The 288,358-nt window shown below is 37.8% G+C and overlaps 5 protein-coding genes and 1 pseudogene across 9 annotated transcripts; 3 read left to right on the forward strand and 3 right to left on the reverse strand.

Annotated features, from left to right (window-relative positions):
- Positions 1-25,259: 25,259 nt before the first annotated feature.
- On the forward strand, positions 25,260-150,523 carry CCDC88A (coiled-coil domain containing 88A). 4 transcript variants are annotated; one of them, XM_065891695.1, is made up of 33 exons: positions 25,260-25,746; positions 25,846-25,946; positions 55,482-55,590; positions 65,890-65,959; positions 67,913-67,971; positions 71,523-71,606; positions 73,308-73,448; positions 80,508-80,680; positions 94,502-94,583; positions 97,423-97,581; positions 99,062-99,208; positions 100,016-100,160; positions 102,941-103,125; positions 108,930-109,067; positions 110,629-111,699; positions 113,048-113,175; positions 115,888-116,026; positions 119,758-119,922; positions 123,039-123,200; positions 124,308-124,585; positions 124,817-124,960; positions 128,008-128,194; positions 132,387-132,532; positions 135,638-135,730; positions 135,859-136,073; positions 139,386-139,469; positions 140,458-140,661; positions 141,257-141,328; positions 142,319-142,399; positions 144,251-144,510; positions 144,703-145,165; positions 149,320-149,419; positions 149,942-150,523. In XM_065891695.1, the coding sequence occupies exons 1-32, from the start codon at positions 25,684-25,686 to the stop codon at positions 149,382-149,384; spliced, it is 5,613 nt and encodes a 1,870-aa protein (XP_065747767.1). In that variant the 5' UTR covers positions 25,260-25,683; the 3' UTR covers positions 149,385-149,419; positions 149,942-150,523. The 4 variants fall into 4 exon arrangements, with proteins under 4 accessions (XP_065747767.1, XP_065747769.1, XP_065747768.1 ...); XM_065891697.1 differs by lacking the exon at positions 149,942-150,523 and having other exon boundaries at positions 144,703-144,809; positions 145,035-145,165; positions 149,320-149,384; XM_065891696.1 differs by lacking the exons at positions 139,386-139,469; positions 149,942-150,523 and having other exon boundaries at positions 149,320-149,384.
- On the reverse strand, positions 75,520-77,255 carry LOC136134092 (sushi repeat-containing protein SRPX pseudogene; annotated as a pseudogene).
- A 4,602-nt stretch (positions 150,524-155,125) lies between the features above and the next one.
- On the reverse strand, positions 155,126-156,965 carry LOC136134117 (prolyl-tRNA synthetase associated domain-containing protein 1). Its single transcript, XM_065891581.1, has 2 exons — positions 156,873-156,965; positions 155,126-155,620 (listed from the first exon to the last, which is right to left on the reverse strand). Exons 1-2 carry the CDS (start codon positions 156,954-156,956, stop codon positions 155,189-155,191), a joined length of 516 nt encoding a protein of 171 aa, XP_065747653.1. The 5' UTR covers positions 156,957-156,965; the 3' UTR covers positions 155,126-155,188.
- A 15,073-nt stretch (positions 156,966-172,038) lies between these two features.
- MTIF2 (mitochondrial translational initiation factor 2) lies at positions 172,039-198,038 on the forward strand. Its single transcript, XM_065891161.1, has 15 exons — positions 172,039-172,092; positions 172,496-172,585; positions 173,981-174,206; positions 174,568-174,679; positions 180,618-180,789; positions 181,254-181,414; positions 182,337-182,513; positions 184,453-184,592; positions 190,594-190,718; positions 191,983-192,187; positions 192,545-192,797; positions 193,459-193,599; positions 195,215-195,379; positions 197,129-197,269; positions 197,819-198,038. Exons 3-15 carry the CDS (start codon positions 173,988-173,990, stop codon positions 197,989-197,991), a joined length of 2,184 nt encoding a protein of 727 aa, XP_065747233.1. The 5' UTR covers positions 172,039-172,092; positions 172,496-172,585; positions 173,981-173,987; the 3' UTR covers positions 197,992-198,038.
- Positions 198,039-199,075: 1,037 nt separating this feature from the next.
- On the reverse strand, positions 199,076-201,733 carry RPS27A (ribosomal protein S27a). Its single transcript, XM_065890874.1, has 6 exons — positions 201,712-201,733; positions 201,551-201,615; positions 201,009-201,063; positions 200,519-200,604; positions 199,642-199,773; positions 199,076-199,257 (listed from the first exon to the last, which is right to left on the reverse strand). Exons 2-6 carry the CDS (start codon positions 201,596-201,598, stop codon positions 199,108-199,110), a joined length of 471 nt encoding a protein of 156 aa, XP_065746946.1. The 5' UTR covers positions 201,599-201,615; positions 201,712-201,733; the 3' UTR covers positions 199,076-199,107.
- Positions 201,734-208,358: 6,625 nt separating this feature from the next.
- CLHC1 (clathrin heavy chain linker domain containing 1) lies at positions 208,359-246,566 on the forward strand. Of its 2 annotated transcripts, XM_065891370.1 has the most exons (11): positions 208,359-208,535; positions 212,441-212,628; positions 215,606-215,736; positions 217,325-217,526; positions 217,642-217,754; positions 218,129-218,213; positions 226,883-226,989; positions 232,141-232,315; positions 238,780-238,982; positions 244,835-245,014; positions 246,370-246,566. In XM_065891370.1, the coding sequence occupies exons 1-11, from the start codon at positions 208,359-208,361 to the stop codon at positions 246,564-246,566; spliced, it is 1,758 nt and encodes a 585-aa protein (XP_065747442.1). The 2 variants fall into 2 exon arrangements, with proteins under 2 accessions (XP_065747442.1, XP_065747443.1); XM_065891371.1 differs by lacking the exons at positions 217,642-217,754; positions 218,129-218,213.
- Positions 246,567-288,358: the final 41,792 nt, after the last annotated feature.

Raw genomic sequence — 288,358 nt, forward strand, 5'->3', positions numbered from 1 at the left:
CTCCTGGACTTTCCAGGTGAATGATGCTCCTGATAAATATCTCTCTGTCTTATGGACAATAAAATGACTCAACAAATGCCATATGTACTGTTTAGCTCTCAAGGAGACCTACAGCCTAGTTGGAACACAACCTATTTGCTGTGCCTACTGGAGGGTAGAATGAACAGATTGCTGGTAATAGTTCACTCCACATACTGTCTGTCAGACATAAAGTGCCAGGTCAAAAACTGACCGCATGCAATGTGGACACCATTATTTTTCCATTTCTCTCTGTCACTAAGAAACTTCAAAGAGGAGCAAAGAGAACGAATTGTGAGAACACTCTCCATACAACAATAAATTGTGGTATGATATCTGACCATTATGACTGATTTATAGCAGTGTTGATTAAAAATGAACAAATTGTATCAGTTGTGACTTTTAAGTGTTAACAGAAACACTTTGATGTAATGATTAGCAACTTTCCGGCATGAAATTCCATTGTTGAATATAGTGTGAAGAGGAGTGCCATTGTAGCAAAAACCATATTACTATTTATATATGGAAGACAGTGCCCTCATGTAGATGAATAAGACCAAAATAAAGGTAAAAGGTTGAATGATAAAGTCTAAGCTCTGCTACTTAGGACCTAGTTGGTTGCTGAGAACTGCACTGAGGCTACTGAAAATACATATTGTTACATGTACATGACTGATACAGTACTTTGATACTCAGTGTGGTATGTGGACCTGCAGCATTAGCATCACCTGGGAGCTTCTTTAAAATGTAAATTATTTGGCCCTACCTTAGACCTACTGATTCAGAAGAGGTTCTGGGAGCTGGGCCAGCAATCTGTGTTCTACAGGCCCTCCACATGCTTCTGGTACACCCTAAGGTTTGAGAAGCACCATCCTAATTAGTTACAAGTGCTCTCTTGGTGGCTTGTGCAACTGCCCAGCAATAGGACTTGACAATGTAGATGGATGTGATTCACAGTTCTCTCTTGTCTGTGATTCACAGTTCTCTCTTGTCCGGTGTCACTACTTGCAGCAGTTAAACCAATTTAGTAGACCTCCAGTGCTGCAATGACTTCTTTCACCTAAACCTAAAACCCGCCCATTAGATAGATTGAAAGTCTCATTTTCCTCACCAATTTTTTTAGGTCATCAACAGGAACTTATCAGGTAACTTTTATTTCTAGAGTTCTATACTCCGTTGTCTTTAATCAATGCCATATAATATACAAATACTGTCTCTAACAGTTAATATAACTAAGGCATTTCTTCTCTATAACACATATTCTTTAAACATTTATTTTTCCTTTTAATTATTTTTTCACAAGGCTGGAAGGCTTGAATTTTCTTATGTCACTTAGTACTAAGATAAATTCCTTTCATGCATGTGTACTAGCCAAAGCTGCGTAATTCAATCCTTACTATTCATATATTAATTACAAATTAAATTGTAAAAAGGTACTTTTGGAACCAGTGATCAATCAGCATCAACAAACATTTAAGTGTATTTTACAACAAATACTCTGTTCCAAGTACAGCAGTATATATATATATATATATATATATCATGTATACATATGATATATAGTTGGCCTAAGACACCATCATCATTTAACATCCGGTTAAGAAAAAAAATAAACTCAAAAATTTTAATGACAATATCATGTAATAATATAAGAGATATCCCTAGGCATTATATGATTAACAGTAAAATAGATGGAAAATTCAGTGGAAAGGAAGAGATCACTGGGTTGAATAGGTCTGAGAAAGCTTCACTCAAGTTTCCTTCACTGAGCCCCTGTTTAGGAAGAACCTGCTCCAGAAAGGGCCTTGTGCAGGTGCTAGAGAGAATGTGGAATTTGAGCTAGGCTCCTGGGAAAAGCAATTCAAATGACAGGAACAGCACAAGCAAAGGTATGGTGTGAGCAGTTAATATAGTAGGTCTGGTAGCCCTCTCCTTGCATATCTCCAAGGAAGCCTGGACCATGACTGACCATTGCCAACCCCTGGGCATGTGGTTCTTGGAAGATTATGTTAATTTTGATTATTCTGTGTATTCACCTGGAACAATGGGCCATGCTTTATCAGCTTGTCAGAATTGCTTTGCACAAACATTATGACTGCTGAGGGAATTCTCTTTCAGTCCAGTGGTTAGGACTCCTTGCTTCCACTGCCAGGGGCCTGGGTTTGATCCCTGGTCAGGAAAGTAAGATCCCACAAGGAATTGTTAGGGTCCTGAGTTTCAGTTGCCATGAATGGTCATGTACTAGAATGTGCCTGTGCAACCAGACCTCCATTAATGCCTTGGACCCTGAGACTTGAATCAACTCCCCTGAGTGGAGACATTCTGCACATGTACTCTGCTAGAGAGAAAGCACATTTTATATGGCCCTTGATGGGGAAGGACTTGAAAGCCTGCATCTGACCTCTCTGGATTCTGTCCAATGCATATCTTTTTTCTGGCTCCTTTTGCTCTGCACCCTTTGCTGTAATAAACCTTAGCCATGAATATAACCTGATTTGAGTCTTATAAATCATCTAGCAAATCACCAAACATGGAACAGTCATGGTACCCCTGAAAAACAAGGCATGCGACAAGATTCAAAATGCACAGAAATTTCTTTGGATAGAGACAATAAATATTTAGGTCTGGTGGGAAAATTCAACTATTGATTGCTGAATATAAGCAAAAAGTATGTGGGTTTTCACTGTACTATTCTTTAAAGTTTCCTATAGGTTTGAAATATTTCAAAATATAAAATTGTAAAAAAAAAAAGAATAGTACTGGGCAAATACTAGTACTAAGAAATTTAAGCAATTAAAAAGTCAGTTATTGGGGGCTTCCCTGGTGGTGCAGTCGTTGTCAGCCTGCCGATGCAGGGGACATGGGTTCATGCCCCAGTCCGGGAAGATCCCACATGCCGCAGAGCGGCTGGGCCCGTGAGCCATGGCCGCTGAGCCTACGAGTCCGGAGCCTGTGCTCCACAATGGGAGAGGCCACAACAGTGAGAGGCCCGCGTACCGCAGGAAAAAAAAAAAAAAGTCAATTATTGGGCTTCCCTGGTGGCACAGTGGTTAAGAAACTGCGTGCCAATGCAGGGGACATGGGTTCGTGCCCTGGTCGGGGAAGATCCCACATGCTGCAGAGCCACTAAGCCCGTGCACCACAACTACTGAGCCTGCCCTCTAGAGCCCGCGAGCCACAACTACTGAAGCCCACGCTCCTAGAGCCCATGCTCTGCAACAAGAGAAGCCACCGCGATGAGAAGCCCGTGCACTGCAACGAAGAGTAGCCCCAGCTCGCAGCAACTGGAGAAAGCCCGTGAGCAGCAACGAAGACCCAACACAGCTAAAAATAAATAAATGAAAAAGAAAAGAAAAAATCAATTATTGTATATGTGTATATAGAATCATAGCATTGTATATTGTCTTGAAGAATAGAAGTTTTACACGTCACTATTTAGTCAAGTCTATTCATCTTTGCTTGTTTGTTTGCGTGTGTATTTTCTTTAGTCAAGTCTATTCATCTTTGCTTGTTTGTTTGCATGTGTATTTTCTATTACTTTTTGCCCAATCTCCTGTCTTAGACAGATGGGGGCCTGAGAGGCATGGGAGAGCCCTGAGTTCCTGGGCTGGAAGTGGGCATGAGGCTGTGGTAAGTGGAGCCAAGAGGATAATTACCAGGTCAGTTTCCTATGGAGTTACTGGGTTAGTAGTGCCAAGACCAATAGTCTAGGATCAGGATGCCAAATTCAGACAGGACAATGAGAAGAGGAAGCTCTCATTCAAAGCTGATCTGTCTGACAGAGAAGGCAGTGCAAAGAGAGTTCAAACAGGGAGGAAGGCAGACAAGCCAAGAATGATCCCTGAGAAAATAATACAGCTACAAATTCTTCTTTAACCTGGTTCCTGTCACAGCCAAAAGAGGGTATATATCCTGAAGTGACCAATGCAGCTGGGGATTGGACACTTGTAAGGTCACAGAGTTCCCTCTCATCCTGAGATTGAATAAATATTCATTTCCATTTTCTTCTATTTTTATTACTTAAGATTTTACATGTAATTTTAAAATCTCTCTGCTTAGACTATTGCATCCATATATATGGGTGAGATTGGTTTATATTGTGCTAGCTTCCTCAGGTTTTATAAATAAGATATACACAACGCTCAAGAACATGAATTCTGGAGTCAGACTCCTTGGGTCTAAATCTTCACTCTAACACCTAATAAATAATTAGCAATATTACTTAATTTCTTCATATTGCACTCTCTTCTTCTATAAAATTCAGGAAAAATATTACCTACCATAGCGTTGTCATGAAGATGAAATGAGGTATGTATGTAAAGAAAATAACACTGTTCTGATGGAGAGAGGTACTCAATACATTTCTAATATTTTATTAGCATTGGCAGCATCAAGCAAGGAATTACAAACAAGAAAAGGAGGAATGCTAGAATGACCTCGATGATGTTGGATTGGAATAAAAATATCAGGAGAAAGATGGCAGAAAAGGAGTTTTCTACCATCATTTTACCACAGAACATCAACTTTGGCAATCACCCATAGATAAGACTACCTTTGTGGGAGTCCGGGAGTCTAGGGGAGAAGTTCCAGCACATTGTTGGGGCAAAAAATCTGAGAACAGACACAATGAAGAGCATAATAAAAACAGTTTCCCTTTACTTGCCTAAGTTCTGGGGATCTAATGTACAGCATAGTGACTATAATTAATAATACTGTATTGTATACTTGAAATTTGCGAAGTAAGCATTCTCACGACACATACAAACAAGAGGTACTGTATGTGTTAACGGACTTAATTGTGGTAATCATTTCACAATGTACACATATATCAATTCATGTTGTACGCTTTAAATATACACAATTTTTTCTGTCAGTTACACCTCAGTAAAACTGGGGAAAAAGCAGTATGAACTAATGGTTTTGGATAAATATAGAAATAGAGGTGGGGACTTCCCTGGCGGTGCAGTGGTTAAGAATCTGCCTGCCAGTGCAGGGGACACCGGTTCGAGCCCTGGTCCAGGAAGATCCCACATGCCACGGAGCAACTAAGCACGTGTGCCACAACTACTGAGCCTGCTCTCTAGAGCCCGCGAGCCACAACTACTGAAGCCCACGCACTTAGAGCTCGTGCTCTTCAACAGGAGAAGTCACTGCAATGAGAAGCCCTCACACCACAATGAAGAGTGGCCCCTGCTCACCGCAACTAGAGAAAGCCCGCGCGCAGCAATGAAGATCCAACACAGCCATAAATAAATAAATAAATACTTTAAAAATTAAAAAATAAAAGTGAATCACCGTCAGTGGAAAAGTTTTTAAAAAATAGAGGTGTGTGCATGTGTATATATACATATAAATAGATGGATATAGATATTAACGTATGTATATATACATATATTCCCCAGCTCTGTTTGATGAGAGGGCCTAGAAGCAATGACACCTTCGTAGCAACAACCTCACCAAGTGCCCAGATTTTGTTCTATAAATATAATTTTCCAAAAAATAGAAAGAAACCAAAGCTCCTTAGAGAAATGGCTGACTCCAGGGCTGGAACAGGGAGAGAACAAGAGGAATCTGAACATTTTGCAATGCCAAATGATCAAAAAATGATGGGGGCCTGTTGGAGGAACATAGGAACCTATATGAAGGGAGTCCAAATAGCCAAATTTGGGACAATTTAAGCAACAAAATAATGATAAATGATAGTAATATAATCCATGAATAAAACCAATGTCCGTAAGACCCTATGATAAAAAATCAACTAAATAAGTAATTGGAGGGGTAGGGAAAGCTCTTTGTTACAGTAGAATTCCAAGTAATAAATGTTGAAGAAGTGACAGAAACAGAAAATCACCATTTGCCAAAAACTATGTAAGAATTGTTTCAGGCAAGAATCATTAATAAATGCTAAAATTGGTGGGCCAAACTATGGAGAAACGGGAATTTTTACATAATGTCGAAGTAACTCCCCAGAAGATACTTACTAATGGCAAGGGGAAAAAGTGTCAATGTCACAAAAGACAAAGGAAGATTGAGAAACTGTCGCAGATTAAAGAGACTAAGGAGACAACTAAATGCATTGTGTGATCTGGATCGTTGCATCCTGGTCCAGGAAAAGTATGACATTAGTGCATCAGTTGTTAAAATTTGAATATGAACTGTAGATTAGTTAGTGGTATTTATTGTTGTTATTTTCTCAGTTTTGATCATTTTAATGTGGTTATGTAACATTTAACATTTGGGGAAGTTGAGTTAAGGGCATACAGGAGTTCTTTGTACTATTTTTGCAACTTTTGCAGATCTGAAATTATATCAAAATGAAACTTTAGAAATAAAAAAGTATTTTTCCTGGTCACTTAAGTCTTTCTAGACTCTTCTAACATACGTGTTAGCAGTAAACATATATTTGTATATAGATAGTTTTGTTCTGTTTTACAGAAATGGGATTGCATTGCACAAGGCACTTTTTTGTTTCCACTTAGCAATTGTATTAAGTTCTTTTGGTGCGTTGGCTCATCTCACAATGACCTAGCTTAACTTCCTTCTCCATAAGATGAGCCCCAGACAACCATATCTCTATTATACTACTTCATTCTTGGTCACGGATGGTGAGACCATGGGTAGAGATCTGACTTAAACTGAGATCATCAGATTCTTTCTACCAGGAATTTGCAACTGGAACCATAATATTTTTATTCAGACTGAGCTACTGTTTTGAGTGAAGGAAATTTTAAAACTTCAAAGTTGTAGTACAGCAGTAACCTGATGCGTGAACTGAGTAGCAGAGAGAGTTGCTAGGCAGAGCAATGAGAATTAAACACAGAAGCAGAGCAGGATACTAGAAGGTATTTCCCGGGTTCTTGGTTGCTAACCATTTTATTATCCCGTGCTCTTTCTGAGGTACTACTGCCCTCAGATTCCACAAAGCCTTACCGATAGCATAAACAGTGGATTAACACATATGTTATATGTTACTTGTATATCTACATATATTTTATGCATTCACGACATACCTTTTTCTTAATTTTTTCAATATTTCTAGGCTATGCAGTTCATCTGAGAGGTTTTTCAAATTGTCGCAAATCTCAAAAAAATTTCCAATGTATTTATTGAAAAAAATCCCCGTACAAGTGGACCTGTGCAGTTCAAATCTGTGTTGTTCAAGGAAGAACTGTATAGTCCAAATACTGTTGTTCAAAGTTACCTGGGTTAGTTTTTGTCTTTCCTAACTCCTTCAGTGTGATTATGTTGTTCATTTGTATTGGTAATATAGTACTTAGGTTCATTTGTTACTATTTGTATTCCATTTGGGGTGCCTCTTGCAAACTGGTTGAATTAAATTACTTATTTTTTGAGTCTGTGAAACACTGACATTGTTCTAAAAGTCAGAAGTATACAAAAAAGTTTACTCCCAAAAGTATCAGTACCCTTTCAATCCTTCTACCCTGATCCCACTTTTCCATTCTTTCCACTTTGCTGCCATTCACCCCTTGTAGGTGACGATATCATTAGTTTCTGATTTATTCTTCCTCCCTGACCCTCCCCTCCCCTGCCCTCCCTTCCCTTCCCCTCTATCCTCTCCCTTCTCTTCCTTTTCTTTTCTTTCCCTTCTCCTCTTCCTGCTCCTCCTTCCCTCCCCACCCTTTGCCCTCCTCCTCCTCTCCCCCTCCTCCCCCTTTCCCTCCCCCTCCTCTCCTCTTCCTCCTCCTCCTCTTTTTCCTTCTACAAATAAGCAGATACAGATCTATTTTATTTTCCCTTTTTTCTTACATAAAGATAAATACTCTTTTGCACTTTGCTTTTTACACTTAAAAATGTATCCTGAAATCAGTCCATACTCGTTCATAGAGATCTTCCTCAAGCTTTTATACAACTGTATAATATGCCTTTGTGTTGCTGTCCAATAATTTATTCAGTTATTCTAGCAGGAGTTATTTTGATTATTAAAAAAAAGTATTTAAAAAAAACTTTTAATAGAAATACACACAGCTCGGTGATTTTTCACAAACTGAACACACAAGAGTAACCAGTATACAAGTCAAGAAACAAAACTTTGTTAGTACCCCAAAACCACCCCGTGCTTACTTCCTGCTACTGTCCATCCCTACCCCACCCCCAAGGTAACTAACCACTACCCTAGTTCTAAGAGTAAAGATTAGTTTCACCTATGGAATAAATCAATGGAATTATACAGTATGCACTCAGTTGTATCTACCTCTCTTCACTCAACATTATATTGTGAGAATCAGCTATATTGTTCTGTGTATACGATGCTTATACGGTATTCTATTTATTTATTTATACATTTTACTCTTGATGGGCATTTGGGTAGTTCCCAGTTTGGGACTATTACAAATAGTGCTGCATGAACAGCCCAGCACATGTCTTTGTTATACACAGACATAACATTTCTGTTGGATATTTACTTAGGAGTGGAATTACTCTTTTATAGGATGTACACATTAGGGTTAAGTATATGCTACCAAACAGTTTTCCAAAATACCAGTTTTTACTCCCACCAGCAATATGAGAACTCTGTTCCACATCCTCACCAACACTTGGTAGTTTCATTTCAGCCTTTCAGGTGGCTGTGTAGTGGTATACCACTGGGATTTCATTTTACATTTCCCTGATGACTAATGAAGTAGGTTACCTTTCCATATGTTTATTGATAATTTGTATATGCTCTTTTATGGAATAGCTGCTCAAGTCTTTTGCCCCTTTTCCTATTAGATAGCCTACATTTTCTTATTTTTTGAAGGAGTTTTTTTTTTTTTTTAATATTCTGGATACAAGTTGTTTCTTGATGTCTTAGGTTGGGTTCCCCAGAAGGAAGCCCTGAGATGAGGATTCTAGTGCAAGAGATTTATTGAGAAAGTGCTCCCTGGAAAAAACAATATGGGAGTGTGAGAATCAGGATAAGGAAGAGGAAGAAGCCAAGCAAAGGTGTGACTTCAGGCAAAGTCCTGCTGAGGGTAGCTTCAGCCTGATGCCTCAGGGGAACGCTGGGATATTTTTTATATCTTAGACTTTGTCCCAGATTGAGAAAAGGAAGCTGGATTTTCATATTCCTGGTACGTAATTCTGATAGATACTACAACATGGATAAACTTCAAAGACATTATGCTCAGTGAAGCAAGTCAGAACAAAAGGACGAATGTTGTATGATTCCATTTATATGAAGTACCTGGATTAGTCAACTTCACAGAGACAGAAAGTAGAATAGTGGTTACCCATGGCTGGGGGGATGAGGGAATGGAGAGTTATTATATAATGAATACAGAGTTTCAGTTTGGGACGATGAAAAAGTTCTGGAGATAGATGATGGTAATGATTGTACGACAACGTGAATATGCTTAATGCCACTGAACTGAACACTTAAAAATGGTTAAAGTGGTAAATTTTATCTTATTTATATTTTACCACAATAAAGAAATAAAAGAATCATATACACCATTATCAAGTGGGATTTACCCCTGGGCTGCAAGGATGTTTTAGTTTATGCAAATAATGGGTATGATTCACCACATTAATAGAATAAAATATTTTAGAAATCATATGATCATCTCAATAAATGCAGAAAATGCATTTCACAAAATTCAACATCCATTAGTGATAAAACTCTCAACAAATGAGGTGTAGAAGGAGCACCCTCAGTATAATAACGGCCATGTATGACAGACCATAGCTAACATCATACTCAATGGTGAAATGTTGAAAGATCTTTCAGGAAGACAAGGGTGCCCACTCTCATCACTTTTATTCAGCATAGTACTGGAAGTCCTAGCCAGAGCAATTAGGCAAGAAAAACAAATAAAAAGCATCCAAACCAGAAAGGAAGAAATGAAATTGTCTCCATTTGAAAACCCTAAAGACTCCACCAAAAACCCTTTAGAACTAACAAGCAAATTCAGTAAAGCTGTAGAATACAAAATAAACATAAAATTTAGTTGTTTTATGCACTAAAAAATACTATCTGAAACAGAAAGTAAGAAAACAATCCCATTTATGATAACATCAAAACAATAAAATATTTAGGAATAAATTTAACCAAGAAGGTGAAAGATCTGTGTACTGAAAACTATAAGACATCAATGAAAGAAACTGAAGAGGATACAATTAAATGGAAGGCATCCTGTGTTCATGGATTAGAAGAATTAATATTGCTAAAATGTCCATACTACACAAAGTGATCTACAGATTCAGTGCAATCCCTATAAAAATTCCATTGCCATTTTTCACAGAAATAGAAAAAATAATCTTAAAATGCATATGGAACTACAAAAGACCCCAAATAGCCAAAGCATCTCAAGAAAAAAGAACAAAGCTGAAGACATCACAATATCTAATTTTAAACCTTATTACAAAGCTATAGTAATCAAAAAAGTATGGTACTGGCATAAAAACAGACACATAGACCAATGGAACAAAATGGAGAGTCCAGAAATAAATTCACACATATGCAGTCAACTAATATTTGATAAAGGAGCCAAGAATATTCAATGGGGAAAGGATAATCTCTTCAATAAATAGTGTTGGGAAAACTGGATAGTCATAAGAAACAAATGAAATTAGACCTCTATCTTACACTACTCGCAAAAATCAACTTGAAATTGATTAAAGATTTAAATGTAAGACCCCAAACTATAAAACTACGAGGAGAAAACAGGGGAGAATCTCCTTGACTTTCGTCTTGGCAATGATTTTTTGATTATGACACTAAAAGCAAAAGCAACAAAAGCAAAAATAAAGAAGTGAGATTACATTAAACTAAAAAACTTCACAGCAAAATGAAAAGGCAGCCTCTGGAATAGGAGAAAACATTTGCAAACCTATATCTGATAAGGAGTTAATATCTAAACTATATAAAGAACTCATACAACTCAACATCAAAAAAAAAAAAAGCAATCTGATTAAAATATTGGCAGAGGATTGAATAGAAATTTTTCCAGAGAAGACACACAAATGGTCAACAGGTACATGAAAGAATGCTCAACATCACTAATTATCAGGGAAATGCAAATCAAAGCCACAATGATGTATCACTTCACACCTGTTAGGATGCCTATTATTAAAAAGACAAGCTATAACAAGTGTTAGTGGGGCTGTGGAGAAAAGGGACCCCTTGTGCACTGTTGGTGCGAATGTAAACTGGTGCAGCCACTATGGAAAACAGTATGGAGATTCCTCAAAAAATTAAAAATAAAATTACCATATGATCTAGCAATCCCACTTCTGGGTATATATCCAGAGGAAATGAAATCAGGATCTTAAAAAGAAATACCTGCACTCCCATGTTCATTGCAGCATTATTCCAGTAGTTGTCATGGAAACAACCTAAGTGTCCATCAACAACAGATGAATAAATAAAGAAAATATGATACACACACACGCACACACGATGAAATATTATTAAACCATAAAAAAGGCAGAAATCTTATCTTTTATGACAACATGAATGGACCTTGTGGGAATTATGCTAAGTGAAAAAAGTCAGACAGAAAAAGACAAATATCATATGTTCTCACTTCTATGTGGAATTTAAAAATCTCTTAGAAATAGAGAATAGAATTGGTCGTTACCAGGGACTGGTGGGTGGGGGGAATGAAGAGATGTTGATCAAAGTGTACAAACATCCAGCTATAAGATGAATAAGTTATGGGGATCTAATGTAGAGCATGGTGAGGGGACAGAGGTGTTATCTAACCTTACTGTAATCATTTTGTTATTTACATGTGTATCAAATCATCACATTGTACACCTTAAACTTACATATAAGTCAATAATATCTGAATAAAACCAGGAAAATTTTTAATTGGTCTTCATCTAATTCAAATTATACTCTAAAAAGTTTTTTTATTGACATGTAAATATAGTCCTGGTATACTGTTAAGTGGGAAAAAAGAGTACATTGTCTATGATTTGATCCCACATGTGTGTGATTGTGCATGTGTGAGTGTGTGTGTGTGTGTGTGTGTGTGTATGTATGACAATTTGGAAGCATCTAAGTAGATGGGATTGTGGGTGGAATTTTTTCCAATTTTTTTCTTTTCTTTTCTCTTTTTAATCTGTTTTTTGTATTTATCTGTAATATCTGATTTTCCTACAGTGAAGACATACTCTTACAAGTCAACTTATATAAATATGAGTTACAGTTTTTTTAGTGTGATTAATACTGAATATATTAAGATGTATAATAAGTATTCAAGACACAGATATGAATTACCTGTATTTATCATAGAGCATTTTGCATAACACATATTCATCTTATTTATGCATTTAGATCACCACATTAATGATATTTTAATTTTATTTCTATTATCACATTATGAATGTCTTGAGATTCTTTTTTGTATCCTCTACTCTTAGCATAGTTACTGGCACTCAGTTGCAATGAAATTTATGAATAACTTGAATTTCAAGGAAGGAGAAATCTTTGTATGTAGTTGTGTTTAATAATGTGGGGAGGATGATTCAAAACCTCAATGGTAGCATACAAATACTTTTTTTATAGAAAATACTTTTTAAAAATAATTCATTAATTAATTTTTGGCTGCGTTGGGTCTTCGTTGCTGCACACGGGCTTTCTCTAGTTGCGGTGAGTAGGGGCTACTCTTCAATGTGGTGCACGGGCTTCTCACTGCGGTGGCTTCTCTTGTTGTGGAGCACAGGCTCTAGGCACATGGCCTTCAGTAGTTGTGGCACGCAGGCTTCAGTAGTTGTGGCTCACAGGCTGTAGAGCTCAGGCTCAGTAGTTATGGCACACAGGCTTAGTTGCTCTGCGGCATGTGGGATCTTCCCGGACCAGGGCTCGAACCCGTGTCCCCTGCATCGGCAGGCGGACTCTCAACCACTGCGCCACCAGGGAAGCCCAGTAATTCACAATTTTTAAATATTATGCTCCATTTATAGTTATTATAAAATATTGGCTATATTCCCTGTACCGTACAATATATCCTTGTAGCTTATTTATTTTATACATAGTTTGTTCCTCTTAATCTCCACTCCTATCTTGCTCCTTCACGCTTCCTTCTCCCCATGGTAACCACTAGTTTGTTCATTATATCTGTGAGTCTGTTTCTTTTTTGTTATATTCACTAGTTTGTTTTATTTTTTAGATTCCACATATAAGGGGTAACATACAGTATTCGTCTTCCTCAGTCTGACTTACTTCACTAAGTGTAATACTCTCCAGGTCCATCCATGTTGTTGCAAATGGAAAAAAATCATTTTTTTATTGCTGAGTATATTCCATTGTGTGTGCACGCGTATGTGTATATGTGTATCACATCCTCTTTATCCATTCAACAGTTGATGGACACTTAGGTTGCTTCCATATCTTGGCTATTGTAAATATTGCTGCAATGAACATTAAAGTGCGTGCATGTTTTCGAATTAGTGTTTTCATTTTCCTCAGATATATACCCAGGAGTGGCATGTGTTTTTATATCACCAAACAGAACTAACATTATTTCAGGGAAATCTAAATTCTGCCAGCAAACAAATATGAAATAATGCCCCAGACAGTAATTTCTTTACCTTCCTGCCAATAGAGGGCAACATGAACAAGCTGCTGGATGGGTGGTAGTGTTTATAACCTCTTGTCTGTCAACAAAGTTCAAGAAAGTCAGTGTTAAACTTGGAAAAATCAAAAGCAGTGTGTGCTGAATCTATAAAACTTCAGTGGGAGGAACTCCTGTCTGGTTCCTCTGCCTGCAGCCTCACCTCTTTCCAATCCCCCCACTACAGTGCTGCTAGAATTTTCTTTTTAAAAGAGAAATCTGATACCATTCTCTTGATTTTTTTTTTTAAGCTTTAATTGACCCTATTGCTTATAGGATAAAGACCAGTTCTTTAGTATGATATTTCGGTTTCTTCACAGTACGACCTCAGCTTTCGTTTCCCACTGTTCTCCACCCCTGGGAAACCATGTTCTTTCTCCATGGAAAGCTATTCATGACGTGCAAACATACCATGCTCTTCTGTACTTTGATGTGTTACTTCTGTTATTCTTCCACCTGAAATGCCCTGACTTTCCCTCTCCACTGAACATCTGCTTTTCATTCGAGGCCTGCCTAAAATGTCACCTCTTTGTGAAGATTTTCTTGACTTTCCACTAAAACTTAACCTTGTTTCTTCCTCAGGTAGTACCCATCACACATTGCAGTGTTTTAGAATAATCAGTTTGTCTGTATTTCCTAGCTGACTGTAAGGTCCCTGAGGGTTCATGTGTCATAAGGAAACATCTTATTCATCTTTGTATCCTCAGTGCCTGGTTCGTAATAATTACTCAAAATGCACATTCACTGAGTGGACAAAAGAAAAGGAACTGAACAGGAAGTTCTCATAGTGGACAAAACCTGGTGGGCAAAACTTTAGACTGATATTACAGCTAAGGCATGTGAATGGTGCTTTTCACGAGTTCGGGAAGCATCTGATGTTACTAAAAGATTATTTTTGAAATATATAAGAATTTCTTGGTGAATTTTAATTTCTTCACCGCTTCTTAGTGGCCAGTTTTTTGTTTTGTTGGTTTGTTTTGTTTGTAGTATTTGTCAAGGTGGGGGTCTTTTAGTGCAGAAGTACAAGGATATTATGTTATTTACATTTTAGAGAAATCTTGGAAGCATCAGGTCATTTGATTTCTAGGCCAGGTGGAATTCCGCTTTCTTGCTTCTCATGAGACAAGGGTGATCTACAATCTGTGTGTACTCGGCATACTCAGTAACCGATTCCAGTCTCATTTATGCCTTTTTGCTGATATCAGCATTCAGGAGTGCAATGAGGGGAGAGGAAGCATTCCTTTCATGATTCTACCTCAGACTTGAGCACCACAGTATGTTGGAAAACACATGATATATATACCAGTAAGTAGACACAGATGATGTTTTGTAGAGGTGGTCATTGCTATACCATCTGCCAGGTCCTGCAGTTGGTTAATAAAAAGAAGAAGAAAAGAAATTAGTTTGGCAGGATTTGCTCTTCACAAAATCATGCTGATTTTTGCCAATTCTATGTAATTTGATATGCTCTTGCAAAATGAGTGAGAGAAAAGTGCTTTCACATTGAGCTACAGGAAAAATATGGCCATTGTTCTTATGACCTTAGTTTAAAAAAATTCAAGTATGAGTAAGACAGGGACATGGTAAATAAAAGATAAAATAAAGGAGATGGAGACAGCTGGGTAACTAATTCAGAATGACCAAAACTCAAAAATTGTTTGTAGCTGTAATAGAATTGATATACTATTGCCATGTCTCAAACTAAAAAGAAGGAGAATGAAATCGAAAGCCCTCTGGGATCAAAAAATGCTCAATTCAGGACTTGAAAACTTGTCTTTTTAAACTTATGCTAGTAAATTTCTACAGAACATGTGTATGAATTTGTGAAAGGTAACAATTACATACAAATTCTTCCTAATTTAGAGTCAAAGTCTCCACATGATTAATGTATTATGAAATATAGGAGATCTAGTTGATATTACCTACTAACATTATTTCAGTCATTATCATGTTGATTTCACAATGATTTTGGAAGAGGCTAATTGAACTTTGTCAAATATAAGTAAAGGGCATAACTCTGATTTCTTATCCATTTTGCTTTTATTAAACAAAATGATGGACATTTAGGTTGGTTCCATGTCCTGGCTGTTGTAAATAGTACTGCAATGAACATTGTGGTACATGTCTCTTTTTGAATCATGGTTTCCTCAGGGCATATGCCCAGTAGTGGGATTGCTGGGTCATATGGTAGTTTTATTTTTAGTGTTTTGATGAATCTCCATACTGTTCTCCATAGTGGCTGTATCAATTTACATTCCCACCAACAGTGCAGGAGGGTTCCCTTTTCACCACACACTTTCCAGCATTTATTGTTTCTAGATTTTTTAATAAGGGCCATCGACAGTTGAATGGATAAAGAAGATGTGGCACATATATACAATGGAATATTACTCAGCCATAAAAAGAAACGAGATTGAGTTATTTGTAGTGAGGTGGATGGACCTACAGTCTGTCATACAGACTGAAGTAAGTCAGAAAGGGAAAAACAAATACTGTATGGTAACACATATATATGGAATCTAAAAAAAAATGGTATTGATGAACCTAGTTGCAAGGCGGGAATAAAGATGTAGACATAGAGAATGGATTTGAGGACACCGGGTGGGAGGGGGAAGCTGGGACAAAGTGAGAGTAGCATCGACATATATACACTACTGAGTGTACAATAGTTAGCTAGTGTGAAGCAACAGCATAGCGCAGTGAGATCAGCTCGGTCTTTGCGATGACCTAGAGGGGTGGGTTAGGGAGGGTAGGAGGGAGGCTCAAGAGGGAGGGGATATGGGGACATATGTATGCATATGGCGGATTCACTTTGATGAAATTAACAGAAACTAACACAGTATTGTGAAACAATTATACTCCAATGAAGACCTATTTTTAAAAAATGATGACTAAATGATTTCAAATGAGGATTCATTCTAAATGTTGAATGAATGGGTTTTAGTGAAGTTGGTTTATGTGTAGTACTTCCAGTTTTTACTGTGAGTGAGGGGCACAGATAAAAGAATCACCAGTGCCCCATATTCACATTAAACTAATTTTGTTGTTTTCTTTTAAAACAATGTCTCTTACTAAATTACATTTCCTTCTATGTAAAAATCAAGTTCTTTAAATGAAAGTTATGAAAATTTAATTATCTTAACATATTTTTTCACTCAACTAATATACAGCACATACTATGTGCAAGACACTGCAGGACACTGATACTATATACTTAGTTTAGAAAAATAGATTTGGTTTACACTTTGCATTAACAGATCTTATATATCAAATTACATGCCACAAATTTTATGGCATTTCATTCTTAACGTATTTATCTACTCTCTCTGTTTCATCATGGCATTTCACCAAAGATTCAAGCTTTTGTTAATTTGATAAGAATTGCCAACTTGTATGACTATCGGAGAACATATAGACATGGTTCTAGGTGTTATCCACGCTTTCCGCATGCAGCTCTGTGCCAGAGTCTCATCACCTGGGTTCTCTTGCTCTCTGCTTCTCATGGGGTTCAGCAGTGGGCAGCACTGGCCGGCAATGTAAGTGAGAAAGACAGAGAGGTTGGGATATTCTTTCCTAATTTTTTCTTCTGCAGCATGATGATGGCAGTAGCTCCATTCTCTATGGACACAGCTCCTTTCCAGTGGTTCCTATTCCAAGACGATGGTCTTCCAGGGTTCCAGAAACACAGTTTCCTCCTCTTGCCCCTTCAGACCTAGAGGTAGAAGCCCTCCCCTCTATTGCTCCTCCTTGGGTGCTTTGCCACCCTCTGTTGGTTCACTTAACTCCCCACACCTCCCTCATTCATCCCTTCATTAAATTCTCCTTTCTTAAACACTTCAAGGGTGCCGCCTCTTTCCTGCTGGTACTCAAGAGAATAGTTTTATATCTGGGGAAAAGTTTCCAGTGGTAACACGATAAGAGATGCAAAGCCATTTGAACTATATCGGATGCACTAGAAAAATAGAATTCAGTTTCCAAGCAACTTGTAGACAAACTCTTCTGCACTTCCAGAATATATGTGAATATAGTTGGTTATTTATAAAGTTAATGAATTGACTGGAAAAAATTCAATCCTGTTTTTTGCTTTGCTTGCATCCAGTATAAATGCAGTGACTGCTAGTTTAGAGGTGACAAACTGTGGCCTAACAAACCGAACCTTTATTTTTTGCAGGTAAAGTTTTACCATGCAGCAACACCTACCTCTTTACGCATAGTCTATGGCTGCCTTAGGCTACCATGGCGGAGGTGAACACTTGCAACAGAGACCTTATGGCTCACAAAGCCTAAAATATTTACTATCTGGTTTTTTACAGAAAGCTTTGCTGACCTTTGAACTAATTGATTGAAAGATGTATTTGTCATTTTATTTATTTTGGCCTCATTTGGATACTTCTCTGCATTTTGTATACCCCATATGCTATCTCACACATACAGTAGCTCAATCAATGTTGATTAATGAAGGAAGGGAGAATGCACTGACAAATATAGAACTCATAACCTCAGTTTTACTTTAAATCCAAAGAATACATTTTCATTCTTTTGCAAGATTTATTAGCCAAGTTTTAAATATGGTTATGGAAATTTGGGGTTTGATGTTTTAAAAATTGGTAACCTGGTAGTTCTATACACTTAACATATGATGAATATTATTATTAAAAATTCGTTTGAATTCCATTTATTGAATAATTTAAATGGGGGCGCATGTTCAAACTTTCATCATTGTTATATTTCCTAGTGGTGTTTTGAGAGTGGTACAGTTTTTTAAAATAATATGAAATACACGTGGCAATATATTAACTTCTGAGTGGTAGAATTATAGGCTTGATTTTTTTTGTTTCTTCTTTTTGTGTTGTTGATTTTTCCAAATGTGACAATAAGTATTATTTTTATAATGAGAAAATAAGGTAATTTTAAAAATATGGAATATGTTTAGCTTCATGTAACTGAATATTTCATATTGCTATTTTAGTTTGAGAAACAAAAGACAGATCTTTAGATTACAAAATTCACGGCATAAAATTAAGTCTGAGAGCCCTTCTCAAGCTACTATTTTAAGAAAATATTCAACTGGCATATATTGATTGAAAACTAGGAAATAAAAATATTCACATTAAATTTTTTTTAAAGTTTTGCATGAATTTTAACTTTAAACAGCAGAACATCAGATACATAATCTCATATTTGTATATGCATTTTTTATACATCTTCCTACTGCCATTCGACAAAAGGAAATAAAATGCCTTCATATTTCCTCATTTGTAATGTTCATCATTTGTAATTTGTATTTTATGATATGAAAGCAGATCTACATTTTTTTCTATGATTAGAAATGTTTGTTTTAGCCCTCTTTTATTTTCAGTAGCCTAAGAGCACCAGTGGTACCTTATGTGGAAACTTACTTGTTGGTTTACCCAAAAGGGACTGCTGTGTGACAAAGTCAAATGATGTCCTAAAAATGGTATTATTATACCCAAGAATAGCCAGTTTGTGCTTCCTTTATTAGAAGGTCTTAAGCTTTTGTGTCATGGTATATAATTTATCAGTTATATTTCTGTTGTATTCCTTCACTGTGAGGGTAGTGCCTGCCACATGGAATTTTTGTCTATTTTATTAATGCTCCATCATTTGTTCTGACATAGACTAAGTTCTGTTTTAAATAGGTATTGCTAATGAAGGTCTCTAGGATGTGAATGAGTAGATCATAGAGGCTTACAGTCAGAATAGAAGAGTGATTTTTTTCCACCTTTTAAAAGTCCATTTTATAATATTTGTCCTTTTCTATACATGTTTTTCTTTTCTCCTCTATTTGTCAAGCTTCCATTTGTTTAGTATCTTTCCATTAGCAGCATAAGAACCATACAAATACAAGGAACTGAACACATGATACAACAGTCATACCCTGGAAATACCTGATAAGTGACCATTAACTTACAAGATATTTTTACGTCATACCACAGCCAAAACATTACATCGAGAGACACTTTTAGGAAAAAAAAAAAAAAAAAAAAGAGACACTTTTAGGCACATCACAAATTCATGAACTTTACTCATAGGAGAGCCCATCAGGTCCTCACTCAAAAATCATTAATTCTTTCAGACTGTTTTAACAATCTGTGAATTTCCTGCACATAGAAAATCAGAAACAGCAGACTTGAATGGGAACTCTTTATTTATTTATTTATGCATTAATTTTTGGCTGCGTTGGGTCTTTGTTACTGCACATGGGCTTTCTCTAGTTGCGGTGAGCGGGGGCTACTCATCGTTGTGGTGCTCATTGCGGTGGCTTCTCTTGTTGTGGAGCACGGACTCTAGGTGCGTGGGCTTCAGTAGTTGTGACACACGGGCTTAGTAGTTGTGGCTCGCGGGCTCTAGAGTGCAGGCTTCCGTAGTTGTGGCGCACGGGCTTAGTTGCCCCGCAGCATGTGGGATCTTCCCGAACCAGGGCTCGAACCTGTGCCTCCTCCTGCATTGGCAGGCGGATTCTTAACCACTGCGCCACCAGGGAACCCCTGAATGGGGACTCTTTTTTTTTTTTTTTTTTTTTGCGGTACTATTGTGGCCTCTCCCGTTGCGGAGCAACAGGCTCCGGCCGTGCAGGCTCAGCGGCCATGGCTCATGGGCCCAGCCGCTCCACGGCATGTGGGATCTTCCCGGACCAGGGCACGAACCCTTGTCCCCTGCATCGGTAGGCGGACTCTCAACCACTGCGCCACCAGGGAAGCCCGGGGACTCTTGATAGAGATATTTTCAGCAACAAAAACCAAGAGCCAGGACAGAAGATAAGAAAACTATTCAAAATAAAGTAAAAACTCAAAACATAGTGGACCTGTGAGTATAGGTCAAACACCCTTACACTTCTCAAGAGCCTCTGAATATACCATTATGTTAAAAGCATAAGACAATCTTTTATTTCCGTTGTAATGACATATTTCTTTAATAAAACATCAATTTCTGTTCAATAAAGCTTAGACAATTATGACACCTTTCTGCAAGATTTCCATAAAATAATAACAAGTGAAAAACATTTTGGGTATTGAAGACATATCATCATATGCTGTTTGAGAAACAAAAGATTACATGATATTTATGTATTCTTCTGTGCTTTTCCCTGAGAAAAAAATCATATGGACTTGGGAAAAATCTGTCTTTAAAGCCATGTATTTTATGACCTCAGTGTCTTTCTGGTTCTTCAAATTCACTGGCAAGTGGTAATCTCCAGCTAATGCTTCCTCTAGGTCATTAGTTAACTAGAACAGTTCCCGGAAGAGACCCTTTTGAAAAGTCTACAAGAGGGACTTCCCAGTGGCACAGCAGTTAAGAGTCCATCTGCCAATGCAGGGGACACAGGTTCAATCCCTGGTTCAGGAAGATCCCACATGCCACCTAGCAACTAAGCCTGCGCTCTAGAGCCCGTGAGCCACAACTACTGAGCCCACGTGCCACAACTATTGAAGCCGGCACGCCTAGAGCCCTGCTCCTCAACAAGAGAAGCCACCTCATTGAGAAGCACGCGCACTTCAATGAGAAACATGTGCACTGCAATGAAGAGTGGCCCCCGCTCACTGCAACTAGAGAAAGCCTGCATGCAGCAATGAAGACCCAACGCAGCCAAGAGTGAATAAGTAAAATAAATAAATTTGTAGAAAGAAAAAAGTCTGAGAGATTGGATTTCTTGATGGTGCAGCATTTCTTTGTAAATATTCATGAAGCAAAGATGCCATTCTTTTTTTGAAAAATAATTGACAATTCAGCCATTTTAGATAACCAGTTCAATGATTTTTAGTACATTCACAGAATTGTGCATCCATCACCACAATCAAATTTAGAATATTTTCATTTTCTCAAAAAGAAACCCAAAATAAATAAAATGGAAAAGAAAAAAGAAACCCACACCCCTAAACCATGAATCCCATTTCCTCCCAACCTCCCCAGACCTAGACTAAAACTAATTTACTTTCTGTCTCTATAGATTTGTTTCTTCTGGACATTTCATACGAATGGAATCATACAATATATGGTCCTTTGTGATAGGCTTCTTTAACTTAGCATGTTTTTCAAGGTTCATCCATGTTGTAGTATGTGTCAGCACTTCATTTTTTTTATTGCCAAATAATATTCCATTGTATAGATACACCACATTTAATTTATTAAATTATCAGTTGATGGACATTTAGGTTGTTTCTATTTTTGGCTATTATAAACAACAGTGCCATTCTGCTGCTGTATTTATGTTATTTTTATTATACTAGCTTATGGATGTGATTAGCTTTGCAAATATTTGTCACCAAGGAGTCTGGTTCAGGGTGAGTTTACCACTTCCTATAGTGTAAATCAAGGTGGAGGTAAACATGGGTGCTTTTGGTATATGGGTAGTGTTATGTATGTGTAACCTGCAGGGGAAGCCTCAATTATAATACACAGAGAGAATTTTTCTCTAGTGATTCCTAAGTGGGATCATGGTCCATTTCAACCATTTAATTTCTGAATAGAAGAGAGTAGAGGTAATAATTTAGACCCTTACCAGTTGGGTATGATTTTTCCAAAGTCCCTTCCTGGGGAATTTAACATTCTAAGAAGGGATGAATTCAGGACAAATAATTACAAAGCACAAAACAAAAGTACCTTGAAGAAATCTTGAGAAATCTCTTCCTAAGTGAAAGGAGGATAGGAAGAAACTTTTGGACTTAATCTTACAGGATGTTGCAATTCAAAGACCATTAAATTGTGCATAATATACAATCCTCTTCTGCCAGAGAAGTTTCCTGATTGTACTCTTGAGATATTATGAAGCATTTCTAAGGCTGCTATTAAACTAGAGAATTGTGAATTGGTAGGTTTTCAAATAAGTTACTGCAGACCTCAGTCTGGTCTAAAGCTTCCTGTTTTTACAATTAACTCCTCATGTTTCTTTGTTGAGTATGTGTGTGTGTGTGTGTGTGTGTGTGTGTGTGTGTGCGTGCGCGCGCGCGCACGTGCGCGTGCACATGTAAAACCTAAAGATAGACCAGGAAGCATCTGGGCCATCTGGTTCTAAAGGGGAATCCAGATTTCTGTGAGGTCTAGCTACTAAATGTAAAGAGGATAAACAATGTGTTTTATACAACTCCTGTGCTAACCCCTCAGTCATTACTGTCCAAAATGCCCTTAACTCATAGTTGGTGTTAAACTTTATGGGTTTTTCATTTATGAATGAAGCAGGTTGGTCTGTCTTAAGATAAAACACGTTATAGGCAATGAACACTTCCATGTTGTTTAGTGAAGCTTCTGAGGGACTACAAAGAAAAGTGGACATGTCAGGCATTGGGCTGTTCCTGAAAGCAATGCTTCCTTCTTGGTGCCTGTTCACTCTTTGTCCGTGTTTCCAAATAAAGGATTGTGATTAAGAAAGAGTCATCAAGAGCAGAAGGAAAAAATTGCTAGCAACCAAGATGACCCAAGGCTTGTGTACTGGCCAGGGCAATACAAGATTCTACTCTGTATCCACCTAGCAAAGTGCCACATGAATGCATCCTAATTTTAATTAAGATGATTTCTCTGTTCTCCAAAGCAAGAGTCCTTCTGCTGCAACCAAAGTAAGAGAGGTTACATTTCAAGTTTTTTCCACAAGATTCTTAATTTGAGGGGAATAATGATGAAAACAACACCGATAACATTTATAAAGCACTTACTATAGGTTGCCATTTAATTTAACTCTATTAATTTAACTCTGCTTTACACATGAAGAAAGTGAAGTGCAGAGAGGTTGACAGACTTGCCTAGGCTCACACAGCTGGTAAGTATCAGAGCCTGGATTTGAATCCCGCCGAAGATTCTAGAACCCAGGCTCTCAACAACCTAATTAAGAAATTGTGCTGTTCTTAATTCAGTGCTATGGTAAAAACATTTTTTTGTTATTTTTGGCTGCGTTGGGTCTTTGTTGCTGCATGAAGACTATCTCTAAATGTGGCGAGTGGGGGTTACTCTTCACTGCAGTGCATGGGCTTCTCATTGCCGTGGCTTCTCTTGTTGTGGAGCATGGGCTCTAGGCGTGTGGGCTTCAGTAGTTGTGACACGCAGGCTCAGAAGTTGTGGCTCACAGGCTCTAGAGCGCAGGCTCAGTAGTTATGGCACACGGGCTTAGTTGCTCTGCGGCATGTGGGATCTTCCCGGACCAGAGCCTGAACCTGTGTCCCCCGCAATGGCGGGTGGATTCTTAACCACTGTGCCACCAAGTAAGCCCGACAAAAACAGTTCTACTGCTAATTTAAAATATAAGTACTCAAAGTAGATGTAAATGTAAGCAGCACACATTGTAAAACTATAATACTATATTTTCTCAAAAAAAATTTGTTTTGCATATCATTCTGTCCCAGGGAAAAGGTTTTTATTTTCCTTCAAAATGAGGAGGAGTAACATTTGATTTTGCTGGGGAACTGTTAAAATTACTTTGATGGTTCTAGTCGTGCACAGCATTGAGATTTATAACAAATATGTAATCTGTTTATTTGTCACCCAACTTGGATGACTTCCAAATGTTTCCTCTTAGTAGCTCTTGATTTTGTTTGGATTTTTTTCAATCACCAAATAGTCAAACAACAATGTCTGAATCACGTTTGCTCCAGTTAGGGAACACCAACAAGTTGAAAGACAGCTTTGGTTATTTAAAATCCTACTACATTCACTTGCAACTTTGCAGAACATGCATGCTTTCATGGATTGGATTTTTTTAAGAAGAAGACAAAAAGGAAAACAAACAGACGAGTTTGCGGCCCAAGTCCCTCCTTTGCTATTTACTGCAGTGAGTTTTCCTACTCCGTTTTGCTGGCGAAAGCACGCTCAACAGATCAAATCAAACTGTCCGAAAAAGGCTGTCTGCATCCCTCATGTTTAAAAGAGAGGGATTTCGTTCCCTTTCCTTCACACATCAAAGAAGGCACTCGGGGAGGAAGTAAACCATAATTAGGCATGAGCAAGGGAGCAACAGACCCCTTCCTCTCCTTTCCCTATCCCCGCCCCCCAGGCCCTGGCAATAGTCCGGGGCGCGAGCGAGTCGCGGGCCACCGAAGCAGCCGCAGGGAGCGCGCGTCCACGCCTCGCCCACCGCCAAGATCTGGGCGGCGGCGGGGCCGGCCCGGGGGCGCGCGCGCTGGGGAGCGCGCTCGGGAGCGCGCTCATGCAGCGGTTTTCTTCTCCCACAATCCAGAGGCTGCGGCGCGGGAGGGGCGGGGAGTCGGCGGAAGGATATGGGCGCGGAGGGAGCAGCGCGCCCCTTTGACGGCGGGCTGGAGGCGCTGGTTGGGCGGCGGGGAGCGGGGTGTGATGCGGCAATGCGGTTCTGAGGCCGTTACTCTGGCTCCTCCAGAGAGGGCGGAGAAGGAGGCTGTAACGCGGCGGTGATTTTGTGCCAGGGCTTCCCTGAGGCACACTGAAAAGGCTGGCGGGGCTCGGGAAACTGGGGGGTTAGGGACACACATTCAAGCCCCCACCCCCTGGGAGGGGAAGGGGGCAGGCGGCGAGGCTTGGGGTCGACGGAGGGATGGTGTGCGGTCGGTGGGAAGGGGCGAGCCCTGCCTGTTGTTGGTGAGGGGCTGCGGGCAGGGGAGGCTCCGCGGGTCAAAGCGGCTCCATGCCCACTTTGGTGGGTGGAACGTGTGGAGCGGAACGCGGAGGTAAAGCCTGACGGCCGCTCGCAACCCTTAACGTGGTATCTAACGTGGGATTTCATTTAGCCCACGGGGGGATTAATTCATTGGGGGCAGCCTCGCTGGTCTGGCTCCTCCAGGAGCTGGGCAACCTTGACGGGCTTTTTGTCTTGCTGCTCCAACCCCTTCTCCCTTCCTCCTCCTCCTCCAGATGCCTTTTCTCTGCCCCTCCTCGCCCGGTACAGACATTTCCAGGGCAGGCTGCTGCTCGTGGCTGCTGTCGAAGCCACTTCTCGGGATTTCGGCTCGTTTCCCTCTGGGGTGTTTTTTGAGGAGGGAGAGTTTTTCTCCCCTCCACGATGGGATTTTCTTCCCGTGCCAGAATGGACTTTCATTGATTTCTGCTTACTTCTTCAACGTTTAGTGACCAATTCCCTAGGGTTATTTTTGTGGTAGTTCCTTTTTTCAAGTACATTCTCTGTAAAATGGAGAACGAGATTTTTACTCCCCTTCTGGAGCAGTTCATGACCAGCCCCTTGGTCACTTGGGTAAGTGGGGTGTTATTTATTGTATATTTTGCTGCATTATTTGTGGCTGCAGAGATGGAGGTGGGCGTTCGTGTCGTGATGATCATCATTCTGTTCTAGGTTAAAACGTTTGGACCTCTGGCTGCAGGAAATGGGACCAACCTGGATGAATATGTGGCTTTGGTGGATGGGGTGTTCTTGAACCAAGTCATGCTCCAAATGTAAGTGTTCTTTTTTTTTCTTTCTAGGCAACTTTTTTTTTTTAAACTTGCATACTGTGAACTTAGAGGCTTTATGTTTTAAGATCCTAATTTAGTTTTTTGGCGAGAAAAATTCAGGTGGTTTAAGAATTGGACCTTGAAAGGAGTGATAATCTTACATTTATCAGTCCATTTATCACAAGCCAGTAATTATACGTGTTAAAATTGTGAAACTTTAATTTTTCATTCTGCAAATCATGTATTGTCACTTATTGTCTTCAGTGCTGAAATCCAAACCACATTGTATCCTCTTTGATAATTTTGTAAAATGAAGAGGGGAATTACAATAGTTTCCTAAGGGGGGAAAAAGGCTTTACTGTGAAGTTATGTGCATTTGGTGCAGAAATGTTTCTTATTAACCTTTGTGTCTAAAAATAAATGGCTCAAAATTTGAAACTGGTGAAGTAATAACAGATTTCAGAGGAAAGAATTTCAAACAACAGTTCTGATTGGTGAGGACTGTTGCTGTAGAAAGTACTTTAAATGTATATAATAACTAAAGTCTGATTAGGTGATTTATTGTGTGAATTAGTAGATTAATATTTGGGGAATCATTTTAAGGTATTCTTAGAACTAGTTTTGAAATGCAGGTGGTTGAAATCTTGGTGACAACTGGCTAATGATTTAGTAGGCAAATCTTTGTCTTTTATGTTCATGATATTGGGTTTAAATTAAGTAGGAAAGTGATTTTGAGGTGGCAATTGAATATCGAAATCATTGGTAGCTGGATCAGTGAAATCAAAGCTCCATTTTTATCATAGTTATTGTAGTATATGTGCATTCTCAGCACATCAGTGTAGTGAATATTACAGTTGTGCTTAAAATAATGTGTGTTTAGCCTTATTTGTCTTGAATACAAACCGATTACAAGAGTAGTTTGGAACTTTCAATTTTAAGACATTCTTATGTTTTATATGTTTGGGAATTTAGTACATTATTAATAAATAATTGTTACCAGAGAATAAATCTACTGTTAATAGACTAATAACCTAACACGTAAATGATCAATTCTGTATTTTTTTTGGTATTAGTTTTCTTTTTAGATTTTTCTACTTAAAAGAAGGTATAAGTCAAATCCATAAATAACTGTTCCACTGGTAAACTTATCAGTCTGTGTACTCAAAGAGACTCGTAGTTTATATGCTCAAAGAGAGTTTTGTGTATTTTTCATGTATGTGTTGATCCTACAGGGAAGTATTATACTACTACATGTTTTCCAGAAGTGTTTTGTGTAGGCACCCAAAGAAATATATGTTATCTGAATGTGTATGTATATTTTTTTTCTTAAAGAAGGAAAAGGGAATGTAGACATTAATTATTTCCAGGGATAATAAATATATTTTGGGCTGCTCTCCCATGGAACTATCTTTAATCTTTGAAATATCCCACTATTTCCCAAGCAAAATGGTAGAATAATTAAACTGACTTCTATTTTAGGGAACACAAATGACAGGAAGGGTAGCCATTACAGTAGATACTCAGAACTTGTTCCCCTATGTCTCTTTTCTTGTTTGTTTTTAGACAGAAGATTGTGAGTTTGTATGCTGAACCCTAAAAAAACAGGTGTGCTCACAAAAATAGGAAAATACATTAGTTTTCCCCTTTAATGATTTTTATTTGAATGATTCTTTTTCCAAAAAACACTTAGATTTTTTTGAATCCTAAATTGTTAGCCAAGGTGCTAAAAACAGACACTTCAGCTTGTTTCCACTTTGGGTACAGCTTTATACTTAAAATATATATGTGTCTATATTTTGAAAGTAATGGTGTCCCAAAATAGTGGTTGCCAGGTTGTTTTTTTGGGAGGAGTATCTCCATTCCAAACCTCAAATCTGCTTCTGTTTTCAATTCCACCTCTCAGTTTCTTTAAAAGTTTTTTCAGTGTCCTAATTCTGTTCTGAATGACCTATATAAATTAAAGGAAAAGAAAATTTTAAAAAGGAAGATGTATATTTTATCTTTCTAAAAACTATCTTTCTAAAATAAGATCAACACAAATTACCTAATTATTTACCAAATAGGGCAACAAAATACATTGTTTTAAAAGCTACATTTTACTAATTTTGAAATCATTAAGATTTCTATTAAGCACTTTGCTCAAATTAATGTTTGATTTAATATACTCTATTAAATTGTCAGTTGAAATGGTACCCAGTAAGTTAACCTAAAAGTTAGCTTCAGTCTGAGTAATTTCTAGATTACATTTGGTTATAGAATTTGTGAGCGAGAACCGTTTATAAATGCAGAATGTGTATTTTTCTTCATGTTTCTTGTGCTTGGAGTTCATTGAGCTTCTTGGATCTGTGGTTTTGTAGTTTTTATCAAATTTGGAAAAAATTTGGCCATTATTTCTTTAAATATATATCCTTTCTTTGCCTCCTTTCCTCCTTTTGGAAGTCCAGTTATATGTATATCAGGATGCTTGATGTTCACTGATATACCATTCAATTTTTTTTTCAGTCTTTTTTTCTCTGTTTCACTTTGGATAATCTTGCTAAATTCATTAATCTTTTTTTCTGTAATGTTTAATCTGCTGTTAATCCCATCCAGTATATTTTTCATTTCAGGTACTGTAGTTTCATCTCTAAAAATTCAGTCTTTTTTATATCTTCCCTGTGTATAGATTTCATGCTTTGTCTTTTCTGTAGCTTCTTGAACATGTAGAATACAATAATAAATCGCTTAAAGTTCATGTTTACTAATACTGTCTGTGCCATTTCTTGATTGGTTTTGATTGATATTTTTCCTCATTATGGATTGTGTTTTCTTGCTTTTTCATACCTGGTAATTTTTGATTAGATGCCAGACATTTGAAAATTTACTTTGTTGTTGGGTGCAGGATATTTTTGTTTCCCATTAAAAATATTCTTGAGCTTTGTTCTGGAATGCAGTTAAGTTACTTGGAAACAGTGATCTTTTCAGATCTTGCTTTTAAGTTGTGTTAGGCAGTACCACTTTGCTTTGTTGCACTGTTGAGGCAGAACCCTTCTGAGTACTCTGGCTGGTGGGAACAGGAACTATTCCTGGACCTGTGTAAGCTCTGGGTGGTGCCCCTGTAATCCTTTTTGGTGGTTCTTTCACTGTCCGTGTGTAGTTTCCTCACACGTATATACTTATAAGTATTCAGCTGAAGACTTGAGGGATACCCTGTGTAGATCTCTGGATCTTTCTGAGCAGCTCTGTCTTAGGTACTCTGCTTTGTATATGACAGTCACCTTGCTGTCTCCGTACTACGTTCTGTCTCCTCAACTCAGGGAGACCACTGTGTGTGCTCAGCATAGGTTCCCCATTCCTGTTCTGTGGCCTAGAAACTCTTTCAAGGCAATAAACTGGGGCAATTGTAGGACTTATCTTGTATGTTTACTCCTTATCAGGGATCTACTGTCCTTTGTTGCCTGATGACCACTGTTTTGAAAAACGCTTCATATGTTTTGTCTTTTTTTCCCCAGTCATTTCAGGCAGGAGGGTAAATTTGGTTCCTTTTATTTCATGTTGGCTAGAAGTGGAAATCTGTTTATATACTTATAATTACATTTTTGCCCTGCCAGTCTTGTGTTCCTGCTTTCAGATATAGATATAGATTTAGAATTTTGTTTAGGAGCCTTATGGTAGAATTTTTTTTTCATCTAAAGAGTTTTTTAAGAGTAAGAATATTGGTTAGTTCAGTGACTCTGGATTTGGTATTTTTGACCTAGAATTTGAAAGTAAAGAGCTGACTTCTTCGTGCCAGTTTATGACTCTGCCTTATAATTTCAGAGTCTGTTCACTGATTTGGGATTCAGTGTATTCAGAGATGAATCCTGGATTTCATTGAGTAGCTCCTGAATCAAAGAATCTCTGTAAGAGCTTGTGACATGGCATCAGTTCTCTTTAACTAATGGGAAGAGGAAGCTATTTAGAGATGGGCCAGCTCTTCTGCATGCTGCAGGGCATTTTCCTACTTCAACCAAACGAAATCTTTTTTCCGCAGTGCTAGTTATCAGACATAGGGCTTGGTGACAGTGAAGTGGAAATAATCATTTTCATGTTTGAGATGTCATGCAGTTTTGCAACCAATGTAGAATATTACTTGCTATGAATTTTTAAGGAATTTGTGACATTGTAGTTGATTTCATAATCCTAGTCATATTACCTAAGCAGTTGAAAATATGGATATGTTATAGTTTTAAGTATGGAAAAATTGTTAATAGTATCAGAACAATATTTGGAATTACTTTCTATGATTCAACCCCATTAGATAGCTACAGAAATCTCTACTTGAATAATGTAGTAATTGTGATATACTTGTTATGGCATTTCTTCTTTTAGATTCTTGAATTTGAAGGTACTTTAGAAATCATCTATGAAAATCATTCTTATATGACACATGGTCATCCAACTTCTGCTTAAGTGTTTCCTGAGAAACAGCTTCATAAAGTGTACCCAAAGGAGCCATTTAATAGAGGAAGTTGACTGAGAAATCTTCCTTCATTCTATCAGTACTTAAGATTCAAAAATAGATTGTGCTAACTTTATGACTATAATAACCCCAAAGTGACTTATAAAATATATAAGTTGTCTTACCAGGTATGACATTAACTCTGAATTTTGGTATGGTCTCTCTCATACAATTTTTTCTTTCTTTTTTTTTTTTTTTGCGGTACACGGGCCTCTCACCGTCGTGGCCTCTTCCGTTGCGGAGCACAGGCTCTGGACACGCAGGCTCAGCGGCCATGGCTCACGGGCCCAGCCACCCCGTGGCATGTGGGATCCTCCCAGACCGGGGCAGGAACCCGTGTCCCCTGCATCGGCAGGCGGACTCTCAACCACTGCACCACCAGGGAAGCCCTCTCATACAATTTTTGTTTAGTTTTGTTTCGCTTTTTTTTTTTTTTGCCAAGCCACGCGACATGTGGGATCTTAGATCCCCAGCCAGGGATTGAATCTGCGCCCCCTGCATTGCAAGCCCAGAGTCTTAATTACTGGACTGCCAGGCAAGTCCCTGTTTTGTTTCTTTAATGACACACTCATGATGTAATAGAGTTGCTGTCTTACTACCGGGTTTTGTGATTTACCTCCCAAACATTTCTCAGATGTGTCCCTGACTTTGGGATTAATGCAGTAGCCCCTGACTGATTTTCTTACCTTTGGCTTGCCCCCCTTCAGGTTGTCTCCTCATCTGTGATCACATGAAATTTTCTAAAACATAGATTTTATCATGTCACTCCTACCTTTAAGATGGCTCAGTAGCTTTCTTCTGCCCTCAGAGTAAACTCATTACTTGAGTGTCTAGACTCCTTTGAGGTCTGGCTGCTCCCTAATTCTCTATTTTCATCTTTGCATGGTACCAATCCTCAGTGCATAGCCTAATATTGAGCAAACTTAGAGTTCCCAAAGACAAGCTGTGTTCTCATATGTCTCAGTGCCTTTCTAGACACTCTTCCCTTTCTTAGAACACTCTTTCACCTTCTTACTATTGCTTTCTTTAGCTTTGCTGCCGTTCCCTGGCTCATCCTAGGCATAGTACTCCTCCTTTTGCTTCTATAGGACCCTATATATACCTTGGTAATAGCAGTTCTTGGTTAGCTAGACTCTACTGACTAACCTGTGAATTTCTTGAAGCCAAAGACTTTATGTTTTATCTCTCTGTTCCAAACACAGTGCTTGACACACAGTAGGTTCTTGATACACTTATCTTGAATGAATGAATAATAGAGAGGCTGTGTGGTAAAGTGGAATGAATTTGGGCTTTGAATTAGTTGGAGTTGGTTTCATTCTCTCTCTCTCTCTCTCTCTCTCTCACACACACACACACACACACACGCACACGCACACACACACATGGTGTGTGACCTTAAACAATTGACTTGTCATCTCTAAATCTCAGTTCCTACCTCTCTAAGATGGGAGATAATGTTTCCTTCCTGGAGTAGACATAATCTCTACTAAGGCAGGGAAAGTATCTGTTTTCTGTTTTGTTGACCACTGTATCCCCAGTGCTGGTTTCTGTCATTATTATTATCCTGTGCTATACCATACCTACCTATTGATATTTATGTTTCCTCAAACAAGTCATGATCTTTCACAGCTTGGTTTTGTATGATCTCTATTGGTATCATCTCACTTCTCAATTTTCTCATTTATAAACAGGATAAAAAGAGAATCACAGTGTTATTATAAGAATCAAATAGAATGATTTGTGCACAATGCTTAGCATATAGCAAGTGCTCAATAAATGTTAGCTGTTGATATCTTTTATTTCTATTAAAATAATTATTTTCCCCTAGACTGCCCTTTCCCCTTTTTTTGCCTAGCAAATTCTTCCTCATCCTTTAATACCCTGTGAAGTCCCTTGGCAGAGTTAATTGCTCTCTCCCCTGTGATCCCTTATCTACCTTTACTAAATTGTTAAAGTGGTATTATTACTAGAGAGATAGCATTTGGAGGCTAGAGATTTTATGTTATGGATCACCAGCACTTAGAATAGTGTCTGGCATGTATCACCGTACCTAGCATAGATTTGGTACGTCATAAGTTTTCAGTAAATGTCAAAGGAATGAATGAAGATGTTTTATAATTTTATTAATTTTCAAAATTCTGAGGATACTCTCTAGTTTTAGTATTGTAGAATTATTTTGTTTTCCATTTTAGTTTGTCTTCTATTTCTCCTTCTTTCTTTTGTTTTCCCTCTGTCCCCTTATTTATTTTAATTACCTTCATTGGATCTTTTCCCCACCTATGTTATGTCTTGCTGAGGTGAGGTGGTAAGAACAATGTCATAGTCCGTGGTTTTGTATGGTATTAGAATATACAGAGCCTTCAGTTTGGTTTCCTGTAACTTTCTTGATGATGTTCAACATATTGAGATTTTTGTCCACAGCCTTACAGTTAAAATTCGAATAAAGAATTTGTGGAATTTAGAATTCATGAAGTCACAGCTTTGTATCAAAAGAAGTGGATCCCAACCTCCTGTCCCCTTCCCTGGCTCTGTCTGGCACCACAAAGAGGTCCTCTGTGCATGCCTGTGGACATCTTGCATGCATGCCTGAGGTCCAGGCTCTTGTACTCCCTACTCCAAACAGCTGCTTCTTGGCCCAAGGATGTACACATCTGTAGCATAGTCCATCCCAAGGACAGATCTGGGAAAGAGGCCTGCGCAGGTCCTGAAATTGGGTTAGAGGTATTTAAACAAGAAATTCCATAGTTCCAGTAAATGGAGTGTCATCAAGAAGGGGGAGTGTATGGGTATGTCCTCTTGTTTCCATGGACTTCTTGCCCAGTAGTGAGGGGCATATCCTGAGGAAGGCCAGAGTGGGGCTCAGGGCAGAGATCTCTTGCCAGGACCTATAGATACAGTACTTAGTGAGACGGATGGCTCATTCAAAGATCAGTTCATTCATTTAATAGTTTCTAAGTGCTTACTACACAACAAAGTCTATATGACAAACTGTCTGCTAGGTGCTGGGGATGTGATGCTGAGTAAGACATGGTCTTTGCCCACTGGTAAGGGAGACAAGCTTGTAAACAAATTGTAGTGTGACATATGTGCTATGTAGTGGAATTATGTTCTTGGTACAGTGTTGGCACAAAGAGAGAGGTGATTATTTACATGGTGGAAAGGCTTCTTGGAGGAGAAAACATTTGAATTGGGACATGAAAGTTGAGTAGGAGCAATCGGGTGAATAGGAGTCACAAATAGTGGGAGTAGGAGGAAGGACATTTTAAGTAAAGAAAATAGCATGCAAAGAAGCATGAAAATGTGAATAAAAATGGAGGGATCAGGGAACTGTAGGATATTTTATATGGCCAAAGCAGAGATTGTATGCTTTTTGCACATGGGAAATGAATTTGAAGAGGTGGAGAGCGGGAAGCTGTCCTTAAGATACCATGTTGGAAGATTGAGTTTTTCCCTGTGGAGATGTATATTCATTCAGGTCCTCTCCAGGGAAACAGAACCAACAAGATGTGTGTGTGTGTGTAGAGAGGGAGAGACAGAGAGAGTTAGATTTATTTTAAAGAATTGGCTCATGAGATTGTGGAGGCTTAGTCCAAAATCTAATGGAGTGGGCCTGCGTGAACTCGGAAGAAATGCACTGAGTTCAAAGGCAATTTTCTAGCAGAAGGTCAGTCTTTGTTTCATTAAGGCCTTCAAATGGTTGGATAAGGCCCATCCACATTATGGAGGGTAATCCACTTTACTTAAAATTCGTTGATTTAAATGTTAATCTTGTCCAGAAAACACCTTCACAGAACATCCAGAATATCATTTGACCAAATATCTGGGCACTGTGGTCCAGCCAAGTTAACATATAAAATTAACCGTCTTAACTAGTGTTTCTTTAATTGGATCCACAGGTGTTCTTGGGAGTCTTTAGGAATTTTTATTTTAAAACTTTTTTATTTTTGGCTGTGTTGGGTCTTTGTTGCTGCACACAGGCTTTCTCTAGTTGTGGCAAGCGGGGGCTACTCTTTGTTGTGGTGCACGGGCTTCTCTTTGCAGTGGCTCCTCTTGTTACAGAGCACGGGCTCTAGGCGCACGGGCTTCAATAGTTGTGGCTGGCGGGCTCTAGAGCGCAGCCTCAGTAGTTGTGGCGCACAGGCTTAGTTACTCCACAGCATGTGGGATCTTCCCGGACCAGGGATCGAATCCATGTCCCTTGCATTGGCAGGAGGATTCTTAACCACTGCGCCACCAGGGAAGTCCCTCCCACCAGGGAAGTCCCCAGGAATTTTAATGTTTGTGTTTTCATGTCAGTAATTTAAATTCTTCTTCAAGGGGTAATAATAATAAATTTCTTTTGCAGTGATAATTCACAATTGAAAGATTTTTTTTTCATAGACTAAGATTAGTTTCTTAAGCCATTTTTTCAAACAGGGGTCTTTGACTCTTAGGATGTCTATGGACAGATCCTCAGAGATTCTTGATAATTCGTTTCTTTAAAAGGTGTCACTCACTACTTTACTCCAGCTTGAAAAACAGTAATATAAGCTACAGAACATTGGAGGAATTGAAACAGATAGCATTTGCATTTTAGAAGGACTGATGTTGGTGCTGATGAGGTCCAGAACAGAGATAGAGACCGTACTGATGTAGAAAGGATATGGAAGAGAGATAATGCTGACGTGGTGGGACTTGGTTACAAGTTTGGTATAGAGCACAAGAGAGGGGTGTGTCTAAGATGATTATCAAGTTTTTTACTTGGGTGAAGAATGGATGGTAGTGCCTTTTTAAGTAAGGCATTATGAAAAGTTGAGGGGAGGGGAAATGTAGAAAATAATTTTGAGTTTATTTTGGAATGTCTGGTGAGCAGTGAGAAATATCTTTTGGGCAGGTGGATATACATAGGTCTGGTGCTTAGAGGAGAAAGGTTTAGAGATATGGGAATTAGCTTTTAAGTTTGTAATAGAAACTAATGACATAGGTGTCAAAAAAAAGTACACAAGAGGGCCAATGACATATCCTAGGAAACTGCAACATTAAAAGGCTGGAGGTTTGAGGAAAGTGGACAGTTTTCACAAGGCTGCTGGGAGGAAATCACAAAGGGAGTCAGTTAAAAGATGAGCACAAGGGCTTCCCTGGTGGCGCAGTGGTTGAGAGTCCGCTTGCCGATGCAGGGGACACGGGTTCGTGCCCCAGTCTGGGAAGATCCCACATGCCGCAGAGCAGCTGGGCCCGTGAGCCATGGCTGCTGAGCCTGCGCATCCGGAGCCTGTGCCCCGCAACGGGAGAGGCCGCAACAGTGAGAGGCCCACATACCGCAAAAAAAAAAAAAAAAAAAAAAAAAAAAAAAAGATGAGCACAAGTATTATCATGAGGGTTGATGGCTTATTTGAGGTTTGGAAACCACACATTCAGTCAGCATGGTTGAATAACTTACCAGGGATGCTTAGCACTCAGAAACTGACAAAAAGATCTGTGGCATTTATTCAAAATTGGGGATTGATATGTATTATAAATGTGGTATGGGAACATTTTCAGGTGGGATAGTTGAAACGAATAGAGTGTGAGCATTAAAGTGAGGAGGAAAGCGAGTGTCATCAGGGGAGGCTGATAGAGTAGAGTTTGCAATAATGAAGGAAGAGTAGGTTTAGAAGGAGTGAAGAAGTGAGACAGAGTGGTATGGGATGTTGAGGTCAGAGGGCACTTTCAGAATTTGAGATTTTGGAGGTTGCAATTCTGAATGGTGATTTAGGGCCACAGTTAGACCATGGTAATGGGTGGATAAAATGGAATAGAGTGAAGATAACTAAGGTTGAGAAGGAACTTATTTCCTTATTCTTTATGAAGCTATGATCTCTCTTTTTTTAAAGGTTTAATTTTATTTACTTTTTTATTTTTGGCTGTGTTGGGTCTTTATTGCTGCACGCGGACTTTCTCTAGTTGTGGTGAGTGGGGGGCTACTCTTCATTGCAGTGTGTGGGCTTCTCCTTGTGGTGGCTTCTCTTGTTGTGGAGCATGGGCTCTAGGTGTCCGGGCTTCAGTAGTTGTGGCATGCAGGCTCAGTAGTTGTGGCTTGCGGTCTCTAGACCATAGGCTCAGTAGTTTTGGTGCATGGGCTTAGTTGCTCCACGGCATGTGGGATCTTTCCGGACCAGGGATTGAACCCGTGTCCCCTGCATTGGCAGGCGGATTCTTATCCACTGCACCACCAGAGAAGTCCCAAGATATGATCTCTTGATTACCACTAGAGGTAGACATAAGTACTTTGAATTAAAATAGACAGCTAAACAATAAATAGCTCATTTTAACAATGTTATAATTAAAGAAAAAAATAATGGTAGGGAAAGAAGACCAGTAATTGGAACTTTTATTAGTATAATCTGTGTATTAAAAATGAAACAGGGGCTTCCCTGGTGGCGCAGTGGTTGAGAGTCTGCCTGCCAATGCAGGGGACACGGGTTCGAGCCCTGGTCTGGGAAGATCCCACATGCCGCAGAGCGACTGGGCCTGTGAGCCACAATTACTGAGCCTGCGCATCTGGAGCCTATGCTCCGCAACAAGAGGCCGCGATAGTGAGAGGCCTGCGCACCGCGATGAAGAGTGGCCCCCGCTTGCCACAACTAGAGAAAGCCCTCGCACAGAAACAAAGACCCAACACAGCCATAAATAAATAAATAAATAAAAAATTAAAAAAAAAAAAAAATGAAACATTGTGAAATATCTCAATAGTTTTTCAGGAAATTTTTTAAAATGATGTATTCTTAATGCAACATACTTTCCTAGTGACAGCTAGAAAAAAATTTTTGAACTTCACATTACCATTGACAACATGACTGTTTCCTTTCCCTTGGGTGATAAAGGACCAAGGATGATGGTTTAGTTTTAGGTGTTGAGTCTTAGTCCTTGATTAAGACCTGGATTATTACAAAGTTGTGGAGGATGAGAAGTGGAGAAAGACCAGTGGACGTAATACTCCAGTCCATTTTTGCCGAGACTGGTTAAGAAAGGGTAAACCACAATAAAATCCTAGTTAATTTGAATGTTCAGTGAAAATGGAGTGTGGTTTACTCATAATTGAAGGCTAATTTAATTTTCTCCAACTGTTTGTTTAAAATCTTTGTAAATGAATTAAGCTATTGATATATTTCTACCTCTGTGAATAGAATATACATGTTATGATTCATAATCTTCAGTATCTCATTTTGTTGTTTTAAACTTAAGTATTTGTGTTAGGTATTGAATGTATGTAACTGACCAAGATGAATCTATAGTGAATGGTGAATGATCCCAAGCATGTATTTGAAAATAAATCTCTGGTTATTAGCTTTTTTCTTTCTTTCTTTAATTTGTGTGAGTTTTTACATGTTTCTTTTCAGTGAGTGTGTATGTGTGTGTGTGTATTAGCAGGTGTAGATTAGGGAACCCTACTGTTTATAAGTTAGTTAGAAGTTTGGTTTAGCTTCGAGGGTTATGGATAATCAGGGAAGCCTAAATAGGGAGGAAGCTAGATTTGATTCAAACCTTGTAGAATGATTGGACTTGGTTGCCATAGATGAGAGGAGGGTGTTTTAAGCTAGGGAAGCAGCTTGAGGAAAAAGCATATTAGGTATATTTATTATTTGGGAGATGGTGAGGGGACTAGCCTTAGTAGAGGATCCACGTTGGAGAACCAGAGTAGGCTAGCTTATGGGAAACCTGAAAATTAATTACAGGTAGTATAAATTAGGCTGCATATGGCAGGCATTGGAGAGCCATTTAAAATTCCTTATTAGAGGATTAAAAGTATTATTTTAGGAAAGTAACTTTGGCATTAGTTTGCAGAATAGGTTGAGTATGGAGTATGAGTATTGTTTATTCAATTTATTGAGAATAGACTATTGGGTTGGCCAAAAAGTTTGTTTGGGTTTTCATAAAATGTTATGGAAAAACCCAAACAAACTTTTTGGCCAACCCAATATTTACAGCATTGTAAGTACTGAGAATTATACCAGTGAATCAATGGAATCATTCTATCAGTGCTTGATGAACAGGTGGTAAGGAAGATAGATGGTTAGTAATGGATGTCATTTATGCTTTTGGTGTTGAGGTCCTAGATCAGGACGAGCTGTATGATTAGAGGAGCAAATTCAAGAACTACTGCAAAAGAATTGATGGAATTCTAGGTATAGTGTGTGAAAAGGAAGAATGAAAGACGATGCCAAGGTTAAAGCTGAATAGACAGACTATACTTAAAATTATATACTTATAGGAAAAGTGATGTGAAGTTTGGATACTATTTTGCATGAAGAAATAAGGATATTTAATTTCTTTTTTTTTCATAACTTGCAACTAAAACATTTAAATGTATAAGATAGTCATGTGTTTTGACAGTGATGCCTAATTTTGTATGAGAAACATTTCAATTGCTGTGTGTTTGTGCTCTTGTTTAAATTCTCATTACTATTAGTTAATGCATATTTCATCTATGAATTTATTTAGTAAAATAGTTTTAGGATGTGTTATTACAGTTCTTTTGGGCTTTTGGAATGCTTTAAAGTCTACATTTATGGGATATAGCTTTTGTACGAGATTTAACAATTCTCTGAAAATTAAGTTGCTTTTTCTTTTTGGCTGTGCTACACGGCTTGCAGGATCTTAGTTCCTCCCCCAGGGATTGAACCTAGGACCTTGGCAGTGAAAGCGCTGAGTCCTAACCACTGGACTGCCAGGGAGCTCCCATATTGCATTTTAACTGTTTAGAATTTAGCGCTCATTATGGCATACTTCTGTTAATTGTGAGGATTTAAAGTTTTGTCTGTGCTAATAGAGGTTAAAACAGTGTTTCAGAGTTTATGTAGTGCTGTCTTCAAATTTTTCTGTTATCTGAGAATATTCATATAATTACTCTGTTTTGCACGTTATTCTGAAGACATAGGCTGTTGCAGAGTTATTTACTCTGGTCTTCTTTGCGTAGTTCTCCAGAGTTTTTTTTGTTTGTTTGTTTTTAATTCTATTTAAAAAATTAAATTCTTAAATTTATAGAGAAAGTAAGCTCATTATTTATTGAGTATTGCACATTTTTTCTTTTGAACATCCCATTATTCATGAACTTTGCTGTTCCCAGTCACTTTTAACCTATTCTAAAATCTTAGGTCATCTGTTCCTCTATTAAAAACTAATGACCCATTTTATTATATTGGATGTCCCCAAAACAGTTTATTCCTCCTGGGCCATTTGTAGACCATCTTGCCTATTAATCATTCCCTACCTCCCTATTTGTGTGTGTTTCTTCTAACCTGGTTTTCAGTTGATCACATCTTTTTCAATACTACACTTGTTTTACATGTGGCTATTTTTTCTCTTCTGTTTTACTTCTTTTTACTGTATTTTTTCTTTCATTTCTGTCTGTCCTTACCAGTGCCTTTTAAATAGGCATCTATTATTTTGCTTTTAATTGGTGGGCTTATAATGAAGTTAGCTTGTGATCCTTTTGGATCACTTTTATGGTGTCCTGAAAAGGGCATATTAAACCAATATTGTTGAATAGAATTCTGCTCTTTATAGAATTCATATTCTTAGAGTTACCCTTAGAGTAATGGGGGTTATTTTTTTTAATATTAGAAGAACTGATGATGAAAAAGTATTTTCTTATCAAATTTTAAAACTTTTTACTTCAGGTAAGATTCTATGATTATGTATTTTAGTTCATTAATTAGAAGAGATTGTACGTTGGAAAATACTTTTTAAACTTTTTCCTCATTTTAGAGGGCTTTATTGCTTCTCAAAAATGACAGTGATACCTGTCACTGATAATTAATCAAGTGAACTATTTAAATTACCCTGGAAGGGTTAAGGTTAAGTATCTTTAGTGAATCAATGGTGTGGGAGTGAAAGCCATACTGGTTAATAAGTCTGTCACTGATCAAGGAAAATACCTAACTACATATCAGCTGAGTTTGAGATTTCTTGAGTCTCTAGGACTGACTGGATCTGGAGCATATACTGCCCTAGGATACTGATTTAAACAAACTTCTGTGACCCTTTCCTTTTTTTTGCGGTACGCGGGCCTCTCACTGTTGTGGCCTCTCCCATTGTGGAGCACAGGCTCCGGACGCGCAGGCCCAGTGGCCATGGCTCGCGGGTTCAGCCCCTCCGCGGCATGTGGGATCTTCCCGGACTGGGGCACGAACCTATGTCCCCTGCATCGGCAGGCGGACTCTCAACCACTGCGCCACCACGGAAGGCCTCTGTGACCCTTTCTTAAGGCTTAAGGACAGTGGGTGAAGGTTCCGTCACCAATCAGTGATGCTCGTTGGTGCTATATAAACAATTTTTGTTTCAGTGACTGGCCATGTAGTTGACCACTGAATAAATGAAGATTCTGTTATTTTATGAAGGCACTGATAAGCATAATAGTAAGTCCTCTGGTTTCTGTAATCAAGAACAGGAGTTGATTTGCCTAATACAGTGGTTCTCAAAGTGGGATCAGCAGACACCTGGGGGTCTATCTGGATCTCTGTCAAGTCAAAATTATTTTTATAATAATATTAAGGTGTCATTTGCCTTTCTTGCCTGTGTTGCAAAAGCAATGATGGTATGAAAGCAAAGGTGGGTAAAACTGCTGACATCTTAGCATGAATCAAGGAGTAGTACGAAGTTGTGCTGGTAGTCATTGTATTCTTCACAGTTGTGGTTAAAAAGAAATCCAGCTTCACTTTAAAGCGCCCTTGATGAAGCAGTAAAAGTTATTTTATTGAATCTTGACCCTTGAGTACAGGTCTTTTTTTTTTTTAAGGCGGCTCCACGTGGCATGCAGGATCCTAGTTCCCCAACCAGGGATCAAACCCGCGCCCCCTGTATTGGGAGCGCAGAGTCTTAACCACTGGACCGCCAGGGAAGCCCCCCTATACGTGTCTTTTTTACATTCTGTAGGAAAAAATGGGAAGTATGCATAAAACACTTCTGTTGCCTAATGGAATATAATGATTATCTCAAAAAAAAGTACTCATGATTTTTTGAGTTACAAGGTCGAACAAGTCTCTGTTTTGTGGAGCACTGTTTTTTTTTAAATTTATTTATTTTATTTTTATTTATTTTGCTGTGTTGGGTCTTTGTTGCTGTGCGTGGGCTTTCTCTAGTTGTGGTAAGCGGGAGCTACTCTTCATTGTGGTGCGAGGGCTTCTCACTGTGGTGGCTTCTCTTGTTGCAGAGCACGGGCTCTAGGCACGTGGGCTTCAGTAGTTGCTGTGCGTGGGCTTTCTCTAGTAGTGGCAAGCAGGTGCTACTCTTCATTGCAGTGTGCGGGCTTCTCATTGCGGTGTCTTCTCTTGTTGCGGAGCACGTCTAGAGCACAGGCTCAGTAGTTGTGGCGCACGGGCTTAGCTGCTCTGCAGCATGTGGGATCTTCCTTGACCAGGGCTCAAACCCATGTCCCCTAAACCTGTGTCCCCTGCACTGGCAGGCGGATTCTTAACCACTGTGCCACCAGCGAAGCCCTGGAACACTGTTTTTACTCGAAAGAATGACTAACAGACAAACCATAGTTATTCAGGCTTGAGTATTCGGCACCTTTTCAAAAATGAATAGTGAACCTATCACTTCAAGGAAAATAACTGATACTATGTTTGTCAGTGACAAAATTGAATTATAGAAACCATGAGCTTGGTAGCTTCTCAATATTAAAAGACTTTTCTAATGAGATTGGAGGTGATAAAAATCAATGTAATTTTAAAATATTGAATAATAAAATGTGCAGCATTTGGAAGATTGTATAACTCAATGAACCAATTTTCAAAATGACCAATGCTTGATAAGAAATCATGCTTATGTAAAAGATCCATTCAACATGCCGGCTAAACCAATGAATTTTAATGTATAACAGTAAGAAAAGTTCATTGATAAGGGCTTCGGATTCCAGATTTCGTCCAAGCTTTAAAAAAATACCACTTCACTGAATTTTGGTAGTATCAAAGAAGAATATCAATAATTATCTGAAAAAGCTATTAAAATACTCTTCCTTTTTCTGACTGCATGTTTATGTAAAGTCAACTTTTTTCATATACTTAGACAAAATAATGTATCACAACACATTGAATGTAGAAACAGATTTAAGAATTCAGATGTCTTTTATTAAGCCAAACATTAAAGAGATTTGAGATTTACTAAGTTATGAAAGAATGTCACTCCCCTCTAAAATTTTTACTGTTTTTGAAAAAGATACATACTTACCATAAAAATGCTCTTTATGTTAACATATGAGTTTGTTATTTTTATATGGACTAATAAATTATTTTTTACTGCTTAATTTTAATTTCTAATATAGTAAATATAGATAGATGTAACTCACATAAATAAAAGCTCCTTAGAGTTATCAGTAATTTCTAAGAGTGAAAAGAGGTCTTCAGGGGACTTCCCTGGCGGTCCAGTGGTTAAGACTTTGCCTTCCAATGCAGGGGGTGCGGGTTTGATCCCTGGTCAAGGGGTAAAGATCCCATATGCTCGTGGCCAAATAAAAACAAAACATAAAACAGAAGCAGTATTGTAACAAATTCAATAAAGACTTTAAAAATGGTCCACATCAAAAAAATCTTTTTAAAAAACGAGTGAAAGAGGTCTTCAGACCGAAAAGTTAGAAACTTCAAAAACTAATTTTTGAAGGGTTCATGTTGGCTCATTCTAAGAAGTAAAGGGTAGATCTTTAGTCATTTTATCCAATTCAGATAAAACCAGAGTTAAGTGTATTGGATTTTTATTCTATTTGTATCCATTTGCATTTTTTTTTTTTTTTTTTTTTTTTGCGGTATGCGGGCCTCTCAGTGTTGTGGCCTCTCCCGTTGCAGAGCACAGGCTCCGGATGCGCAGGCTCAGCGGCCATGGCTCACGGGCCCAGCCGCTCCGCAGCATGTGGGACCTTCCTGGACCGGGGCATGAACCCGTGTCCCCTGTAACGGCAGGCGGGCTCTCAACCACTGCACCACCAGGGAAGCCCCCATTTGCAATTTTTAAATCAAATCATTAGTTCTGTTTATTCACTGTTAAATCAGTGAATATCATGCTGTACTGCTAGCTAAATCTTGGGCTAACTAGAAAATGTCAGAAATTTCTTCAACTTTCGAATATTAAATTATGTATCTTAAATTATGAGGATGTACAGAGGGGGTTGGGCTGTGTCCATAATGTCTATGTGGTAATTATGTAGCACATACCTCTCCAAGAATGACTATTCAGTCATTATGAAGATCAAATTAGTTAACATATGTGAAAATATTTTGTAGATATTTAAAAGATTATATATTAATATTAGGTTTTATTGTTGGCCTGTTGGCCATCATGCACAATGATTGAGCTTGTGAGAAGGGGGAGATACTACTAAGGTGAAGGGATACTTTTTTAAAACCACTTATTCCCCTGATATGTTACTACTTGGATAACCCTAAATGTGATGATATTTACCCAGTTAATAATTTTTCATAAAGCTATCATATTGGTATATGTACATTTGAAGTCAGATATGCAAATAACTTACTTATTTCAAAATGTTTCGAGGTGATATGTAAATACTATGCAGTTATATATTTCATAATATAAAATATCTCAAAAAATGTTTTAAAAGCCCTGTATACAACTAGCTTTAAATTAGAATGGCATTATCAAAAACATGAGCACATGTAGTTGTTAAGCACCAACACTAAACAGATGGTTCAAGAGGATACATAAGAGGTTTGAAGTCTGGGTAGAAGAGCATAAAGCCATTAAAACTATCAGATTTCTGTTTCTCATAGATATTAGTCAATAAATAAGTAAAGACATAATCCTTGGTTATATAAGGACCAAATCTCAGAATATTAGTGTTGCAGAATTACTGTCTTTTCCTTCCTCTTTTACTCTAATTTAAAAATTACTGTATACAGTGGTAGATAATACTATAGCCTGTTTATTGAAATTAATGTATCTTGTCATAAGTAGGTCATTTATAAATGTGAAATTGCTTGAGGCTGTCTTTTACTGCCATGTTGCATTTAACTTCTGGCTGGACAGATTTGAGCTATATTGCTGGGCTATTTGCCTCTAAAGCATTTTCAGTTTTCATCTTATAAGAGGAAATGGTCAATTTGAGATTATGTTGGCTTAGAAATAGTTGTATATAATTAGAAAGGTACTTGCTCACCTATCACATGTGTATCATTCAATAGCTCATCTTTTATTTTAAAAAAAGTTCTTTCCAAAGATAAAGTCTTTTTTTTAAAAAAAGTATGCTTTCAAAAAGAGCTTAAACAAAATTTCATTATTATGATTGTCTATTCTGAATTAATCTTTGTTGAGCATTTTAAATATTAAACATGAAGAAAAGACAGGATATTTAGAATACTGAGTAGACTACAATTTCTTTTTAGAGAACTCTGGACTCATACCAAGTGTGTTTAAATTTCTGTACTGTAACTTTTACTGTGTAAAGAAATAAACCTTAAAATACGTGCAGGAATGGAGTGCTTTCTGTATTTACATAAAATGCATACTTTTTACAGAAGAAATGTTTTATATTGTTTTATTTTCTTAGGCATAGTCTCACACATCTTACGACCCTCAGTCTCTAGCATTGAATCTTGCATATATAGCCTCATATTTTTCCCTAGAAGTAAATGAAATAGACAGGTTTCATGAAACAGAATTTTTTGTGGGTGTCTTTTCCCTCTTTAAAAAAATGTTTTACATGGTTAAAAGAATTAGTTAATACCAAAACGTTCATAATGAAAAACAGCAATCCCTGCCCTAACTTATTACATCTCAGTTCTGTTCCCCAGAGTAAAAACTTTTAACTTTTTTTTTAGCAGTTTCTTCTGTCACTTAGCCCCAAATATAGTGAAAAAATGCCTACCCTAGTTTTTATTTTATTTTTTTACCCTAGTATTTCTTGGTTTATCCCTTTTAGGCATTATCTACTGACTTCCTGATAATGGTAGGTGAGATTTTAGCCTTTTTTATGTCCCATCTCTTTATTTTCTTACCCTGTCCTTCTAATTTGTTTCTTTATTATAAATTTAGTTAAATCAGTAATCAGTATTCACATATAATGTTTCCTTCAGAGGCAGGTAGTGTATCATTATTACATTTTTCTTTTTTAAAAAAATAGTACTTTCCTAAAGTTACTAATTTTCTTTATCTTGGAATTTTTTTTTTTTTTTTTTTTTTTGGCTGCTTTGGGTCTTTGTTGCTGCATGCAGGCTTTCTCTAGTTGTGGTGAGTGGGGGCTACTCTTCGTTGCCGTGCACGGGCTTCTCATTGTGGTGGCTTCTCTTGTTGCAGAGCATGGGCTCTAGGCATTCGGGCTTTAGTAGTTGTGGCATGAGGGCTCAGTAGTTGTGGCTCGTGGGCTCTAGAGCGCAGGCTCTGTAGTTGTGGCGCACAGGCTTAGTTGTTCTGTGACATGTGGGATCTTCCCAGACCAGGGATCGAACCCGTGACCCCTGCATTGACAGGCGGATTCTTAACCACTGTGCCACCAGGGAAGTCCCATAAAGTTACTAATTTTCTTGATTTGCATAATTTTCAGTAAATCCATCCTTAAATGTTCAACTGTTTTTCATGGGAGTTGAGATTAAGACTTTTCAGGCAGTTTCACCTGAGGGAAGTCCTTCTCACATAAAGAGATCATGTTCTTGGGGTCAAAGGGCCTGTTTTCATGATCCTATCATATGTCAGTATGACCCTAACCCAAGTTAAGCGTGAATCAAATGGGAAACCCAAGCCTAGTAATCGAAGGTTTGTTGCTCTCTAGGTCCATACCTAGAGTGCTTAGCAGTTACTTTTTCCCCAGATTTCTAAAGTAATTTCATCTGATATCCTTAGTATATAAAAGCTGAACTGTTCCCTCTTTTTATATTCAGAGTTGTTTTAATTGTTATAAACTTAACAATTAAAGAAGAAACTTAACATAAAACTTACAGATTTTTTTTTTGTAAAAAAACATTCATAGAAGATTTTGAACAAACCAAAGTTCTAAATTCTTAAAACTTGCTAATTCTTAGAAGAGTTTTATGCAAAGGAGACTATAGACCTTTCTGGCAACTGAATAAATTTTGAAATGTCATTTGAGGAATGTTGGACATAAAATTTTAAAAGAAACTTTAGGATTTAATTTAAAAAATCACTTTAAGAGCACAGAGAAGCTTGGTAACAATTCTGTCAGGGCAAAGATAATATTTACATTATAAAATTTATTAAAGTGGGAATGAAATCACATGTGTTTATTGGGATGTTACATATCCATTCCAAAGTATAATCCAAATTATATATTGTCATGTAACAATGGGCTTGCACTGTAAACTTGTACAGTTTTTTTAGTTTACATACCTCTTCAGTAGTAATATCAAAACTAAAATCTTTGTCATCAGGATTAAATACCTAGGTTTTTGTGTGTGTGTGTGTGGTACGCGGGCCTCTCACTGTTGTGGCCTGTCCCGTTGCGGAGCACAGACTCCGGACGCGCAGGCTCAGCAGCCATGGCTCACGGGCCCAGCCGCTCCACAGCATGTGAGATCTTACCGGACTGGGGCACGAACCCGTGTCCCCTGCATCGGCTGGCGGACTCTCAACCACTGTGCCACCAGGGAAGCCCACTACCTAGGTTTCTTTTTTTTTTTTACCTAGGTTTCTTAATAAAATATTACTGTAATGAACCGGAGGGGGGAAGGAAATGAATATTCTTTAGTTTGATTAATCACTATGAAAACAATTAGGAATATGCTCAAACAATATAATAAAAACAATGATTTATTGTATACGTGCATTTTATAGATATCATTACCGAAACCTTTTTCTTTCTGTCTTTTCTTTGTTGTCCTGAATGATAAGAGAAAAGGTTGAAGGAGAGAGAGTAAAGAGAAAAAGTTGTAAGAGCCTAGGCAAATTACTACTTTGGACTTCAATTTTCTGATTTACAGTGAAACTAGATAATCTCTAAAGTATTTTTTAGATCTAAATGTTATCATTTAGGAGATAGTCATGGGTGAGAGGTAATTTAAAGGAATTCAAATATAGAATAAGGAAAATAGAAATAAAAAGTTGGAAGAAGACTAGAGAGAAAAGATATTTACTGAATGTCTGTGATTCCAAATGAAATTTACATAACTGTAGTATATGTAACATTTTTACTAGGGTTATTCCTACTCTCTTTTCCCAGTTACAAACATACTTTTCTCCACAATGATAGCATGACTAAACTAAGCTCTTATACATTAAGTAATATAGCCACCGTATGTACTCAATGAGGATTTAACTTACTGACAGAACATGTACCAGGTTGATTACATAAAACAGGATTTTCCCTTCAGCTCTCTGAATTTTTAACCATGACCTTCTGACCACTCTGTTGTCTTTTCTCTGCCATGACACGTGATCTGACTGCTGCAGTGTAGTGTCCTTATTTTTGTAAGTTACTAGTTCTGGGTGATGCCTTTACCTAAGAGACCCACTTTTCCACTTATACTGCTATTTGCTTTGGGCAATTCATTACTCATTATTTGCTTTAAGTATAAATCAGTCACAAGTTGGATTTAACTCACTTTACTATTATTCTTGCTTGTTCTGTACATCTCAAATTGTGGTTTAGGACTCTTGTTACTCAACTGATCTTTGGGACACAAACTTAGTAGGGAGTATCTAGTCCAGACTGCCAAATGAGTTTTTAGCTTGGAGAATGTCATTTCATAACTCTTTTTTTTTTTTTTTTTTTAGATGTTGGGGGTAGAAGTTTATTAGTTCATTTATTTATTTTTGCTGTGTTGGGTCTTTGTTTCTGTGCGAGGGCTTTCTCTAGTTGTGGCAAGTGGGGGCCACTCTTCATCGTGGTGTGCGGGCCTCTCACTATCGCAGCCTCTCTTGTTGCGGAGCACAGGCTCCAGACGCGCAGGCTCGGTAGTTGTGGCTCACGGGTCCAGTTGCTCCGCGGCATGTGGGATCCTCCCAGACCAGGGCTCGAACCCGAGTCCCCTGCATTAGCAGACAGATTCTCAACCACAGCGCCACCAGGGAAGCCCCCATAACTCTTAATAGTAAGCAACAATTTTTAAAACACTGTGCTTGGTCTCAGATCATTTATTCTTTTTATTTATTCAAACATTTGGTTAGGATATATGCTAATTTTTAGAGAATAAGATAAGGTCTCTGCTATCAGGGAGCTTACATTCTAGTGAGAAAGTGAGAGGCATAAAGGCAATTAGTATTGGAAGACCCATGATAGAATGATGTACCAAAAACGGGGATTAGTTGTTATACTGTGGGGTGGGGCTGATGGAGTAAATAGTCTAGGATTGTAAGGATGATTCAGTGTTAAAAAGGCAACAATGTAATTCACTACATTAACATATTAAATGAGAAGAATCAGATGGGAGTAGATGTAGGAAAAATTCAGCACCAGTTAAGATATTGGATAGGAATAGGAGGGAACTTAATTTGAAGAAAGGTATTCAACAGAAAATTACAGGGCTTCCTTGGTGGCGCAGTGGTTGAGAGTCCGCCTGCCGATGCAGGGGACACGGGTTCGTGCCCCAGTCCGGGAAGATCCCACATGCCGTGGAGCGGCTGGGCCCGTGAGCCATGGCCGCTGAGCCTGCACGTCCGGAGCCTGTGTTCCGCAATGGGAGACGCCACAACAGTGAGAGGCCCGCGTAGCTAAAAAAAAAAAAAAAAAAAAAAAAAAAAAGAAAATTACAGTGAACATTATGCATTCATGGGAAAACATTAAAAGCATGAAATTTGTGAACAAGATAAAGGATAGCTCTTATCTCCATTATTATTTGTTAATACAGTAAGTAAAGAAACAGAAATGAGATGTACGATTGGAAAGGAGGAGATAAAACTGTCATTTGCTGACAGTATTTTTTTTACTGAGAAAATCCAAGAAAATGAACTGAATAAATTTTGAAAGGTTTTCAATCAGAAGTGCAATATACAAAAACTACAGTTTTCCTGTTATACACTAGCAATGACCAGGTAGCCAATGTGATAGAAAAAAAATCTATTTCACAAACAAAAACCCAAGGAGGAAAAAAAATCCTACTTAAATGTAAAGACATTTGGGGGGAAATTTTAAAATTTTACTAATGCAAATGTCAGTCTTTATCAAATTAATATTTTAAATAAAATCCTAATAAATCTCAACAAGCTTTTTCATAGAATCTTATAAATATCCTAACATTCATAGAAAAGAGCAGCATGTATGACTAAGCAGGACAATTTACTTGTTATTTATTTATTTATTTTAAGCAGGACAGTTTAGAAAGCAAAAACAAAAGAGAGGGAATTGCTCTAATAGAATCAAGATGCTAATAAAGGTATAGTAATATTTAGAAGGTTTTAATGATATAGGAATAGACAAATGGGTTAAAGGAACAGAATAGACTCCAAAAGTGTATCCACACTTACATGGGAATCTAGTATGATCATAGAGATCAGTGGGAAACAATAAGCTCTTCAGTAATTGATGTTGGGATAATTGATTATCAATATGGAAAAACTAAAAATTTTATTCAAGAGAACCTGCAAGAGTACCAACAAACAACCTGTTAGAGTTTAGCAGGGTTTCTAAAGATAAGAGCAATACACAAAAATTGATTGCATTTACATATCAGTAGTAACCTACTAGCAAATATATTTTAAAAATATTACATTCACACTAACAGCAAAAACTAGAAGGTATTTAAGACTATAGCTAATAAAAGGCCTTCCTAGAGAAAATTATAAAGTGGTTTTGAAAAAGGACTCGATGGATATGATCCCAAAAGCACAGCACCAAAAGCAAAAATAGACAAATAGGGTTGCATTAAGCTAAAAAACCTATGTGCAATAAAGGAAACAGTCAACAAAATGAAAAGGCAATCTATGGTAGTTGTAAATGTAATTATAGTAATAGATTTTGATCAACTGATAATTATGGGGAACGATGAGCGTATACTGATGTAAACAAACAAACACACGCATAAGTAAATTGAAGATAGGTGAATATCAGATTATTGACATAGTTTCAAAGTATGTCTTCACAAAATAATAATTACAAGAGGAAAATAGTAACTATAATGGAGAAAAGTGGCAGATACCAGTTTAGTCAAATGATAAAAGTGAATATCATCAGTAATGGGCTAAATTGAAATCATGTACCACCTCTTAGGATGAATTGGAGAAGATCAGAGCATCTCTTCTATATTTTTCCTGTCACAGATACATAACCTGAACTTAATTATGAGTAATATACGATTTAATCAGACAAACCCAATTGAAGGACATTCTATGAAAGTACTGGCCTGTAACCTTTTAAAGTGTCTAGGTCATGAATTTCAAGGAAAGATAGAAACTGTTCCAGCTGAAAGAGACTAAAGATTGCAATTCAGATTAGTGAATGCAAAGTGTGGTACTGAACTAGATCCTTTTCCTATAAATCCATTCCTATTTGGAACAACAAACTTGAATAGATTCTAAAGATTGGATTATAATAACTGTATAATTGTTAATTTCCCAATTTTGATAGTTATATGTGTTTGTACAAGATAAATACCAAAATATTTGTGGTATCAGGTCAGCAATTCTCAGGTGATTTAGGAAAAAGGCTGTACTTGTCCGTGCAACTTTTCTGTAAGTCTGATATTGCCCCATAGGTCATTTAGTGTCTTTCAGGTTTTTTTTTTTTTTTCCTCTGTGCGCTTTGGAATTTTTTTTTTTTTTTTTTTTTTTTTTTTCAGTACGTGGGCCTCTCACTGCTGTGGCCTCTCCCGTTGCGGAGCACAGGCTCTGGACGCGCAGGCTCAGTGACCATGGCTCATGGGCCCAGCCGCTCCGCGGCATGTGGGATCTTCCCGGACCGGGGCACGAACCTGTGTCCCCTGCATCGGCAGGCGGACTCTCAACCACTGCGCCACCAGGGAAGCCCTGGAATTTTTTTTTCCTGTGTATTCAAGTTCACTAATCTTTTGTTACAGTTTCCTATCTTCTGTTAAGCATATGCAATGAATTTTTCATTTCAGATACTGTATATTTTAGCTTTAGAAGTTCCATTTGGGTTTTTAAAAAGTAGTTTACATTTTTCTCCACATAATGTTTGTTTTTTTAAGTCCTTTAGTATATTCATAACAGCTGCTTTGAAATTCTTGCCTACTCTTTCCATGGTCTCTTTCATTTCTGGATCTGTTTCTATTAATTGTTTCCATTATCTTTCCTGGTTACAAATCACTTTTTTTTTTTTTTTGCTTCTTTGCATGTCTAGTAATTTTTTATTTTATATTGGACATTGTGATTATTACATTGTGGTGTCTGGATCTTGTTCTTTAAGCAGTGTTGAATTTTGTTTTGGCAGGTTGTCAAGTTACTTGCAATCAGCTTAATCCCTTTTTGTTTTGTTTTTTTGGCCATGCTGCATGGCACGCGGGATCTTAGTTCCCTGACCAGGGATTGAACTCATGTCCCCTGCAGCGGAAGCACAAAGTCCCAACCACTGGACAGCCAGGGAATTCCCAGCTTGATCCTTTCAGTGCTTGTTTTAACAGCTTTGTTAGGGAGCTTCTGGAATAGCTTTTACTTAACTGCTAGTTTAGTTCCAAGACATGACTCTTCTGAGGTCTCTACTAATGCTCTAGGTGTTTACTCTGGCTGGTCGGAGCTTAAATTCCTCTGCACTTTGTGAGCTTTGGGTGTTGTTTAGCTTCCAGCTTTTCTGTGCTTGTACTCTGCTCAGCCTCCTGGAGTTTCAGGGTACATATGTATAACTTTGTATTTAGCCAAAATCTTAAGGGCATATTTTGGGAGCTTTTTGTTTGTATAGCTCTCTTGTGTCTGGTGTTCTTTAACTCCCTTGAACTCCAAACTTTGTCTCTTCAAGTTCAGAGAGACGTGGGCTACCCCTCCTTATACCTCATTCTGGAAAGTACTTTACTGCTTCGCCAGGGATTACAGTCTTGCATTACTTGCTGTTCGAAGTCTGAAAATAGTTATTTTGTATGTTTTGTCCAGTTTTCTAATTCTTGATGGCAAAAGGGCAAATCTGGTACTAACTATTCCTTCCTATTTGATCTTTTAGCTGAGTTTAGTTGTATTATTTTCTCACTTAGTACTATGAGCAATCTCAGTGTAGATGGTTGAGCTGATCCAGTGTCAGGGATTGACAGCATGAATGTGATCAAAGGACAGAAGGATCATTGTTGGGAGGGCTGGCAAGAGAATAGTTGAAGTAAAAGCAATAGTTCTCAGAGTATGGTTTGAGGATCCTTTCAGAGGGTCCATAGGAGTTTCCTACTTCCAAGTAAATATCCATGTGAAGCTGATTTTTTTCTTCATATACATGAACCAAAATAACACAAACAGTAGATTGAATGCAGAAGCAAAGATGAACATCAGCCTCTTAAGTTAAACCAGATATTAAAGAGATTTGTAAAAATAGTGAAACAATGCCAGTCTTCTCACTAAAATTTTTTTTGGTTTGGTATTTGTAAGCATGTAATAGGTTTATTCTTTTTTTAATGAGTTAATAAGTAAACAAATAATTGTGAAATTTTCTGTTTTATTTTCTAATACAGTAAATAAATATTGATAAATATAGCCCACAAAAACAGAAGAATTGCTGAAATAAAGCACCATAAAGTGCTGTCTAGGGAAGGAACTGAAGGCATTAGGAGTGCAGTAGACAGTGTAGAAAAAGGAAGGGATTAAGGAATGAGAGGTTTCTGTTCAGTTCCTATTCTCTATTGGATAGGTGTCAATTTCTTTACTTCTCTGCATTCTCGCGTGGACGTGCCTGCATTTAAAGTCGTAGGATAGTACTCTGTCCCAGCAACTTCTTAGGTTTCTGCTTTATAATACTATGCACTCAGCCCTTGCATAGGGAATCCTGATTTACTGTCTGCCATTTCACCTGGCAATGTCTTTTTCTAGTATGCTCTCCTTGTCCTAATGAGGAGCTAGATCATCCTTACTTATGTTCTGGCATTAACTTACCCTTCTGTTCTGGTGCCACCAGTTTTACTTAAATTTCCCATTCTTTAAAAAAAAATTTTAATTAAAAATTTAAATTTTCTTCAGCTTTATTGACATATAGTTGACAAATAAAATTGTAATATACTTAAAGTGTATATAGTGGTGGTTTGATGTATATATACATGTGAATGGATTCCCACCATCTAGCTAATTAACATGTCCATCACCTCACATTTTTACCTTTGTGTGTGTATGTGTGAACATTTAAGTTCTACACTCTTAATAAATTTCAATTATATAATACAGTAGTTACCATGTCTTACATTAGATCTTTAGGCCTTATTCATCTTGTAGCTGAAAGTTTGTATCCTTTTTTCAACCTCTCCATATTCCCACCCAACTCCCCCGCTCCCAGACGCAGGCAACTGCTTTTCTACTCTCTGTTTCTATGAGTTTGACTTTTTTTTTAGATTCTACATATAAGTAAGAATATATAGTATTTTTCTCTTTCTGGCTTATTTCACTTAGCATGATGCCCTCAAGTTTCATCCATGTTTTCACAAATGGCAGGATTTCCTTCTTTCTCATGTCTGAATAATATTCTTCTCTCTGTCTCTCTCTATATATACATGTGTATGTTTGTGTATGTGTGTGTGTGTGTATATATATATATATAAATATATATATTTCCTATGTTTTTTATCCGTTTATCTGTTGAAGGACATTTGGGTTGTTTCCATATCTTGGCTATTGCAAATAATGCTGCAGTGAATGTGGGAGTGCCAGTACCTCTTTGAGATCCTGTTTATTTCCTTTGGCTTATATACCCAAAGTGGGATTGCTAGATCATATGTTAGTTCTATTTTTAAGTTTTTGAGGAACCTCCACAGTGGTTGCATCAGTACATTCTCAACAGCAGAGCACAAGGGGTCCATTTTCTCCACATCCTCACCAGCACTTATGTCTTGTCTTTTTGATGATTGCCATTCCAACAGGTGTGAGGCTCTTTGTGGTTCTGATTTGCATTTTCCTGATTATTAGTGATGTTGAGCACCTTTTCAGGTACCTGTTGGCCATTTGTATGTCTTTTTTGGAAAAATGCCTATTCAGTTCCTCTGCCCATTTTAAAATCAGATTTTTTTTTTTTTTTGCTATTGAGTTGTATGAATACTTTGTGTATTTTGGACATTAACCCCATTGGATATATGATTTGCAAATATTTTCTCCCACTCAGTAGTTTACCTTTTCATTTTGTTGATTGTATACATCGCTGTCCAGAAGCTTTTTAGTTTGATGTTAGTCACGCTTGTTTATTTTTGCTTTTGTTGCCTTTGTTTTTGGTGTCACTGAATTTCTCATTCTTAACGGTGTCCTACCTATTATTCTTGTTCAGTTTCTGCTACTTCAAACTCATTCAACCCTTTGTTTTTGTTTTTGTTTTTGCTGTACGCGGGTCTCTCACTGTTGTGGCCTCTCCCCTTGTGGAGCACAGGCTCCGGACGCGCAGGCTCAGCAGCCATGGCTCACGGGCCTAGCCGCTCCGCGACATGTGGGCTCCTCCCGGACCGGGGCTCGAACCCACGTCCCCTGCATCGGCAGGCGGACTCCCAACCACTGTGCCACCAGGGAAGCCCCCCTTTGCTTTTATTGAATCTACAAAGTTTACCCAAGATAAGCGTGTTCTCTTGTGTCATCACTCCACTCTTTAATTTCTCAGGGACATTGCCCACTCAAATATAGTCTCCATTTTCCAGTGAGAAGATACAACATTTATTGGTTATCAGCCTATATTTTACATTCTTGATTTAAATAGATTTATTTTGGGTTGTGGAAATATATATACTCAAAAGGAATAAAATGTTATTCATTGCAGGAAGGTGGAGAGACTAAATGAGAATGAAGGGCAACATCTGACTTACATTTTGCCACTGTCTTTGAAATATCAGATGCATTTATATCAATTTAAAGCACAGAATACATGTCAGAGTAATCATATGTCCTTTTAGTTCATCTGTTAATGAAGATGAATACACAGTTTGTTTAAAGAAAAAATGTATTATATGATTATTTTTAGTCATCTATAAGTTGATAGGTATATTTCAATATAACTTTTAAAGTATTTCTTTTTTTATTTCTTACAGTAATCCTAAATCGGAGAGTCAGAGAGTAAATAAAAAAGTCAACAATGATGCCTCACTTAGAATTCATAATCTATCCATTTTGGTGAGACAGATAAAATTTTATTACCAGGTAAGTGGTTCTTTTTTTAATCTAGTATTTTAATAACTCCTTGCATATTCACATTTTTGTGTTGTTTAGTATCAATGACCTAGTATATACTAAATGCTTATTATATATCAGATACTGGTCTGTTTGCTGGAGGTTGAGTAGTAATAACACAGTTTATTTCTTATGCAGTGTTAAAGATGCAAGCATGCACTTCATAATTATCTAATTTACAGATAAGTTTTGTATTTTATGAATTAAAAATTTTTTTAATTTCCTGAGAATTTATATAGTGCAACACTTTGTTAGCCTACTAGAATTTTGCCTTTGAACAGTATACTTTTTATTCCTTTTTTAAACTTAAATTGGATGCATATTTCAGAGTTTGAACATGAGCATTTTTTTTTTAATTTAATTTAATTTTATTTTTGGCTGTGTTGGGTCTTTGTTGCTGTGCGCGGGCTTTCTCTAGTTGCAAGGAGCGGGGGCATCTCTTCATTGTGGTGTACAGGCTTCCATTGCAGTGGCTTCTGTTGTTGCAGAGTACGGGCTCTAGGCGTGTGGGCTTCAGTAGTTGCAGCACGCAGGCTCAGTAGTTGTGGTGTGCGGGCTCTAGGGCGTGCAGGCTTCAGTAGTTGTGGCACACGGGCTTAGTTGTCTGTGGCGTGTGGAATATTCCCAGACCAGGGCTTGAACCTGTGTCATCTGCACTGGCAGGTGGATTTTTTTTTTTTTTTTTTTTTTTTTTTGCGGTATGTGGGCCTCTCACTGTTGTGGCCTCTCCCATGGTGGAGCACAGGCTCCGGACGCGCAGGCTCAGTGGCCATGGCTCACGGGCCCAGCCGCTCTGTGGCATGTGGGATCTTCCCAGACCGGGGCATGAACCCGTGTCCCCTGCATCAGCAGGCGGACTCTCAACCACTGCGCCACCAGGGAAGCCCTTAAGCTGTTCTTATTTTGTATTTTAGTTCTGTTTTTAAACCCCATAAATTAAATATTGAAAGTACTGTTAAATAAATCAAATCAGTGTTCTTTTAGATCAAGCTACATGTTTTCCTTTTTTTCCTCCTCATGGTTTTCTTTTGTTATCTCAGACCTGCCTTTGGTATTATTTTCTTACCGAAGTCATCTTTTGATTGTTTGTTTAGAGAAGGTTTGTTGATAGTAAAGTTTATCAATGTCTGTCTGAAAATGCCTTTATTTCACCCTTGTTCTTGCAAGGTAATTTTACTGGGTATGTAGTTTTAGGTTAACAATTACTTTTCTCTCAGTGTTTTGCAGATTTTTACCTTCTCTCTCTGGAGTCCTTTTTGTTTTGGAGAAACCAGCTATCAGTCAAATATTTGTTCTTAGGTTAAACTGTCTTTTTCTCTCTCCTGGCTGCTACTACTGTCTCTTCTAATATTGCTTCTTTTCTATTAATCTGATATTCCTCAGATATTTTTATTATGTGTATATTAGACTTTCCTACTCTATCCTCCATGCTTATTAAACTTTCTTTTACATTACAGTTTACAGTCTTGTGCTACATCCTGAGTATTTTTTTTCAAGACTATCTCTGCAGTTTGATAATTTGCCCCTCATATCTTCTGTTTAACCCACTGATTGTTTTGCCTCTCAGTAATCATAGCTTTCATTTGTAGAAGTTCTTTTTGGTTCATCTGCCTTTTCATTTTGTTTATTAATCATTCTTTTAAAATTTTTTCCTTCCTTTATCTCTTCAGAAATTTTTTAAATGTCTATTTTTTATTTTATGTTGGATAATTACAAAATCTGAAATCAGATCTATGGGGATCTGAATCTGCCCTTTGTTTTCTGCTTGCTGTTTCTCGTGGTGGTAGCTGTTGTGGCAGTGTGTGTGTGTGTGTGTGTGTGTGTGTGTGTGTGTATGTGTGTTAATTGTGAGCTCATTTTGTGGGGGGAAATTTATCTGTGGGAAAATACTTCTGGGTCTGAGCCAAGGATGCATTGCTTCAGAGAGGATTTGTTTCCTTTTGTGTGGCCAAGCCTGAAACACTTTTCATTTAATTTATTTTAAGCAGCTTTGTATTATTGTAGAAGCATACTTGTATGCTGTATATAGAAAACTAGAAAAAATGAGAAAATACAAACATAATTTCAGGGCCTAGAGATTACCATTATTAGCACCTGAATATATGTACTTCTGGATCTCTTTTTCTGCATTTGTGTGTTTGTAAATTATGTATTTGTGTTTACATATGTATTTTTTAACTGGGACCACATTATCGCAGATTCTTAGGGAAACAACCCTCCTCAATCTCAAGCAAAGGCCAAGAAGAACTGCTTCTTCTGTGTCTTATTTGCAGGGTTCAGTTTTTAATTTTGTTTTATCTTCTGACAGTTACCTTTTTATTTTCTTTTGAGCTAAGTCAATAAATTTTAAAAGATTTTTAAAAAGCTATCCAGCATTTTTGAACTCCTTCCTTCCTTTCTTTCTAATATTTAGTATTCCTCATTGCCAGAAAAAAAAATCTGTGCTAGGTTTTTTTTAAACTTAAAAAATTTTTTTCCTGTATTCTTTCTCTCATTTTCCTCTCTTTGATTTGAGTGAGTTATGTTCTATGTTATATCTGTTTTGTCTTTTATTCTTATTTTGTGTCAGTATTTCTAGATACATTAAACAAAAGACTAGATAAAGGGATGCAGTGACTCATTTTGACAATCTTCATCAATCTTGCCCTTACTGGAATGTTGTTAGATCTTTGGTTTCACACTCTCTTTAGGGAGATGCAAGTTTTTCTTGAAAATTTTGTGAGACTCCTTAGGAAAGAAGACATAAAAGGCAAGGGGATTTCTTTATCAGAATCTTAAAGCATTTGTCAGTGCAGCCTAATTCTGTGTTGTCTACTATTGCTTTTTTTTTTAACAACTTTATTCAGATATAATTCACATACTGTATAGCCCATTTAAAGTGTCCTATTCAGTGGTTTTTAGTATATATACAGAGTTATACAACCATCTACACCACCAATTTTGGAACATTTTTATCACCCCAAAAAGAAACCCTGTATCTGTTAGCAGTCACTCCCCATTTCCCCGAACCCTGCATACACACTCATCACCACCACCACCACCCCAGCCTTAGGCATCTGCTAATCTATTTTCTGTCTCTATAGACTTGCTTATTGTAGACATTTCATAAAAGTGCAATTGTACAGTATGTGGTCTTTTGTTACTGGCTTCTTTCATTTAGCATAATGATTTCAAGGTTCATCAATGTTGTAGCATGTAGTAATGTTTCATTCTCTTTTATTAAACTACTGTTTTCTTGTTCTTTGTCTTCCTCCTGCCCAAGCTAGGTATTGAAATTGTCTTTGTAGTGATCATATTAATTTAATGAAGTTATAGTCACAGAGATATTTGGGGATGAGGGAATTGTAAAATCCATCAGTTCAATGGTTTAGATAAGAGGTTCTTAGCGGAGGGTGATTTTATCACCTGGGGGACATTTAGCAATGACTAGAGACATTTTTGGTTGTCGTACCTAAGAGTACTACTGGCATTAGTGGATAGAAGCCAGGAATGTGCCTAAGAATCTTGCAATGCACAGGACATTTCCTCGTGATTAAGAATTATCCAGCCCAAACAAATATGTGCCTGTCAAATCCAAAACATTATATCACATTGAATTATAGTTCTCTCAGTAGATGTGCTTAACTTTTATGTCACAGGGACAAAGTGGTATAAAAATCTATCTTAAATTCTGGAGTCCAGATATTTAAAATATTTGCATATTTGTCTTTAATATGACATATATGAAATATTTAATAATGTGAAATATTTAATTAATGATATAATAATCAAAATGTATTTTATATAGTGTATTTAAATCCTGGCTCTCTGTTATGTAGCAGTTGTATAAATGGTACAAATTACTTCCTTGAGCTTTAACGTCTTCATCTATAAAATGAAGATAATACTTAGCTGGCAGCTGAGCATTACATAAATTAAGAGATGAACGTTTTGCAGTGTTTCCTGAGCCAGACACAGTTTTAGGTGCTGGGGATGTGGTCGTAAGTGGCAAACATAACAAATAAGATTCCTGTCCTCACAGAGAAGGAGAAACTGTCTAAGCTGACCAAGAAGGAGATGCAGGAGGGAAACTAGACAAGCCGTGGTGTCACGAAAGCCTACAAAATAAAGTGCTTCTAAAAAGAGGGAATGTCAAAAACATACTTGAGGGAATTGATTGCAAAGGGGCACAGGGAAGCTTTTTGAAATAATGAAAATGTTGACATCATTACCGAAATGGTGGTTTCAAAACTGTGTACATTTGTCAAAACTCATTAAATTGTACACATAAAATTGGTGATTTTTATTGCATGTACATTACACCTCAATAAGTCTGATTTCTAGAAAATGTATATGTCATTGACAACAATTTTTTAAAAAGGGCAAAGGAGCTGTTCTAGATGAAGGGAGACTAAAGAGGTGTGACAAGTGGAGACAGTGTATCTTTGGTTGGATTCTGAATCTCTCCCCCCCAAAGGTATAAAGAATATTTTGATGGAAAATGTGGAAATATGAATGTGGATTATATATTAAAATGTATTGTATCAATGTTAAAAATAAATTATCCAGCCCAAAATGTTAGTTGTGCTAAAATTGAGAAGCCCAAATGTTAATAGTGCCAAGATGATATTATTATTAATGATTTGATTTGTCTTGACTGTCACCATTTTTTAGACACACCTGTAAATATTTCATTAACATTTGCAGGATGACCACTTACACCCTTTTCTTTTAATTAATCTAAGTTTGAATATCAGTGAACTATTGTAACTTAGAGCTAGAAGTGATTATCTTAACATTTTGTCAACATAGTTTCAGATACTTAAAATATTACTGAGCATTGAAATTCCGCTTGTACCACTGAACCAGTTTACCAAACCCTCTCTACCTGCTCCCTTTCATGCTTCATAGTCTTCCATAAAATCTTTCTAAGGCACTTCTAGGGTATCTTCAGAAATAGGTCATCCATCTTATTTACATGATTAATTGACTTACTAAAATGATTTTTTATTTTCATGTGTAAAACCAAGATAGACATGACCCAGTTTAATATATTGACAGATTTCAAATTAAAGGCCAAATCAGTGCAGTTATTGTCATCTGTTAAATTACCTGACTGTTGGGAAAACCAAAAATTTCCCTGAAAATCTTTCTCAAACAATCAAAAGTATTTTGTTGTATCTCATACACCCCTCAGAAAAAGTATTTGAGGTAAAATATTTTGTACATTTTGATTGTCTGACTCGCAGAAGGAGTGAGTTTGGGTAGGTTAAAATTCACAAATGTATGATGTCTCCAGGTTTGTTTATTTTTTAATGTGTTGTTAAGCATCAAGATCATCTTGCAAAAATGATTCTTAGGGAGGAAGAAAATTGACAGAATACCCTGAGATGATTGTTAGTGGGGGGAATTATTTCAGTGAATCTTTTCAGTAATGATAATTTAAGTGTTAGTATTCTTCCCTTTTTTATTTTAATGATGTGGAATATGTAAAAGCTCAGTAAAAATTACAATATTCAGATTGCCCTTGTTTTCTGCTGCTTTCATTGAATGCCAAGGCATTGAAGCTATAGTGATAAACAGGACAGGCCGTGGCCCTGTTATCTAGTAGAGGGATAATAGACAAGTAAATAACTAAATCAAATAATTTTGATTGTGATAAATAAGGACAGTGAATGTGAGAGGTCTTGAGAGCAGTAACTGGTAACTTTAGATTATCAGAAAGATTGTTGAACATACACTTCATTACGTTTAAGTGGCAATTCAGACCTTTTCAAATAATTGCTTGATACATAGCAAGCATCTCTTTTTGTCTTGCAAATAAATATTTAAAATTTTTCAAGTCAGAATATAAGTAAATTATAGCTGTTATGGAAAATTACCTTGGTGCTTTGATTTTTTTTTTTTTTTTTTTAGAAATTTATTTATTTATTTATGGCTGCATTGGGTCTTCGTTGCTGTGCTCAGGCTTTCTCTAGTTGTGTAGAGCAGGGGCTACTCTTCATTGCAGTGCTTGGGCTTCTCACTGTGGTGGTGCAGAGCACGGGCTTTAGGCACGGAGGCTTCAATAGTTGCACCACATGGGTTCAATAGTTGTGGCGTGCAGGCTCAGTACTTGTGGCTCACAGGCTTAGTTGCCACAAGCATGTGGGATCTTCCTGGATCAGGGACTGAACCCATGTCCCCTGCATTGGCAGGCGGATTCTTAACCACTGCACCACCAGGGAAGTCCTGATTTTTTTTTTTAAAGTTATTTTTATTCCTGTGAATGAAGGCAAGAAGGTGAATTTGATTATCAGAGACACAGTTTACAAGTAGAAACCTTAGTGCATTTTTAGAATTCTGTCAGCAGCCGTTGTTTGGTATGACTGCACAAGCTGCAGTTTAAATAAATACTAAAAGAAGTAAGGTGGTTCTTCAGCCACCATTAAAACAATGAACTGAATCATTTGAGGCCTAAAAGACAAGAACACTTTACAATTAATAAATTTATTAGGAAGTTTTTGCACGTTTGACGTCACTAATAGTAAAAGTAAAAATTAGGTCTAGTACCATTAATTTAGTCGCCAGAGAAAGCAGGTACTTTTTAAGGTTTTTCTTTAACATCTGTTATAATAAGCAACATTTGGAGTATTTTTGATACTTTGGTCAGATTTTCTTTTCTTTTAACATCATTCATGCTACTAAAATATAATAAAATAGTCTTAATTCTTTTCACTAGTAACACGGATAAAATGCTGAATACAAATAGTATGATAAATGTAATTATGTTTGAGTTTTTAAAACAGATTTAGAGTCCCAAAGGAGAGACTGTCATTCCAGTATATTCTAGAAATCTTTGAAGCCCATATTTAGTACCTTAGAAATGTATAGTTTTAGTTTTAGTATTTTCTTCAATGTGAGTCAAGAAAGGGAAATGAGCCGAGACCTTTCCCAGAAGTATTGTTTAAGTTCTTACTGTGAAGGAAGTGTTATGGGTAACTTGTAGGAAGAAGGAGAAACCTGGTTTAAGTTGTCTTTGAATAGTCTCCAGGGTCTGTCTGGCACAAACTTGAAATAGTCTTTCTTAAGTGCTTTAGCAACATGAATTTCAATTCACAGAAACTTGTGTATCAGTTTTAAAAGTTTTTAAACTAAAACTAAAAAGATAGTTAATATACCATTTTTATAGAAAAGTTATACAAAGCCAATTAAAAATAATTGGAATGAAATGACTTGTATCTTTCAAAGCACTTCTATTATTTTCCTATTAAGATAATCTCTACCAGTTCTTTCTTGTTCTGTCTTTATTTTTATTAATTATTGATGTTCTGCAAATTTTTCTGGACTGTCTTCATACCAGGATAGATTTTCTACCAATTCAGTGAAGCTTTGCTTTAGTGGTCTTGAAAATTCTCAAATTCTCTATATTTGAATATTTGCATATCTTTCAAAACTTGCATCCTTCTCCTTATCTCCACCTCTTGCTCCCTGGTTTCATTTTATTGTTAGCCCTTATCACCAAAAACATTTACTTATTTTCTTTCTACCCCTTCGAAAATGTAAATTCCATGGAAGCAAGGATTTTTGTTTCTTCATTGCTTTATTTCCAGTATCTAGAATAATGTCTGACAGATAATAAACATGCAATAAATATTTGTTGAATGAGTGGCTCACCTGATTTTCTCAAAACTTTCTCCACTTTCTGTTGTATTGCTAAAATTATTTCTTTTTCTATACATTTTTTTTTTTTTTTTGCGGTACGCGGGCCTCTCACTGTTGGGCCCATACGCCACAGCGACTGAGCCTGTGCTCTAGAACCCGCGAGCCACAACTACTGAGCCCGCATGCCACAACTACTGAAGCTGGCACGCCTAGAGCCTGTGCTCTGCAACAAGAGAAGCCTCCACGATGAGAAGCCCGTGCACCGCAATGAAGAGTAGCCCCTGCTTGCTGCAACTAGAGAAAGCCTGCGCATAGCAATGAAGACCCAACACAGCCAAAAATAAAAAAATCAATTTGTTAAAAAATAATAACCACCATTTAAAAAAACTTTACACTTTTGTTTCACTTCTTACCCTTCTCAGCAAAAGTCACACATGTAGTAAGTCAAGGAGCTGAAATTTAAGCCTAAGTTTTCTGACTTGACTCTACCATAGTACTCTATACTAGGCATTCAGATTCCACCATACTAGAGTACATCTTTAGATACACAGAGGTACGTTTGAATTTGCTTCATCCAAATATAATCAAACGTGATAGTGTACAGGTTAAGCAAACTGTATTAACACAGGAGGTCACTGATGGTACCATATGATGAAAGAATATATGAGATTGCTTTTATCTTTGTGGAGAGACTAAGTTAGCATTAGAGAATGAGGTATTAGAATAGGCAGGAAGTGGGGAGCCACCTGAGGAAGAGGATGTAAGAAAGAGGTGGTGAACCATATTAAAGATTAGTACCTATTTGGACAATTTCCTTATAACTCTGCCAACATAGAATGTTACATGGTACATCAATAAAATAGATTGCCTTGACTTTGATTATCTCCACTAAAAAGGATATAAACAAAACAATGATTGCTTTTTTTTTTTTTTTTTTTTTTTTTGTGGTATGCGGGCCTCTCACTGTTGTGGCCTCTCCCGTTGTGGAGCACAGGCTCTGGACGCGCAGGCTCAGCAGCCATGGCTCACGGGCCCAGCCACTCCGCGGCATGTGGGATCTTCCCGAACTGGGGCACGAACCCATGTCTCCTGCATCAGCAGGTGGACTCTCAACCACTGCGCCACCAGGGAAGCCCAATGATTGCTTTTTTTAATGCATCTCTCTTATTTATGCTTTCTTTTAAATATGTACAGATATAGTCCTGAAAATTTTGCTTTAGGGCAAGGAAACTAAAAATTGCAATTAATTTGAAATTTATTTCTTTAAGTCCATTTAGCTGTTACATACTTGGCTATAGAATATTTTATCTTGGCATAACTTGCTTTTAACTGGAAAACTCATTTATTAAATATCCAAACTCAGTATCAATCCTTGGAATAAGCGATTTTAGCAATTTTTGACACTTACTATTCTTAACTGTATTTACTAATGTGATGCACATACTGAATATGTAGTTTTCTCTAAATGTGTGCATATTTTTGGTGTTAGTTTTTTTAAGACTAGTAAATATAATACTGAAGAAATTTTTTGAAACTTTCTAATACATATCTGAAAGAAATTACAGATAAAAGATCAATTCTACCTAGCCTCTGGTGTCATGTCACACTCTGGCTATGGGAAACCGCTTTTGTAGATCTAGAATCACACACACATCTTTAAAAAAGTAATAAAGGTTAACTCTTCATGGTTATTTGCTTCCTCATCATAGTATTAAGTAAAGAATGATTCAGAAGGAATTGAATACTTAACAAAAAATTATTCCTCAGCAACTAGTTATGTCTGAATGTGTAGTGAAAGCCAAATTGTAAAGACACTCACAGTTATTTCATAATCTTGCAAAGATTCAGTATTATCACATTAAACTAATCAATCCTGTAGTCTAATTCATCCCAGACCCTTTGTAGCATGTCATTGTTAGTAGTTATAGTGATAGACATGATGTGTTCTCTCATTTCCTCAAAGAAGAGGTAGTATAAACAGAAGATGCATACTTAGTGTATAACCAAAATGAGTAATTTGGAGGCAGTCAATTTTCTGAATCATCCTGTACCATCAGAATTTGTATATATTCTTGTCACAAAAAATTTGACAGAAGTCAAAGGAAGTAAAACATGAATTGTAGATAGGAGAGAAATAATGAGTCACTGAGGAAGAGCTCACTTTCATGAAATACTCATAAGATAGGATTTTTAATGAACTAACTAGCTTTCTTAATTTTACTATCAGTTGATTTTTTAGTTCTCTCAGAGAGAAGTAACAAAAAAACTCTGGAAGAATACACATACTTGATCTTTTAATTGAGGAAAGTTGTTTAATTATCTAATACCTAAAATTCAGATTTCCAAATAATAGGTATTAGACCAGTTTAACTTGGACACTTATTTGATGGACATTTGATATGTTTATTAACTTAAGCCTATCTGATAATTATAATTTTAGTTATTTAATTCATTACCTTATAGTTACAAAAGATTTAAGACTTTTTAGACATCTTTTTTTTCACATTTTTTAAGCTTTTTAATTGCAGTATACCTCTGTAGGTATAGTATGCCTACAGAGATGTGCACGAATCATAAGTTACAGCTTGTTGAGTAATTATCCTGTCAGCATTACCCATATAACAACCTTTGGGTATCTTTTTATAGGAGACTTTGCAGCAGTTGATTATGATGTCTTTGCCAAATGTCTTAATCATTGGCAAAAATCCCTTTTCTGGTAAGTATTAAAATTAGCATAATGTGATAATAAAGTCTTATCTTTGTGTAATATTATGATGCTTACCAAGATCTTGCTAATTTCCATTAACTCACTAGGTTTTTTGTGAGTCTATAGGGAAAGTTGGAGGTGATATTCCATTTTATATAGAGAAACAGAATATTTGTAAGTCGTAGATGGGATCAGACATACATTTTACATTAAGTCCAGTGTTTTTTTTTTTACTCTACCAAGTCGATACTTTTCTGTGATGATTTTTAGTGTCTTATAAACAAGTATAGAAGATAAGTACAGCAGTTATAAGCTTAAAAGAACATAACCTTAGAAAAGAAGTGATTTTGAAATAATTTCTAGGTTTTATAGCTACTATCTACCATTGCCAAAGTTGTTTGAATCTGAGGTTTTACTGATTGATATGTTGTAATTTATATTAAACTACTTTTGAGTGGAAAAAAGAAGAGAAGCAGTTTCTTAGATAATTTAAATTATTTTCTTCAAAGTTTCTGCCCTTTACCAGATTTTAAGTGCGACATGTTCAGGGTTTTAATTTTTGAACAGTTGGGGAAATTAGCAGCTACCTAACAGTTTCAACAAAGGACTTATTCTTACAGGCTACATGTAACCCAAATCAAGTATATCTTCTCCAATTCCCAGTCTCACCCTCAGTCAAAACAAACAAAAATAAAACCAAAATAAAAACGAAATCCAAGCAGCTGTTTTCATTGAGCAAACTACAAATTAGATGGGGTGAATTAGGAGTTTAGATACTCTTTTGAGATATTCTGGAATATTTTAATATACAAATAAAAAATGTAAAAAACATTTTGTATGTAGAATGGAATTGTTTCAATTCCACATGCATTTAATAATTACTTACCAAGTTAGAGGGACCAGGAATATAAAGAAAATGGTTTATGCTCTGGAGGGTCTTGTGTTGTGGCGAGAGATACACAGAGTACTGGGAAATCATGTAATAGTGCAAAGTAGAGAGATGTAAGAATGTTAAGGCTTATAAAATATGGAGCCATTGATTATTCTTAAAGTCGGTAGATTAGTGAGGGTTGGAGACCATTGGTGGTTGGGTCAGGGAAGACTACACAGAGATGTTAGAGCTGTGCCTAGGATTGTGATTAGGTTAGTAAGTAGTTCATTAGAGGGACGAAGGGTAGGGAAGAAAGACAGGCAGAGGGAGTAACAGAAGTTAAGGCAGTGGTGTGTGTATATGTATGTATATTTGGGGAAGCGTGATTAGTGTGGCTAAGAAAGTAGGTTGTTTCATGGAGAGTAGGAGGAAATGTTTGAGAAGACAGATTGGCCTGATGGTGAAATTCTGGCCAGAGAATTGACTTTTTTTTTGTCAGCTGAATGTTTTAAGAAAATTTGAATTGAATGCTGTTGGACAGTGAATGTACTGTCCAGTTCTGTTACAGACCATAAACTTTATGCAGCTTGTTATATACATTTATTTTACCAGCCTCATCGTAACTGATATTTAAGGTTTTGATTTTCATGAATCTACGCAGGGGAAAGCCGTTTACATTTTATAGGTAGATGAATCATATAAGGTCAGTGTTTTAGAAAGAAAACGCCAATAGGCCTAAGAGAAGCCAGACCTATTAGGAACCATTTTGGCTGGCTGTGGCATGTCTCTATAGTAGAGGTTCCTAATTTGGTATGCTGGTGTAGTATAATGACTTACGGAGAAGTAGTGGATTTAGAGTTAGCATCCTTTATCACACAGAGCTTTGAAAGCTGTTTTGTCTGTACTGCAGCCCTTCAAAATTCCTCTTACCATATTGTGCACACACAGAGCTGCTTTTCTGAATTCTCCACTGCACTTATAAACTTAATCCCTTGGTCAAGTTGTGAATATCACCTCTAGAAGTAATACTACCACTATAAGAGGGTTGAACTAAAGTAAAATGTTGTACTTAGTAGTTGTTTTTATTTCAGAACAAGGCACAGAAGAAGTTAAAAAGTTGCTTTTACTTTTACTGGGTTGTGCAGTTCAGGTAAGTTAAAATAATTCTTCATATTTTTATTTTAATAACTTTTTATAAATTTTTCAGGCTCTAGTTTCTGAAAGACTTAAGGATGGGCCATTGGTGTTCAAAGTCCATGTTAGAAATTTTTAAATAACTGTATAACCTCCTAAGGAGAAGGTTTTTGAAGAAAAACACTCATTCTGTTACTTTATTTCAAACTTTAGTTATATTATCAGGTAGTCATAATCATTTAAAACATTTAATTATTCTTTTTTTTTTATTCGAGGCTTTTAAAGGCCCCAGCTTTTCAAGTTTCCCTAGAGGTACCCTTAAAAACCTCTCCCAGAACATCCTGTGATTTATGCACGCATGTGTGTGTGTTACAGAAGGGAAGAGGATTGATGATCAAAAGGAGGCAGAAATTATGAAATCACGATAATCTGCTGGCTTAGGAATCAATTAATGTAATAGAATTAGAAGTAACTTTAGTGCCCATAACACTTTAAAAACTGTATATAAAGATAAAAGAGAGCTTAATTTTAAGTGGAAAAAAATTTGCTGATGATGATTTAGTCTTCACAAGAGTCTTTATAGTTGGAAGTAAAACTGTTTATAGTTCTGTTTTTAACACCATACTCTTTTTATGCTCTAGAGCTGGGCTGTCAGTAGAATAGCCACTAGCCACGTGTTGCTATTTAAGTTTAAATTAGTTACAATTGAATAAAATTACAGTTTCAGTTTTTCAGTTGCACTAGCTATATTTCAATAGTCAGTAGCCACAGTTAGCTAGTGAGTACTTGTATTGGACAACACTGATATTCTGATTATTCAACTTCAAAGTGAATCTTCTCATTCTATCTTTTTTCCGTCTTGGTACTCTTTCTCCTTTCTAGCCTTCAAGAACCTATCAACTTCATTCGATATTCTTTAAGAAAACCTATTTATAAAACATTTTCAGAATTCTTAAAACTTTCAGAGTTTGAACAGAGGTGAGATTTAGTACAAATTGTGGGTATTTTAAGGTAAAGGAAGAATTCTCATTGATCTGTGTTGAGACTGTGTTACAGGGTGAGCTTTTAAAGGTAGTATAAATAAACAGTGGCTCTAGGACTTAGAAAAGGGAAGTGTATGTGTTTAAACTGAAGGCAGACAAAGGTATGGCAGTTGAGTTGGGGGACCCTTCAGTGAGTCATACTTATTATAACCCTGCCATTTTATATATGTTCACTGGCTCAAACTATACATAAGTCACTTTTGGAAGCATAACATTTAAAAATTGGGGTTACCATACCTAAAAAGTTAGTTATTTTATATATGCCACAAATGTACTATCCGAAAGTCATTCTTAATTGTTCTCATTATGCCTGTCAAATATTATTTACTAGACCAAAAAAATTCTTGTTTTTAAACCTGGTAGTTTTTATCACATCCCTCCAAAACTCTGACTTCCTAGTCATAGCTGGGAACTGTACATTTCTCATAATTTAATTTTAAATTTAATTTAAAATTAATTTTAATTTAATTTAATTTTAAATTTAATTGAATTTCTATATCATCCTAATAATTTTGCTTTTATAGGATAAGGAACTTTCTGCACTGATAGAAATGTGCTTAATTAAATTAAATTTTATGGAAGTAGAAATAAAATACTATGATGTACACTAATCATTAGAGAAATGCAAATCAAAACTACAATGAGGTATCACCTCACACCAGTCAGAATGGCCATCATCAAAAAATGTACAAAGAATAAATGCTGGAGAGGGTGTGGAGAAAAGGGAACCCTCTTGCACTGTTGGTGGGAATGTAAATTGATACAGCCACTATGGAGAACAGCATGGAGGTTCCTTAAAAACCTAAAAATAGAGCTACCATATGACCCAGCAATCCCACTGCTGGGCATATACCCCGAGAAAACCATAATTCAAAAACAGTCATGTACCACAATGTTCATTGCAGCTCTATTTACGATAGCCAGGACATGGAAGCAACCTAGGTTTCCATCAACAGATGAATGGGTAAAGAAGATGTGGCACATATATACAATGAAATATTACTCAGCCATAAAAAGAAACAAAACTGAGTTATTTGTAGTGAAGTGGATGGACCTGGACTTAGAGTCTGTCATACAGTGTGAAGTAAGTCAGAAAGAGAAAAACAAATACTGTATGCTAACATATATATGCAATCTAAAAAAATAAATGGTTCTAATGAACCTAGGGGCAGGACAGGAGTAAAGACACAGACGTAGAGAATGGACTTGAGGACACGGGGAGGGGGAACGGTAAGCTGGGACGAAATGAGAGAGTAGCACTGACATATATACACTACCAAATGTAGAATAGATAGCTAGTGGGAAGCAGCCGCATGGCACAGCTTGGTGCTTTGCGACCACCTAGAGGGGTGGGATAAGGAGGGTGAGAGGGAGATGCAAGAGGGAGGGGATATGGGGATATACGTATGCATATAGCTGATTCACTTTGTTATACAGCAGAAACTAACACAACACTGTAAAGCAATTATACTCCAAAAAAGATGTTTAAAAAATGTTATGATATAATAAATGTGTAGAGTGTAAATCAGAACCTTGCTAAGTTTCTTACTGACCAAAGAGCCAAGTTTCCTTTTTTGAGTATAGTGTCTTCACTAGTAGTTCAGTAATTGGCCCAAGAGATGCAACTAAGCTAGACAAGGCAGTGCTGTCTGTTTTGTATGCACTTCTCATTTGGTAGCTGTAAGAATACAGTTAAACACAGTTGGATTGCAGTATAAGAGAGGTAGACAAGAGGCAGAGAGTAAGATGCATGTTAAACTGTTATTCAGTACTGAATGGAAAGAAAAAGATGAGGTTTACATTGTAATATTTTTAGTTTATATAAAGTTTTTTAAAAGGTACACAAGCTGCCTTTATTCCACTTGATACATGTGTACTTGTGTATACATTCTTAAATTTTGCCCCTGGTAACTTTGTGTTAGAAACAAATCAAATATTTATTGTATTACCTTATATGTGTTGAACTGGGCCACAAAAGTAGGTTTCTTTTATTGAGATTGATAGGATGAAGATGTGAGAATGAATTGTAAGCCTGAAGTAAAAATTGCTTAAAATTTTTTTTCCAAGAAAAAGGGCTGTGTTGTTTGATGATAGGCAAAGACTGACTGAGCATTTTGGCTGTATTCCGAATTCTGCCACTGACTCACTGTGTTTTTTGGCAAGTAACTTATCCTCTCTGAAACAAGTTCTTTATTCTTTACTTCTCTGTTTGTAAAGTTAGCCTAATTATATTGTACTGACCTTAGATGGTTTGTGTAATGGTTACCCGCTTTAGAACTTAAAACTTTTCAGCGTAAAAATGGTATGGATTTTCAATATGTTGCTTTTTAAATAAATATTTCTAAATTGTTATCTTTTTATTAGGGTAAGTATATTAGAGATCATTTAAATGCAAAACAAAACCCTCATTGTGCTGTTCAAAATGTAGCCAAGCTTTTTAGCCTAATGAATTTTTGGTTATTTACAACATATTAACAACTATACCCTATAAAGTATGAATGATTGGTTTATTCATTTCTCTTAGTGTCAGAAAAAAGAAGAATTTATTGAAAGAATTCAAGGTTTAGATTTTGATACAAAAGCAGCAGTTGCCGCACATATTCAAGAGGTAATAATCTGTATACAATTTTTATGTATTTTTATGAAGCTTGTGGCATGTTTTATTTGTATGTCTCCCCAAATACCATCATGGATTAAGCAAGAATAAATCAAAGTCAATTATAGATGAACTCTGTTTTTAGAAAAATTATCGTCTTTTCTTTAGACATAGTTTCTTAAATGAATTATCTTCTACGTGGCACACAGTGCTGACTACAGATGTACTGTTGCCTTTATCCATAGAGATATAGGCAGAAAGTGCTATTTGAGGACTGTATATTTCTTTGTTAGACATCACAGCATGAATAGTATAGTAAATGGAAGCAGCACAAAATGAATCACTGCCTGTAATTCAAAACTAAAGTGAGGTAAGATGATAATACTAACCTATTAGTATTATGTGATTCCAGTGATTTTTTTTTTTAGTGAATGGGCACAGCATAATTTCTACTGAAGATATTACTTGAATTATAAACACATTAGTGATTTATAGCATCCATATAAAAACCTAAATGGAGGACATAGTGTACAATGTCAAATAATTGAAGCTAATATTTATTTGTTAAGATTGTTTTTAAAAGCTGCTGTTTCTGCATCTGTCTAGTCTTTGGCTTTTAATCTTGTGTACTTTAGAGTTTTTAGAACTACAGCATGTTAAATTTTACATGCTGATTAGAAAGAGAACTAAGGAAAGGGAGAGAGTTTTAAATAGTGAGAATTGTTGTGTTTAAATATTCTGTATTTAAATGATTTTGTGTTCCATATATCATCTTTTCTCTTAGTTAATATTCAAAGAGCCCAGCTTTCTGGTCAGTAATATTGTCAGCAGTAAGCGTATTAGTACTCTACAAGATACAGTTTTGTTGGTAGTTTCCCTTTATATATACATATATATGTTTGTTTCTGTTAGCTTTGTGTTTTGTATTTGATTTTGAATAAATGCTGAGTACCGCAAGTTACTAAATTTGCCACCATTCTTGAAAGTGTTATTTTTGATGTTTATTGTGAAAGTTAAAGCAAAATATCAGAATCACAGTGAGAAATGGAAAGCAAGAAATAAGTATTTCACTCATATAACTTTTCCATTCTTTTAAAACTCTTCATACTGGGCATCCTTTTCTCCTAAGGTTCTATGACAGTGTCTTCTTCAGAATCTATAAAGACTTAGCTTTTCAAGTATAAAAGTGCAATAACCTATATCCTACAGGATTAAAACTTTTGCTTTTGAATTCAAGTACAGTAAACTTAGTCTTATCTAAGGAAAAGATTAATTGAGTTTGTTAAAGCAGTTGTCAGACCTATTAGTATTACCTTCCCTTAAGAATGTCTTGAATTAAATATTTTATTTTTGGGACTTCCCTGGCGGTCCAGTAGTTAAGACTCCGTGCTCCCAATGCAGGGGGGGTGCAGGTTCGATCCCTGGTTGGGGAACTAAGATCCCACACGCTGTGTGGTGTGGCAAAAAATAAAAAAATAAAGAAATTAAATATCTTATTTTTTAGTTGACTAAATTCATTTAAAGATTACATTTAGTAAAAATAATTTTTAGTAGAAGCCTTTTCATCATTCATTAATTTCAAGATATCATATTTGCTTTTCATATTTTTATTATATGGGATATATAGTATTTAAGCTAATATTATACTAAAATTAAATCTATTTTTAAGTATTAGCCATTTAAAAAATTGTTTACTTTGGTTGCTCTCTAAAGGTAACCCATAATCAGGAAAATGTGTTTGATCTACAATGGATGGAAGTGACCGACATGTCTCAGGAGGAAATAGAACCACTCTTGAAAAACATGGTATTGCATCTAAAAAGACTTATAGATGAGAGAGATGAGCATTCGGAGGTTTGTAAATTTCTTTTAGTATATTAGGAAAGTTTACTTTCCAAAAAACTTCAGAGATTTTTCAGAATTGATACTTTGTTTCTTAGAGACAGGTAGTAAAGTACTATATGTCTTTTGTGCAACATAGGAGCCAGAAAGGCTGCATAAGAGCCCCAAATTGCTAGTAAACACATTGCAATTAGGTTTTCTTTTCTCCTTCCTTTTAAGTTACTCTGATTTTGTTCTTGTGTTTTTTAACTCATCCCCATAGTTCTGGCAACAGTACAAAAGTATGAAACTAAAAATATCGTTGATGTAAGTGGAAAAATCATTGCCTTTTCAAGGTAGAAGAATTTGCTTAAGGTTAATTTTGTAGTTTTATTGCCACATTTTGAGATTGGAAAAATAAGTGTTAATAAAAGGAGAATAACAGGGGTTCTGAATAAAATGTCCCACAAAAGGTCTCATATTTTTGTAGTCAGTATAATGAGATATGATTTTAGAAAAGAGAATTATTATAAACTCCTTTAAGAGAATACTTTGGTTTTTAAAAAGAGTAAAATTGCACCAGATTTTTTGCCTGCACTCTCTGAAAGCAGCTTATAATTTTTAAAGGAGTCTAGACATTACTGCATGTGATGGTGAGTAATATTTTCTTAATAGCAGACCAAAGTACTCTGTCATTCTGGAGAATGTAAAACTTTGATTATTTGCTCCATTTACATGAGAGAGACGATTTGAACTTATTTATAGAGAATTTGATTACTCTTGGGACTAATGAAAGACTACATAGGAGAAATTTCTAAAGATTTTTTTGGAACAAAAAACTTTCACATCACTATAAAATATATTCATTTCTGATGGGAATTTTCAGTTTTTCTTAAAGCATTAAACGAGAAGAAAATATAGGAAGTAAATATTTTAGAGCAACAACTAAATTTTTTTAAAAATCTAAGAGTGAGACCAAAGGAAGAAAAGAGTGAGTTGCACAACATCCCTAATGTATATCATCCTTACCCTGAGATATTTAGATTACTTTATTTTCAATCTGAACCATATTTTGAACCATATGCTATATAATTTTTTATGTTAGTGTCTTTTTACTGTTTTATCCATTTTCTATAACATTTCTCTATTTGCGTTTCAAGATATTAAAGGTATTTTGAAAAGGTGTCTCCCAGTTTCTTAGGAATTACTTCTAAAAATCTGTACTTTGGTTTCATATGACTGATGGATATGTAAAAGTTGTTTGATCTCACTTACATGAAATTATTAATATGGAGTGAAGAAGGATGTTATTTTGGAGAAATATAAACAAAATACTTGTCATAACATGATTTGTGTCAAAACTAAAAGGAATGTGAAACACTATATAGCATGATTGTTTGAAAAACCGTTTAAAAATCTGTTATCCTGCCTGATAAAGCATTTTAGTTGAATTTGTTTTTCTAACAAGGAAAAAAATGTTTTCTAAATACCTGAGACAGGAGAATGTAGTCACATTCTCCTGCCTCAGGTATTTTGAAAACAAATTTCTAGCTGGTTTAAACTCACTTCTCTGGGGGAAAAAAACTTCAATTTGGATAAACAGTGGACTAGTTAGAAAAGATAATTAAAAATAATTGTGAAAAATATTAGACACATGTAAATACAGTATGTAAATATAATAATTTGGTATCATTCAATTGGATTGAAACAAGTTCTTATTAACATTTTCCCTTTAACTTTTTTCTGCTTTTTTCTTCCAAAATATTTTATTAATTAATTTTATATAAAAAAACAAAATAGGAGAAAGTTATGTATCACACTGACATATTGAGAGCAATGTTTATGGCTGTGGTTTCTAATTTCTCTACAAAATTAACTAGCCGTGATGGAGTAAAGAGAGAAAGAGTAAATATCATATTCATATTTTTTGGAGCACTTCAAAGTGCAGATAGCTTGGTGCTACTTTTTAAGTGCAGAGAAAGCTTATAATAAAATAGACTTTAAAAATAACAAATAAAAATCTGTACATTAAAGATATTTTTAAGGCCTTTCTGTGTACACAGCACTATGTAGAAAGAAAATTGTGGAGAGAAGAGCCATCCCATCAGGTGTTACAGGTCTGGCCCACTTCAGCTTGCAAGACCATCTCCTCTTTTCCCAAGGGGAAAGTGTCAGTCAGGCTGAAAAGGGCCACAGGTATCATCAGGGAGACATAGCGCTCCTTGTCCGTGCTGTGCTTATCCGCTAGCACCATAGTGAAGGAATAGAATGGGATTCTGCCTGGACTGCAGAGCTAGTGCTGGAGGCATAATCTTTGTTCCTATCCTGCCAGTGAGGGTCGGGAACATGGCCTGCTAGCACAGGATGATGTGTTGAAGATCCAGGTCACACTGTGCTTGCTGTAGCATTTCTTGCTGCAGCCAGTAGAGATTTGGGGCTATGGGTGTGGACACAGTGAGGAGTCTCCTTTTCTCATAAAACTGATCCAGAAGTCATAAGACTGCTGTTCTGATGCCCACATTGATATTCATGGTTACACAGGTGGGCTCCATGCCAGACCAAGCCAGACTGAATTGACAAACTCAGGCAAGGCTACCCTGTGGCTTGTGGCCACCAATGCAGGACAACTTGCAAGTGGCTCCATAACTATTGCTGCTAGACATTTCATGTAACTGTTCCCTGGGACGTTGAATTTTGTCGCAGCATCTGACTCTGACTTAAACTAGAAATTTGCAGATCCCCTTGTTCTCAGCTCTGTCATAGACTATGTACTGTATCTTGTGATCTCCTTCAGGAAAATTTGAGTCTGGTGGGGAGGGCTTTTAGAATAGCATCAGTAGAATGTTGTTTGCTGTGTCTGTTCCCTCGGGTATCTCCCAGGACACTAAGGACTGTCAGCTTATTAGGATCAGAAATGTGTTCTTTCATACTTGGGCACTTGATTCTGGGAGATTCCATATCATCACAGGCTGGTCAGCTGCTCCAGACTTTGTTGTCCGCTCCCATTTCAGTGTGTATCCTGGCGAGCAGTAGTACTCACACTGGGAGTTGAAGTGGGCATCTAAAGCACTTAAATCCTCTACTTGCTGGCATGGCAAGAATTGGGAGCCGCAGGCTATCCACAGGGGATGCTCCCCCTTGTCAGAAGAGAGAGCCCTTTTTTCTGTTTTTATTGATCTTTTGTAATAATTGTTTCACTTCGATCTAGAAAATATAATTTGGTCACCCTGTTTTTAATTACTCTTCATTTTTTTGTTCTTAATGCTATGAAACAAGAATCTCTTCAGTCCTCTCCCTTTACCAAAAACCAAATATTTATCGTCACTGTTTATGCCAAGCTTTGTGTTATAAGTTTATTGTATACTATCTTAGTAAGTCTGCGCAATAACCCCATTTTATAGATGAAGATTCTCAAGTTCAGAGAAGTTAGGTAACTTGTCCATTCTAACTCCAACGCTTGTGTCCCTAACCTTTATAACACCTTTGCCTAAATCTGTGATTGTGCTGAGCACATCTCTGATTCTTTTCCTTAATGACGAGTTCTATAAGTAGAATTATTGTCACCAGAATTTTTTTAGCATTGTATCTTTTTATGTTCATTCTTCAACATATATTAATAAATACCTGCTTTTTGCAAGATCTTGTGCTAGAGTATGTGGGAGCAACAAACTGACAAACTTTCAAAAAAGAACCAAAGATTGTTACAATCTAATAGGGAAATTATTTTAATAAACGAATTAACTGTAATAAAAATTTGAAAGTGACAAGTACCAAAAAAGACACATATATCTAAAAAAATACTATAGGAATTTAAAGAAGGAAGATATTACTTGCAACCATTAGTGGAATGTCTAGGATAGGAAGAATCAGAGAAGGCTTTAGAAATTAAAGGTATGCCTTAATAACATTTCCTGTCAGATTTTTTGAAAATGTTTGGAGTTCTTGAGCTCAAGAAACTACCACTATTAGAGAAAAGTCAAAATGTCTACATAATCTTTAATGGAAAATATCTGTGGATACTCTTACTTCTCAATACCAGGTTTCTTTCTCTTTAAAAAATATTTTGCAGCCCATAGATCTTTTGTGCTCTGTTTGTTGGCATCTGGAAGTTCTTGATACTTTAATTTCACCACCTGCTAATTTCAAACATAATATGTGTCTTCAGTACTTTTCTTGAGTTTTCCGTTTTGTGAATCATTCAGTTAAATATTTTTGAGCAGCTCTTTTTGTGCACACTACTATGGTGGATAACATCAGGGATACCAAGGAAGCATAAGAAAGATTGTATCTGGTTTATTAAAAAAAAACATTGTAAATGAAAAATTGTAAGATGGCATAAAATTAAGTTCTAGTTTGTTCATGAAAGAGATATTTAGTTAATACTGTGTGCAGGTGTTATTGTTAAAGACAGGAGATGTTAGAAGGCAAGATTAAAGATAATTGAGACAGTAAGAAAATATACAGATAAAAGTTGATTCTGTGAAATTTGAGCTTGGGCTACTATGGAAATTAGTAACACTGTTCACAGAGTTACTGTCTCTCCCTTCACAGAGACAGGGAAGTTGGGCTGGACATACTGGGTAGATGGACAAGATGAAGTAATGTCAGTGAACAAACCACCCTTCAAAAAGTAGCACTGAAAGAGAAATAGTAGAAGGATAGTAAAGGAAAAATGTGATTTTTTTTTCCTTTAGATAGTAGAAACTTGTATGTCTTTGAAGAACAAGGAGAAAAAACCAATAGGAAGAGAGAAATTGAAAATGTTATAGAAGTAAGGAATATATGTTGGGAATAAGAGATGCATGAAAATGGAGGAGTTTATCACAGGTGGTTTTTTGTTTCTTTGACAAGTTGGAGAAGGGGTCATTTGTTGGAAGTGATGATAGCAGTTTGTAGTTGGGGGCTTATGTAGAGAAAAGGGAATATATTTACAACAGCCATTGTGGGAAAATTTTGCCAGGAAATCATCAAGATTTTCAATAAAAGAATTGATGGGCATTGGAAAGAGCGTAATTGAAAGTGGATGGCAATTTCTGTAGTAGGGCTGTATATTTTTTTTGGTTTGTTTTGTTTTTTAGAGTTCTTTATCACCTTGGAGCAGAAATAGAAAAACTGATGGTAGGTAAGGAAAATGACATAGTGTTTGAGTCAGACTTGAATTTGAACTCCTGTTATACCTAACCATTAGATGTGTAACTTTGGTTAAGTTATTTAATCTATATGCACCTCGGTTTCCTTATGTCTAAAATAGATGTAAAGCCTCTATTGCCAATTATAGTATTGGTTAAGATCTTGTTGGGAAATCCCCTAGCTAGGGGTTCTATAAATATTAGTTCCCTTCTGTTTTTTCCTCAAAGAGTGAGCCATAGTCAAAGAATGGCATGGTGGGCTTCCCTGGTTGTGCAGTGGTTGAGAGTCCGCCTGCCGATGCAGGGGATGTGGGTTCGTGCCCCGGTCCGGGAAGACCCCACATGCCGTGGAGTGGCTGGGCCCGTGAGCCATGGCCGCTGAGCCTGCATGTCCAGAGCCTGTGCTCTGCAGCGGGAGAGGCCACAGCGGTGAGAAGGCCCGCATACCACACACACACACAAAAAGAATGGCATGGTGGTGTTAAATTAGAAAGTAAGGATGACATTTAACAGCCTAATTGTAGTTCCAGGCTGAGTGGAAACTCTAGGGTAGCCAAGAATAATATATTTGAGTGGGCAAAAAGGGGGAACTGAGTGATTAGAGGTTCAGGCATAGGAATGGTGATATGGCGCAAGAGAGGAATGGTTCTTTAACTGGAGAAGCCTGTATGTATTGGATTGGAAGTGGATGTGGAGTTGTAGAGAGAAAGGGAACTGGGAGGTCATATTCTGAGGTTTATCAGTAGGAATACTGGAATCTGTGAAAGCAGTAGTTGGACAGACCTTGATTTGTGCTCAAATGTATTGCAAGGATAAAGAAATGAATTCTGATGGGTGGTTTAAAAAAAGAAGAAGAAAAGTAATGATTCAATGAGGGCATTGTAAAACTTGGTGATGAGAGACAAAGTGAGGATGGTGATCTCATGTTCCTGAGGTGTAACTCTACCCATTCCATCTGGAGCAGAAGGACAGATGAAATGTCTACCAAAGACAATTTCTGTTTGCCTGGGAAGTTTGAAAGAAAATCTGAGAAAGTGGTTTAGAATAAGAGAATTTTCCAATAAGAGGAAAATTAGGGGAATGGAGGAATATGATTGAGATACATGTAGGTTAAATAGCCCTTAAAGTTCAGATTTAGGATAAATAGAAGATTTGTGTCCCATGGTGGGTCTCTAGAGAAAGGAATAAAGTTAAGCTTTGAGATGGGAAGCAGATTAGAACTAGTATTGTAAGAGAGAGCATAGGATATGGAGTGAAGAGACTGGTCTGGAGTCTTGGCATTGCTATGAACTAGTTGTGAGATCATGGGCAAATCAGTCTCTGTGCCTCAGTTACCTTAGCTGCAGAATTAAGAGGTTGAACTAAACTTCTGAGGTTTTTTTAGGTCCCTCTGAGGTTTCTATTTACAATTCTAGAGCAGTGTTGTCCAATTCTGCAAGAATGGCAAGACTGTAATTCTGCACCGTCCAGTGCGGTAACCACTAGCTACTTGTGGCTGTTGTGCCCTTGAAGTGTGGCTAATGTGACTAAGGAACTGTATTTTTAACTCTTTAACTTTGAGATTAGCCACTTGTGTTACTGGTTACCATGTTGGACAGCACAATTATAGACACATCACTCTTGAGTTAATTTCTTTACTATGTCAACAAGTCTTTTATGCCTTTCCAACAGTTGCTATCTGTTCTTATTTTACCACAATTTACTTTCTTTTGTTAAAACACTGGGAAGGGAAAGAAGTATTAAGTCTTGTTCTTGTGTTATCTACTAAATAGCTCATCCATCTACTGTTGAATAAAACTTAAAAAAATGACAGCTAAATATGACAAAGTTATTTTTGACCAAAGAATTCTTTTTTGGTGTTGCAGTATAATACTTAGACTTAGTGACTGGTTTTGATGTGTTTGGTTCTCTGATACGTAAAATACTAAAAGTGATTCTGTGATTTATTTCTCTATTTCCTTAGACTATCATTGAACTCTCTGAAGAGCGGGATGGTCTTCATTTTCCACCCCATGCCTCTTCATCTGCACAGTCACCTTGTGGTTCTCCAGGCATGAAGCGAACAGAAAGTCGACAACATCTGTCAGTGGAACTGGCAGATGCTAAGGCCAAGATAAGAAGGCTTAGGCAGGAATTGTAAGTTGTTGCTTTTCAAGGCTTATTGAATTTATATAGTTGCAAAGGTGATCTAAACAATGTTTTTAGGCTTATGGAATATGGACGCGTGGTTCCCAGTTGCTAGGCTATGTCAAAGTTTTTGGTAGTATTTGCCAAAGTGAGAAAAATAAGTAGACTGACATAAGGTTTTATTAATGCTAAATCTTATCAATTTAAAGGATGCCCTTTATTCTGTATCAGTTTAAAGCATGCCCTATTTTTCTAGTGTTAGGATGTCCTTTCTTTCATAAAATAATGTTTTTCCTTGGCAAATTGAGGTCTGCTTAATTTTTTAATTTCTTGAAATCCAAAACACTGGCAACCACTGATACAGATCAATAAGTTCAACTTTTTTTAAATTAATGTTCTAAAAAACTGAATTTTTGGTATACAGTATTACAAAAAAATAATTTTGTGGATCTTCTGCATTGAGTAATTGAAATGCCTGAGTCATGTATCAATACTTAGAAATGGTAAATATTCTGGTTGGTTAGTGCTGATGAAATTAATATCTATTTAACTTTCAAAGATCATTACAGGAAAGTCAGTATAAATGTTACATAGGCATTCCTTGGTAAATCACATGGAAAGAAATAACCAGTCTCTGCTGGAGATTTTCTGTATTGCAGTTTAAAAAGAACAAAGGAGTTTTGTATTTTAGGCTTTTTTTCTTTCTTTCCTTTTTTTTTTTTTTTTTTGGTTTGTCTTCCTGGAATTTGGGCTTCGGAGTGTAGATTTTAAATTTAAAACCGCAATATAGCAATTAAGTTTATTTACTGATTGTTTAAAGCGGTTAGTTTAAGAAAGTGGTTGAATATGCAAGGTAGAAAAAATGTACAGTCCATAGGGAAATTTGAAAACAAAAAAATACGGCTTTCATTGTGAATGTCTGCATTATTATGTATCTATTGAAGTGAACACGCCCAGGATATTCTATAAACAGCTGCACCATGAAAATTAGGGAAAAGATTGCTGTTATTAGTTTGACTGGCAGTTAATGGATAGCCTAAACAGTGAGCACTAGTTGGTTCCATATAATTTAGTACAATCTTCCCCAGTCTTTAGATAAAGCATGCAATTAGAACTGCAATGATGGCTGTGAATTCATTTAACATTTTGCACTATATTAGAATTTGATTTTAAAATAAAATTTACTTGGGCATAACGTTATTAAAATTCCAAGCAACTTAGAGACATTAGTAAAATTTGGTCTCATACGCTGATTGGAAAATGTAAATGAATAGTTTTAATGAGTAAATAAATATGCCAGATATAGCAAGTATTCCCAGTAACTAGCATTACATCAAATACCATCTCATATCTTCGTTGTTCTTTGAAAATGTGTCCCTTCATAGATTTCTTCTATTAGCATTTGTTTTAAGTGTTTTTGTTGGGATAGATCTTTACTAAAGTGATGAAGTATGGAATCATGGTGGATAAATTTAGTTCAGGTTGCCTTATACCTAATGCAAATAAATAATTGTTATGAGAACATGCAAATTAACTAACACCATACTTGTGGGTGGTACATCATAATATAATTGCTTTGGATTTATTAACATACAGAGTAAAAGTATAATTTGCAATTTGGATAGAACAAGAAGTAATTCCTTATAAATTTCACTTCTAAGCGGCAGTTACCACTATCAAAGGCTTCCTTTAATAATACTGTCTGTCTCCATGGATCCCATGTTTCCAAAGAGCTTTTCTCTCACACAAATTCTTCTTAAAAAACACAGCTTTATTGAGATCTAGTTCATATATCAGGAAATTTATCCTTTTAAAGTGTACGATTCAGTGATTTTTAGTTTATTTAGAATTCTGCAACCATCACATGCTGTCTAATTTCAAGACATTTTCATCACCCCAAAAGGAAACTCCATACCCATCAACAGTCACTCTCCATCCCTCTTTGCCCTTGGCTCCTCAGAACCACTAATACACTTTCTAGTTCTATAGATCTGCCTATTCTGGACATTTCATATAAATGGATTCATATATTATGTGGCCTTTTGTGACTGACTTCTTTCACTTAGCATAATGTTGTCAGGGTTCATCCATGTTGTACCATATAGCAGTACTTCATTCCTTTTTATGGTTGAATAATATTCTCTCACATGGATATACCACATTTCGGTTACTCATTTATGAGTTGATGGACATTTGGATTGTTTCTACTTTTTGGCTGTTTAAATAATGCTCCTATGAACATTCATGTACACATTTTTGTGTATACATATATTTTCATTTCTCTTGGGTATTTACTGAGAAGTGGAAATGCTGGGTCATATAGTAGCTCTATGTTTAACCTTTTGAGGAACTGTCGAACTATTTGGCTGCACCATTTTACATCCCCACCAGCAAGGTATGAGGGCTGCAGCATCTTGATATCCTCACCAATACCTGTTATTATACACCTTTTTGATTATAGCCATCCTAGTGGGTGTGGAGTGATACCTCATTGTGGTTTGACTTCCAGTTCCCTGATGACTAATAATGTCGAGTATCTTTTCTTAATAAATTTATTTATTTATTTTTGGCTACATTGGATCTTTGTTGCTGACCACAGGCTTTCTCTAGTTGCAGTGAGCGGGGGCTACTCTTTGTTACAGTGTGGGGTCTTCTCATTGCGGTGGCTTCTTTTGTTGCGGAGCATGGGCTCCAGGCGCGCAGACTTCAGTAGTTGTGGCATGTGGGCTCAGTAGTTGTGGATCGCGGGCTCTAGAGCACAAGCTCAGTAGTTGTGACGCACGGGCTTAGTTGCTCTGCGGCATATCGGTTCTTCCTGGGCCAGGGCTCGAACCCTTGTCCCCTGCATTGGCAGGTGGATTCTTTTTTTTTTTTTTGCGGCACGCGGGCCTCTCGCTGCTGTGGCCTCTCCCGTTGCGGAGCACAGGCTCCGGACGCGCAGGCTCAGCAGCCATGGCTAAGGGTCCCAGCCACTCCGCGGCATGTGGGATCTTCCTGGACCGGGGCACGAACCCACATACCCTGCATGAGCAGACGGACTCTCAACCACTGCGCCACCAGGGAAGCTCAGCAGGTGGATTCTTAACCCCTGCGCCACCAGGGAAGTCCTGTTGAGTGTCTTTTCATGTGCTTATTTGCCACTTGTATATCTTCTTTGGAAAAATGTTTATTCTGATCCTTTGTCCATTTTTAAATTGAGTTCCTAGGTAAACTTTAAAAAGAAAGTAAAATTGAAAGCATTGAAATTTTTTTTTAATAGTTTGAGGGTTTTTAAAAAATTTTTATTTATTTTATTTATTTATTTTTGGCTGTGTTGGGTCTTCCTTGCTGTGTGTGGGCTTTCTCTAGTTGGGGCGAGCGAGGGCTACTCTTCGTTGTGGTGCACGGGCTACTCATCGTGGTGGCTTTTCTTGTTGTGGAGCAAGGGCTCTAGGCACATGGGCTTCAGTTGTGGCACATGAGCTCAGTAGTTGTGGCTCACTGGCTCTAGAGCAGAGGCTCAGTAGTTGTGACGCAAGGGCTTAATTGCTCCGCGGCATCTGGGATCTTCCTGGACCAGGGATCGAACTCATATCCCCTACATTGGCAGGTGGATTCTCAACCACTGTGCCACCAGGGAAGCCCAAAGGATTGGAATATTCCTCAAAAAGTTAACTATAGAATTTTTATATGACCCAGCAATTCCACACCTAGGTATATCCCACTACAATTGAAAACGGACACTCAAACAGATACTGGTATGCCAATGTTCATTGTAGCATTACTCCCAGTAGACAAAAGGTAGAAACAATCCAAATGGCCATGAACAGATGGATAGACAAAATGTGCTTTAGGCACAATGGAATATTATTCAGCCATAAAAGATGAAATTTTGTTAGCTGCTACAACATGGATGAGCCATAGAAACAACTTGCTAAGTGAGATAAGCCAGGTACAAAGGACAAATATTGAATAATTCCACTTAAATGAAATATCTTTAATAGGCATATTGAGAGAGACAGAAAGTAGATTAGAGAGTTACTGCTTAATGAGTATAGAATTTCGCTTTGGGGTGATGAAAAAGTTTTGGGGATACATAGTCGTGATAGTTTAACAACACTGTAAATGTAACTAATGCTGCTGAACTGTACACTTAAAATTGCAATATTATGTTATATATATGTTACCACAATAAAAAATTTGTTTTTAATTTTTAAAAAAGCATTTAACAACCTGTAAAGAAATATTTGTAAGAAATATCTTATAAAGCACAAAATGTAATAGCTTTTCATCAGAAGAAATTTTAATGGTACAGTCATAAGAAAATAAAATTAGCCTTTCCTAGTATTCAGATAAATTCAAATTAGAACAATAACATGGCATTTTTCAGTTGTTAAATTGTTTCACATATAGGCTCTTTTATCCTCTGCTAGTTGCATTTTAAATTTGTAATGAACTTTCTGCAGGGCAGTTTGACAGTATATACCAAGGACCTTTAAACATGTAATGTACTTTTAGAAATCTGTCCTGGGGACTTCCCTGGTGGCGCAGTGGATAAGAATCCACCTGCCAGGGCTTCCCTAGTGGCGCAGGGGTTGAGAGTCCGCTTGCCAATGCAGGGGACACAGGTTCGTGCCCCGGTCCGGGAAGATCCCACATGCTGTGGAACGGCTGCGCCTGTGAGCCATGGCCACTGAGCCTGCGCGTCCGGAGCCTGTGCTCCACAACGGGAGAGGCCACAACAGTGAGAGGCCCGCGTACCGCAAAAAAAAAGAATCCACCTGCCAATGCAGGGGACACGGGTTTGACCCCTGGTCTGGGAAGATCCCACATGCCGCAGAGCACCTAAGCCCCTGTGCCACAACTACTGAGCCTGCGCTCTAGAAACCACGTTCCACAACTACTGAAGCCTGCGCGCCTAGAGCCCGTGCTCCACAGCAAGAGAAGCCACCGCAAGGAGAAACCCGCGCACTGCAACGAAGAGTAGCCCCCGCTCGCCACAACTAGAGAAAGCCCTCATGCAGCAACGAAGACTGAGCAGCCAAAAATAAATTAAAAATTAAATCTTTAAAAAAACAAAACAAATCTGTCCTGAAATATACAGGGCTTTATGTGTAATGATTTTATTTGCCAAAACATTGTTCATTACAGTGAAAATTGGGATCCACTTAAATAAATAAATTATGGTTCCTCTCTTAATGGGAATATTTCTCCATTCAAAATTAGGGTTTTTTAAAAAATGTAAGCAGATGCATGTATCTTTTCGAATTAGTGTTTTGTTGCTTTTTTTTCCAGATATATACCCAGGAGTGGAATTGCTGGGTCATATGGTAGTTCTATTTTTAGTTTTTTGAGAAACCCCCATAGTGTTCTCCACAGTGGCTGCACCAATTTACATTCCCACGGGTACCCTTTTCTCCACATCCTTGGCAACATTTGTTGTTTGTGTTCGTTTTGATGGTAGCTGTTCTGACAGGTGTAAGGCGGTATTTCATTGTGGTTTTATTTGCATTTCCCTGATTATTAGTGATGTTGAGCATCCTTTATTGTGTCTGTTGGCCATCTGCATATCCTCTTTGGAAAAATGTCTATTCAGGTCTTCTGCCCATTTTTTAATTGGGGTGTTTGCTTTTTTGATGTTGAGTTGTATGAACTGTTTATATGTTTTGGATATTAACCCCTTATCAGTCATATCATTTACAAAATTTTCTCCATTCATTCAATGAAGTTGTCTTTTTTGGTTTTTTTGTTTAGTTTTGTTTTTTAATTAATTAATTTATTTATTTATTAATAAACAGGCTTTCTCTAGTTGTGGCAAGCGGGAGCTACTCCTCGTTGTGGTACGGTAGCTTCTCTTGTTGCAGAGCACGGGATGTAGGCATGTGGGCTTCAGAAGTTGCGGCTCGTGGGCTCTAGAACCCAGGCTCAGTAGTTGTGGCGCACGGGCTTAGTTGCTCCGCGGCAAGTGGGATCTTTCTGGACCAGGGCTCAAACCCGTGTACCCTGCATTGGCAGGCAGATTCCTAGCCACTTTGCCACAAGGGAGGTCCCTGTCTTTTTGTTTTTGCTGTGCAAAAAGGTTTTAAGTTTAATTAGGTCCCATTTTTTAATTTTTGCTGTTATTTCAAAGAATGTTCTGCCTATGTTTTCTTCTAGGAGTTTTATGGTTTCTGGTTTTGCATTTAGGTCTTAATCCACTTTGAGTTTATTTTTGTGTATGGTGTTAGAAAATGTTCTAATTTCATTATTTTACATGTAGCTCTCCAGTTTTCCCAGCATAACTTACTAAAGAGACTGTCTTTCTCCATTGTATATTCTTGCCTCCTTTGTTGTAGATTAATTAACCATAAATGCGTGGGTTTATTTCTGGGCTTCCTATTCTGTTCCATTGATCTATTGTCTGTTTTTGTGCCAGTGTCATACTGTTTTAATTACGGGAGCTTTGTAGTGTAGCCTGAAGTGAGGACACGTGATTCCTCCATCTCTGTTCTTCTTTCTCACGACTCTTTTGGCTATTTGGGTCTTTTTGTGTTTCCATACAATTTTTAAGATTATTTAATCTAGTTCTGCGAAAAATGCCATTGGTATTTTGATAGGGTTTGCATTGAATCTGTAGATTGCCTTGGTTAGTATGGCCATTTTAACAGTATGAATTCTTCCAGTCCGAGAACACAGTGTATCTTTCCTTCTGTTTGTGTTGTTCAGTTTCTTTCATCAGTGTCTTATACTTTTCTGAGTACGGGTCCTTTACCTCCTTTGGTAGGTTTATTCCTAGATATCTTATTCTTTTTGATGTGATGGTAAATGGGATTGTTTCCTTAATTTCTCTTTCAAATAGTTTAATGTTAGTGTGTAGAAATTCAACAGGTTTCTGTATATTAATTTAGTATCCTGCAACTTTACTGAATTCGTTGGTGAGCTCTAGTAGTTTCTGGTTACATCTTTAGGATTTCCTATCTGTGTTGCCGAACTTAGGTTCAGCTGCTCACTGTTTGAAGGCCAGTACTTGAGAGAAAAGTATTGGTTGGAAAAGAAAGGTTGCTTTATTCAGGAGGTGAGCAACCTGGGGAGAAGGTAGACTTGTGTCCAAAAACCAACTCTGAAGATTCTGCTTGACCATGAAAGTTTTTAAAAGGAGAATAATTTTGGAGGTGATCAGAGTCTTGTTATCTTCTCCTGTGTGCACACTTTCTTCTGATTGGTTGGTGGTGAGGTAACAGGGTGGTATTCCAAGAATCTTCTGCTCAGCCTGAAGTGACCATCCTCCACCTGGGTGGGGGCCTTAGTTCCTGTAGAAGAACTCAAAGGTATTGTTATGTATATTCCTTGAGGAGGCATCAGGACCCTGCTTTATTGCTGCACAGCTGTTTCTTGACTATTCCTCCTTTGTTTCTACATTCCCTTCCTTCCCTGATTAGCAACTGTTTGAATCTGCCCTTTGGAACTCAGGGAATGTCAGGAGGCTGAATGAAGCCTATTTCCTACAAACAAGAAACAAGGGACACGAAAAGGACTTGCACCTGGGAGGGTCCCACAGGGTCCTGCTCACTTTCATCCATAGTGTCATGTCATCTCCCAATAGTGAGGGTTTTCATTCTTCCTTGCCAATTTGGATTCCTTTTATTTCTTTTTCTTATCTGCTGTGGCTAGGACTTCAATACTATGTTGAATAAAAGTGGTGAGAGTGGACATCCTTGTCTTACTATTGATCTTCATGGAAATGCTTTCAGCTTATCACCATTGAGTATGATTTTAGCTGTGGGTTTGTCATATATAGCCTTTATTATATTGCGGTATGGTCCCTCTATGCCCACTTTCTGCAGAGTTTTTATTCAAAATGGGTGTTGAGTTTCGTCAAAAGCTTTTTCTGCATCTATCAAGATGATCATAGGGTTTTTCTTCTTCAGTTTGTTAATGTAGTGTTCAAAAAGATACATGCACCCCGGTGTTCATAGTAGCATTATTTACACTTGCCAAGACATGGTAGCAACCTAAGTGTCCATCAACAGATGAATGGATTAAGAATATGTGGTATAAACACAAGAGAAAGAAAAGACCTACAATAACAAACCCTAAACAATTAAGAAAATGGGAATAGGAACATACATATCGATAATTACCTTAAATGTAAATGGATTAAATGCTCCAACCAAAAGACATAGACTGGCTGAATGGATACAAAAACAAGACCCGTATATATGCTGTCTACAAGAGACCCACTTCAGACCTAGGGACACATACAGACTGAAAGTGAGGGGATGGAAAAAGATATTCCATGCAAATGGAAATCAAAAGAAAGCTGCAGTAGCAATTCTCATATCAGACAAAATAGACTTTAAAACAAAGACTGTTACAAGAGAAAAAGAAGGACACTACATAATGATCAAGGGATCGATCTAAGAAGAAGATATAACAATTGTAAATATTTATGCACCCAACATAGGAGCACCTCAGTACATAAGGCAAATACTAACGGCCATAAAAAGGAAAATCGACAGTAACACAATAATAGTAGGGACTTTAACACCCCACTTTCACCAATGGGCAGATCATCCAAAATAAAAATAAATAAGGAAACACAAGCTTTAAATGATACATTAAAGAAGATGGACTTAATTGATATTTACAGGACATTCCATCCGAAAACAACAGAATACACTTTCTTCTCAAGTGCTCATGGAACATCCTCCAGGATAGATCATGTCTTGGGTCACAAATCAAGCCTTGGTAAATTTAAGAAAATTGAAATCGTATCAGGTATCTTGTCTGACTACAGTGCTATGAGACTAGATATCAATTACAGGAAAAAGTCTGTAAAAAAAACAAACACATGGAAGCTAAACAATACACTACTTAATAACGAAGTGATCACTGAAGAAATCAAAGAGGAAATAAAAAAATACCTAGAAACAAATGATGATGAAAACACGAAGACACAAAACCTATGGGATGCAGTAAAAGCAGTTCTAAGAGGGAAGTTCATAGCAATACAGTCCTACCTTAAGACACAAGAAACATCTCAAATAAACAACCTAACCTTACACCTAAAGCAATTAGAGAAAGAAGAAAAAAAAAAACCCAAAGTTAGAAGGAAAGAAATCATAAAGATTAGATCCAAAATAAATGAAAAAGAAATGAAGGAAACGATAGCAAAGATCAATAAAACTAAAAGTTGGTTCTTTGAGAAGATAAACAAAATTGATAAACCATTAGCCAGACTCATAAAGAAAAAAAGGGAGAAGACTCAAATCAAGAGAATTAGAAATGAAAAAGAAGTAACAACTGACACTGCAGAAATACAAAGGATCATGAGAGATAACTGCAAGCAACTATATGCCAATAAAATGGACAACCTGGAAGAAATGGACAAATTCTTAGAAATGCACAAACTTCCAAGACTGAACCAGGAAGAAATAGAAAATATGAACAGACCAATCACAAGCACTGAAATTGAAACTGTGGTTAAAAATCTTCCAACAAACAAAAGCCCAGCACCAGAGGGCTTCACAGGCATACTCTATCAAACATTTAGAGAAGAGCTAACACCTATCCTTCTCAAACTCTTCCAAAATATAGCAGAGGGAGGAACACTCCCAAACTCATTCTACAAGGCCACCATCACCCTGATACCAAAACCAGACAAAGATGTCACAAAGAAAGAAAATTACAGGTCAATATCACTGATGAACATAGATGCAAAAATCCTCAACAAAATACTAGCAAAAATCCAACAGCACATTAAAAGAATCATACACCATGATCAAGTGGGGTTTACCCCAGGAATGCAAAGATTCTTCAATATACGCAAATCAATCAATGTGATACACCATATTAACAAACTGAAGAAGAAAAACCATATGATCATCTCAATAGATGCAGAAAAAGCTTTCAACAAAATTCAACACCCATTTATGATAAAAACCCTCCAGAAAGTAGACATAGAGGGAACTTACCTGAACATAATAAAGGACATATGTGACAAACCCACAGCCAACATCGTTCTCAATGGTGAAAAACTGAAACCATTTCCACTAAGATTAGGAGCAAGACACGGTTGCCCACTCTCACCACTCTTATTCAACATAGATTGGGAAGTTTTAGCCACAGCAGTTAGAGAAGAAAAAGAAATAAAAGGAATACAAATCGGAAAAGAAGAAGTAAGGCTGTCACTGTTTGCAGATGACATGATACTACACATAGAGAATCCTAAAGGTGCTAACAGAAAAGTACTAGAGTTCATCAATGAATTTGGTAAAGTAGAAGGATACAAAATTAATGCACAGAAATCTCTTGCATTCCTATACACTAATGATGAAAAATCTGAAAATGCAATTAAGAAAACACTCCCTTTTACCCTTGGAACAAAAAGAATAAAATATCTAGGAATAAACCTACCTACGGAGACAAAAGACATGTATGCAGAAAACTATAAGACACTGATGAAAGAAATTAAAGATTATACAGAGGGACAGATATACCATGTTCGTGGATTGGAAGAATCAACATTGTGAAAATGACTATACTACCCAAAGCAATCTACAGATTCAGTGCAATCCCTATCAAACTACCAATGGCATTTTTCACAGAACTAGAACAAAAAATTTCACAGTTTGTATGGAAACACAAAAGACCCCGAATAGCCAAAGCAATCTTGAGAAAGAAAAGCAGAGCTGGAGGAATCAGTCTCCCAGACTTCAGAGTATACTACAATGCTGCAGTAATCAAGACAGTATGGTACTGGCACAAAAACAGAAATATAGGTCAATGGGACAGGATAGAAATCCCAGAGATAAACCCACGCATATATGGTCACCTTATCTTTCATAAAGGAGGCAAGAATATACAGTGGAGAAAAGACAGCCTCTTCAATAAGTGGTGCTGGGAAAACTGGACAGCTACATGTAAAAGAATGTAATTAGAACACTCCCTAACACCATACACAAAAATAAACTCAAAATGGATTAAAGACCTAAATGTAAGGCCAGACACTATCAAACTCTTAGAGGAAAGCATAGGAGAACATTCTATGACATAAATCACAGCAAGATCCTTTCTGACCCACCTCCTAGAGAAATGGAAATAAAAACAAAAATAAACTAATGACCTAATGAAACTCAAAAGCTTTTGCACAGCAAAGGAAACCATAAACAAGACGAAAAGACAAACCTCACAATGGGAGAAAATATTTACAAATGAAGCAACTGACAGAGGATTAATCTCCAAAATTTACAAGCAGTTTATGCAGCTCAATATCACAAAAACAAACAACCCAGTCCACAAATGGGCAGAAGGCCTAAATAGACATTTCTCCAAAGAAGATGTACAGATTGTCAACAAACACGTGAAAGAATGCTGAACATCATTAATCATTAGAGAAATGCAAATCAAAGCCACAATGAGATGTCATCTCACACCGGTCAGAATGGCCATCCTCAAAAAATCTACAAACAATATATGCTGGAGAGGGTGTGGAGAAAAGGGAACCCTCTTGCACTGTTGGTGGGAATGTAAATTGATACAGCCACTGTGGAGAACAGTATGGAAGTTCCTTAAAAAACTAAAAATAGAACTACCATATGACCCAGCAATCCCACTACTGGGCATATACCCTGAGAAAACCGTAATTCAAAAAGAAGATTCATGTACCACAATGTTCATTGTAGCTCTGTTTATAATAGCCAGGACATGGAAGCAACCTAAGTGTCCATCAACAGATGAATGGATAAAGAAGATGTGGCACATATATACAATGGAATATTTCTCAGCCATATAAAGAAACGAAATTGAGTCATTTGTAGTGAGGTGGATGGACCTAGAGTCTGTCATACAGAGTGAAGTAAGTCAGAAAGAGAAAAACAAATACTGTATGCTAATACATATATATGGAATCTACAAAACAAAAAAAAAAGTGGTCATGAACCTAGGGGCAAGACTGGAATAAAGACACATACCTACTAGAGAATGGACTTGAGGATATGGGGGGGGGAGGGTAAGCTGGGACAAAGTGAGAGAGTGGCATGAACATATATACACTACCAAATGTAAAATAGATAGCTAGTGGGAAGCAGCTGCATAGCTCAGGGAGATTAGCTCAGTGCTTTGTGAGCACCTAGAGGGGTGGGATAGGGAGGGTGGGAGGGAGGGAGACACAAGAGGGAGGAGATCTGGGGATATATGTATATGTATAACTGATTCACTTTGTTATAAAGCAGAAACTAACACCACTGTAAAGCAGTTATACTCCAATAAAGATGTTTAAAAAAAGAACATGTGGTATGTATACATAGAATGGAGTGCTACGCAGCCATAAAAAATGAAATGTTGCCATTTAAAACAACATGGATGGACTTGGAGGGTATTATGCTAAGTGAAATAAGTCAGACAGAGAAAGACAAATACTGTGTGATGTCACTTATATGTGGAATCTAAAAAATAAAACAAACTAATGAATGTAACAAGAAAGAAACAGACTCATAGATATAGGGAACAAACCAGTGGTTACCAATTGGTAGAGAGGGAAGCGGGAGGGGCAGTATAAGAGTAGGGGATTAAGAGGTACAACTTATGTATAAAGTAAGCTACAGGATATATTGTGTACAGCACAGGGAATATAGCCAATATTTTATGGAGTATAACTTTTAAAAATTTTGAATCACTGTAGTGTATATCCATAACTTACATAACATTGTATGTCAAGTATACTTCAATAAAAAATTTTTCTGGTGAAAAAAAATTTTAAACCTAAGCAGGTATAAGATGTTAGAAACAGATTGTTTTACATAATGAACATTTACTTTTTATTATTTAAGAACAGAAGATGGACAAGTAGAGATAGTGAGTGGAGACTTAACTTTGAGAAGCTTGGCTCTGGAGGGGAGATAGAAAATGGGAGTTAGAAGTAAAGCAATTTAAAAAGAAAAAAGTGTGTAGTAGGAGAAATACAAAGATGTCTGGACTACAGGGAAGAAACCAATAGAGATAAAGATTTTAGCAGGGGGATTTTTGCAGAAACTAACTCCTGTAGCTGTAATACGTTTCCGGTCAAAAATGTATTAGGTATCTGTGGCAGTGTATCATTTTCTTTAGGTCGTTGTAAATGTTGAAAATAGTTTGGGGCTTCCCTGGTGGCGCAGTGGTTAAGAATCTGCCTGCCAATTCAGGGGACACGGGTTCCAGCCCTGGTGCAGGAAGATCCCACATGCCACGGAGCAACTAAGCCCGCAAGCCACAACTACTGAGCCTGCGCTCTAGAGCCCCCCGAGCCACAACTACTGAAACCTGCGCGCGTAGAGCCTGTGCTCCGTAACAAGAGAAGCCACAGCAATGAGAAGCCCACACACCACAACAAAGAGAACCCCCGCTTGCCACAGCTAGAGAAAGCCCGCGCGCAGCAACTAAGACCCAACACAGCCAAAAATAAATAAATAAATTTATTAAAAAAAATAGTTTGGAGACTGTTAGAAGTCTCAGACCCAGATAATATTGCCTTTCATAAAAACTCTTCCAGCTTATTTGTCTTTGACTAGGCAGAGAGGGAGAAAGAGCTAAAGGAGAGTGAGAATTGGGGGATGGCAGAACAGATGAAGAGAGAGAAGCTACCTTATGAACTATGAGGACATTAGTCACTGAGGTTCTTAGCCTTTGGAGAACTTTAAGGGAGAGTATCATGACATCCAGTCATATAAATTCCTAATACCAATTTCTTTATCTTTTCCCCTAGGTTGGGGTTATGGCCAGTACTATGTTAAACTAGATGTTTAGTAATGATAATAAATTTGTATTGATACAGATGATGATCATAGTTTTCAAAGCATTAAGTTTATTATTCAATAAATATTTTTTGCATTTAAGGGAGGAAAAGACTGAACAGTTGTTGGACTGTAAACAAGAACTTGAGCAAATGGAAATAGAACTAAAAAGGCTGCAACAAGAGGTTTGTACCTGGAACTTTTATTATATAGGATCAATTGGAAATTGATTTTTCTCCTTATAATATATAACATTTGCCTTACTGCTTCCTGAGGTTTCATGAGATCCAATGACTTTTTCAGTGTTTCTCTCTTCAAAAATGCCACAACCAAAACTAGGAATCAAAACTAGAAAGGTCTTTGGAGTTTTCTTTTTTCTCTATTAGTTCTATTCAAACTTTGCTAAGATTCCAGGAGACTCTTAGGACTGGCCCAGTTCCAGGTTTCTCTTTTTTATGTATTGGCTTCTGTGGGCTTGGAAGCTGGAACACCTCTAGGTCTCTGCTGTCTGATGGTGCTTTATGTTAACCTTATATATGACAGAATGCTTTTTAATTTTTCACTGTTTCTACTAAATAAGATCCAAACTTTTACTTTTTTAAATACTATTTTTATTTTTCTAATGCTTTGTGTTTTTTCATCTTGAACCAAGACTGTTTAAGAATTTGCTTCTTTTAATTACTCTGTAATGTTTCGTTTTCATTTAGAGGTAGTACAAGAGGTCTTCTTTAACCCATAAATTGTAAGGATTGGGGTAAGGCTGGATAATTATTTCTTCTCCTTACTTCACCTAACCTGCCATTTTAAATTCAGGGAACATTTCACTTGTGGAATCATAAACTGGGAACTTTCTAGATGAATGAATCTAGGGATCATAATTTTTAGTTTTAGGTTTGCTGTTGCTGCTATTCCACTTCTTGGTAGCAGGGTTTTTTTGTATTTGTGTTCCATCTAAAATTGTGGTTCTCAATCTTTTTGGTCTCAAGACCCTTCTTTACTCTTAAAGATTAATGAGGGTTATTTAATGTGTGTTCTCTTTACTGGAATTTACTATATTTGAAATCAAAACTAAGAATTTTAAAAGTATTTATTAATTCATTTAAAAATAATACTCGGGGCGGGGAGGGAAAAAAAAAATACTCAATCGACTCTATGTTAACATAAAAATTATATAGTAATTAACCACTCTTTTCCAAAACAAAAAAAAAATTAGAAAAATAGTAGTCTTTTATATTTTTTGCAAATCTTTTTTAAATGCCTGGATTAATTGAAGACTACCAGATTCTCATATCTATTGAATATTTCTGCATTCAATCTGTTAAGATATCACATTCCATGTATGTAGCCTCTGGAAAACTCCACTGTCCCTTCATGAGAGAATGAGAGTGAAAACAGCAAGTACTGTCTTAGTATTATTATGAAAATAGTTTTGACCTCATGAATTCCCTGGAAGGGTTTCAGGGACCCACAGATTTCCCTGGATCGCACTTTGATTACTGCTACTCAAAGGATTACAAGAGGGCTTTAAAAAGGTTGAATTTTAATACTTATTTCAAATGGCATAAAGATATGCACTAATCATATGCAAGTAATCATTCATGTGAAAGTATTAAAAACTCAGCATGGGCTTCCCTGGTGGTGCAGTGGTTGAGAGTCCGCCTGCCGATGCAGAGGACACGGATTCGTGCCCCGGTCCGGGAAGATCCCACATGCTGTGGAGCGGCTAGACCCATGAGCCATGGCCGCTGAGCCTGTGCGTCCGGAGCCTGCGCTCCGCAGCGGGAGAGGCCTTAACAATGAGAGGCCTGCGTACCGGAAAAACAAACAAACAAACAACTCAGCAGGATTTTGGTAACATGTCTGGATAGAAACATTATTTCTCTAAAGTAACTAATGATCGACTTTTGTAAGAGTTTGCCTTTTCTGTGTTTTTACTATCTGGCATTTTAAAGTTAACTTTTCACCTTAAATTCATTGCAAATGGTTATGTTGAGGAGAGGTTTACTTACTTTAAAATATCCTGAATATTTTTTACATTCTTAATGGAGAACATTATATATAAAAGTTTTTATACAGTATATGCTTTTATTTTTGTATAGAAACATATTTTTTTAAATTTTATTATTTTTTTTAATATTCATTTATTTATTTAGCTGCACTGAGTATTAGTTGTGGCATGCAGGATCTTCATTGCCATGTGCAGGATCTTCATTGCTGCATTTGGGATCTTTAGTTGCAGCATGCGAACTCTTAGTTGCAGCATGTGGGATCTAGTTCTCTGACCAGGGATCAAACCCGCTCCCCTTGCATTGGGAGCATGGAGTCTTAGGCACTGGACCACCAGGGAAGTCCCTAGAAACATATATGTTTAAAATGTATATTCTTGGTTTAAAAAAAGGCTTTTTTATCTCCCCATTTAAAAAAAATAATTAAGGTGTAATTTATATACCATTGAATTTACACTTTTCGCAGTCCATCGCCTTAACTACTTGGCCTCCTCGTCCTACAAAGATCACACTTTTAAAGTATACAAGTCAAGGACTTCCCTGGTGGTGCAGTGGATGAGACTCTGCGCTCCCAATGCAGGGGGCCTGGGTTCAATCCCTGGTCAGGGAACTAGATCCCACACGCATGCCACAACTAACAGTTTGCATGCCACAGCTAAGGACCTCATGTGCCGCAACTAAGGAGCTGGCGAAATGCAACTAAGGAGCCCGCCTCCCACAGTGAAGACCTGGTGCAAATAAATAATTTTAAAATAATAATAATAAAGTACACAAGTCAGGGACTTCCCTGGTAGTCCAGTGGTTAAGACTCTGGGCTTCCAATGCAGGGGACATGGGTTTGATCCCTGGTCGGAGAGCTAAGATCCTACATGCCACAGGGCACGGCCAAAAAAAAAGTACACAAGTCATTGTTTTTTTGTGTGTTTTTTTGGTAAATTCTTCAAATAGTACAACCCAAGGATTATCAATTTGAAAATAGAAAATAATATTTTAAATATTAATATGTGTTTATATTTAGAACATGAATTTGCTTTCGGATGCTCGTTCTGCAAGAATGTATCGAGATGAATTAGATGCGCTTCGGGAGAAGGCTGTCAGAGTTGATAAGCTTGAAAGTGAAGTTAGCAGATACAAAGAGAGGCTACATGATATTGAATTTTATAAGGCAAGAGTTGAGGTATGTTACGTAATTTAAACCATTCACAGTTCTTTTCTTTAGAAGTATTATGATTTTTCAAAATGCATTTAAAATGCACTTTAATAAAAGTAAGGAACTCTGGAAACATTGAGCAAACTGTAAATAGCATCAGGTGTTTATTTTATGATAGATTAGCATATTATTTAGACTTGTAAAAAGGGATTTTTGGATGCTATTCATTTTATTGCATTCTTTGGGGCTCTTCTTTCATTCCTTCATTTAGTATTACATGTAGTGAACACTTTTGAAATCGCAATAAAGTATATATCTCTACTAATTTCTAACTTGTTCCTAGAAGTGAGTGCGAAACACATTTCTGATTGCTGCTTAATTCAGAATACTAAATTAGAATCAATGAAGGGGAAATCAATATCTGTCTCCCTCTCTCTCTCTCTCTGCCCCTCCCCCCACCTCTCTCTCTCTCTCTCTCTCTCTCTCTCTCTCTCTCTCTCTTCCCTCCCACCCCCATTTGTCTTCTCTTTTTATATATATGTATGAACAAAGTAGAAAAAACAATTTTTCTTAGTTAATGGTTGCAGTTCTGTGTTACATGATGTTGAGTTTGACAGCAAGAATTTGAAAATCCTTGCTTTTTGACATTCTTCTTTCCTTTCTCCGTGATTTCTTCATTGTCTGTAAACAGGAGATTTTGGTCAGTTTTAATATGGGGATAAGAAAGAAGGAGTATGCTAAATCAGGAAATGAAAACATTATAAGAGAAAGTTAGAACTTAGCCTGAATGTTACCAGAAAATAGACCCAATAGAGTGCAAAGATAAGGTGTATATTTGTTCTTTGTTAATTGTTTAAATAAGCGTATGCATGGCACTATTAAGGGATCCTCATGGATGCCACTGTTTTAATATACTTTCTCTTGACTTCAGCTTATAAACTGTAGGCTTAAACTTAGCAATATAGATTTGTGAACATGTCTTCAAAACATACGTAGGAGTTTAAAGATGTTTATATAAAATATTTATTGATAAAGCCTTGGTTTATGATTCTGTGAGTCTTAATTCAAGTCTTGGTATTTTACTCAAAAACCCCAAATTCTTCACTTTCAAGTAGAGAAAAACCTAAATCTATTTCAGTAAATAAATTAAGCCCTGATTCTATGGCAATTGGTGTCTTAAATATCTGGAAGACTACTTACACTGAGTTCCTTATCCTTGTGACTAAGGAATTTAAATATACCCTGACAATTTCATGTGAAATTAGAGTAGTATTATTCATCCTAATGTAAGTCCTGAGTATTTTGTTTATATAATAACTTAAATTCTGGGAAATAAAATGAAACCAACTATGTTTCTGTTATTCAGTAGCTTTACTCTTGCATAGAACTGTTGATAAAGACCGCTTAATGTCTTACTTTATAATAAAGAATTTTTATGTTTCAGAGCTTTAAAGATTAACATATTAATGTATTTGTGACAAATAAAGCCTACTTGAAACGTTTACAGGAATTAAAAGAAGACAATCAAGTTTTATTAGAAACAAAAACCATGTTGGAAGACCAATTAGAAGGAACTCGAGCTCGTTCTGATAAATTACATGAATTAGAAAAAGAAAATTTACAACTGAAGGCTAAACTGCATGATATGGAAATGGTACGTATTATAAGATAGATTTATTACATGGCCTGTAAGTAAAAATTCTAAGATTTATCTGATTTCCCTATAGTGACAAGGTTGCTTAGTGTCCTTAAGGCCTTAACAGAGAAGAGATAGCTAAATAAATTAGATGCTTCCAATTTTATATGAATTCAGAAGTAGTAGAAATTTCTGCTTTTGTTACAGAGGGGTATTATTTATTAATTTTGACTACTGCTTTTCAGAAAACCCTAATAAGCCGTTGTGCAAACACTCCTTTAGAATATAGAAATACAACTATTTGCTAAAATTTATCATTGGGTCAGAAATCATTTGTTATATCATTAAAACAATATAATGACTATGAAGAGGTGTTTTCAGTGTCCCCAAAGATCACTATAAAAAGATGTCAGAGGGCTTCCCTGGTGGCGCAATGGTGGAGAGTCCGCCTGCCAATGCAAGGGACACGGGTTCGTGCCCCGGTCCAGGAAGATCCCACATGCCGCAGAGCCGCTGGGCCCGTGAGCCATGGCCGCTGAGCCTGCGCATCCAGAGCCTGTGCTCCGCAATGGGAGAGGCCACAACAGTGAGAGGCCCACGTACCGAAAAAAAAAAAAAAGATGTCAGAGACCTGATCAGTTTAGTGACTGGCAGTAATAATTATAATTGATTACTAGCTTCAAATTGTGAAAATTTTAAGGAACTCACAATTTATCTCATTATACAGTTTCTGATAAATGAAAGTTATAAGTAATAAAATATTAGGTTGAAATTGTACTGTTTCTTAGCTTTCTTTTCTCTCCCTACTCCCTGCCAATTAAAAAGGAGCGTGATATGGATAGAAAAAAGATTGAAGAATTAATGGAAGAAAATATGACTTTGGAAATGGCACAGAAACAAAGTATGGACGAATCATTACATCTTGGCTGGGAGCTGGAACAAATATCCAGAACTAGTGAACTTTCTGAAGGTATTTCCAATACTCTTTTTTTATTTAAATGGATGAATGAATAAATGAAATTGTATTTATGCTTACATTTCTGGATATTTCATTGCTGTTCTTTATTTTCCCTGGTTGGAGATGTCGCAAAAGGCCACATATCTCTCTAGATAGAATTTCACAGAGTAATGTGTTAATTTCCATATGCCTGGGTCTGGTCCTTATCTTTGCATGTATTACAACTCAACTTTGAGTGCAGTAGCAGTTTCAATCAGTTGTTTAGGCACAATTTCATGTTCATATCACAATAAACTGGGATATCATTTTATTAATTTATTTTGAGAGATACAGCCATCTACTAAATAGAAAAGAAAAGTCATTAGCTGGTCACCATGTTCTTTGACTTTAGGCAAACCTAAATAGGAAATCAGAATGCAGTGGGAATATTCTTTGGTGAATATGTAGCCAGAATAAAGCAAGTTAAGGATCTTTATGGCTACTTTCATCAGTATGTTGGATTTGGGGATTATACCTACCATTTATACCCTGGAGGTAATGAAGACCCCAGATAAATTTTTAACTTTTGGCTCTATTTCCCTAGGCTCCACATTAACTTGTCCTCTTTATTAAAGCTGGGGCACACACATACAATGTAGCTTTTTGTGTTAAAGCTTTGAGTTTGCTAATACTGCTATACAATACTTTATTGAAATTATACCCAGGTCACATTTATTTGAATTAGACTCGTTCCCTAATTCCTTAGTTACCAAGTATTTAGATTATTATACCTGTTTTTCTTCCTTCAGCAGACATGTATTAAATATTATACCAGGCCCTGAGGATATAGTGGTGAGGTAGACATAAGGTCTGAAAGAGCTTATAACCTGGCGCTTAAAGAAGTTACTTCTACAGATGACTCATCATATTTATTACTACTAGGCTTTTCCTAATTTTACTCTTGAGAACCTAATTCCGGATTCTGGCACCCCATGTAAATTGACTTCATAGTAAGTGATTATGTTCAGCTGAGAATGCATTTGCTGGGATGTGTTACTTAAAATATTTGTGGAACTTTTTTACTGTATTCCATGTGAATTGAGTTACAAAGAAAACAATTCAGACTTAAATGTTTTCTACTACAACAGTTAAAATTACACTGTTACGAGTTTTCTCACCTGTTAAGTGGGGATAATAATAGTAAGCACTATCTTACAGGGTTGTTGTGAGGGTTGAATTTGTTAATGAAGCCCTTTAGAACTGTGCCTAGTAAATAGTAAGCATTTGAGTGTTTTTTATTATTATTATCATTATATCACAGTTGTTTTGCTGGGGTCATAGAACATAAAATTCATTTAGTGTGGCATAGTTTTTTTTTAACTATACAAGGGACTTTCTAGAAAATTTGCAAACTCTGGAAAAAGATAAAGAAGGAAATCAAAGTCACTAATAATTCTTGCCTTTTACATTTCACAAAATTTGCTTCTAGAATTTTCCTACACAGGGTTATTTTTTATATCATCAGATCAGTGTGTATATACAATTAAGGTTCCTTTTTTCATCTAAGAATATAACGTAGACAATCTTCCATGTTAAAAATGTGTCGTAAGTATCCTTTTAAAGTCTTTGTAGTCCGACTGGAAGCTTCCTCAAAGCATGTAGTATTGAAAGCTTTATTAAGGCATATGTTTTGTAGCCTGATCTTGTTTAATTGAAATGCATGACCTCAAATCATGCAATTAGAGTTGTACTTAAGAATACTGGGACAACTAAAGGAATTTATAAAAAGTCAATGACTACCTAGTATACTAGCTTTTAATAAGAGATTAACAATGTGCTGACTAGAACAAAAGCTTGAAATAAGAATTGAGGCTTTCTTTACTTAAAATCTAGGGGATATTTTACTCTACCTCATTTTTAAAAGAGTGTATGACTTGTGTGGCTACATGTTTGTGTGTGTGTGTTTCTTTGCTTTTTATAATGGAGGATTTCAAACGTACGCAAAAGTAGACAGACCCAGAAGTTCCCTCCTGTATTTCTGTTTATTTCCCTTCCTGAAGTCTAGGATTTCAAAATAAATTCTAAGTGTCTTATTTCATTTGTAAATCCTAATATTTTTATATCATCAAAATATTTAATGAGTCTGTTATAGGGTTATTAAAAATAATTATTTTTGGCTTACTGGAGAGCATCATTTACAGAAGTCGAAACTCAGTTTTCTTATTTTAAAAAATAGAATGCTGAAAGCTACTTAGAAAGATGATTTCTGTTGGCAGAATGGACTGCATGTTGCTGTTTATACGTAATTAGCCAGGATTCTTCATTTAGAGAAAGACTTTTTCAAAGTGACCAGTGTATAGTACTGTATTGCCTTTCTCCGAATCGGATTAGGATTTTTTCCCCCTCAAACTGTTTTCCTTTATCTTTGAAAGTGTGACGTAGGATATGCTTTATACTTCTTATTTGAGTCACACAGTGACTCTATTAGATACACAGGGTAATAACTATATTTTGTCAAAGTAACCTACGAGTCATTGAGGTTAAAGTTAATTTCTCATGGAACTGGAACTGAAAGTCTAGTCACTTCAGTCTAAATTTTGTACTTTTTTTTTTCACTAGAATGCTTATGGATGCATTAGAAATTCAATATTTACCTGTATTTTATATCTCTTTTCTTATTGTGTCTATCTTGCGTAACTTTATAAATTTTTTATAAAGTTAAGGACCGGGTGATTTAGTGTATTTACACTAAATATTTTAAATAGTGAGGAGTAAACATAGTTTTACCAGTGATGTATTTTTCAATATTATAGCACCACAGAAATCCTTGGGCCATGAGGTAAATGAATTGACATCAAGTAGGTTGTTGAAATTGGAGATGGAAAATCAGAGTTTGACAAAAACTGTAGAAGAGCTTCGGAGTACTATGGATTCTGCAGAAGGCACCACTTCCAAAATCCTGAAAATTGAAAAAGAAAATCAAAGACTAAGTAAGAAGGTAAATAAAAATTAATATTTAATGTAATGTAAAAAAGTATATGTAAAAGTATAAATAAATAGCACTGAGATAGAACATTTATTTTCCAACTTTTAGTGTACCCTCAATATTATTTTAACTTATTATATAAAATTTCAAACTTAAATAAATGTGAAGTGAATGAACTCATTCAGCTCTAGACTCATTCATTCAGCTTCAATAATTATTAACTTATAGCCAGTCTTACTTCTACCCTTGATACTCTCCTAACAGCCACTAGATGATTTTGAAGTAAATCCTAGATGTCGTACTATTTCACCAATAAATATCTCAGTATAAATCTCTAAAAAGTAAGGAATGTTTTTTGAAAAAGAACAGTGACATTATCACACTTAAAAAATCATAGTTTGGGGCCAGCATTTAAATTTTTCCAAATCTATTAAGATTTTTAAAAAATATTTTATTTGAATATGAATCCAAATAAGATCAGTACATTCAATCAGTTGATGTGTCCCTTAAGTCTTTTTTAGTCTATAGATTGACTCTTCTTTCCTAGCAATTTTTCTATTGAAGAAACCTCAAACAGGGGGCACATGTCTGGTTGTCTCTCTTTCTGTGATGTTAGTTGTCATAGAAAATCATTTGCTTAGATCCCTGAATTAATCAGAGGTTACAAAATCTTGATATTATATCATCCCTTCTTAATTTGGTAGCTGGAGTATTTCTATAAGAAAAAACTTTTCTTTTTAAAAACTATTGGTTTAAAAAAAAAAAAACACCACTGGTTACTCTGAGAACAGCTCTTAGGGGTAAAGTAGGATGAATGTTTGATTCTTTACCTTTATTTACCAGTTTCCTAGTAATGAATCAGTTCTCTCATATCCTCCTGAGATAGTTAATGAGTGAGTTTGTTGTTTGTTTTAGTGTTGTTATGAACTCATGGATTTAAAAATATTTAAAGTGTTTTAATACACTGTATTTATTTTTCTTACTCTCCCAACTCTTTAAGCTGCTTCCTGAATCCTTATGACATGACCTTAGCACTCCTGGAGAGCTTCCTTGCTTTCTACCATGACAAAGTGTTCTCTTAAACATTTCCTGCCTCAGTCCTGAAAACAGATATTTCTCCAAAAAGTGCTTGTTCCTTTTAGTGGGAAGTGGTATTTAGAGACCACAATTTAGGGATTATGAAACCTGAATTTTAACTAGACTTTGAAAAGAAATACAAGTGTACCTTTTTTTTTATTGCATTTTACTCCACTTCACAGATAGTTTTGGTTTTTACAGCTTGAAAGTTTAAGGCAGCCCTGCTTCAGACAAATCTATCAGAACCATTTTTCTAACAGCGTTTGCTTATTACTTCGTGTCTCTGTGTCACATTTTGGTAATTTTCACAATATTTCAAACTCTTTCATTGTTATTGTATTTTTTATGGTGATGTCTAATCAGTGATCTTTGATGTTAGTATTGTAATTGTCTGGGGGCGCCACAGACTGCACCCATGTAAGATAGTGAACTTAACCCATAAATGGTGTGTGTGTTCTGACTTCTCCACTGACTGGTGAGTCCCCCGTCTCTCTCCTTCTCCTTGGCCCTCCATATTCCCTGAGACAAACAATATTGAAATTAGGCCAGTTAATAACCTACAGTGGCCTCTGTGTTCAAGTGAAAGGAAGTGTTGCACGTCTCTCACTTTAAATCAAAAGCTAGAAATGATTAAGCTTAGTGAAGAAGGTGTGTTGAAAGCCAAGACAGGCTGAGAGATAGGCCTCCTGCACCAGTTAGCCAAGTTGTGCATTCAAAGAAAAAGTTCTTGAAGGGAATTAAAAGTGCTACTCCAGTGAATATATGAATGATAAGAAAGTGAAAGAGCATTATTGCTGATATGGAGAAAGTTTTAGTAGTCTGGATAGAAGACATGCCAGCCACAAAATTCCCTTAAGCCAAAGCCTAATCCAGAGCAATGCCCTCTCTTTGATTCTTTGAAGGCTGAGAGAGGTGAGGAAGCTTCAGAAGAAAAGCTTGAACCTTGAAGAGGTTGGTTTGTGAGATTGAAGGAAAGAAGCTGTCTATATAACATAAAAGTACAACAGGAAGCAGCAAGTGCTGATGTAGAAGCTGTATTTAATTATCCAGAATATCTAGTTAATATAATTAATTAAGGTGGCTACACTAAACAGTAGATTTTCAGCGTAGTCACAACAGCCTTCTATTGGAAGAAGATGCCATCTAAGACTTCCATAGCTAGAGAGGGTAAGTCAGTGCCTAGGTTCAAAGCTTCAGAGAACAGCCTGACTCTCTTGGTAAGGGGCTAATGCAGCTGGTGGCTTGAAATTGAAGTCAGTGCTCATTTACCATTCCAAAAATTCTAGGGCCCTTAAGAATTCTGCTTAATCTACTTTCCCTGTGCTGTCTCAGTGGAACAACAAAGCCTGGGTGACAGCACATCTGTTTATAATATGATTTACTGACTATTCTAAGCCCGCTTTTGAGACCTTACTGCTCAAACAAAAATTTCTTTCAAAATACTGCCGATCATTGACAATGCACCTGGTCACCTAAGAGCTCTGGTGTAGACTTCAAATGAGATTCATGTTTTCATGCCCACTAAGACAACATTCATTCTGCAACACATGGATCAAGGAGTAAGTTCGACTTTCAAGTCTTATTCTTTAAGAAATATATTCTGTAAGGCTATAGGTGCCATAGAAGGTGATTCCTCTGATGGATCTGGGCAAAGTCAATTGAAAACATTCTGGAAAGGATTCACCATTCTAGATGCCATTAAGAACATCTGCGATTCATGGGAAGAGGTCAAAGTAACAACATTAATAAGAGTTTGAAAGAAGTTGATTCTGACCCTCATGGATGACTTGGAGGGGTTCAGGACTTCAGTGGAGGAAGTTTTGCAGATGTGGAGGAAATAGCAAGAGAACCAGAATCAGAAATGGAGCCTGAAGATGTGACTGAATTGCTGCACTCTCATGATAGAACTTTAATAGATTAGGAGTTGCTTCTTTTTTTTTTTTTTTTGATATTACTTGATTTGTGTGTGTGTGTGTGTGTGTGTGTGTGGTACGCGGGCCTCTCACCGTTATGGCCTCTCCCATTACGGAGCACAGGCTCCGGACGCACAGGCTCAGCGGCCATGGCTCTCGGGCCCAGCCGCTCCGCAGCATGCAGGATCCTCCCGGACCGGGGCACGAACCCGTGTCCCCTGCATCGGCAGGCGGACTCTCAACCACTGCGCCACCAGGGAAGCCCAGGAGTTGCTTCTTATGTGTTAGCAAAGAAAGTGGTTTCTTGAGATGGAATCCACTGGTGAAGATGCTGTGAAGATAGTTGAAATGATAATAAAGGACTTAGAATATTACATAAAGTTGATAAAGCAGTGGCAATGTTTAAGAGAAGTGACTCCAATTTTGAAAAATATTCTGATGCTGTTAAATGGCATTGCATGCTACAGAGAAATCATTCATGAAAGGAAGAGTCAGTCAACGCATAAGAAATTGCATAGTCACCCCAACCTTCAGCAACTACTACGCTGGTCAGTCAGCAACCATCAACGACTAGGCAAGACCCTCCGCCAGCAAAAAGATTATGATTTGCTGAAGGTTCAGATGATGGTTAACATTTTTAGCAGTAAAGTATTTGAAAGTGTGTACATTGTTTTTTTAGACATAATGTTATTACACACTTAATAAACTACAGTGTAGTGTAAACACAGCTTCTATATGCACTGGAAAACCGTAAAATTCATGTGACTCTTTGTTTTTTTTTTATTTATTTATTTATTTTTCCGGTACGCGGGCCCCTCACTGTTGTGGCCTCTCCCGTTGCGGAGCACAGGCTCCGGACGTGCAGGCTTAGCGGCCATGGCTCACAGGCCCAGCCGCTCCGCGGCATGTGGGATCTTCCCGGACCGGGGCACAAACCCGTGTCCCCTGCATCGGCAGGCCGACTCTCAACCACTGCGCCACCAGGGAAGCCCTCATGTGACTCATTTAATTGCGGTATTTGTTTTATTGCAGTGGTCTGGATCCAAACCTGCAATATCTCTAAGATATTCTGTTTTCCAATTGTGGGACAGTTAGACCAAGTAATTTATTTTTGCATATCTTTCTGGCCACACACATACACACACACACACACACACACACACACACACTATACATAAATAGAAATCATATTATAAAAGCATACCTGATATTTTTATTATGAACCCCTCCCATCACATATACTCTCTAAAATGTGCTTTCACTTTTGTTTCCAGTTCTTGGTCACTGTGAACAATACTGTAATAAATATTCTTATACATGTGTCCTTATGAATTAATTTTTATTTCTATTTGTAGTCAGCCATGTCTAGTTTTTCCTTCGATGGATCCTGGGTTTCTAGACTCGGTTATGAAAATCCCTCTAATTTTTAGACCAGTAGTTTTGAACAGGTATGCGTCAGAATCACTTTCAGGAATTGTTAAGGTACAAATTGCTGAGCTCTATGCCCGGGGCTTGTCATTTGGTAGGTCTGGGGTGGGGGCTAAGAATTCTCATTTCCAACAAGTTCCTAGGGGATGCTCATCCTGCTGTTTTGGAGCCATGCTCTGAGAACTACTGCCTTTGATAATACAGGTAGACTAGACTCTGATTTTCTTGCAAGACTTTTACTCTCTTAAAACGTCTTTGCATCATCTTTAGTTCATTAACCAAATAATCTTAATAAGTATTTCACAATAAATATAGTGTTAAAGTAAGAGTGGCTATTTAGAATTTGGAACAGTTTTATTTTTGTTGTCACTATAATTGTATCTGGAAATTTGATTTTGAAATTAGCTTTAAAGTCTAATTAGTAAATTCTTATGATTCCAGCAATTTTTGATCAATTCATTGTATATCTTTTGTAAGCTGAATGTTTCACTTGAATTCCATAACACAACAGATGCATTTAAATAAATAACTACTATCCATATATTTCAATCAATAATGGGAGAACCAGATTAGTTATTAATAGCTTAAAGTTTCCTGATTGTATAAATTAATGTTGAATTGAGTTATTGGATTAGATTTGTGACTTGATGCTTTTGAGATATTATTTCTTAGAGTTCCTTACTATTAATATAAGGATTTAAGTAATATTTAAACTTGAAGTGGAGTATTTTACATACCCAAATCTTCTTTATATTTTTTATTACCTGGTTTGAATATGTTATATAATGGGAAATCAATAGTTTGGTATATTTTGAAGTTGAATTTGCTTTTTCATATTTATTAACCTCATACTTTATTATATCTTTAAAATGTGTAATTCATAATAAATTTAAACGTATAATTTATTTGCTGGAGTTTTGTTCAGACCTTATTTTTCTCTAGTAGTCTCCTTTTTTCTTTCTCTTTTTATTTTAATCCAAGTCCCTTCTTGTTTCCTCATTTTCTCATCTTTTCCTTATTGAGTGCTGAAATTCCTTGACTAATTAAAATTTCACTTTACAAATCCATTCAAGCAAGAGAGTTTTCAATAAGATTTGTACATTCTTCATATGGCATGTGTGTATGTATTTAGTTATGTTTGTGTTTAGAAGTAGAACTTTGCTCTCAAAGATGCAGAGGATAAGAAAGATAGTCATGTTCTGTACATTTTATACAGCTGCTAAAATTAGCTTGGAATGTTATCAGTACTTGAATTTTTCTATGAAATTCTTAAATTTTACCATTTGAGTATTAAAACTGTGTTCTATCCTTTATTCAATGATTAGCTTTTGTTTTTACATGTTTCCACTATTGTGAAATATTTAATGATATATTGTTTTGTGGTTTCATTTTCTCCAGGTTGAAATTCTTGAAAATGAGATTATTCAAGAAAAGCAAAGTCTTCAGAATTGTCAGAATTTAAGCAAGGATCTAATGAAGGAGAAAGCTCAGCTTGAAAAAACAATTGAAACACTTAGAGAAAATTCAGAGAGACAGGTTCTTAAATTTCCTATTAAGCAACATATTTTAAAATTTATTAACACAAGTTATTTTAAAGCTTGTGCAAAATGTTCATAATAACGTTAAATGGAAATATTTTAGAATTTTTTAGATTTTAAGATAACTATGGTTTTACCTCATTTTCTATCCCATACATTTTAGGAAAGTTGAAGGGAAAGCTTAGAATTTTTAAAATTGCCAGTGTGCTTAATAATTATCTAGTATAAAATTTTGTGGTACCTGTGTTTGAATTGCTTTCAAGTGTCATTGGAATAGAACTGCAGATTTTAAAGTCCCTGAATGAAGTTGGGGTGAAATGCAGCTCTACTCTGATCCCACTAAGGAGGGACAAGTGGTCGCAGCACATATCTTGGATATTTTCATACTTGCTTTCAAGTGTTTATTGGTTATTCTCATTTTATGCTTCAGGAAACTGAGAATTGAATAGATTAAGTGACTGGCTGTTTTAAATTTTCTAATTTTTAGACGTAAAATGGGGACTTATCTGACAGTCCAGTGGTTAGGACTTTGTGCTTACACTGCAGGGGTCATGGGTTTGATCCCTGGTCAGGGAACTGAGATCCCACACCCTGCATGCTGCACGGTGTGGCCAAAAAGGAAAAAAAAAAAAAAAGCAGCCAAATGATTTGTTTTGTATTATCTAGGTATAGTCCTCAGGCCACCTATAAAAATACAGATTTCCATAGAGCTACAGAAGAAAAATTCTAGAGCTAAGTATGAATCTCTACTTTTACAAGGTTCTCGGGATTGTTTTACACACCGAATTTTAAGAACCATTACAGTAGGCCATGGTATAAATTGGATGGACTAGTTTTAAAATGTACCAGAGATTTTGTTATTTTGATGTTTCAAAATTAGAATTCTTTTAGGGAATAAATACACACCAATATACATGCACATAGAGCAAATAGTGTATTTACTGAAGACTCACTGTGTATATTCATTGCAAAATCTATTGAATGAACGTAAAGGCTTGTATCTTCAAGAAGATATGTATGTACATTTCACCTATACTCATATTTGAATTTAAATTATGTAACCATAAATGATCTGAAGATCATTTTGATTAATATTCAATACATTTCTTTTAACCATTCCTTTACATTATGGATTCCCTAAAGATGTCAACTTTAAAGACTTGTCAGTATATGTACATGGTGATCTCTCAGTAAATTTTTGTTGGAATTAAAATTAAGGTAGACGGTTTTAGCACCTTTTTTTTTTTTTTGTGGTATGCGGGCCTCTCACTGTTGTGGCCTCTCCCGTTGCGGAGCACAGGCTCCAGATGTGCAGGCCTAGAGGCCATGGCTCACAGACCCAGCCACTCCGCGGCATCTTGCCAGACCGGGGCATGAACCCATGTCCCCCTCATCGGCAGACGGACTCCCAACCACTACGCCACCAGGGAAGCCCTTAGCACCTTTTTATGGTGTGATTTCCCTGTTAGTTTTTGGCGGGGGGAAAACTATGTAAGTTAAAATATTTAGTTCATGTTCAGTTAAATTTTAAATTTTCTCCTTTCTTTTTTTTAAATTAGATTAAAATATTGGAACAGGAAAATGAACATCTGAATCAAACTGTGTCCTCCTTAAGGCAGCGCTCCCAGATAAGTGCTGAAGCAAGGGTGAAAGACATTGAAAAAGAAAATAAAATTCTCCATGAATCTATCAAGGAAACCAGTAGCAAGCTAAGCAAGATTGAATTTGAAAAAAGGCAAATCAGAAAAGAATTGGAACATTATAAAGAAAAAGGAGAACGAGCAGAAGAACTTGAAAATGAGTTACATCATCTTGAAAAAGAAAATGAATTGTTACAGAAAAAGATAACCAATTTAAAAATTACTTGTGAAAAAATTGAGGCCTTAGAACAAGAAAATTCAGAGCTGGAAAGAGAAAATAGGAAATATAAAAAAACATTGGATAGCTTTAAAAACCTTACTTTTCAGTTAGAATCCCTAGAGAAAGAGAATTCCCAGCTTGATGAGGAAAACTTAGAACTGCGAAGGAATGTAGAATCTTTAAAGTGTGCAAGCATGAAAATGGCTCAGCTACAATTAGAAAACAAAGAACTGGAAAGTGAAAAAGAACAACTTAAGAAAGGTTTAGAGCTCATGAAAGCATCTTTCAAGAAAACAGAACGCTTAGAGGTTAGCTACCAGGGTTTAGATACAGAAAATCAAAGGCTACAGAAAGCTCTAGAAAACAGCAATAAAAAAATTCAGCAGTTGGAAAGTGAACTACAAGACTTAGAGATGGAAAATCAAACATTGCAAAAAAACCTAGAAGAGTTAAAAATATCTAGCAAAAGACTAGAACAGCTAGAAAAAGAAAACAAATCATTAGAACAAGAGACTTCTCAACTGGAAAAGGATAAGAAACAACTGGAGAAGGAAAATAAGAGACTCCGACAACAAGCAGAAATAAAAGATACCACGTTAGAAGAAAATAATGTGAAAATTGGAAATTTGGAAAAAGAAAACAAAACCCTTTTCAAAGAGATTGGTATTTATAAAGAATCCTGCATTCGTCTGAAAGAATTAGAGAAAGAAAATAAGGAGCTTGTGAAAAGAGCAACTATTGATATAAAAACTTTAGTTACATTACGAGAGGTAAATATAGTTACTTAAATTTCAGACAAATATTTTTTATATTTTTAACTCAGGGCTCTTTAACTTTTATTGCAGTAATTTGCATCATCTATTTATGGTTCAAAGTAGAAATTTAGAATTAGAAGCAGTTTCCAAGTTTCCTACTTTTGTTAAACTAAGGAGTAAATATAAATTGTATTTTTAAAGAAATTGTAATAATAAGGTTTCCATGTGTTATCTGACTTATTTATTACATTATAATTTTATACTTTTATTTCAGAGTAATATTCAAACCTTTGATCAAAACTGTTACTGAATGTGATAGCTACTAATTATTGAATGTGCCAAATACTGGACAGTTTTTACAGCCAATCCTTTATAGGTGTTATCTCCATTAGATTAGAAAACTGAGGTTCAGAGACATTAAGTAACTTACTTAAGACCACAATGGTAGATTTGGATTCCTGGATTTAAATCCAGATCTTTCAGACTTCAAAGCCCCTTGAATTTTGACTTCTAAGCTACAGAATGCAAATCAGATTGAATTTAAAGGTCAACGTTGAACAATTGGTAGTTGGTTGGATCTGTGTGTTGAAAAGAATTCTGAAATTTATGAATAGATTGGCAATAAATTGTTGGTATAGCTCAGGAGATAGCATGCTTGGCTCTTGGTATCCCTATGCTATACTATATATGATAACCCTTTAAGTTCAATTGAAAAATATCTTAGTTGGCATTCTGGCAGAAGCTCACATTGGGAAATATGCCTTTCTGCTAAAGAGGCATTGGGAAGAGACCATTATTATCCTTTCTTTTTCTTTTTCTTTTTTTTTTTTTTTTTTTCTTTCTGTTGTTCTACAGTCTTACAGACATGAACAATAGGTTCCTGGTCCCATCTCTAAGAATTCCCCCTGGTTATTCAGTTCAATATCTTAGGCCTCTTCCACTGGGAGAGGGGTGCTTGTGGTGGGAGAAGGGTGTTATATCCAACATATATTCATAGGAAGAAATGTGCAATAAGGTTCTAGTTCATTATTAAGTTAATGGATATGTGTTGTTTTCCCCACAGTTTTCAAGCCTAAGGTGTGTAATCACAAGTACAAGTTTCTCCTTTTAGTTTTTAAACACTAAAAAGTTAAAACGAACTATTAGCAAGCTAAAAGAAGGAAAACAATACTCTTTGAACTAGGTGATAATTTTGTTGCCTAACTTTTTTATTGATAAAGGAGAAGCTCAGCAACAGCATTTCTGTCTTTCCTGGTTTAAATTGTATGTATTCCTGGATGGTGGTAGTTGGAATCTTGGCTGAATTTCTTGGATGTTTATGTTCATAACACTCATGTGAGTTTTGCATTACTTTTAAAATAAGGATTTGGTGAGTGAAAAGCTGAAGACTCAACAAATGAATAATGATCTTGAAAAATTAACTCATGAGCTTGAGAAGATAGGGTTAAATAAAGAGCGACTCTTACATGATGAGCAGAGTACTGATGACAGGTGAGTACTAAGTCTAGTTGAGAAACAGTGGAAATAATTTTTTTGTTTTTCAAACATTAATTTTGAGACTGAGAAGCAATTAAGGTATGAAAATAATGTGAAAAACGAAGGCTTGACAAACAGAATAAAAAATTAGCTTATATATTTTAATTTGAGAATGTTCAACAGGTTTAAAGAGAATTTACCATGGTAAATATAGTCTATCAGTTAATTGGATTTTCAAGTAGTCTACTATTTGGCATCTAGTTAGCCACGTGATTCCAGCTAGAATAGAAGTGTGTATTGTTAAGAATATTGTTTTTTGTACACTAGATTTTAATTCATTGGAATTTTTGTAACTATATAATTTGTATTTTTGCTGTCTACCCATTATTACTGTTCTAGTAAGTATATATTAAATGTATATAGGAAAAAATAATGCTGATTATATGGGATTTATTTATGTAATTTTGAGAATATTCAAAGTTAATAGAATAGATTGATACTTTTAAAAGTTAGTTCTGTAATAACAAATAGAGGTAATTTGAGGCATTTCTTCTAGCAATCAATTCAAGCAATCTTAATTGAATTAATTACTATATAGATATTTCATGAGAAAATATTTTTTGAGTTAAACACATTGTTAACGGACAATTTAGTTGACTATCTTTTAATATAGATACTGAATATGCATCTCTGCTTTATTCAGACAGATTTTCTACCTGTCATGTGTAAGACATTTTAAATGTAGAGCAAAAAGTACAGTAAACCATGCAGCTGCCTTAACTGACCCTGTTTTAAATTTACAAACCCAGCTTTTGAGGGGCCCTTCACACTGTGGTATCTCTTCCCAAACCTTACTTCATACAATTAATCAATGTTAATTAAGCTTTTATTACCTGCTGATTATCAGGCATCAAATAAATAATAATGTTTCAGCTGGATCTTGAAGAATGACAGAAATTTGCAAGGTGGAAATGGGGAAGGGCATTCCATGCAAATAGAGCACAAAGGTGTTTTGAGCAATCCTAAGTGACATTATAGATGGATTAGAAAAGGGACAAATTTGAAGGTACAGAGACCATTTAGGAAGCTATTGTAATAGTCTAGGCAAGATGTAAGTGTATTCATTAATCCACACATTTTCATTTATAATGAAAGCATTAGATATGGAGATAAGGGTATGTATATTGAAATAAAACTTTTAGGAAAGGGAATTGAGAACAGTTAATAACTATGATCGAATCGGGGGGATCAGGAAACAAAGTGTCTTAAGCCACTAAACCTGCTTCTTTCTCAGCAAGTAAGTTAACCTTAACATCACAAAGAAAATTAGAGTTCACAGACATAAATTCCCTTAACATTCCATCCCCTCCATCTTGGAATTATGTGTATCTGCATCTGTCTTTACCTCTAATCTCAGATGGTATCCCTAATTCTTTTGTTAGTCTAACCTTTTCATCTTTCAACTGATGTTGTTCCCTCTGACCCCCCTTTATTATTAAGATATTTATTCTTGCCATCAGGGAATATACAGTCTAATTGTGGAATTGAATGTATAAATAGATAGAGTGCAACAAAGTAAATTTAGTGGTGGAATTGCAAACAGAGTGCAATGTGATCACTCTTGTCTTTCTCTTTTAACAGCTCTTTTTCCTGTGCCTTCTCTTTAAATATGGTTTCCTAGGGTTATGTTGTTAAGCCTCTTATCCATTCCATGAGCATTCCTGTCCATCATCTCAGCTAATACCCATATTATTCTCTGCTTACTGGACATCTCTATCTGGACAGTCCAGAACTCAGGCATCACAAATTTAATATATCCAAAGTCACACTCATTACATGCTCTAAAATTGTTTGTTGACTCAAGCCAATACCAAAATGAGTGAGATTTGTTCTCTTTTCTCAATGAACTTAAAATCTGGCTGAGCAGAAAATATATACACACAAATTAATTACAGTAAGAGGCAGAGTATGATAAAAGTTTCTCATTGGTTTTATTTGGTTTAGTCATTGAGGTTCTCAGGTGTAGAAATAGATTAATCCGTAATTCCTAGTCTGTGGTTCACTCTCAAAGTGTGTTCATGAACTGTCCTTTTTTGTAAAAAAAATAAAAATCTTATGAATAATATAAATATTTATGAACCCACCATTCAAAAAGGTAACTAAAATTTTGACACTCAGATCTATCTTCCTCTTGCTGTTCTGTCGCCAGTATCTTGTGTCTTAACATATCATTCCTTTTTTTTTAATATTCTGCAAGTACTCTATGCCCTGAATGTAAAGTCTTCAGTGAGCTTTAAGTCAACTATTCATATGTACTTGTATAAATACATTACATATTAATATCATAGATGAATGCTTAATAATGTGATAAATCCACACTTACTCTTTGTATAGATTCTATTCTTATAAAACTGAAAGGAATATTTTGAGATTCAGATCTTCCAGATGCCTTTTTTGAGTACTAATTTTTGCTTTTGACAGCCTAAAATGTAATTTGGAGCTGTGATTTACTGATGTACTCAGTGATTTTTTGTTTTTTCATTACCAGGAATAGTTTAAAAGGGGGAGTGGGCAGTAAGAGCAGAATAATTTAATTTGCTTCTTTTTTAAAAAGACTATTTTATAAAGTCTATTTATAATATCAGTATCTGTGGTCATAAATTATCTTTAAAAATAATTTTCTGACCTCCAATAATGAACTATATTATTTTTATACTTGGATTATAGATACAAACTTTTGGAATCAAAATTAGAATCTACTCTAAAGAAGTCCCTTGAAATAAAAGAAGAAAAAATCGCTGCACTAGAAGCTCGATTAGAAGAGTCCACAAATTATAACCAGCAGTTGCGCCAAGAACTTAAAACAGTAAGTGTGACTTCCTTGGAAAGAATTTTAATTGTCTTTTTTTTATTCTTTCTTTTTTGGCCCCACTGCACGGCTTGCAGGATCTTAGTTCTCTGACCAGGGATTGATCCTGGATTGAACCTAGGCCCTGACAGTGAAAGCACCGAGTCCTAACCACTGGACCACCAGGGAACTCCCAAATTGTCAAATATTTGGACAGAAAAGTGTAAAGTAGAAAATAAAAATGAAACAATTTTATTAACATTTTGTCTATTCTTCCTTTTTCTTAAATTTTAGAATATTCTTAAACAGATCTTTGTCATGTAGTTTGTAACAAACTATTTTGTCTATACACTATAATTTATTCAATCCTATTTCATCTATGAATATCCCTCATGCAGTAAGGGACATATCAGAATTGTGAGAGTGGGATGGGGAAGAGGCAGGCTTATTTCATTGGGAAGAACTCTCAGTGTGATTCTGACACTTCACGGGCACTCTTTTCCTATGGAGAATCCAGGTAAAAGTTTGGTAGACAAAGATATGGGTGTGAGGATAGCAAGTAGAGGGAAACAGTATGTGTGGTATAAGAAAGCACTTGATCCAAAAATTTGAGGTCCTTTCTAAATTTGTTTTCTTGTGATATTTGGAATTATTCAGTGAAGTATGTGAGGCAGGGGCTACTATTTTCCCCACCTGAATAAACTGAAATTGAAGGGGCTTGCCCTTTCCATAGGGTTAGTGTATGGTAGATTGGTAGAATCGTGTTGTGCCTTATTCTCCCTTTTATCAGCTCTGTAGTCATACCCAGAATGGTTTTACAGTCAACCAAACATTCAGACCAGCAAGTTTACTATAGGCCACATTTAGAGCCATATGATTCAGAACACTATAGGAAATAAAAGCTGATGGTAGGGCACTATCAGGTGTCCATCTTCATATAATTGTCTGCGAGTCATCTTCTCACCAGATGACTGTTGGTTGTGTGTGGGAGCTGCCCTGGCTTTGAGACTTCATGCTTCATAGCAGTCATCGTCTCTTGCAACAACTCCAAGGCATGGATTTAAGATCTTCACAGGCTTAAGATTTAAGAGTTGCTGCACTCAGAGAAGTTCAAAGGTGTAGCTGCCTATTAGGTATTTATAGTTCTCTTAATTACAAATATAATTTAGCAATCAGAGATCATTTTTCCCCTAAGCAGTCTTGCCTGGTAACATAGAATATTCCAATTTTATCAGGTTTCCAGAGAAACAGTTACCCAAAGATGAATTTCTCATGCAGGAAGGGGAAAAGGATTTGTTCCTCATTTGCCAATACCATCATTGCTGGTGTTGGTCTCAGACATTAACATGAAACATATTTTGTTGCAGAAGAAATTCTGGAACTTTGTTTAGTTAACATAAAGAGTTGTCCAAAAAAATAAAATAAAACTTGGTGCCAGGTGCCATTAATCTGCTTTATTTTCCGAATTTTTTGCCCTCTTAAGCAATGTGACTACATTGCAAATAAAGTCAATTTCAAGAAGCTACTACGCCAGAAAATAAATGGGTTTGAGGATGGGTTAGTATAAGATGTATTTCAAGTCTAAAAGATAGAGATTTAAAATTCCATCATTATCTTCCAGTTCCAGCCATTTTGGCATAATTGGACTATTATTGGACTAGCTTCCTGCCATAAACATGTATTCAACTGGAATTATACTGTTCTAATTTTTAATATTATATGTGAAGAGGTGTATCACTTGAACATAGACTGTGAAAGCTAAATATGAATAAAGGCATAAAATAACTGCTAAAATAGCATGACAAAGCGGTATTACTAAAATGCCAGCAAAGGAGGTAAAATTAGAATCAAAAAATACAAATGAAGGCAGAAAAAGAAAAAAGGGAGAACAAGGTACAGGTTGGACAAATGGAAAACAAATAACAAGATAGCAGTTTTAAACCAAACTATGTCAGTAATCACATTAAATATAAATAGTCTAAACACCCCAATTAAAAGGCGGAGAGTAATAAATTAGATAAAAAGGCACCTATATGCTGCCTCTTGAGAAACCTTGATGGAAAAGATGTCATTTTCTATATGAACATAAGTTAGAGATTCTGATTAATGATACATAAGGTAAAGGAACCACTTTTGAAACTTAGTTGTAAGAACAATGGGCTAAAAATGAGAAGTTTTGAGTTTTATTCTCAGGTCCCCTTCTTAATAGTGACATATATCTTTAACTCTTATAAGCCTAGAAAAAAGATCCTGTGGGAAATTAATGTAAAATAGGAGACTGGAAATGATGTCATCCATCCATGTTATTAGGGTGTTGAAAGTATTAAAAAAAAAAAAAAAAAGTGGAAAATCAGGATCCCAGAACACCTGTTAGGTCACTTGCTAAGATTTAAATTACATTCTATCTTGGCATCCTTTTTTCTTTAGTCTCACATTATTTTCTAACTCAGTAGTAGTAGCAAAGTTTGAGCCATAAGCTTTCTTAAGGTTGCATCAGACATTGAATTATTTTAAATATTTATATCCTTGTCTCAATAGAAAGTTTGGGGTTAATTTAGAAATTTATGATAATCATTTCCTAGGATAAACTAGTAATTCAGGATAAGTATAATAATCATCAATTTAAATTGAAGAGAGCAATTAAGTTAATAAGTTAATAGTTAATTTTGGCTGACTACCAAGTTGTTAGTTTTTTTGTTTTTTTTGGCTGCATTGGGTCTTCGTTGCTGCGCGTAGGCTTTCTCTAGTTGTGGCAAGAAGGGGCTAGTCTTCGTTGCGGTGCATGGGCTTCTCATTGTGGTGGTTTCTGGTTGCGGAGCATGGGCTTGAGGCACGCGGGCTTCAGTAGTTGCAGCACGTGGGCTCAGTAGTTGTGGCATGCGGCCCCTAGAGCCTGCAGGCTTCAGTAGTTGTGGCACACAGGTTTAGTTGCTCCGCGGCTTGTTGGATCTTCCTGGATCAGGGCTCAAACCCGTATCCCCTGCATTGGCAGGTGGATTCTTAACCACTGCACCACCAGGGAAGTCCCCAAGTTTTTAGTTTTGATTTTGCTCTCTTAAAGTAGGATTTGGTTATACCAGAAAACCAGAAAACCCTAGATAAGATATATCCTTGGATTGCTCACTCTTCATAAAAATGAATTACAGAAATTTTATGTGGGTCAATATCTGAATAAAGAAGTCATTTATTTATTAACATAGGTCATTCTGAGCAACAAAATGCTTCTTAAAAGGCCAGACATATATAGATACTTCTTCAACTTTAGGTATCTTTTTACGGGGAATTAAATGTGTCAAGTCTTTATTTGTTCCTGATATGGGAATCTCTGAAATCTCTAAATCAGCTATAAATAGCTCTAAAAACAATTGTTAGTATCTAGCAACATGTCTATATCCAGTTAATCTATCCTTCAGTGATATTTTCGTCATAAACAGTAGGATCTGAAATTACAAAATATATTGTAGGAACATGGCATATAAGCAGAGTATATTTAATATTTCTACAGGAAAGGAGTTGAATTCTGCAAAGTATAAATTGTGATCATAATAATGATAATCGTATATATTACTTATCATATTTTTAAATGAACTGTCTCTCACATTCACCAGACCATTGCGGAGTCAAACTATGATAAATATTATAACCTTGGTGGTATGTTTCTTCCCCATTAAAATATTTTAAATAAACTAAAACAATATTATAAATCAACTATACTTCAATTTTTTAAAATATTTTAAATAAAATTGTAGGTGAAAAAGAATTATGAAGCTCTCAAGCAGAGACAAGATGAGGAAAAGATGGTACAGAGCTCTCCTCCAGTTTCTGGTGAAGATAACAAATGGGAGCGAGAAAGTCAAGAAACAACCAGAGAGCTTCTGAAAGTTAAAGACAGATTAATTGAAGTTGAAAGAAATGTAAGTAGTTTAGTATGAATAAGGTTTTTTAGAAGTAAAGGATCATTGAATATATAACTCAGAAAATTTATCTAATTTGTAGCTTTGTTCATGTTATACTTTCTTGACTGGTTTATTTTTTAATATTAAAAAAACACAGAAAAACTAATAATTTAATATTCTTTTCTTCGTCACCCTCATGTAAGTCTATCAGGAAGCTTTGTCAACCCTGTCTTGTAAATATAACCCAAACTCATCTACTTCTCTTCATCTCTGCTGCTACCACTCTAGTCTAAGGTACCATTATCTCTCATCTGGACTATTAGAATATCCTCCTAACTGGCTTGCCCCTTTCACTCCCAAACTAACCCATTCTTTTTTGTGTTTTTTTTTTTTGCGGTACGCGGGCCTCTCACTGTTGTGGCCTCTCCCGTTGCGGAGCACAGGCTCCGGACTTGCAGGCTCAGCGGCCATGGCTCACGGGCCCAGCCACTCCGCGGCATGTGGGATCTTCCCACACCGGGGCACAAACCCGTGTCCCCTGCATCGGCAGGCAGACTCTCAACCACTGCGCCACCAGGGAAGCCCTAACCCATTCTTAATGTAGTAACCTAGAGTTATTTTTAAAACATAATCCAGGTCATGTCATTTTCCTGCATAAAATCTTCAGTGGCTTCCCATTTCATTTATAATAAAATCCATATTCTTTACTGCATCTGTAAGATCCTTTTTGATATTGCCCTGCCTGTATCTCGGACCTTATACCATATTATTCTTCCACCAACCATTCTTATTAATCAGGGGATAATATTATTATTATCTGTTAATATGTGGAAAACATGGAACAGTGACTGGGACATAATAAGTAAATTAATTGTAGTCATATTGGCCTTTTCTATTTGTTCCTATCTCAGGGCTTTTCTGTTTGCTTCCGTTTTCTGTGTGTATGTTACCATAATTTAAATAAATCCCACATCAGTGGACATTTATTTTCAGATTTTGCTGCAATGAAAATCCGTATATAACATGTTCATAGGGTAATAAATTCCTTTCAGTAGAATTGATAGGGCAAAGAGCATATATATATATATATATATATATATATATACACACACACATATTTCGGTGTGTATGTGTGTGTATTTAATTTTTTTTAACATCTTTATTGGAGTATAATTGCTTTACAATGCTGTGTTAGTTTCTGCTTTTTAATTTTAATTGATATAATCATATGAGCTTTTCAGAAATATCAATTTTCAATCCCACTAACAGAATACCTATTTTTTCAGATTAACATTGGATATTACCAGCCTTTTAATTTTTATTGAAGTGATAGGAGAAAATGTTTTGTGTGTTTTATATTATTAGCGAGCTATTTTATGTCTTTTTTATGTATATATCAGCCATATATGAATACCTGTGTTTCATTATTCAGTGATATATATGTATAGATCAATCACTTGGATTAATAATTACATTTCAGAAAATTTGGTGTGTAATGTACAAGATAAATCTCTTTTTCCGTTGACTTCTTCTATAAATTTCCATTGGGGTAAAAATTTACCTGGTTGTCATAGTTTAGCCATTTTAGATGATGGGTTTATAAAGATGTCTACCCTATATTAGACTGGTAATTTTTGTGCATTTGCTAGTACATATATTGTTAACTTTGTACTTTTCCATTGTAAACTTTTTCTTGTTCTGAGATATCTTATCTACTCTCAGTTATCTCTTCTCTTCATTATAGACTGTAGGAATTTTTCTTATTCTTAGGGAATACCCAGACTTATCATTAGAGTTTGTACATTTTGGTTTCTAAAGAGCTGACCTATAATAGTAGTTAACATGTGTAGGTGAAAAATGGTTCACCTCTTTGGTGTATCAAAATGGTATACAAGTACATCATTATTCCATATTATTTTCCAGTGTAAATTTTTTTTCATCCTTTTTATGTGATCAAATGAACAAAACACAAGTACAATATCAACACCCATTTTTAAAGCATTTTTCTTCCTCAGCTTTGATTTTATGGTATAATATATGGGTCAAATCATGACTTGCCTTTTATGCAGTGATATGTAGTATATATAACTTGAAGGCCTATAAAGTGAATGTTGTCTTTGTCCCATAAGGTAGATACGATAAATGTGATCTGTTGTGATTCAGTTGTAACTTTCTTTGCATGTTGCAATTATACTGATTCTGGCCGTGTACATTAAAGTTTTGTTTTGGTTTTCTAAAGGATTCTTTGTTTATACTTTTTGATGCTAATTTTTATTTAGAAATGATCTTGAAAATGTAGTATCCATAACAAACATTTTATTATCTATCACATTAAATATAATGATTTACATAGTAATTCAGCTGTTTAACTATAAAATTGAAATATGGCCATATGTATTGGAAAAATTGAAAATAGTATGTTTTGTCTGGATTTGCTCCAGAAGTCCTATAGATGAAATAGAGTTTTAGTGAGTGTTTTATGCCATGAAAAAAACACTAAAGAAAATATGTAACATCTGTTAAGTCTATTACGGACTAAATTTTTTAAACAGATGGCTTAGATTGTTCCTGCTTCTCTTCCAAATATTTGTGTTTATAAAATACTTAGTTTTGCTGCTACCCCTGGGACCACCACGTGTGTGTGTGTGTGTGTGCGCACGCACGCATGTGCATGCACATGCGCACATCTCTGTGTGTATATATATATATATTTTATATATATATATATTTGCCTTTGGGCAATTTGAAAAGGTACACTCCATTGGCTAGACATAGCCCCATGCACTCTGGGCACTTTTGAACAGCATAAAAACCATTGAACTGACAATCCCATTCTAGTTTTTTGTGTTAATAAATATATGTATAATGGAATATGTTATTTGTTGGACATTATAAAGCAGGCAGAGCACAGACACAATAGTATATTAGGGTTTTAGTATTGCTTTCTTTTCCTTAGATTAAATATCTTTTTACAGTTTGGGATAGAGGGGAAGTGTTTTGTCTTTTTCTCTTTTAAGATTGTTGAGTTTTTTTGGATTATAATGGTAATAAACACTTGGATAATATTCTAGTATTTGTTAAACAGAAATATGTTTGATGCTGCTTTTTTTTAAATATGTGATTTCTTTATTCAGAATGCTACACTACAAGCAGAGAAGCAAGCATTGAAAACTCAACTGAAGCAACTTGAGACACAGAACAATAATTTGCAGGCTCAGATTCTTGCACTTCAGAGGCAGACAGTATCATTACAGGAGCAGAATACCACTCTTCAAACACAGAATGCCAAGCTTCAGGTTGTAATGTAAAATTATCGGGATATGCAACAACACTCTTGAATTATGCTATTATGCTATTAAAATAAGGATGACTAGACATGGTAACATTGTTTCCTAGAGAGAGAATTTAACAATTAGTTGAAGATAAAGTATTTCTATATGTGCTTTGCCAAATTTTCGGATATCAGCATTTTTTAAATGTCAGAGCCTCTAAATTAAGTAGTAAATTTACTCATCAAATAAAGATAATTTTATTTTTATTGACTTTATGGGCTTTTACCCGTTTCATCAAGCTGCTAATAATTAATCAGGTAGAAACCCTTGTTTTAGAGTATGATTGCAGCATATCTATTAGTTAAGTTACTGGAAAACAACACAGCATGAGAATTTTGTCTTCGGACTTATCCTTAATTCAAATGATCCATCTTGCACTTAACACTACCAGTGTCTTTTCAAATAGAACAGTCAAGTGGGGGAAAGTGCAACCACTCTGAAACCTCTTAAAAAGAAGTGAAGAAGTTCCCCCTCTGAATCTAAACATTCTTCTTTCTCTAACTCTTTTCCAAATGATACAGCAAATACTAATTTAATTTAGACTTGAGAAAATTACCAATTGAATATTCACAAGTAATTCTTTACTTCTATCAACTCTCAACTTCTAGAAAATGATAAACTAGCATTTCAAATTTTGTTCTTTTTCATGGAATTGTTGCTAATCACCTTCATTCAAGATAATTTAACCCTGGGAATTCCCGGGCAGTCCAGTGGTTAGGACTCCACGCTTCCACTGCAGGGGGCCCAGGTTCAATCCCTGATCGGGGAACTAAGATTCTGTAAGTTGTGCGGCTCTGCCAAAAATAAATTAATTAATTAAATTAAATAATTCAACCCCAAACATATATATGATGTGTATCTCATAATATATATCGTAACACCTACCAAAAATCAAAATTAAATGATAACCTTATTCTTTAGGGTGCTAAAATCCAAATTTTCTCAGTATAATATGAATATATCCGCAGTGATTTATTTAGTGCTTCCTAAAGTTAACATTGTCTTTTACTATAAAAAAAAGAACATTATAAGCTATTTTTCTTGTGTCTAATACAGTATGCATTCTTGTAGGTTGAAAATTCCACTCTGAATTCCCAAAGTACCTCACTTATGAACCAGAATGCACAACTCCTAATCCAGCAGTCTTCCTTAGAAAATGAAAATGAATCTGTAATCAAAGAGCGAGAAGACCTGAAATCTCTCTATGATTCTCTGATCAAAGATCATGAAAAGCTGGAACTTCTGCATGAACGACAGGCTTCAGAGTATGAGTCTCTCATTGCTAAGCATGGAACTCTAAAGTCTGCCCACAAAAATCTTGAGGTGGAACATAAAGACCTTGAAGATCGGTAATTTATTATCTTTTCTTGTGCTGTTAACTTAAAACCAATTTTCAGTGGGTAATATAATAAATTGTATATGTTAAACAGGTCTGAGATAATTTATGTAGGACATATATATAAATTTACATGTTTTATGTGATACATATTAATAAATTACTATTGTTTCCTTTATTTCTAAAATGTTTTCTTTTTTTCTAAGGAAATATTATAAACCAAATACATAACTTTTTTTTCCAGTTACAATCAGTTACTAAAACAGAAAGGACAATTGGAAGATTTGGAAAAAACACTGAAGGTAGAACAGGAAAAAATGCTGCTTAAAAACAAAAACCATGAAACTGTAGCTGCAGAATACAAGAAACTTTGTGGTGAAAATGATAGGTAATAAATATTTATATATTTTAGTTTTGTATTATTCATTATATCCAACGTGTATGTTGCCCCTTTGTAGTACCATCCATAACTTAGAATTTTTTAAAAAGACCCCAGAGCAGTAAGTAAATTACCCACCAAAATCATGTAGCTAGTTATAGAATGACAGACGAAAACCTGGATCTTCTGCTTTCTCTTGTTGTTTCTCTCTTGATTTATTCAACTAATTAAGTTTTTAAGCCACATTATATAACAAAATTTCCATGTATGTCGATAGAATTTACATACTTTATTGAGACAGAATGTAATGAAACCTGACTCTTTATGTCTTTCTCTTTCTGCTAGTCTGGTATCCTGATTCTTGTCTTTGAAGGTGCTAAAAGTGAGCAGCTATGTCATTTTCTAGCTCATTGTTTGTACTTTTAGTTTTAACTGTCTTAGGTTTTAATGGTCTCATATTGCCATGGGGCAATTATTTTTTAATTTGAAGCCTTGGGAAAATCAAAACTTGTCAACTGGTGATCACCCTACTTCATAAGAGTACATTTTCAAAAAATTTTTGGAAGCCTTTGAAAAATTTAGACAGCCTAAACATTTGTACTGCTTTTACATTGCCGTAGCAGAAGTGCTGAAAGACAGCACACAAAATTCAATGGGGATCATTCATTGAGTATTTGTCCTATTACAGATTTAATGCAATCTATTTTTAGAATTAAACATCCATTTCTTTTCCTTTATTAAAAATATCCCTAGGCTTCTAGAGCCATTTTCATTTTCATACTTAGTAGTTTTTAATTTAGGAATTTTTACAACTAGAAATTCTGTACTGATGGATTTGAACTTTAACAAGCTCAACACCAAGCTAGAATCAAGGAACATATATTTGTACAGTATAAACAACAGAAGACCAAATTATGACAAGTTATAGGATACAAGAACATATTACATACATAACATTGGGGAATACGTTTAGTCTGGAAGTCCCATCTTCAACCTAACCTTTTTTCCTTGTTGGGATTCACACCAAACTGGGACAGTTTGTGAATTTGAGTAGACCTTCCAGAAATCTGTTTTGCATACATTAATGAAGAGTCTCCAGAAAGAACTCAGCCTAAATGATAAGAAGAAATTGAGCATGACAAACTTGAACCAGAAGATTATGCAGGCTTGGAAGGGAAGAGTGGTCCTGAGTAGAGTATTTTCTGTCTCTCAATGCTGTTCTTGCCCAGCTTTTATGCACTCATGCCTGTGTTCTAAGGGAAGAAAAGGTTTTAAGTAAAACCTGAAAGAGCTCTTTTACAAATAAAAGATATTTGTGAAGACTTAATCTAAAGAACAGTAGTTTATCCATTTCTCTAAATAGCGTAAGTTTTAATCTTAGATAATGCCAAACCAAGAAAGTTGGTGGACTAGGTTGTCTTGGTCTCTTTAGAATTATGTTCACTGAATTGCAGTTTGGTGTTAACGTTCTCAGCTTTGAGGGACAATGTTAAAAAACTCTCTTAAAGAGGTTATTTTAGTATTTGCCAGTGAGATGATATTGAGGACATTGTTTATTCTACCTCTTTATATCCCCTCCTGCCATGAAGCATTATGTAGCTGTCTATATGCCTCAGTGAGGTTTGCCCAGCTGTTACACACATTTCTAAAATGTTTTGTACTTTTAGTTTTAACTGTCTTAGGTTTTAATGGTCTCATATTGCCATGGGGCAATTATTTTTTAATTTGAAGCCTTGGGAAAATCAAAACTTGTCAACTGGTGATCACCCTACTTCATAAGAGTACATTTTCAAAAAATTTTTGAAACAGCATGCATTCATACATGGATTCAACCTATTAATGGAGTGTTTATTGTATGTTTCTGGTCTTGCCATTTTACTTTTTTACCAAGTCATGATTTTTTAAAATATTATTTTATTATTTATAATTCTTATAAGCGTACTCAAAGTGTTTGGAAAATGAGTTGAATTAAATTATTAGATGTTCTGAGCAAGTATCATCCTGAGCAAAAGTTTATTTTGTTTGGCTCCCTCCACCTTTTGTGGGTTCCTGATCTTAATTCCTTCCATAAGATGAAGGTTAGTAAACTACAGCTAGCTTAGCAGGCCACATCCAGCCTGCAGCCTGTTTTGGTACAACCCCAAACAAAGAACCGTTTTTACATCTTAAAACGTTGTGGTGGGGGACAAAAAAGAAGAGCATGCTGTAGATTGCATGCGACCCACAAAGCCTAAGGTATTTATTACTCTCCGGTCCTTTATAGAAAGAACTTGCTGATCTCCCTCCTAGAGGTCAGTGGACCTTGTTCTAAAGGTATAATAGTGGAAAGGAACAGAAAAGGCTATACTGTGATTTTTACAAAAAAATCCAAAATTTATCATGAATAATTGAGGACTGCATAAATATGAACAATTTGCCACAACTGCAGAAATCTCAATAACTAAATTTTTTTTTTTTTTTGCGGTACGCGGGCCTCTCACTGTTTTGGCCTCTCCCGTTGCGGAGCACAGGCTCCGGGCGCGCAGGCTCAGCGGCCATGGCTCACGGGCCCAGCCGCTCCACGGCATGTGGGATCTTCCCGGACTGGGGCACAAACCCGTGTCCCCTGCATCGGCCGGCAGACTCTCAACCACTGCGCCACCAGGGAAGCCCTCAATAACTAAAATTTTGATTGAAGTTTGTATATCTCAGTTATCTGGCAACAGATTGATAGATTACCATGTCTCATACTGGATTGATTAATTTGCTCGATCTGATTTTTCTTTATTTTTCATGTTGAATTGTAGAATCTGAATTCTCTAGGTTAATCAAAACTGGATTGGTTATTTTCTCTTTTGTCCTTTAATCTAAATATTTTTCAATTAATACTTAAAAGTTTTAAAATATAGTTTTTACAGACTAGAAACTGATTCTTGATAAGTTTAATCACTGGCAAGAGAATCTTTTATATTCTTTAAGTATGTCTGAATGTGATTTACAGCATTTTCACACTGTAAATTATAATGAAACCTATTAAGAGAATCTAACTCTATTTATATCATGATTTCTAATTATAGGTTGAATCATACATATAATCAGCTTTTAAAAGAGACTGAAGTTTTACAAACTGACCATAAAAACTTGAAAAGTCTTCTAAATAGTTCCAGACTGGAACAAACAAGATTAGAAGCTGAATTTTCAAAGTTAAAGGAACAATACCAACAACTGGACATCACATCCACCAAGCTAAATAACCAGTGTGAGGTGAGCTTAATAAGTTTAATTTGCTGTTTCCTTCTCTTTAGGTATCAAGACTTGCCTAAAAAGTAAACAATCATATTATAATAATGATAATAGCAGTATATGTTTAGTGGGGTATTTCCAAAAGAATTGGTCAGGGATAATTGAAATTCACAAATCATTCAGAAAAACTTCCTTCTTCCTTTATCATTAATTTCAACAATTTTTATTATTAGTTTAAACTTATATGTTCAGATACTTTGAAAAATTAACTCTTGTTTAATGAAAAAATGTTTACTGACCACCTGGCATGTATTAGTAAACCAAAAAGGTAAAAATCTCATTCCTTGTGGCGCTTATATTCTGGTGGAAGGAAGCAGACAATAAACGTAATAAGTAAGTGAAATATATAGTGTTTCAGTGTTTCATTACATACGGCTGTGTAACAATTTACTCCAAAACATGGTGGTATAAAACAGCCATTTTTTATGCTCACATATTCTGTGGGTCAGAATTTGGACAGGGACAGTGGGGCCAGTTTGTCTCTGCTCCACTTGCATCTGGGCCCTCAGTTGGAAGATTGAAAGGCTGAGTGCATGTTTGGTGTTGATGCTGGCTATCGGCTAGAAGCATCAGTTTCCTCTTCACGTGATCTCTCCCCATGGACTGGTTTGGGCTTTCTCACAACGTGGTGAGAGCCAGACAGAAGCCATGTCTATGTTAACGATCAAGCCTCAGAAGTCATGCAGCATTATTTCCCCTGCATTCCATTCACCGAGGCAGTCAAAGTCCCATCCAGGTTCAAGGGAAAGAGAAATAGACTCAGCCTCTTGATGGTGAATGGCAAGATTCCGGAAGAGCATATGGACTGGAAATACTGCTGTAACCATTTTGAAGATTAGTCTGCAACATATGGTATGTTACAAGATGATAAGTTATGTGCAAGTAAAAATGGAGTAGGGTAAAGGGGGATAAGGACTCCCAAAGTGGATGAGGGAGTATAGATTGAAATTTTAACTAGGCATCCCTGAACACAGATTTGAAGATTAGTGTATTATTATGTGGATATCTGGGGAAAGAACATTCCAGGCAAACAGCCCACACAGTGAACCTAGGTCAGGGGAATACTAGTATGTTTGAGGAATACTCAAGGAAGCTAGTGTGGCTGGAGTGGAATGAGCAAAGCGGGGAGAGTAGTAGGAGATGAGCTCAGAGATATGCCTGGGCCAGATATGTTGCCTTTATAGACCAATGTAAAACACTTTTCTGAGTAAAACAGGGGAGCCATGGGAGAGTTTTGAACAGAAGTGACATCTGCCTTATGTATACAGGTCTACTCTTAACATAATTCCATGCCTCTTCCCATGATTGTTTGATAAAGTGATACAAGTTTTGAAATAGAAAAAGGATATTGAAAGCCTTAAATAATTCTTAAATTTTATGATTTGTCCCTAAATTGTTAAAGCTTGAGTATAGCTTAACATCTGAATTTCTTGGAACTTTTAGGAAACCAGCACTTAAGCAAACCCTTAAATGGAATTAGTAATAGACTGCATCAGAAAAGTAATACTTAAAAGCTTTTTGTCTGAAATCACAAACTAATAGAAAAATTAGTTTGGAATCATACATATTTAATTACCCAACAGAGTTCAGAAATTATAGAACATTCATTCTGCCTGTGATTTATAAAAGTTTAAATAAAATATAATTGGGGTAATACACTTACAGAGGAACATGACATACAGTGAAGAACATGACAAAATCAACTTCCCCGGAAACAATAAAATTGGACAGAACTATAAAAAACAACCTTTTTAGGGCTCTGGAACTCAAGCAAAGACATACAACAAATTGAGAAGAATTTGTTAAAGAAAAACTACTCAGCTTTGGGTAGGAGGTTGTTTGAGGCATTTAATCATGTGACTTCTCCCGTTCTTAGTCCCTTCCTCCCTTTTCTCCATACCTGGTAGTTCAGGCAAGGGGCAAGCCTTGAAAACCAACCACTTTGCTACTGGAGGGGACTGGCTTGATTTGAGCAGAGAACAGGAGAGTTCCACACCCAGGAGGGCTGTCAAAGGTCAACTGTCAGATAGCCTGAGGTTGGAATGTTAGATGTGGCAAGTCACAGACCAGGAAACTACTCAGAAATTTAACATGGAGATCCAAGGAATGAGACAGCTAGCCATAATTTGTCTTGATAAGGTCCTACATGTCACTGGTGGTCTAGAAGACTGCTCAGGAGAGATCAGAAAGGGCCCTAACTACCTTATCCCTGGCTGATTGTCCCAACTTGAGTCAAATGCTAACCCTTGGGTAGGGGCTAAGTCATATAATAACATGATTTGGAGGGAGTGGAAAAATGAATCCATGGTGTCGGAGGTTCGTATAGTAGTTAATCTTTGTGGGAAGGGGTGGTAATTGGAAGAGACCACAACAAGTGTTTCTGGAATACAATTAATGTGCTGTTTCTTGATCTGGGTGCTGCTTCACACATGAGTTCATTTTGTGATAATTCACTGAGCTGTATATACACTTAAAATTTGTTCTCTTTTCTGTATATGTGTTTTATCAGTTGTCTACTGATGCAGTAATGCTGTATAAGAGCCATAGAACCTCAGTGGTAAGGGACAGTAAACATTTATTTTTGCTCATGAGTCTGGGTTAGCTGAGCAGATGTGCTAATCTGCATTGATGTGTGCGCTAAGATCAGTTGATCTTGGTAGGGCTTGCTCCTGTATCTGCAGTTAGCTGGCACGTACCCTGAGAGCTGGCTGGTCTAAGGTGGCCCCAGCTGGTGTAACTTGTCTGTGCCATGTGGTCTCTTATCCTTCAATAGGATTCCAAGAGACTGAAGGGAAGCACATAAGCCTCTTGGGGCCTAGGCTTGGAACTATCACACCATCACTTCTGCCTCCTTCCCTTGGCCAGAGGCATTCCAAATTCAAGAAGAGGGAAAGTAGATTCCACTTCTTGATAGGAAAAGTGAGAAGTCACAGCACAAGAGGGTACAGGGAGGAGCACTGCATTCAATTTTGCAGTGAATCTACCACATATGTTGTATTTCAATTTAACAACATATAGATAAATAAAACAAATATAGCACAGTATTGACAGTTGTTAGATCTAGATGGATATTCATAGTATACTTTCTGCTTTTTCTTTTTTTTTTTTTCTTGCTTTTTCTCCCTACGTTTAAAAAATATATTCTACATGTGACACTAAATTTTGACAATCACTACTTTGGGCTCTCTGACTTCTACTGAAACCTCTGGCCTAACTAAGGCATATTTCTAATTTCTATTGACTACAGAGAAGAAGCAGCTCAATCATGCTGGCAGCCTAACTACTAGTAATAATCAGTAGTAATACCACCCATTTATGTATTTATTTATTTATTTACTTACTTATTTTTGCGGTACACGGGCCTCTCACTGTTGTGACCTCTCCCATTGCGGAGCACAGGCTCCGGATGCGCAGGCTCAGCGGCCATGGCTCACGGGTCCAGCCGCTCCACGGCATGTGGGATCTTCCCGGACCGGGGCACGAACCCGTGTCCCCTGCATCGGCAGGCGGACTGTCAACCACTGCGCCACCAGGGAAGCCCCCACCCATTTATTGATACTAGATTACCTGACTCCCCTGGATCAAGCCATAAAAATTATACACAAACTGTTAAGGTTTCTTGAAAACAGTGGTTGGGGAAAGAATGAGGTATATTAAGTACCTACTGTGTGCCATAGGCATGACACCACATACTTTACATATATTATTTAATCCTTGCAACAGTCTTGGGGGATGGGAGTTGTTATCCTCAATTTATAAGTGGGGTCATTGAGGCTCAGAGAGTTACTAATTTGTTCAGCATTTTATAGCTACTTAAACGGAAGGCCAGAGATAGGAATCTAGCTTTGGACTCTAAGTCAAACAGCTGTAAAGAAAGCAGTGTTTGTTTTTGGAACTAGATAATTTATTATATGTTAAACCCAGTGTTTGTGAGAATTAAGAAAACATATGTGTCCAGCACATAACCCAGTACTTTAGCTGTCATTATTACTAAAATAATCACGCATGTTCTAATCAGAGTACAACTATCTGATTGTTCAAATAGCAGAAGACTTAAATCTTTGTGAAGTACTTATATTTTTCAGATGTTTTGGGGATTTATGTTAAATATAAATGTTGATATTTTTAAAAATAAATGTTTGTGTTTAAACAGTTGCTAAGCCAACTTAAAGGAAATTTAGAAGAGGAAAATCGACATCTACTAGATCAAATTCAGACATTAATGCTACAGAACAGAACACTATTGGAGCAGAATATGGAAAGCAAGGATCTTTTTCATGTTGAACAAAGACAGTACATGTAGGTACCAAATAATCTTGCACTCTGAAATATTACTCATGATTTTATCATTGCCATACCTGGTGGCAGAGGAAATGCAATGCTAATTTTTCTTGATTTTCAACATTATTATTTCGATATATATTTTTTTAATGTTTATGTTCTGGGCTAATAACCAGAAAAACTAACATAAAAACACATGGATCCTACTCTTAATGAACTATTAATATAAAGCAAGAAATACAAATAAATTCTGTAATGGAGGTGTGTATAGGAAACCATAGAAATACAGCAAATATAAGGGAAGGAATACCTTAGTCTGCAAGAGAAGGTGGACTTTCTAAAGATGATTGCTTGAGCTGAGACTTAAAGGTTCAGTAGGAGTTTGCCTAAGGAGGCATACCAGCCAAGAGAGCAGCAAATGCAGAAACAGGAGGTGTGATGAAAGTATATTATTACTGTGGTATAGGATCTAAAAATTAATTGTTCTTGCTGGAACAAAATTGAGGAAGGAGGAGTAGCAGAGAAGTGGCTAAACACTCAGGAGCCACTTGACAAAGGTTTTCTTTGCCGTACAAAAGACTTGCTGAAAAATTTGATCGGGAAGTAATGTGATCAGATTTGTGCTTTTTGTTTGTTTGATTAATTGTTTGTTTAAACCACTGATGACATTAGAGTGTAGATTGGAGGTTCTAAGAATAGAGACAAGGACTAAGTTTTAAGAAGGCTGTTGCAATAATCTAATGAAAAATAATTCATAAGCCATGGTAGTTGAGATCAAATATCAATACAAGAGAGATGTGAAAGATAGAATTGACAGAGCTTAATTATTGGTAAGTTGTTTCTCTGTTGAGAGTGTAGGAATCTGGTAAAATCAGAGATTTTGGCCAGGTTAGCTCAGTGGATAGTCTTTGTAATACACCATGATTCATCTTTACTAAATTCTTCTCTTCCTCTTGTTCCCTAAATGAGAAGCACCATAGTATAATAGAAATAGCACAGATGTTGAAATCAGACAGCTCCTAATTCAAATCCTAATTCTTCTCATTACTAGTTATGTGACTATAGACAAGTTACTTCATTTCGTTGATCATTGGTTTCTTTTTCTCTAAAATAGAGATATAACACCTACTTCCAGCATTACCCTAAGGCGTAAATGAAATAATATGTGACTTTCAGACTTAACGTATATAATGGTGAGCTTCAGGGCACATTTGAAACCAGCATACACCATACATTTTTTTAAGTGTCAATTTTATTACAAAATTTGGGGCAAGGAACATTATTTTTATATTAATACACAGGTATACCAAGGAGCAAAAGGTAGAGTTTGTGTGAACTTTTAAGGTAAATGTAAATTTCAAAGAAATTTCACATTTTTGTCTGGCCACTTTGGATCTTTAATCCTTTAATCCTTTTGGCAGCATGTATGCCTTTACTCTCTGCCATAAGGGGTATTTTAGCTTAAGAAGCAGTGAGTGTATCTAAAATTTTAGCATTTAAGTTTCCTGTCCCTTAAGCAGAGGTATTATCCAACACTTTTTCTTCTTAATATTATGACCTTTGGTGAATAATCCATTTCTAAGGTTTCAGTGATTGTATGTATACAGTTGACTTATAAATATTAGTACCTATTCTGACTTTTTGAATTTATACTTAAAATATCATCTTACATGTCAGACAGTTCGACCTGAATGCCTCTGTCACATCGTCCTAGTAGGAGTGACAGTGAATAAGTAGTACTGAGAATTTGGAGTTCCTGATGATATTTCAGCAGGTAAAAGGAGAAAAGAACTGGGAGGTATAGGCTGTGTGCTATTTGAGCTGTGGTATAACTAATGGCAACATCTATTCACAAAGTTCTTCTTCCATATAAACTCTCAAATCATTTCCTTCTATTTCCCACTACCCTAATTCTTCCCTCCCACTCAATTAGGCTACCCCCATTAGCATCCTGAATGCTTTCTTTACCTCCATCCTTTCTGATAATATCCTCTGCCATCACTGAGTTAAGGTATCTAAAGCATAGATTTTATAATGTCACATTGTAGTGAAACCTTCAATACTTCTGATTTTCTGTTAAGCTAAATCTAAACGTGTGAAACTCCCTCACTCCTTATTCTCAGCTCAGCTGTTTAATTTAGCATTTTTATTTTTTGTGTCAGTCTATTTGATATGGCCTTTTTCTTCATGAGGCTTTCCTTGGTCATCCAAGATGGAAATATTTTCCCTTTTATAAGTTCCTTTGGTACTTCCATGGTACTTTTATTTTGTCATGACTACTATTTTGGATTATAACAGTCATTTGTGTATGTATCTTCTCTCTCCTACTGTACTATAAGCAGAGCTGGGCAACTTACTATTCATCTTTATATACACCTCATGGCTCATGCCTTCCTCACTGTGAATGATCACTAAATATTTGTTTAATAAATAGTATTCTTTGGCATCACAGTTTTCTTAGAGAGATCATTTTACTTTCATTTCCCTATATAATATATACTGTGAAGAACATAAAAATGAAACTGTGGTGAAGCTGTGGTGAAGCTAGTCTATTCATGCATACCTGGAGGCAGGAAATAATTCTCTACTAGTAAATTAAGCCTAAATAATTCTGCCATAAAGGAAAAAAATCTGTTTGCATGAAGATGTCATTGTAGTATTACTTATTGTATTTGTAACTGTTAAGCAAGCTATCCAACATTTTAATTTTTTGCCTATATAAATTATGATAAATCACCCTTCATACCAAAAATGATTTGATATACTAAAGATCCAGAAATAGGGGAATAGTCAGTGTTGATATAATGTTGTTTAATAGCTGTAAAAAGATGTTGAGAGAATTCTTTTGTCATGATGATATTGTAATATGGAAGATTTTCTTCAAACAAAAATCCTATTGAAGAATTGAAACTTTAAGTCCTATGTCCTTTTATTTAAGTAAGTCGTAAATTTAAAGAAAATGAGAAACTTAGAATAATTCCATTGTTACTACCTATTAAATTCTTAGTTGTCAACCGTGGTATCTGTATTTCTTTATGTTCTGGGGAGAAGTTAGATCATAGTCCCCAAATAATACCATTCATAACTGTACAAAATATGATGCATGTCCTTTTATTTTTATAGTGATAAGTTAAATGAATTAAGACGACAGAAGGAGAAATTAGAAGAGAAAATTATGGATCAATACAAATTTTATGACCCATCTCCTCCTAGAAGGTACTATTAACCAGGTTTATTTTCATTTTTATTAAAACAAAACAAAACAAAACAGAAGCTTCTGATTTTGAGAGGGACTCGTATGTTGAATGTTAGACTGATAAGAATTTTTTTAAATTATTTTTTAGGAGAGGCAACTGGATTACTCTAAAAATGAGAAAACTGATAAAGTCTAAGAAGGACATTAATCGGGAGCGTCAGAAATCACTAACATTAACACCAACCCGCTCAGACTCCAGTGAAGGATTTCTTCAACTCCCCCATCAAGATAGTCAAGACAGTTCTTCAGTAGGTTCAAACTCTTTAGAAGATGGCCAAACTCTGGGGACCAAGAAAAGCAGCAGTGAGTGCTTAAACTCTTTAAACATTTGTGATCTCTAGTACTGATTTAGAGTCCTTACTGAAGATTTCTTTTAAATAGCTTCCACAGTCCTTTGGGATAATAGTCTGATGAATGTGTTTCTTTTTAACTCCATATCATTTTAAAATTCATTGCCTACTGCAATACTGCATAACCACATGATTTTCTATATTGTGTATTTAGAGAAATACCATACACAGAGATACCATCATTTGGCCAGGGAGGTAAAATAGTACAGAAAGACCAGTGAAATGAGAGCCAGAATACCTCTGCCACTTGCTAGTCCTGTTAACATGGGCAAGCCTTTTACCTTTGTGTCATACTTCACAGGGCAATTTTGAGGAGCAACCGAGAAATATTTATAAGAGCTCATTTTCAAAATTATTTATAACTTAATAATAAGGTTTTTTATAATGACGTCTCACTCATACTTTGATGCTGTCAAATTGGAGAAAAGTTACATTGTGGGGAAGCAAAGAAAAGTCGCTATGAATTTGAAGAGAATGTTATTCAATGATTTAGAAATAGTTTAAGGTTATAAAAGTTATTGAGGGATTGTTTGGTAAAGGTTCAATGAAAATAAAATAGAGATATAAGTTTGTGCATAAACTTGCGATTTAACTTTTTAAATTACAAATGTAGAAGTATAATATCATAACGTGCCCTATACAATTAATACTCTCTTGATTTCATTATTAGTGCACTTTGCTAAACATCAAGAGCAAAGTAAAAGCCTAAAAAAGTGTATTTTAAGAGAAAGAAAAGAATCCAGTGGTAGGCCCTTTGAAGATATACAAGAATTTGACTACTAGCAATGTTCTTATAAAATATGTAAACAGGATACTATGAATCCACTCACACTATAACCAGAATCACTAAATTTAAAAGTATATGTATGTATATATAAACATATATACATATAGTAAACTATATATGTGTGTATGTGTATGTGTGTGTGTGTATATATATATGAATTTCAGTACTATTCTTCTGAAGTATAGTATAGGCAAAAACAGCTACTACTTCCCCCAGGGGTAGACTCTCCATATGGGCAGCTCTCAAAACACTCAAAAAACTATATAGATGTTGTTTTGTCCTCAGGGGAGTTATCTCTGAAAAAACAGTATTTTAGAGTGTAGGAGATTAGACATTCATTATAGGCTATATTTCAGAATGCAACTATAGCACCCTATAAACTAGAATCCACAAGTAAGCAACAAAAAAATCATACACATACCTGAGTACCTATTCATATATACATACATAAATATGTACAAGTGTGTGTGTGTATAAGAAAGTGGTTTAATTCTGTATATCCATATAAGATTAGTCTTGTCAGCCAAATCTACATGAAACCTGTGAGTATGGTAGAGAGATCATCAAGTTTTCCTTAAAAAGGTGCCAGATGATTCAATTTTATCTGCTACCTTTGAATATAAAATATCTTACATCATATTTAATGAGAAATGGTCATGGGTATACTTAATTTTTTTAATTAAAGGAAGATATTTCAATTCTGATATGAAAATATACAAAAGAAAGGCACAGTCTTTTTTGAGGTAAGATTGTTTGTTTCAAATATAAATCTGTCATTCCTTCATACTCTCTGCTGAAACATCCAGAGTAAGAATCAGAAGGAAGTAATATTCTCCTTTCCAGCAGTTGTTCAGTTTTAGAATTTTAAAAATAAACACAAAACCCAACCATTCTAATGTTCCCTTAATTTCAAAATAGTTTGGGAGGAGAACATTGTATATCTGCAAACTAATTGCCATAAGAAGGATCACATTCCACCACTGGCAAATTTAAAACTCCTTTTATCCTGTCCCTTTTGGATGAGTGCCTGTCAGTAAAGCAGTCTATGGAAAACAGTTGAAAACAGGAAAAGAAAGTATCTAAACAAGACAATGTGTGCATGCTGCAACCACTCAGCTTTGTTTTAGCTAAGTGTCCATTTTTACATTGCTTTCAGTTCATTTCTTTTTAATCATTGAAAACAGCTGTGTTTACCAAGCTAGAAATGAAATAAAAGCTTAAATGAATCATGACTATTCTTAATAGCAATCAAATAAATAAGTTAAAAAGCTGTATGTCCTTGCATTCTCCTTAATGAGTGATACTCGTCAGTTTGTCAGAAGAGCTTTTTATTATTTATAAGATGATAGCAAACCCTGAGAAACAGCATAGTTATTAAGGCTGTGTACAGTATGCTTTTAAATCTTGATGTGAGTTTTTCCCCTAGCTCTTAAATTGCAGTTCCAAAAAGGTGTAACAGTTTTTCGTATTAAAATCTTCTTAAAGTGTAGCTTAAGAATGTTAGTGACTCTAGTGAACATTTTAATTTTTATGTTAACTCCTACTGCAGTATAACCCTAATTTTCCTTCATATAATTTTCCTGCATAGTGCTACCTTTGATTTTTTTTAATAACCCTAAAAGCCCTTTAAAATATCTAAAAATGTTATAAATACATATTTTTCTGACATTTTTGCTTGCTTTAGGTTACTTCTTTATCTTTTAGGCTTATCAAAGCTTAAAAGCTACTATCAAAATACTGTTTTTTCTTTCTCGCAGCCAACCTTTTGCAAAATGAAATTAATATAATTGTCATCTTTTGAAAGACTTCTCTTAGAAGAGTATATATTTATGTGGTGCTGCTAAATAATGCACCAGAATTCAGTTTAAACCAAGAAGTAATTCCCTATTTTCTTTTTTAAAGTTTAAGGAAATAACGAAAAAATTTTTTAAGTTTCTTTAGATTATTTTAAACATCCCCTAGTTTTTGTTGAGGCATTTTACTAATGCCTGTACTAAAAATGTACAGGATGTACATTTTTCTGAATTACTTTTTTTCAAAATAAAATCTTACAATTTAAAAAGTTAAAGAAAGCCTGAAAGCCTTCTACATTTTCATCATGTGTACTCTGTGATCCACCAGTAATGGCCCTAATAATAAAGGTGTATCTTTACAACTTAACTAGGAAAATTGTTCCTTCTGTAGGTAGTTCTAATCAGTTCCTATATTTCTAGGACTTTAGTCAATCCAAGCTTTCAAAGTATATGTTTCTCATCATTGTCTTCAGTGCTTTTCCAAGTATTTTAAAGTATCAAAGTACATATTTCATATTTCATTATCACTCAGCAGCACGAGAATAATAGCTTTAGTATAGTTTACATAGCTGAAGCTCAGACATTCATTTCTGTCCTTAATTTCAACATTTAACTCCCATCTGTTCTTCTCCCTTTTTTCTTTCATTTTTCTGTTTCTGTTTTTCCTCATGCTCTGACATTAAAGTGGTTGCACTGAAAAGACTGCCCTTTTTGAGGAACAGACCGAAGGATAAAGACAAAATGAAGGCCTGCTACCGTCGTTCCATGTGTAAGACTTTATGACAGTTCAGCTTCTTTCAAATGACTACACTGGCTTCCATTACTAATTTTTCACTAACCATTCTTTGGACTGTGCCAATTTTCTTATTTTGCAAAGTGCAGTCTTCCTGTAATACAAGGAGCTGGAAGAATATTTTTTTTCATAACTGGCACTGAATTTGCATTATATGTATGTTCACTTATACATATACATGCATATGTTTAGTCATACATGTAATATACTTGGAAATTTCCAGTACTTTCTAAATGTTGGCAGAAAAAAACCTTTAATTTTATATGCCATAGAGATTTCTTCCCAAAGAAATTTACTTAAAGAAAATATAACAAAACCTTTAGCATTAGGTATTTAATTTCTTAATGAACTAGGATTAAATAAATAAAGTGGCCTGTAACCCTTGAGAATGTTTGTCATTCTTTATATAATAATACTCTGGTTTTTCTTTTTTTAAGTGGAATGGGTAATTACATAATCACATTAAATGTCTGTCACTTTGGATATCCTCTCTTTCAGGTTTTTATTGAATGGTATACTTATTTGATTCATAAAATGAATAATTTCTTCAGTAATCTGCTCTGACCAAGGACTGTTTATCATTTTCAATAGTGATGCTGTAAAGAACTGCTCTCCATATTACCTTTATTCATTCCATTTTTGTCACCACAGAACCACATTATGAAGGCTTCTAATTATATTGTACATCACTGCTCAAAAGCATGGCAGTTGTACAGAGTAAAATTCCTTTTCCTATCTTTAAAGGGGGTGGAGGGTGATAAAAACATTTATTGAAGTTTATCAGCCTTCGGCCTACTCATTTCATTCAGCTGAATGCATGTCATAATTCAAATGACCTTGTGGTTAGTTTTTTATTTCACTTGCATTAATCCATAGACAAAAGTCAGATCATTTTTAATACAAAATAGAAATAAGAGCAAATACATTAACCATGCTGATTCATTTGCTTTCATTTGCATCCCAGCCATGAATGACCTGGTGCAGTCCATGGTCCTAGCAGGAGGACAGTGGACAGGTAGTACTGAGAATTTGGAGGTTCCTGATGATATTGCAACGGGTAAAAGGAGAAAAGAATTGGGAGCTATGGCCTTCTCTACTACAGCCATCAACTTTTCAACTGTCAACTCTTCTACAGGCTTCAGATCCAAGCAGTTGGTTAATAATAAAGGTATAGGCCGTCTGCTATTTGCACTGTGGTGTAACTGTTGGCAACAGGAATTTTAATTTGACTTTCCCATGTTTACTTTTTTGACAGCAGCAACCTGAAATAATGATCAAAACAATCTGGATTTGATCTGAGGGAATTTTCAAATCATTTCAAAAATTTAAAACATTGTACAACTAAAGTCTTTACTAGGCCTTTCATAATAAACAGATAATGAACTAACAAGAAATGGAAAAGTAAACCAAGTAAAAGAATGAGAAAAGGAGAGAGTGATAGAAGCTTTAAAAAAACAAAAAAAAATAACCTAGAAACACTGTAGCATCACAGAGAACCACATAGAGCAACCCAGGCTCTTGCTTTGATTTGCAGGGTCACAGACAGATTGTTTCAGTGCTTCTGGTGTTTTCCCTAAGCAAGTCAACTCTCATCAGAGCTATTCTGTTTCTTACTCCTATTCGTTTCTGATGGAATCTATGAAATATGTTAAATCAAGATGTATTACACATGGTTGAAAAAGAATTTCCATATTCTGCATAAATAAAATTTTATAATTTTTTTGTTAAAAATATTTTTATATTCATTTTGCTATTTTATGTAGATACTACATCCTTTGAAGACGTAAGTCCACAAGGTATTAGTGATGATTCTAGTACGGGATCAAGAGTTCATGGTAAGATATGAACTTTATTTAGAGAGTACATATTACATACAGAATGAGAATGCTAAAACTCTTGCATTGACCTGCTGAATGTAGCACTGCCACCAAGCATGTTTTCTCTAACCTGCATCTCATAGCTACCTCTGCTATTTCTTCAAACCTACTACACCCTTTTGCCTTTTTTAAGGTTATTACTTCATCCAAATTGTCTCTGTTTTCATCAAGGTCATTTATAAAGTATGCCTGCACAATGCTCAAAGGTAATTTTGTTGCCATTTTGGCATAAGGTTAAAGTGATGAGATACATTTTATGTTTGATTTTAAAAATACTCACTTTGGCAAAGGACAAACTCTAAGAAACCACATTTTCTGCAATGTTGAGCATTTCAGAGTTTTTAGTTTCTATCTGGAAAGTCATATCTTACCAAACTAAATTAACAAATAATGGATAACGGAATTTCATATGTAAAGGAATATGTTAAAGGAATTTCATATGTAAGCAGGACTTCAAGACGTAGGATAGGGCCATGTTAACTGTGCAATTGTTTCCCTTGTATGGATAGGAATACAGGACATTAACTGTGCAGATGCTCATATTCCTCCTGTTCGTGGCATCTCTGCAATGTGCAGGGTTCCTTGTCTGATCTGTTGTAAGTGACCTAATCACCAGTTTTTTTTTTTTGGGGGGGGGGCATGTCATTCTGTTCAACTAAAACAGTCCTGGTATCCATCTAGAAATCCATTTCCAAATCTAATTATGCACTTTTATCTTCTTTTCTTTGAATCTCAGCTATTGTCTGAGAAGTGTCCTGTTCTCTCAGCTGTTTAACTGAACTATCTGGAAATGCCTTTGCTCTCTAATCTGTAAGATTCAACTCTGTGGGCATGCTTAGCCTGTGAAAGTATGCATGATTGCTTCCTCAAAGCATTCTGTAATCAGAATGTAAAGTTCATTGTCGTCAGCTGGAAGTTTTATCACTGTCTCCTGATTTTTTCATTTAGCTTCGAGACCAGCCAGCCTTGATAGTGGCAGAACATCCACTAGCAATAGCAATAATAATGCTTCACTCCATGAAGTCAAAGGTATGCTGTAGGTAAATTTATTAATATGCTCCATCCATTTCCAGATTTAAAAGTGGGAGATTGATGAAGTTTCTGGGGTAAAGTATGAAATCCAAATCATTCTATGTTTGGAACATAGTTCCTTGGAATATTTTATACTTTTCACATTGCAATACAAATGTATTGTAATGTGTACAAATGTAAAAACAGGAGCAGTTATTTTAGTTTCCATTTTTCATCCTCACAGATAAAATCTTTTTCTTGTAATCTTTATATTTCAAAATATCTGTAGGTTCCTATTTTACTTACATTTTGTCATTGTCTTGAAAGTGGTTGTCCTTAACTTTCTCATGATACGTGTACATTGAACTCACAGAAGGTGTTTTAGAAATAGTTTTAGCTTTTCTTATCCATGAAATAAGGAGGAATATATTTTTTTAATTTGAAAAGACAATTGTGTGTGTGTGTGTAAGTGTAACAAGAGCCAAATGGGTGCATATAATTCATATAAAGAATTAGTTCAAGATATCTTTTTCCTCAATTTTTTAATATGCATTCCAAGGTGAAATTTTTATGTAAATGTCTGGAAGTATTGACTAACACCTTTTTCCTTAAAGGTATACTGCCTACTCAGATTCTGGAATTATTTAATAGATTATAAAGGTTTGTGAAAGTAGTTATTCTCTACAGTCCAGAATTGTTAAATTATAATGAGCGCATTTGTTCTGTTGCTTTTTCATATTATAAAATCATTTTGTCTCAGTTGTGATTATATTTTATTATTAATGCTTTGACTTTGTTGCAATGATCTGAAAAATCTGATTTCAAGGAGGGATTATTTTTTCATTTTTATAATCATGTTTTTATATCCTGTAGAAAAATATAGTCTGAAATGTAAGTAAATCTTTTCTGATTTGAAAATTTAAGAAAATCTTTTTCCTGTAAAATGTTACATAGCTTGAACCAAAATCTTTCCTGACCCATTTTATTCTCTGTGATTAGGAAACCATGGAAAGTTGCATTTTCTGTCTTGATGCTGTATCTACACAGTTTGCAATGGATCAAAATGAATAAGCACTCTTAAGGAATAGCATAAACTTTAGGGAGCTTTTTTCCAGAACTAGTAATTTGCATTCTGTATAGTTGTTCAGCCTCAACCGAGTCTTTGAAAGCTGTATAGCCACCATACCAACAGTGGAAAGCAGGGAGAATCAGATGATTCAGACATTAAAGAATAAAATACTACATACTTAATTTTATATTTTTACTGGAATTTTCTAAGTAATTACATGTCTCCATTTGACTTTCCTTAGATGCTTGCTGTTTAAATTTTTTAAATATTTCTTTAAGATTATTCATTTAAGATCAACAAATAAACCTTCAAATAAGTTATACAGACCTCATAGAAAGTCAAAGAATTAGAATTTTTAGCATATAGAAGAGTTTTTGGTTTTAACATTCTCAAATAATTAAAAATTCATATAATCATGTTTTGTTTTAAATTGTGAGGTGTTTTATAATTATTTGAACCTGACTTTTAAAAAATATATTATTTCCTTGTTTATTCATTCATTTACTCATCAAATGTATTGAGTGCCTGCTTTGTATGCTTAGGCTGTGGGTATGGTGGTGATGGCAAGTCTTTGCCCTGTGGAGCTTATAATATTTGTCAACTTGACAAATAAGGAAGCACGCTATGGTAGACATTTGTTAGACTGATGAGAGATGAACATGGTTTACTAAGCATTTCTGAATAAAGCTTTGAAAGTCAGTTTGGCTATCTGTGAGAATCCAGTCAACAAATGTCAGTACTTACATAGTTTTAATCTCATTTCTATTATTGAACTCTTAACACACCATTTACTCCAAAAGCAGGTGCAGTTAATATCCAAAGCAGGCCACAAAGCCACAGCAGTGGAGAATTTAGCCTGCTTCATGAGCATGAGGCGTGGTCCAGCAGTGGTAGCAGTCCAATCCAATACTTGAAAAGACAGCCCAAATCAAGTCCAGTGCTCCAGCACAAAACACTAGAGAGTCGAGCACATCACAAGGTCAAAACTGGTTCCCCTGGAAGTGAAGTTGTTACTCTACAACAGTTTTTGGAAGAAAGCAACAAGCTTACCTCAATACAGGTTAGTTTTATCTATGGTGACCTTAATTTAGATGGACACTACAAGTTAAATTTCTGTGGTTGAACTTTAGAGCTTTTTTTTAAGGAGGGTTTAGAGACATTAGCAAGTTTTTTATTGTACAGTCTAGTGTATCACGAAAGTAAAAGCATGGCTGTATTCACTAATCTGCTTTGATTTTTTTTTTTAAAACAGATAAAGCCCTCAAGTCAAGAGAATCTTTTAGATGAAGTAATGAAAAGTTTGTCTGTCTCTTCTGACTTTTTGGGAAAAAACAAACCAGTTAGCTGTGGTCTGGCCAGGTCAGTAAGTGGAAAAACTCCAGGAGACTTCTATGATAGATGGACAACTAAGCCTGAACAATTTGTGAGACCTGGTCCTCAAAAGACTGAAGATACCTATTTCATTAGTTCTTCCGGAAAGCCTACACTAGGCACTCAAGAAAAGATAAAAGTAGTAAAAGAAACTTCTCTGTCACGACAATCAAAAGATAGTAATCCCTATGCCACTTTACCTCGTGCAAGCAGTGTGATCTCTACTGCCGAAGGAACTACTCGAAGGACAAGCATCCATGATTTTTTGACCAAGGACAGTAGACTACCTATGTCAGTTGATTCACCACCAGCTACTGCTGATAGCAGCATCACTGCAACATCTAGTGAGTACCGTTTACACCAGTGGTCCTCTCATCCACTTCACAGTCCAACTTATGCTGTAGGTTCTCAAGCACAAAATGATTTAGCTACAGACAAGCCCACGTCTCCATATGCCCAGGCCAGAAACTCAAGAACAGAAAGGTCACATTTTCTAAACCAAACTTTTGCCACTGTTAATATGTCTAATGATGCATTTGGAATATCAGCTAAAGATAGCATAGACTCATTTACTGTGGCTCATCCATCTCAGCCATTTTTATCCCTGAATACAGAATTAGTTAGTAACATAAGTGGGCTACCTCCCAGACCAGTCACCAGGCTAACTGACCAGGCTTCTGCTTCTTTGGATAAAGCTGCACAGGAGGATACTGAGCAGTTTTCTGATAATCAGAACTGCAGTAACAGTAACCCACAGTCTTCTGTAGTTAGCAATAATCTTATCACTCCTGCATGCCTCTATCCTGATGACACAGAAGCTGCATTGTTGGTTTCTGAGGATAATCAAACTGTTTGGTATGAATATGGTTGTGTATGATCAAAACTGCACAATATAATACTGATGTCATTTGATATGCACTGTGCTTCTCTAATCTGATTTGAAGAGCTGCTGTTGAAAAGTATCATTTGGCTAGGTTTATACTTTTATTTTTAAATTGTGGATAGTGTTCAGGTGTACATTGTGGCATGTATATAAATGTGATTATGTAACCACAACAGAGCTTGCATGAATTATTAATTGCATTGTACATTTTTTGCATGACTTTAAGAACCTTAACAATACATGCTCCTCTTTGACATTTCTCGTCACCTAATAAGAGATTGTTACTTTGATACCTAGAGGCATGTTAAAATGGCTGCATGCTATAATTACCAACAAGGCATTTCCAAGTCATATTTACTTCATTGGTTCCAAAAAAGAATGCTCATTGTCTCTCTTCCTCCCTTTGTTTCCCTTTCCCTTTCTCCTTACCTCTCTTCCTCTCCTTTTTTTTTTTTTTTTTCACAAAATGTGCACTTCATATTGCACATGTACAGAATTAGTAAGGAAACTATGTTAAAAAGATGTCATTTTCTTTTGCCATTTAATTATGCCTTCTGGCCTGCTGTTTTATCTTCAAAGAAATAGTTATTAACTACTGCTCATATTTATAAAATTGTTCAGATTTAAAACTTTGTTAATACTTATAAATTTAGCGTAATTCTTTTTTAAAAAAAACATCAAATTTAAATGTGACATACAGGGACTAGGAGTATTTGTATTCTATTTTTTCTCTGCACTTTTCTTCATCTGATAAGTATAAGAGCTCAAGTACTATCTTTCCTTCAAGATGACTTTTTTACTTGGCATCAGTTAACACAGTTTTTTTCAGGGTTTTTTTTTACATAGAGTCAAAGAGAAATAAAGCAAATCATAATCAGTGTGTGAGAAATTTGCATTTTTACTTCTGTTCAAAAGGGGAGCAAGCTTATAAAGTGGTGAAGATTGTTACTTATATAATTCTATAACTTATTTATTACTAAATTATATATGTCCTTAAAACAGAATTTTCTAAAATGAGTACATTGTGCTAAAATAAAATGCAAAATTAGTATTTGTAATCACTTAAGCAAACAAGTATATTTTTAGTAGAACAAATTTTAGAATTAAGAATAAATGCAAGTTCGTAACTAAAAATTAATCATAAAAGATAGAGAAAATATTTGCTAACTCTGACTTATGTCATAAACTTTAAAATTATCTTGCTGTGGTCATAGCACTTTTAAAGCAGAATCAGCTAAACTTCAATTGTTTTATTCCAGAATAAAAGAAACCCCAAGAAACCCATAACCCTGAATCACTTACTTCTAGAGAAGTATATCTTAGTTCTGTCTCTGAAATGTTTTTGCCATCTTGATTCAGCCTAAATATTACTGACAGTCATGCAGCCTGGCATCTAGAAGAAATGTTTTGAAATGTAACTTTAAAAATGGGGAGGAAATTATTATTTTGCACGTTGTATTAAATTATTATTGTTATTAATTGGGTGAAAGAAAACAAAATTTATAGAGAATCTTTGCTTAATGAAATGTGTATCCTGGCAATTCCCTGGCGGTCCAGTGGTTAGGACTCCACGCTTTTACTGCTGAGGGCCCGGGTTTTATCCCTGGTCACGAAACCAGGGATCCCTGATCCCGCAAACTGTGTGGCACGGCCAAAACTTTTTAAAGAAAAGAAAGAAGGAAAGACATTTGTATCCTTTATAAATTAAGCTGTTCTCTTCAGTTCTCATAGCCAGCTCTTACTAAAAATGCTTATAATGCAGGTAATCAAATAAACACAATCAGAAATTTTTCATATTTTTTAGTATCTACATGAATACATCAGTCTGTTTGGTTGTCACTTGTTTCATAATCAGTCCGAACATTTCAAATGTCTTCGGTGTCCCTTTTTGCATAACCTGATAATAAAACTTAATGGTAAATACAGGTGAGATTACATGGGGCCATATATGATACAAATGTAATAATTAGTGTAATTTCCACATTTAGTCAAAGATTATTTCACAACCATTTCAACTTTTTAGATAAGTCTGGCCTTATACTTTGTTTAAAATATTAAATTTATTTATAAAAATATATTGAGAAATCATATGCTATTATAGTAAAAACTGATTATTTTAAAATATTAGACTTACAGGAAAGAAGTATTTCTAACCCAAATGGCTATAGTTATATATACAGCATGTTTTCCAAAAGAACATACACACTGTGCATGTAAGACAGATAGATACATACCATGTCCATGTGTCTTCATGTCAAAGAATACAGGTTAGACTTCCTCCAGAAACTGTCACCAGCTGTAGAGTCATAAAATTCCCCCCAAACACTATTTTACATGTGTTTCTTGATAGCACTTGAAATCAAATTTTTAGCAGTGAGAAGAACCTTAGAAATCATATAGTGTTTCCCAAACTTTAAAAAAATCAACATAATACTTTCTATGAATGAAATCTTACAAAGATGCCCCAATTTTTAAAAAAAATTTTTTTTTTTTGAGATAAAAGTGAAGCAACTCTGACTCAGTTGAGCAGCTGCACTTTTTTTCCTCCAAGACAGCTCCATAAATACTCTAGCGGCTTCACAGATGACAGGCATACCTCGTTTTATTGCACTTTGCTTTATTGTACTTAACAGATACTGCATTTTTTTTTACAAATTGAAGGTTTGTGGCAACCCTGTGTTGAGCAAGCCTATCGGTGCCATTTTTCCAAAAGCATTTGCTTACTTCGTGTCTCTGTGTCACATTTTGGTAATTCTCAGACTATTTCAGACTTTCTCATTGTTATATTTGTTATGGTGATCTGTGATCAGTGGTCTTTGATGTTACTATTGCAAAATGATTATGACTTGCTAAAGGCTCAGATGATGGTTAGCACTTTTTAGCAATAAAGTATTTTTAAATTAAGGTATGTACTTTGTTTTTTAGATATAATGCTATTGCACACTTAATAGACTACAGTACAGTGTAAACACAACTTTTACATGCATTGGGAACTAAAAATTCTTGTGACTCGCTTTATTGCAATATTCACTTTATTACAGTGGTCTGGAACCAAACCTGCAATATCTCCGAGGTATGCCTGTATTAGTACCCCAGTTTTAGATGAAATTGAATAGCTTTCATATTCCTAGCTTAGATTTCTAGAAATTACACCCTTATTATTTGTGACATTGTAAATTTATATTGTTAAGCATTGGGTCCCCTTTGATCAAAGCAATTTTAGTTCTAACAGTGTAAGTAGGTATGTTATTTGCCAATAAAATATGCCTTGAGCCCTGGTTTTCTTAGTAAATAATACAATTATTTCATTGTGGATGTTTCTGCTGCTGCATGCAAGATTATTTTTTACTTTAAAACTATATGTGACCATTTGGTTAAATAAACATAGTAAGTAAACCTATCTGACACTAAGAGGGCATAAGTATATTACTTAATAGCTTTTAAAATATAAAAATCAGTCTTTAAGTAAAGAGATGTCTGTCGGATTAATAACATTTCCAGAGTTAGATTCCTTCTCCTTGCCCTACTCAACGAGAGCTCTTTAGTTTCTTACCTTCATGAATTGTATTCTGTTTAGCCTTTCATTAAATAACATGAAATGCTTTTCTCCTGCAGATGTGGACAAAGTACAAGAAAGCAGAAATTCAAAAAGCAGGTCTAGGGAGCAACAAAGCTCCTAATTCTATTACCCACTACATGACATGTGGGCCAAGTGGTGAGTTTCTTGCTTAAAATGTAAATGAGATTAATCTCATTTATACAAACTAACTGCATTAAGTATAAGAACAAGTGCACATTGCATTAACAGATGTAAATATTGCTTGCTTTAATTCATGACTTTCTGTCTTACTAGTAAATCAAGATTAGGTGAGTCCCAAAAGATTTTGCCCATCAGTGCAGGAAACCAATCTTTAAAAATTATTTTTCTTTTTTCCCCTCAATTTAAATTTGATTTTACTAATGAGTAATGTTTTAGAAATTTTCAGTTTGAAGTCTTTCTTTGTGGTAGGAATACAACTTCTGTGCAACATTCTTGATAATTGAGGAGAATAAATTAAATGCCTTTTCTATGAAGAGCCACTCAAAAAAAAATTGTCTCTGACTTTCTGTCACTCTCATCCCTATAGAAGTATCTGGTGCATGCTGTTCTTTTAGTGGTTGCTCTGTATTTTATATCTCTTATCTTCAAGCTTTTCTTATATTTTCTTTCTTCTTTCTACCTTCCAACTAAATACAGAGAGAAAAGTGTCCTTCAGTTTCTCAGTGTGAAGCCTTTATTTCTGAAGTAACAAGACACCCAACTATAGGAATCACTTTTTAAAATCTTTTAAGACTTTAACAATCCTTCGTGACTAGAGCAGGAAAGAAATACAAACCTTCATTCCTTCCTTGAATCAAGGAGCACTACTGGAGTCAACTGCCAAAATTTTTAGAAGGTTTTGTGACTTACCGTACATTGTACTGTTAAGATCTACTGAATAAAGGATGTTCTCTCACTAAGGACCAAGTGTTTTAAGGTTTCAAGAAGTACTCCAAGAACAATATACTACTTTCATCATTTGTTTATGAATTTATCCATGTTTGCTTAATGCTTCTGCTAAGTATTAGTCTAAATCTAGCCATTTATATTTAGTTGTGTAAACCTAAATTAAATGCTGTAGTATGTTGTGGGATGTACTATATATCAAGATACAGACAACATTGTTTTGGCATGTCAGAGCCTTATTTGGTTAGCAGACTGCATGTGTTGGTATTCTTTTTTTTTTTTAAGCCTATTATTTTGATGCACTGCAAAAGAAATTCAGTTTATGAGATAACTCTGAAAAATCCATAATAAGATAGGAGTTATAAAAAATTTACAGTGATATTAATCTTTCCGTATCCCCCACTAGCAACACTAAGCAATTCACACATGGATCTAAGGTAATTAAAGTGTGTTTTTCTGAAACTTTTTTTTTAGTAAGATGGTTTTCTAGAAAATGGCATTCCCAAGATAAAGCTGTTGTGTTTGAACTCATTTCCCTCCTTTAGTACTGGGTTATGTATGTGTTTGTTTTTTTAACTTGAGAGCTGACTGTTGCTTAAGAAGTTTTCTTATGGCAAAAATAATGTAAATAATTTACTATGATCTGCATTTTGCCAGGAACTCACTTATTATTAAGGTTATCACTTATTAATAAAAATTTTTCTGTTTTTGTCCTTTATAATACATTAAAGTTGGTAACTGTTATCAGTACTTTTGAAATATTTGTATGCATTTGTTACCTTAAACATTTGAAAGAAGCACAAAAAAAAGGTAAATTTAGTCAACCCAGGGAAACATCAATTTTTTTGTAGTTCCAATTTTATATCACAGTTTTATTTTCTTATGAAGTCAAAAAACTGCATTGATACTTACTAATGCAAATTCATTATTTAACAAATATCAGAATAATCTTAAAGGTCTGAAATGAGAAAGATACTAACTTTTTAATTCTAACAATATACTTCTTAGGCTCTCACTACCAGCTCTAAAAATCTTTTTGGAATAATTCCATAGCGTGTGGTTTATGAACTGTGTGTCTCATCACTAACCTAGTAGCCATGAGATACATGTCTCCATGTCTCCCTCTCTCCCTCCTTCCTCACACCTTTCTTTTTTTTCTTTCTCTTTCTGGTAGGCCAGTAACACTGCCGTGTTCATAGTCTCCTTTCAGAAAGACCATTAATGAAAATAAATACAGCATGTATAGTTGAAACTGAAATGGAAGTTAGAGAACCTGGACTTCGTAATGCCACCATTAACTTAGGTTTTGCCACCAAATAATGCTGTAAAGTTAAATCACTTTTAAACCCTTGGATGAAAGGTGCTATGTAAATGTAAATACAAAGGATTCTTACTAAAATACAAATATTGCACAACAGACATATTTAAAACCTATTCTCTAGACTTTGAAACATGTCTCCATCATGACTCCCTAGATTCAAGTATCAGATTGATAATGGGTATCATGGCAGTCTAGAGACACTTGCATGTAAAAAATGTAAATTCATCTTTAGGTGGATAAATTGAAAGTAAATATAGAAATTATGTTTTAGCTAAATACAGTGAGTGGGTAACTTAGATTTATATTAACTAGCATCTAATTTGCACAACTAGGACACATTCCAGGACATTTACTGAAAGTTGAAATTTAATGAGTAGGAGGTAGCCCAGTGAGGGTGTATGATATCACAGCTTGGTCTCTACAGGACATTAATATCCTAAAATAGAGAACATGCTGACTGAGGCAGCACATTACTGCTTCCATTAGAAAATGCTTAAGGGTAGCCTATGAAGTACTAAACCTGAGTGGGCTGACCCTGAGAAAATGCAGCAAGACAACCAAGAGAATACTTGAGACTGCAAAAGTGGAATATTCTCAATTATATTAATCACCTTTTTCATACCATTTCAAGAAAGGATTAGATAACCCATGAATATTTTACCGTCTCCAAAAGATACCATCAGAAGCAAACTTAGTATGAAGTCATGCTTTTCCCTTAGATAAACCACTTCTGCCAAACAAAATAGTGTAGCCAACTAGAAACTAACTGGGGCCACTTTCCGGAATGGGGCCTGACATGCTTTTAATGATCTGGCTCTATTCTAAATCAATACCCAAACCCCCTCGGAAACTAAAGAATTTATATACAGGGTAATAGCTTCGGCCCAGAGCTCCAACAGAGTGCTTCAGATCTGGCAATGTGGAAATGTTCGGTCCACGTTTTTGAACTGGTGGTTACCAAAGAGTACACAAAACAGGTTTGTATGTAGCACCTTTCATGCAAGGCATGGTAAAAGCCTATTTAAAAATCACTGTGCATATTACGGAATTGCAGCCACCTCACAAATGAAGTATTACAGCCTGCACTGTCTTAAAATTTTATGTCAGGAAGTGAAAAAGATATTGTACCAAATCTGGAATTACAATGAGGAGTAATAATGTATGCTAAATGACTTGTATTTTAAGTTACTTTTTATGAGAGAAGTGAATTTTTGTGTTTTCTTTTCTGCTACACTTAGTCCTGAGATGTATTTTTTTCTTTAAGCCTTGAATGAATAATACAAAAGGAGCCCATTTTATAATATAAACCTTGATGTACATGTTGAGATATTTGGACAAAGAAAATGCCTTAAAAGGAATGCTTATGGATAAAGTTGCACTTACAACACCTTTAACAAAACGTGATTTCAAATTGTCTTTTTCTTTTCTACTAAGGGTTCTCTCTTTCAATGTTTGCCATTGTACTTGTAACTGTTATTAAATATCAAATCTAATAATATAAAAGATGTAACATTTCCTTTAAAAGTAATGCTACTGAGAAATTTGGAGTTGAATGGCAAAATGTTTATTACTTGGCTATACCTAATATAAGCCACAGTTCATAACAAAAAATCCAGTTTATAACAAAACAGATACCATCATTTGGCCGATTTGTCTTTTTTAAAAAACATTCATTATTTTTCATTTGTTTTTAACTTTATTTCTCCTAAAAAAATTAAGTTGGTTTAACATTCACTTGTTAAACTGATATAACAAGAGGTGAATTTTAAACTAATATAAAAAGAGGTGATTTTTATAACAAGTGGTCAGCAATCATAACATATAATTTAGCCCAATATTATTCTTTCCTTTCCCTTTGCCCTAGAAAACCTATTTTATGTGTTTCATAACATATAACCTTGTTTAGATGATTCTGTCCTAATCACTTTGGGATGAGTATTGGAGGTTTTGGGAGAGAACTGAGAGTCTATCAGTCTTGTCAACCTCAAAATAGGTTTAAATACGATAATAGATTGTACCAATCAGTCTCTTTCATTTTCACATCTAGACTTTGGGAGGCGTAATGTTAGAGATGGCAACCTGCCTTGAGTCCTTGGGCAGGTCAGTCTTTCTGGGCCTGTTTTCACCATAAGGTGGGGAGGACAGTTAGACCAGTTATCTGAGGTCCTCGGTGTCTTTGATTCTGTTCGTTAAACCTTAATTTTATATGCAAAGCAACCTAAAATTTCCTCTTTCTTAGAGATATAGTACAAAGTAGGCAAAAACTAACATAGCACCTCAGAAATAAGTTTATCATTTATGGAAAATATTTCTTACTAACTCATCTCTTAAATCCATTCTGTATTTTATAAAAATTCTGCCTTGAGTAGACTTGTAGTTTCTAACCACATATATCCAAATATGACAAGTTTTTACTTTTGCCTTTCAGTAATGCAAATTGGTACAAATTAAGTACAATTTCTCTACCAGAAGCAAATTTTTTTTGAGTGTTCAACCTTAGGAAAATATGATTATCTCTCAAATATCCCACTTGATTGTACTCTAGAGGAAACGAGAATTTTCCTAAGACCTCTAGGCTATTTTGTAGCCTAGTCTAGTCAGACCCTCAACTGGGGTTTTGTTTGAATCTAAGTGAGGTGGAAAAGTACATCAATTTTCCTCTGTTTTTGAACTAGCCTCTATATGACAACTGACAATACATAATCCTGGGTTCTTATACTGCTTTAGATGCCACAGTTGAAAGGGGATAAGTAAAATTTAATATAGCCTAGAGGACAAAGGAACCTTGTTCAAGCATGTTCACATTTTGTAACCTCCAAAGACTAAGCAAATCCTTCTTAATGGCCTATGTATTTTCTGCTCCTGAATTTTAAAATATAATTTCATTAGTATGATTATGACATAACATTTTCCATCCCTACTTTGAGTGTTTTTCTAGATTAAAATTTTCTAAAGATAGAATTTTATTTAAAAAATAGCTTATTTTTCACTGAAAAAAAAAACCATTGGTTTAAAAACAAACACCTGGTAATAGGAAGGTTTTGCCCTTGCCCCCATGTTTAATTATATTGCTGGGGAATTCTTATTCCTTAATTCTTATTCCTCAAAGATAACCACTATTAACAGTTGAATATATTCCCATATTCCTCTTTTTTCCCCTGTATGTACACTGTCATATGTATAATTTTATATATGCTGTTTTTGCAGTTTGATTTTTTCAAGCATAATAAACACCTTACAGAAGATGTAATATAGTTACTCTTAGTTAACTAATCTTAGTTCTTATGTTAATTAATTAATTTAGGCTGCCACACAGCTTACAGGATGTCAGTTCCCCTGACCAGAGATTGCTCCCCTGCACCAAGGCAGTGAAAGCCTGGAATCCCAACCACTAGGCCACCAGGGAACTCCCTATGTTAATTCATCCTTAATTGTTGAAGGCATTCCGGTAACAAGTAATTGTCATGGGGGAAGGGGAGGGTGGAATCTCTCAGCTGACTAAAACTACCTCAATATATCTTTTTAAAAACAGCTCCTTTAAGATGAAATAGTTAAACAGCTCCTTAAGTAGTTTAGGTAGTCACCAAACCAAAGTGCTATATATATCTTACCACTTTAATGCTTTTTATAATTACAAGTAAGAAAAACAGCTTTCAGAAATAAATGTATTAGCCCAATTAGTTTTTATCAAAATTTAGTCTTATGGGATCGTGTCCTGTCTCCTTCACAAATGTGAGAAAGTCTTCAGGGCTCAATCCCATGGTTGCAGCATTGGTCATTGGATGAAAGTACACCTTTTCATGTCCACCTTCCAAAAAAGCAGAATCCAGAACAAATTTCACATCTCCATCATCACAGAAGAGTGCCAACGGTGTGGCACAGCCTTGGCCAACTTTCAGTTTTTCTAGCATGGCTGTTTCATCAGCAAACCGCAGATTTCCACTTCCAACACCTAACTGCTTGGCAAGATCATTTAAATTAATTTGTCTATCATGAAGAACTGTCACCAGCCAATAGTCTTTTTTCTTTTTGTCTTTAAGAAATAAGTTCTTACTATGTGCTCCTTTCAGATGTTGGATATGAGGCATCATTTCTTCAACTGTAAACACCTGTGAAATATCACATGAGAAGTTTAAAAATAATATGCATGTATACACACACTGCACACATACAATCTGTATATTGCCTGGTGGGTGTAAGGTTAGGGAGTACTCAATGACCTGGATTTCACTGGTAGAGATCCATCCCCAGCCCATTAGCAAATATATCTCATCTCAGGGCCTCAGGAAGTATTGACAGTTTCTCTTAGGCCAGTTCTCCATTCCAATGTGCAGGCCAAGGCTTCACACTCCCAAAATGTTTTTGTTTCTCCATTAAACTTTCGGTAAAGTTTATAGCAGCCCTCACAACACTGTAAATCAACTATACTCCAATAAAAATTAATTTAAAAAAGTTTATAGCAGCCCAGACTCCTATTCCTTGGCATTCCATTACATCCAGGCCATATGACGATCTCCACTCTATAAAAAGATAACCACAGAGAGGGAGTGAGGGCAGGGAATGAGACCCTAGACTAATATACAGAAAAAATCAGAAAAGCTGGCAATACGCGCAGTAAAAAGGGGGAGAGTATGTGGACTATAAGGGAGGCAAAAGGGTCAAAGAATATACTTTTGATGAATTTCTCTAAACTTGGAAGATCATCACCATATCTAGCTAATTATCATTAGCTGTTACTGAAGCGTTGGGCAAAAACTTTGTCCTTGCACCACTCAGGTTACGTACTGGCTCCGTCAGATATGTGCAAAAAAAAAAATATTCCCATCAATAAATCATGTTAAAAAATACCAAACTCTAACCTTGGCATCCTGTATGCACCTGCAGCCACTGCAAAGAGGGGTTTACTGCTTGGCAACTGACATACGCATAAAGTTGACACACTGACCAAACATCCCTAGCCAGTTTGAGATGCGCAAGTTCTCAATATGTTGTACTAGTTCTCAACATAAAAAAATCACTCCGAATCCCCGGGCGGTCCAGTGGTTAGGCCTCCGCGCTCCCACTTCACGGGTCACGGGCTGGATCCCTGGTGGACAACTAAGGTTCCGCACCCCACGTGGCGCGGCCAAAAAAATCACTCCAAGAAAACATGAGGTTTTTTCACAATAACAGCGTCCGAAGTGGAGAGGCCCTTGATGGTACTTTCAGGTCCCTTTCGTACTCTGGATCCCGGTAAATGCCTTAGAACGGAAGTTTCTGCGGCACATTACCCCTGGGACGTCTAGGCTTAGCGCCTTCGCCCCATAGAAGCTGCAGCAGAGCCCACCCCTTCCCGGGGTGGTCCCGGCGGGAGCGCCTCACCTCCGGGTGCTCCACGACCTCCGTACGGATGGCCAGGGCTTCGAGACGCTGCTCCAGCGCTGCCCGCAACTCGCCACCTGCCATGCTAACCTCGTGGCGCTAACGGACGCGGTGGCGAGAGACCGAACGGAAGAACTGGGCGTGGTTTCCCGCAGTCCACGAACTGCCAGCCCAGACGGAAGTGCTTGGAGGGACAGGGGCGGTGCCGGAAGCCCAAGAGTGGGCGCTTTCCGGAGGCGGTGTTGCGCTGGGTTCGCCTCGCTTTCTCCCCGCGTGCTTGAAATTTGTCTGCGTCCGCAGAGACAGACTTAACTAGACACGCAGAGTTCCTTGCCCCGCGTCCTGCGAGAGGAAGGCGCCTGCCTTCTCACAGCCCTCTCTAGCCTCGCCTCAGGTTTCCTAGGTACAGCATATCTTCCATTTAAACAGAATCAGAGCCACATAGGAACTCAGCCTAGGGAGTGTTGGGGGAGTAATCGACTGGACGTGGGCTCGGCTTGACCCAGGAGGTGGACTGAGGCAGTCAGAGGCTCCTTACCCGTTCTGTCCTTGGAATGTACTTTCTGCCCTCTGTTCCTGAGCTAGGTGCTACTTGAAGGGTGCAGCCTTGAGAGAGTAAGGTGTTATTGAAACCATCTGGACTTTTTTGGTAAGTGCAACCCCCCTTTCCCCGCTTAAGGCCTCTGTATAAACTCAAGATTCTGGCGAGTGGATATCCAAGACAAACCACCTATGTAAGTTCCCTTGCTTACTAAAACTGCCACCTACCAATATGGAATGTCCTGCCTCTTCAGTCATTCTGTGACCTCCTAGGGTGTGTGTGTGTGTTGGTGTGGGGGCGGAGGTTTCACCTGGGGAATTACCTGAGGTCGTGAACCAACAGGGAGAGAAGGAGCCAAAATCCCTCTCCTTTTAAATAATCAGCTGTGGCAACCACAACTCTACCTTTTTCAGAGGCACTTTTCCTACCTCTTTGTGGGGTGTTTTCCACTATCCTGCAAAACCCTCACTCCCCACCTTGAACGAGGCCTGAATTCCACTAGAGTTTCACTTATGAGTTTAGATTAAGCCTCAAATTGTTACCAAAGCTGTTGACCCAGAATCATACTCTTGTCCCGGGCTTGAATGGAAACCAGTTGCTCTTAACCTAAGTTTTGGGAGGAAGCTGCAAAGAAAAATACAAGAACTGGTTAGAACCAATTAGGCACTAGATAGCTGAAGATTTAACTTCCAGTAGACCTAGAGCCTCATGATACATTCGTTGTAATACCTAAGCATGCTAAATGACACACCGACCGGTGCAATGACAGCTGACAGTTGCCATGACAACAACCGGAAAAGCCCATACAAGGACCGAAAAGGAGAGTTGCATCAGTTCCAGGTCCAAACCACACCCCCGTTCTCGGATAAGTCATGAATATTCCTCCCACTCATTCCACTTCCCTCCCTTCTACCTCGATTCTCTTATAAACGTAGTGTCTCCCCTGGAATTGGGTAGAGAAGTTGATTTGCAAACGAGGTTTCCGCTTCTCCATTCTTTAGCCATTAAATAAAGCTCGTGCTGTTCCAGTCTCAGCATAGGTTTTGTTATTGGCTGTGTGAATCCGATCGGAAAAAGAACCTCCCTGACTAAGACAAGGGGTCTCGGTCTGGGCTAGGACCCCAGGGCAGGCCAAATCAACCAGTTCAGGAATAGAATCCCAGATAAAACGTAGATATTCCTAGGGACGTTTAACTCTAGTAGGAATATATAATATTTAGGTCATTTCTGGGGTGCAAATTGAAGGCCTGGAGAGGAAGTCTCTTAAGAAGACACTGCAGGGACTTCCCTGGTAGCACAGTGGTTAAGAATCCACCGGCGAGTGCAGGGGACACGGGTTTTTTTTTTTTTTTTTTTTGGGGACACGGGTTTGAGCCCTGGTCTGGGAAGATCCCACAGGTTGCGGAGCAACTAAGCCTGTGCATGTGCACCACAACTACTGAGCCTGCGCTGTAGAGCCCGCGAGCCACAACTACTGAGCCTGCATGCCACGACTACTGAAGCCTGCACGCCTAGAGCCCGTGCTCCGCAACAAGAGAAGCCGCCACAATGAGAAGCGTGGGCACCGCAGTGAAGAGTAGCCCCCACTCACCACAACTAGAGGAAGCCCGCATGCAGAAACGAAGACCCAACGCAGCCAAAAATAAATAAGTAAATTTATTTAAAAATAATAAAATATACAGGAGGATGTGCATAGGTCATTTGCAAACACTATGCCATTTTATGTAAGGAACTTCAGCGTCCACAAATTTTCATATCTGTGGGGGGGTTCCTGGAACTAATCCCCCTTGGATACTGAGGGAGGGCTATATCTGAGTCCTCACCCACATGACAACCTTGGAGGAAGCTGTGAAAGAGGAAATCAGAGCCAACTTCACGATTTCACCCAGAATTGGCCTTGGATAATACAATTTTAAAAGTTCAAAGCTTAACCCACCTCTTAAAACTATTAAGCCATGTTTTCCTTCAAACAGTCCATCCAGTTGTTTGATCCTTGATTATAGAACCAACAACAGGCCTCTGCCCGTGGCCACCTAAATTCAGGTCAACAGCAAAAGCAATGTACCACATTACAGAGTATTTAGAAAACTTAGATAAGGGGGAACGGATCACTCAACACATTTTCTCCATGTTTATTATTTTATTTCTCCATCTGTGAATTAGCTTCGTTTATGTCTTGGCTCATTTAGCTATGGAGTGAATGTTAATGGCTTTCACACTGGTTTACATGAGCTGTTTAAATAATCAAGTTATGTGCCTTTTATTTGCCATATATCCTCCAAATGGTTTTCATTTTTCCCATTTAAGAAGAGATTTTTTTCCCCCCCTGCACCGCGCAGCTTGCGGGATCCTAGTTCCCCAGCCAGGGATCGAACTATGGCCCCTGGCAGTGAAAGCCCAGAATCCTAACCACTGGACCGCCAGGGAATTCCCAAGAAGGGATTTTTTTTTTTTTTTTTTTTTTTTTTTGCGGTACACGGGCCTCTCACTGTTGTGGCCTCTCCCATTGCGGAGCACAGGCTCCGGACGTAAAGGCTTAGCGGCCATGGCTCACGGGCCCAGCCGCTCCGCAGTATGTGGGATCCTCCGGGACCGGGGCACGAACCCGTGTCCCCTGCATCGGCAGGCGGACTCTCGACCACTGCGTCACCAGGGAAGCCCCCAAGAAGGGATTTTTTTAAAGTTTGGTTTTATCTACAGAAGTTACTTATTTTTGTGTAACCAAATGTCATTCTTTTTAAGTTATTCTGATCTAAGTATAGAAAGCTAACCTCCAGCAATAGAGTATTCGATCTATTTTCTTAATACTCAATTCATTAATTCATTTAAAATTTACTTTGGCGTATAAGATGTGGTGAGGCTCATTTTTTTTGCCAGGTTTCTGTCTAAGAATGAAAGTAGAAAGCATTAGAATACCAAAGACCACCTATATGAAGATATGACGTATCACAAATGACTGTCCTTAAAATATTTGAAGACTTTCAAGAATACCCAAATTCAATCACATTGACCTGAGCATAAACGGGAAAAAATTGGAATCTGATTGTGACTAAGAAATGTGAATCATGTCCAAAACTAGGGAAACAATTAACCCAGAATAAGGTCTACATGACAGCTACGAAGGAGGAACACAGAGGGGAAAAATTGACCGTGGCATCCAGCACATTGTCTAGGCAAATAGGGTGTTCTGATCTGGAAATCTCTTTGGATGAACTGCCATCCATCAGGTATGCAATGTGTGGATCCCTCCCCCGACCCATAGCCAATCCATCACAGTTCAGTTTCTTAAATCCTTCTTCTTCTGACCACCTCCATCACTCTAGACCAAATGACTATCATCTCCCCCTGGTCTACACTAATGTTCTCTTAATTTTAGTCTACCTGTGGTTGAATGACCAAGTACCCTGCTCCCAATGAGTCTTACCACCAAAGATTTTTATTATAAAATGAAGCTAAATCTGTCTATGGTAAAAGAACCTTATATCACTGTTTAGAAACTATCCTAACCCAAGTTTAATGCATATTTATATTTATTTATCAAACATACATGTCAGCATTGTATTAAATACAAAAGAAATGCTATCCTTCGCATAGTCCCTTGTCCTCAAATACAATCTCAAATTTACATTGGAAAAAACAACATGAAACATTAAATTCAAAATTATCAGCATGAACTTGAGAAACTAGACATCTAGTCACAGAACTTGAATATGAAATCTCATGATTCTAGGAGAAGGGGTAGTATCTGATAAATGGGGGTTACCAAATTATTTTACAAACAGGGGAAAACTTACTAAAAAGTCTTCTGGGGGAATTCCCTGGCGGTCCAGTGGGTAGGATTCTGGGCTTTCACTGCTGAGGGCCCACGTTCGATCCCTGGACCGGGAACTAAGATCCCATGATCCGCATGGCACAGCCAAAACAAACAAGAAGAAGTCTTCTGGCATTTCTCCAAAAACACACTGAGGGAAAGACTCTTATTATCCTTAGGAAGAGTGTGGATAATTGACAGATAAGGAACGAATCTGAAAAGGAGATCTGGAAGATGGAGTTGTGCCAGGGTCCATGAAACAAGGGAACCTCATCTTACGTCTGCTTAAAGTAAAGGAACAGCTACAATTGTAGCCTGCCTGGCAAAGGAAATAAAAAGGCCAAAATTGAAAATATTTATCAACACCAAGGGGACTGGGCATCACTGCGTCTATTAGGTGAAGAATGTTAGAAACCCCCATAATTGCATAAAACAAAGGGCAATTCCAGGACAGGTAAGTTCAAAGCCATCGTAAGAAGCTGTGCATACCCAAAAAGAAAGCGAGGCAATTAAACAAAATGCTTCTTGCAATCTGTGTCTCTTCAACAAATCTTTTGGAACAACTCTATGTGCCAGGTACACTGTGACACATCTACATGTGCCATGCTTTCTGCCCTCAGAGACCTTAAAGTCTAGTGAAGAGGACTGAAACATTCAGAGGATAAATCCAAGAAAATATGCCCAGAGCAATGAGAGTGGCATAATGAGGATGCTTTGGGAGCCCAGAAGGGCACTAAGCAGACAGGGGTGGTATGTCAGGGAAAGCAGTAGGAGATGACACCAATTTGAAGGGATAAGTAAGAGCTGATCAGAAAAAAAGGGATCCAGCTGAAGAAACTCTGGAAGAATGGAGAAGAAGCATGACGTGTCCTGGGGCGTTATGATTTAGTGTGACAATAGAGCAGAATGAGGGGCCTGCCAGCAGGAGACGAGGCTAGAACTAGGCACAAAGGATCCTAACTGTCAGGCTGGAACCAGGAATATCCCACCATAAAGGGGCGTGTTAAATAAATTAGGTGACTCTTTCCTAGAGAATTCTATATTCTCAATCATACTCTCAATATTTAAGGCTATAGGGCAGTACAGTTTGGTAAATGGGGAAAATGAGTTATAGAAGGGTATAAACAATATGCCCCCAATTTTGCTTCAAAATACACATACCTGTAGAGGAGAGTAACTTAAAAAAAAATGAAACCAAAAAAACTGTTACTAGCATCCTCTTTCTCTAACCCATTCCAGGAAAACTGGTTTCTAAAGGCCCGTGGAGGAGTATTCATCCCAGGACAGGAGACGATGGAGGTTAGTTCTTAGAGTAACAGAGGGGAAAGCATCTGCATCCAAGAGGAAATTTAGGTTTCCTAAGAGTCAGAAGAGAGGGTGAGGCCTGGGGTGGGGAAGATGGGACGGTGGAGGACAGTTCCTTTTTTGGCACTTCGTCCCTCCAGTGGGTAGCAAGTTGGGAACTTGCTGTCAGTGGAAGGCCGTCCACCTGGGGCAGCCCTTCCAAAGCACCCTCTGAGCATCACTGCTCAATGAGGAGCCGTGAAGAAGAGGACAATAATCCCACAGTCCAGTTCCCCGGCTTCTTCTAGGTTCCTGCATGATACCATGGAGAATGGAGAAAATCTCAGTAATAGCCTCAGGTTAACTTTCCTTCCAGCTCCATCATGTGGGGAGGTGGGCCAGATTTAATTAAATTCAGTAAAATATGATTGAAGATCAGCTAAGTGCTCAAGGCACAGTGGTGAGCAAAACCAGACAGAGACACTGACCTTGTAAAGCAAACAGTCTATCGGAGGATACAGCTTTAGTCAAATACAGAAACAAATGCTAGGTTGCCTGGGTGACAAGTGCTAAGAAGGATATAATAGGGGAATCGCATCTAGTTTAGGGGAGGGCAGAGTGGTCAAGGAAGTGAAGTTTAAGATCTGAAAGATAAGTAGGAATTAAGAGGGCAAAGCAAGGAGAGAAGAGTGTCCCAGGCAAAGGAAACAGCATGACACCTTGTGCAAGGGTGGGAGGAAGCAAACCAAGGCAGAGGTACTGAAAGAGGTCAGTGTGGTTGGCATGCAAAGAGCACGGGGACTGGGGACATTGCTCATTTCCTACACACTGGAGCTGGGAACTATCAATGAAAAAATTAATCACTAGTCAATCTAAGAAAGACATGGAAACTTTTATTCGAGCCAACCTGAGGATTATAACCCGGGAGGCAGTCTTTCAGAAAGCTCTGGGGACTGTTCCAAAGAGGTAAAGGGTGAGGCCCGTACGTATGATTTTGGCAAAGTGGTACATGCCATCAAGCACTCATCTTAGTAGAAGGTTACTGCTATTCGAGAGGAAGAGATATCTTAGTTAATGGTTTTAGTGCTTTTCTAAGTATGGGAAGATGCAGGAAACTAGGTTCATAAAATTTTCTCCTGAAAAGATCTGTCTGAGGGCCAGTTCTGTCAGTTTTCCAGTATACAAAGTGTCTCATCCTGATCTCCACCCTGAATTCCTTTCAACTGTAGGTCAGCAACTGCAGTAGCTAATGACTTGATTCTTGTAGAACTGGACGGTGGGCAATACTCTTTATTTGACAGTCCCCTCCCTTTTGGTCTTAATTTTGAGCAATGTTTGGAAGGCATTTCATGACAAGTTTGCCTAATGGCGATTCCCAGGCCAGGTGAGGACTTCATTGATAGGCCACTCAACGTGCTACTATAATTGGACTAGATAGACCCTGTTAACAGTAACCAAAAGCCTCTGGACTGCCTGTCTTACTGGTCTGTTATGGTCCAGGAAGTGGTTCCCTCTTGTTGCTTCTTCTCACATCTAGAGTTACACTATTACAATCACTGATCTTGTGGAACTATGTGTTTGATCAATCATTTCAGTTAGCCTAATCATCATTAGTTTTATCTGAGGCTCGTCACACATTTGGTAATGCAAGAAACAATAATCTTGTTAAATAGGCAGAATACAAGTAATATAGCTAGTTACATTAATAAGGTCACAAGTAAGTATTTAAGCTAAGAACGTCCTTTAAGTGTCTCTTCTGCACCAATCACTATCTTTAAGGGAAATAGTATATTGGCATTGTTCACCAAAGATGTCTGCACATAACAGGTGAGTGGTGGGTCATTGTGACCCCTTACAGGATTGAGGAAGGAATATTATCTTCTGAGGAGTTACATGGCTGGCCCCAAAATAAGGAAAATTGATCTTCATGGTTGAGCAGGTATTTCTGCCACTGGGGAGTTCTGGTTAACACATAATGCAGGGGCACAATGCACACTAGAAGGAAGGTAGGAGACCAGAGAGTAGATTAAAAGTTTTATGTTTAAATTTTTTTTGTCTTGCCTTAAAATGTGAATTTTTGTTTCATCAGAACTAAAATGCTTACCTGCTGAAAAATACACTTCTTGAGGCGGTTATCTCCAGCTAATAACAGGGAGGGGGGGATCAATAAGTTAAAAATAAAGAAATGTAAACCAAATCTGAAAAAGATCCAAAAATGTTATTAAACAAACAAAGGGAAATGTAAACTGTCTCCACAATTAAGATCACGTGAGGGTATTTTCAAACGACTTCAAAAGAGAAGAAAGTTAAGGTATAAAAAATTTAATAAGTGGGCAGATGTAATATAATTACCTCCAAATTAAAATATGAAATGGGTAAAGATGTTCACTTTTCTCGTCTGGGAAAATACTGGTTTCATACAAAAAGAAAAAAGCACATTCAGTGTGCAGTGTGAAAAAAGCACATGCAGTAAGCAGAGAAGTAGCAGGTTTCTTTCTTTTGTTCACTTTAAACACTCATTTAAAATTAAATAGTCATAAGGAAGCTTTACTTTGGACAAGGAAGTATTTCCAGACACTGCTGTGAGTCCCAGGTTGTACTGTAAATACCTGGTGAGTAGCTCCGACCTCCTAACCCTGAACCAGGTGGAACAGCAATTGCTGTGATTCAGGAACCCCTGCAGAAGGAGGCCAGGCCAGCAAGACATGCTCTGAGCTGCTCTTCAAAGCAGTCTTACCTTTCTGGACCTAGTGAACCACTAAATGAATGAACAGAGACTTTATACTCCTTGTTATTACATGGTCTGTAGGTGGTTCTCACAGCAACCCAAGAAAACTGACTTCTATACAAAAGTACTATGGGGTAGATTATTTTTTCTTACTTTGCATGTGGACTGGGGAATATTTTCTTTAGGGCTAGCATTTCAGAATAATTAGTTTGATTGGATTAGGTTTATGGGAACTACTTTGGAATTTCTGTCCTAGTCTTACTGGCTAAAAAGAGAAATTTCCTGTGATTTTAATGTGTTAAATTAACTTGTAAATTGAATATATTTGCATAAATTTTAATAAAATCTAAGTTTGAGACCAGATTACTCCTGATCACATATTATTCCTCTACCCTTGCTGATTTGATTTACCTATTTATGATAAGTGCTGATTTCAGTAAATATTAATAAATATATTTTTGAAAAGTATGGGGTATAATCTAAGGACAAAAAGAGCCAGGTCAATCAGAAACAAACTCATATTCAGCATTTCTCCAAAACATAAAGTAGCTTTCTTTTTCTGAGTGTTAAAAAACTGTTTAATGTTTTTTTAACAAGTTGTATGTTTATTTCTTTAAATAAATGTTTTAAAATCATACTTTAAAAAGAAACACAGAAGATAAAAAGATACATGTTTATTGAAAAAAAATCAGACCACACAACAAGATGCACAAGCATTTATGTCACAGGTATATATACATATATATGCACACCACATGTATGATGTGTATGTATACTCTATATATGCTGTTTATTTCTAGTTTTATCTGATTATATAACATATATTTTATGATCTTTCCTTTTTTCACCCAGTAGACATCTTTCCATGTCAACAGAGAACTACATTATCACTTGTAATGGCTATATAGTTTTCATTTATTCACCCAGCTCCAAATTTGGGAATGTCCAATGTCCAATGACTTATATGTTAATAATTTCCAAATTTTTCATAGTATTATAAAGAAGGCTACGGTAAGTATCTATAGTTCTATATCTATATATCTTTGCATAATTATTTCATTTATTCCTTAGAATAAATCTTAGAATCTGCAAAGTTACAGTTTATACATTTAAATTGATAACTGTTGTCGATTGCCATCCAGAATGGTTTTATAAATTTGCAGTACAAGAACATTCCATTCTCCACATCTTTATTAGCAATTATTTGATTACCAGAGTCAAAATTACTAAATAAGCAAACACGCGTTTGCACTGTGTTTTTAAGATTTAGGAAAAATATCAATATCACTTTTATGTTTACTGATGTAGGATGGTATGTCTGTACTTGTTAAATATCAACTTAGTACCATAAAGATAAAATATAAACTTCTCCACTAGAATGTAAGGAGAATTGCTGGAGAGCACAGTGATTTTTGTCTGCTGTCTTTGCCAGTGGCAGACTGGTTCCCCCGAGGGAAAGGAAGTTGAGTTGAATGTATGCTCAATTAGTCTTAAATTTAGTAAATTGGACCCATATCCTCAAAATCAGAATGAGTAAAGAGGCAGAAAAAGGCCCAAAATCGCATGAAATGAGCTCCTTTCACAGAAAAGAACTTCAAGAGTTCAAGAGTAGAGAAGAGTAGAACTTCAAGAGTAGAGAAGAAATGCTCCCAATTTACACCATTAATTGATCATTGATTGCTAGTTTTCCCAGTTATAGCTATTTATTTATTTATTTATTTATTTATAATGTCTTGACAGTACAAACATTTAAAATATTTATGTATTCTAATCCAGGTTCTCAAAATGTAGTCCTCAGACCAGCGTTACTGTCATCACCTGAGAATTTGTTAGAAATAAATTCTCCTAGCCCACCTCGCGCTTACAGGATCAGATACTCTGGGAGGGTGGGCCAGCAATCCGTGCTTTATTCAGCCCTCCGGGTGACTTGATTCCTGCTCAAGTTTGGGTATCACTCGTGTAACTAATGGTTCTTTCCCCTATAGTTTCTAAATTTTGGGGGGGGGGGACGCGCTGCTGCCTAGCTTGTGGGATCTTAGTTCCCAGACCAGGGGCCCCCTGCAATGGAAGAGCAGAGTCCCAACCACTGGACCACCAGGGAATTCCCTAGTTTCTGATTTTAGAATTATGACTAGAAAAGTCTTTCCCACCCAGGTTTACAAATGATATCATTTAGGTTGTCTCCTAATTTTTACTCAACCTTTAAATGTTTAATTCATATGGAATTTCTCACTACAAGAATATAATCTTCTTGAAGACAGGAGTCTTCATCTATTTTATTTCTCTGTTTTATCCTAAAACTGTGATTGGTACATGATGCGTTCTTAATATATATTTATTAATTATTGAACAAACTACTTAATTTCAGCATAAGATGAGACACATCCTTTGTAAAGCTGTCCTGGAAGCCATAAATATCAGCAAATTACAGTCAGCCTTTCAATTAGTCTGGTGGTTTAAAATGGCAAATGACAATCCTAAGTAGAATAAATGTAATCAGTGTGTGCTTACCGGGATGTGCTAGTGTTGTAATTCTTAGTGATGTTACATTTTTGGCGCTGGTTCCTAAGAGAGAATTTTAAAACTCAGAGGATTCTTAGTTCTATTAAGAAAAATGATCCAAAACTTGGAAATAGGCAAAGGGATGACTATTTGTTCTTTCAGTGTCCTGCTGCGTTTTGTCTAGCAGGCACTCCTGGGATTGTCTGATTCTCCAGGAATGTGTGCTTTTGTTTGACTTGATATTTATCATTTTTTAGTACAGAGGACTGTACAACTCTGTAAGGGTAAATCTTAACATGTAGAAAACTGATAGTAATATCATTGAATTTTGTCCAGTAGAGGTGCAGATGATTTTTGTCCCGTAGAACAGGTAACCGTTTATTGTGCTGCAGGATATTAACCACTTTTGTACCTATATTAGCAGTCTTATTCAAGTATTCATTCTTTCAGCAGCTGTAAATATGTGGCACTCCCCAGTCCTCTTTGACCAAGGCTTACCATCTTTCTGGATCCCCCATTAATGAGTTAAATACATCTTTAGACACATACGCATTTTATATTTATTTAAAAGTTATATTTTTAAACTTTCCAGAAATAATACTGCAAGAATGTAACCTTTTTAATTTTGTAATGAAGTTATTGAACACCAGAAAGGTTGCTGTCTTATTCAAAGTTGTAATACTAGTTGGTGGAAGAGATGGGACAAGAATGTAGAAATAAGGAACATAGGTTAGTAAAAGCGTACAAACTTTCAGTTATAAGATGAATAAGGTCCGAGGATCTAAAGTATAACATGGTGACTACAGATGATAATGCTATATTGTATGATTGAAATTTGCTAAGAGAATAGAACATAACATTTTCAACCATGACAACAGCAAAAAGGTAAATATGTGAGGTGATGGATGGGAAGTTGTTTCACAATGTGTTTATATATCAAATTGTACACTGTATCACATTGTACACTTTTAAATATCTTACGATTTTGTCAATTATACCTCAATAAAGCTGGGAAAAACTGAAACAAAAGACTTTATAGTAAAAAAATTTTTGTAAGAGATGTAATCATGTATGAAGAAATCAGTGAAGCATAATTTGATGAGACTCAAGAGGAAACCCAAGAAATGCTTTGTGTAATTTGAATGCCAGTGGTAAAGAGATAACTATCACATTGCTGATGAAAATCCAATGCACAGATCTTTAATCAGTATTGATATAGAGGTTACTGGAGATGAATGCCATGTTTTCCACTAGAAATATACAGAATTGTTACTCTTATTGTTTTCCATAAAGAAAATTGTTGCTTTAATAGAAGCTTCAATACTAATAGAAACACAAATATTTACCATATATCATGTAGTAAAGATTGATATCAAATTTAAGTTAAAAAATGCTTATTTTCATATGTTCAAAAGGTAAAATCTCAAAGATGGATGGGACCCTAAAGATCTTTAATTCAACTTCTTCAGTTATGGCAGCAGTTGAGAAACAGTCTTGGAATCAAACAGACTTGAATTTAGGTCCATCTCACCGATCACTAAGGGTGTGACCGGGACAAGTTACTTAACTTCTCCAGTGATAGTGCAATCCCTCTGGTTTGTTAAAATTGATGTTCAAAAGTAAGACATTGAATCTTGCAGGCTTGAATCAGATGATAATGATAAAGCATTAAGAACAATGCTTCATCCTGAGTATGTCAAATGAATGATAGCTATTATTATTACTATTATTAAGGTATAGTGATCTTCCACGAAGCCACACATTTAAAATAAATTGACCTTACTAAAATTTGACTGCTAGATTACCAATTTTTCACTAGGGGAAGTTGTCAAATCAGAGTCAAGGAAAACTGAATTGTCAATTGGCCTCAGACCTGTTAATGTGCCAAGAACTGCTGTATAACATATTAAATATAACAAAATATTTATGTGACTGGTACATAAATGGCAGTGAAAATCATAGTTATGATCGTAACTATTACTGATAATTTTAGATTGCCATGATTCAGGTTCTCAAGTCTCTTCTAGTTTTAAAATTCCTGGTACCATTCCTCTAGCAATTTATATTGCAGGGTGTTTTGCTTTATTTTGTGAAGCCAACAAATGACAGTTGAGACAGAAAACAAAACAGATTTAAACCTTGTAATTTTGTTCTGCTTTACTGCAGCCCTGATCAGCTTCTCTTTGGAAGATACCTAATTCTTGTGTTGTTCCTTGTGATTTCCTCCTCCTAGAATAAGCCCAGAGACATGACTGTAGTTCCTTCTAGTACTGTCAGGCCAGTGTGTGCTGGGCTGCAACTCATACCCTATCCCTCTTGCAAGAAGGCAGTTTACCCCTAATTATCACCAAGAACTATAATTAGTCTGGATATTGAAGTGACCTAGCCCCTTAAAAAGGAGCTTTCTGCCAAGATCTTGAAAGGCAAGAAAAAGGTTGGGAGAGGGAACAAATTGAAAGTCAGAACTAACAAGAGTTCAAACCATTTTCTAGATAGGAAAGGGATAGCCGCAATACAGCTCCTTTTTCTCTTCCTTCCTTCCCTCCTTCCCTCCCTCCCTCCCTTCTTTCTTTCTCTTTCTTTTCTTTTCTTCTTTCTTCCCTTCCTTTTTTTCCCACTGTTCTTTGGTTTCAAGTTTTCTCATTGAGTTTGTGTTTTAGACCTATCATTTAATACTTCTGAGACATAGCTCTTACCAAGCAGATGGCAATATGAAACATTATTTGTGGTCAAGTTGGCTCTACCTGTCTTTGAACTTATGTTTCATAATTAATATGATCAGATTAGAAGACCAACAAAGGACATAAGGTGAAGTGGGAATAGGAGCCCTTCTTCATCCCTCCCCTTCCACAAGTTTTCAGTCCTAAAGCCATCAGGGGCAAGGGCAAGGCAGGCCATCCACAGATGTAGGGCAGGAGTGGGGGGCTCCAGTGGCCCTGTATTGCTGTAAATTTAGATTACAGAATAGTTGCAAAAATACTGGAGAGAGTTCCCAAATGCCCTTTACCCAGGTTCCCCTAATGTTAACATTTTACATCCAATCAGGGTGAAGATGTCCACTTCAAGGGGTGAACTGGCCTTGGGAGTCCAAGCTGGAGAGAGGTAAGGAGGGCATGAGTGCAGGAGATGGGGTGGTGGCCAGATTGGAGATTGGTTTCACACAGGGGAATTGCTTAAATAAGTAAATATATTAAGGCTGATGCGAGTCAGGTTTCCCACGGCCAGAAAAGGAAGTTACATACATATAAAGGGAAAAGCCTAGTTTGAACCCTATGGTGTTAGATTGGACTTCACGATATCAGTAGGAACGCATGGTTTTCAATGTATGTAGATGGAAATGTGTGCACACATGTGTATAATATTCCCCAGCTTTGACCAATGGGAGGGCTTGAGAGCATCAAAACCCCAGTAACAATGAACATACCTGACACCCTGTATTTTCTTCATGATTAGAAACATATTGGTTATTTTCACTTTAATATTGGGGGAAAAAGGTATGACTTACTTTGATGTTCAATTCAATCAATTTCTGCTTCTCAACTACTTGGTAAGGCAGAGAGAGCAAAGAATACTTTCTTGCAGAAATTGGCATTTCAGTGAGTGTGAAAGGTAAGTAAAATGATAGCAATTGAAATGCACTTCAATAGTTTTCAAGGGTGTGAGTGTTTAGGTTCATTAAAAAGATTTTCAGGACAGAGGTTTCCATTTAGTCATTCAACAACACTGATTACACATCTTTGCGGTGGCACTGGGGAGACAAACATAAAAAAGGGGAGGGCCATGAGTTAGGCGGCCAGACTATGGGGGGCGGGGGGAGGCACAGAGAGTTTACATAACGTCCCCAAGTCTACACAAGTGGGGATGAGCTGGGGTTGGAACCCACTCTAGCTTTATTACTTTAAATGCCACCCACACGAGGCGACTTTTGAAAAACAAAGCGCTCCTCGCCCAGTACTAACTGGGTCTATCGCCACGTTCCCTTGCATTTTCCCCTTTTTGTTAGTATGTCTTTTAAGGACTTATCATTTCTCCCACATTTCCCCGTTTAACTTTCCTTTGAGTTGTACACATCGAGGCCGCTCACAGCCCCAGAGTAGCAGTAATTTACTTCCTAGAAAGCGAAGGGTTCTGCAGAAACTCGCTGCTGACACGCCACCAGAGTACACCGGGCGACTGTACCAGCGGCAACAGGGCTGTTCCGAAATCGGACTTCTGAGTTCCGGGTAGAACCGCTTCGGCGGTACCGGAAGCCCGCGGGGGACCATTTTTGAGACGGACTAGCCTACTGACAGCCCTCACGGGTCCGGAAGGTGATCTTTGACCTGCGTCAGAATTCCGGCGCCCTGGTCCGTACGTAGGAGCTAAGTGAGTGGGGTCTCTTAGCCGTGTCGTCCCGGGTGGCGTGTATTGTTTGGCCTAAAGTGTTAGCGGCACAGATGACAAGCATTGCGCCTTAGGGAGGCTTTCCATTACGCACTTAATCCATGCGTGATTGTTACTTTCGGCATAACGAAAGCGCTATCCAACCAGAAGCGGCCGGCTGCTTGCTCTCCCCGCGCGCCGCGGCAGGTGTCCTCCACGCCCCGACCTCCCCTGTGCCCAAGGCTTTTTGGGCTCGGGTTCCAGGCGAAGCCACCCTAGATCCGACATTCTACCGTGACTTCTTTTTACCTTTCAGATAACTCCCAAGGCTTCTAGCTGTTTCATTCAGACGTTTTCACCAGCAAAACTACATTCTTTCCAACATCCTTTTTCAGGTTCCATGATAAGAATATACTAGCGGCGAAAGAACACCGAATTGGGAGTCAGAAAGCCTGGGTTCTAGTCCTGACTGTCATTAACTAGCGGTATGACATTGGAGAAGGCTTTTTGACCTCTCTGGACTCCATTTTCCTTTTCTTTAAAATGAGGGGCTCGGAATAAGTAGTAAGTAAGGTTCCTTTCAGTTTTGGTATTTGGTTTATTGACCGCCAATGTGTTTTTCGAATCCCTGCGTCAGTGAAATAGTTGTGCTTTGGTTAATCTCCGTGTAGGACTTTTCCTCCCATTATGTTAATCTGTGTCCTTGTTAAATCTGGTTTTAGAGTCATTAAAAAAAATTTTTTTTTCCCTAAGGAATTCTGTGCTTCCTGAGCACCCTTTACTTCTTAGTTCAGGGAAATGTACCTAAATAAGATTCTTTAAATGTGCCATTCTTGAGGTGTTTAAGAATCATTATATTGGAACATTTTAAAGACAGTGGACCCCAAAGGAAGGGACTCTTGCTTATTAAACTTTGAATCAACAACCTCAGATGCAGTGCCTGGAAGATGGTACTCTTGAAACGTCTGCTGAGGAGAAAACTAGTACTTATGTTATTTTAGTTGCTCCTTCCCTTAAACACTGAAAAGCAAAGCTGTAGAATTCAGTGTTGTGATCAGAAGAAATAGAAGACTCAAGGAGGAAAAGACTATACTACTGAGTTCTGAGCTACACTGTTGAGGTCTGTTGTGGTTTTCTCTCAGTAAACTCTTCTTTTGTCCCAAGAGTAATATTCAAAAGGCATTATTCAATAGGTATATATTGGCATTATTCATTAGATATTTATTGGGTGCCTTCTTCCCACTCTAAAGCATCTTTTTTCGGGGGGGGGTTGGGAAGAGGGGAAAATGTTAGGGTTGAAAGACAGTTCCAAGTAGAAGGAGCATATGCAAAGTTTCAAAGATCAGATGACAGCCGTTGGAGATTACAGGTGAGACAGAATAACAAAAATTTGGGAGATAGGAGTGAGGGAACTATAAGAGCGTAAGAGATGGAGTGAGAGATTAACAGAAGGCAGATAATGAGTCCTTATATAGCATGTTTTGAAGTTGTACATTAAACTAGGGATAATCTCCCCCCATCCTCCCGAAGAATGTTTGGCAGAGAGTTGATCAGTGCAAATTTGCATTTAAAAAAAAATGACTGTAGTTGTGATTTGGTTAGTTGATGTTTCAGGAGTGAAAAAAGAACCCTTATAAGTTTGTTATTGTATTTCAATGTTATTATGGTAGGAACATTAACAATAGTTCTAGTTAATATCTAGAGAGTACTTAGTACGGAATTCCATCTCTCTGGACTGTGAGCTCTTTCAGGGTGAGAACCCAGTTTTACTCATTGTTGTAACTCTAGCACAGTGTTTTGTGTGTAGTAGATATCCAATTAATATTTACTAACTTGATTTCAATATTAACCAAAATAGTATTTGAAAACTTTTTTCCTAGGAGAAACATGAACCAGAAGATACTTAAGTTGGAGAACTTGCTACGATTTCACACTATTTGTAGGCAGCTGCACAGCCTGTATCAAAGAAGAATGTTGGCACAGTGGAGGCACGTGTTTTCATCTGCTTACCTGGTGTGGACAGCTCAGCTGTACCCCCAGCCCTGGCAGACACATGCGCTCATCAGGACCGCTTTATCTCAACATAGGCTTCTGGTGACAAAGAAGGTAGTTCTAGATTTCTCTGAGTTTCTCTATTATTTGGTCTGAGATAAAAGTGCCTAGAGCCTTGAGTAGAAATCCATTTTGAGTATTTTTGAAATCTTTATGCCTTAATGCTACATTCCAGGCACTAAATCTTTGTGAGGAAGGGAGGTTCTAGTTAGCTGTTTAGTAATGTTGATTAATTTGCTTATTTATATCAGTGTATAACAGTGAATTAAGGAATCAGGATTTTAAATTTTAGTCTAAGGTTTAACAATTTATGGGAGTGTTGGTAGAAATAGGAGCCCTGACTGTGGTAGATACTCCAGAATAAATCTCAGAGTTTTTTCTTCCTTCTTTTTTATGTGTTCTGAATATTTAATAGGAAAAAAAATCACAGAAATCTCAGTTATCTTCAACAAAATCTAAAAAGGAGGTGGAGGTATGGATTGGAATGACTGTTGAGGAGCTGGCCAGAGCAATGGAAAAAGACATAGGTGAGCCAGATAATTTTATAAGGAAAAATATGGAAACGTGGAATACCTGGTATTTTTTTTGCAGTGAGATTAAGGCATTCAAGGATGAAAATTAGACTAGTGGTTTAAAAAGATGTTAAGTAATTCCAATATTTTTCACTTTAGATGACAAATCCTGATTAGTTTCTTGGCTCTTTGCCAAATCTAGTTCTCTAAGATTTTGCTTTTAATAAAAGTGGAAAAGATTTTTTTAATTTGAACTAACCTTTCTTGCTCAGAAATCTCGTGGACTATTAGAATAAGTCCAAAGAATGCTTTTGGACTGAGGGACTGTATTTATACTCATTTACTTTCCTTTTGTTTCTCTATAATTCTCTAATTGCACTCATTTTGACAATTTCTGTAGTGTAGTGCCAGCAGAAAAATATTTGTAGTAATAACTACAACATTTTTTTTTTCCTTAATAAATTTATTTATTTATTTTTGGCTGAGTCGGGTGTTTGTTGCTGCTCGTGGGCTTTCTCTAGTTGCAGCGAGTGGGGGCTGCTCTTCATTGCGGTGCGTGGGCTTCTCATTGCGGTGGCTTCTCTTGTTGCGGAGCACGGGTGCTAGGCACACGGGCTTCAGTAGTTGTGGCACGCGGGCTCAGAAGTTGTGGCTTGCGGGCTCTAAAGCACGGGCTCAGTAGTTGTGGCGCATGGGCTTAGTTGCTCTGCGGCATGTGGGATCTTCCTGGACCAGGGATCGAACCCGTGTCCCCTGCATTGGCAGGCGGATTCTTATCCACTGCACCACCAGGGAAGTCCATAACTACAACTTTTCATAATACCATTTTTATTAGAAATGTAATAAAAATTGTAATTGGCCCACTGTATCCAAGGGTTCTGCATCCGTGGATTCTACCAACCGTGAATCAGAAATATTAAAAAAAAGGAAAAAAAAATCCAGAAAGTTCCAGAAAGCAAAACTTGAATTTGTCATGCATCAGCGACTGTTTCTATAACATTACATTGTATTAGTTATTGTAAGTAGTCTAAAGATGATTTAAAATATATGGGTGGATGTGTGTAGGTTATATGCAAATACTGTGCCATTTTATATAAGGGACTTATATATAAAGTCCATGTATTTTGGTATTCAGGGGATGTCCTGGAACCATGCCCCTGCAGATACTGAGGGACTACTGTATTTATTACCAATTTAGGATTGTTGGAACAAAATTTTCATTTCGTTTTCATTATAAACTGACATTAAAATTTAGTAAACAAGAAATAGCTTATTATTGTAGCAAAATAAAGTAACAAGTGAAGCAGACTTGGCAAAAAATTACTACTAATAACATATTTATTGAGCTGTTACTATATACCAATACTTTATATGTATTAACTCATATAATTCTCACAATTCTCTAGAAGCAGGTATGATTATTATCCCCATTTATAGATTGAGAAACCAAGGCATAGAGAGGATAAATAATTGCCCAGGATTTCACAGCTACTATGTGGTGGAGCCAGGATTTTGAACCCAGGGAGTATGGCTCCAGAGCAGATGCTCTTATTCACAGACCAAATTTTCTCTCAGGAATTGTTATTTTGTAAATCACAGCAGAGCTAGAGTTTTAATGTGTATCCTGCCTGAAAGTGTTACTACTATTTGTGACAGTACATCCTCACAAAGAATAGAAAATTAGCACTCTATCTTGTGTTTTTTTTTAAACTTTGCATTGGATTATGTAATCATTTTATAACTAGAAAACTTTAAGAGAACAAATGGACATGGCCATGTCATTCAGAATTTTTCCAAGGAAAACTGTATTGATATGATTTTATAAATGATATTGATAACAGACTTGATTTTTAGAACTTTTTATTATTGGCATTTTTCATATATATATGAAAGCAGAAGGAATGGAATGATAAGCATAATGTTTGCATGAGCCAGTGATAACAATTATTAATATATCATTTAATCCATGAGTACTTACATAAGTACTAAGTGATAGTTCTTTTTTTTTTTAAACATTAACATACACACACATAACCATAATTCCTTTGTATCACCAAATAAATAGAATAATTAAAATACAGGTTTACTCCTGTGGGTCAGTGCTCTAAATCCAAAACTGATTTGCTATGATTTAAATAAAAGTTATCTATTTGAAACTTATTTAATATTATAATCATACCTCTTTTGAATTTAAGATAGTTTTCATATGGTGAATATTTTTAACTGCTATATTAGCAATGTACATACATCCTAACCCCCCTGCCCCGGCTCAGTTAAAATAACTTGATGTGGGAATTCCCTGGCGGTCCAGTGGTCAGGACTCTGCGCTTTCACTGCCAGGGGTGTGGGTTCAATCCCTGGTGGGGGAACTAAGATCCTGCAAGCTGTGCAGTGCAGCCAAAAAAGAAAATTGATGTAATATTTCTGGTTAAAATGCTTTGGGTACTTTTCTACATGTAAATATTTAAGTCTTGGATAAAGATAAAGTAATATGTTGATACTATATGCATTTAATGTAGAGGGAAAAAGATTATCCCTATGTATAACTACCTCTCAAAAGTTTAGGATAACATATTGGAAAACTATAGTTACTGGATTATTAAGGATTTTTAGCATTATTAGAAACAGAATTGTACTCATTATAATTTTTACGTTTAGAGTTTTATTGTTTTCTGAGAGCATATCCATATAGGAAATTTATGTTGTAGCATTCTTTTTTTAATTTTTATTTTATATTAGAGTATAATTGATCTACAATGCTGTGTTAGTTTCAGATGTACAGCATAGTGATTCAGTTATACATATATCCATTCTTTTCCACATTCTTTTCCCATATAGGTTATTACAGAATATTGAGTAGTTTCCTGTGCTATACATTAGGCCCTTGTTGATTATCTATTTTATATATAGTAGTGTGTATATGTTAATCCCATACTCCTAGTTTATTTATGTTTTATTATTTTTATTTTTTTTAAGTTAATTTTTATTGAAGCATAGTTGCTTTATAATGCTGTGTTAGTTTCTACTGTACAGCAAAATGAATCAGCTATACATATACATTTATCCCCTCTTATTTGGATTTCCTTCCCATTTAGGTCACCACAGTGCCTTAAGTAGATTTCCCTGTGCTATAGAGTATGTTCTCATTAGTTGTCTATTTTATACATAGTATCAGTAGTGCCATACTCCTAATTTAAAAGGTGTTTTCTTGGGGAAAAATGTGGTAGGGAAATACACAAGAAAGCATTTCTTGGCATTATTATGGAGTAGGATCAGTGAGGTGCTGAGGCTGGCTTGTACCAGTTTGTGAGCCTATTGCTAAATTATAAGGAATTATGTGAGCTGGTGTAAACACAACCATTTAAAAAATTAAGTCATAAATGGAGGTAAATAAATACTCATTAATATTTTCACTTCTTAATTATTTTACTGCATTTTACTGTTAATCTATGATCTTGTTATTTACGTTTATTGTACCGATGTGGTGGAAATACTATTTAATAGTGTGCTGCTTCACATCTCTTTTCATCTCTGTTCAGTGACTTCATATTGGTGGCTTGAAGTCAGACATGGTGGGGGACAGCAGCCCCCAACCTTTTTGGCACCAGGGACTGGTTTTGTGGAAGACAATTTTTCCACTGATGGGGGGTGAGGTTGGGGGGATGATGGTTTCAGGATGATTCAAGCGCATTTATTGTGCACTTTGTTTCTATTATTATTACACTGTAATATATAATGAAATAATTATACAGCTCACCATAATGCAGAATCAGTGGGAGTCCTGAGCTTGTTTTCACTTGCCACTCACTGATAGGGTTTTTTTTTTTTTTTGCGGTACGCGGACCTCTCACTGTTGTGGCCTCGCCCGTTGTGGAGCACAGGCTCCGGATGCGCAGGCTCAGTGGCCATGGCTCACGGGCCCAGCCACCCCGCGGCATGTGGGATCTTCCCGGACCGGGGCACGAACCCGTGTCCCCTGCATCGGCAGGCAGACTCTCAACCACCGCGCCACCGGGGAAGCCCCACTGATAGGGTTTTGAATTGAGTCTGCAAGCAGTTGGTTTATTATGGTCTCTGTGTAGTCAAACCTCTCTGCTAATGATTATCTGTATTTGCAGCTGCTCCCCAGCGCTAGCATCACTGCCTCAGCTCCACCTCAGACCATCAGGCATCAGATTCTCATAAGGAGCCTGCAGCCTAGATCCCTTGCATGTGCAGTGTACAGTAGGGTTCGTGCTCCTATGAGAATCTAATGCCACCGCTCGTCTGACAGGAGGCGCAGCTCAGGTGGTAATGCGAGCATGGGGAGCGGCTGTAAATATAAATAAAGCTTTGCTCACTCCCCAGCCGCTCACTTCCTGCTGTGCGTCCTGGTTCCTAACAGGGGGTTGGGCACCCCTGGTGGCGGGTATTTGTACCATGGAAATTGGGAAGTGCTATAAATCAGGACTTTTTTTTAGGAGCCTCAGAGTAAACATTTACCAGCACACTACTGAATAGGAAGTTCTTTTAGTGTAATATTCTGCGTGTTTGAAGATGCCTTTCTTTTATATCTGTCTCTCAAAATATATATTTATAGGGTAATTGAAAGTCTGGAAGCATAAAACTAGTTATTTCATTATCACCACTGATACTTTATTTATTACCCACAGGAAAATATGACTGGAATTAAAGCACATTAAATAAAATGAAAACAACAAGTAATTATTTTTCCTATGTTTTGCTACTTTTTGGACATCCTAAATAGATACATAAATAGTGTGTACATGTATTCTGTGATACTGTATGTGTGTGTGTGCATATATTTATGTATATACATATGTAAATATAGTCAATCCTTATTATTTGGGGATTCTGAATTGGCGAATTCCCTAAAATGTATTTGTAGCCCCAGAATTGATACTTGAAATGCTTTTGTAGTCATTCCTGGACATGCACAGAGCGGTGAAAAATTTGAGTTGCCTGACCTGATCACGCATTACTAGCTGAGGTTCAAACAAGGCCACACTCTGCCTTCTCTCCTCTCATACTGTAAACAAGTGTCATTTTTGTGGTTTATTTAGTGCCATGTTTTTCTCATTTTTGTGCTTTTTTTTGGTGATTTTGCTGTTTAAAATGGCCCCTCAGCATGGTGCTGAAGTGCTGTTTAGTGTTACTGACTACAAGAAGGCTGTAATGTGCCTTACAGAGAAAATACATGTGTTAGATAAGCTTTATTGAGGCATTAGTTATAGTATAGTGCTGTTGACTGTGAGTATAACGTTAATGAATCAACAACATATATTGAATAAGATGTCTTTAAACAAAAACACATAAAACAAGATATAGCTGATGAAAATGTTGTGACCGGAGGCTGAAGGAACGTAACCCTGTATTTCCCTTCAGAGCAATGATTCAGTATTTGCTAATTCACTGTTCCCAGTGAGTTTATAGAACATAATTACCTTGAATAATGAGAATCGACATGCAATTTAATGTTTTATTAATTGCTCAGGTAGTTCATAAGGTACATGGTAAATATTCAAATATTTATGAATATGCAGAAATATCAATTAATATAAATGTATCATATTTTTTTTCCTTTTTTTTTTTTGATGTGGACCATTTTTAAAGTCTTTATTGGATTTGTTACAATATTGCTTCTGTTTTATGTTTTGGTTTTTTGGCCTTGAGGCATGTGGGATTTTAACTCCCCGACCAGGAATCGAACCCGCACTCCCTGCATTGGTAGGCAAAGTATTAACCACTGGGCCGCCAGGGAACTCCCTGTATCATATTTTAAAGATTATTTTCTTTTCAACTTTTTTGTGATTTGTTAACATTAGAGAAACGGATAGCTTATATAGTTATTCCTCTCATTGAGTGTATTGTTTATATAGACGTTTATCAATAGAGGTCACCTTCTGGAACATTTAATTCGTGATCCTAAAAGGTTTTATCTTGTTTCACCCAGATTGTGTATATGAATCTTTATTGAACACTGCTGTTGACATAGATTCACTAGAAGCACACTCACATTTAGATGAAGTCTGGATCAAAGAAGTGATAAAGAAGTCAGGGATGAAGTTAAAATGGAGCAAATTAAAACAGGACAAAGTCAGAGAAAATAAAGATGCTGTAAAAAGGTAAAACTTAACTGTATAAATTGGGAGAAGGAGACCACATTGTTTTATTCACACTTTTTAATGGAAAAATTTGCCTTAAAATTCCTTTTGCAATTAAAATGATGTGTGAGTATAGGTTAAACTTTTCTTCAAAGTGCTTAAAGTATCAAAAAGTATATTCAGGTTATTATAAAACTCTAAGAGTTATTTTTCGTAGTTTGCTGAGTGTATATATTGATCCTGAATTTTAAAATTTTTTTCAGTTTTGCTCACTGTTACGAAGATGCCTACAGTAGGTGGGCAGTCATTATTATTTTATCATAAGTCATTGTATGTATAGAAGAGGAAAATAGTTATGTCTAATCAAAGCTAAATGTTGGGTTTTATTGTTAATGGTAGTTCACAGAGATAACTGCAGATCAGTTCACTGGCTATAAAGTGTTTCTGATATTTAAGAAATGAAACTCCTTTGCTGTTAATTGTAGGCCCCAGGCAGATCCAGCTTTATTAATACCAAGGTCCCCAGTTGTTACTATAATGGGCCATGTTGATCATGGAAAAACGACGTTACTTGACAAACTGCGAAAAACTCAAGTGGCAGCAATGGAAGCTGGAGGCATCACTCAGCACATTGGTGCCTTTCTTGGTATGAACACAGATCACCTTACAATGTACTTGGGAACCCCACATATTATTTTCTTAAAATAGTGTCACCGTATGAAATATATGAATTTAAAGTAAAAGATAGGCTAAAGCCTAAAGCCATTGGTTTGATGAAATGTAGAGCTGGTGGTTAATAAAGGTTATTTTGTACAGTGTATAAGAAGAAAGTTATACCTTTTGTATTCTAGCTCATTCTTAGTTTGATTTAATGAGCCTATGCTCATTGTCATTGTCAATTGTCAATGCTAGGTTGTCATAATGTTACCACTCATAATTGAGTAACAGCTGTCATTTGCTGAACACCTAGCATGTGCCCAGAACTGTTCTGAGCACCTTATATGCTTTATCTTTTTTTATCTTCGCAACATCGTGAGGTAGGTATTAATATTCCTACATACATATAAGGAGGCTGAGGCTTGTTTAGGTTGAGTTACTTGCTCAAAGTACACAGCTAGTAAAGTGGCAAAGCCAGCATTTAAACCCAAGGCTGTTGAACTCAAATCCTGGAGCTTCTGACTGTGTACTAAATTGCCTCTGTTGCTCAAGACAGTTGTGCAGCTGGTGTTTGCTAATGCAGGAGTGGCTGCCTAGACAGCTATCAGTCTGGTTTTTTCTCCAGAATATATTCCAGTTGGTACATTTATGAAAATAGTTATATTCTAGAAATAGGTTGAGTTTTAGTTTGAAATTATTACATGAAAAGAAAACCCTAAAGGTCTCACTGGTATGTTATCACTTTTCATTGTGGAGTGATGATCCAAATGCATTGTTCTGATTAAGATTAATGGAAAGAATAAAATTATTTTGAAGAATTATTGATTGTGTTGATAAGGTCATGTATATTCCTTTGTATTAAGGAAGTATATATTTGAGTGCTCAGAGTTCTTGGATTTCTGTTTCCACAGTTTCTCTGCCTTCTGGGGAAAAGATAACCTTTCTTGATACTCCAGGACATGCTGCTTTCTCAGCAATGAGAGCCAGAGGTGCTCAGGTCACTGACATTATCATATTGGTTGTAGCTGCAGATGATGGAGTGATGAAACAAACTGTAGAATCCATTCAGCATGCCAAAGATGCTCAAGGTACTGTGTGGCTGACTTACATGTATCAGGAAGGAAGTTGCTTTCTTTTTTTTAAAGGATCTACTACAAAATCACTGTTTTTACATGTCGCTCATTTAATCTTCCTGGCAATCCCAGGATTATTATACCTGTTCTACAGGTAAGGTGCAAAGAAAGTTGAATTGTTTTCCCAAAGACATTAACTACTTAGAAGAGTATAGCAGGATTCAACTTGGGACTTGTGACCACAAGTATATTCCTTCCTCTACTGTTTACTTACTTGGCATGGTGTGATAATTTAACAGTCTCAAATGACTTTTTAAAAAACATTTTAACGTTTAATAGCTATAAAAGTAAGCCTAGAATAATGAACCCCTATGTACCCATCACCTCAATTCATTAGGAGTTACAAAGTGGTGATATTCTAATTGTTATTCCTTATTCATTTATTATCTGGAATTCTTCTCTAAAAGAGGCTTTTCCCTCATCTGCTTTAAATAAGTTCTTATTTGGTCAAAGGTATAAAATCGAAACTTTTGGAAAATACTTGGCTATATTCTCCCTTATTTCTCCATTTAAAAATTGTAATAATAGGGAATTCCCTGGCAGTCCAGTGGTTAGGACTGCACACTTTCACTGCCAAGGGCATGAATTCAATCCCTGGTTGGGGAACTAAGATGTTGCAAGCCACGTGGCGTGGCCAAGAAAAAAAAATTATAATAAACACCACACACATACTTTGTACATTCATTCTTATTGTGATATGACCCTACACCCACTGAGAAAATACTGTTGTCTTGAGAAAATGTACCTGAAGGAATGCATCATATTCCCCTAGGTTTGTTGGCAAGAAAAAAAAGAAAGGGTTGACAATCATTGATCTAGTCCAGTGTTTTTTTCATCTCACAACATGAAAACTAAGACCCAGAGGGTGTCAGGAACTTCCCCATGTTAATTTGCAACATGCCTGCATTTGGAATCTAGTCTTCTAGCTTGTGTTCCTCTCTTTATTTTTTAATTCCTCAAAACTACCTTTGTGGAATGGGCTATGTTCTTAATGATCCTAGGGAATATAATAAAAATAAGAGTGGTAAATCTGTCAGGGACCCTGTAACAAAGCAGTTGGTTGAGATACGATAAATTCCTTACATCATGCTTTCTGTACCTGTTCTCTTGGTGCCTGTTAAGTTCCAGCTGATCGATATAGAATGTACTTTTTCATAATAATAGGCTGTGGATTGCATAGCTCTTTCGTGTCTATTTTCAATTTCTATTCCTTTGATACCTGAGAAAATTGCAGAGTTGGTGAAACTCAATCAGAGAATTATCTCCTAGAATTTTGTGTGAGTTCTCTAATGAAAGGGTATGTTTAGTAATGACAAGTAGATTATAAGATTATTTGGTTCATTCATTAAGTAAACATTTATTGAGAATCTACTTTGTGTCAGTCACTCAGCTAAGTGTGTATGAAGAAAGAATTGCTGTAAATCCTAAAAGAAAGTTTACAATAATGGTACTTAGTTTCACCCCAGGGTGAGATGTTGGGTTTTAACAGGGAACTCCTGGAAAGAAGAGGCAAATGGTCTAGTGGTATTAGAATTAGAATCTTCTCTTGATTTTTTTTTTTCTGGAGATTATCTCTAGTGTAGTTGCTGATCTTGCTTTCAGATTTAAGGATAGTCCTTTCTCTACCCTAAGTACTGTTGTGTGTTTTTGTTTTTTAATAATCATAATTGCATATTCTTAATACAGAATCTTATAATTGCAGTTTTGACATCTCTCACCTGGAATCCTTCATGTGTATAAAGCAGAGTAGGTGGGTGTAAAGTGGGTCTTTTTAGGTCTTTTGTTAGATAAATACATCCGCTGGGTCAAGAGAAAGCCAGAAAACGTTGGCATCTTTCATTGTGAATACCTGAAGTGTCGTCATTTGCACTCTTCTTAACTCTGTCTCTTTCAGTTCCTATTGTCCTTGCCATAAACAAATGTGACAAAGCTGAGGCTGATCCTGAGAAAGTGAAAAAAGAACTGCTAGCTTATGATGTGGTATGTGAGGATTATGGAGGTGACGTTCAAGCAGTGCATGTTTCTGCACTCACGGTAAGTGCGGGCACCTCAGAGACAGTGTACTCAGATGGGAGTGCTACACATCATGCACATAGTGCCTTATACCTAGAGAACATTTTGACATCCATAATTTCTGTTGTTGTTTTAAAAATTCTCTGAGAACTAGGCAAAGCTGGTATCATTATCCTAGTTTGGCAGATTAGAAATTAGGCTCAGAAAGATTAGTCATCAATCCAGAGGGGTCAGGTTTACCTATGCTTTTCTTACTACGAGGTACTTAGAATGAGGAGAGTAAGTGGTGAATGATGTGGGGATAGGATAATAGTAGGATAAAGACTTTTAAGCAGAAACGAAATTCAGTTGGTAATAAAAAGTGCTTGTTTTTAAAGTGAAAAACTATACAATAGGTCTTAGGGCATTTAAGAGAAATTTAAACAAATAAAACTTTTTACTAATACAGTGTTGAAATATTTGGGTTCAGTTTGTTATTGATTGACTCAGTGTTTCTGTGAACTAAACTGCTATAAGTTTTATAATGTTATTTATGATGAATTCCATTTTCTTTTAAATTACCAATTATTCTCTTCTGGATAAAATACACCAAGGAAGCTCAGTACCTGCTTTGTGATAGCATTTTCCAGTTCTCTTGTCCTATACAGGTTGCTGCTAAGTAAAAATTTCCTTTTTTTGTCCATTCTTACCATATTCCATGGTTTACTCGTAATATGGACTCTTTTTCTTCTGATCATTCGATGAAGAAATTGTACTTTATTTGGCCACCTTCCTCCAATTAAGTCTCATTTTATCTTTACTTTTCCTAAATTTGTTACCTCCAAGATGATTAGAAGTTATGCCTCTGTTAATAGTAAAATTTTGCCTCTTTTTCTCTGAAACTCATAAAATGCCACCTTACTTGTCTTCTTCCTACTATACCTTGATTGTTACTATGATGTGAAAACCAGATGGCAAGATTAGAACATTTGAAGACATGACCACCTTTTCTGCCCAGATATTAGATGAGTAGATAGATAGATGTAAAGCTGATTAGGCAAATTTGGAGGCATGGCAAAGATGAATCCTGGGAATGGAGGTAAGAGAGTGGCAGGGAAGTAAGATGAGGCTTTCTTTTCTGATGAAGAATAGAGGACTCTTCATGCAAAGAAACAACCCCAGCTCTGCTTTTCAGAGCAGCATTTTGTAAATTGGAATAAATACTAGGAATAAGTAGATGGGTAAGAAAAGTGTTTAGTTAGTTTTGTTACAGTTGTTTCTGTTGCTTTATATTGTAACAATTGTGAGCAAGCTCTTAGCTGACATGGAGAATGGAAAAATCCCTTGTCCATCAGTTCCAGTTCCATCACCCGTTAATCAGCTGCATGATCTTGGAGACTTAGAAAGCATAGTAGACATAGATCATTAAAGGTGAAAGAATCACCTAATCTAGCTCCTTCATTTTACAGTTGAGGAAAGGTGATCCAGGAGGTGAACTGATTTTCCAAGGTTGTACAGCTGGGTAGTTGCAGAGTATAGGTTATAGTTTGGGTCTAGTCAGTGTTTTTTCTCCTTATTTGTTTAATAAGAGTAAGTAGTGTTTGATTTACTTATTTTACAGGATTCTTGAGTGGATCAGATGAAATCAGTGAAAGCTTGTCCAATTGGATAGAACTTCAATTGTAATGTAGCACTGTAAAGAAAGTGAGAGGAAGAAAACACAATTGTAGAGACAGATGGAGGACAGAGGGTGGAAGAAGCATGTGTTTATAAAAGGGTATTAACAGGGCTTCCCTGGTGGCGCAGTGGTTGAGAGTCTGCCTGCTGATGCAGGGGACGCGGGTTCGTGCCCCGGTCCGGGAAGATCCCACATGCCGCGGAGCGGCTGGGCCCCTGAGCCGTGGCCGCTGAGCCTGCACGTCCGGAGCCTGTGCTCCGCAACGGGAGAGGCCACAACAGTGAGAGGCCCGTGTACCACAAAAAAATAAAAAAAGGGTATTAACGAACTCTAGTAGATATTCTTAAAAATAGATAGATAGATAGATAATATATATATTATATATATAATATCTATCTATATATGTATGGCCACTTTTCGTTGCAAGATCAGTCCCTGGGTCAGATTTTCTTGCTTATCTCTTCTTCCCTCCCTCCCTTCCTCCCTCTCTTCCTTCTTTCCTTCTGTCAAATAGGGTAATTCATGTTTTGGGGTTTTTTTTAAACATCTTTATTAGAGTTTAATTGCTTTACAATGGTGTGTTAGTTTCTGCTTTATAACAAAATGAATCAGCTATACATATATCCCCATATCTCCTCCCTCTTGCATCTCCCTCCCACCCTCCCTATCCCACCCCTCTAGGTGGTCACAAAGCACCGAGCTGATCTCCCTGTACTATGCGGCAGCTTCCCACTAGCTATCAGTTTTACATTTGGTAGTGTATATAAGTCCATGCCACTCTTACTTTGTCCCAGCTTACCCTTCCCCCTCCCCGTATCCTCAAGTCCGTTCTCTACGTCTGCATCTTTATTCCTGTCCTGCCCCTAGGTTCTTCATAACCATTTTTTCTTTCTTTTTTTAGATTCCATATATATGTGTTAGCATATGGTATTTGTTTTTCTCTTTCTGACTTACTTCACTCTGTATGACAGACTCTAGGTCCATCCACCTCACTACAAATAACTCAGTTTCGTTTCCTTTTATGGCTGAGTAATATTCCATTGTGTAACTGTGCCACATCTTCTTCATCTGTTCATCTGTCTGTGGACACTTAGGTTGCTTCCATATCCTGGCTATTGTAAATACAGGTGCAGTGAACATTGTGGGACATGACTCTTTGAACAATGGTTTTCTCAGGGTATATGCCCAGTAGTGGGATTGCTGGGTCATATGGTAGTTCTACTTTTAGTTTTTTAAGGAACCTCCATACTGTTCTCCATAGTGGCTGTATCAATTTACGTTCCCACCAACAGTGCAAGAGGGTTCCCTTTTCTCCACACCCTCTCCAGCATTTATTCTTGTACATTTTTTGATGATGGCCATTCTGACTGGTGTGAGGAGATACCTCATTGTAGTTTTGACTTCTGTTTCTCTAATGATTAATGATGTTGAGCATTCTTTCATGTGTTTGTTGGCAATATGTATATCTTCTTGGAGAAATGTCTATTTAGGTCTTCTGCCCATTTTTGGATTGGGTTGTTTGTTTATTTGATACTGAGCTGCATGAACTGCTTGTAAATTTTGGAGATTAATCCTTTGTCAGTTGCTTCATTTGCAAATATTTTCTCCCATTATGAGGGTTGTCTTTTCATCTTGTTTATGGTTTCCTTAGCTGTGCAAAAGCTTTTAAGTTTCATTAGGTCCCATTTGTTTATTTGTGTTTTTATTTCCATTTCTCTAGGAGGTGAGTCAAAAAGGATCTTGCTGTGATTTATGTCATAGAGTGTTCTGCCTATGTTTTCCTCTAAGAGTTGTATAGTGTCTGGCATTACATTTAGGTCTTTAATCCATTTAGAGTTTATTTTTGTGTATGGTGTTAGGGAGTGATCTAATTTCATTCTTTTACATGTAGCTGTCCAGTTTCCCCAGTACTACTTATTGAAGAGGCTGTCTTTTCTCCATTGTATATTCTTGCCTCCTTTATCAATAATAAGGTGACCATTTGTGCGTGGGTTTATCTCTGGGCTTTCTATCCTGTTCCATTGATCTGTATTTATGTTTTTGTGCCAATACCATACTGTCTTGATTACTGTAGCTTTGTAGTATAGTCTGAAGTCTGGGAGCCTGATACCTCCAGCTCCATTTTTCTTTCTCAAGATTGCTTTGGCTATTCAGGGTCTTTTGTGTTTCCATACAAATTGTGAAATTTTTTGTTCTAGTTCTATGAAAAATGCCATTGGTAGTTTGATAGGTATTGCATTGAATCTGTAGATTGCTTTGGGTAGTAGAGTCATTTTCACAATGTTGATTCTTCCAATCCAAGAACATGGTATATCTCTCCATCTGTTTGTATCATCTTTAATTTCTTTCATCAGTGTCTTATATTTTTCTGCATACAGGTTTTTTATCTCCTTAAGTAGGCTTATTCCTAGCTATATTATTCTTTTTGTTTCAGTGGTAAATAGTAGTGTTTCCTTAATTTTTCTTTCAGATTTTTCATCATTAGTGTATAGGAACTCAAGAAATTTCTGTGCATTAATTTTGTATCCTGCTACTTTACCAAATTCATTGATTACCTCTAGTAGTTTTCTGGTAGAGTCTTTAGGATTCTCTGTGTGTAGTATCATGTCATCTGCAAACAGTGACAGCTTTACTTCTTCTTTTCCGATTTGGATTTCTTTTATTTCTTTTTCTTCTCCGATTGCTGTGGCTAAAACTTCCAAAACTATGTTGAATAATGGCAGTGAGACTGGGCAGCCTTGTCTTGTTCCTGATCTTAGTGGAAATGCTTTCAGTTTTTTACCATTGAGAAAGGTGTTGGCTGTGGGTTTGTCACATATGGCCTTTATTATGTTGAGGTAAGTTCCCTTTATGCCTACCCTCTGGAAGGTTTTTTATCATAAATGGGTGTTGAATTTTGTCAAAAGCTTTTTCTGCATCTATTGAGTTGATCATATGGTTTTTCTTCTTCAGTTTGTTAATATGGTGTATCACATTGATTGATTTGCGTATATTGAAGAATCCTTGCATTCCTGGGATAAACCCCACTTGATCATGGTGTATGATCCTTTAAATGTGCTGTTGGATTCTGTTGGCTAGTATTTTGTTGAGGATTTTTGCATCTATGTTCATCAGTGATATTGGCCTGTAGTTTTCTTTCTTTGTAACATCTTTGTCTGGTTTTGGTATCAGGGTGATGGTGGCCTCGTAGAATGAGTTTGGGAGTGTTCCTCCCTCTGCTATATTTTGGAAGAGTTTGAGAAGGATAGGAGTTAGTTCATCTCTAAATGTTTGATAGAATTCGCCTGTGAAGCCATATGATCCTGAGCTTTTGTTTGTTGGAAGATTTTTAATCACAGTCTCAATTTCAGTGCCTGTGATTGGTCTGTTTATATTTTCTATTTCTTCCTGGTTCAGTCTTGGAAAGTTGCGCTTTTCTAAGAATTTGTCCATTTCTTCTGGTTGTCCATTTTATTGGCATATAGTTGCTTATAGTAATCTCTCATGATCCTTTGTATTTCTGCAGTGTTAGTTGTTACTTCTGCTTTTTCATTTCTAATTCTATTGATTTGAGTCTTCTCCCTTTTTTTTTTGTTTTTGCGGTACGCGGGCCTCTCACTCTCGTGGCCTCTCCTGTTGCGGAGCACAGGCTCCGGACACGCGGCTCAGCGGCCATGGCTCACAGGCCCAGCTGCTCCATGGCATGTGGGATCTTAGCGGACTGGTGCACGAACCCGTGTCCCCTGCATCGGCAGGCGGACTCTCAACCACTGTGCCACCAGGGAAGCCCTCTCCCTTTTTTTCTTGATGAGTCTGGCTAATGGTTTATCAATTTTGTTTATCTTCTCAAAAAACCAGCTTTTAGTTTAATTGATCTTTGCTATTTTTTCCTTCATTTCTTTTTCATTTATTTCTGATCTTTATGGTTTCTTTCCTTCTGCTAACTTTGGGGGTTTTTTGTTCTTCTTTCTCTAGTTGCTTTAGGTGTAAGGTTAGGTTGTTTATTTGAGATGTTTCTTGTGTCTTGAGGTAAGATTGTATTGCTATAAACTTCTCTCTTAGAACTGCTTTGCTGCATCCCATAGGTTTTGGTTTGTCGTGTTTTCATTGTTATTTGTTTCTAGGTATTTTTTTATTTCCTCTTTGATTTCTTCAGTGATCTCTTGGTTATTAAGTAGTGTATCGTTTAGCCTCCATGTGTCTGTATGTTTTACAGATTTTTTTCCTGTAATTGATATCTAGTCTCGTAGTGTTGTGTAATTCATGTTTTTAATGCATAAAGAGAAAAGTGTAACTGTCGAGGATTATTTGGCTTTCTGATACTGGTATTTACATTTACAGATATTATTTATTAATGTATATTAACAGGTTTTTTTGTTATTAAAGGGCGATAACATGATGGCTTTGGCAGAGGCAACAATTGCTCTTGCAGAAATGTTAGAATTGAAAGCAGACCCTACTGGTCCAGTTGAAGGAACAGTAATAGAATCTTTCACAGACAAAGGAAGAGGGTAGGTCTGTTAAAATGGTTGCTTTCTAATAATGTTATTTCATTGTTTTTGTGACTTGATTATATAACAGTATCTTATGTTTATTGCACATTATTGTTAGTCCCTGAACAATATTTTCAAAGCATTTGTTTTAAAAAATATGGATTTCCCTGGCAGTCCAGTGGTTAAGACTCCACGCTTCCACTGCAGGGGGCACGGGTTCGATGCCTGGTTGGGGAAGTTCTGCATGCCGCTGCGGTGCAGCCAAAAAATATATATATTTTTAAAATAAAAATAAAAAGTATTTTATTGCACTGGCACACAGAACACAAACATGCAGTTATCAGTAGATCTTAGCAAATATGTGTATACATTTAGTAGTCATATTTAGGTGACTTAGTAGTTCACTTTGCTTGATATATTGCTAAAGCCTTATAGACTAACATAACTTGGAATAAAATGGCAATTGTTGCATTTCAGGGTTTCTAAATTCTTTATGTTCTTACCCATTAATATATAGTAAGATTGTTGGAATAGTGTTTTCTTTAATTTCCCTCCCTGTTAGCGAAAGAGGTCTTTTCACTGCTTAACAAATTATAGAAAGGAGATTAGGATTCTGTCAGAACACTTAGCTGTCTGCACCCTTCACTACCATAACCTTACAAGAAATGTTTTTTGTTTTCTTTTTTTTAATTGTAAAAATTGCATAATATTAAATTTACCATCTTAACCATTTTGAAACGTACAGTCTAGTGGCATTAAGTATATTCATATTGTTGTGCAACAGATCTCTAGAACTTTTTCATCTTGCAAAACAAACTCTATACCCATGAAGCACTAATTTCCCCGCCCTCCTCCACCCAGCCTTTGGCAGCTATCTTTCAGTAGTTGTTTCCATGATTTTGACTACTTTAGATACTTCCTATGAGTGGAATCATATAATATTGTCCTTTTTGACTGGCTTATTTCATTTAGCATATGTTCGTCCAGGAGGTTCATCCGTATTCTAGCATGTGACAGGATATTCTTTTTTTAAGGTTTTATAATATTCCATTTTACATATATACTGCATGTTCTTTATCCATTCTTCCATTGATGGACATTTAGCCTGTAATTTTGAAGAAATGTCTTTATAGTATGAAAAACTGAGAAGTTGAGAAGTGGTGGAATTAACCCTGTGTGTTCAAATTATATATTTTTAATCTCATAAAGATATCTTTACTGAGAAAGTGCCATTACACCATGATTATGGCATTAAGAATATATACTTTTATTTTCATATTAGTCCTGTTACTACAGCTATAATTCAAAGAGGAACTTTGAGAAAAGGCTCCATTCTGGTTGCTGGAAAGAGTTGGGCAAAAGTACGCTTAATGTTTGATGAAAATGACAAAGTAATCAATGAGGCCTGTCCCAGCATGCCAGTGGGAATTATAGGCTGGAGAGACTTCCCTTCTGCAGGAGATGAAATTCTTGAAGTAGAATCTGAGGTATATCAAGCTTAATTCCTCTACAGTAGATATGATATAATGATTTAAAATATCAATCTATAATGTTATACCAAATAAGTAATAAATAATTCAGTACTGTAACAGGCTGTGAGGGGGGGCCAGTGATGTCATTTTAGAGTTTGGCTGTAAAATTTGGCTTTTAAAATTTGAGATAAGATTTTTAAATAATTTCAAATTTACACAAAGCCTCCATATAAAAGTTTTGTAAGTTTCTTAAAACTTTAAAATTAGTGGTTTCATATATGAGCTAGGCTGATTTCATAGTGGAGGAAAAAACCAGCAGTTACTGGTTTCTATTTAGTTAAATAATTCCCTTTTTTTTTTTCCCCTATAAAGCCAAGGGCACGTGAAGTTGTTCACTGGAGGAAGTATGAGCAAGAACAGGAGAAAAATAAAGAGGATCTGGAATTAATAGAAGAAAAGCGAAAGGAACACCAAGAAGCACATCGGAAAGCCCGCGAGAAGTATGGCACTTTGCACTGGAAGGCAAGGTCATTTATAAAGTACAAAATAAAAAAACAGCAGCAGCCCTTAAAGCCAAAAGAAAAAGCAGGAGGAGATTCAAATGTACTTCCCATAATTATTAAAGGTGACTTTTAAAAGATTTTACTTTACATCTCATTTTAGGAATATATGTATTTCGTCATTCTCACAATTAATTTGGGCCATTAAATTTAAGCCAAAATGATTTCAGTATTTTGGGGGGGAATTTTAAAAAATTGAGATATACTTGACATGTAACATTATATTAGTTTCATAATGATTCAGTATTTGCATATATGGTGAAATGATCACCATAATAAGTCTAGTTAACATCTGTCACCATCCTTAGTTATAAAATTTGTTTTTCTTGTGATGAGCACTTTTAATATCTACTCTCTTAGCAACTTTCAAATATGCAGTGCAGTGTTATTAACTATAGTCACCATGCTGCATATTATATTCCCATGACATATTTACTTTATAACTGGAAGTTTGTACCTTTTGACCCTCTTCACCCTTTTTGCCCACCCCCTCACTGGGGGAGATTTCCTTAGTAAACATTTATCTAGTGGATTTTGTTGTAAATGTACATTTGGTTCTTTATACTTTATTCAGTTAAGTAGATATTTATAATGCTAAACCTAAAGAAAAGTGGATTTTGTGGTAAATGCTATTCCTTTTATTGCTTTAAATAGATTATTGTCATTTTTGTGTCTGTTAATTTCTAACTCCTATCACCAGTAATTTTAAACTTTTGCTGCATTTAGGTGATGTTGACGGTTCCGTAGAGGCCATTTTGAACATTATGGATACCTATGATGCTTCACATGAGTGTGAACTAGAGTTAGTACATTCTGGTGTGGGTGATATTAGTGAAAATGATGTTAACCTTGCAGAAACATTTCATGGTGAGGATTCCATTTCCTGTTTGTTTAACTGTGTTCCCTAGAGCATACTCTGAACCATTTGTCTTTTCTTGCTGGGCTAGTCACACCTGACATTTTACCCCCATCGGTATCCCCCTTCCTGTTGCAGTTCAGTCTCAGCTAGTGATTGAGAGCAAATGGGATGTGCAGTATTGCAGCCACAGCTCCACTGTGGCTGTCATTGTTGTACTGAAACTTTGGGGAACTATTTCAAGCCCCAGTAGTATTTCTTGAATGTACCATTACTGCCTCCTCACCACTTCCAGGTTCCCCCCCAACCCAGAATTGGTTCTCTCTCTCTTTCATTTAGACTTTTTGAATGCTCTTTAATCTGCAATCAGCCTACTCAGTACTTTCCTTCATCTTTTACTTTTGGTTGCCTATTTTTGTTTACTTATAATTTTACGACTTATATTTTTCTTAAATCAAAAGCTCTTTTTAGCTTTATATGCCTTGAAGACAAGGGGACTGTTTGTGAGTCAAACTTACGATACACGGAAAGGGGACTCATGACTGCATGACTGTCGCTTTAAATAGGTTTAACATCTAGGCAAAGCACCAGTGTTATTGAGTGATTAATGAATCATTTAGGAAGGGGGTACTTCATGACCTAACTTGATTTGAATTAGATGCTACCTTTACTACTGAAAAGATGTTTTCAATAATGTTGGTTATTTCAAAGTATTTTATGGGCACTGACTTTTCTATTAATGCAGATAGTATGATGCATTGAATGATTTCTTAATGATAATAAGACTTTCAAGGTGGTTCTGTTTTTCTCCTGATTAAGCCATTTGCATAAATTTTTTTTCACACCCCCAAGGTATTTGCAGTTAAATACATTATTTGTTCTTTGGTAAAATGGTCAGCTCCGTGGAACTTCTTTCATTTCTTAAACAACTCTTGAACTTTACCAATTAAGTAACTACAGTTGACACTTGAACAACACGGGTTTGAACTGCGGGTCCACTTATACATGGATTTTTTCAATAGTAAATATTACAGTGTACTACAAGATCCGAGGTTGGTTAACTCCTTGGATGTGGAGGAACCGCATTTATATGGAGGGCCAACCATAAATTATGCTCGGATTTTCAACTACACGGAGGATTGGTGCCCCTAACACCTGTGTTGCTCAAGGGTCATCTGTATTTTTTTAATATCTTTTGGCCAGCTGAATATCTAAGAGCAAACAACAAAAGTTGTAGACTATAAGATTATAATTAATAACAGAATTGGTATTAAAATAATGTAGTGTTTCAGTTCTAATCATTTTTTTCTTATTTCTCTGGTATGAAAGCTTCGTTTAGCATATTGCCTTGCACATAATGGTCATTTAAAATAATGTTCCTTAAATGATTGGATTTAAAAATCATAAAGAAATCTTCCTTGTTTAATAAGCCACAATAGAATTTATAAAATCCTTTCATTAATTTAAAAAAATTAACTAGTTTTCATGAGAAAAAATTATAGAATTTACCTCTCCTACTCACTTTTAATTTACATAGAAGCAAAAAATTTAGATTTGTGTTTTTGCTTGGAAGACAAACTGTTTAATGCAATATTTGTGCTACTTTATTGTATTTATGCTTTCCAGGTGTTATATACGGCTTCAATGTGAATGCAGGCAATGTTATCCAGCAGTCGGCTGCAAAAAAAGGAGTAAAAATTAAACTTCACAAAATCATTTACCGTCTTATTGAAGATTTGCAGGAGGAACTGAGCAGTAGATTGCCCTGCATTGTGGAAGAGCACACAATAGGTGAGTGTTCACTGAATGTTTAAACATTCGTATCTAACCTGCTGTAAATAACACTTGAAAGCAAAGTTTAAGGGAAATATATTTTGCTGTTTAAATATGTTCACTGTTCCAACACATATCCTGTGTTCTAGAAAAAAATGACTACTATAGATAAAGGTTCAGTGTAACTTCGTATGAATTATAAACACCTGCCCTCTGCAAGGTGTTGTGCTTTTGGCTGTGAGGATACAAAGGCAAATAAGGCAGTAAGAACTTGCCCTCTAGTTAGACATAAACCACTAATTGTACTGCAGAGTAGACTGGGATGGGAGGCATAAACATTATTAACAGTGTTGTGGGAGAAGCCATTGATTTTGTCCAGCAGCTGGCAAAGAAATCCACCATGAGAAGAAAATTTACATTTAAATATTAAACATTTAAAAATATTTTTTTCTAACATATCCCTTGGCCAGTTTAACGGCTAAATGTATTTCAGATGGACTGAATCAGTTTATCTCTTCTTTTTCCTCCCCACATCTGGATATTTTTGGTTAATTTTTAATTTTGATGATAGTTTTATATTTCCAGAAAAATTACTGGAAAAGTATAAGCAAATCCCTCCCAGTTCACCAGTTGTTTACATTTTGCCCCATTTGCTTTAGTCCTCCCCCTTCAAACACACACACACACACACACACACACACACACACTTTTTTTTTCTGGGCCATTTGATAGTAAATTTGAGATATTGTGTTCATTTGCCCGTAAATATTTGCATTTCCTAAACACAAGGATGTTCTCGTATAAAACTGCAGAACAAGTATCAAACTCAGGAAATTGAACATTAATACTCTTATCTAAGTCACAGTCCATGTTCCAATTTTGTTCATTGTCCCTATATAATGTACTTTATAAATATATATTTTTCCCTCTGTCCAGGATCACAGATTAGGTTCTTCAGTCTTTTGACCTTGACATTTTTGAAGTGTATATAGGCCAGTGATTTTGTTGAATGTACTTTAATTTGGATTTGTCTGTTTCCTCATGATGAGACTCAGTATTTGCATTTTTGGTCCACAGTACAGATTTATTTTAGCCTTTTCTGACCTACTTAACATGATCACACAGAGATTTGTATGTTCTTGTGCTAAGAGCAATTTGGAAAACTGAGTCATATGAGGGTTTCCAGGGGTAAGTGAGCACCAAATAACACTAATTCTGGAAAACTGGTACATTATAGTGTGTGGTACCGTGACATTATTGGAATTTGTTTTAAATTTCAGTCAGTAAAAAAAAATTAAGCTGACTCACAGAATTAGTACTCTTAAGTGTATATAAATTACCCATGGTGAGATTAAAAATAAATTAGGCAACAACGGATGGTCCATTCAAGAAAATATATTGAGGGACAACTGAAAATTAGGTTTTCATGGAGCAGACAGGAATTATACTAATCTTATCAACTGATAGCATCTTCTATTGCATTTTGTTCATCCAAAAAAGGGAACATTTCATTTATTTTTCATTCTTTTGGTAAGCACATGTAGTTTTGTTGATTTTCTTTTCCAAGAATACCCAAGGATTTTCATGTTTTTATTTCTAATATTGGCCAGGAAAATAAAGTTGGTTGAGTTAGAGAAAATTAGGACTTTCTTGCACGAGTTTGTAATTTTTCTCACACCTTTAACTGTTACTCTGCCAAATGTCAGAAATTATATATTTCTCAGAATTTTTGTTTTCTGTATACTTAATGTTCTCTTCTTCCTAAAGGTGAGGCTTCTATACTAGCTACCTTCTCTATAACAGAAGGGAAGAAAAAAGTTCCTGTGGCCGGCTGCAGAGTCCAAAAGGGACAATTAGAAAAACAAAAAAAATTTAAATTAATACGTAATGGACATGTTATTTGGAAGGGTAAGCAACATAAAACTGTTTCTATAATATCATATCCAGTCACCAAAACCTGATGATCCTGGGTAACTGAAATCTTTCACTCCCATAATCCTAGTTCAGGCCACTTCTTGCTAACTCATATCTGGCCTCCAGTCCTAATGACTCTCCCAGGATTGTTAGTCCCCAAATCTTTCTAAGGTTCTAAAAATTGGCCCCAAACTACCTTTCCAGCCATGTCTCTCCTACACTCGGATCCACATCATTATATTTTCATCCTTTCTTAAGCTTGTGCCTGCATCGTCTTCATCGTCCCGAGTATAACCCCCATCCCCTGTAAAGTGTTAACCTTGAAAAGGGAGACAGTACTTTTCGCTACAAATCACATCTTGTTTATAGCAAACTTCATTTTTCTTTGGTTTCCCTGGTATTTCGTCCCATCTTTTAACGAGACAGGACTGTAAAATCTGTAAGAATTTCAGTGTAATTTTCCTTTTAACACCAGACTACAACTGCACTTGTTGGGTACTTATTTGAGTTATATGAACCATAAGTTTTTTTCTCTTTTTTAAGGCTCATTAATCTCACTGAAACACCATAAAGATGATATTTCAGTCATCAAAACTGGAATGGATTGTGGTCTTAGTTTGGATGAAGAAAAGATAGAATTTAAAGTGGGAGATGATATTGTCTGTTACGAAGAAAAGGAAGTTCTAGCCAAGACTTCTTGGGACCCAGGATTTTAAAATTATGTTAAAAATGTAAATGATTAAATGTTTTGCTTTATTACAGAGCAACTAGTTTCGTCTTACTAAAGGTAATAATTCACCACTCACCACTGGTCAGAAAGTTCTGCCGAGCATTAACAGGTGTAACTGTCAAAATGCTACAGAATTAGGAAACCTTATTTAAGGATGCGTCCAACTAGAAATCCTGGAGTAGGGAAAGAATATGGCTAAAGGGAATTGTTAATTATTGGTATATCAGTGAATCTAATCATCAGTTTAATAAACTTCAAGTGCTTTACTTTAGTTCATTGATATCAAGCAAGCCTCCCTGAACTGCACTCCACAGATAAAATATGGTACCAGTCAAATACTGTGAAACCATTATTTTTCAGTGTCCGCAGTACCAATGAGCAAACCTTAGAACTTAAAATTCCAAAGAGGAGTTCACACTCAACATTAAAGGACTTTGGGTGAATTTTTTTAACAGATCTTTATTGGAGTGTAATTGCTTCACAATACTGTTAGCTTCTGTTGTACAACCAAGTGAATCAGCCATATGCAGATGAATTTTTTAACTGGTAACTTGCAAGCTCTGCCGCCTTTAAACTTCCTTTGTAGGAAACAAGTGTCAATGCATTGTAGCTTCTTTTTAGGCAAGGTTATAATACCAATTCACACAAACCAATGTTTCTCAATCTGAGGGTGGGGGAGGTTCCTTCCCACCCCTAGGGGTCATTTGGCAATGTCTGGATATTTTTGGTTGTGGGGAGGGGTAGTGTGCTACTGGCAGCAAGTGGGTACAGACCAGGGATGCTGTTCATCACCCTGTGATATACAGCCACTGAGCCTGCGCGTCCAGAGCCTGTACTCCACAACGGGAGAGGCCACAACAGTGAGAGGCCCGCATACCGCAAAAAAAAAAAAAAAAAAAAAGTCAGTACTGCTGAGGTACAAAGAAACTGACCTGTATCTAGACAGCTGGTATCAAATACAACATAATTCTGCCAAGTACAGGTTACCTAAGAAAATAGGGATTAATTTGATCTTTAAAACCCACTTTTAAAATCACTGGAATAAAACTCAACATTTAAACGGTAGTTCATTAGTTCATGTCTTTTATTAGCCAATATACAATCACTTGTCTTCTGGTTTGTTGAAACAATAGGTCAGACAACATTTGCCACAATAATGTCTGTCAAAGTGGCTGGCCATAAAAACTCCAGCACCACATTCATCTGAAGGGCACTCCCGACGAAGGCGACTGATTTTGCCATTCTCATCCACCTAAAAGCATAAACTTGCTGTTAAGATAATCTTACAACATACTGTGAAGTCTAGCTTAAATGACTCAAAGTATTTAACCTTTTAATCACACAACAGTGATATTTCTTAGTACTTACAAACCGAAGCACCCCAAATTCTCACCAATAATTACTACAAGAAAAAAGTTCAGAGTTTTTAAAGCCCAGCCTTGCAAGAAGTGGACAGAGTTAAGACCTGAACCCAGATCGGACTTCAAAATCAGAAACTTAGTTTGGAATAAAGTACCTAAAGGTAAACCCCATTATATAGAGCTTATTCAAATACCAAACAGGAAAAAACCCCGAACTTTTATATTAAAGAGTTTGAAACCAGAGATAAATTATTACCTTTAATAATTTGGCTCACCTTATAGTATTTCAGGACAGCCAACTTAACCTTCTTTCTCTTATGCTTGTTCTTCTTGGGAGTGGTGTAAGACTTCTTCTTCCTTTTCTTAGCACCACCACGAAGTCTCAACACAAGATGAAGAGTGGACTCCTGTTATTGAACAGAGAACAAAACAGCCTTTAAAAATGGTTACATTAATGCTACTGCTCTGTGGAGAATGGACAACCAGCATCATGCACATTCTAACTGGATATGACAGGAAGTACACCCACACATGGGGGAGTCAGAAAAAAAGAGGTATCCGACTCCTATATAAACTCTTAGTTCATAGACAGATTAAGGAACACATTAAATTACACCATGGGATGCAATACGCAAAATCCAAAACGTAGAAGACTATAGCAGCACTTCTCAAATGTTGGTGTATCAATCACCTGGGAATCTACTGCTAATCTAATGCTATTCTCCCCACTTTGAGTATTAGTCAAAATTTCCAAATTAAGATACAAATATTCATACTTAAGGGACTTCCCTGGTGGTGCAGTGGTTAAGAATCCACCTGCCAATGCAGGGTACACGGGTTCAAGCCCTGGTCCAGGACGATCCCACACGCCGCAGAGCAACTAAGCGCGTGGCCAAAACTACTGAGCCTGTGCTCTAGAGCCCGCGAGCCACAGTTTCTGAGCCTGTATGCCACAACTACTGAAGCCTGTATGCCTGGAGCCCATGCTCCGCAACAAGAGAAGCCACCACAATGAGAAGCCCGCGCATCGCAACGAAGAGTAGCCCCCTCTCGCCGCAACTAGAGAAAGCCCACGTGCCACAACAAAGACCCAACACAGGCAAAAATAAAAAAATAAATTATACTTAAAGGGCTGCTTTCCTCCAAACAGACCTTTTGAATGTTGTAGTCAGACAAAGTACGTCCATCTTCCAGTTGCTTGCCAGCAAAGATCAGTCTTTGCTGGTCAGGAGGAATTCCTAATGGGAAACGAGTTGAACAAATAAATTTAAGTGACTGCAAAACAAGCATATCTGATCAAGATTTATAATCTTGAATCAAATAAATGGTACTAACATCCATCAGTGAGTTCTTACTACAGGGAAAGTGTAATTGTAAATGTTTAAACGGTTTATCTCATTTAATCCTAATACATGTTAACCACTTTACAAATAAGTATACATGTGTAAATTAACTAACACGTCCAAAATCACACACGTGAAAGGTACTACAGCTTGGCTCCACGCTGATAAACGTCTACTGTGTTATTCCAAAAGCATTTTTGTCAATCTGACCTCTTCCCACCCCACAAAGAGCAGGTATGTCTAGCGCCTGACAGGGCCTCTGCAGGTGAGTTTTTCTGAATCAGAAAATGTTAACTTGCCTTCCTTGTCCTGGATCTTGGCCTTTACGTTTTCTATTGTATCCGAGGGTTCGACCTAGAAGTTTTGAAGTGCAAACGTATAGGTAACACAATCAGGAACTAGAGTAAACTAGAGTAATTGCTCCATTCAGTTGGAAGGTCATCAGGGAGCCGAGGCGGTGGGGGCTGAAACCTACCTAGTAGAGCCGTTGGCTCACGCAGCTGGAGACAGGCTCCCCGGCGCGCACGCTCCCTCCCCCAGCCCCGGGCGGCGGCGGCCGGGCCACGCGTGCTCGCGCCCACCTGCGGGGGGCGCCACCCTCCCGCCTCGCGACCCCGGCAGCGGCTACCTGGCGGGAACCACCAGAGGCGACAGACTCGGACTTTAGGCATCGGAAACCTGCCCTAATCCCCAGCTCAGTTAAACAACCCTCCCTTTACGGCCAAGTTTTAGAAACCAGGTTCGGAAACGTATTCTAAGGCGGTAAGCAACGCGCGTGCCGAAACCCGCCTCAGATCCCCCCTCCTTCACGCCGCGACTTCTCCCACCGCCTGGCCCGTACCTCGAGAGTGATGGTCTTCCCCGTCAGGGTCTTCACGAAAATCTGCATATTGGCGGCGGTGCCACCTGAGGGTGAGGAAAAGGAGGAAACGGTGAGGTTGGGGACAGAGGAGGCGCGACGGCAGGCCGCGGGCCGGAGAACACCCGAGAGTACATACTCACCGCAGATGGCGGATCCGAAAAGAAGGGCATCGTGCCGGCCCACGGGCTTTCCCGGGGCCCCCGCGGAGGCCCCGCCTCCTAGGCGGCCACGTCAAGTGCCTGAGTGCTGTCGCAGCGGCTGTCCAGCCACGTGCCAGACCAGGTCGTGACCTCATTTCTCCTCCTGGTAGCCTGGCTTATTTCTCACTTTAGCTTTCAGAACGCTCTTGAAATAGCAGATTTAAGCAACTTAAAAATGTCTTTAAAAGAATTTCACACCGTAGTTGACGTGGCTAAGAGGGTCTTTAAAAGGGGGTGGGGTTGAGGGGGCCTCATGAGGAAAACGGAGGAAATGGAAGTGTCTTCTGGGAATTGTAGTTTTCCGCTGCTTTCTTTTCTCTAGGACTACTCGTCCCAAGATGCAGTTCCACAGCCCTGGGCTCCCTAGTTACTATCGCTTAGCCCTGGCGTCGGGATTTGGAGGAAGGGGTTAAGGTGAGGAGGGAGCAACGGTGAAGCGCAGTAATGGTTTCGGGGAAGGTGGAAACGGGTCGGAAGTGACTAGGAGGGAAGGTTAAGAGGTTGGGGAAGAGTGGGGGACCGAAAGTGTCATCACCCACTTACTGAGGCGGTGAGGGGCGGATGATCAGCCGTCTACCACCAGACGCTCCCCTTGGCCTTCAAGGGAAGGGCACACCTGTGGCCACTCCAGACAAGCTGAAAGATAGGTGGTATCCTCAAAACCTCTTGTCCGTCCTTGTCTCGCCCTGTAGCCCCTCCCCGCCTTCAACCCCGGATGTTTTCCTAGTTTAAGGAAGGTTCTGTCTTATATGTCACTACGCAGTGTGAAACGGTTTACTATGTTGAAAATCTCTGGAGTTTTCAAATTTTCAGATGAGGCCACATGGGAAGGAAACCCGCGGAAAGGTTTATTTATTGTAGAATTTCCAAGTTTGGAGTTGGGAGTTGTGGTGAAAGTCCTAAGAGGAAGTTTTTGGAGTATGGGTGGGGGGCTGTCCTGGCAAGGCGGGCGAGTTAACTCCCTTCCCCTGGCCTTTCGCCGCTGCGAAACCACAGAATCCTGTGCGTGCACCTTCCTAATGTCTTCTCTCTTTATCTCTCTGTGACCTCTTCTCTGCATCTCCATCCCCAAATTCAGGCTCCTTAATTTTCTCTGTCCCCAGTTTTTTTCTAACCCACCTTCATTTTGCCTCCAACATATAAAAAGTAAAAATGATTATGTCATTAATGCTACTTCATCTTCAAGATAAAATCCAAATTCCTTAGTGTGATAGCCTCTGCCTTCCTTACAGCCTAGTCTGCCAAGCCCATTACTCACTTATCACTGAGCTAATTGAAGTTCCTGACAAGCTCTTTCATGCTTTGGCACTTCTGAAGAAAACGTTTCTTCTCTGTGGAGCGCTCTCCTACCATATTCTGCCGGCTAATCTCCACCTTTACAAAAAAACTCCTCGAAAGAGTTGTCTATACTCATTGTCTCTAATTCTTTTCCTTCCATTGACTGAACCCACTCCTATCAGGCTTCTGTCTCCACCATTCCAGTGGAATAGCTCTTGTAGTTACTAATCACCTCCGTGTTGCGAAATTCACTGGCCATTTAATCTTATTTGACCTATCAATCAGCGGCATTTGACACAGTTGATCATTTCTTTCGTCTTTGAAACACTTTCTTCACCTGACTTCCATCTCCCTTTTCCATCTCCCTGGATGCTCTTTTCCAGGCTGTTCTGTTGCTTCCTCCGTATCTACCAGACCTCTAAACTTTGGAGTGCCCCCAATGCCCAGTCCTTGGACCTCTGCTTTGTTGACATTTCCCAGATCATTTTCCATTCTGTCTCATAACTTTTAAATGTCATTTATATGCATATAACTTATAAACTTCTCACTCAGACTCACCTGAACTTCAACATGTCTAATAGGGAGGCCCAAGCTCCTGATCTTATGAAATTGATATTCCCATCTCATAAATGGCAATTTCATCTTTTCAATCGCTGAGGCCAAAAACTTTATGGTCATCCTTGACTGTTCTCTCATACCCACATCGAATCCCTCAGCAAATCTTGGTTTTACTTTTAATGTATATGCAGAACACTTCGCACCATCTCTGCTACCACTCTGATTCAAGCCACCGTTATCTTTTGTCTGGACTATTGTAGTAGCCTCCCAGTAGCTCTTCTGGCTTTGACTCTTGTCTTCACAGAGCAGCAAGAGCAATTCTTTGAAAATGGAAGTCAGCTGTCATTCTTCTGCCCACGGCTCTCCAATGGCTTTCATCTCTCTCTGAGTTAAGCCTAAGTTCCTATAAGCAAGGCTGTCACTCCCACACTGGAATGACTGGAGGCCACAGTTCAGCTCATTGTTCCTCTTGCCACGTCTTCCCAGAGAAAGGAGCATCTTTTTCTAACCTGCACAAAGGTGCCCCATGGGCGGGTAGTGCTCCTACCTTCAAGACCCTATATTCTACGTGATCTGGCAGCTACCTCTCTGGCCTCATCTTTCTTCTCTCCTTTCCTCATTCTCCTCTAGTCTTCCTGGCCTTCTTGCTGGCAGATATGCTATCCTGCCTTGAGGCCTTTGGACTTGGCATCTCTCTCTGCCTCAACCACTCTCCTCCCAGGAATCTACATTACCTGCTTTTTTCAGGTTTCTGAAATGTCACCTTATCAGTGAGGGCTATTCTCTTTCCTGACTTAATGCCTTATGTAAAATGGCACCCTCCCACCTTTCTTACTCTCTATACCCCTTTCCTTCTTTTATTTTTCCCCATACAACTTACCCCCATCTGTTACACTCTTTTTTACTCCTGTGTCTTCTGTCTCATTACTTGAATGTAACCTCTGGGAAGTTAGGGACTTTGTTTTGTTTAGTACTATATCTCTAGTGCCTAGAATAGCGGCAGACACACAGTAGGTTCCCCCCCCCAATATATATATATATATATTTTTGCGGTACGCGGGCCTCTCACCGTTGTGGCCTCTCTCGTTGCGGAGCACAGGCTCTGGACGCGCAGGCTCAGCGGCCATGGCTCACGGGCCCAGCCACTCCACGGCATGTGGGATCTTCCCTGACCAGGGCATGAACCCGTGTCCCCTGCATCGGCAGGTGGACTCTCAACCACTGCGCCACCGGGAAGAGTCCCCCCGCCAATATTTATTGAATAAATAAATGCAGCACAGATTAAGCATTGTCCTGGATGTTGTTTCATGAGATGTTTTCCCTAATATTTCCCTGCCCTCTCCCACAGACTAGTGAGGTGCCCCTCTGGGCTTTTGTAGCCCGTTGTGCCCACTGGTCACACTGCCTTCTCTGCTCTGTGACAGAGGTTCATTTAACTAGAATCAATACTTGTCTGGGAACCCTTGTGACTTGTTTCCTCTGTATCCCTAAGTGTGTAATTTGAATGAGTGAGTGTAAGGTAATCTGAGTTGTTCTGTGTAACTCAGTGGCATTTTGTAGATGCTGAGAAACAGTCACTTTAGCTGTGTTCTGATTTGAGGGCACAAGTCATGTCTTCTGAGCAGACCAGATTATTGCTCAGTGATTACTGATTAATAACTTTCTTTTTTTGGGGGGGTGGGATGGGTGGTGCATGTACTCTGCTAGAAACTGTATTATGCACTGGAATGCATATGGGTGGGGAAGGAAGATGGGGAATGAGAACATTTTGGTTCCTGATCTTATCAAATTTAGAGCCTACTGAGAGAGATAGAGAATATAACCAGAATTCTGAGTGATAATATCATGATAGAGGAAGTGCACAGTACGTGGGAGAACATAGCAGTGGCACTTGATCAAATTTAAGGGAATCCAGAGCAGCTTTCCTGGAGCTGTATAGGCTGAGATCTGAAAAATAAAGCCAAGTAAATGAGAGTGGAAGTACTGTGTGTATCTTATGGAGGAGAGGTGAGGATGTGGGAAGGGAATGCAGGGATGGGGAGAGAATTACCATCAGGTAAGAGAGCAAGTTTATAGGAGTGGATGGGGGTTATGAGGAGGACAGGGGCATGAAAAGACTAGATTTGGTCAGAGAAAAAGTCCCTGGTTCCTATAGGGCATTCATAGACTAAGGAAAGAAGCTTGGATTTTATCCTAAGGGTAATAGGAAGCCACTGGTGTTCAGATGTGACCACCCATTCCCCAGTGATCACACCCATGCCTTCCTCCTTTGACTTTTATCTTTTACTATCTGAAATTACTTTTTTTTTCTTTCCGTCTGCGCTGCTCGGCTTGCAAAATCTTAGTTCCCCGACCTGGTATTGAACTGGATCCACGGCAGTGAAAGCGCTGAGCCCTAATCACTGGACGGCCAGGGAATTCCTGGAAATTACATTATTTATAGTCTGTCTCCCTTAATAGATTGTAAGCTATCAAGGAGCCAGGGACTTTATATTATTTATAACTGTATTATGCACTGGAGTACATATGGGTGGGGAAGGATAATGGGGAATGCTGAATCTCTAGCTATAAAACAATGCCTGGCACTTAATAGACAGTAAATATTGGTTGAATGAATGAATAAAGAAATTGATTTCTTATTTGGGAAAACTGTTGATCCATTTATGGATTATTGCTTCGTTGGAACTACTTTATGTTCACTTATAAATTTATTTCTCATTATCCAGTTCATCAATATAAAGATAAATTAGGCCTTTTTTTTTTTTTTTTTTTTTTTTTTTGTGCGGTACGCGGGCCTCTTACTGTTGTGGCCTCTCCCGTTGCGGAGCACAGGCTCCGGACGCGTAGGCCCAGTGGCCATGGCTCACGGGCCCAGCCGCTCCACGGCATGTGGGATCTCCCTGGACCAGGGCACAAACCTGTGTCCCCTGCATTGTCAGGTGGACTCTCAACCACTGCGCCACCAGGGAAGCCCCTAAATTAGGTCTTTTAAACTTTGAAATTATTTTGGTGTCTCCTTCCTTCAATATATGACCTATGGGCAGTATTTATTGGCCATATATGTTATTTTAGATAACTAGGTATCAATTATATTGCCAAAACACGGTAAAATTGATTTAGGCATTTATTCATCACAGCATTATTTATAATAGTGAAAATATCCAACAGGTGGGGAATGGTTAAGTAAGTTATTGTGTATCATACCATGAAGTACTATGCAATCATTAGAAGTCATGTTTTTGAAAACTATAATATTTAACAACATGGACAACTGCTTTTAATACTAAGTGAAAAAATAGGATACAAAACTGAGTATAAAAAAAAAAAAAAAAAACAAACAAAAAAAAAAAAACAAAAAAAAAAAAAAAAAAAAACTGAGTATAGAGTGTGATCCTAATTTTATAATTATAAGCATTGGAAGGAAATACACCATATTAAGTAGTCATTATTTTTTGGTGGTGGGATTCTGGATGATTTTTGGTTTTTCATTAATTTTCCAAATTTAGTTTATATTTTCCAGATTTTATACCATGAGTATAAACGTCTGTGATGGGAATGAGGGGAGTTAAAATGTTTTACCTTGGGGCTTCCCTGGTGGCGCAGTGGTTGAGAGTCTGCCTGCCAATCAGGGGACACGGGTTCGTGCCCCGGTCCGGGAGGATCCCACATGTTGTGGAGTGGCTGGGCCCGTGGGCCATGGCCACTGAGGCTGCATGTCCGTAGCCTGAAAAAAAAAAAAAAAAGTTTTACCTTGCCACACATTTTTAAGCAAATCATGGGATCCGTTTAACGTTGATGTGAATAGATCTCAGGAACCAACTTTTGTATCCAACTCTAGTTGGATAATGATTCTTTACTAAGAGAGCAGTGAAATATAGCTGCTTGAAAACCTCACTCAGAAAGGTACAGTTTGTTATCTTTGACATCACTGATATACAGATTTTAGCAGAAGTCCTGACTTCTTACTTTTCAGTTAGTACGTTCATAGTAAAGATAAGAATTATAATAAAATTCATCATAAAAATAAATTCATGAATTATTTATAGCTATTGTGTGTTGGATAACTGTGACTGGGCCAGGTAGGTACATGCGTAGAGAAATATTTGATCTTGTTTGCTTCATCAGGAGGCCTCCAAACTAGTTTTCCCACATGAAACAAAGAAAATGCTAATAAACCTTCTGTTAGAAAGTGTTGAGTTAAAGAAACCATTCAATCATATGATACATATACTTGTTTAGTAAGAAATGAGTTCTTTATTGACTGGTATTCTATCCCAGAGGTATAGTATAGCACATGGTAGTAGAATGATCAGACCTTTTAATTCATAGGTTGAAATATTTATTTCAGAGATCCATGAGACTTTTTTTTTCTTCTGAAACAAATAGACGTTTTATTTAGATCAATTTTTTTTTTTTTTTTTTTATGCGGTACGCGGGCCTCTCACTGTTGTGGCCTCTCCCGTTGCGGGGCACAGGCTCCGGACGCGCAGGCTCAGCGGCCATGGCTCACGGGCCCAGCTGCTCCGCGGCATGTGGGATCTTCCTGGACCGGGGCACGAACCCGTGTCCCCTGCATCGGCAGGCAGACTCTCAACCACTGCGCCACCAGCGAAGCCCTAGATCAATATTTGACTTAATTAAGCTTTAGATTAATTGATGGTCTTTTTCTTTCAGGCTTATCAAAGTTTTGGCTTTGTTGCGAAAGCAAGTCAAGACTTTTCTCTGGTGAACAGGTGTGCAGACTGTGACATATGTCTGTCCAAGAAATAAATAAACATGCAGTTCTCCCTCCTATCATTAGTAGAAGTGACAAGGAATTTTTGGAAAGAATGCAAAGATACATAATTACAGAAACTGAAAGAGTGGGCTGTAATGAGGAAGGACCTGCTGATGAATATTACATCATATACCGAAACGTTTTTGATAAGGTATCATAATGCTTTAAGACAACAGAGTTTTTATGTAGAAATGGTCTATCTTGACAACTAATATTCCTGCCTTAGTAACACCACTGCTTGTTTGACTACATTCCCTTTGTCAGTTTTGAGAAGTTCATCCAATTTGTCAGAAAGGGATGAATGGGGAAAACGCAATGCTGGATTTATATTACTAGACAGTTAATGAGAGTTTCAATTATTGTAGCTTAAGTGCAGGCTATCAGTTTTTGAACAACAACCTAGCTGTGCCCTCTAATATCATTTTGACCTTCCATCTCAAATCATTATCTGATTTGTTAGGAATTGGGCTGTAAGCGCGAACCTGGTAGTTCTTTGTTGTTTTGGGTTGGTTTGTGGTATAATTAGAATCTTGGTTTAGATTTGATCTAGCATATTAAATTGAGACTCCTTGTAGATTAGAGGTCTAGATAGGCATGGTAAACAAGGGTTTTAACTGCACTGAATGTTGGAAATATGGAGGTAAGAAAATGCTGTGGCTTTATGTAACATTTGATTTTGCTTTTCAAGGTTTTAGAAATACCTGCTTTTCCTTAACAACAATTGCAGTATGGCCACCGATCCTCATTTTTTTATCTCACTTTTTTTTTTTTTACCCACGTAAGATGCCCTGACAGTAAAATCAGTGAAGTCAGCACTCTTTCCTCCTTACCTAGAAGAAATTATTACTTACGTGAAGACTTCTGTAAACTATTGGTCTCTGAGTAAAACAGCCATAGGCAAAATAGGAACTCAGTGTTTTGTTTAAACTTTAAACATTACACACTGAGTCTTATTTCTCCTCTAAATAAAAATATAGTGCCTCACTCTAAGGAAAAGTGAACACAAAGTAGTGATATATACCTACAAGTGGAATTAAGAAAATTGATGCATATCCATAAAAGTATAAAATGGAAAAAAAGAATCTTTTCTTCCTTTTAAGTCATCTGGAAAATCTGTCTTTTGGAACTGGTACACTGGCAGATTAGCTTCATTTTATAAGTTGTTATGATCAATGAAATTGTTTTGGTGTTTTAGTCATTAAGGAATGTATTAGGTGAATATTTAAAGGTACTGAAGGTAGTGTATTGAATAGGTTTTATAAATATCAAGAATCATGCTGAGACTCTACTTGTGTGAAATCAGCAAAGGAAAGTTATAATTGTAACATACTTACCTTTGCATGTCTAAATGCTAACACTTGTCAGAAGTTTTCTTACTCTGCTTTAAATTAGTATAGTTATAGTGATGTCATTTTGGAGGAGCTTTGGTAAATTTAATTCTTAGAGAAAAGACATGGGATTAAATAAAGGATAATTTCTGTATCTTTAGTCCTTTTCTCCCTACCCCCCAGGATTTCCATTTGGACTGTTTGTACATTGTACAGTTATAATTTGTACATTTGTACATTGTGAAGTATCCTATTCTTCAGGACTGAGAGGGGTTCTGAAATAGAAATCATTTGGTACTTAGAGAAACTTTTATTCTAGCTTCTCAATAAGATAATCTGCCTTTCCATTTTCATGTTATTCCAACACATTTGATTGTTAATAAACTATTAATGCCTGCCTTCTCTAATCTTCCTTCTCGGAAGGATCTGGTTGGGTAAAAGATGAAAGTGTCAGCTTGCATCTCTGAGTACTTAGAACCAGAGAACAAATACCAAATTCTGTTTAAAATCAAAAATAGAGGATTTGGCCTAGAGAACCATGCCTAAATCAAAGCAAGGAGGACCTGAGGCTGTGTAACAAGAGTTGAGGGTACATTGCAGAGAGAGCCAAGGACTTAGTAAGCAAAGGACTTAGTAAGCAAAGAAAACCAAAGCTAGGAAGAGTGAGCTTCAACAGATACGGGTGAATTATGGAGGTAATTGGACTCCAGAAAGTGACTGGCCTTTTGCATCCTGGTAGCGTGTTGTACAAATAGTGTATATTCGTGTGTAGGTGCTGAGGTGGAATGGATACCATTCCTCCTCTCCCTCAGATCCCTGTACCTGGTAAAGGATGGCTCTGTTTTTTGGGGGGGGGGGTTAATGGAAACCTTAATACCGGAGTCTGAAACTTGAATCCCTAGAGGCCAAGAAGGTCATACAAAAGAGTTAAGTGTACTGGCTTTAACAGAATAAGGAATCATGGGGACTGTGGTAAAATGAAAAAACAATCCAATCTAAAGCTCCAGCTGATTACTGCCATTAAGGAATGGGGGTTCCACGTTGGAAGATTTTTCAGTTTTCAAGAGAACCTGAAAATTTGGGTTTGGGGTGAAATTTCCTAAATTTTAAAATATTTTGTGGACCAAGCAAAACTGTTCTACCTCTGGCATACAAGTTTCCCTCCTTTAATGCATTTTCTGTGCATTCTTAAAGATTCCTATGGGTGTTCTGAAATCTCTTTCTTCTAGCAAAACCATATGGGAGCTGATCATGATGTTACTACAAGTCTGTTTTCTATCCATTAACGTATCTGAGTTGTCTTGAATTGTTGCAGCACCTCATAGAGGCTTGTGGAGTGGAGTATGGCCAGGAACCATGGGGTATTTAATTTGGAAGACCACAGATTAATGACCTCTATTTTATTGAAAGTTGCTGGGTGGCAGTCCTTTGGGTGGATAGGTAGTATGGTCATGTCAAAAAGATGACCAGTATCTCCCATTCAGTTATCCTTTCCTGGTGCTTGGCATTGAGCAATTATCTCCTCATGCCATTTTTTTTTTTGGCCGCATGGCTTGCGGGATCTCAGTTCCTCTACCAGGGATTGAACCCAGACCATGGCAGTGAAAGCGTCGAATCCTAACCACTAGACCACCAGGGAACTCCCCTCCTTATACCATTTCTTGATAGACCAGATGTCTACCTGGATAATTTTTTCTAGGTATTTTCTAGCTAACAGTGTGGTATACCAGAGACTAGAGATATAGTAAGGGTAGAAAGCCTAATTGTATCTTTCAGAGAAAACTGTGGATTGATCACATCTATTCTTTATATGCCTCGACACCTTCCAACATCCTTGTGAGCAGAATTTGGCAACCATAAATTATTTTTAACTTTTTTTGTTTTTTAACTTCTTTAAAGTGCTCCTTAGTTATTATTGTTTCTTTGTATGGGTAATGCCTACACAAGATTAACCAGGAAAAAAAAGAAAAGTAAAGGAACCAATAAGAGTATACAGTGGAAAGTCTGGTCCTTCTCATCTTAGACCCTACTTCCCTTTCCTTCTCTGTAGGTTTCTATTTTCTTCTATTAACAATCCAGAGATATTATGTAGGTTTCCTTCTCTGTAAGTTTCTGTTTTCCTTTCCTTCTCTGTAGGTTTCCATTCTCTTCCATTATAGTTCCAGAGATATTATGTACTTAAACACCATTGTAAACCATGAATGTAAAGTATGAAGGGTTTTCTCCAGTTGCACTTGTCATCTTGGGATTAGAAATGCAGTTTGGAATTGAGAATATTGATCAGCTAGTCGGAGCAGATGGGTTAGAAAAACAGGGAAGTGAAGGGAGTCCAGGATTTTAAGGTCTGAATGAAGTCCTTCAGAGACTAGACTTGGAGGTAATGAGGGACGATATTTAATAGTATTTGAGAGATCCAGAATTGAGATAATTAGATCTGGTATTGGTTTTATCTGACCTCATATAATGTATGTGTTAATTCCTAGTAGAGCAAAAAACGTGTTTTTTTTCTCTCTCTCATATTTAAGCTCACAGGATTGTAATGATTCACAAAGAGCATATATTCAGTAACAATTAACTGTCTTTAATAGTGGTATTTGCATATTAATGCAAGCTCAAATTTGCAAAATTTTAGATTTATAATTGCCCATCATATTTCATTAAAAAAAATCTATAATCTGTATTTGCAAGTCTTTTGATCCATAGTCTTCTAGAAAAAATCATATTTTAGGTAATAGAGTATGTCACTGCATACAAATCCATTCTTACTTCAATCAAAAAAGAATACGATGCCTTTATTGAGACAATAAAGAAAAGCCAGAGAACTGCATTTCATCTTCATGGAAAACTTAAAGTTTTGGCAGGAGAGCCCACAGCATTGGTATATCATAGGAAAAGAATAACTCAACTTAAAGCAAAGTAAGTATATTAGTAAGTAGCCCAAAAGGTGATAATTGTTACTTTGTTATATTAACTAGCCATTGTAACTATAACCATTGGTTCTTACTCTTTTTCAATTTCAATTTTATTTTAAAGCCATGTTTTTATGTTACCCTTCCTATTGAAATTACTATATTTTTACTTGAAAAATAATACTAATTCTGTTTGAGAATTTTATAATATCTCTTAGGATAATTGGAGGCACATTGTAGTATCATAAAATGAGGGATACAGATAATTGCTCCAGCTGATTTCTTGCATGGAAGGTTTTTTTTTTTTTTGCGGTATGCGGGCCTCTCACCGCTGTGGCCTCTCCCGTTGCGGAGCACAGGCTCCGGACGCGCAGGCCCAGCGGCCATGACTCACGGGCCCAGCTGCTTCGCGGCATGTGGGATCTTCCCGGACCGGGGCAAGAACCCGTGTCCCCTGCATCAGCAGGCGGACTCTCAACCACTGCGCCACCAGGGAAGCCCGCATGGGAGGTTTAATAGTACAATTTCATGATTACCATCTGAAATAGAGCGCTTAATGCTCTGATGCACAAAGATAAATAACCTACTGGGAGAGGATAAAATGCTCATTCTTGCTAAGTAGTCTCAGATTTTCAGTGTTCCATTTGGTAATTGATGGGTAAATTATTACAGATAATTTCAAGTCAACCTGGAAAATTATGTAAAATTTGACCTCCACTTCTGGTAATGTGGCTTGCTAGATGTTGGGATAGATCTTCCTATTGGGAAAATATGCTACATAAGATGGTAAAGACATTTTTTTCCAAAAGTAACAGGAAGCTGACAGGGTAGTGACAGAAATATTAGGGCGAAATCATAACAGAAGACAAAAGATAGAGAAGCACTAAAACTTCTTTGACCCTGAAAGCATTTATTAAAACTAGTGACCATAAGCTTTAGTTTTTAGTCTGTGGCACAGGGGTACAAAAGACAGAGCCCAGGATCTGTCTGCCCAAGGGGTGTAGTCTACTGGGAAATCCTCCCCATATAAATCTGGGATGATAAAGGGCTACAGCCTTGAAGAGTGAACAAGAGGTAAACTGCTCCACCTTTGAGGACTGCATGGAAAATTGCCTTCTGCTTAGCAGACTGCTAACAGATCCAGGGCTTATTTTGGGGGTGATGAAATGTTCTGGAACTAGAAATGGTAGTATTTGCACAGCTCTTTGAATATGCTAAAATTCACTGAATTGTATACTTTACAAGGGGGAATTTTAAGGTATACGAACTATATTTCCATAAAGCTATTATAAAAAAACCGTAGAGGACAGAGTGAGAAAGTTATATTATTATGTCTAATCACAACTCAAAGAGAAGAGAATATGGGACAGAGACAATATTTGAAGAGAATATGGCTGAGAATTTTCTAGAACTGGTGAAAGATATCAATTCACAGGTTCTGGAAGACCAAAGAATCCCATTGTAAGTAATAAGAAATACTCAACTAGATTTACTGTAGTGAAATTGTCAAAGATAAAGAGATCATAAAAGTAGCTGTGGATAGGAGCAATGACTGGATACCTTCTCATCCATGTTGTAGCATGTATTGGAGCTTAATTCCTTTTTATGGCTGAATAATATTCCATTGTTTGTATGTACCATATTTCATCTACTTATCAGTTGATGGGTACTTGAGTTTTTTTCCACCTTTGGCTATTGTGACTTGTGCCACCATAAACATTCATGTACAAGTATCTGTCTGAGTCCCTGCTTTCAATTTTTTCGAAAGTCTGTTTACTTTTAACATGTCTTTCTTCCTAAAGCATAACTATTTGGATGAAAGCCAAGGATATTTTATTTCCACAGTCCCTCTTTCATAAATACTGCAAGCTCCTACTCAGAGCCATCTGTAGTTACCAAGAACTCTATATAGTAATCAGACTTAGGTAGCGGTTATCTACTGACAAACTTGTTTTTAATTTACCAAAACTCCTGTAACATTTATGTAGCTAACTGATTTTAATCTATTATTTCCTCCCTGGGCCAAAATATTGGTGATAAACTAGGAAGTAAATTTCAAATAATGCTTAAAAGAAGGTTTTATTTACTTCTTGGTCTTTAAAACCTCCATTTCTGGATGAACTCAGTTTTATCTCAAGATGCTGTCATTCCTCTAGCTCTAGAATTAAAATTAATAGAGTGTGCTGAATAATGGTCCCCAAAGAAATAGGTCCTAATCCTGGAAATGTTACTTTGTTTGGAAAAAGGGTCTTTGCAGATATGATTACATTAAGGATCTTGAGCTAGGGAGATTCTCTTGGATTATGCAGGTGGGTCCAAAATACCATCACAAGTGTCCTTATACAGAGAGGTAGAGGGAGCATTGACACAGACACAAGGGGAAAAAGCATCATTACCTTGGGGGCAGAGATTGAAGTGATGCAGCCACAGAAGGCCGGCAGCCCTCGGAAGCTGGAGGAGGCAAGGAATGGATGCTCCCCTAGAGCTTCTAGAGGAAGCACAATCCTAAAAACACAAATTTTGGCCCACTGATACTAATACTGGACTTAGGGCCTCCAGAACTGTGAAAGAATAGACTTCTGCTGTTTTAAGCCACCAAGTTTGTGGTAATTTGTTATAGCAGCCACAGGAAACTAATACAATTATTTAACAAAAATAATTTTTTAATTGCAAAGGTAATTTTCAACTAAAGGGAATAGACATAGTACTTTGTGGCTAGATTATTATGTTTAATACTTACAAATTTCCAATAAGGTTACGAATCAAAGGCAGTATAAGATTTTATTGATGCTTTGAAAGAAAATTGTTCCTCACTTGTGAGGTTAGTTAACTTCCTAGGCATTCTTTTGTAAACTTCCGTCTACATTCATAACGGTACAAAATGATAATTAGCCAAATTAAAGTAATAATTTAACCTGTTTTACTTTGAATTGTATGATTAAATAATTCGTTGAAAGAAACATAAAAAAGCCTTTCTGTTTCAGGATGAGGCTTATTGAAAATAATTCCTCAAAGATTCAATTGCAAATAGATGAAATGAAACAACTTAGGGCAGAGTATGACACAAAAGAACAATATTGTATTTACTGCAAAGATCCTTCAAAACCTATTCCAGGTACAGTATTTTGTTTAAAATATTTGAGAGAAATTCCAACTGTTTCCAGTTACACAAATTAATATATATGTGTTACCATGTATATATCTTCCAAGTATACCAGGACTTTAGCCAGACTTTACAAACAGCTTTAGTCTGGCCTCTAGGTACATACAAAGGAATGAGAAAACTTAAACAACCCTAAATGAGTGAAAGAGTTCCAGTCTGGCTGGATTATATAAAGTATAGTACAGTGGCTCTTAAAGTGTGATTCCTACATCAACATCAGCATTACCTGGGAACCTGTTAGAAATGCAAATTTTTTTGTCCTGCTGCAGATTTACTCTGTCAGAAATTCCAGGGATGGGAGTTGGGGTCGGGTGGTGGAGCCCAGCAGTCAGTGTTTTAACAAGTTCTCTAGGTTATTCTGATGCATTTTATAGTTTGAGAACCCATGAAATATGTGAAAAAACTGTGGTACGTAAAGTTCTGGTGAATATTGTTGATTCACATTGATGTCAGCATTCACTGGTTCCTCATTTTCAGCCAAGACACATTTTAAGAAATTGGAGTATATCCTGGAATTCCTCCAGAATATTGACAGATTTGTATGATGAATGGATAGAGGAATTGCAAATATACATCCTGGAGTAAAGAAAGACTTTGAGAATAGAAAACTGCATTCAAAACTTTTCAAAATTCCAACTAGTGTTTATCCAGAGGCAGAATCAATAAGTGGAAATTTTAGGAAGTCAGATTTGGTTTCAATGGAAGAAGCTATGTCTTGAGATAACGAGCTACCCCACACCAGAGGATTTTAACTGAGGTTGAATGATCATCCTATGATTGGTTGAAGCAGGGACTAGATTCACTTTCAAGTATAAAATTATGACTAGCAGACTACAAATAAGATACATATGAATAAGTACAAAATAGCTGACAAATTGATTAAATGCTGAAGGGATACAGGGTGTAAGGGAATGACTGAAATTGATTAGGGTTAATCCGGGGGGGTTCTTGAAGAGAATTTTGAGGTGTGCCTTTAAAGACAACAATTGGTCTGAATGAGAATGAAAGTCATTTGAAGTGTGTGTGTATGTGGGGGGCAGTTATGAATAATGAATAGAGGGGACAATGACCGAGGGAGAAAGGACTGAAGATTTGGCAGGCATTTATAAACTTTGCATTGGAGAGAACAAACAGATTACCCTGGGGTTAGTTGTAGTAGACTAATGGAAAGTTTGGTTAGGGAAAAATCATTGAACAGGAATCCTGAATTATTAGGCAGAAGTTCTTGGTGTTACTGAATAAGATTGATATTTAGGGGTTTGCAAGATGTGGTGATGTGGTCGTTAAAATTTTTTTTCTTAAAATGCTAAGGTTTGGACCATCAGTCTTCACTAAGTCTTCATTGATGATTTGTTTAAAACTACCAGCCATTTAGAAATGTATGCTAATTCTGTTTATGTTCAATAATCTTCAAGTTCATGCTACAATTTCTTAATTATTTCTTAACATAGTCAACCATCTGACCTATTTTGCTAAGACTTGCTGTTTGAGCACAAGAGTCCCACACGTGGCTTGGCTTGTTTGTTCCCTTTTCCCTTAGGCATGACTCTCCAAGAATCTGTCAGTTTAGATGCTCTCACTAAATACTTGAAACATCTTGAAGATAAATATGCAGAAATTGAGCAACTTATGTCAAAAAAATATTTACCAGCTCAGAGGAAGGCAGATTTAGATGAGGAAATGATTGTGGTATTAGAACGGCGAGATTTAGCTGAAAATCTGAACAATGAATTACAGTTCCGGTATGAAAGTTGAATATATACTTTTTACAGTTTGAAGCTTTTATTTGTGTTTATTTTAATATTCCACTATTTGATTTTAGGTTCAGTATATTGTTAATGTTTTTTATCTTTATAGTCATCAAAGACTGCAGATTATTTCACAGGCACTTACTTTGTGGGTAAAATCTGATATGAGCAGATCATTTCAAGACTTCATGGAGCACATTCAGAAAAGTAAAGATTTACACGGTAGAGGATCTATATTTATTAATTAACATGAATAATGGAAAACATTTTTTTTCTCCAGAAAGCTAAAGAATGGGGATTTTCCTAGGCTGAGTTTAAAGAAAGTAAAAATGTACTTACTTCTGTTAGGTCTCTGTTACCCTGTGGGCTTCTTCCTTCAACAGCTGACAAATAATTGGTGAAGAGTAGACTTGGTTAGCCAAGGAGAGAATACCTGAAAATAAGGAAGAAAGGGATGGGGAAGCTACTCAGTTTAGGAAGAGGTTGGTGGTATTAGAAACTATAGCATTAAGTTGTTGGTATTAAACATTTATATGTTGATTTTCTATTGATTGATAACCTTAAATATCATCCAGTGGTGCTTTCAATATTTACAGGTGAACAAGGCATCATTGAGGAACTACTTGAAGATGACCCAGGCAAGGCAAAAGAAGCTGAAATTTTGCTATACTACGTTGAAAGGCAAATATTTAAAAAGCTTTTTGATTTTCCTTGTTAAGATATTATAGCATCTATTTAATATTTATTTAAAGACATTAAATGTTTCACATTTATGTAGCATCTTTTTGAGCTGTAGTCTCTAGCTTTTGTATTTTAAAATTCTACTTTAGTAGACAAATTAGAAAATAAGCTAGAATTTTAAAAAATAGATTCTTTGTGGAAAAAAAACCAGATTGATGGTCTAGGAGATTTTTCAGAGGTTATAGGTGGATTGTAGTGTTAAGTTTTATTTATATTTTTATATTTTTAATATTTTTATGACCTTCTTTTGTCAGATTATCCTAGCCAATTTAGTCCTTTTTTTCTCATTATTTCCATCCTATGACATATTAGGAAGGCATATTTCCCCCAAGTACTTATTAATTATTATATATATTTTATAGTAGAGGCTTAGCGATCTAAGATTTTATTCTTTAACAGGTTAATTCATAGGCTATGAGGCCAGTATGTAATGAATATATGTAATATTCCTAGTCTTCTATGTGAAATAGTTTTCAGCTGTTGATTTGCTTGTTGATATGGTACAAAAAAAGGGGTAAAGATCATTTTGAGGGGCACCAAAGCCTGGATTATTTCCTTACACCTCTAAGTCTATCAGCTTCAGATATGAGAGAAAAACCCTGGTTGAGGTTAAAAGTTTTATGTATTTTGCTTAATGTTACTTTGGTGTTTTTCTCCTCTGGGGTTCCACATTCATTTGCAACACTCTTTAAATCCTGTTTGCCATAGTTTTTTTAAATATTTTTAACATCTTTATTGAAGTATAATTGCTTTACAATGGTGTGTTAGTTTCTGCTTTATAACAAAGTGAATCAGTGATACATATACATATGTTACCATATCTCTTCCCTCTTGCGTCTCCCTCCCTCCCACCCTCCCTATCCCACCCCTCTAGGTGGTCACAGAGCACCAAGCTGATCTCCTTGTGCTATGCGGCTGCTTTCCACTAGCTATATATTTTACGTTTGGTAGTGTATGTATGTCCATGCCACTCTCTTGCTTTGTCACAGCTCACCCTTCCCCCTGCCCATATCCTCAAGTCCGTTCTCCAGTAGGTCTGTGTCTTTATTCCTGTCTTACCCCTAGGTTCTTCATGACTTTTTTTTTTCTTAGATTCCATATATATGTGTTAGCATACGGTATTTGTCTTTCTCTTTCTGACTTACTTCACTCTATATGACAGACTCTAGGTCCATCCATCTCAATACAAATAGCTCAATTATGTTTCTTTTTATGGCTGAGTAATATTCCATTGTATATATGTGCCACATCTTCTTTATCCATTCATCCGATGATGGACACTTAGGTTGTTTCCATCTCCTGGCTATTGTAAATAGAGCCGCAATGAACATTTTGGGACATGACTCTTTTTGAATTATGGTTTTCTCAGGGTATATGCCCAGTAGTGGGACTGCTTGGTCATATGGTGGTTCTATTTGTAGTTTTTTAAGGAACCTCCATACTGTTCTCCATAGTGGCTGTAACAATTCACATTCCCACCAGCAGTGCAAGAGTGTTCCCTTTTCTCCACACCCTCTCCAGCATTATTGTTTCCAGATTTTTTGATGATGGCCATTCTGACTGGTGTGAGATGATATCTCATTGTAGTTTTGATTTGCATTTCTCTAGTGATTAATGATGTTGAGCATTCTTTCATGTGTTTGTTGGCAGTCTGTATATCTTCTTTGGAAAGCTGTCTATTTAGGTCTTCTGCCCATTCTTGGATTGGGTTGTTGTTTTTTTTTTTTATTGAGCTGCATGAGCTGCTTGTAAATTTTGGAGATTAATCCTTTGTCAGTTGCTTCATTTGCAAATATTTTCTCCCATTCTGAGGGTTGTCTTTTGGTCTTGTTTATGGTTTCCTTTGCTGTGCAGAAGCTTTTAAGTTTCATTAGGTCCCATTTGTTTATTTTTGTTTTTATTTCCATTTCTCTAGGAGGTGGGTCAAAAAGGATCTTGCTGTGATTTATGTCATAGAGTGTTCTGCCTATATTTTCCTCTAAGAGTTTGATAGTTTCTGTCCTTACATTTAGGTCTTTAATCCATTTTGAGCTTATTTTTGTGTATGGTGTTAGGGAGTGATCTAATCTCATACTTTTACATGTACCTGACCAGTTTTCCCAGCACCACTTATTGAAGAGGCTATCTTTTCTCCACCGTACATTCCTGCCTCCTTTATCAAAGATAAGGTGACCATATGTGCGTGGGTTTATCTCTGGGCCTTCTATCCTGTTCCATTGATCTATATTTCTGTTTTTGTGCCAGTACCATACTGTCTTGATTACTGTAGCTTTGTAGTATAGTCTGAAGTCAGGGAGCCTGATTCCTCCAGCTCCGTTTTTCTTTCTCAAGATTGCTTTGGCTATTCGGGGTCTTTTGTGTTTCCATACAAATTGTGAAATTTTTTGTTCGAGTTCTGTGAAAAATGCCAGTGGTAGTTTGATAGGGATTGCATTGAATCTGTAGATTGCTTTGGGTAGTAGAGTCATTTTCACAATGTTGATTCTTCCAATCCACGAACATGGTATATCTGTCCCTCTGTTTGTATAATCTTTAATTTCTTTCATCAGTGTCTTATAATTTTCTGCATACAGGTCTTTTTTCTCCTTAGGTAGGTGTATTCCTAGATATTTTATTCTCTTTGGTGCAATGGTAAATGGGAGTGTTTTCTTGATTTCACTTTCAAATTTTTCATCATTAGTGTATAGGAATGCCAGAGATTTCTGTGCATTAATTTTGTATCCTGCTACTTTACCAAATTCATTGATTAGCTCTAGTAGTTTTCTGGTAGCATCTTTAGGATTCTCTATGTATAGTATCATGTCTTCTGCAAACAGTCACAATTTTACTTCTTCTTTTCCGATTTGGATTCCTTTTATTTCCTTTTCTTCTCTGATTGCTGTGGCTAACACTTCCAAAACTATGTTGAATAAGAGTGGTGAGAGTGGGCAACCTTGTCTTGTTCCTGATCTTAGTGGAAATGCTTTCAGTTTTTCACCATTGAGGACGATTTTGGCTGTGGGTTTGTCATATATGGCCTTTATTATGTTGAGGAAAGTTCCCTCCATGCCTACTTTCTGCAGGGTTTTTATCATAAATGGGTGTTGAATTTTGTCAAAAGCTTTCTCTGCATCTATTGAGATGATCATATGGTTTTTTCCCTTCAATTTGTTAATATGGTGTATCATGTTGATTGATTTGCGTATATTGAAGAATCCTTGCATTCCTGGAATAAACCCCACTTGATCATGGTGTATGATCCTTTTAATGTGCTGTTGGATTCTGTTTGCTAGTATTTTGTTGAGGATTTTTGCATCTATGTTCATCAGTGATATTGGCCTGTAGTTTTCTTTCTTTGTGACATCCTTGTCTGGTTTTGGTATCAGGGTGATGGTGGCCTCGTAGAATGAGTTTGGGAGTGTTCCTCCCTCTGCTATATTTTGGAAGAGTTTGAGAAGGATAGGTGTTAGCTCTTCTCTAAATGTTTGATAGAATTCGCCATCTGGTCCTAGGCTTTTGTTTGTTGGAAGGTTTTTAATCACAGTTTCAATTTCAGTGCTTGTGATTGGTCTGTTCATATTTTCTATTTCTTCCTGATTCAGTCTTGGCAGGTTGTGCATTTCTAAGAATTTGTCCATTTCTTCCAGGTTGTCCTATTATTGGCATAGAGTTGCTTGTAGTAGTCTCTCATGATCTTTTGTATTTCTGCAGTGTCAGTTGTTACTTCTGCTTTTTGATTTCTAATTCTATTGATTTGAGTCTTCTCCCTTTTTTTCTTGGTGAGTCTGGCTAATGGTTTATCAATTTTGTTTACTTTCTCAAAGAACCAGCTTTTAGTTTTGTTGATCTTTGCTATCATTTCCTTCATTTCTTTTTCATTTATTTCTGATCTGATTTTTATGATTTCTTTCCTTCTGCTAACTTTGGGGTTTTTTTGTTCTTCTTTCTCTAATTGCTTTAGGTGCAAGGTTAGGTGGTTTATTCAAGATGTTTCCTGTTTCTTAAGGTAGGATTGTATTGCTATAAACTTCCCTCTTAGAACTGCTTTTGCTGCATCCCATAGATTTTGGGTCATCGTGTCTCCATTGTCATTTGTTTCTAGGTATTTTTTGATTTCTCCAGTGATCACTTCATTATTAAGTAGTGTATTGTTTAGCCTCCATGTGTCTGTATTTTATACAGATCTTTTCCTGTAATTGATATCTGGTCCTATAGCGTTGTGGTTGGAACAGATACTTGATACAATTCCAATTTTCTTAAATTTACCAAGGATTGATTTGTGACCCAAGATATGATCTATGCTGGAGAATGTTCCATGAGCACTTGAGGAAAATGTGTATTCTGTTGTTTTTGGATGGAATGTCCTATAAATATCAATTAAGTCCATTTTGTTTAATGTGTCATTTAAAGGTTGTGTTTCCTTATTTATTTTCATTTTGGATGATCTGTCCGTTGGTGAAAGTGGGGTGTTATAGTCTTCCTACTACGAATGTGTTACTGTCGATTTCCCCTTTTATGGCTGTTAGTATTTGCCTTATGTATTGAGGTGCTCCTGTGTTGGGTGCATAAATATTTACAATTGTTATATCTTCTTCTTGGATCAATCCCTTGATCATTATGTAGTGTCCTTCTTTGTCTCTTCTAATAGTCTTTTTTTTTAAGTCTATATTTTCTGATATGAGGATTGCTACTCCAGCTTTCTTTTGGTTTCCATTTGCATGTAATATCTTTTTCCATCCCCTTACTTTCAGTCTGTATGTGTCTCTAGGTCTGAAGTGGGTCTCTTGTAGACAGCATATAGATGGGTCTTGTTTTTGTATCCATTCAGCCAGTCTGTGTCTTTTAGTGGGAGCATTTAATCCATTTACATTTAAGATAATTACCAATATGTATGTTCCTATTCCGATTTTCTTAATTGTTTTGGGTTCGTTATTGTAGGTCTTTTCCTTCTCTTGTGTTTCTTGCCTGGAGAAGTTCCTTTAGCAGTTGTTGTAAAGCTGGTTTGGTGGTGCTGAACTCTCTTAGCTTTTGCTTGTCTGTAAAGGTTTTAATTGCTCCATCAAATCTGAATGAGATCCTTGCTGGGTAGAGTAATCTTGGTTGCAGGTTTTTCTCCTTCATCACTTTAAATATGTCCTGCCAGTCCCTTCTGGCTTGCAGAGTTTCCGCTGAAAGATCAGCTGTTAACCTTATGGGCATTCCCTTGTGTGTTATTTGTTGTTTTTCCCTTGCTGCTTTTAATATGTTTTCTTTGTATTTAATTTTTGACAGTTTGATTAAAATGTGTCTTGGCGTGTTTCTCCTTGGATTTATCCTGTATGGGACTCTCTGTGCTTCCTGGACTTGATTAACTATTTCCTTTCCCATATTAGGGAAGTTTTCAACTACAATCTCTTCAAATATTTTCTCAGTCCCTTTCTTTTTCTCTTCTTCTTCTGGAACCCCTATAATTCGAATGTTGGCGCATTTAATGTTGTCCCAGAGGTCTCTGAGACTGTCCTCAGTTCTTTTCATTCTTTTTTCTTTATTCTGCTCTGCAGTAGTTATTTCCACTGTTTTATCTTCCAGGTCACTTATCTGTTCTTCTGCCTCCATTATTCTGCTATTGATCCCATCTAGTGTATTTTTAATTTCATTTATTGTGTTGTTCATCATTGCTTGTTTCATCTTTAGTTCTTCTAGGTCCTTGTTAAATGTTTCTTGCATTTTGTCTATTCTATTTCCAAGATTTTGGATCATCTTTACTATCATTATTCTGAATTCTTTTGCAGGTAGACTGCCTATTTCATCTTCATTTGTTAGGTCTGGTGGGTTTGTATCTTGCTCCTTCATCTGCTGTGTGTTTTTCTGTTTTCTCATTTTGCTTATCTTACTGTGTTTGGGGTCTCCTTTTTGCAGGCTGCAGGTTCGTAGTTCCCATTGTTTTTGGTGTCTGTCCCCAGTGACTAAGGTTGGTTCAGTGGGTTGTGTAGGCTTCCTAGTGGAGGGGACTAGTGCCTGTGTTCTGGTGGATGAGGCTGGATCTTGTCTTTCTGGTGGGCAGGTCCACGTCTGGTGGTGTGTTTTGGGGTCCTGTGGACTTATTATGATTTTAGGCAGCCTCTCTGCTAATGGGTGGGGTTGTGTTCCTGTTTTGCTAGTTGTTTGGCATAGGGTGTCCAGCACTGTAGCTTGCTGGTCATTGAGTGAAGCTGGGTGCTGGTGTTGAGATGGCGATCTCTGGGAGATTTTTGCCATTTGATATTATGTGGAGCTGGGAGGTCTCTTGTGGACTAGTGTCCTGAAGTTGGCTCTCCCATCTCAGAGGCACAGCACTGACTCCTGGCTGCAGCACCAAGAGCCTTTCATCCACGCGGCTTAGAATAAAAGGGAGAAGAAAGAAAGAAAGAAAGGAAGGAAGGAAGGAAGGGAGGGAGGAAGGAAGGAAGGAAGGAAGGAAGGAAGGAAGCAAGGAAGAAAAAGAAAGAAAGAGAAGCAAGGAAGGAAGGAAGGAAGAAAAGAGAGAGGGAGGGAGGGAGGGAGAGAGGGAGGGAGGAGGAAAGAAAGAAAGAAAGGAGGGAGGGAGGGAGGAGGAAGGAAGAAGGAAGGAAAGAAGATAAAATAAAATAAAGTGAGATAAAATAAAGTTATTAAAATGAAAAATAATTATTAAGAAAAAAATATTTTTAAAAAGAAAAAAATGGACAGGCAGAACACTAGGACAAATGGTAAAAGCAAAGCTATACAGACAAAATCACACACAGAAGCATACACATACACACTCAGAAAGAGAAAAAGGAGAAAAAATATATATATATGTATTTATATATATATTGCTGCTCCCAAAGTCCACCTCCTCAATTTGGTATGATTCATTGTCTATTCAGGTATTCCACAGATGCAGGGTACATCAAGTTGATTGTGGAGATTTAATCCGCTGCTCCTGAGGCTGCTGTGAGAGATTTCCCTTTCTCTTCTTTGTTCGCACAGCTCCCGAGGCCTAGCTTTGGATTTGGCCCCGCCTCTGCGTGTAGGTTGCCTGAGGGCGTCTGTTCTTCGCTCAGACAGGATGGGGTTAAAGGAGCAGCTGACTTTGGGGCTCTGGCTCACTCAGGCCGGGGGTAAGGAGGGGTGCGGATGCCGGGCGACCCTGACGTTGCACCAGCCTGAGGCGCGCCGTGCATTCTCCCGGGGAAGTTGTCCCTGGATCCCAGGACCCTGGCAGTGGCGGGCTGCACAGGCTCCCCGGAAGGGGGGTGTCTATAGTGACCTGTGCTTGCACACAGGCTTCTTGGTGGCGGCAGCAGCAGCCTTAGCGTCTCATGCCCGTCTCTGGAGTCCGCGCTGTTAGCCCCGGCTCGCGCCTGTCTCTGGAGCTCCTTTACGCAGCGCTCTTAATCCCCTCTCCTCGCGTACCAGGAAACAGAGGGAAGAAAAAGTCTCTTGCCTTTTCAGCAGGTCCAGACTTTTTCCCGGACTCCCTCCCGGCTAGCCGTGGCGCACTAACCCCTTTAGGCTGTGTTCACGCCGCCAGTCCTCTCCCTGCGCTCTGACCGAAGCCCGAGCCTCAGCTCCCAGCCCCGTCTGCCCCAGCGGGTGAGCAGACAAGCCTCTCGAGCTGGTGAGTGCTGGTCGGCACCGATCCTCTGTGCAGGAATCTCTCCGCTTTGCCCTCTGCCTCCCTGTTGCTGTGCTCTCCTCCGCCGCTCCGAAGCTTACCCCCTCTGCCACCCGCAGTCTCCGCCCGCGAAGGGGCTTCCTAGTATGTGGAAACCTTTCCTCCTTCACAGCTCCCTTCCGCTGGTGCAGGTCCCGTCCCTATTCTTTTGTCTGTGTTTATTCTTTTTTCTTTTGTCCTACCCAGGTACGTGGGGAGTTTCTTGCCTTTTGGGAGGTCTGAGGTCTTTTGCCAGCATTCAGTAGGTGGTCTGTAGGAGTTGTTCCACATGTAGATGTATTTCTGATGTATCTGTGGGGAGGAAGGTGATCTCCGCGTCGTACTCTTCCGCCATCTTCCCGATTCCCCCCCGCCATAGTTTTAGTTGCAAGGACTGAGTTGGAGATGTTTTGCCCTAGGAAGAGGAGTAGAAACTTAAGGTATCTGAACTATTATCTTTTCTTCTTTGAATTAGTCTCACATTTAGTTGGGAGTCTGATTCATGGCCGAACAACTAAGGCTTCTGAATACCAAGGACACTTCTTGATCTTCAACTTGGCAGCCTTTGTGTGCAATTAATATTTCCCCTAGGCTGAGCCTTTAATCAGATTGCCCTTCTTTCCCCTGGTTCCCCTTTTCTTCCAGAGATAATATGAGAGAAAAAAAATCTGAGCTCATTATAAATTCAGTTGAAGTTCTTTCAACTGAATAAATTCAGTTGCTCTTTCTATGGCTTGCTCTCAGCACTACAGGAATAAGGTACAGGATCAGGTTCACGTCACCTGGCAGGTGAGTCCTATTCTGAGGCTACAAAAAACAATATTAGGGAAGGAAGTGAAAGAGTATCTCAGAGAGTGAATGAATCTAGTTATAGTTTATTAGAGGTGCTTTTCTGTATTACTATGCTACTATGTTTAGTCTGTATTAGACATTTCTAATCACTTTTCTTTACTTTTTTTGTGTACTACTATATAATGAAATGCACTGGCTATAGGTTCAATGAATTAATCTCACTTGGAGAATATGAAAAGGCAGTTTATTTTGCAGCAAACAGTCCTAGAAGAATTCTTCAAAACATTGGAACAGTGAGTAAATTTAAGGGTAAGCATTTCTCTCTGAACCTTACATATATATGCTAATTATACTTTTTTTTTCCTGATAGAATGGGAAGAGTATTGAACTGGGAAACAAGATCTACCATTTACTCAGTTTCCTTACCTGTAACATTAAGGGGTTTGATTAGGTTTTCCAAATTAAATTATGAAATATTTTAAGTATACAGAAAAGTGTGAGAAACATAAATAACCATGTACTCGCTCTCAAGTTTTACTAAATGTTAATATTTTGTCAGATTTGCTCAACTTCCTTTAAAAAACAGCTTTGTTGTGGTGAGTTGACATACATACACTAAATTGTACATAAAATGTACAGTTTGTTAGGTTTTGACATATGTATCCTCCAAAAGTTCCCTCATTCCCCCAGTGATCGCTCCCTCCCACTACTCCCCACCCCTCCCACTGGTCTCCCTCCCAGAGCTTCCCTCAAGTCCCCAGGCAACTACTAATCTGCTTTCAGTCACCAAAGATTAGTTTGCATTTTCGAGAATTTTATATAAATAGAATCATATAGTAGGTATCCTTTTTTGACTGATTTCTTGCGCTTAGCCTAATTATTTTGAAATTCATCCATGTTATTGCATCTATCAATAATTTATTCTTTTTTTTGCTGAGTAGTGTTCCATTCTATGAATAAAAATCCTTTACCAGATATATGATGCAAATATTTTCTCCCAGTTTGTGGCTTGTCTTTTCATTCTCTTAACAGTGTCTTTCTAAGAGTAGAAGTCTTTAATTTGTTGAAATCTAATTTATGAGTTTTTTCTTTTAGGGATTGAGATTTTAGTGTCGTACCTAAGAAATCTGTGCTTAATCTGCACAGATTTTTCTCCTATTTTTTTTCCCTAAGGATTTTATAGTTTTAGGTTTACATTTAGGTCTATGATCCAGTTTGAATTATTATTATTATTATTTTTGCAGTACGCGGGCCTCTCACTCTCACTGTTGTGGCCTCTCCCGTTGCGGAGCACAGGCTCCGGACGCGCAGGCTCAGTGGCCGTGGCTCACAGGCCCAGCCGCTCTGCGGCATGTGGGATCTTCCCAGACCGGGGCATGAACCCGCGTCCCCTGCATCGGCAGGCGGACTCTCAACGACTGCGCCACCAGGGAAGCCCTAGCTTAATGTTTTTGAGGTTCATTTATGCCATAGTATGTATCAGTAGTTCATTCCTTTTTATGGTGAAATAATATTCCATTGTATGGATGTACTGTATTTTGTTTATCCATTCATCTGTTTATGGTCATTTGAGTTGTTTCTACTTTTTGGTTATTATGAATAATGCAACTGAGCGTTTCTGTACAAGTTTTTGCGTGGATATGTTTTTATTTTTCTTGGATAGATACCTAGGAGTAGAATTTCTGGGTTAGGGACTTCCCTGGTGGTCCAATGGCTAAGACTCTGAGCTCCCAGTACAGGGGGCCTGGGTTTGAACCCTGGTCAGGGAACTAGATCCCACATGCTGCAACTAAGAGTTTGCATGCTGCAACTAAAGATTCTGTGTACCGCAACTAAAGGTCCTACAGGCTGCAATGAAGATCCCATGTGTGGCAACAAAGGTCCTGCCTGCCACAGCTAAGACCTGGCACAGCCAAACAAACTAATAAATAAATAAATAAGAATTTCTGTGTTATATGGAAACTCTGTGTTAATACTTTGAGGAACTGCTAAACTTTGCACTATTTTCCATTTCCACCACCAGTGTATGAGTTCTCATTTCTCCACATCCTTACCAATACTTGTAATGTCTGTCTGGTTTTTTTTTATTTTTACATCTTTATTGGAGTATAATTGCTTTACAATGGTGTGTTAGTTTCTGCTTTATAACAAAGTGAATCAGTTATACATATACATATGTTCCCATATCTCTTCCCTCTTGCATCTCCCTCCCTCCCACCCTCCCTATCCCACCCCTCTAGGTGGTCACAAAGCACCGAGCTGATCTACTTGTGCTATGCGGCTGCTTTCCACTAGCTATGTATTTTACGTTTGGTAGTGTATATATGTCCATGCCACTCTCTTGCTTTGTCACAGCTCACCCTTCTCCCTCCCCATATCCTCAAGTCCGTTCTCCAGTAGGTCTGTGTCTTTATTCCTGTCTTACCCCTAGGTACTTCATGACATTTTTTTTCCTTAAATTCCATATATATGTGTTAGCATATGGTATTTGTCTTTCTCTTTCTGACTTACTTTACTCTGTATGACAGACTCTAGGTCTATCCACCTCATTACAAATAGCTCAATTTCGTTTCTTTTTATGGCTGAGTAATATTCCATTGTATATATGTGCCACATCTTCTTTATCCATTCATCCGATTATGGACACTTAGGTTGCTTCCATCTCTGGGCTATTGTAAATAGAGCTGCAGTGAACATTTTGGTACATGTAATGTCTGTCTTTTTTTTTTTTTTTTTTTGCGGTATGCGGGCCTCTCACTGTTGTGGCCTCTCCTGTTGCGGAGCACAGGCTCCGGACGTGCAGGCTCAGCAGCCATGGCTCACGAGCCCAGCCGCTCCGTGGCATGTGGGATCTTCCCGGACTGGGGCACGAACCTGTGTCCCCTGCATCGGCAGGAGGACTCTCAACCACTGCGCCACCAGGGAAGCCCAATGTCTGTCATTTTTTTTTTTTTTTTTTTTTTTTGGTGTGTCATTTTGATTAAAGCCTTTCTAATCTGTGTGAAGTGGTATCTCGTTTTTTTTTTTCCTCATTGTGGTTTTAATTTGCATATCCCGAATGACTAACAATGTTGAGCATCTTTTCATGTGCCTGTTGGCCATTTTATCTTCTTTGGAGAATTGTCTGTTCTTTACCCATTTGGTAATTGTTTTATTTGTGTTTTTATTATTGAGTTGCAAGTGCTCTTTTTAATTCCAGGTAAAAATCCCTTATCAGATAGATGATACGCAAATATTTTCTTCTAGTCTGTGGATTGCATTTTTGCTTTCTTGTTGGTGGTTTTTTTTTTGTTGTTGTTCGTTTGTTTGTTTGTTTTTAATTTTTTTTGATGTGGACCATTTTTAAAGTCTTTATTGAATCTGTTACAATATTGCTTCTGTTTTATGTTTTGGTTTTTTGGCCACAAGGTGTGTGGGATATTAGCTCCTTTACCAGGGATCGAACCCCTATCCCCCCTGCACTGGAAGGCAAAGTCCCAACTGCTGGACCGCCGGGGAAGTCCCTCTTTTTGGTGTTTTTTGAGGTGCAAAAGGTTTTAATTTTGATGAAGTCCCATTTACTGATCTTTTTTAATGGCTGTGCTTTTGGTTTTGTATCTAAGAAATCTTTGCCTAACTTAAGATCCTACGTTTTCTTCTAAGAGTTTTATTCATTTAGGTCTGTGGTCTACTATGAGTTAATTTTTTTGTTTGGTGTGAGATAGGGGTCCAAATTCATTCTTTTGCATGTGGATATCCAGTTTTCCTAGCACCATTTGTTGAAAAGACTTTTCTTTACCCATTAAACGGTTTTGGCCCCCCTTTGTAAGAAATCAATTAACCATAAATGTTTGAGGTTTTTTTCTAGACTCTTAATTCTATTCTGTTGCTCTAGATGTCCGTCCTGTGCAATCATACTATCTTGATTACTGTAGTTTTATAGTAAGTTTTGAAATTGGAAGTGTGATTCCATCTTTCTTTTGATTAGTATTAGCATGGTGTATCTTTTTTCCATACTTTTACTTTAATCTACTTAATTTGTGTCTTTGTATTTAAAGTCAGTATCTTCTAGGCAACATGTACTTGGATCCTGCTTTTTTATACAGTCTGACAATATTTGTCTTTTAATTGGGGTGTTCAGATCATTTACATTTAATGTGATTGTTGACATGGTTGACTTCTATTTGTTTTCTGTTTTTTCTCATCTCTGTTATTTTTTTTCTCTTCTTCTACCTTCTTTTGGATTAGTTGAATTTATTTATGATTCCATTTTTCTCCTTTGTTGATTTTTGAGCCTATAACTCTTTGTTGTCTTATTTTGGTTGTTGCTTTAGGCTTTATGGGTTATATCTTTAACTTATCACATTCTACACTCAGGTGATTATGTACTACTTCACGCATTCCCTGGTGGTGCAGTGGTTGAGAGTCCGCCTGCCGATGCAGGGGACATGGGTTCGTGCCCCGGTCCGGGAAGATCCCACATGCCGTGGAGTGGCTGGGCCCATGAGCCGTGGCCACTGAGCCTGCGCTTCCAGAGCCTGTGCTCCGCAACGGGAGAGGCCACAGCAGTGAGAGGCCCGAGTACCGCAAAAAAAAAAAAAAAATTAGAAACAGTATACAGTTTGATCCTTGAACAACATGAATTTTAACTGCACAGGTCCACTTATAGGTGGATTTTTTTCAATAAATACTTGTTATAGTAATAAATGACCCATCATTGGTTTAATCTGTGGTTGTGGAACTGTGGATATGGAGGATCCATGTGGATACACGTATTCATGGATTTTTGACTGAGTGGAGGTCGGCGCCCCTAACCCCTGCGTTGTTCAGGGATCAACTTTACTTCTAAATGCTTATATTCATAGCATTTACCATTTCTGGTCTTTATTTCTTTGTGTAGATTGTTTTTCTGTCTTGTGTCATTTTCCTTCTGCTTGAAGGACTACCTTTAACCTTTCTTATAGTACAGGTCTGCTGGTAGTATATTCTTTCAGCTTTTTAAAAATTTTAAATAAAAATAATTTTTTTTTGGCTGTACCATGCAGCTTGCAGGATCTTAGTTCCCTGACCAGGAATTGAACCCAGGCCCATGCCAGTGAAAGCACTGAGTCCTAACCACTGGACTGCCAGGGAATTCCCATTTTATAGCTTTTTAAACTTCTTTCTGGAGGCTCTGAAGTAGATTCCCATTTCATGCTGCTCTCCTAGCTTCTAGATAGCTGTCAGCAATCTTCGGCGTTCCTTGGCTTGTAGACCCATCACTCCAACCTCTGCCTAGGTTTTCACATAGCATATGATATTTAGTCATTATCCAAAATATAAAGTTTAATCCACAAGCATTACTTAAAGATTATAAATATGTAATTTTAGATTAAAATTTTTAGAAAATGCAATGAGATGAAAATATGAATATGAAGTAAGGAAAAGCAAACTATTATTACTTAAAAGTATTTGACTCAAAAACTTTTCTTCTCTTTGTAGCTGTTGGAAAAACTAGAGGAAAGCCTTTCCCATTACTCTTATTTTTTGAGGCTATCTTTAGCATAAGTCATGCTTTTAAACATCCTGTTGATGCAGAACTAACCCTGGAAGGAATCAAATGTGGATTATCTGAAAAACGTTTAGATTTAGTTATCAATTGGGTCACCCAGGAAAGGTAAGCAAAGTTAAACTTTTAACTTAATTTTGAAATTTGCTTAATAAAGTTTTTTGTTCTCAAATTTTAATAGTTTTCTTATCAGTACATTATTTGAGCATTTATTTCAAATCTCTATTGCAACTAATCAGTCACAAAGTATTTACTAAGCATTCATGGATGGAGTAATAGAGCCTAGTCACAATGAGCCCACATCAGGAGTTGACTTACGGCAGCTGACAAGATGTTTCATGACCACTTAATGGTGCATAGAAGTTGATAGGTAAGGATAGAAAAGGATTGATCAGTATCGTGCTGCTCAGAGGGATAAGGCAGGAACCTGTTTTCAGGCAGGCTGTGGATACATGTAAAGGATAAACACAGGAGAAAACTTGTAAGCAGGAGGGACATGGACCCAAGGTAGCATTTAAAAGAACATACAAACCAGCAAGGACAGGCAGGAGGTGGCTTCTTGGAGTTGAGTCTCGGGACAAATTGGCAGATTTGTACCAGAGTTCCCTTAGATTGGATTCCCTGGAACCAAAGCCTGAAACAGGAATTTGGGTGTACATGGTTGATAGAAGGAGGGCTTCTCAAGAAAAACCTATAAGGGACTGAGTGAAACAGAACAGGGAAGGGGAAAGAGCCAAGCAAGGACGTGACCTCAGGCAAGTTCTAACCTTGGCCTTATTTATAGCGGGTTGGCTCTGAAGCATAAAACACATCACAGAGCTGTTCTCACTTGAGGCAAGGGGTCAGCCTTCCTTGCTTCTGCATCGGTCAGTCAAGGGCTGTGGGCTGCCTAGATGGGAATACGTAAATCTGGGCATGGTGGCTCCCACTAGCCCAGGGCAATTCCCTATGGAAGGGAAGGACCTGTGAGCCACTGGCAGCCAACGCCCAGAGCAGCTGGGGAAGGGCACTTTGGCCCAATAAGGAGGATTTGAGCAGGACGCCAAAACAGCATCTGCCTTAGTCAACCATTTGCACAATACAGATCTATATGCTTCTCACATTAAGTTCACTCCATCCAGGCATATCTTCTCTAGGATTTTGTGGTCAATTCTTGGGGAAACTTATAAGAGGAGGGTTAGCGGGAGGAACTATAGCCCTTGTTGCTAGGTCCTAGGGCTGTAATTTGGTTTTTTTACAACTTTATTGAGATATAATTTACATAGAATAACCTATACATGTTTAAAATGTACAATTTGATGAGTTTTTTAAAAACAGCATTATGAAGACACAATTGATACACAGTAGACTGCACATATTTAAGGTGTACAATTTAAGTTTTGACATATATATATATATATCCATGAAATCATCACCACAATCAAGATAATAAACATATCCATGACCCTCAAATGTTTCCTTATGTCCCTTTGTAATGCCTCCTCCTTCATTCCACAACCTCTCAATAACCACTGATCTACTTCATGTTATTCTAGATTCATTTTCGTTTTCTAGAATTTTATATATATGGAATCACACATTGTATATTCTTTTCTCTCCTTGGTCTGGCTTCTTTCACTTCCATTTATTTTGAGATTCATACATATTAATTAGTACTCATTATCTTTCTCTATAACTCATTACAGATTCTTCTTACTTACAGTTTTGGTCTTGATGGCTTGTCTGGTAGAATGACTGTGGTTACCATGCCTTTATCAAACCATCTTTTCTTTTTTTCTTGATTTTGATTTTATGTTGGAGTATAGTTGATTAACAATGTTGTATTAGTTTCAGGTGTACAGCAAAGTGATTCAGGTATACATATACACACATATCTATTCTTTTCGAAATTCTTTTTTGTTTTTTTTGGCCATGCTGCATGGCATGCTGGATCTTAGATCCTTGAACAGGGATTGAACCTGTGCCCCCTGCAGTGGAAGCACAGAGTCTTAACTACTGTACTGCCATGGAAGTCCCCAAATTCTTTTCCCATTTATAAACCATAGTTACTGATTTACCCACTAACAGTGTTCAGTTGTCTTGGGACTACCCAGACAAGTAAGCTTCATGAATAAGTGGCCCAGACTCCATGTCAACTACCATTGCCTGATGGACACTACTTCCACAGCTCACACCTGTGGGCTCATGCAAGGGTGGGGTTACCAAAGACCAACAGACAGGAGAAGAAAAAAAAAACCCAAACTTGGTTCATGGAAGGTTCAGATGGTGTCCAAGTGATGCCAACTTGTCACTTCATCTTTTGAAGACAGAGGAACATCCTTTAGGAAGACATGTACTCCTTAAACCAATGATAATTATATAGTGCTGTATTCCCAATAGGTAGAATACTTGGGTCTGGGAAATGAAGAGTGGCCCTGCTCAACTATTACTCCCAGGAGCCTGCTTGGAGAGTGTGTTAGTCAGGATTCTCCAGAGAAACAGAAAAAATATATATAAATGAAAAATTGGCTCATATGATTATGGAGGCTGAGAAGTCCCAAGATCTGCAATCAGCAATCCAGAGACTCAAGAGAGTCAATGCTGTAACTTCCAGTCCGAAAGCCGGCAGCCTTGAGACCCAAAGGCAGGAAAGACTGATGTCCCAGCTAAGTAGTCAGGCAGGAGGAGTTCCCTCTTTCTTGAGGAAGAGTCATCCTTTTTGTACCATTCAGGCCTTTAACCGATTGGATGAGGGCCACCCACATTCAGGAGAGCAATCTGCTTTGCTCAGCCTGTCAGTTAAAATGTTACTCTCTTCAAATACATTCTCACAGACACACCCAAAATAATATTTGACCAACAACATCAAGTTGACACTTAGAATGAACCATCAGCACAGGGAGTTTGTGCTTCCCATGCCTGCAACTTTAGGCTCTGTGAGTCTGGAAGTCCTGATTGACTTTATCATGAGAAGGCAGGACTATTGCTAAATAATGGGGCAAAGGGGAATATTTTTGGCACTCAGGCTCCCTATGCCCTTGAAGAGAGTATGATACCTGGATTTAGCTGATGTCATTTACTGCTTGGGAAATTTTATAAGGGAAGGAGTGAGACAGGATAGGGAAAGAGCCAAGCAAGGATGTGAACTCAGGTGAAGTCTAGTATTAGTATTATAAAGAGAGAGCTGTGGAGCATAAGCCGTACCGCAAAGTTGTTACCGCTTGTTTATGGGACTGGCTTTTTGTATCCCTTACTAGTCAGTCGTCAGCTCTAGATTACTAAGGGGTTGAAAGATAGGCATAACTTTCTAGGTGAGGTGGCTCCAGTCAGCTGAGGGCAATTCTTTGGAGGAGGGGCAGCTATGAGCTGTCAATAATCAGCTGGAGAAGGGGCACTGGCACAGTAAAGGGGACCTGAGTAGGCACCAAACTGTGTCTACCAGCTTATGAAGATCAGTCTGGAAATAGATAACAGCTCCTTTTCCTGGGTCTATGTGGGCATGAGTTGGGCTGTGAGTGTTGGAAGGCAGAGTGACGAAAGGCCTCCCTGTCTTCTCTCTAGTAGCCATGGCCTTCTTGTTTTGCAGCCTAAGGGCTATGCTTTCTTGGCTCTAAATGCATAGGGACATAGAATACATATTAGAGACTAGGTACACTTCTCATCTTTAAGAATTGTATCATAAGGGAGTAGATGGACAAATGTAAGCACTCCCTAAATAACAAATCCATGACTTAGAAATGTCCCAAACAAAAATGGCAAGTTTGCATACTACTACCTACTGCTACCCATTTCAAATTCATCATTTCCCTGCACAACTCTGGATAGTCATAAAACTGCCCTGGATTGATCTCACTATTGTTTCCCAGCGCAAAGTAGCTTTCTCTCACCCTGTCTTGTTATGCCTTCACTTACTGTTCACACAGTAATTAATTATTCACATAATAATAATTATGTTCACGTAATTCCTGTTTTAGGAAACTTCTTCATATGTGTACCCCTCTTTTCAGCCTTTGCCTCCTCCTTTCTTTCTCTGCCTGGTCACACTTCTACACTCTCCACAAAAAGTACTTGTCAGGGAGCCCTGGAAATGGTGCAGGCATGAGGACAGCATCAGAAAGTGCATGTTCATTACTAACACCTGTTATCTAGTGCAAAGACACTTCAGACAAGATTAATTTCCTTACATATACTTGGCCCATTCTACCTCTTAGTTGTAAGAATTTAAACTCTTATGCATTTCCCTGAGTGCATAAAGTGGGAAAATACCGCTACATTTTTCCTGAATTATTCATATTTGTATTTCTGTATTTTTCTGGACATACCATTTAGCAGAAATGTCTTTATTCTAAATAGGACAATTTTATTTAACCCACTCAACTCTAGAGCATTCATGAGCTAATTAATATTGTTTGGATTTTCCATGTTTTGGGTTTCTTCTATTTAGATACCTTAGACACTATAAAAATCATTACAACTTTACTCCATACCATATTGGTAGTGATTAATTTTAAAATATTAGATTTGAATCTTGTGGTAGCATTTTTATTTTTTCTTAAGCTTTGATGGAACTGTGTGGTAAAACTATGCACTAAAATCAGAAGGCTTTGGATAACTATGGATTATACCTATTCATACATTTCAGGTCTCCATTAGGAACTCATAAAAACAAAATTCTGGCCTTTTTCAAAAAAATTATTGGATGACTACTACTGAAAATGTGCTACAGACTGAAAACAAGGCAAAACCTTGTTTTGGGTGTCTGACTGCTACCTCTTTTACCCCAAGGCTAGAATCCTTGTTTTTCTCACCCCCTGACCCCCGTCACACATAAACCCCCACCCCCCACCCCCCCACCCCCCACCCCCCCCCACCCCCCACCCCCCACTGCCTGCTTTTCTTTTGGGGCCAATTCCATTTTGGGGCTTGATCCTCCTCCTCCTTTTGGATAATTTTCTTTTTAATCATACTCTTTGCTTCTGATCATCCTTTTGGAAAGTGACAAACGAAGGCAGAGCAACCTTAGTCTCAACTCTGGCCTTCTCTCAGCTGGAACAGCATCGTGAGGGTGACCACTGAAAATAATGAAATAATGGTATTAATAAGAAATAAATACTAAGATACTGGTATTTTCATGTTGCTCCAGTAATGCAGTCACTACAACAACTGAAATAATGACTTGTTCAGTCTCAGGAAACGTTGTGACTTTAACTACCAAAACTTATATTTTGGTATTAAAATGTGGAAGTCGGGGAATTGCTTCCTAAATAATTGATTCGTACTCAGGAGCTGCCTTTTGATTTTTTTTTTTCTGCGTTACGCGGGTCTCTCACTGTTGTGGCCTCTCCCGTTGCAGAGCACAGGCTCCAGACGCGCAGGCTCAGCGGCCATGGCTCACGGGCCTAGCCGCTCTGCAGCATGTGGGATCTTCCCGGACCAGGGCACGAACTGGTGTCCCCTGCATCGGCAGGCGGACTCTCAACCACTGCGCCACCAGGGAAGCCCTGCCTTTTGATTTTAAACCCACCTCTCTGCTGCCTGCCCCAACAAACACAGAGGGCTTTATCTACTTAATTTTCAATAGAGAGACATTTTGTAGGAGTTTCAGGATTTCATTTTATTGTTATTGGCATTTTATTACATGTATACAGACACTAATATTATGTGACTGTTGTTATGCTGTAGCTATTAATTAAAAATATAATTATGGGACTTCCCTGGCCGTCCAGTGGTTAAGATTCCATGCTCCCAATGCAGGGAGCATGGGTTCGATCCCTGGTCAGGGAACTAAGATTCTGGATGCTGCATGACGTGGCCAAAAAAAACCCCAAACAATAAAGCCCAGTTTCAGTACAGCCAGTAATTAGAAGTGATATCTTTAATGATACCCAAATGTTTTTTGGCTTATGCTGATAGTTTCTAGGTAGAGTTAGTAGTACAGATGGTTCCCTTCAATTGTGTATGAAGATGGTGCACTAAAATTGATGAAAAGTGAAATCTACTTACTTGAGCCATCTCAAAAGAACTGTTTCTTCAGTCTCCTAATAGACAGTCAAGTCCCTTTATTCCCCCCGTTGTTTCTTTCAAATCTATAACAATTTAAAAAAACAACAACTGCTGTCGCACTTTCTGTTTTTGTTTTAGTACAAATGCTTGCAAGATCTGATGGTAATTTTGAGCTAAAGATTTTGTCACTATCTTTAACCAACATTTAATAAGTTCTTACATTCTATAGGGTTTTGGAATCTACATAACAGCTAAGAACATTGAGAGCCTCAATTATGAGAGAATTTTTGTTTACCTTGAAATTTTAAATCCCACCAATCTTTTCAGGAGAATTTAACCTTGTTTGTAGATTTTTTTAAAAGTTGAGCTCAGTTTCACCAAAATTACTTCCCCCAAAGGAAGACATGCTGATTGGTTTTGTTCTTGTTGTTAAGTCTTGGATATGTTTAATTTCATCAGTTGCCTACTAACTTGGAATCCTTAGAGACCATAGAAAATCCAGTTCTACTGTGCTGAATTTTCAAATATTTCATTCTCATCCATTCATCAAGAGCTCACTAACGTGTGCCCTATTCATCTGCTTGCTCTAGGCTGACATTTTCTGAGGAGGCTGGGGATGTGATTTTTGATTATGGGGAGCAGGATACTTATAACAAGGCCAAGTGTCTGGCTTTAGCTCAGATTATCTATAGTGAATGTGGCCTGCACAAGAAAGCTCTTCTTTGCCTGTGTAAACAGAATCAAATTCAAAGGGCCATGGAATACATACAACAATTCAAGGACTTTACTTCTGGTAAGTGAAAAAGCCTATTATTTGTATACATTCGAATTCTGGACTTGAACTGTAAGATCACCCATGATAGTAGGCAATATTTTGGACTTATACATTATAAAGCTTGTTTTGTGTATACCAGTAAGTAGATTTCTTTTGTAATTTTTAGTGAAAACAGGTAAGCTGAAGCTGATTGACTTTGATGGTGGACATTCAAATACATTTTATATTTCTTCAGTACATAAACATTTAGTAAACTTGCAGATATTTGGACCATGCTACTTAGAGGATTTTAAAAAAATAACTGAACTTATATATATCATTCTGAACTATAATATAAGCATTAGAAATGAAGAATTAGTGAAATAATGTTGATTTAAAGTTTGAAACACCTAGGTTGCAGCTGGGCAGTGATCTGAGAGAATTGTGGACCTTAGGGTGACCGTAGTTGTTTTTTTGTTTGTTTGTTTGTTTGTTTAATTTTGTTTATTTATTTATTTTTGGCTGTGTTGGGTCTTCATTTCTGTGCATGGGCTTTCTCTAGTTGCGGCGAGTGGGGGCCACTCTTCGTCGCGGTGCACGGACCTCTCACTATCGTGGCCTCTCTCATTGTGGAGCACAAGCTCCAGACGCGCCGGCTCAGTAGCCGTGGCCCACGGGCCCAGTTGCTCCGCGGCATGTGGGATCCTCCCAGATCAGGGCTCGAACCCGTGTCCCCTGCATCGGCAGGCAGACTCCCAGCCACTGCGCCACCAGGGAAGCCCCAGGGTGACCCTAGTTGAATGATCTGATCTCTTATTATAGTCTAGTTCAGCAGTAGCCTTAATGTACAGGCAGTTCTGACATATCCCCATATCCCAGGCCTATGTCAATCCTGATTTTGCAAGCTGTGTACTCCAGTTCTAAGAAATTGCACAATGGAACAAAATATAGCACTTTTAGGTCACATTTTTCCAGGAAAAAGAATCTTTTATGGTCGTCAAATCTGATCATTTTCAAAGAGTAAATTGACTTTTACTTAGAATCTGTTTTTTAGAGTTATTAATTTTTTTCATTCATTATGTAACAGCATGCCCGATATTATTAGTGTAATAATAGCTATAGTTCAGCTTTTTACATGCCTTATCTCACTTAATCCTTATGTTAACTCTATGAACTGGGTTTGTTATTATCCCTTTTTTTTTTTTTTTTTTGCGGTACGCGGGCCTCTCACTGTTGTGGCCTCTCTCGTTGCGGAGCACAGGCTCCGGACGCGCAGGCTCAGCGGCCATGGCTCACAGGCCCAGCCGCTCCGCGGTATGTGGGATCTTCCCGGACCGGGGCACGAACCCGTGTCCCACGCATCGGGAGGCGGACTCTCAACCACTGCACCACCAGGGAAGCCCATCCCTATTTTATAGATGAAAGATAACTGTGTCCAAAGAGAGGCTAAGGCACAGAGAGGTAAGTAATTTGCCTATATACACACAGCGATGGAACAGAATCTGGCAGAGTAGTTACGACACAATATTTGTTGAATGAATTATATATTTTATTAATATTATCTAATTTATACAGATTCAGTTTCTGTGTAAAGTATTATTTTTCCATAGAATTATTTTAGTCAAGGAATAAAGATTTTAATTACTCTTGGAATTTTTATTGAATGAAATGTGAAGTTTCTTTTTTTTGCTTGCAAAATTTGCCTTGCATGAGTATACAGAAATATGATTGACTCATTATCATATTATCCTGTTCCTCTAGTAGTGCATTACACTGTAAAATAATTATACAGTCAGCCCTCCATATTCATGGGTTCCACATCCATGGATTCAATGAACTTCAGATTGAAAATATTTGAGGGGAAAAAAATTCCAGAAAGTTCTAAAAAGCAAAACTTGTGTTTGCTGTGCACCAGCAATTATTTACGTAACATTTGCATTTTATTTACAACTATTTACATATTATTCACATTGTATTAGGTAATCCAGAGATGATTTAAAGTATATGGAAGGATGTGTGTAGGTTATATGAAAATACTATGCCATTTTGTATGAGACTTTTTATATAAGAGACTTGAGCATACTCAGATTTTGCTATCTGCAGGGGGTCCTGAAACCAAACCCCGTGGATATCAAGGGACAACTGTATATTGTACTAATGTAAGAAATATTAACTCTCCTATATAATTAGAACCTTGATATTTATCCTCAGAATTTATTTAGTACAACATCATAAGATAATAACCTGAGGAAAATTAAGCTTAAAAGGTAGAAACAATGTTTGAAAAATTACTCTGCTTATTTTACTTTTTAATGACAAACAACCACAGCTTTCCAAAGGATCATCCTTGGCCTCAGGGGACAGACTCGGTTTGTTAATACTTTCTGGTTTCAGAAGAAAATGGTCTTTCTCAGATTTAGACTGTCAGCTTTACATTTACAAATCAAAGAAACAGAACAAAAATGGTCAAGTCCTAAAAAAGTCTTTTGTTCCAAAAGCATAAATCTGACTCATAGAGCATCTGTTTTAGAAGGAAAAACACTTCGTTTTTCCTCCCTAATGATTTCTGGAATAAAGCCTGAAATGATTTGTTTGTTCACCTTCCCCATCATCATTAAACAAGTGAATGTACCTATCTGGTTATATTCTAGATATGGAATTCTAGACTCCAAGGCTAGAAACAATCTAGAAACTAGGTTATTCTAGATCTGGGGCTCTCAAACCTTCTGGTCTCAGGTCTCCTTCATTGTTTTAAAAAGCATTGAAGATCCCAAAGAGTTTTTGTCTATGTGGGTTCTATCAATTGATATTTATCCTATTAGAAATTAAACCAGGGACTTCCCTGGTGGTGAGTGGTTAAGACTTTGCCTTCCAATGCAGGGGGTGTGGGTTCAATCCCTGGTCCAGGAGCTAAGGTCTCACATGCCTTGCGACCAAAAAAAAAAACCAAAACAGAAAACAGAAGCGATATTGTAACAAATTCAATAAAGACTTTAACAAAAAAGAAATTAAACCAGAAAAAAATTTTTATTGGAGTATAGTTGATGTACAATATTATATGTTACATGTGTACAATATAGTGATTCACAATTTTTAAAGGTTATACTCCATTTATAGTTATTATAAAATATTGGCCATATTCCCTGTATTGTACAATATATCCTTGTAGCTTATTTTATACTTAATAGTTGGTACCTTTTAATCTCCTACCCCTAACTTGTCCCTCCCCCTTTCCCTCTCCCCACTGGTAATGACTAGTTTGTTCTCTATATCTGTGAGTCTGCTTCTGTTTTATTCTATTCTCAACTGGTTTTCAGCCAGGTTGAGCTTCTTCAGCTGGAGCGTGGGTGCCAGGAGCTGGGGGGTGGGGGGGTGGGAGAGGAGTTGGGGGGCAGAGTCTGCAGCCTGTTGCCACACAGGTAGAGCTCCTGGAGGTGGCTCAGGCCATTCAGGGCGTCAGGAGACAACGAGGCCAGCTCGTTGAAGGAGACGTCCGTGGTGTTGAGTGCCGGCAGTGCCCAACCCAGCAAGGGCAGGCTTCTCAGCTTATTGTAGGATATAATCAGGGTCTCCAGCCAGGGCAGTGTCACATCAGGCTGCAGGCTGGTGCTCTGGCTCTTCCCCAGATGCAGCTGAGTGAGGTGAGTCAGATGCATCTATTTTTTTTAGATTCCACATATTAAGTGCGATCATACAGTATTTGTCTTTCTTTGTCTGACTTATTTCACTTAGCAAAATGCCCTCCAAGTCCATCCATGTTGCTGCAAATGGCAAAATTTCACATTTAAAATAACAATAGGAAATTCCCTGGTAGTCCAGTGGTTAGGACTCTGTGCTTTCACTGCTGAGGGTGCAGGTTTAATAATTCTTATTTGGGGAACTAAGATAGCACAAGTTGTGCCGCGAGGCCAAAAACAAAAACAACCAACAGCAATAAACTAATTATGTATTGTCATAAGTAAAATATTTTTATGAAAAGTAACTTTTCCAAAGCAAAACAATTTAAGGAAAAGAGTGACACTGTTTTACATTTTTGTAAATCTCTGTAATGTCTGGTTTAACAGAAGATAGCTGGCTTCCCATATCTGATCCTATATTCAGTCTATTGTAATATGTCATGTAGCTTCTGGAAAAACACCACTGTATATTTGTGAGAGAAGGAGAATAAAAAAGGCAAATTTTAGTATTTTTATGAAAATAGTTCTGACTTTATGGACCCTAGACCATATTTTGAGAACCACTGTTCTAAGTATCTAGGTATTTGTGAGTTAAACAGTGCCATGGTTGATATATAGACCCTTATAACCTTATTAAAATAGAACATGCAAGATAAATAATGATCATTATTACATGTCAAACCAAGGAATAAGGAAATGCATTCTGAAGTAAGTAGAGGGGTAGGTTCATAGGATTTGAACTTGTGTCCTTTCTAATTAGTCAGAGACCATATCTTGTACATAATGGAGTAAATATTGGTTAATCAATTAATGGAGAAGAGTATTTGAATACTTGATTGAATGAGATAGAGAGAGATGGGTGAGTTATGAAATGTTGGAGACAGGGTTGTCCTATATAAATAACTTCACCTTAGTGGAGGCCAGATTGAACGACCCAAATCATAAACTTCTACCTCTTCTCTAGGGAAAATTTTTAAAAAATTATTTGACTTCATTGATATAGAATTATATTCTGCTATTCCTTGCTTCATCTTTTACCATTTCTCTTTCTCTGTCCTTGTCTCTCTCTCTTTGTGTGTGTATGCATGTATATATATACATACACACAGTGCACACACACATACATATTTATTATTCTGGAGGAGCAGCACCACAGATTGGAAGGTCATGGACTTTGGGGGTCAGATGAACTGTTCTTCTTTAGACTGTGTGTCTAATTCTGGGAAAATTAACCTCTCTAAGCCTGTTTCCTCACTTGTAATGTGAGAATAATAATATCTGACTTATACTGAATATTAGGTGTAGTAATTTAATATATGTAAGTTCACAGTACAATAAATATGTGTTTAATAAACACTAGATTACCTTTTAGAGTGCAGGTATGTTTACACGTAGTTCTTGAAATGCTCTCAAAAATTATACTGAAAATTACCTCTGTTGTGGCCCAAGAATATTTTTACTTAAAAAAATTTAGTAAGTTAACACAAAGTTTATAAATTTAAGAATATAAATCATGATTGTAGCTTTAGATTATCTGAATGGTTAACTAGTAGATTAAACCATATGAAATTGCTTTTTTTTTGAAGTAAAAAATGGTCAAGTGTAGGCAACTTCATATGGCTCAACCTCTAGCTACTTGAACTAGCTAACAGCTTCTTAAAATCTTCATATTTGGGTTTCTAAATACTTGATATTTTTAGGAAAAATTGCTGAGCCCCTTTTCTGTGCAAGGCAGAGCAAGAAAGATATACCCAGTAGAAGTTTGCCCCCAAATGAGCAACAAGATGTAGACAAAAATAACATAGTATTAGATGGGAGCTTAGAAATTGTGGAGATACTAATTCTAGCACTTTAAGATGCAAAAACTGAGGTCCAAAAGATTAAGTGACTGATTGAGCTATGATTAGAACTTAGGATTCTTGATTGTCAACCTGGTCCTTTTTTTATACCACATTTCTTTCCAAGACTGTTCTCTGATAAATTTTTTTTCCTGGTACTATGTTTAGGTAGTTTTCCTTTGTTTTCTGTGATGCTGAGTATGATTTTTTTTTTTTTTTTTTTGGATTGGAGATAGTAATGTTGAATTCATTGAGGGCTTTGGAAGGATTGGAAAAAGAAGTGTTGATTGGCAAATATAGACATTAGCTAGTCCCAGTTTCTAGTTGATGTATCATATTAGGATGTTGAGACACAGTTTTTCATTTTTGCTTTCAGATGACCTGATGCAGCTAATAAAGTTATGTCCCCATACTGAATTAATTCAGTGTCTCACTAAAGAATGGAATGGGAAACCACCATATTTATCTTTTGGTCTTGCTGTACTTCACCTGTTCTCTGTAGATATGAAAAAAGTTGGCATTAAGCTTCTTCAAGAAATAAATAAAGATGGGAAAGGTAAGTGAAGTAAAATTTTGTAGTGAAAGAAATAGTAGTGGGTTATTTAGGGAAAGGTTCAAGATTATTATGTTTGAGTTAACTCTATCTTCCTAAGAGTTTATTCTTGGCAAGTTAACTTTAGGTGTTTATAAATGTAAAGATTACCATGTTAATAATATTCTGTTGGCAATAGTATATATTTGTTGAGAGAATTAGAATGAAGAGAGACTCTTTCTGAAGCTTGAGGGGAACATCATAATAATTATAATAGCTATGACTACTGTAAAATCTTTATATATATTAACATATGTGTATATTTAATAATTTATATATATATATTTAAAATGTTATTTAGATAAACTTTATGTTTTTTATTCCTAAACCAAATATATATGAAAATATTATTTACATATATTATTTACTCTGAACCTCACTCTGGAGTGGGATCAGAAATAACTAATTAGATCTCACTTTTTTCTTTCCTTTCTCTAATTTAATATAGAAACTTGAGCAGACAAATTGATTTTAAATTATCATATGGGGCCAAAGAAAGAATAGTAAATTATATGAAAACATAGTTGGGAAGATAATTTAGAAATTATCACTACAGATATCAACTAAAATATTTTATTTGATAGAAAAATAGTAATCATGGTAGAAATAAAATAATAGTGATTACAATAACCTGAATAGAGATCCTCTTTCATCAAGTATTATAAGTAATGCAGGTAGTAGATAAACGAGTTCCATAAATAGTTCCAAAGAGGGTCACTATAATTGATTTTCAAAAGTAAATAATATCATTAGTTTTCTTTAATAAACAAAATCCTTCTTTTATTTCCTTTAGAAAAATATTTGTTAAAGCAGCCCCATCATTAAGAGGTCTCTGTCTAGAGATAGGATGGAGGTTTTGCCAAAGTTTTTTAAACCCTTAGGTTAGCACTATAGGGCATTTATAAAAGTGTTTGAAGGATCATGAAAACTTGACCATCAAATTTGTTTGATAGTTCCTAGTGGTACCTTATAGACTGTGAATAAGGCTGAGCCCACATTCTTCACTTTCTGAGCTCCCTTCCTTTCAGCCTTCAGCATCTGCTGACCTTACCAAGAAGGAGATGAGTGAAGGAATAGGTAATGTGAGAAATGGTGGAGAGTTGAATTGAGGCATGAAAAGGTTAATGAAAAAGGAGGAGGAGAAGGAACTAACACTTCAGTACTTACTATGAGCTCGACTAGGCACTCCACGTTACACTTAAAGGAATCAGGTCTAATAGTAATGGAGTTGAAATGATATCTCTTTATTTTTGAAGAATTGCTAAGTATGGATTATCAAATAAGTGCTATATTATAATACTGTATTTTTATTTCCTCAGATGCAGTTGAACATCTTATGATAAATGATCCATTTTGCTCCCTAGAAAAGTGGCAAGAATTAGCAAATATATGTTTACAGAATGGCTTTGACAAATTATCTAATGACATCATGTCTGTTCTTCGATCTCAAGCTGGGGTTACAGAAATTTCTGAAGAGGATGATAAAGTCAACTTGATGCAGCATGTTTTTTGGTAGTTCTACATCTTAACCAGTTGAGGGAGCCTGTACAACATTTTATATATATCAGTTAGGCAAACTGATTTTGGTATAACTAACTTATAAATAAATCTGGAGTATGAAGTTCTCAGAAATATATCATGCTTCTTTATGATGACGTTTAGATTTGTCCTTGAAATATTTACACCATTGCTTCCTTTTTTAATATGGTCATTTTGTATATTGAATCTTTCTAAAATTCCTATGTACTTTACTTTTTCTTTTTAAAGATTTTTATTTTTATTTAATTTTATTTTAGAGTATAGTTCATTTACAATATTATGTTAGTTTTAGGTGTACAGCAAAGTGATTCAGTTATGCACATATTGGATTGGCCAAAAAGTTCATTCGGTTTTAAGTAAAAATAAAAGGCATTTTTCATTTTCGCCAAGAACTTTGTTGAACAATGTATTCATTAACTGAATGAACTTTTTGGCCAACCCAATACACATATCCATTCTTTTCCCATGTAGGTTATTACAGAATATTGAGTAGAGTTCCCTGTGCTATATAGTATGTTCTTGTTGATTATTTTATTTTATTTTATTGATTGATTGATTGATTGATTGATTTTTGGCTGCACTGGGTCTTTGTTACTGCCCGCAGGGTTTCTCTAGTTGCGGCGAGCAGGAGTTACTCTTCGTTGTGGTGTGCGGGCTTCTTATTGCGGTGGCTTCTCCTGTTGTGGAGCACGGGCTCTAGGCACGCGGGCTTCAGTAGTTGCAGCACGCAGGCTCAGTAGTTGTGGCGCACGGGCTTAGTTGCTCCGTGGCATGTGGGATCTTCCCGGGCCAGGGATCAAACCCGTGTCCCCTGCGTTGGCAGGCGGATTCTTAACCACTGTGCCACCAGGGAAGCCCCTGATTATCTGTTTTATATATAATAGTGTGTATATGCTACTCCTAAACTCCTAATTTATCCCTCCTGTATATTGAATCTTGATAAAATTTAAGAATGTAAGTGTATAAATCTCAGTTTAGGCATTTCTATCTAAGTGCATAAGTTAATGTCTAAATATATTCCTTTCTGGTAATCTAATTTAATAGCAAGAACTGAGGATGGTGTGAGTAGTATCCTGTCAGACTGATTTCCCAAATATAAAATGCTATAAGCCTGACTTGTAACAAGTAAGGCAGGATGCCGTTTCAAGGTTTTCACTGGCAAAAACCTAGAGTATAGTAATTTTGTACTGCTGACTCAAAGATGTGCTCCATGCTTTGGTATATATAAATGGCAAGTGTTAAGCTTCTACTATAAAACTTGGAATTTCAGCATGTTCTTATCTAGAGAGAGAATAGCCAAATTTTGCAAAGAGGTTCTACATCTTAGACCCAGGATACCTGTAGGCATGGAATATGTCATACGAAGTGGTTTTAGATGATTTCAAGTGTCTGAGTAAGTATTTGATTGAAAACTCAGAGTTCTGTGTCATGGACAGGTGTGATATTCAAAATATTTAATGATCAGCATGGCATAGGCACCAATCAAACAATAGATATCCAACTAATCAGAACAGCTTTCAGCCCTTATGCCATACCAGAGTGTCAGCCTTGATCATGGAACATGGTAAAAGTGAGCTGCTGTTAGATAGAATAAAAGAGCATAAGTTTTCCCCTCCTAACTTTAAACTGAATGTATATATGTTATTTTATAGTGGAAAGAATGTAAACTTGGAATCGGACAGCTTCATATTCAAGTTCAAATTCTTCTTCTTACTCTTTGTAAAATATGGGCAGTAATATCTCCCCAAAAGGTTTAGTGATATGTATGTGCAGTATAAATATATTACATAGTGGAAGAACTTAATAGAAGATAACCCTTATTTCAGTGTAATAGGTCCCAGAAACACATTCCTCTACTTGGTTTATACTTCCCAAATCCCACATATCTATCCATTTGCACTTGTATAATTATCCCTCTTTGGAGTATTTGATATAACATACCTTATTGCCTATATTAAACTATCTGTTTCCACTAATATTTGGGTTGCTGGGCTTATCTTACAAATCCAGAAGAATACTGGCTGAGTTCTCAATTTTTCTGTATATTGGTAAAGACAGTACTGGATAGCTATAATTCAGTTTTCTAAAATGTAATATTTTTTAAAAGTAATACCTATGTACAATTTTAAAAGCAATTTAAATTGTAATTTAGTTATAAAAGACTTATAATAACTAATAATATTTTTATTTCTGGCCTTCATATTAGCTATGATGTTTCAAAATTAATTAATTAGTTTAGTTTTTGACTGCATTGGGTCTTCTTTGCTGCAGATGGGCTTTCTCTAGTTGCGGTGAGTGAGGGCTACTCTTTGTTGCGGTGCGCGGGCTTCTCATTGCAGTGGCTTCTCGTGGCAGAGCACGGGCTCTAGGCATATGGGCTTCAGTAGCTGTGGCTCGTCAACTCTAGAGCGCAGGCTCAGTAGTTGTGGCGCATGGGCTTAGTTGCTCCGCAGCATGTGGGATCTTCCCGGACCAGGGATTGAACCTGTGTCCCCTGCATTGGCAGGTGGATTCTTAACCACTGCGCCACCAGGGAAGTCCTTAGCTATGATTTTTGAAAAGAAAATATGAAGGATGGAAGAAAGGAAGGGAAGGAGAGGGTATTTCAGCAGCACTGATTCTTTATGTACCAATGGCTTAACACCCTTTTTTCTTCGAGACTTGTATGATTGATAGAAAGCTACTATGTATCCGTTGACAGAACTTGGAAAAAAATGTGTTCATGAAAGCCAAGAGGATGAATTAGGTACAGAAATCTGGAAAAAGCTTGAAACAGAAGCTGTTGTTGTTGTTACTGCTAATTTTGCTTTGGTTTTAAAATGTTTTTTCCTCCACTCATTATTCTTCTTCTTTGTTAGCAGTACCTTTGGCAGTTTACCCAAGGAAAGTGAAATTTGTCAAGTGAATCTAAATTAAAATGCCTGGAGATGGAGTTGGGAGGAAGAGCAAGAATATAAAGTCAAGTGGGGGAAGGAGAAAGAGTTGAGTTGTGAGCTGTACAGGGCTTGGAAGTTGTGAGAACCTCCTTATATGCTGCACTGAAAGAGGTATAACATGAGCCTCGTGGCATAGGAGCCTGTGCTAGACCAGCTCTACCACGATATAGTTTTGTGTCCTTTTCCTCATGAATTTATTTTGGCTAGATAATTCCTTTTGTCATTCACAACTCAAAAATTCAGTAGTTCCACAGATGATTTCCCAGTGCTTTTTCACCTTCTGCCTAAATTGTAAATACCAGGATTCAACACCAGCATCAGCAACATATTGTGGGAGCTTCCCTCACGGTCCCGTGGTTAAGACCCTGCGCTTCCCTGGTCAGGGAACTGAGATCCCACATGCTGCACAGTGCGGCCAAAACAAAAACAAACCCAACATATTCTGGATACCTGTTTTGTGTATGGTCTCTGCTATCAAGATTACAACTTCAGTGGGAAGAGACAGAATATTGTAAAAAATAACTAAAAATAATTCCTTAGTATTATCTAATATCCAATCTGTATTCACATTTCACAAATTGCTTAAAAATGCCTTTTTACAGTTGAGTTGTTCCAATTAGGATCTAAACAAGGTCCATGTATTCTATTTCGTTGTGGTGTCTCTGCATATAGAGTATTCTTCCTCTCTTTTTCTCTCTCTTGCCATTGACTGATTGGACTGGCTTGGTTGTTACTGGGAATGTTCCACATTTTAGATTTGTCTGATTGCTTCCTTATGGTATTATTTAACTTGTTTTTCTTTTTCCCATATTTCCTGTAAATGGAAGCTAGCTGTAAAAACTTAACTAGATTTAGTTTCAACTATTTTGGCAAGGATGCTTCATAGGTGATGCTGAGTATTTCACATTTCATCACATTATCATGCACTAAATAGTTGTCTCATGTCATTGCTTTTTGAGATAACATCCAAAATCCTTAACATGGCCTAACAAATTCTGCATAATCTGAATTCCAGCTGATCTCCTACCGTATTACACATTATTTTGAGCCACACACTTGTATTTTTTCTGTTCCTCTTGTAAGGGGCTTGAAAATATGCTGTTTCTTTTACCTGGAAGGCTCATCCCGTTCTTTTTACCTAGTTAATAATTTCTTTTACTTCAGGCTTTAGCTTGGTTAAAAATTCCTCAGGGAAACCTTTTATGACTTCCTTAATTATGCCACATTTCTTTTTTCTAGGCTGTCCTTTATTGCTATTATCATGGTTACAGTCAGGGACAGTACTTTTTATTGATGGCAAGGACAGCACATTTTGAGGGTGTGGAAAATGGGGGAAGGTTACTCTGTTAGTTTTCTAGGGCTGCTGAAACAAAGTACCACAAACTGAATGGCTTAACCACACAAATTTGTCTCAGTTCTGGAGGCCAGAAGTCTGATACAAGGTGTTGGCAACGTTGGTTCCTTTGGAAGACTGTAAGGGAATAATTGGTTTCAGACCTTTGCCTCTCTCCTTGGCTTATAGGTGACCACCTTCTCTATATCTCTTATGTCATCTTCCCTCTATGTGCTCTATGTGTGTCCATATTTCCTCTTATATGTATGCCAGTCATATTACATTAGGACCCACCCTAATGAACTCATTTTAACTCTGTAAAGACCCTATCTCCAAATAAGGTCACATCTTGAGGTACTGGGGATTAGGGCTGCAACTTATGAATTTTGGGAGGGCACATACAATTCAACCCATAACAGTTACCATTATATCACCAAAATCAAACACAGTATTGGGTACAAAGTAAGTTGCAATAAGCAGGTCAATGAATAAATACCAAGTTGGACCTGGAATCTTTCATATTTAATGCCAATCTTGTGAATTAGCTTTACTCTAGCTTTATTTTGTTGGTAAATTTTATTGATATATACATATACACAATAATAAATTCTGAAAATTGCACAAGTTATAACTGTACAGCTCAATAACTTTTCACAAAGTCAACACATTTATGTAACCAACTCCCAGATGACGAAATAACACCCCTGGGATCCTAGAAGCCCCCTTTCAGTCATTATTATCCCCCTCCCAGAGATAGCCACTATCCTGACTTCTCATACCTTAGATGAGTTTTGCCTGAGTTTGAATTTTAGATAAATGAAATCATAATGTATTTATTTTTGTGTGTTTGGTTCTTTATTATTTTTGTGGTATTCATCCATGTCATGTGCAGTTGTTTATTCTCATCACTATTTATTATTCCATTGTGTAAGTATACCACAGTTCTACCATAGATGGACATCTACGTTGTTTCCAGCATAGCACATACACATAGTGCTTTCATGAACATTTTTGTACATGTCTTGTTCATGAACATATATGTGCATTTCTGTTGGATTCCTGCTTTATTTTTTAGGTTGTATGTTGATGGGTATTAGGTCATACTAGTAGCTGTAATTTTCAGGGTCAACACTGCATTAATGTTTGATTTATGACATTGTTCTCTGACGGCTGTAATGAAATAGCTGTAATAGAAATTCTCCATTGGGTTAGAAATATCCAAAACTTGTCATATTTTTCTAAACCCATGGCTTTAAAATAGATTTTATTATTTTAAGCAGTTGTAGGTTCACAGCAATATTGAGCAGAACATATAGAGATTTCCCATATACCCCCTGTCCTCACATATGCATAGCGTCCCCTGTTATCAATACCCGCTCCGCTCCAAGTGGTGCATTTGTTATAATGAATGAGCCTACAGTGACACATCATTATCACCCAATGTCCATAGTTTACATTAGGCTTCACCCTTGGTGTTGTACATACTGTGGGTTTGGACAAATTTATAATGACATGTATCCACCATTATAGTATCATACACAATAGTTTCACTGCCCTAAAAGTCCTCTGTGTTTTACCTATTCATCTCCCATGGCTTTTTTTTAAAAAAATTTATTTGTTTATTTATTTATTCTTTGGCTGCATTGGGTCTTCGTTGCTGTGCGCGGGCATTCTCTAGTTGCATTGAGCAGGGGCTACTCTTTGTTGTGGTGCGCTGGCTTCTCATTGCAGTGGCTTCTCTTGTTGTGGAGCACAGGCTCTAGGCTTATGGGCTTCAGTAGTTGTGGCACGTGGTCTCAGTAGTTGTGGCTTGCAGGCTCTAGAACACAGGCTCAGTAGTTGTGGCACACGGACTTAGTTGCTCCGCAGCATGTAGAATCTTCCCGGACCAGGGCTCGAACCCGTGTCCCCTGCATTGGCAGGCGGATTCTTAACCACTGCACCACCAGGGAAGTCCCCCCCATGGCTTTTTTCATTTTTATACGAGGCACCTCTTTGCCTGCCATGTATGAAGAGAACAAATATTTTTAAAGTGTTCTCTCTGTGCCAGACACTGTGCTAGTACTATTAATATGTATTCTTATTAAATCCTCACAAAAATTTTGTGAAATAGATATTATTATCCCCATTTTCATAGGTGAAGAAAAGGGAATTCAGAAGGCAAAGTAACATGCCGAAGATCACATAGCAAGGACCATGATGAACCAAGTTTCTCTGACTCAAATTAGGTGTTCTGTCCACCACAGCAACAGAAGGGAGGAAAATGTTTCTTTCAGAGTCTGAAAGATTTAATTGTACTAGTTACATTTTTGTTTAATTATTGTAGTCAAGCATTTATCAAAATGAATTTCCATTAATTTCATTCCTTTGCAGAGGTTTAGAGATTTTCTGAAACAAATTTAATCAAAAAATTTTCTTAACATTTAAAACTTTTTCTAAATCCTGGATAATTAGAAAATAACCGTTATTTTCAATCACTTTTTTAACCTTAACAGATGAAAATGTTATTTTTCAGTTGCCTTTAATTCTGTTAGATTGCTGAAACATAAGTTAAAAGTCAGAGTACAGGCCTCATGATTTTTTTTAAACTTTTCCCATTTTATTTATTTATTTATTTATTTATTTATTATTTATTTATTTATTTATTTGCCACACCACGTGGCATGTAGGGATCTTAGTTCCCCAACCAGGGATTGAACCCATGCCCCCTGCAGTGGAAGCACAGAATCCTAACCACTGGACTGCCCGCGGAATTCCCCTCAACTTTTCCCATTTTACAGAAGGCTCATAATTTCTTTCATTCCCTCTCAGAAAAAACAGCATTTTAACAAAGGTAAACCAATATAGCACCACTGAACCCATAGAAAGTTGTCAGTTTGCTAGTAGTTGCAATTTGTTATGTTCTTGAATAAAAAAAAAATTAGGTACATAATAAAGATCCTATTATTTAGCAATTTCCTTTTGCTTCTTTTTTATTGTCAGTTATCTACAGGTACCCTCCATACCTTGGGAATCTATGTCAGTCTCTCCTTGATATTCTTTTCTTAGCCTCCAAATAAAAGGTCACTCTCAAGTATCTATAGATGTCTGGTCCTACTGTAAATGAGTGAGATGTTTCACAGCCAGGCATAGGGGGATCTAGGGACTTTTTAAAAGGAACAATTGTGGTAGGTTCCAGCCAATTTTGTCGTGCAGGATTATGGACTTAGAATTACCCTATCAGAAGCTGGAAATGTAGATTTGACAAGAGCAATCCTGATTTTCAGAGTACTGTGTAGGCCACACAGAACACATATCTACAGACTACACTTGACCTATAGACCACCAATTTAAAACCTCTTTCCTAAACTCAGGAGGCCAGATTTAATTTCTTGTTTCCATTGACTTTAAATGAAGCTTTTTGAATGGTTAAAGGAAATAAAATGCTACCATGTTTTCTCATTCAGAAAAAGCTGCTACAGAATGCCCAATTTACTGATGTCCTGGCAATAGAAGGCAGGATTCTTTAACCTACAAGTTACAGTTACTGTAATATGTATCACTGGTCCAGAATGGAGGCCATTTTTTTTTTTTTTTTTTTTTTTAAATAATTTGGCAAGTTCTTTATTTATTTATTCTTCAGTACGTGGGCCTCTCACTGTTGTGGCCTCTCCCGTTGCAGAGCACAGGCTCCAGACACGCAGGCTCAGCGGCCATGGCTCACGGGCCCAGCCGCTCCGCGGCATGTGGGATCTTCCCGCGCCGGGGCACGAACCCGTGTCCCCTGCATCGGCAGGCAGACTCTCAACCACTGTGCCACCAGGGAAGCCCGGAGGCCATTTTGATTTCTAACACAGAGGAACTTGGAAAGTAGCACAGATGTAATTTGTATGTAGAAAGAGGAAAAGAAACATGCTTCTTAAGTAAATTTGACACCTTTTTCTCTCACGCTAAAGAATTAATCTATCAGTATTCTCCAACTCTATTACCATAAGGATGGTAAAGAAGCAATATTATAGTTTTTAAAAATCAGTGCAAACTGTACCTTCAAGCTCTCATGTGTACTGACATCTTAAGGCCTCTGAGGAGGATCCACCTTTTTCATCCAAGGAACAGTTGCATGAGTTATATTCTGTTTTGTTGTTTTCTTGGGTCAAATCATACAGTATGTACTATTATAAATAAGGCCAGCTTTAGTTGGATTTGTGCTTAACACGAAGTGCATGTCACCCTTGAACTCTGGTTATATGCAGATGGAGATGTCTAATAATAAACTCCCATCAGGACTTCCCTGGTGGCACAGTGGTTAAGAATCTGCCTACCAATGCAGGGGACACAGGTTTGAGCCCTGGTCCGGGAAGATCCCACATGTCGCAGAGCAAATAAGCCCCTGTGCCACAACTACTGAGCCGGTGCTCTAGAGCCCGCGAGCCACAACTACTGAGCCTGCGTGCCATACTACTGAAGTCTGTGCGCCTAGAGCCGGTGCTCCACAACAAGAGAAGACCCCGCAATGAGAAGCCTGCGCACTGCAACGAAGAGTAGCCAACGCTCGCTGCAACTAGAGAAAGCCCGCATGTAGCAATGAAGACCCAACGCAGCCAAAAACAAAAAACTCCCATCCATTTCCTCCTGAACTCTTTCCTCACCACACACACACTCACACAGTTTGAAAACAGAGAATCAATGTACATTTTGGAAGCAATGGGACTGAATTGTCAAAGATCCCTGCCAAGTTGCTTAAAGATCTAGGCGTTTATGGTTTAACGATCATGGGTTTTGAATTGCAGACCCTGACCAGAGAGCAAACAGTCTGCATGTAAAGTTTGCATGCAATTTTTGCCCAGCTTCTCTGGAGTGAGCACTTAAAATAATCATTTCCTGAACACAACATCCAGAAACAGGTTTGTGCTGACAATAGGATCAATAATGAGAGTGGGCAAAACATTGACCAAGAGGCTCCAGTGGCTAGAATTTAAATGAAAGCACATATATTACAAAGACCCTTCTTTGGTTAGGATTTACTGGAATATAGTACAAATTCGATTCAGTAGATGGTGATAGAGATGCTACTAAGGCTTTCACCTCTTTCAGCGAATTGAATTGCTTTTATGGGGAAGATGTGATGCTGGTCTGGTTGTTGCTAGTCACATTTTTTAAAAATATAAACTTATTTATTTATTTATTTTAGGCTGCATTGGGTCTTCATTGCTGCGCGCGGGCTTTCTCTAGTTGCAGTGAGCTCGGGGGCTACTCTTTGTTGAGGTATGCAGTCTTATTATGGTGGCTTCTCTTGCTGCGGAGCATGGGCTCTAGGTGTGTGGGCTTCAGTAGTTGTGGCTCACGGGCTCTAGAGTGCAGCCTCAGTAGTTGTGGCGCACGGGCTTAGTTGCTCCACAGCATGTGGGATCTTCCCGGACAAGGGATCAAACCCGTGTCCCTTGCAGTGTCAGGCGGATTCTTAACCACTGCACCACCAGGGAAATCCCGGCAGTCACATTTTAAAATATAGCATTCTGTTGGTAATCTTTGGTAATTTAAGGACCATTCTTTTTTTTCCCCTAATTTTTTAATTGGGATAAAATACATCTTAACCATTTTAAAGTGTCCAGTTCACTGGTATTAAATATATTCATAATGTGTTACCATTACCACCATCCATTTCCATAACTCTTTTCATCTTGTATATAAAATTGAAACTCTATACTTATTAAACAATAACTTCCCTCTTTCCTCCCCACAGCCCCTGGCAACCACCATTCTGCTTTCTGTCTATGATTTTTGAGTAAGTACCTCATATAAATGGAATCATACAGTATTTGTCTTTTTGTGACTGGCTTATTTCACTTAGCATAAAAATTGAACATAAAATTACTATATGACCCAGCAATTCCACTTTGGGATATATACCAAAAAGAACTGGAAGCACAGTCTTGAAGAGATGCTTGTACATCCATGATCATAGCAGCATTATTCAAATAGCTAAAATGTGGAAGCAGGTATCCATTGACCAATGAATAAATAAGCAAAATATGGTATATGTGTACAATGGAATATTATTCAGCCTTTAAAAGGAAGAAAATTCTGACATATGCTACAACATGAATGAACCTTGAGGACGTTATACTAAGTTAAATAAGCCAGTCTCAAAAAGATGTATACTGTATGATTTCATTTATATGAGGTACTTAGTAGTCAAAATCATAAAGACAGAAAGTAGAATGGTGGTTTCCAGGGACTAGGGAGAGGGCAGAATGGGGAGTTATTGTTTAATAAGTATAGAGTTCCAGTTTTACAAGATGAAAGAGTTATAGTGATGGGTGGTAGTAATGGTAGCACATTATGAATGTATTTAATACCACTGAATTGGACACTTAAAAATGGTTAAGATGGTAAAGTTTGTTATGTGTATTTTTTTTTTTTTTTTTTTTTTTTATGTGTTACGCGGGCCTCTCACTGTTGTGGCCTCTCCCGCCGCGGAGGACAGGCTCCGGACGCGCAGGCTCAGCGGCCATGGCCCACGGGCCCAGCCGCTCCGCGGCATGTGGGATCCTCCCAGACCGGGGCACGAACCCGTGTCCCCTGCATCGGCAGGCGGACTCCCAACCACTGCGCCACCAGGGAAGCCCTGTTATGTGTATTTTACTACCAAAAAAAAAAAAAAAATGCTACTTTAATAGCTCTGTCCCCACCCATTTTGGTTGTTGATGTCACTAAATTACATCTTTAAACACTGTGTGCCCAAAACCATAAACTAGTAATTCTTTTTTTTTTTTTGCTGTACGCGGGCCTCTCACTGTTGTGGCCTCTCCCACCGTGGAGCACAGGCTCCGGATGCGCAGGCTCAGCGGCCATGGCTCACGGGCCCAGCCGCTCCGCGGCACGTGGGATCTTCCTGGACCGGGGCACGAACCCGCGTCCCCTGCATCGGCAGGCGGACTCTCAACCACTGCGCCACCAGGGAAGCCCTAGTAATTCTTTTAAATGCATTAGTCTCCTAAGTGATGTAGAAGACAAAATTTAGGGTTACAAACCAAAGTCACAGGGACTTCCCTGGTGGGGCAGTGGTTAAGAATCCGCCTGCCAATGCAAGGAACATGGGCTCAATCCCTGGTCCAGGAAGATCCCACATGATGCAGAGCAACTAAGCCCATGTGCCACAACTACTGAGTCTGCACTCTAGAGCCTGTGAGCCACAACTACTGAAGCCCATGCGCCTAGAGCCCATGCTCCGCAACAAGAGAAGCCACTGCAGTGAGAAGCTCACGCACTGCAACTAGAGAAAGCCCACATGCAGAAAGAAGACCCAATGCAGCCAAAAAAAAAAAAAAAAAAAAAACCGAAGTCACAATAATACTAGCATTTTGACTAATAATTTTAAAAAATGTACTAGTCTCTTAAATCATATAGATGATAAAAGGGGGAGTTACAAACCATCGTTACATAATATGAGCTTTTATAGTTGCTTATGTGTTTACTTTATTGAGATCTTTATTTCTCCATATGGCTTTGAGTTACTGTCTAGTGTCTTGTCATTTCACCCTGCAGGACTCCTGGAGCACTGCTTTCAGAGAAGGTCTGATGGTAACAAACTCTGTCCACTTTCATTTATCTGAGAATGTCTTAATTTTTCCCTCACTCTTGAAGGACAGTTTTGCTGGATCTAGGATTCTTACTTGACATTTTCTATTTTTTTTTTCTTTTAGCATTTTGAATAGCACTGCCTCTGGCCTCCAAAGCTTGTTTCTGATGAGAAATCTTCAATAATCTTACTGAAGATCCCTTGTATATGATGAATCACTTCTCTCTTGCTGTTTTCAAGATACTCTTTTTGTTTTTGTCTTTTGAAAGTTTGATTATATTATGTCTCAGTGTGGGTTTCTTTGAGTTCATCTTGTTTGGAGTTCACTGAGATTCTTGGATATTTATTTCATGTCTTTCATCAAATCTGAGAAGTTTTCAGCCATTATTTCACCAAATATTCTCTCTTCTCTTTTCCCTCTCTCTTCTTTTGGGACTCCCACATGTATATGGTGGTCCCCTTAATGGTGTCCTATAGGTCCCTTAGGCTCTGGTATTTTTCTTCTTCAGTTTTTTTTTTCTTTCTGTTCCTCAGACTCAATATTTCCATTTTTCTATCTGCTGCTGAAATCTGCCTTTGAATTCCTCTAGTGAATTTTTCATTTCAGTTATTGTACTTTTCAATTCCAGAATTTCTTTTTGGTTTAGTTTTAGGTTTTCTACCTCTTTATTGATATTTTTATTTCATTCAGCCATCATTTTCTTGTCTTTATTTACCTCTCCCTTTAGTTTTTTGTTCTCCCCTTAGCACCTTTAAGACAGTTTTAAATAAGTCTTTGTCTAGTAGATCTGAAATCAGTTCTGTTTCAGGGATAGTTTCTGTTGATTTTCTTTTTTTCCTTTGGATGGGTCATACTTTCCTATTTCTTTATATGCCTTGTGATTTTTTGTTGAAAACTGAACTTTTTTTTTTTTTTTTGTCTGTGCTGCATGGTTTGTAAGATCTTATTTCCCCAACCAGGGATTGAACCTGGGCCCTCAGCAATCAAAGCCTAGAGTCCTAACTACTGGACCACCAGGGGATTCCTGAAAACTGGACATTTGAATCTAATAATTTGGCAACTCTGGAAATCAGCTTCTCTCCCTTGCCCAGGGTTTTCTGTTTTTGTTTTTGTTTCTGTTTTGATTGTTGTAAGTTGTGTCTGTGCCAGGGATCTGCTTGAGTTGTAAACGTAACGTTTTCTCAGATCTTTTCTGAGCCCATGCTTTCCTCTGAGTGTGCATGATGACTTTCTAATTTCCCCTGTATATGGAATTGCTTTTGAATGTCCTACTCTTTCATATCTGTCCCCCAAAAAGGGAAAAAGAGAAAAATGGAAGGAGGAAAAGAATGAGTATTGGCCCTTTAAATCCCCAGAGGTCACTTCAGCTGGAGCAGAGAGGGACTTTCAACAGTGGGGGGAGGTGCAACTAGAGATCTGGATTAGCAATCCGTACTCAGAGCACAGATCCCTTATGTTTGGAAGACATGGTTCTTCTTGACCACCTTGGCTCCTGCAAGCTACGTGCAAGCTGCTCCAGGAACAGGTGCACAGCTGCCTGCCATGGGGCTGTGGGTATGGGATGGGTAGCTGCTACTGTACTAAGAGCTAAAATTGACTGCAGTTAACTGCACTTTACTGTCCAAGCCTTCGTCTGGAAGTTGCAAGCCTTCAGTAGCCTTCAGAGTCCCCATAGTTGCGTCAGACAGGTTCTGCCTGAGCAATTGTTGTTTAGGAGGCAAGACAGATTCCTGGTGCTCCCTACTCTGTCATCCTCCCAGAAGTATTTGTATTCATAAGAAGATGGCCCTTTAAAGAAAAAACAAGTTACTCTACATTAAAATGTTTTAAATTCTAGTGCTTTTCTCTTCTTGAGCTTTTCAAGTTGAAGTAGGGATGAGGGTGGAGTGAGTGGGGTGAATTTGGGCCTGGAGTTGAGGGCTTTGTTTTCTAGACAAAAGATTTCTTTTCAAGACATTTCAAAGGCTGTACTGTAGTGGGATCCTGCCCGTTATGCAGCAATCCCACACTGTTATACACTTGACCAGACCCTCGTGGCCTGGCTGACTTTCCTGTTTCTGCTACTCCACGTTGAAGCACAGGCTGTCTGCAAAGCTGTTGCTTATACCATAATTTCAGCTTTGAAAAATTCTGGCATGTTCAGTCTATTCTTTAGAAAAGTAAGAAACATATACACAAAAATATCCCAGGCTGGTCAATTTACTGCCGGATTGTAGAAAATCTATTTTCTCAAAATCATTGAGATGGTTTCAGAACCAATTGAAGAGAGAACCTGGTTATTCTTCTTACACAGTGTTCAATCCTTGATTCAAAGTGGGGGGATGAGATTATTACAGAGTTGAAAGCAAGACCCTGACCTAGGAAGTAATTCTGAGAATTCCTTGTTATTTTCTGACTCAGCCTGTCTGATCAGAGATGCCAACATAAAACATAGCTTTTGAAGGGAGCCCATGAGCCAAGGTCAAGCTTGCTTTCACCTCACAGTTGGGTTTCTCTTGTCTTTGTTCCTCAGCTCTGCCTCCATCAAAGATAAGACAGTGAGCTTGTGGGTCAAGCAGCTTGTAATTTCTCCAGGCCCATTGTGTGGAGAGGAGGAGAAACCACAATGCCTGAAGCCTCTTGAAGAGGTGAATACATTTGGAGGACATGGAATCATTTGTAAGTCAGACTTTCTTGATCCCAGTACTATCAACATTTTGGACAGAAAACACTTTGTTGTGTGAGGCTGTCCTTGCCCCGTAGGATGTTTAGCGGCATTCTGGCCTCTATCCACTAGATGTCGGTAGCTCTCCCCACTCGCCACCCTAACCAGTCAAGACGAGCAGAAACGTCTCTAGGCCTTGCCAAGTGGTTGAAAACCACTGGTGTAAGTTTTCCTAATGAGTATAAAAACCCTACCAATCCAGAGTTAAACATAATAATTATTCAGTGGATCAAAGATAGCCAGATAAGTGAATGTACCTCCTTTATTTCTCTCTCCTACATAAATCGTTATTTACCATACAGATCCAGGAAGCATCCTGAGATAAGTGCAGGGAAACAAGCAAATAAAATAGGGCTTATCTCACTTTCAATTCGTAACTCAAATCTAAATATCTCAAGCATTCTTGGCAAGAAAGAAATAGCTAATGTGCTCAGATTCTTCTCATAGGCAGAAGCATGCGACCCCCCAACATGAGCTGCCCGCCTCTGGCTGTGTTCTGCGGAATCCCCCCACCCCTCCCTATTCTCTTGGGGGGGCACAGTGGCTTCTCTGTTCCCAGGAACCATGCAGCCTCAGTTCTACCTTTTTTTCTTCCCACCTCTTGATCCCTTCCCACCTCTTCAGTTAGAAGCCCTGTTAGGTTCTTCAGGCTGTGGGAATGCTGGCTTTGAAGAGTAGAAACTAAGGACAGTGCCCTTGTTGACTTATTGATGGTGCCTTGTTACTGTGCCATTTGCCACACAGGATGATAAAGCTGACTCTAATAGAAGAAAAATTGATAGCCATTAAACTGACCAAGATTTGAAAGAGATTCCTTTGTGGCCTTTACAGAAGGCCACAGACGTGATGATGGGATGGAAAGTATAACCTTTTGCAAAAAAAAAAAAAAAAATAGTGGAAATGGGATCATTCACTTTGAATAAGAGATTGAAGATGAATCGTGAGATGTCACTAAACCAATAAGCTTATGTTTTCTACCTCTGCCTAAGATAGCAGAAAGAAATCAATACATGCAGGATGCGAGGAATTTAAATTTACTGTAGGAGAACATTTCTGATTGTTAATTAAGGTTTATCAACTTTACATGGGGTGCCAGCTCCAGGGGTGGCTTTGGAATCGTCTTTAAAGGTCTTTAAGAATTGCCTGTACTGGATTCTGGCTGCCTGGCTTAGGTAGGGTGTGGTCCTGCAAGGGGAGGAATGGCCTGTTTGATCTCACTGCTTGGGCACGTGGATGGCGATGAGGTAACAGCCTGTCACCTAGACAGAGCCTTAACTGCATTTTCTAAATCGGGACTTGGGCCATGTGCTTTCCACAGGTGTGAGTTACTTGGCCAGATTCAACAGATGGAGGTTTTCTCTCTGCTTTCAGTGGGGCTCTGTATGTTTACTCTGTAAGCAGAGCTGCCATTTGGGTTCCCCCAAGCTGATTCTGAGATGGAGGCTATTTTTTGGGTGGCACCCATGGTCTCAACACTATGGGAGGAGGGGGGAGAAAGTAGGATCCAGCAGAGGGAGAAGGTAAGCTCTGTAGCAATCCCAACAAAGAGCTCAGCTGACCACATGGCAAGTTCAGAGGCTGGGATGGACCCTTTCAGGTGTCCCCAGTTGAGGCAAGAGGGCTGGGCCTTTATCTACCTGTGGATGAGTCACTGCCCCTGAAGAAGGCAAGACCTTGGACAGAGCAGCTTCCTTTAGCCCAGGCACTCCCCAAAGAGGGTTTGACAGCTGGAGGTCTTCTTCTAGCAGCATTCCCACCATGGGGAATAAACCCTCCATAAAGGAAAGGGGACCTGGGGGTGCATCCCTGTGTTCACCACAGGCAGCTTTCCCTACCTTCTACTCACATCTGAGACTTGTCTTTACCCTTTACCTATTAATACAAGAAGCATTTTCCCTCCTCCAGGAACATATCTCCCTTAATCTTGTTCCCATCCAACCCTTGTCACCCTAGTTAGTACACAGAGTAAATGCAGTCTCAGATTCTGTTGATTCTGAAATGTATTCTACCCTCCCTCCCACCTTCCCCCACTTCCTCACTTCCCTCCTTCAACTCTCATCAGGCAGATTCACCTGCTTCCAATTTGAGCCTCCTGACAGCCAGCCTGGATGGCAAGTTATGTGTCAGCTGATTTCTTCCTCTTTGGAGTTTTTCCATTATTCCCTTAATAGCCACATATTCCCCCTCTGCCCTCTGCCAATACCTTGTGCGTGAATTCCCAGGACAGTAGTGCAGCTGGCCTGGAGCCTGGATTAGCTCAGCCCCTAGCTTGTGAGACTTTGATCACGGCCTGTTTTCTCAATTAGCTGTCTAAAACGAGGAGAGGCCATTGGACTAAGTGATACCCAACATCTCTTTTTAACTCCAACATTCAATGACTTTTTAATTTGAAGGATTTTCACAAAGGAAAATGGGAACAAAAAGGGATTCCAGATTCCACAGTCTTCACTTCCTATCCCACCCACATAGGAGATTGGAGCCTCCTTTCCCAAATAAATGCAAGATGTGGGATTAGTTATGGCACACTCTGAAGTGTTTGGGAGAGTGAAAGTTTAGAATCCCCAGAACATTTTGGAAACCAGTCTGAACTGAAATCAGAAAATTCTTAGCAGCCCATCTTGTAGCTGCACTTAGCCTCTGCCTGTGAGGCTCTCCTGTGAGGTGAGTGAATGTGAATCAGGACTTGCGTTGAGCTGTAACCAAATTCCTGAAATGCTCAGGGAGTCCATTGCAGCAAGAGTGGTTTCCTGCTGGTTTTATTCTACTGGTCCCCCTCCCCTTTTCTTAGAGGATTTAGCTATCACTATTGGTATTTTCTGTAGCCTTTGTCTTTTGTTTGTTTTTTTGCATGAGACTGGGTCAGGGTAAACTTTGGCCCTTGAAGGGAACTCAGGCTCAGGGGGGCCAGGTAAAGACCCTTCAAATTGTCCTTTCTTTTTTTCTTTTTAACATCTTTATTGGAGTATAATTGCCTTACAATAGTGTGTTAGTTTCTGCCTTATAACAAAGTGAATCAGCTACACATATACATATATCCCCATAACTCCTCCCTCTTGAGTCTTCCTTCCAGCCTCCCTATCCCACCCCTCTAGGTGGTCACAAAGCACCCAGCTGATCTCCCTGTGCTGTGCAGCTGCTTCCCACTAGCTATCTATTTTACATTTGGTAGTGTATATATGTCCATGCCACTCTCACTTCGTCCCAGCTAATCCTTCCCCCTCCCCGTGCCCTCAAGTCCATTCTCTACGTCTGTGTCTTTATTCCCGTCCTACCCCTAGGTTCTTCAGAACCTTTTTTTTTTTTTTTTTTAGATTCCATATACATTTGTTAGCATACGGTATTTGTTTTTCTATTTCTGACTTCACTCTGTATGACAGACTCTAGGTTCATCCACCTCACTACAAATAACTCAATTTTGTTTCTTTTTATGGCTGAGAAATATTCCATTGTGTATATTTGCCACATCTTCTTGATCCATTCATCTGTCGATGGACACTTAGGTTGCTTCCATGTCCTGGTTATTGTAAATAGAGCTGCAATGAACATTGTGGTACATGACTCTTTTTGAATTATGGTTTTCTCAGGGTACATGCCCAGTAGTGGGTCTGCTGGGTCATATGGTAGTTCTATTTTTAATTTTTTCAGGAACCTCCATACTGTTATCCATAGTAGCTGTATCAATTTACATTCCCACCAACAGTGCAAGAGGGTTCCCTTTTCTCCACACTCTCTCCAGCATTTATTGTTTGTACATTTTCTGATGATGGCCATTCTGACCGGTGTGAGGTGATACCTCATTATAGTTTTGATTTGCATTTCTCTAATGATTAGTGATGTTGAGCATTCTTTCATGTGTTTGTTGGCAGTCTGTATATCTTCTTTGGAGAAATGTCTGTGTAGGTCTTCTGCCCATTTTTTGATTGGGTTGTTTGTTTTTTGGATATTGAGCTGCATGAGCTGCTTGTAAATTTTGGAGATTAATCCTTTGTCAGTTGCTTCATTTGCAAATATTTTCTCCCATTCTGAGGGTTATCTTTTCATCTTGTTTATGGTTTCCTTTGCTGTGCAAAAGCGTTTTAAGTTTCATTAGATCCCACTTGTTTATTTCTGTTTTTATTTCCATTTCTCTAGGAGGTGGGTCAAAAAGGATCTTGCTGTGATTTATGTCATAGAGTGTTCTGCTATGTTTTCCTTTAAGAGTTTTATGGTGTCTGACCTTACATTTAGGTCTTTAATCCATTTTGAGTTTATTTAGTGTATGGTGTTAGGGAGTGTTCTAATTTCATTCTTTTACAGGTAGCTGTCCAGGTTTCCTAGCATCACTTATTGAAGAGGCTGTCTTTTCTCCATTGTATATACTTGCCTCCTTTATCAAAGATAAGGTGACCATTTGTGCGTGGGTTTATCTCTGGGCTTTCTATCCTGTTCCATTAATCTCTCTTTCTGTTTTTGTACCAGTACCATACTGTCTTGATTACTGTAGCTTTATAGTATAATCTGAAGCCTGGGAGCCTGATTCCTCAAGCTCCGTTTTTCTTTCTCAAGATTGCTTTGGCTATTTGGGGTATTTTGTGTTTCCATACAAATTGTGAAATTTTTTGTTTGAGTTCTGTGAAAAATGCCAGTGGTAGTTTGATAGGGATTGCATTGAATCTGTAGATTGCTTTGGGTAGTACAGTCATTTTCACAATGTTGATTCTTCCAATCCAAGAACATGGTATATCTCTCCATCTGTTTGTATCATCTTTAATTTCTTTCCTCAGTGTCTTATACTTTTCTGCATACAGGTCTTTTGTCTCCTTAGGTAGGTTTATTCCTAGGTATTTTATTCTTTTAGTTGCAGTGGTAAATGGGAGTGTTTCCTTAATTTCTCTTTCAGATTTTTTCATCATTAGTGTATAGGAATGTAAGACATTTATGTGCATTAATATTGTAACCTGCTACTTTACCAAATTCATTGATTAGCTCTAGTAGTTTTCTGGTAGTATCTTTAGGATTCTCTATGTATAGTGTCATGTCATCTGCAAACAGTGACAGCTTTACTCCTTTTCCGATTTGGATTCCTTTTATTTCTTTTTCTTTTCTGATTGCTGTGGCTAAAACTTCCACAAGTATGTTGAATAATAGTGGTGAGAGTGGACAACCTTGTCTTGTTCCTGAACTTAGAGGAAATGGTTTCAGTTTTTCGCCATTGAGAGCAATGTTGGCTGTGGGTTTGTCATATATGGCCTTTATTATGTTGAGGTAAGTTCCCTCTATGCCTACTTTCTGGAGAGTTTTTATCATAAATGGGTGTTGAATTTTGTTGAAAGCTTTTTCTGCATCTATTGAGATGATCATATGGTTTTTCTCCTTCAGTTTGTTAATATGGTTTATCGCATTGATTGATTTGCGTATACTGAAGAATCCTTGCATTCCTGGGATAAACCCCACTTGATCATGGTGTATGATCCTTTTAATGTGCTGTTGGATTCTTTTTGCTAGTATTTTGTTGAGGATTTTTGCCTCTATGTTCATCAGTGATACTGGCCTGTAGTTTTCTTTCTTTGTGACATCTGTGTCTAGTTTTGGTATCAGGGTGATGGTGGCCTCATAGAATGAGTTTGGGAGTGTTCCCCCCTCTGCTATATTTTTGAAGAGTTTGAGAAGGATGGGTGTTAACTCTTCTCTAAATGTTTGATAGAATTTGCCTGTGAAGCCATCTGGTCCTAGGCTTTTGTTTGTTGGAAGATTTTTAATCACAGTCTCAATTTCAGTGCTTGTGATTGGTCTGTTCATATTATCTATTTCTTCCTGATTCAGTCTTGGCAGGTTGTGCATTTCTAAGAATTTGTCCATTTCTTCCAGGTTGTCCATTTTATTGGCATAGAGTTGCTTGTAGTAATCTCTCATGATCTTTTGTGTTTCTGCAGTGTCAGTTGTTACTTCTCCTTTTTCATTTCTAATTCTATTGAGTTGAGTCTCCTCCCTCTTTTTCTGGATGAGTCTGGCTAATGGTTTATCAATTTTGTTTATCTTTTCAAAGAACCACCTTTTAGTTTTATTGATCTTTGCTATTGTTTCCTTTATTTCTTTTTCATTTATTTCTGATCTGATCTTTATGAATTCTTTTCTTCTGCTAACTTTGGGGGTTTTTTGTTCTTTCTTTAATTGCTTTAGGTATAAGTTTAGGTTGTTTATTTGAGATGGTTCTTGTTTCTTGAGGTAGGATTGTATTGCTATAAACTTTCCTCTTAGAACTGATTTTGCTGCATCCCATAGGTTTTGGGTCGTCGTGTCTCTAGTGTCATTTGTTTCTAGGTATTTTTTGATTTCCTCTTTGATTTCTTCAGTGATCTCTTGGTTATTTAGTAATGTATTGTTTAGCCTCCATGTGTTTGTATTTTTTACAGATTTTTTCCTGTAATTGAAATCTTGTCCTTTCTTCTTGAGGCTGACTGTCTCATTCAGTAATGACAGACCATGATAAATGGGTTGCATACAGTAAATATAGCACAGAGCATGGAAGCTGGAGAGAAATAGCTAGTGGAAAAGTGGAACTGGGGCTTCCCTGGTGGCGCAGTGGTTGAGAGTCCGCCTGCCGATGCAGGGGGCACGGGTTCATGCCCCGGTCCAGGAGGATCCCACATGCAGTGGAGCGGCTGGGCCCGTGAGCCATGGCCGCTGAGCCTGCGCATCTGGAGCCTGTGCTCCGCAACGGGAGAGGCCACAGCAGTGAGCGGACCATGTACCGCAAAAAAAAAAAAAAAAAAAAGTGAACCTGGCTGTTGAAGAGCAGAGTTGAGCTTATTTGCATAGTAACTCAGGTGTGGTTACTTATTTATGAAGCACATTTCCTCTGAGGTGTGGAAAATAGGCTGTGAACCTGATTCTGCCCTTGAACACTCATGGTCAGGAGGCAGAGTCCAGTGTGACCCCCCTAACCCTCCCCGTACCCGCTCCCTGGTGCTCCTGTTAATTCCCTGAGCTTCCTCTTGTCTTCCCTTCTTGCTAGACTGTGAGATCCTGGAGAGCAGGGACAGTGTTTGGTCACCATTTTTTCCCTGTGCCCAGCGATTCACCTGGCACAATGGCAGGCCTTCAGTAAATACATATGTCATGAATGGCATTTGGCAGCCAAGCCTGCAACTACCTGGACGTTGGAGGGAGATAAATACAAAAGAGGAGGAGAGGACTTGGAGCTCCCAAACTAGACACCCGCCCTGAAGCCAGAGGAGGAAGTAAAGTTAGAAACAGAGAGACAGAAAAAGCGCCATTTGAAGAAGGGGTCAGCTGTGGACCTCTTGCAGGAGAAAATCCCAAACAAACTTGACCTTCTTCCAAGTGAATGATTTGACTCCTCCAGAACAAGGAAAAAAACAAAACAAAACAACTCACATAATTCCCCACCCCTGCCAATAAAAATGCCTCTACCCCAAACAGCAATTGCTCCAGACTCATAATGGTGCCCCAGTTACACAGCAGAAAGAACAAAGAAGTGATTTAAGGATCTTGAAACTGAAATAACTATTGCCAAACACCAGAGGATCGGCGAATCATTAGATTGCAGAAAATTCAGAACCTCTGAGGCCTCTGTATTCTTCCATCCTGATGTCAGACTGCTGGCACCCCACGCTGAGCTGCTTTATAAGACCATGCAGCTAGGACACTAGAAAGATGAGAGGAGGGAGGAAAGGCCAGCTGGCCTTGCTGGCGGTTTGGAAGCTCTGCATTGAAGATACCTTAACCAGCATTGGACACTATCATTTCTCTGCTCCCAGTGATGAATGAGGCCAAGGCTGGGCCTTTTAGCTGATTAGACACAGATGTGGATGTCTCTGAGTTTATCAGTCAGGGGCCTGGCAGGAATACAGAATTTATCCCAGGTGGTTCAAATAGAAAGACTTTAATAAAAGCATCCACAGAGCAGTAGGCAGGGTTGAGGGAACAAATACGGAACATTGAGGTACCTGGAGACTTGCGTCGGGGGAGCCATTACCTCCCTAAGGCCAAAGGGCAAAGGAAAGAAGGAAGTCTTGGTGCCTGACCCAGTGGGACTGCTGCTGTGGAGGAAGGGCCTCCAGAGACAGGGCTCCAGGGCAGGGAGGGAGTGGGGAAGAAATCCCTGCCCGTTTTTGCTGCCTCATGTTGGCCAAACCGGAAGCCAGCCAGCAAGGGTGCTCAGGATGGTGCCTTCCTCAGGGGTCAGCTCCTGGGGCTGAGAACACGTGGAGGTGAGTCAGATGGAGGTCAGTCAGTACACTGACCACTAACCTGATTGCCATATAGCTACATTTCCTATAGCTTCTTACATGTTATCTCATTTAATTCTCAAAGGTACTCTAAAGCCGGCTGAGCCTGGGATTCTGTAGAATACCAGAACTTGTGGGCATAGCACACACTCATGCCTAATGGCGTGTTCGGGCTGATGAGCTGACAAGAGGGAAGCGTGTTGAAACCTATCATCAGGAGCTAGAGGCCAAAGGGACTCTAAACGTCAGTTAGAAATGAAGTCACTGGGACGGTGACTGTGAACAATTTGTCGGCTTTCTTCAGCCTTTGTAATTTATGCTTTTTATCCTGAATGTTTCCCAACAGTAAGGCTGTCTTCTGCTCAATAGGCAGTCCTGTCAGGGAGAGAATCTTGTTGGTTGCTGTGGGAAGTGATGGTGCTTTGCAGAAAGATCAGGTCAGGTCCCAGGAGTCATGGTTGAGGGAGGAAAGGGAAGCAGAAAGGCCAGAAGCCAGCTGTCCTGAGGAGGGGGTATGGCTGGGCCCAGGGCCTGTGCTCTGTCTCTGACTCCTCAGAGCTAGGAATCTCCCCCTGGTGGTTCTGCTTCCCTGCCTGAGGTTGAGCTGGGAGCTGTTCTCCGCGGCATAGGTGCAAGCTGGAGTGAGTGACCTTCCAACAACTCGGGGCAGCAGACACTGACAGTGGGTCTACTTTACTGTAAGGTAATCCAAGCAAGAGCCGCCACTTGATATGAAGGGCAAGTTCTTATCACCAAATAAATATTTCATCATTCGAGGCCCCAGTGAATCGAGGCATGGACAGGGCTTCGGTGCACACCTGAGTCCCCTGCCCCCTCTCAGATGTCCAGTGGCTCCGGCCCGGGGCGGGGGGAGAAGGAAGGCCTGTGGCTGAGCCATTAGAGGAGGTAGGAGAGGGCTTCCCCTCCATAACCTCCACCCAAGTGCTGAGTCACTCAGGTAGATCACCTCTCTGCGCCTTAGTTTTCTCAGCTGCAAAATGGAAATGATTTCCCAGCACAGTTCTAGGGCCCTTTCTTGTTGCAGAGACCAAGTGCGATAACACAGGAAAGCATTTCGGAAGGCAGAAAATGCCACATCAAGTGTACCAATTATTAATACCAACAGTGTCTTTTCAGAAAATGTCCCTCAAGAGGCCTAAACCATACTTGAGCTACTTTTATTCATTCATTTATACATTTAACAGATATTTACTGAGTACCTGCCATGTGCCAGGGTTTATTTTCTGCCTTATGGATTGGCAGGGTGCTCTGTATTCGTTTCTCCATTCACCAGTCCTGCCCTTTAGAGGCAGGGTTGACAGGGAGTATATAAGTAAGTCGAATGCTTGTTGGGGTTGATGAGGAATATATTGACTGAAATGAGATTTCAATGACCCTGCTCATTACCTCCAGTCGTACTGAGGTTCTGCCTTTTTGCCAAAGGAGCTGCAGGCTGGGTGTGAGTAGGGAGCTGAGTAGCCCTGCAGGGCACCATGGCAACCACGATGAGGGACTGCCACCAGGGAGTTTAATGTCACGTTGCACCTTGAAGCTCATCAGCTGTGGGCCCAGCAGAAAAGTAACCCTTCCCTATTCTGGGAGGTGGAAAAAAGGAAGAGAGGCAGGTGTGATGGATGCAGCTCAGGCAGGGCTGTATTAGCATCTGGTGAATATGCTGATTTCATCAGAGGGGAGTTTTCCCTTTCAGTGGAACCTCTGCTTGCTGGGAACTCGGGAGGCCAGGCCCCAGCAATGGAGAAAGGCACACATGCTGCTTGGTTACTAAATCCTGGGGTGTCTTCTCAGGACATTTGCCTCAGAGCAAGAAGCATGGGGGTGGGATAGAGATAAATTAGGAGTTTGGGATTAACATAAACACACTACCTATATAAAATTGGTAAGCAACAAGGACCTACTGTATAGCACAGGGAACTATACTCAATATCTTGTAATAACCTATAATGGAAAAGAATCTGAAAAAGAATATATATATGTATAACTGAATCACTTTGCTGTACACTTGAAACTAACACAACATTGTAAATTAACTATACTTCAACAAAAAAATAAAATAAAATGCCAAGACAAAAAAAGAAAAAAAGAAGCATAGGAATAGAGGGGCTCCCACACGGTGGGGAAGTTCAGAATTCCCTGCCTGTCCTGAAGGGGAATCCTCCTGAGTTAGTCCTGCCTTCCTGTCCCCAGATCCGTCACCTCCGGGTGTGTGATATTTTGTTGTTCCTTTGTTTAGTTCATAAATCAACCCTCCTACAGCTCTCATTTCCTAGTAGGACATGTTGGTGAGCACCCAGTAGATGCCTGGATTATCTGATAAAACCAGCCTCAGTCCAGAAGAAAATTGTCTGTGAAGAATCACTAAACAAGTACAAAATAGTGTCCTTGTTGAAACAGAAAAGGAAATAAATGTGAGACAGGGTCTTGGGAACTTAGTGTCCCTTGGTTCTTTCAAAATATGCTCCAACTCCAGGACCCCAGGGAGGCAGGTGCCAGTAGGGGAGCAGACATGCAAAACCCTTGCCTTGGTTCACCCACCACTTCACGGCTCTGGCGGAATCAGCCCAGTCTCAAATACTTGGTAGTAGGCCTTGTCTGCTAGGCATTGGTGCTTCTGCATCTCTCTCCTTTTATCTTGCTTTCTTGTCATCCCCACACCGACCTCTTTAAACAAATCTAGCCTCCTCTTTTGCCTCATCAAACCTGCAGGCAGGCCCAGGGGCTGAATAGGAGCTGTGTCCAGCGGTGAAGGTGGGCCATGATGATGAGGGGGATGGTGGTGATGATGAGGACACAACACCAGCTCCTCCTGTCACGATCACTAGTTAATAGGAGCACAGTGATGATGGGGGTTGACAACCCTGCAGTGGGTTTACCTTATTTTAGCTTCTCTTTGCAGAGGTGATTTAGGACTTCATAAAACTCTTCCCTGCACTCTGGCATTTGTCCTTCATTGTTTCTCAGACCCAGGATACTATTTTGGTTTAGAAAGTTCGCTTGTTTGTGCTGCCGCAGGTAGTGGCTGCCAGCTCCTCAGAGGAGAGGACCCAGCGGTTGTCTATTTTCAGAGGCACTGCACCGGCTGCCCGTTCAGGATTGATTTTTTTAGATTGTTCCCTGTAATTGCACGGCACTATGCTGCCCTGGCCCAGGGCCCGTGCAGAGATTTTTTTTTTTTTTTTTTTTTTTGGCGGTATGCGGGCCTCTCACTGTTGTGGCCTCTCCCGTTGCAAAGCACAGGCTCCAGACGCGCAGGCTCAGCGGCCATGGCTCACGGGCCCACCTGCTCCGCGGCTTGTGGGATCTTCCCGGACTGGGGCACGAAGCCGTGTCCCCTGCATTGGCAGGCGGACTCTCAACCACTGCGCCACCAGGGAAGCCTCCGTGCAGAGATTTTGACTTGAAATGTCTTGCTTCATTCTCTGGAGGCTGCTGACTCTCACTCCTCCGGCTGCAGCCCCCAGCTTGTAACTGATGTCCTCCTTAGCTGAGCTAAGAGGTCTGAGAGGAGAGGGCGTCCACACTCATTTGCTGGACCAGCAGTCTGCCTTCTGCTCTTGAGGTTGCTTCAGTCCTGTGATGAATGGTGGTGGTGGGGGGTGGGAAGGGGGGGTGCTGAGCCAAGGGAAGTTCTTAAAGAAAGGTAACACGTTAACATCAGAAATCTGCAGAATAAGACTTTGAAAACACCCCGAGAGAAGAAATATACTACATCTGGAGATAGAAATGAGGTTAGGCACCAAATTTTCCTTTGTAAAATTAGCACTTCTTGTGTGCTGGTGGGAGCAGTAGGTGACGATTAAGTAAAAGGGTTGCACTCGGGGCTTCTCCCTTCCGCCACACTGCCCCAAACATCCCATGACTCTTCCCCAGTGCAGTTGGTGCTGGCATGTAAGTGCTTGGTAGATGAAATCTTCAGTACAACTGAGGGCCGGAAATGGGACTGCTGGAGCTACACACAGGAGTACGTGGCTGGGGTAGAGAGAAGTGTGTTTGGGGTTTAGGGAAAACTGTATTTGATGACACAGAACAAGATCTCTGAGGGGCTGAGGCCACAGGATTCAGAGTATTTGCTGGGAGGAGGGAACAATGGTTCCTAGGTGAGTGCCACAATATTCTATGAAGGAGGTGCTGCTGTCGCTTTTTTCCACGTGAGGAAATTTGCCCAGGGTCACACAGCAGGGGGCCACTTCTTCCGGGTGGTAGAGGACAGATGTGGGCCTGTTGGCGTCTGGACACTTTGCTAGGGGGAGGGGCACAGCCTCAACCCCCACCCCTCGCCTTCCCCAGCGGCCTCAGGCCAGGCTGCGGGAAGCAATGCCTCTGCCCGGGGGAAGTGGAAGGGGAGCCAGGCCATAGCAGCCTGGCTGTAGCAGAGCTCAGAGGGGCTGAGACCGCCCCTCGCTGGAGCCCGCAGCTGGGGACCTGCGTTCATTCTCTACAGCTGACCCCAGTCCTCATTCTTCCTCCCTCCAGGGACCTGTTGGCTGGAGGCCCAGGCTCTGCTGATAGAGAACTGATGGATTTCCTAAAATAGGAAGCCCTGTCACCCACCCATTCTCTCCCTTTGGCTGAGCTGGGTGGGGCCTCCTTAGGAGAAATCTCTCTTTACAGATTTGTTTTACCAGAAGCAGCTTTGGCAAAGGAGAGTGCGGCTGAACTCATGCCTTTGCTTGAGGGCCAGTTCACAGCCATCCAAAGTCTGTTGAGCCTGGGGGTTCACTGGAATAATAGGGCAGGTTGGAGGTTGGACAGGAGTCTGTACTCTCACTTCCTGTTTAGAAGGGGTGAAAAAGCCCAGGGGGCCACACTGACCATGCAGCCGAGTTCCTTCCCTTCCAGCAGAGGTCCCAGGGCCCCTGAGCCTGTGCAGGGAGCTCTAACCTTGGCTTTATAACAGACAAATTCAAGTTCTGGTTATCTCATTTTTATATTTGAAGACCTGGAGCAAATCATTCTAGGACTTGGTTTTCTCATCTGTGTAATGGATTTAACAGTCCCTGTGCTGCCTACCCACAGGGTTGTGGTCCAGGTTCCGAGGGGGAGCCTCTGTGTGCATCAAGTGCTGGGTCAACACTGTTGATAAAGAGACAATCTTTTGTTTGCACAGAAATAACACTCAGGGCCGGGAACAGGAAAGGTGTGCCCCAGCCATGTCTGCTCAGCGAGCTGCTTCTCTGTGGCTGTGGCCCATCAGCCTCTCTCTCTGGCAGTCCTGCCTCTTTCACATTGATTATAAAAATAACCACGCACCTCCTTCGTTTTGCCATTTGGATTTTGCTTGGCTGTTGGATTCACTCTTCTGTAACGCGGACTATCTTCTCCTTTTACACTCAGTTGATCTGAAATCGGATTTTACAGAATGGAGCAGAACTTCCCATTCTTTTGTTTATGAGGGGTTTGGGTTTTGTTTTTTAACCTTGTTTTGTTTTTACTGCTCAGAATTCCCCTGATACAGTTAGTTTTTCAACTTTGCATGTGGTTAGAGGGAGAAGCCATTACAATGCTAACAGTCCCCTCCCCTAGGTGTGATTCTGCCTTGAAAAACAGTAAGGAGGGAGACAGGGCAGGCCCAGCCTCAAGTCATGCTCAGACCATGTCCATTCTTGGTGCACTTGGCAGTCATGAGTTTGGCAGAACTTGGATGGGGCCATAAACTGGACCTGGGGTGAGGCCCCATCCCTCTGCTGATGGCTATGGGAAGCACCATGAGGACCCAGTCCCCCACCCCCATCCCTAAATAGGCAGAGGCCTGGGGAAGCCCTGCTGGAGGCGGGACTCTGCTCCCTTCCTGGCATGGTTGACCTTGTGTGTTTTGGGTGGGATGGAGAAAGAGACAACTGTGGGAAACTAGGAAAAGGCAGAGTGGCTGAACCCACAGAGGTGTCCCAGCTGCCCTTGCTTAACTGGAAGCAGAATCTTGCCCAGAGCCCCCTGTGAGCAGTGCAGTGAGACCGCACGCCCACACCCTGCCCGCCCCGGAGGCTGGAACCAGTGCCTGTTCCTCAGTGGTAGATACAAAAAAGAGCAGATAACGTCCCCATGCCTGAGGAACTCAAAAGCTTCCAGAGAGATCAAAGCAATCCCCAAAGCACGAAAACAACTGGGAGTGTGAGAGGATGGCGGATGCCTGGGCTCGCTCTGGCCTTCTGAACTGGCTGAGGGGAGTGGACCAATGATCCACTCGTCTCCTTTCTGTCCTCTTTGCTTCCCTTCCTTCCTGCTGTTTGTATAGCACTGTGCTAGATCCTGGGAGAGGTTGCCATTCTTCTAATAAGGGATTCAGCAGTTCCTACTGGGCAGTGTCAGTGCCACATCTGGGGAGGACTACTTTAAGGGCCAAGTCCTCTTGCCTGAGGGGGCAGGACCTGGACTTTCAATATCAGTGTCAGGGCCAGTGAGCCTTGTCCTAGGGCATCCTTCTGGACTGACCACATCCTAACCTCAGCTTCTGCACCCGTTCTGTTCCTTTGCTTTTGCCTTTGAGTCTAAATCATTTACATAGATTCTACCTTCAAGTAGGCATCTTTCATTTGCTATCCCAGTGTCTGATTTGCAAAGACCCCTGACATCACCCTTGAGGCAAAGCTTTGGCACTGGACCCCCTTTCTCACCTCGTTTTGGTTCTGTCAGGTTGCTTCAGCCCAGACAGAGCTTACAGGACTTCAGGTTAGTTGAGGAGACGAGATGTAGACCCAGAGTAATTTAAAAAATAGTATGTTAATTGTAAGATCTCAGAGGGCTTGATTTTGGTCCCAAGGGACAGTCGGGATTTGCATAAATGGGAAGGAGCAGAAAGCGCATTCTTGGCAGGAGACAAGGCTTCAGCAAGAGCGCAGGGATGGGAATGTGCTTCACGAGTTCAGGGAGCAATGAATAAACCGGTTTGCTAAAAATATTTATCAAGTGCTTCCTATGTGTGAGGCACATGGAAGATACAAAGGAAGGGTAATGAGTGATCCTTGTGCTCCAGGATTCTGCAGCGTTCTGATTCTGAAATGCCCGTATCAGAACAGAAAGGCCTGGGGAAAGCCTGAGGAATAAATCTGGAGGCAAGACTTGAGGGTGCAGGAAGGCATCAGCTCTCTTAGCACAGATATGGATGACAAAAAAAAAAATGTGCTCAGGACATAATCTTAGTAAAGCTGCTGATTATGTTTAAAGCAAACATTTACAAAGAGGATTGGCATGAGGAATGTGCAGGCAGAGCGAGCAGTTCCGTGTCACAGAGCTTCTGAACTGCTACAGTAGATTGAGCAAAAGTGGAAAGAGAAGGTACCAGGGACCGGGCCCAGAGGTATTTTAACAGCAAACTCTCCAGCCAGCTGATATCCCTGATATGTGTTATGTTGCTATTGTCTTGGTGACCTTGGCAGCAAAGCTGTACAGGCCTGGAGAGACCTTTCTAGGTTGCTAGATTCTTTGGATTTTTGAACTTGTTGCAAGAAGTTGCATTGCTTTCCTCTCCCTGACTACAGAGGAATGCCTGTGGTCCCTGAAATAGAATAACAGTTGACGGAGCTTTGTGTCGTGTTCACGGGGAAAATTACTAGTGAGATAGGTGATTGGGTCCTTGAGTTTGCTCTCCTCAACACAGCTAAATTCTAATGGTTTCTCTGAAGGAACTTAATTTGAATTTGCATTTCTAAAAGCTGGTATATCATCACTTAAATGTACAATTAAAAAGTAGCAAGACATGAAATAAGAGCTTAGGTATGGGTTTCCCTGGTGGTGCAGTGGTTGAGAATCCGCCTGCCAATGCAGGGGATGTGGGTTCGTGCCCTGGTCCGGGAAGATCCCACATGCTGCGGAGTGGCTGGGCCCGTGAGCCATGGCCGCTGAGCCTGTGTGTCCGAAGCCTGTGCTCCGCAACCAGAGAGGCTACAACAGTGTGAGGCCTGCATACTGCAAAAAAAAAAAAAAAAAGAGCTTAGGTATACCAATAAAATGAACATTCATTCAGCAGACATTTTTGTCCCTATTATGTTCCAGTCACTGTGCTGGGCACAAAACCAGGTGCCTATTTATAAGTGTCTCCCTTGTACAATGCTCTTATATACACAAGGTCAGGACACTACCCAACTAAATGAGCAAGGAGTTCCAGGTTCGAGTTCTTCCAGTGGAAGCACGAACTGTCCATCTAATAGAAGGGCATGAGAGAAGGGATTTCTTCAGTGGTCTGTGATAGCCATTTGGCCTCATCCCCCTCCGGACTTTGTGAGGCTACCAAGGTTCACAAGGAAAGGCCCTTTTCCAGGGGTGTGTATGCAGGAGGCAAAGAGGTGGGGGAATAACCTAACAAAGCAGGAAACAAAACCTGATGTCAAATTCTACAAAGTTGTGAAAGCTGGCTTGCCTCTGATGAAGCTGGTTCCTTTTACAGCAACAAGCAGGGCACTCTGCCTGTTCTCAGCCCAGGCTGGATGAACCTAATCTGAATAAGCCTGTTGGATGCAAAGGTTTGTGCCTACGAACCGGTGAGTGGGGTCCAAGAGCCAGGACCTGAGGATAGGCAGATGCCTGGCGTGGACACGGCGCCCTGTGGTTGAGGCCAGAAGGCCATAGGGAGGAAGGTATACTGCGGGTTCCGTCTGTTTGTGCTTCTGCTCAACTCCTTTGAGAACCAGACACAGCCGAGAGAGGAAAGGTTGGCACAGGATGGTGCTGGAGCATGCACTGTGGAAGCCCAGCCTGGGTCTTCTGCACATTAACTTCCTGGTTGCCCCAAACATAGGGCTGTCCATTGTAGGACTAATCTTTTTTTTTTTTTTTAATTGGGATTTCTACCAATATGAATCATTTGTTAGAACAGTTTGGGTCCAGAAGGAGTGGAGACTGTAATACCCCTGGGTTTATGTTTGGGTGGTTCCTCTGAGTCACTCAGAGAATCGGGTGAACTTTTGTACCTCAGTTTCTCCTACCCATGAAAACAGGATGAAACTTGCCTGCTGCAGATAACAAAGCTGTGGGAAACTTGCTTAAAGAAAGTAAAGAGTGTTTATACATGCATAGTACCTTTGAGGGAGGCAGGATTTCTACAGGAGAGCTACATGGTGCTCTGAAAAATCTTTCTTCAAAGTGAAGCCCATTTCATTGTTTGTGCCAATGTCTCTTCTTCCCACCTCTCTTCTAATCATCCCCACGTAGTCATACACCCCATGTGATAATTTATTAATAATAATAATAGCTCCTCTTTATTGACCAACTCCTCTATGCCAGTCCCTCTGCTAGATATTACCTTGAACTCTTAAAACAGCTATGAAAGATTAAGTATTATTAATCCCTCTTTATAATGTGGAAGCTGAGGCCTAGAGAGGCAGGTGGAAAGGGTAGAGGTGAGCCAGCAAGTAAGTGGTAGAGCCAGGATTGTAACTCAGGTCCATCTGACTCCAAAGCCATACCCTTTCCACTACACCCCACCGGCTCCTGGCCACTCTTTTCAGATTTCTGAGGGCAAAGGAGTGGAAACTGCTAGAGGAGGCAGCTCCTAGCCGAAAAGGGACACAGAGTGCATGGTGCCTAGCACAGCGATGGTGATACCCACACTCACCCCAAGGATGTGCCTGAGGCTGCTTGTGGTGGACACAATGCAGTGGCATTTCCTTGGCCTTTGGCAGAAATGCTATCTGAGCTGAAACCACCATTTTTTGTGTAGAACGCTGCATATTCCTAATTCTCAGCTGTGTGGAGGAGCTCCGAAAAGGAATGACTTTATTTTCTGGGGCAGACTCATCACACATCCAGGTCCCTCTCCCCTCTTGTACTTCGGGAATGCAGCAAGCCCCCTATGTGTCCACCTGACCGCTTGTTCAGAGGGTTGAAGGCAGGTGGTGTCACGGGGCGCTGTGGATTGTGCCTCTGTTGTGCTGCTTCCAGAAGGCCCAGTTTTCTGGCAACATAGCTTACCTGGAAGCTGTTAACTTTGCCCTAGTTCATTTTATTGCATGCATTCTTACCCGTTTTGTGACGCTTTCAGACAATAGGTGTGGTGGCTGATGAGTTGAAACCCGTCTTAATTATGCACTGAAGCAGGCTTAAGGAGTGTTATTACTTGCTTAATGATAGCAGCTTGCAAAACAGTTTCCATGGCTCTCCGCACAGCCAGGCCTTCATGGTCATACATCTGCTCCTGAAAAGGATTTGCCATTTGGAAATGCAAGCATTTAGCTCTGGCAAATGGTGCCCTGACACGATCATTCTAGTGTTGGATGTCCTCTAAATGTCATTGTCTACTGATTGGTATTGATTTTGGTAGCTCTTTCAGAGGCCGGGCTGTCAGCAACCCCTCTGGGGGAGATCATAGGCTTTGATACCTGGGGAGTAGCTGCTGGTTTTATTGGTGCTTTGTTAGGACCAGAATTCCCTAGGGCCTATCATCAGCTCTTCAGAGGAGTTTTTATTTACAACATCCAGAATACTTGTCAAATTTCTATATTATGTAATCATCATCAATGTTGTATGTGTAAGACTTTCTTTTTCCTATTTGCGGTAATCACCACTTTAATACTTAGTTACTTAGGTAAGGATGCACAAAAAGGCAGAAATTTAGAGTCAGTTCTTATATACAGTAACGTTCTATTTTTCCATCTTTCTAGCCTTCTCAGGCAATGGTGTATTCCAAATACCATGTTTTTTCTGGTATCTAAAATTTACCTCTTCAAGTAAAAAAATTAATTTTTAGATGTTTAAAAATTAGATTTTAAACTTTTGTAGTATAGTCTTGATTTCTTAAATATTACATATTTAATGTAATATAATTTTTATTTTAATGACTTGATCTATACCAGAAATTGTGCAATACTGCTGTCAGTCAATGATAGTCTCAAGGCAGTTGAGACACATGGAGTTGGCCCTTTCTCCCCAGTTAGCTAGAGTGTTGTGAGCTCTTATTTCCCTGGACCTTTCGCATTCTCCACTTTCATTTCTCCCTGCTGCCAATGTTCTGTTGCTTCTAATCCACAGCCTTGTTTCTCACAGAGGAGTAAGGACTCGGCAATGGCTCTGTTCCCCTGGAGAAGTTCAGCACGTGGGCTTTGTGACAGCAGCCCACTGCTTACAGGTCCTCTTCATTTACTCTGGAATTCACAGCTTTGCTGTAGATGGTGGAGGGTAGAGGAAGGCTAAGCCTCCAGCTCTCCAGGGTGTTACTGGCCTTGACACTGAACAGAGCTGCCTGCAGCTTGGGGAAACGCATCTCAGCCTGTATGGGGACCTCACAGGTTACAGATTCATTGTATGTATGATGTGTCCTTTATTTCCTGGCCTGACTTTGACAGAAACCCCTGCTCTGATTTCTGTTTTACAAGTAGCTGATGGTTCGTGGAGCAACCGAAGCTTTCCCCCCTGCAGTCTCTGTTTTGGCCCTTAAGTACCACCCCGTGGATGGGCAGGAGATGCCAATACCATAGCAAAGAACCGGCTGCCCAACTTCTGAGCACTTCTGAGGATCCTTTGGTAACCCTCGTCACACGTGTAATTTCTTTTTTAATGCCCATCTTCCCCACCAAACTGTGAGCTCCAAGAAATAGGGAACTGTGTCATTATTCTCTGCGGCCCCGGCCTCCGCAAAGTGCCTGACACATCGTGGGCACTCAGGGAGTAGATGCTGGGTTAAGTTTGAAAAGGTCCTTCATTGACTTTCTCATCTGAACAGTCCTGCAAGAATACTTAGTGGACACGGATATTCTTCAGACTAGGTGTTTGAGCATGAAGAAATGTTTTGAAGGTGGCAAAATCTGTACTCTCCCCTGCAAGTCTGATGGGAAGGTCCAGGTTGTCTTTCTGGCTTTCGGCCTGTGATTGCTTATCAAAGTGCAGCATGTGGAATCTCAGTTCCCTGACCAGGGATCGAACACCACGCCCCTTGCATTGGAAGCACCAGTCTTAACCACTGGACCGCCAGGGAAGTCCCCAATCTGTGATGGCAGTCCAATCAGTAAGTGGCGACCCTGTGTTTGGCACTCTTCTAGGGGCTGTGACGACTGGAGACCCACTATGAGACTTTGCGCTTGCCAAGAACAAGTTTATACCCTAGACAGGGAGGCAACAGCAGCCTCACGGGGAAGTATGTTAAGTACGCAGAAGTCTTGTGGGATTCAGAAAGAACAGAGACGGATGGAGACCGGAGCTAAGACTAGGACCCCGAGAGTGGAGTCTTCGATATTTGGTGACTCAGCCTCCGACCTCCTGCCTGTCTTTAGAGGACAGAGTTATCTGCACAGTATCCACATCATTTTCTTATTTGTTTACACTGTCATTTCTCTAGCCCCATCTTCTCTGGTGAGATAGCTGCAGTCTGGGACAAATAGCTATTTGATAGCTTCCTACCTTGATTTCCTCTTTTCCTGTCTCATTTTCTTATTCATTGTTTCCCTTTTTCAGCCACAGTATTTCAGTTTTCTTCACATGTCCTTTCCTACCTTCCCAGTTTCCAGACCTCTAGCCTCCTTTCCCCTCAACACCCTGTTGCCCATCTGAACATGTACCACCCAGGCAGGAGTCTGTTCACCTTTCCTTCTACTCACTTTTTCCTACAAACTAAATACCCCATGGCCCTACACTTCTGAGCTTTGCTTTGCATTTTCCAAAATGAGAGTGAATTATCTGACACCTTTATTTCCTTGTCAAACATTTACTTCTCTGATCCAAGTGCTGTGAAAGGCACCACAGAGAAGTAATGTAATGAAGATACAACTTTCCAGGAACTCAGAACGAATATTGGCAGTTATTTTATCTGAGAATCTCCTAAGCGTTTCTGGGGAAAAAATAGAAGAATTTTGGGACTTAAGTTGAGCCCTAATATTGTCAACATTTCATAATTATATATTAGGTGGGGAGACAATGGGTGATCCTAATACCCCTTTTTTTAGTTTTTATTTTTTTACATCTTTATTGGAGTATAATTGCTTTACAATGGTGTGTTAGTTTCTGCTTTATAACAAAGTGAATCAGTTATACATATACATATGTTCTCATATCTCTTCCCTCTTACATCTCCCTCCCTCCCACCCTCCCTATCCCACCTTTCCAGGCGGTCACCGAGCTGATCTCCCTGTGCTATGTGGCTGCTTCCCACTAGCTGTCTACCTTACGTTTGGTAGTGTATATATGTCCATGCCTCTCTCTCGCTTTGTCACAGCTTACCCTACCCCCTCCCCATATCCTCAAATCCATTCTCTAGTAGGTCCGTGTCTTTATTCCTGTCTTACCCCTAGGTTCTTCATGACATTTTTCCCCTTAAATTCCATATATATGTGTTAGCATACGGTATTTGTCTCTCTCTTTCTGACTTACTTCACTCTGTATGACAGACTCTGGGTATATCCACCTCATTACAAATAGCTCAATTTCGTTTCTTTTTATGGCTGAGTAATATTCCATTGTATATATGTGCCACATCTTCTTTATCCATTCATATGATGATGGACACTTAGGTTGTTTCCATCTCCTGGCTATTATAAATAGATCCGCAATGAACATTTTGGTACATGACTCTTTTTGAATTATGGTTTTCTCAGGGTGTATGCCCAGTAGTGGGATTGCTGGGTCATATGGTAGTTCTATTTGTAGTTTTTTCAGGAACCTCCATACTGTTCTCCACAGCGGCTGTATCAATTTACATTCCCACCAACAGTGCAAGAGGGCTCCCTTTTCTCCACACCCTCTCCAGCACTTATTATTTGTAGATTTTCTGATGATGGCCATTCTGACTGGTGTGAGATGATATCTCATTGTAGTTTTGATTTGCATTTCTCTAATGATTAATGAAGCTGAGCATTCTTTCATGTGTTTGTTGGGAGTCTGTATAGCTTCTTTGGAGAATTGTCTATTTAGGTCTTCTGCCCATTTTGGATTGGGTTGTTTGTTTTTTTGTTATTGAGCTGCATGTGCTGCTTATAAATTTTGGAGATTAATCCTTTGTCAGTTGCTTCATTTGCAAATATTTTCTCCCATTCTGAGGGTTGTCTTTTGGTCTTGTTTATGGTTTCCTTTCCTGTGCAAAAGCTTTGAAGTTTCATTAGGTCCCATTTGTTTATTTTCGTTTTTATTTCCATTTCTCTGGGAGGTGGGTCAGAAAGAATCTTGCTGTGATTTATGTCATAGAGTGTTCTGCTATGTTTTCCTCTAAGGGTTTGATAGTTTCTGTCCTTCATTTAGGTCTTTAATCCATTTTGAGCTTACTTTTGTGTATGGTGTTAGGGAGTGATCTAATCTCATACTTTTACATGTACCTGTCCAGTTTTCCCAGCACCACTTATTGAAGAGGCTGTCCTTTCTCCACTGTACATTCCTACGTCCTTTATCAAAGATAAGGTGACCATATTGCATGGGTTTATCTCTGGGCCTTCTATCCTGTTCCATTGATCTCTCTTTCTGTTTTTGTGCCAGTACCATACTGTCTTGATTACTGTAGCTTTGTAGTATAGTCTGAAGCCAGGGAGCCTGATTTCTCCAGGTCTGTTTTTTGTTCTCAAGATTGCTTTGGCTATTAGGGTTCTTTTGTGTTTCCATACAAATTGTGAAATTTTTTGTTCTAGTTCTGTGAAAAATACCACTGGTGGTTTGATAGGGATTGCATTGAATCTGTAGATTGCTTTGGGTAGTAGAGTCATTTTCACAATGTTGATTCTTCCAATCCAAGAACATGGTATATCTCTCCATCTATTTGTATCATCTTTAATTTCTTTCATCCGCGTCTTATAATTTTCTGCATACAGGTCTTTTGTCTCCTTAGGTAGGTTTATTCCTAGATATTTTATTCTTTTTGTTGCAATGGTAAATGGGAGTGTTTTCTTGATTTCACTTTCAGATTTTTCATCATTAGTGTATAGGAATGCCAGAGATTTCTGTGCATTAATTTTGTATCCTGCTACTTTACCAAATTCATTGATTAGCTCTAGTAGTTTTCTGGTAGCATCTTTAGGATTCTCTATGTATAGTATCATGTCATCTGCAAACAGTGACAGCTTTACTTCTTCTTTTCCAATTTCGATTCTTTTATTTCCTTTTCTTCTCTGATTGCTGTGGCTAAAACTTCCAAAACTATGTTGAATAAAAGTGGTGAGAGTGGGCAACCTTGTCTTGTTCCTGATCTTAGTGGAAATGCTTTCAGTTTTTCACCATTGAGGACGATGTTGGCTGTGGGTTTGTCATATATGGCCTTTATTATGTTGAGGAAAGTTTCCTCTATGCCTACTTTCTGCAGGGTTTTTATCATAAATGTGTGTTGAATTTTGTTGAGCTTTTTCTGCATCTATTGATATGATCATATGGTTTTTCTCCTTCAATTTCTTAATATGGTTTATCACATTCATTGTATTGCGTATATTGAAGAATCCTTGCATTCCTGGAATAAACCCCACTTGATCATGGTATATGATCCTTTTAATGTGCTGTTGGATTCTGTTTGCTAGTATTTTGTTGAGGATTTTTGCATCTATGTTCATCAGTGATACTGGCCTGTAGTTTTCTTTCTTTGTGACATCCTTGTCTGGTTTTGGTATCAAGGTGATAATGGCCTTGTAGAATGAGTTTGGGAGTGTTCCTCCCTCTGCTATATTTTGGAAGAGTTTGAGAAGGATAGGTGTTAGCTCTTCTCTAAATGTTTGATAGAAGTAGCCTGTGAAGCCATCTGGTCCTGGGCTTTTGTTTGTTGGAAGATTTTTAATCACAGTCTCAATTTCAGTGCTTGTGATTGGTCTGTTCATATTTTCTATTTCTTCCTGATTCAGTCTTGGCAGGTTGTGCATTTCTAAGAATTTGTCCATTTCTTCCAACAATAGGTTGTCCTATTATTGGCATAGAGTTGCTTGTAGTAATCTCTCATGATCTTTTGTGTTTCTACAGTGTCAGTTGTTACTTCTGCTTTTTCATTTCTAATTCTATTGATTTGAGTCTTCTCCCTTTTTTTCTTGGTGAGTCTGGCTAATGGTTTATCAATTTTGTTTATTTTCTCAAAGAACCACCTTTTAGTTTTATTGATTTTTGCTATCGTTTCCTTCATTTCTTTTTCATTTATTTCTGATCTGATTTTTATGATTTCTTTCCTTCTGCTAACTTTGGGATTTTTTGGTTCTTCTTTCTCTAATTGCTTTAGGTGGAGGGTTAGGTTGTTTATTCGAGATGTTTCCTGTTTCTTAAGGTAGGATTGTATTGCTATAAACTTTCCTCTTAGAACTGCTTTTGCTGCATCCCATAGATTTTGGGTCATCGTGTCTCCATTGTCATTTGTTTTTAGGTATTTTTTTATTTCCTCTTTGATTTCTTCATTGATCACTTCGTTATTAAGTAGTGTATTGTTTAGCCTCCATGTGTTTGTATTTTTTACAGATCTTTTCCTGTAATTGATATCTAGTCTCATAGCGTTGTGGTCGGAAAAGAAACTTGATACAATTTCAATTTTCTTAAATTTACCAAGGCTTGACTTGTGACCCAAAATATGATCTATTCTGGAGAATGTTCCATGAGCACTTGAGGAAAATGTGTATTCTGTTGTTTTTGGATGGAATGTCCTATAAATATCAATTAAGTCCATCTTGTTTAATGTATCATTTAAAGCTTGTGTTTCCTTATTTATTTTCATTTTGGATGATCTGTCCATTGGTGAAAGTGGGGTGTTAAAGTCCCCTACTATGAATGTGTTACTGTTGATTTCTCCTTTTATGGCTGTTAGTGTTTGCCTTATGTATTGAGGTGCTCCTATGTTGGGTGCATATATATTTACAATTATTATATCTTCTTCTTGGATCGATCCCTTGATCATTATGTAGTGTCCTTCTTTGTCTCTTCTAACAGTCTTTATTTTAAAGTCTATTTTGTTTGATATGAGAATTGCTACTCCAGCTTTCTTTTGGTTTCCATCTGCATTAAATACCTTTTTCCATCCCCTTACTTTCAGTCTATATGTGTCTCTAGGTCTGAAGTGGGTCTCTTGTAGACAGCAAATATATGGGTCTTGTTTTTGTATCCATTCAGCCAATCTGTGTCTTTTGGTGGGAGCATTTAGTCCATTTACATTTAAGGTAATTATTGATATGTATGTTTCTATTCCCATTTTCTTAATTGTTTTGGGTTCGTTATTGTAGGTCTTTTCCTTCTCTTGTGTTTCTTGCCTAGAGAAGTTCCTTTAGCAGTTGTTGTAAAGCTGGTTTGGTGGTGCTGAACTCTCTTAGCTTTTGCTTGTCTGTAAAGGTTTTAATTGCTCCATCAAATCTGAATGAGATCCTTGCTGGGTAGAGTAATCTTAGTTGCAGGTTTTTCTCCTTTGTCACTTTAAATATGTCCTGCCAGCCCCTTCTGGCTTGCAGAGTTTCTGCTGAAAGATCAGCTGTTAACCTTATGGGGATTCCCTTGTGTGTTATTTGTTGTTTTTCCCTTGTTGCTTTTAATATGTTTTCTTTGTATTTAATTTTTGACAGTTTGATTAATATGTGATTGGCGTATTTCTCCTTGGATTTATCCTGTATGGGACTCTCTGTACTTCCTGGACTTGATTAACTATTTTCTTTCCCATATTAGGGAAGTTTTCAACTATAATCTCTTCAAATATTTTCTCAGTCCCTTTCTTTTTCTCTTCTTCTTCTGGAACCCCTATAATTCCAATGTTGGTGCGTTTAATGTTGTCCCAGAAGTCTCTGAGACTGTCCTCAGTTCTTTTCATTCTTTTTCTTTATTCTGCTCTGCAGTAGTTATTTCCACTATTTTATCTTCCAGGTCACTTATCCGTTCTTCTGCCTCAGTTATTCTGCTATTGATCCCATTAGAGTATTTTTAATTTCATTTATTGTGTTGTTCATTGTTGTTTGTTTCATCTTTAGTTCTTCTAGGTCCTTGTTAAATGTTTCTTGCGTTTTTTTCCATTCTATTTCCAAGATTTTGGATCATCTTTACTATCATTATTCTGAATTCTTTTTCAGGTAGACTGCCTATTTCCTCTTTATTTGTTAGGTCTGGTGGGTTTTTATCTTGTTCCTTCATCTGCTGTGTGTTTTTCTGTCTTCTCATTTTGCTTATCTTACTGTGTTTAGGGTCTCCTTTTTGCAGGCTGCAGGTTCGTAGTTCCCGTTGTTTTTGGTGTCTGTCCCCAGTGGCTAAGGTTGGTTCAGTGGGTTGTGTAGGCTTCCTGGTGGAAGGGACTAGTGCCTGTGTTCTGGTGGATGAGGCTGGATCTTGTCTTTCTGGTGGGCTGGTCCACGTCTGGTGGTGTGTTTTGTGGTGTCTGTGGACTTATTATGATTTTAGGCAGCCTCTCTGCTAACGGGTGTGGTTGTGTTCCTGTCTGGCTAGTTTTTTGGTATAGGATGTCCAGCACTGTAGCCTGCTGGTCGTTGAGTGAAGCTGGGTGCTGGTGTTGAGATGGAGGTCTCTGGGAGATTTTCGCTGTTTGATAATATGTGGAGCTGGGTGGTCTCTTGTGGACCAGTGTCCTGAAGTTGGCTCTCCCACCTCCGAGCCACAGCAGTGACTCCTGACTGCAGCACCAAGAGCCTTTCATCCACATTGCTCAGAATAAAAGGGAGAAAAAGTAGAAAGAAAGAATTAGTAGAAGTAGAAAGAAAGAAAGGAGGGAGGGAGAGAGGAAGGAAGGAGGGAAGGAAGGAAAAAAAGAAAGAACGAAGATAAAGTAAAATAAAATAAAGTAAGATAAAATATAATAAACTTATTAAAATAAAAAAATAAATATAAAAAAAATTTTAAACGGACGGATAGAACCCTAGGACAAATGGTGGAAGCAAAGCTATACAGACAAAATCTCACACAGAAGCATACACATACACACTCACAAAAAGAGGAAAAGGGGAAAAAATCATAAATCTTGCTCTCAAAGTCCACCTCCTCAATTTGGGATGATTCGTTGTCTATTCATGTATTCCACAGATGCAGGTACATCAAGTTGATTGTGCAGCTTTAATCCGCTGCTCCTGAGGCTGCTGGGAGAGATTTCCCTTTCTCTTCTTTGTTCGCACAGCTCCCGGGGCTCAGCTTTGGA

This window comes from Phocoena phocoena, chromosome 14, assembly GCF_963924675.1.
Source record: "Phocoena phocoena chromosome 14, mPhoPho1.1, whole genome shotgun sequence".
Classification (NCBI taxonomy): domain Eukaryota; kingdom Metazoa; phylum Chordata; class Mammalia; order Artiodactyla; family Phocoenidae; genus Phocoena; species Phocoena phocoena.

Coding starts and splice junctions, on each gene's coding strand:
- CCDC88A (XM_065891694.1), top strand. CDS start 25,684: ATGGAGAACGAGATTTTTACTCCCCTTCTGGAGCAGTTCATGACCAGC. Junction 65,960..67,912: donor TGGCAAAAATCCCTTTTCTG/GTAAGTATTAAA, acceptor TTTTTATTTCAG/AACAAGGCACAGAAGAAGTT. Junction 119,923..123,038: donor TAATTGAAGTTGAAAGAAAT/GTAAGTAGTTTA, acceptor TTCTTTATTCAG/AATGCTACACTACAAGCAGA.
- LOC136134117 (XM_065891581.1), bottom strand. CDS start 156,956: ATGGCAGGTGGCGAGTTGCGGGCAGCGCTGGAGCAGCGTCTCGAAGCC. Junction 155,621..156,872: donor AGGTCGTGGAGCACCCGGAG/GTGAGGCGCTCC, acceptor GATATTTCACAG/GTGTTTACAGTTGAAGAAAT.
- MTIF2 (XM_065891161.1), top strand. CDS start 173,988: ATGAACCAGAAGATACTTAAGTTGGAGAACTTGCTACGATTTCACACT. Junction 184,593..190,593: donor TGCATGTTTCTGCACTCACG/GTAAGTGCGGGC, acceptor TTGTTATTAAAG/GGCGATAACATGATGGCTTT. Junction 193,600..195,214: donor CCTTGCAGAAACATTTCATG/GTGAGGATTCCA, acceptor TATGCTTTCCAG/GTGTTATATACGGCTTCAAT.
- RPS27A (XM_065890874.1), bottom strand. CDS start 201,598: ATGCAGATTTTCGTGAAGACCCTGACGGGGAAGACCATCACTCTCGAG. Junction 200,605..201,008: donor CAAGATCCAGGACAAGGAAG/GCAAGTTAACAT, acceptor GTTTCCCATTAG/GAATTCCTCCTGACCAGCAA. Junction 199,774..200,518: donor CTGACTACAACATTCAAAAG/GTCTGTTTGGAG, acceptor GTTCAATAACAG/GAGTCCACTCTTCATCTTGT.
- CLHC1 (XM_065891370.1), top strand. CDS start 208,359: ATGTCTGTCCAAGAAATAAATAAACATGCAGTTCTCCCTCCTATCATT. Junction 217,755..218,128: donor GAAAAGTAAAGATTTACACG/GTAGAGGATCTA, acceptor CAATATTTACAG/GTGAACAAGGCATCATTGAG. Junction 226,990..232,140: donor AACAGTGAGTAAATTTAAGG/GTAAGCATTTCT, acceptor TTCTCTTTGTAG/CTGTTGGAAAAACTAGAGGA.